General features: G+C 57.4%; 19 protein-coding genes, 2 long non-coding RNA genes and 2 other non-coding genes across 67 annotated transcripts in view; 15 read left to right on the plus strand and 8 right to left on the minus strand.

Moving 5' to 3' along the window:
• Sbno2 (strawberry notch homolog 2) overlaps positions 1-21,058 on the minus strand; it is a 46,159-nt gene extending 25,101 nt beyond the window's left edge. Inside the window, exons 1-3 of one of the 3 annotated variants that reach the window (XM_040739100.1) lie at positions 21,044-21,058; positions 2,034-2,210; positions 313-386 (exon numbers count right to left, since the gene is read on the minus strand). In XM_040739100.1, coding sequence (XP_040595034.1) covers positions 313-386; positions 2,034-2,114 — 155 coding nt within the window. In that variant the 5' untranslated portion in view covers positions 2,115-2,210; positions 21,044-21,058. Of the gene's footprint in view, positions 1-312; positions 387-2,033; positions 2,211-16,964; positions 17,083-18,306; positions 18,422-21,043 lie in introns of those variants that run through there. The other 2 variants (XM_005083326.4, XM_021234866.2) reach the window with 2 other exon arrangements.
• Positions 21,059-28,799: 7,741 nt separating this feature from the next.
• On the plus strand, positions 28,800-43,086 carry Stk11 (serine/threonine kinase 11). 7 transcript variants are annotated; one of them, NM_001281592.1, is given in 10 exon segments: positions 28,800-29,148; positions 37,064-37,147; positions 37,767-37,856; positions 38,333-38,465; positions 38,532-38,668; positions 38,909-39,036; positions 39,462-39,519; positions 40,382-40,584; positions 42,286-42,492; positions 42,875-43,086. In NM_001281592.1, coding segments are annotated over 9 exon segments (1,317 nt in total). In that variant the 5' UTR covers positions 28,800-28,858; the 3' UTR covers positions 42,480-42,492; positions 42,875-43,086.
• On the minus strand, positions 42,965-51,366 carry LOC101836319 (CACN subunit beta associated regulatory protein). Its single transcript, XM_005083325.4, is given in 11 exon segments — positions 42,965-44,625; positions 44,627-44,669; positions 45,400-45,580; positions 46,773-46,980; positions 47,264-47,392; positions 47,541-47,712; positions 48,513-48,657; positions 49,040-49,104; positions 49,206-49,345; positions 49,446-49,545; positions 51,112-51,366. Coding segments are annotated over 10 exon segments (2,097 nt in total). The 5' UTR covers positions 49,539-49,545; positions 51,112-51,366; the 3' UTR covers positions 42,965-43,704.
• A 2,872-nt stretch (positions 51,367-54,238) lies between these two features.
• On the plus strand, positions 54,239-56,971 carry Atp5f1d (ATP synthase F1 subunit delta). Its single transcript, XM_005083322.4, has 4 exons — positions 54,239-54,481; positions 55,251-55,404; positions 56,347-56,435; positions 56,550-56,971. The coding sequence occupies exons 1-4, from the start codon at positions 54,335-54,337 to the stop codon at positions 56,670-56,672; spliced, it is 513 nt and encodes a 170-aa protein (XP_005083379.2). The 5' UTR covers positions 54,239-54,334; the 3' UTR covers positions 56,673-56,971.
• A 2,152-nt stretch (positions 56,972-59,123) lies between these two features.
• Positions 59,124-68,922, plus strand: Midn (midnolin). 4 transcript variants are annotated; one of them, XM_013122963.3, is made up of 9 exons: positions 59,124-59,382; positions 60,677-61,308; positions 62,311-62,398; positions 62,575-62,637; positions 64,328-64,456; positions 64,552-64,869; positions 65,075-65,195; positions 65,628-65,900; positions 66,962-68,922. In XM_013122963.3, the coding sequence occupies exons 2-9, from the start codon at positions 61,073-61,075 to the stop codon at positions 67,240-67,242; spliced, it is 1,509 nt and encodes a 502-aa protein (XP_012978417.1). In that variant the 5' UTR covers positions 59,124-59,382; positions 60,677-61,072; the 3' UTR covers positions 67,243-68,922. The 4 variants fall into 4 exon arrangements, with proteins under 4 accessions (XP_012978417.1, XP_005083377.1, XP_021090541.1 ...); XM_005083320.4 differs by having other exon boundaries at positions 59,128-59,382; positions 65,078-65,195; XM_021234882.2 differs by lacking the exon at positions 64,328-64,456 and having other exon boundaries at positions 59,133-59,382.
• A 9,099-nt stretch (positions 68,923-78,021) lies between these two features.
• On the plus strand, positions 78,022-82,631 carry LOC101834929 (cold inducible RNA binding protein). 6 transcript variants are annotated; one of them, XR_005874388.1, is made up of 9 exons: positions 78,022-78,161; positions 79,849-79,957; positions 80,035-80,141; positions 80,221-80,359; positions 80,432-80,513; positions 80,737-80,807; positions 81,887-82,243; positions 82,333-82,427; positions 82,504-82,631. XR_005874388.1 is itself a non-coding variant. In XM_005083319.4 (7 exons), the coding sequence occupies exons 2-7, from the start codon at positions 79,855-79,857 to the stop codon at positions 81,034-81,036; spliced, it is 519 nt and encodes a 172-aa protein (XP_005083376.1). In that variant the 5' UTR covers positions 78,023-78,161; positions 79,849-79,854; the 3' UTR covers positions 81,037-81,650. The 6 variants fall into 6 exon arrangements, 3 of the variants coding, with proteins under 3 accessions (XP_040595048.1, XP_021090555.1, XP_005083376.1); XR_005874389.1 differs by having other exon boundaries at positions 81,887-81,990; XR_001197271.3 differs by lacking the exon at positions 81,887-82,243.
• A 123-nt stretch (positions 82,632-82,754) lies between these two features.
• Fam174c (family with sequence similarity 174 member C) lies at positions 82,755-84,454 on the plus strand. Its single transcript, XM_040739115.1, has 3 exons — positions 82,755-82,995; positions 83,641-83,757; positions 84,198-84,454. Coding segments are annotated over exons 1-3 (327 nt in total). The 5' UTR covers positions 82,755-82,786; the 3' UTR covers positions 84,199-84,454.
• A 4,017-nt stretch (positions 84,455-88,471) lies between these two features.
• Positions 88,472-98,799, plus strand: Efna2 (ephrin A2). The gene is made up of 4 exons (XM_005083318.4): positions 88,472-88,991; positions 95,888-96,201; positions 97,356-97,421; positions 97,602-98,799. The coding sequence occupies exons 1-4, from the start codon at positions 88,864-88,866 to the stop codon at positions 97,721-97,723; spliced, it is 630 nt and encodes a 209-aa protein (XP_005083375.1). The 5' UTR covers positions 88,472-88,863; the 3' UTR covers positions 97,724-98,799.
• A 19,037-nt stretch (positions 98,800-117,836) lies between these two features.
• On the minus strand, positions 117,837-125,508 carry LOC110343420. Its single transcript, XR_002385690.2, has 3 exons — positions 125,080-125,508; positions 124,133-124,349; positions 117,837-118,237 (listed from the first exon to the last, which is right to left on the minus strand). It is a non-coding gene; the product is annotated as an uncharacterized LOC110343420 (long non-coding RNA).
• A 36-nt stretch (positions 125,509-125,544) lies between these two features.
• Pwwp3a (PWWP domain containing 3A, DNA repair factor) lies at positions 125,545-142,523 on the plus strand. 5 transcript variants are annotated; one of them, XM_040737682.1, is made up of 15 exons: positions 125,673-125,736; positions 126,914-127,009; positions 127,220-127,342; positions 127,880-127,965; positions 128,941-129,011; positions 131,442-132,233; positions 133,436-133,543; positions 135,438-135,508; positions 136,380-136,456; positions 136,734-136,794; positions 137,819-137,894; positions 138,293-138,343; positions 138,673-139,112; positions 140,076-140,164; positions 142,177-142,523. In XM_040737682.1, the coding sequence occupies exons 3-15, from the start codon at positions 127,286-127,288 to the stop codon at positions 142,232-142,234; spliced, it is 2,037 nt and encodes a 678-aa protein (XP_040593616.1). In that variant the 5' UTR covers positions 125,673-125,736; positions 126,914-127,009; positions 127,220-127,285; the 3' UTR covers positions 142,235-142,523. The 5 variants fall into 5 exon arrangements, with proteins under 5 accessions (XP_021090534.1, XP_021090536.1, XP_040593616.1 ...); XM_021234875.2 differs by lacking the exons at positions 125,673-125,736; positions 126,914-127,009 and adding an exon at positions 125,545-125,643; XM_021234877.2 differs by lacking the exon at positions 126,914-127,009 and having other exon boundaries at positions 125,654-125,736.
• Positions 142,524-146,935: 4,412 nt separating this feature from the next.
• On the minus strand, positions 146,936-147,008 carry Trnaf-gaa. The gene has a single exon. It is a non-coding gene; the product is annotated as a tRNA-Phe (tRNA).
• An 84-nt stretch (positions 147,009-147,092) lies between these two features.
• On the plus strand, positions 147,093-154,438 carry Ndufs7 (NADH:ubiquinone oxidoreductase core subunit S7). The gene is made up of 9 exons (XM_013122979.3): positions 147,093-147,176; positions 147,276-147,454; positions 150,136-150,172; positions 150,598-150,666; positions 150,906-151,029; positions 152,433-152,612; positions 152,681-152,727; positions 153,469-153,557; positions 154,164-154,438. The coding sequence occupies exons 2-9, from the start codon at positions 147,439-147,441 to the stop codon at positions 154,259-154,261; spliced, it is 660 nt and encodes a 219-aa protein (XP_012978433.1). The 5' UTR covers positions 147,093-147,176; positions 147,276-147,438; the 3' UTR covers positions 154,262-154,438.
• On the plus strand, positions 147,131-147,204 carry Trnan-guu. Its single transcript has one exon. It is a non-coding gene; the product is annotated as a tRNA-Asn (tRNA).
• A 945-nt stretch (positions 154,439-155,383) lies between the features above and the next one.
• Positions 155,384-157,966, minus strand: Gamt (guanidinoacetate N-methyltransferase). Its single transcript, XM_005083315.4, has 6 exons — positions 157,721-157,966; positions 156,762-156,907; positions 156,600-156,663; positions 156,194-156,261; positions 155,987-156,097; positions 155,384-155,673 (listed from the first exon to the last, which is right to left on the minus strand). Exons 1-6 carry the CDS (start codon positions 157,899-157,901, stop codon positions 155,533-155,535), a joined length of 711 nt encoding a protein of 236 aa, XP_005083372.1. The 5' UTR covers positions 157,902-157,966; the 3' UTR covers positions 155,384-155,532.
• Positions 157,967-158,238: 272 nt separating this feature from the next.
• On the plus strand, positions 158,239-161,214 carry LOC121136690. Its single transcript, XR_005873744.1, has 2 exons — positions 158,239-158,552; positions 160,793-161,214. It is a non-coding gene; the product is annotated as an uncharacterized LOC121136690 (long non-coding RNA).
• A 3,717-nt stretch (positions 161,215-164,931) lies between these two features.
• Positions 164,932-186,799, plus strand: Dazap1 (DAZ associated protein 1). The gene is given in 13 exon segments (XM_005083312.4): positions 164,932-165,118; positions 172,992-173,032; positions 173,336-173,502; positions 173,690-173,755; positions 176,837-176,947; positions 177,544-177,592; positions 180,114-180,196; positions 182,123-182,276; positions 183,189-183,218; positions 183,369-183,382; positions 183,384-183,510; positions 183,963-184,139; positions 185,925-186,799. Coding segments are annotated over 13 exon segments (1,221 nt in total). The 5' UTR covers positions 164,932-165,089; the 3' UTR covers positions 186,098-186,799.
• Positions 186,800-190,052: 3,253 nt separating this feature from the next.
• Positions 190,053-191,117, plus strand: Rps15 (ribosomal protein S15). The gene is made up of 4 exons (NM_001281611.1): positions 190,053-190,075; positions 190,380-190,465; positions 190,654-190,888; positions 190,978-191,117. The coding sequence occupies exons 1-4, from the start codon at positions 190,073-190,075 to the stop codon at positions 191,089-191,091; spliced, it is 438 nt and encodes a 145-aa protein (NP_001268540.1). The 5' UTR covers positions 190,053-190,072; the 3' UTR covers positions 191,092-191,117.
• Positions 191,118-193,136: 2,019 nt separating this feature from the next.
• On the plus strand, positions 193,137-213,665 carry Apc2 (APC regulator of WNT signaling pathway 2). 7 transcript variants are annotated; one of them, XM_013122951.3, is made up of 15 exons: positions 193,137-193,442; positions 198,872-199,030; positions 199,134-199,224; positions 199,311-199,491; positions 201,000-201,108; positions 201,201-201,317; positions 201,479-201,556; positions 201,700-201,798; positions 202,284-202,671; positions 203,213-203,308; positions 203,667-203,806; positions 204,106-204,183; positions 204,326-204,442; positions 204,964-205,178; positions 206,551-213,665. In XM_013122951.3, the coding sequence occupies exons 1-15, from the start codon at positions 193,209-193,211 to the stop codon at positions 211,559-211,561; spliced, it is 7,113 nt and encodes a 2,370-aa protein (XP_012978405.2). In that variant the 5' UTR covers positions 193,137-193,208; the 3' UTR covers positions 211,562-213,665. The 7 variants fall into 7 exon arrangements, with proteins under 7 accessions (XP_012978405.2, XP_021090518.1, XP_021090520.1 ...); XM_021234859.2 differs by having other exon boundaries at positions 201,204-201,317; XM_021234861.2 differs by lacking the exon at positions 193,137-193,442 and adding an exon at positions 196,099-196,316.
• On the minus strand, positions 213,662-215,664 carry CUNH19orf25 (chromosome unknown C19orf25 homolog). The gene is made up of 2 exons (XM_005083307.3): positions 215,315-215,664; positions 213,662-214,856 (listed from the first exon to the last, which is right to left on the minus strand). Exons 1-2 carry the CDS (start codon positions 215,442-215,444, stop codon positions 214,657-214,659), a joined length of 330 nt encoding a protein of 109 aa, XP_005083364.1. The 5' UTR covers positions 215,445-215,664; the 3' UTR covers positions 213,662-214,656.
• Positions 215,665-216,662: 998 nt separating this feature from the next.
• Positions 216,663-225,351, minus strand: Pcsk4 (proprotein convertase subtilisin/kexin type 4). 5 transcript variants are annotated; one of them, XM_040739264.1, is made up of 16 exons: positions 224,892-225,335; positions 224,715-224,753; positions 224,520-224,624; positions 221,595-221,687; positions 221,382-221,510; positions 221,014-221,090; positions 220,829-220,917; positions 220,459-220,730; positions 220,159-220,371; positions 219,014-219,114; positions 218,834-218,937; positions 218,644-218,761; positions 218,166-218,348; positions 217,900-218,024; positions 217,062-217,135; positions 216,663-216,886 (listed from the first exon to the last, which is right to left on the minus strand). In XM_040739264.1, exons 1-16 carry the CDS (start codon positions 225,321-225,323, stop codon positions 216,785-216,787), a joined length of 2,256 nt encoding a protein of 751 aa, XP_040595198.1. In that variant the 5' UTR covers positions 225,324-225,335; the 3' UTR covers positions 216,663-216,784. The 5 variants fall into 5 exon arrangements, 4 of the variants coding, with proteins under 4 accessions (XP_040595198.1, XP_040595199.1, XP_040595197.1 ...); XM_040739265.1 differs by having other exon boundaries at positions 216,675-216,886; positions 217,013-217,135; positions 218,834-218,886; positions 224,892-225,342; XM_040739263.1 differs by having other exon boundaries at positions 216,675-216,886; positions 217,013-217,135; positions 224,892-225,338.
• A 444-nt stretch (positions 225,352-225,795) lies between these two features.
• On the plus strand, positions 225,796-230,918 carry Reep6 (receptor accessory protein 6). 2 transcript variants are annotated; one of them, XM_005083306.4, is made up of 6 exons: positions 225,796-226,004; positions 229,218-229,311; positions 229,401-229,539; positions 229,772-229,940; positions 230,435-230,515; positions 230,741-230,918. In XM_005083306.4, exons 1-6 carry the CDS (start codon positions 225,890-225,892, stop codon positions 230,776-230,778), a joined length of 636 nt encoding a protein of 211 aa, XP_005083363.1. In that variant the 5' UTR covers positions 225,796-225,889; the 3' UTR covers positions 230,779-230,918. The 2 variants fall into 2 exon arrangements, with proteins under 2 accessions (XP_005083363.1, XP_012978435.1); XM_013122981.3 differs by lacking the exon at positions 230,435-230,515.
• Positions 230,919-236,249: 5,331 nt separating this feature from the next.
• Adamtsl5 (ADAMTS like 5) lies at positions 236,250-243,223 on the minus strand. 10 transcript variants are annotated; one of them, XM_040738264.1, is made up of 15 exons: positions 242,633-243,223; positions 242,271-242,358; positions 241,975-242,042; positions 241,762-241,821; positions 240,334-240,527; positions 240,144-240,235; positions 239,883-239,943; positions 239,685-239,793; positions 238,669-238,796; positions 238,164-238,275; positions 237,734-237,820; positions 237,485-237,648; positions 237,159-237,357; positions 236,994-237,065; positions 236,250-236,853 (listed from the first exon to the last, which is right to left on the minus strand). In XM_040738264.1, exons 5-15 carry the CDS (start codon positions 240,463-240,465, stop codon positions 236,552-236,554), a joined length of 1,458 nt encoding a protein of 485 aa, XP_040594198.1. In that variant the 5' UTR covers positions 240,466-240,527; positions 241,762-241,821; positions 241,975-242,042; positions 242,271-242,358; positions 242,633-243,223; the 3' UTR covers positions 236,250-236,551. The 10 variants fall into 10 exon arrangements, with proteins under 10 accessions (XP_040594198.1, XP_040594197.1, XP_040594202.1 ...); XM_040738263.1 differs by having other exon boundaries at positions 240,334-240,755; XM_040738268.1 differs by having other exon boundaries at positions 240,334-240,755; positions 241,970-242,042.
• Positions 243,224-249,517: 6,294 nt separating this feature from the next.
• Plk5 (polo like kinase 5 (inactive)) lies at positions 249,518-257,171 on the plus strand. Of its 5 annotated transcripts, XM_040738346.1 has the most exons (16): positions 249,518-249,604; positions 249,927-250,511; positions 251,490-251,597; positions 251,682-251,798; positions 252,293-252,422; positions 252,501-252,588; positions 252,664-252,759; positions 252,942-253,140; positions 253,227-253,353; positions 253,477-253,553; positions 253,995-254,067; positions 254,255-254,332; positions 254,617-254,773; positions 255,573-255,792; positions 255,869-255,979; positions 256,797-257,171. In XM_040738346.1, the coding sequence occupies exons 2-16, from the start codon at positions 250,050-250,052 to the stop codon at positions 256,986-256,988; spliced, it is 2,235 nt and encodes a 744-aa protein (XP_040594280.1). In that variant the 5' UTR covers positions 249,518-249,604; positions 249,927-250,049; the 3' UTR covers positions 256,989-257,171. The 5 variants fall into 5 exon arrangements, with proteins under 5 accessions (XP_040594280.1, XP_040594279.1, XP_040594282.1 ...); XM_040738345.1 differs by lacking the exon at positions 249,518-249,604 and having other exon boundaries at positions 249,729-250,511; XM_040738347.1 differs by lacking the exon at positions 249,518-249,604 and having other exon boundaries at positions 249,731-250,511; positions 255,663-255,792.
• Positions 257,172-269,471: the final 12,300 nt, after the last annotated feature.

The raw sequence follows: 269,471 nt of genomic DNA on the forward strand, positions 1-269,471 counted from the left end.
GCATATGCACATGTACACACGCACGCACGCACGCACGCACACACATACACGTATGCACGCACGCACACCCTGGCACGGAGGCTCTGACCACATCTGCTTTGCTCAGGGCATGCTCCCCAGGCAAAGTCCTTCCAAGCCTTCAAAACCCAGGACTCTTTGGGTGCCCTGCGGTCCCCACCCCAGCAGCCTCGGCCATGTCAAACCCAGAGGACCTGTCCGCAAACACGCTCTCCAAACATGGCCTCCGGGCTGCTCTCCTCACGGGTGGCCTCTGGCCACGCAGAGCTGGGGTGAGGCCCACTGAGCACTTACTGGCTTTCACTGGAGAAGGTGGGGTACGAGGCAGGTGAGAAGCTGCTCCACCAGGGACAGTGCATGAGTCGATTCTGAAACACAGCAGCATCAGGTACAGCATGAGCACAGCAGGCCCCAGTGTGCCTCAGTTTCCCCATGTGCACAAGGGAAGCATGAAGGGTTGCAAAGAGGGCAGCAGGGAGCAAATGACACGCCGAGTGTGAGTGCATGGCCCCCAGAAGGCTGAGTATGTTCCCTTCCCATATCCCAGGAGGCTAAGCTCAAAGGGATAGGGCTAGGGCTTCATGGCAGAGCCCTGCTCAGAATCCTCAGTGAGGGGCTTGGGAGAGGTTGAGCCTGGGGTGTGGTGCCAGGCTCTGAGGTTCACTCAAGACCTCAATAGGACCCGCATTCCACCCCAGCTTTGATGCTGCCCTGAGTGAGCAGCCCTGGGACGTCACCAGAAAGGACCACATCTGGGCGGTCCCAGCACCATTCACTGAGAGCCCACCATCGCTGTTCTGTCCCTGGAATCCTGTGTGGGAATCACACCAGGGGGATGGAGGGAGGGAGGAGAATGCAGCGCTATTTATAGCAGAGGAAATTGGACTTTCTCCAAAGGCCCCACAATAGGGAAATAATTAAGTAAATTATGGGCTGTGGATGAAGGAACAGTGGGCGGGGAACATGGAGGGCCAAGCAGAAAGGACAGGAGCTGGACATGGCCTGGTTGACGCTGGCCACAGGTCCTGGATGCCAGCCAAGGGTTCTGAGCTGTGAGTGACATTCTGGGTATCAGCAGCTGTGGCTTCCCCCACCCCATGAGCCGGGAGCTCCATCAATGACTCTTCCTCTTCATGTGTCCCCACAGAGCACGTGGTGACACAGGGGACACGGTGTGGACGCTGGGTAAGCACCGTCCTACCTGGCCCTTCCAGAGTCTCAGCTGTCCCCATCTGTGTTCCTGGGACGATGCTATGACATAGCTCTGGCTTACCCTCACCCCATCTGACCACCCACCCTTCCTGTGTCCTGGAACAGTGTGGGTGTCCTGCATCCTCAGAGCCTGTCACAGAATGAGGAGGACACAGAGGGTGCAGTCTCCCTTAAGAAGAGCCACTGCCAGCCGGGCGTTGGTGGCGCACGCCTTTAATCCCAGCACTCGGGAGGCAGAGGCAGGCGGATCTCTGTGAGTTCGAGGCCGGGCTGGACCGACAGCCTCCAAAACAATACAGAGAAACCCTGTCTCGTAAAACCAAAAAAAAAAAAAAAAAAAAAAAAAGAAGAGCCACTGCCAGGAGCTGAGGCAGGAGGACTGCTATGAGTTTCAGGTCAGTCTGGGCAACAGAGTGAGACCCTGTCTCACAGAACCCAAAAGTAGGATTGGAGCTGGGGCTGTCTGCACCGTGTAAGTTCTGAGTTCCATCCCCAGCACCACAGACACCAGGTGTGGTGCGCACACCCGTCACCCGGCCCCTCAAGAGATGGAGCCAGGAGTTCCTGATCACCCTCCCAGACCAGCAAACTTGAGGTCAGGCTGGATTACACGAAACACTGCCTCAAAACAAAACAAAACAAACAGAAGACCCCCCCTTCCCCCGCTGCCAACTACAGGGTGTCATAGGGAGCTGGGGAGCAGGACTCTGTACGCCGAATGCTCCAAAGGCTGCCATCGCCAAGTTTGCCATCAGGGCAACCACATCCCCTGGGGTGGTTGTGAGACCAAGGACAAGGCTCACCTGCAGCTGGACGCCACCTCCGGGAGGCGGGAGCTCATGCGAAGGGAAGTCCCCATCCATGGTGAGCTCCACTGCCAGCATCAGGTGGGTTGGCAGTGGGGCTCCGCGACCCTCAGGTGGCGGCTATCTGGGCTCCTCACTCTGTGGTGCTGACAGCAGCGGGTGTGATGTCATGTCCTGTGGAGGGAGAGGAGGCCATCCTGAACTGACTGTGTCGCCCATCTGGGAAGGTGTCAGGGCAGAAGGTCCCACTGAGTCCAACCACTCCACCAGGAGTGAAACAGCCCTGGGGCCCAATAGGGAGGGAGGGTCAGTCAGGCTCCCTACCGACACTGCAGACACCCAGAGCCTGCCAGGAGCCCCAAGTCTCTCACAAGTTCCCACTGGGTCAGACCAAGGAAGACCCTGTTCAGGGTATTCCTAGCTTGGTGGTGATGAGCCCTGAACCCCCACACAGCCAAATGCAGGACGGTTATGCCCTGCCCCAGGTCTGTGGCACAGACCAGAGCACGTGGAGGTCCCCAGGCTCTCTACCAGCCTAGACTTGAACCCCAGGCCAGCCAGGAGGGTGGTGGAATTCAGGCAGGCAGCCACAAGGTTAATCACCAAGAGGCAGGAAGGGGAGAAGGCCACCGCCCAGCCAAGCCCTGGAGCAGAGCTGGGCCTTCCAGTAATTGCCCACAGCTCAGGCCGCAAGCAGCAGGCAGTGGCTTGTGTAATCCAGCCAGGGGAAGGTCCTGCCTGGGGACAGTGGCAGGAGGCAGGGAAAGGGGCCCAGGGGGCAGAGGCAAGACTGCCAGCAAGTCCAGAGTCCTGCTCTCCACTAGTCCCAGGTCAGCTCTGCAAGCCCAGACCTGTGACAGCCTGGTCACAACGGGACAGCACTCAGAGTAGCTCATGGTGGATGGACACTGGGGGACTGGCCATCCTCATATTTTGGGGTGAACTGGGGCTATGGTTCAGTGATGAACGTTTGCCCAGTCCTGGGTGCTGCAAGCCTGTCACCCTGGGACTAGAGAAGCTGAGGCAGCAAGATAACAATTTGAAGACTGGACTGGGCTCCAGAAAGTAAATACAAACTATGGGGCTGGAGAGACGGCTCAGAGGTTAAAAGCACTGACTGCTCTTCCAGAGGTGCTGAGTTCAATTCCCAGCAGCCACATGGTGTCTCACAAACACCTGTGACGAGATCTGGTCCTATCTTCTGGCCTGCAAGGACAACAGCAGGCAGAACACTGTACACACAATAAATAAATACATCTAAAAAAAAACCTAAAAGCAAAAAAAACCCCACAGACTATGTGGTGTTGCTTGGCAGTTTGACAGGGGCAGACGAAGCTTTGGGTTTGACCCTCGGGACCCTGTAAATAAGCTGTGGTGGTGCTCAAGTGTCTTCCTGTACTAGGGAGATGGAGCAGGGGAATCAGGAGGTCACTCTGGGCTACATAGGAAGTTAGGACTAGCCTGGGCTACATGAGCCCCAACTCAGAAACAAACAAGGTACTGGAAAAATGCTCTACCTAATAAAAATGCACAATGGTGCAGGTTTTGGATCACCAGCACCACAGAGCAAGCCTGGTATAGCCACACACACTTACAACCCAACAGTAACCATTGCAGACACGACCAAACGGTCAGTGAGAGACTGTCTCATGGGAGGGAGTCAGGGAGACTAGGACTCAGCAGCTGGAACGCTAGCTCTGCACATACAAGGACCTGACTCCATCGATAGCAAACGCAAGGTGCTGCCAAGCACACCTGTGTGTCCGTCCGTGTGTGTGCGCGCGTGCGTGTGTGTGTGTGTGTGTGTGTGTGTGTGTGTGTGTGTCCCCGCACTAGCAGAGCCAATGCAGGGTAGTCAGGGCTCTAAGGTCATCCTCGACAACACGGTGGCTTGGAGGATCAGCCAGTGTTGCATGAAACCATTTTTTAAAGATTTAGTTTTATGTGTATGGGTGTTTTGCCTGCACCGGTGTCTGTGTGACATGTGTGTGCCTGGTGCTGGAAAAAGCCAGAACCGGCATTGGATCCCCTAGAACTGAAGTTACAGACAGTTGTGAGCTGTCATGGAGGAGCTGGGGATTGAACTTGGCTCTGCAAAAGCAGACAATGCTCCTAACCTCTGGGCCACCTCTCTAGCCTGAGAGACTGTGTTTTGTTGTTGCTGTTTTGGTTTGGTTTTCTGAGACAGGGTTTCTCTGTGCAGCCCTGGCTGTCCTGGAACTCACTCGGTAGACCAGGCTGGCCTCCTGTCTCTTCCTCCCCAGTGCTGGAGTGTGTGTGCACTTTAAAGATGTGCACATCCAGCTAAGGTTTCTAAGCAAAGGGATCAGGCAGAGACTGAGAGTCCCTTTGGCCTCTGTGTACGTATCCACACAAGCCTGTGCACAACAGCCACACTCAAATGCGCACGTGCAGGTGTCAGGGCCAGGCAGGCCAGTCCTGGCTCCACCTTGACCTGTGGACCTTGGGTCTTCGAAGCCCTAGCTAGAGGCTGGCCTGGAGGCTACACTCAGGCTGCTGTCTTCAAACAGAAGCTGACTGGTCATCCCAGACAGTCCTCAGGGCCTGCAGAGCAGGCTGGGCCTCACTGTGCTTGTGTCCTTCCCCCTTGTCATCTCGGGACACGGTGCCCCCTCCTGTTTTGAGTGGCAGTCCCAGAAGGTGTGGTCATGCTTGGTCAGTCAGGGACAGGGGTCAGATTCTGTTGGGGAAGTCCTGTGTATATGTCAATAAAGCACTGTTGGCCAATAGGGAAGCAAGATAGGTGGGACTAGGAGTCGAGGAGGACTCTGGGTAGGAGAAACACAGGAAGTCACAATGTAGCCCGCCAGAGAAATAAGATTTCCAGAACTTTGCTCCGGTAAGAGAAATACTTAGATTAGCAATTATGGGATAAATACTTAAGTCAGAGCTAGCCAGTAAGAAACAAGCAAGGCTTCATAATTAATACAGTGTCTTGTGTGTTATTTGGGGGCTACAACGCGGCAGAGCCCAGGCGACTGGTGGGGAAAAACCCAAAGCTGCTGGCAAGGAAAAGGCTTCTCTCTACAAGATTCAGTAGCCACTGAGTGTGAGGAGCCACCACAGGTGACTTAGGATCTGTGCTTTGGTGATCCTCAATGGCTCCTCTGACCAGACAGAGGGACAAACCTGGACCTGGGGTGGTGACGGGACAACACGGGCACCTGCCAAGACAGCCACTGGCACCCTGAACTGAAGAGGAAGGAGCACAGGCAAGCCAACATGGCAGAGCCCTAGAGCCATCTAGCTAACAGGGCCGGGCAGTGGTGGTGGTGCACTTTAATCCCAGCACTGGGAGGCAGAGGCAGGCGGAGCTCTGTGAGTTGGAGGCCAGCCTGGTCTACAGAGCGAGTTCCAGGACAGCCTCCAAAACAATACAGAGAAACTCTGTGTCAAAAAACAAAACAAAAAAGTTGAAAAAACAAAACAAACAAACAAACAAAAATATAGCTAAATAGAGCTGTCGCAAGACCCAGCAATCCTGCTCTTAGCCATGTACCCAAAGCACAGAGCCACACAAATCCCACATGAAGCTCAAAATGGCACTATCCATGCAGCCCAGGGTCCCTTGATAAATGATGACACATTGTGTGTATCACCCACACACCAGAGTATGACACAGACACGCACAGGCGTGGGGCTCAGGCACACGCCACAGGAGGGAGGGACACTGGACGCATTGTGCTCAGAGAGACAACCAGACAAAAGACCCCAGTGAGGGACCCTGGGATAAAAATCCAGACGGCAGGTGATGACCCGAGAGGTCGGCAGGAGCAAAGGCCTGACTCCTGCAAGCTGTCCTCTGACCTCCACACAATCCATGGCACTCCTGCGCATGCACACGCATACACACACGTACACACACAGCCTCCTCCATCCTTCCTAGCGTCCCCTGTGGATGTCCCGCCTCCCAAGGTGTGCTGTTTCCTGCCCTTGAATTCACTCTGGGTTAACCAGCCAGTCCCACAAACCCCCAGAATACACCGGGGGCTGGCTGGCTGGCTTAGTGGGTAAAGACTTTCTCTTCGGACAGGGGCTCACAATGTAGACCAGGCAGGCCTTGAACTCACAGAGTCCACCTCTGTCTGCGTTCAAGTGCTGGGATTAAGGCTGTGCCACCACCCCCAGCGGAATGAGCTGGACTCCTGAGGTAGAAGGAAAGAGCAGTGTCGCAGATTGTCCTGAGCTGCGCTCATCATATACACACACTAAACACACGAACAGAAACACATTCCTGAATTGAGACAGGCACCACACAGCGCCTGGGAGCCTGAGGCACAGAGGCAGCCTCTGCCTGGGCCCTGCCAGGTGAAGTGGCTTGCTGTGTTTATTTTTAGGTGCGACTCTGATGCCAGGCACTGGTCCCCACACAGAATATGGACTCCATACCACAATCTCCATCACGCTGTTGGAAAGCATGGTTTCCTTCTGCAACCAAGTTTCACAGGGAGTTGTACCCGGGAGACTACGAGCTGGCAAGACAGGAGCAAGAGGAAAGCTGACCTGGAGACACCCGCAGCTCAAACCTGCCTCACTTCACCATCTCTGAGATGGACTCTGGCCACTGTGCACGTGGGGAGGACATGGGGTCCGCTCTCACGCAGCCTCTCCAGCACCTTCAGGACCCTGGCCTGGATGAGGCTTCTCACCAGGTCACAAGACTCCTTCAAGGAGCCCCAACCAGAGCCCAAGGCCGTACTCAGAGGCCTGACAAAGCATAGTAATGCATGCTGTCAGGCCCAGTGCCCAGGATACTGAGGCAGGAGGATTTCCCCAAGTTCTAAGATGGAAACCCTGTATCACCAAAAGTAAATGAGTAAAAAAAACCAAGAAAATGATAAGCTTGAAGCTCTGGGTTTGACCACAGTAGTGTACATACCTGTCATCCCAGCAGGCAGGAGAGGTGCACACCCTTTTAATCACAAGACCTGGGAAGCAGAGGCACCCGGATCTCTCTGAGTGAGTGCAGGTCAGCCTGGGCTACATGAGAACCAGCACACAAAACAGAAAACAAAGGAAAACCCTAAGGAGCAAAGGACCTCCCTGCTGGAAGCGACTCTGGCCTATGACATACTGTGCCGCTGCTGCGGACCCCCAGGAACCTCGGAGCCTATGGGTGGTGAATTAATGTCTCTGCAGTCAACCCACTGAAGGGATGTCTGGTACCTAGGAATCTGCTGCCCTCAAGGGGCCACTACAATGTCCTGGAGTTAGACAGGCAGGAGCAGGGCCAGGGCATATTGGACAGACCTCCTCCACAGGAGTTCAGGGGGGCTGACCTCTCTGCTCCGAGACTCTCATGCCCCCAAGTCCAGTGAATTCATAGCTCTGCCTGGGTTCTAGCTCGGGCAGCAGGGGGCTGGTGGGTTTCATGAGGCTCAGCTCCTATGAGCCAGAGAACACCTGGCTAGGTCCTGACTTGTCCAACTAGAGCAGTCTAGTAAGAGAACTAGTCTACTGGGTCACCCTCAGGTCCTGGAGACGTAGCCTTTTGGTCACAGAGCCCAGGGCCTGTACAAACACTGGCCTTGTGGGAACCTCTGGGACCGTTACATGGGGAGTAGACTGTGCACAGCTGGGGCTGACTAGGAGGTGTCAACTGCAGACATAATTAGAGATGTGTCACCCACAGTCGAGGCCCTGCTGAGGTGGCCTGGACTCCTGGAGGTGAATAATGAAACACTGGTGGGGAGGGGGAGGGACAGGAGGGCTCCAGGCGGGCTCCACCCCTAACCCTGTTCCCAGCCCCACACTGGGGAATTCTAGGTGGGCTCCACCATGACCTTGCCCTCAGCCCCTCACTGGGAGATCCTAACAAAGGACTCTACTGTCTAGCCACAGCCCTAACCTGGTTGTTATCTTTTTTGAGGGACTCTGAGATACCTCGGTGGGTAAAAGCACTTTACCCACCAAATCTGACACCAAACCTGACAACCTGAGTTCATTCAATACCTGAGACCTATATAGTGGACGGTAACAAGTGAATCTTACAGTTGTTCTCTGACCTCTACATGTGTGTGCCCTAAGGCTAGCCACCTCTCTCTCCCTCTCACAGACACACACAGAGACATGCAGACACACATAGAGAGACATACACACACAGAGACATACAGACACACACAAAGACATACAGACACACACACAGATATACACACAGACATACAGACACACAGATATACACACATACAGACATACACACACACACAGACATACAGAAACACACACAGAGACAGACACACACACAGATATATACACACACACAGACATACACACACAGACAAACAGACACACACATACAGAGACATACAGACACATACACACAGGCATACAGACAAACACACACAGACATACAGACATACACACACACAGACATGCAGACAAACACACACAGACATACACACACACATACAGACACAGACACACACACACACAGACATACACACAGAGACATACAGACACATACACACAGATATACACACACAGACATACAGACACACACAGATATACACACAGACATACAGACACTCACATAGACATACACACAGAGACATACAGACACATACACACAGATATACACACACAGACATACAGACACACACAGATATACACACAGACATACAGACACTCATACAGACATACACACACACAGACATACAGATACACACACAGACATACACACACAGAGACATAAGACACATACACACAGACACACACATACATACACATAGACACACACAGATACACACACAGACACACACAGGCGCGCACATGCGTGCACGCGCCTCCCAAGCAGCTGGGAACACAGACTGTGCCACCCTCCCGCTCTCTCTCCCTCTTCTTAAAATACTGTAATGAGGCTGGAGACAGCTCAGGGTTAGAGCAGCTGCTCTCACAGAGGGCACGGGTTCGGTTCCCAGAGCCCACGGCAGCTTGCACTAGCTCTACGCTCCTCTGACATCTGTGGGCAGCAGGCACTCACGCGGTGCACATACACATGCAGGCAAACACTCACACGAGTTAAAAATACGTAAATCCAAAAATTATAATAAAAGCAGGAGGTACAGTTAGAAATAATGATAAGAGCCAGGCATAGTGGCCCACATCTTTAATCCCAGCACTCGGGAGGCAGAGGCAGGCGGATCTCTGTGAGTTCAAGGTCAGCCTGGTCTACAGAGCGAGTCCCGGGACAGCCAGGGCTGTTATACAGGAAAACCATGTCTTGAAAATCCAAAATAAATAAATAAATAAAAATCTTTTAAAATAGCAGTAATGATGATAATTTTAAAAGCTTTAAAACTGGGGGCTGGAGAGACGGCTCAGCAGCTAAGAGCATTAGCTACTCTTCCAGAGGTCATGAGTTCAGTTCCCAGCAACCACATGGTGGCTCACAACCCTCTGTAATGGGACCTAATGCAGAGGGACATGCAGACAAAGCACTCATACACATAAATAAGTCTTTTTTTTTAAAAAAGGCTTTAAAACTTGAGTGGCACGTACAAAGTCCAGGGCTTATTTTCCTAACCCACAAAACTAAGACCAGATTCCTATCAGTGCACGTGGGAACTTGGGTTCCAGAGCCCAGGTTTAGTCACACAAACCCTGGCCATTGACTCAAGCAGAGGGCTGAGAGCAAGCTCATGTAAGCCCACATGCAGGGGGGGGGTACAGCTCACACTGAAGCCCCAGGGGCACCAGAGACCACACAGGTGACATACCCAGCCACCATCACTCATGACAGAAGGGAATCTGAGTCTCCCAAACCAGGCTCATCTGGTAACCAGGGCTTCAGGCTAGGGGAATGCTGTGCTGAGCCCTGGCCTGTAAGTTGTTTCGATCCTAGAGAGGGAAGAGACAGCGGGAGGCAGCCAGTAACCTGTCCTTGGCTTCAGGGACAGACACACAAGTTCCTTGTGTGCACGGGTGAGGTGTGGACGACTGTGTCCCTTCATACCACTCCTCAAGTGTCCACAGAAGCAGCACATGGCATGGTCCTCAGCCTCCCCCACAGCAAACGCTCACGATAGCGACCATGAGCCGGGCAGTCTCGGCACCGTCTCCCCGTAGCCCAAAGTCTTTACTTTGGCCAAGGACACCAGTCTGGCAGTCTGGCCCAGCCAATATACCTGACCCCTTCCCCAATGGTTAGGTGGGCCTGGGGTCCCAAGAACCCTAACATTACATCTCCTTCTTGGCCTGGCTGTGGGAGAGGCCATGTCCTTAAGGACAGGGATGGTACCCAGAGAAACCCCTTCCTCCGTGCCTCTGCCATGGTACTCAGTCAAAAACCAGGAGACAAGGCCAACACCCATTCCCAGGAGCCCAGCGTGCCTGCTTCCTCCCCTGGGCTGCCCATACTCTCAGGGACAGTTAACCAGGGTGTCCCCAAGACCTTGGAATTTCTCGTAAACCACAGATATGGCCTTGGACCGCAGTGGCTCTGGAGAGCTGGGGTGAGCCTAGCAGGGCCTTCCTTTTCTGAGTCCTGGCCTCCCACTCTGAATCGCTGGAAGCCCTGAGGGTGGGGATGGAGGCCTGGGGTAGGGAGCTGAGTCTTGAGTCCACACAGGGAGGATGTTCCAATCATGGGCTGGTGCCTGTGACTGCAGGTGTCTGGCAAGGGTCCCACATACTCAGTCTCCCCTCCCATCTTACAGCCAAGAAACCTGAGGCTTCTGTGGGAACTTGGGACTGGGGTCTGAAAAGAGAGCCCTAAACCTATTCCCCAGCCTCAGGAGCAGATCCCAGCAAAGAAGTGACGTGGGCCAGCACCAGGGCTCACCAAGTGAAGGTGCTTGCCGCCAATCCTGGTGACCTGGGTTTGATCCCCAGGACCCACAGGGCTGGACAGGAGCGCCCACTCCCACAGGCTGTCTTCTGGCCTCTACTCACACGCTGTGGTACACACGACCACCACCCCACCGAACCCCACCACAACAAATTAGCGTAAAAATAAATGAGTAATTTGGGCAGTCTCACCAGAGCAGATCTTAGCACATGAGACACCAGGAACTCAGGCTGATCTCTCCCTGCCATGGGTTGGGGTGGGTACAGGGCCAGGTCTGAAGAGGTCAGAGCCCTCTACCCTGGCTGTGCAAGTGGTCACCACCTGGGAGGGGGTGCTCAGCCCTGAGGGCACAGGCAGGCACTGAGAGCCCTGTCTGGAGATCACATAATATCTGACACAGGAGAGGCAGGAGTAGCTGACTTATGCAGTTGAGGTGAAGTTTCCGAGTTCAGAGTCCTGGCCTTGGGACGGCGCGGGTGGGACTGGGCATCAGGACTCAGGACACAGGGCTAGGGCTCTGGGGTTCTCATTCCTGAGGATTTCAAACCACCCAGGTTGGGTAGCCCTGCACCTGGGGAGTCACAGGGTGTAGAGCTGTGACAGATGCTAAAAATGGGGGTGTCTGAGCTGTGCACCGGGAGCAGCCTGGCCCAGCCTGTGGCCTCAGACTTCCAGAGAGTTCCGCTGGAACACAACAATGGGGATGCCAACAACAGGCAGAGGCCACGGCCAGCTTAACCCCAGGTCCTTCCGGACACGGGCACAGGGTGTCACAAGCAGGCTGGTGGGAGGAGCCACGTGTGTGACGACGGGACAGGGTGCCTGCAGAGTCTGCACACGGACTGTACCTCAGGTTCCCAGTTCTGACCCCTCAGCCAGCACCCTCAGCTCAAGATGCCCCTCCATCAATCTCATGTGATCCCCCTCAGAGAAAAGTATGGGGGACTTGGCCTGAGGGTCCCTTGCAAAGCCCTCACTCTCGCCTGCACTCAGGTCCTGGGAACAGTGGTCACGGGATGGGGTCTCAGCACAACACCTTTATCTCCGATGGAATGGCCAACCCTCGCCTTCCAGGACCTTCCAAGGGACAGCAGTGGACGGGAGGGAATGTAAGAAGACAAGAGTGGCAGATCAGGAAGGAGCCTGGAGCAGACGTCTGAACTGCCCACCCTCTCTTGCGACACTTCCTGATCTAGCCAGACCTTGCCCACAGGACTGGATGCTGGGGTGGGATGACAGCTGTGTTTTCAGGAGCAAGGAGACCCTGTAGCCTTGGCAGAGCTGGCCACAAGAATGCCAATGCTGGAAGCAGCCACAGTGTCCCAGGCCTGGCATCCCCTCAACTGACCATGCCCTTGCCTCTCAGGAGAGAGCATGGGGGAATTCAAGGCCCTAGTCCGACCCCAGTGCTGGGGGAACCACAAAGCATGACCAGACAGCATAGGGGTGGCGTAGCCAATCCCTATGAGGCTGGAGGAAAGCCAGGAGGGGACAGTGAGTAAGAATGAATGCCTAGCTGCCTGTCCCCGCAACCTGACCCTGGGAGTGGACCAGGAGCAGGGACTCTCACGCTCAGAGAAGGGTGAGGCGCACACTGAGCTATGGTGCTGTGCTTTCTGTCGTTTGGGACACGGTCTCACCTACTTCAAGTAAGCCTTGAACTCCTGCTGCCTCAGCCCCCAAGTCCTAGGATGGCAGGTATACATCACCAAGCCTGGCTCTCAGTCAGTGTCCTGCAGATGCATGCTGTCACTGCCATGAGGAAACCCTCGCCCGAGGGGTCAGCTCCAGATACCAAGCCCCACAGATGCCACCACAGCTGGGACACAGCCAGGCAGCAACCACGTGAAGACTCGCAGTCCCCACTGTGTCTTAGCTGGCTTTCCAGAGCCCGTGGACACACACACCTTTCCCGCTACAGAGGGAGGAGGGTGCCACACTAGGCACGGTACCCTGGAGCTCCACCAAGTCAGGGGTCACAGCCTCAGGACCTTCCCAGTGCCCAGCTTTGGGGTACAGTCTTCCATACCGCCTAACTTTACAGCTGCCCGTCCAGAGGCACGGCTGAGCCTCAGCCTGGGTCTCCAGGGCCTTAGCCCTGCTCTGACCACTCTGGGTAGTTTCACTGCCTTGGGGAGAGCCGGGGGGGGGGGGGGGGGTGGCAGACCCTGGAGATGTTACCTCAACTGCTGACCTGCTGCTTTCAATCCTCTGCCCATTGGTTCACGTGGACAGCCTCCTGAGGTGGCTACACATCTTCCACAAGGGTGTCTCCATCTGACAAGGCGTGTTAGGGTCTCATGCGTGGTCTGAGCAGGTGTGAAGTCAGCCCCCCCACCCCCAGCCCGCTTTCCCACCCTTTGAAGTGACACGGCCTTGCATGTGTACGATCAGCATACAGGGGTGTCTCTACCACCCATCCACACTTGCCGCCACTCCCACCTCAAGCTCAGTGGGAGACTCAAGTGGTGGCGGGGCTGACCATCACTGGGTCAGGATGTCCCAGTGGCCACCACTGTCCTAGGGTTCCTTTGGTCCAGCCTCGGTGCCAACAACAACAACAACAACTCCATCCCAGCATGAAGATTACTCAATGCCCAGAAGAAAATGGAGGCTCACTCCAGCTCGGGGATGGCTGTAGGGACAGGAGCAGAGCGTGCCTACAAAAGTGAGGTGCCATGCTCCACACGAGTGACTAGTGACTGACGCCGCAGCAACCCGAGGCACACACTTCCTCTCTACTGAGGTGAGAACGGACAAGAATGGAGTTCCAGCAATGTAAGGCAAGGAGCCTCCAGACGGGTCCAGACCTTGACCGGTTCCCAGGGTAGGCTCCAGGTCGGTGGGGAGGGGAAGCCTCACATCTACAACGCTGTCAGTGGGTACGATTTGAATCCAGAGGACTCCTGCTCCCCCCATTTCCACAGCCAGAGAGGCCTCTGCCTGCTAGGACCCCAGGGACACCATGGCCACTCAGACACACCCAGGATTTTGTCCCTGAACTCACTCTGTTGCAGAACTCCACAGTATACACGACCACACCAGGTTTATATGGTACTGGAAATAAACCCCAGGACTTTGTGTGTGTATATCTGGCAAGCACTCTAACCACTGAGCAACAGCCTCTCACCTAGGACTCTTCCTGACCATGGAAGAGAACATGCCCATAGGGCTGGCTGTTCTGATGGTCCTTTAGCCCAGACCTGCGACCCCAACTCCACCCAAGGCCAGCCACATGCCCCAAATTAAGACTCTGGAATGGCCAGCAGGGCTCCACAGGCACAGCGACAGACTGGGGTATCTGGAGCCCCACAGCTTCTCAGAGGCTCAACAGTCAGCCCCGCCCTCCGGTGGAGGAAGCAGGTAGGTGGGGCATGCTGGGGAGGCCCAAGCATGGCAGGAGGGGGCAGGAAGAAGGAATGTGGTCCTGGGTATCCAGACAGGCTGGTTTTTCAGGAGAAGACTTGGAGCGGAGTTTGGGGTGGCAGCCCCTGACTATCCAGAGTGGGCAACACAGGATGTCACACCCAGCCCCTAATGCTGAGGACCGCCAGGTTCCCACAAAGCCAGAGAAGAGAAGTCAACTCTAGGACACCCCTACAGCCATCCCGAGTCCTCAACCTCTCTCTACCTAGGTCTCGAAGACTGGGCTTCAAAGTCTAAGTGGCCATCTTACAGGGCTCCAGGACACCTGTGCCCAGGTGACACTAACAGGTTTCCTCATGTCTAGCCAGGCTCAGACATGAACCCCAATGGGCAGAACAATGAATTGGACTCAGATGTACTCCAATTAATTCATAACACTTGGGGTATGCACAGAACCAGAACCCTCACTGGTCCAGTCCAGAATGTTCCGACAGTTCTTAATCATTTGTAACAGCACCAGACACATTGGATTCCCCACAGCATCCACTCCCCAGAGCCTGAACTGCACCCTGCCCCTCTCGGCCTGCAGCAGACTGGGGTGGGGGACGCTGCCCAGGGAGGCAAGGCTTGCCTTGGGTTGCCTGGTGTTCAGAAGGGCACCCTGGGCCGTGGACTGAATGGGGAGCAGTTGGGTTGGGTAGCTGCTGCTCGGGCACCAGGACTACTTTCCCTCTGACCTGTTGGCAGGCCTGGTACAGTCACCCCACCCCTGTCACAATTAGTCACCACCATAAAGACCTAGATCTGCTGTCCTGGGACCCTCAACTGTCCAGTGTCTGCGGCCTTTGACCCCCGCCCCATGGGTGGGGTCTTCCGGGAAAGGCAAATGACCAGCGTTCCTCTAGGATTTGCGCTGCTGTCACTTTTGAGACGAGGCAGGACCTTGGCCCATCCCAGGCCCTGCCCCTTTCGGTTTCACTCTGTGCTGGGTCCCCACTGAGGACCGCATCGGGTGTCTTGATGAGAGACCTCTGAGTCTGCAGCAGCAGCCTACAGGTACATCCTGGAGACCCAACAGGGTCTGGAGACAGGAGACGGGGAGAAGGGTGGACATCCCCTGGAGGACAAGCGTGTCACAGGCAGGTCTGAAGCCACCCACTGTGTTCCACACACTGTCCATCTCCTCTGTGGCCAAGCCAATCTTCGCCAACACACCGGCTATCTCTGCTGTCCCCAGGCCTCAGCACTTGACCCAAGTCTAATGGGCTGCTTGTCACAGGTCCCTTTGACAAGGCAGGTGTGAATGTGGTCACACTGCTGACACCAGAGCTACTCTGAGCAGCATTGGCACACAGCTCCTCACAGGAGCCCAGGTACCCAGCATGGCATCTGCATCTGGTTCCTGGAAGCTGCCTTCTAAAGACAGAGCTGAACTGCGGCCGTGCAGGCCACTGAGCGTGCTCTGCCCCAAGGGGCCCAGGACAAGGTTCCCAGTCACTCTCCGGTGTCCCTGATGTGAGCTATCGAGGAGCCAAACCTACGGCCCATTCCCAAGCCTGCAGTCACACCCATGGACCCCTGAGGTACACAACCAGCCTGGCTTTAGGAAACAACGCTCATGTATCAAGTTCATCTGCAGAGTTTGTCACGCACTGGTGCCCAGTATATCCTAGCTCCAGAACATTCTATGACCTCCTCCAAAGGAAGACTTGTCACCACCGTAAGTAGTCACTTCATCCCCATCCTTGCCCCAAGCCCTACAAATCCTCCTCCTGTCCGGATTCTCCTGCTCTGGGGACTTCCCGCCACAGGGAATGTGTGGCCTTCTCTGTCTGTGGCTCTGAACACGATATCCTTGAGGCCCCTCCAACCGTGTCCTAAGCACATGGTGACCACAGCACAAAGATGACAGTCTCAGCTGGAGTCCTGGCTCTACTATCCCCTGAGCCAGACCAAAAGAGGTACCCACCTCTCCCAGGGAGGAAGCAGGGTAACCAGAGAGGTGGTGGCCACTGTCCACAGCAGCACTGGAGGAAGTCAGCTCCTCACCACAAGCCCTTGCAGGAGGCAGACTTGGCATTCCTGGGGGTCACCCCCAGCTGGGGGTGTGCAGAGGACAAGCCAGGATGACCTGCACGACCTTGTGTTCAGGCTGTGTTCCACACCTACTCCCCCACCCCCAGCAGTGTTACCACAGGACCCTTAGTTGCGGAAGAGGCGAGGAGACAGCGCTGTCTGTGTACAGTGGCCAGCACACACGTGAAGTCACATGTGTGAGCCAGAGGGGCGCAGCCTACAGGCATGTCAGCATCGTGAGATGAGGACCATCCTCAGAGGCCATGCTTGCCCCCCTTAAGCCTCCCCACGCTCACAATTTCAGACGATGTCACGCACATCCCTAGCAGGGAAGCAACCAGTGTCACCCCCACGGGGGAGGCGGCAGGGACAGTCGCCTCTTTATTCTGTCTCTGGGTCAGGGTTTCCTGCCAGCCCTGCTCGAGGAGCCGGCACGTCCAGCCAGGGCTGCATGGCGGAGTGTGAGCAGCAGCGTTGCAGGGGCCAGCAGCAGGCTCAGTCCTGTCTTCCCGCGCCCACCTGCAGACGGCCCAGGCTGCCTGTCCCTGCAAATGTCCCCAGCCCCACACAGCAGAGCTCTATGACGAGCTGGTCCCAATCACTCCTGCAACGCTTCCTCGAGCAGAAGTTCGCTGCGACCCCGACTCCTCTCGGGCCCCTCACCCCGCTGGAAAACTCACCACTAGCCAAACTGCCAGCAACCGTGCCACCCTCAAGGCCAAGCACCGCACTCCTCGCCACTCGCAGGCTTCGGCGGCTGGCACCAGACAGCCAGGGCAGGAAGGCCGCTCCCGAGCAGGCGGGACTACGGCATTCCGGGAAGCAGAGCCGGGGGATGTCCCGGACACTTGACACACTCATGCCTTTTTTTTAACTTTACAGAGTTAATCATGACACACAGGGAGACACCCTGAGGTCCCTGCCGCGCCACCAGGCCAGCCCAGTGCAGTTTCAGCACTTGGGGTGGTGACACCCACTCTCCTTCCTAGCTCCCTGGAGTCTTGGTTTCAACATTCCTCCCGCCAGTCCCCCACCCCAACCAAGAGGGACATGGCTGAATCAGTGGTGATCGCCATCCACACAGTGACAAGACCCCTGCTGGAGAGTCAGGGTCACAGGAACCCCCAGGCTGGGGCCGGCAAGTGGGGCAAAGGCACCCCAGTGGCTCCAGGGTCAAAGACCCTCAGAAAAGGACACGGGGTAGGGGCTGACAGAAAACACCAGAAAGGGAAGGTTAGATGCCACGAGGCAGGCTGGGGTCAAGGGGTCACAGGACAAGTGGCCGGCTGGGGTTCACTCCCAGGACTGGGATCAAGGGCAGGAGTCTCAGGGGAGGCAGTGGTCAAGGTCCTAGGGGAACAACCAGAGGCTCAGAGGGCAGGACCTGGTTCACCAGGAGAACGGGGTCCGCGGTGTGGGGTTAAAGTTCACCACGAGAGGTGAAATTAAGGTTCAGTGAAGAGAGGGTGGCGGGAGACTGCCGGGGCCCGAGGCGCAGGAAGGGGAAGGGGGACCTCCCAAGCCCAGGGTCAAGGCCGAGTAGCAGGCTCTGGTCAAGATTCCCAGGGAAGGAACTCGGGTTCGCCAAAGGTCGGGGGTCACAGGAACTCGGGGCCAGCGTCAACGATGCACCCTGGGGGTCGCAGCAGGAGTCGGGGCTCGCAGGGAGCGGGGTCAAAGCGGGACCGAGGCGTCTACGCGGGAGGCAGAGGACGAGCAAGGGGCTTGACCGAGGCTGGGGTCGCGGGGTCGCGGGGGTCGCGGGGCCAGACAGAGTCTGAGGCCGCCGCGGACGCCGGGTCAAGGTTCACGCGAGAGGGGAGGGGGCGGCGGGGTCGCGACTGGGGGCAGGGTCGGGGGTCGCGGGAAGGGTCAGAGGTCGCGGTGCGGCGCTCTCCTCCGCCCCCGTCCCCGCCCTGCAGCCCTCGAACGCCCGCGAGAACCGCGGACCCCGGGCCTGTCCACGTGAGCCGCGCGGGGGTCGCGGAGGGGTCACAACGGAATCTCTGGCCGGCGCCTCACCTCAGACCGGGTGGCGGAGCCCGCGGCGCCATCTCGGTTTCCCGGAGCCTCTCGGCCGCCGCCGCTCACTTCCGGGTTCTGGGCGCCATCTTGGCGGCGGCTCGCACTTCCGCTCCTGCGAGGGGGGCGGGGCGTGTTGGGACTGGGGCGGGGCTTGGGAAGCGCAGGGACCCGAACCTTCAGGGTACCCCAGCCTCAACACACGGACTTGATCCCTCGGAACAGTGCGGTCTTCAGTTTCCCCTCACGTCTTTGCACAGGCCCAGGAGCCCCGGACTGACACACTCTCAGCTCAGACCCCTCCAGCCCCTTACATCATTGCAATCTCTGGCTCCCTTAGAACCATCTGGAGGAAGCCGGTTACTTTTTCTTTCCTTTCCTTTTTTTCTTTCTTTTTTTTTTTCCAGACGAAGCCTCACTCTTGCTTTGGTCGGCCTAGAACTCACAAACATCCGCCAGCCTCCACCGCACAAGCGCTGGTGTTACGAGGCTAGACCGCTGTGCCTGGTCCCATCCCTTCCTCACGCCCACCGCAGCTCCCATTTATCTGTCTCCCTTCTCAGTACAGACCTGTTTTCTCTCCATGCCGCCCAGGCTGTCCTGGAACTCGAAATGCAGACCAGGCTGGCCTTGACCTCACAGAACTCTGCTTGCTCTGCCTCCTGAGTGCTGGGATTGAAGGCGCGCGCCACCAATGCCCAGAATGAGGACCTGGTTCTTTATTATGCCCCCAGGAAGCCCCTGGGAGAGAAAGCTGGGACTATACATCCTCGCACAGACCACGCATAGAGGGAGGAGGGCACAGGCAGGGTCTCAGCATCACAGTAAGGGTACTACGGGACCAAATGGAGCAAGGCTGTGGAAATTTGGGTCTGGAGTTGGGCAGAAAGGAAGGAAAGCTTTTCAAATGCCTGTTAGTGAGTGGGCTGGGAGATGATTGCAAGCACGAGGACCCACGGTTGACCCCAGCGTACCTGTGACACACCCAGGAGTAGTGGCAAGCGTATAGAGGCAGAAGGATTCCTAGAACTCTCTGACTAGCCAGCCTAGCTGGCACGGTCCAGGCCAATGAGGGACCATACCCCCGGAAGCAATGCAAGCAGTCCCTGAGGAGCAGCTTTCCAGGCTAACCTCTGACCTCCACACAAAGGCTCACCTGCATTGTACCCATGTCCACACACACACACACACACACACAGATGGAAGAGTCTCAGCCACGTTTAACTTGTCACCCACAGGGAGACTCCAGTCTCTCGCAGACGGGGACTGGTGTCACCTGCCTTTCCCAGGGGGGAAATGGAGACAGAGGACTTTCCTGAAGCTAGCCCCAGGTCACCTAAGGAAAGGCATGGAAGTGACCTCTGCCATGTCCACCATGGGAAGCCAAGAGGTCACTATGGGTAATCTTGCTTCAAATGGGGGCAGTTTGCCCAGGCTAGGGTGTATTCAACCCTGTCAGCCTGAAGGAATTTGCCAAGCTGGGGATGGCTAGGGAATTAGTCAGATTTGGGGATTTCCAAGGAATCATGGGAGTTGTCCCCGGAGAGCAACAGGGGGCCTAGCTCTAAGTTCACTGCCCAGTTTTAGATGCAGCACCATGAACTTGCTGAGTGACCCCAGGAAAGTCACCTGACCCCTCTGAGTCTCTCTTCTAATCTAACAAGGTAAAGAGCAGATGATAACCCTAGCTAACTGTTAGGTTGACAAAGCATCAATTCTTTTTATTTTCTTTTCGGTTTTTCAAGGCAGGTTTTCTCTGTATTGTTTTGGAGGCTGTCCTGGAACTCTCTCTGTAGTCCAGGCTGGTCTCGAACTTACAGAGATCCGCCTGCCTCTGCCTCCCGAGTGCTGGGATTAAAGGCGTGTGCCACCACCGCCCAGCTACGTTGATTCTTTTCTTTTGAGAAGGGTCTCATGCGTTCCAGCTAGCCCCAAACTCAAAAAGTCACCAGAGAAGCCGGGCGTTGGTGGCGCACGCCTTTAATCCCAGCACTCGGGAGGCAGAGGCAGGCGGATCTCTGTAAGTTCGAGACCAGCCTGGACTACCAAGCAAGTTCCAGGACAGCCTCCAAAGCCACAGAGAAACCCAGTCTCGAAAAAAACCAAAAAAAAAAAAAAAGCCACAAGAGATGACCTTGAACTCCTGATCCTCCTGCCTCACCTTCCACAAGTGTGTCGGGGGTGGGGGTTAGAATTCTAGGGATAAAGTCCAAGACCCTGAACAGCGGTGCCCAGCCCCTTTCCTTGTTTCAAAGGACAAAAAGCCCTGCGGGTCATTGCTAAGGACATCCTGGAGCAAGCCCCAGCCCCGGCTCCCACAGGCCCTGCCCTAGGCAGGTACCGAGCAGCAGGTGAGCCCCCTGGCAGAGCAGGCAGGGACCTAGGGATTCACTTCCTGTTTCCTCACACTCTGGAAAGTCCCAATGTTCCCGAAGCCTCTCCTCCCTCATAGCCCCCTGGCCACTTCTGTTTTCTATGGCCACTTCCCTAGTGGGGCCCCAGTCTGGCACCACCGCTTCCCCTCCGCCTCTGCTACCCTTCCATAACCCTTTCTCAAGCCCACCACCTTTCCTCTGTGCAGAAGGGGACACCGAGGCAGGAGCCACTGCGGTGCTGTTTGCCTCATTTCCCAGTCTCTCCCCTGCCCAACTGTGTCTGTCTTCCCCCCACACCAACCCCTCCCCAATATCCAGCCTCACCCACTCCAGACTTCAGCCCTCCCCAGCACCTGACCCACCTGCCCCTGCTCCTTGGCGTCCTGGGGTGTCTAGAGGCCAGTGCTCCAGTATCTGGGGCTCCTAGCTCCTAGGGCCCAGGGCACCCAGCCAGATCGTGCTGGGCCCCTGTTGGGGATCTGGTCTGTGCCAAGGCTTCGGAAGAGCAAACCTGCCTGACGGGTTTGAGATGGACCCAGCCCAGGCCTTCCTGCTCTGTAGGGAGAGGCTGGGGGCACCCACTGAGGATGTTGATCCTCACACCTCCCCCTCGACCGAGGAAGGAGACCAGGCGTGCGGACTGTGGGAGCTGTGGGGGAGCATGGACATGAAAGTTGTAGAGCAGACGGGATAGCCAGGGCAGAAACAGACGTCCGCGGCAGCCATGCGTGGTGGCGCAGGACTGTGACACCTATGACTCCAGAGACAGGCGGGTGACACAATGGTCAAGAGCAGTGGCCGCTCTTGCAGAGAGCCCAGGCGTAGTTCCAGCCCCTCATGACAGCTCACAACCATCTGTAACTCCTGCCCCAGGGGATCAGACGCCCCCTTCTGGTTTCCTGGGCCACTGCATCCATGCGGTGCACAGACAGACACGCAGACAAAAAAATAAAAAAGCAGGCTCTGGGATGTAGCTGACAAGTGGACCTGATGCTTGGAGTCCCTCAGTGAGGGGCTGAGAGCCTGGGCGCACACAGACACAAACACACACAATACATACATACGTACATACATAAATAGGAACACACACTATATATATGTATATATATATATATATACACACACACAGACACATATACACACATGCATATACACACACACAGACACTATATATGTATGTATATATATATTTACATACACACACATACATACACAGGAACACATAGAGACACATACACTATATATATGTATACACATAAACATATATATGCACACATGCACACAACACTATATATATATACATGCATACATACATACATAGGAACACACATACATGAGAAAAGCAGCCCAAGTTCAGACTCCATCCACCCAGCACCCACAGGGAGTCAGGTGTAACATACAGCGGTCCCCTCACCCAATGTCAAGCTCCCAGCCCAAGCCGTGGCTAGACTGAGGGCCTCACACTCAGGTTCAGAGCTTTGATTCCATTCCTGAGCTGGGAGGACCACAGAGGGTGGGGGAGCAGTCAAGGACACCCAGGAGGAAGGCCAGCCCGGGCTCAGGACTCGGGGGTCCAAACAGAGTGGGACAAACTCTATTCTGTTTCTCTTTATCCCAGGTATGTTCAGTGGATGCTCTAAGCCAGGCCCCACCCTCAGGGCTGGGACCCTCAGTAGAGAGCCAGACAGAAACTGTGCCGTACCCGGACACTGGCTGTCGGGTCCCTGGAGGTGGCGAAGCCTCAGCTCACTATCTGGTCCTAGCCAGCACACCAAACCAGCCGACATCAGTGATTTCACCTGCTCTGGGGATTCCTGGACCTTCACCCGGGAGTCGCCACCCGGCCCAAGGGAGATTCCAGGTCGGGTGACTCACTCGCCCAGCCTGGTGGGACCAGAGGGCCATTTGGAGAAGGGTGTGGAGTTCGGCCATCACCAAGCAGCTCGGGCATACCCCAATAGGGCTGGGGTACAGAGTCTGTACTGCCAGCAGGTCTGAGGGGAGGGCTTGAAATGGTCAGGGGTGTACCCCCTGTGGATCATCTCATACCCTCATATACAGCAAGGGTGGAGGTCAGCAGGACAGCCGGGACTACACAGAGAAACCCTGTCTCGAAACAAACAGACAAACAAATAAAATAGCATATTCAGGATACACAATGTGATGTAGGAATGGCCTGGGCTGGTTGTAATAGCAGGTCTGTATCAGATAAGTACAGCTGTGTAACAAATTGCCCTGAATATGGTGTCCTCGTGGTATGAATGTGCTTGTTACTGTGCCCCTGGGTCAGGAGTCCAGGAGCGGTGCACACAGCTGGGTCCTCTGCTCAGAAACAGAAAAAAAACTGGTGACAAAGAACAATACAGGGTCTCTCTGTATTGTTTTGGAGGCTGTCCTGGAACTCGCTGGGTAGACCAGGCTGGCCTCAAACTCACAGAGATCCGCCTGCGTCTGCTGGGATTAAAGGTGTGCCACCACCGCCTGGCGGACGCTTTTAAGACAGAACAGCACATGCAAAGGTCCTGCTCTTGAGATGAGATTAACCCAGTACAAAGACTCACATCAGCTGACTGAGACCTCCCCCCATGCAAACACCAGGTAGCTGGGGCAGGGGACCGGCTGTGGACATGGGGAGTGGGACTTAACCTTCCCTCTTACTGTTCAGCCCAGGCTTCTCCCAGGGTGCTTCAGCTTCAGGTCGGGCACTTAGCATCCAAGTACAACCCTAAGTCTCCTATCCCAGACTCCCACTCTGCCACTCAAGTTAGGGGCCTCAGGGTGGCCATCTCAGGCCCAGGGAACAGACAGCTCTCCTTGCCCATTTCTCAAATGAGTCCATAGCCCAGGGTCCTTAGCTAGGAGACTATCAGTCAATTTGTATTAGTCAGCTATGCTGAGTAACAAAAGGAACCAAGGGTAGCAGCTTGCTTTTCAACGTGTGTGTATTCACTCTGCTGTTACTGAGTCATTCACTTCCAACCACTCATTCATTATTGAAGCTGTTGCCAAGGTCACTAAGACCTGGAGTTGAGAGTCAGGTGGTGGGGTGAAGCCTGGGGTACAGCTTGTACAAAGGGCCTGGGGTGGCAGGATTGAGCTACATGACACTGCACATGACAGGTTAGAAACAGGAAAGGAAGTTGGGTGGTGGTGCACACCTTTAGTCCCAGCACTCGGGAAGCAGAGGCAGGAGGATCTCTGAGAGTTCGAGGCCAGGCTGGTTTACAGAGTGAGTTCTGGGACAGGCTCTAAAGGAACAGAGAGAGAGAGAGAGAGAGAGAGGGAGGGAGGGAGGAAGGGAGGGAGGTAATGATCCCATACAGGCCAGCTAGTCTCAACCTGTCTACGCAGTAGAGGATGACCATGAACTTACTGGCACTGCCCCCACACCTATTTAAAGTTAACTTATCCACGGCGAGGTGTGGAAATGGAATCCAGGAATGCCAGGGAATCCATCTACCTGTAAGTCATATCCAGAACCTTTTTTTTTAAATTAATTATTTATTTATTTTTGGTTTTTCGAGACAGGGTTTCTCTATGGCTTTGGAGGCTGTCCTGGAACTCGCTCTGTAGACCAGGCTGGCCTCGAACTCACAGAGATCCGCCTGTCTCTGCCTCCCGAGTGCTGGGATTAAAGGCGTGGGCCACCAACGCCCGGCAAATTATTTATCTTTTGTTTGTTTCTTTGAAACAGGTTTTCTCTGTACACCAGGCTGGCCTGGAACTCAGAGATCCTCCTGCCTCTGCCTCCCGAGTGCTGGAATTAAAGGCGAGTGCCACCACTCCTGGCCCGGCTTTTATTGAAATGTTCATATGAGCTTACAATGTAATTTTAATCACATCCATCCTCATCCCTTCCGCTCCAGCTGACCACTCTCAACCTCATGTCCTTGATTTCTTTTTTTTTTTTTTTTCCGAGACAGCCTTGATCTCTTTAGTAACCCACCAAGTCCAGTTTGTGCTGGCCCTACACTCCTGCGCTGAGGCCATCCACTGGTGCTATCAGGACCATGACTCTTCTGTCCCCTCTGGAGCCACCGTTCCTGGCATCCCAGTTGGGGTGGGGCTCAGGACACTTCCTGCCCTTGCTGGCGAGTTCACTGGTGGATTTGCAGGTGCTGCTGGGAGTCCCGGTGGTTTGTGCTCCTACCCTGCTCAGGAGCCGCTTCTCTTCTGGTGGCCCCTGACCTCTGGTGCTTATAGACTTCCTCACCTTCTGCTATGGCCCCTGGGGGTAAGGGCGTAGGGGGGTTGTTTATTTTTGGAGCTCAAGGGCAATTTTGATTTGTTTGCTTTGTGAGGTTTTTTTGTTTGTTTGTTTTTCATGACAGTGTTTCTCTGTGTAGCCTTGGCTATTCTCAAACTGTGTAGCCCAGGCTGGCCTGGAACTCAGATCCGCCTGCCTCTGCCTCCTGAGTGCTGGGATTAAAAGCCTGTGCCACCTCTCCCGGCACATTTGGTATTTCTATGTTTTTTTTGTTTTGTTTTGTTTTGTTTTGTTTGGTTTGGTTTTTTCGAGACAGGGTTTCTATGTAGCTTTGGAGGCTGTCCTGGAACTCACTTTGTAGACCAGGCTGGCCTCGAACTCACAGAGATCCGCCTGCCTCTGCCTCCCGAGTGCTAGGATTAAAGGCGTGCGCCACCAACGCCCGGCTTATTTCTATGTTTTATGGAGACAGTCTCTCTCTCTCTCTCTCTCTCTCTCTCTTTCTCTCTCTCTTTTTTTTCAAGAGTCTCTTCATGTAAGCCCAGGCTGGCCTAGAACTATGTAGTGGAGGAGGACCTTGAAACCCTGATCCCCCTGCCGTCTGCTGCATGATGGGTGACAATGCAGTTTTGGTTATGGGGTGCTGGGGGGACGGGACTCCTGTCCGGCTGTGTGGGCACTCTACCCACTGAAGCCCAGCCCCAGACTTTAACCCTTTAACCTGCGGTTTACCCCCCCAGTGCCTCCCCAGCGTCCCCCAGTGCCGGCCCCATGTACTTCTGTGGTCTGGATCCTATGGGAACAATTCTCATTACTAAAGACGGGGCGAGTTCCTGAATTTCCAGATTAAAGGACTCAAAAGTACATCCTGCAGGCGCCAGACATAGTGAGTGCCTACGATCCCAGTTTGGAGGCCAGGAGTTAGAGGGAGAGAGGGAGAGGGGGGCTGAATCCTCCCCACACTGCCTCATCATTGTTTTGAGCGTCTCAGATCCTCTTCTCTGCCGGAAATACTTCCAAGTTTGGGCTCGAGAAATGGTTCAGTGGTTAGAGCACCTGCTGCTCTACCAGAAACCCAGGTTTGGTCCCCAGCACCCACATGACAGTTCACAACCATGTGTTATTCCAGCTCCAGGGGACCAGATGCCCCCTTCTAGCCTCTGTGGACGCATGTGTCACACACACACACACACACACACACACACACACACACACACACAGGTTTCTGACCCAGAGTTCTCACAGAGTGGCGAGCACTCAGAGCACTTAGAGTGACATCTTGGGGATACGTGTGGCTGTCACCAAGGGGAAGGTTATGGGTGTTGGAGACAGCATTGCTGCCCTAGCTCAAGGCAGTGTCAGAGCAAGGAAATGGAAGGTGAGAATCCAGTCTCCCTATGAGGGGCTTGGTGGTCCCCACGTTCCCTCCGTCTGTACGTTTGTCTCCTGTGTCTTCCCTGTATTTGTTGTTAAACACATTTTTTTATTTTCTATTTATTTTTGCACAAGTGTTTTGCTTGAATGTATGTGCATGTCTGGTGCCTCTGACGCCACAGCAAGGCACTAAGTCCAACAAAAGTGGAGTTACAGTTGTGAGCTGCCATGTGGGTGCTGGGAATTGAAGTTGGGCTGCTCTCCAGCCTGCACCTGCTTCAGTCTTATCATCTTCCTCCAGCCTGTGTTCCTCTCAACAGTCTTCTATGTTTGTTTGTTTTTTCCTCTGTGGCTTTGGAGCTGTCCTGGAACTCGCTCTGTAGACCAGGCTGGCCTCGAACTCCCAGAGACCAGCCTGCCCCTGCCTCCCGAGTGCTGGGATTAAAGGCGTGCACCTGGCTCTCCCAACTGTCTCGATAGCTCTATTTCTCTGAATTTTTTCTTAATTTCTGTGCGTGCAGAAGTCAGTTCCTCTCTCCCCCATGTGCATCCTGGGGGTTGGACTCGGTCAAGTTTGGCGACAAGCCCCTTTCTAGACCTGCTGAGCTAGCTAGCGTGTCCGCCCCGTTTCTGGCAGTCCACCCCGCCCCCTAGTGGCCTCAGAGGGACCCGACACCGGGCGCTGAGGAGGTTGTAACCTGTGTGAACGAGGTCTGCCGTGTGTGTGTGTGTGTGTGTGTGTGTGTGTGTGTGTGTGCATGCGTGCGTGCGTGTGTGTGGTCATCTGGGTGAGCACCCACCCCTCAATTACACCCAACCCTATTTTTAGATACGCAGGCAAAACAGGTAAACACACTGAAAATACTAGAAGCGACCAGACCAATAACTAACCCCAACAGAGCCCTGAGGGAAAGTGGAGGCCAGCAGCGACGCCGATCTGTACAAGCCACATTTTGGACAGCTGCTGTTCATTTTTATTTTTATTCTGTGTATGTGCGTGCGTGCGAGCGGGCGCCTGCCGCGGGTCGCCTGCGGGGGTCAGGGGGCAGCCAGCGACAGGCGGGTCCCTCGGCCCACCCAGCGAGCTTCCGGGAATCGAACCCAGGTCGTCAGATTTGACGGTGAGCGCCTGAGCCCGCGGAGCCGCTCTCGCTGCGCGCACGGAAGGTCGCCGGCGGCGCTCCGGGAAGGCTGCGGGCCGCCGCTCGCCAAGCGGGGGCTCTTTGACCTTTGACCCGTTCTCAACGGCCCTTGGGAACGAGGCTGGACCGGCTAAATTTTGGGGAGCCGCGAGGGTCTCTCTCCACCCTGCCGCTCGCGGCCGCTCCCCGGAGGACGTTGACGCGCGTGAAGTCTAACTCGAGCCCCGAAACTCCGAGGTCACCACCACAAGCTGCGGTACCGCTCGCCAGTCCGCGTTGGCTGACGGACGTCTATAACAACCATTCAGAGACAAGATCCCGCCTACACACGCCAGCGCTGACCAATTGTGTCTCCGGAGCCCCACTGAGGGGCGGGGCTTGAAGCCACAGCCCACAGCCGTTCATGACGCTCCTTTACTGTCGCTGGCTAACTCCAATTCCCATTGACGGGCGTCTGAGTCAGCCAATGGGAACGTAGATCCCGCCTTCTGAGGTGGAACCCGAGCTGTCCAATGTCAGTCCGAGCGCCCACTCCGGTCCAAATAGGCCAATCCGCGTTGGGAATCGAGGCGGGCTCGAGGGGCGGAGCTTAAGGCTACAGCCAACTGCCGCGCACGTCAGCTCCGCCAGGGGGCGTGTCCGCCGTTGAGGCGTGCGACGACGGCGCGGCGCAGGGCGGTAAACAAGATGGCGGCGGCGTGTCGGTCTAGGAAAGGGGAGGCGGCTCACGGTGTCCGCGAGTGAAGCGCGAGCCGCGGAGGGTGGCGCCGGCTCGGACTTTTCCCTCGCGGGCAGCGTCTTTCTGTCTGGAGTTCGATTCCCCCCTCGCCGCTCCGGCCTCCTGCCTGTCGCGCGGCGGCTTGGCGGCGAGGGGGACCCGCCGCCCAGGGTGTTTTCCCCCGTCGGTCTCCGGAAGGTTCCCTACCCCGACTTCGGTGCCTGCGGCCTGCGCGTGTCCCGGTGCCCTGCGTCCGGGTGGAGTCGCGTCCCGGGAAGTCACGGAACTAAGGGGCCGCGCGGGGCGTCGGCGCGGGCCGGACATGGACGGCGCGGACTGGCCTCGGCGCTGCCGCCTTGGGCGCCGGAGCGCGGGGCCCGAGTGGCGACCATGACCTAGCGGCCCGCGCGCCGCGACGGCGGACCGTCGCCTCCGTCGGAAGCAGCGTCCCCGGGGACCCGAATTGGGGGGACGCGAGGGTTGATTGCTTTTTTCCTGCTTATTTTTTTTCTCCTTGAACATCCAGAAGACGGGGAAAAGTCAAAAGTAAAGAATTGGCGCCCACGAAGGGGACGTGGACCCGGTTGAGGGGACCGGGAGGGTTGGGGAGGTGGTTGTTTTTTTTTTTTTCTTTCCTTTTTCCTTCTTGAACATTTGGAAGAAGCGGGGCGGGGAGGGGGCAGATTCGAACTCGGAAAGAATTGGCGTCCCTGAAGGGGACAAAGACTGGGCCAGGATGGACGTGGCGGACCCCCAGCCGCTGGGCCTCTTTCCCGAGGGCGAGCTGATGTCGGTGGGCATGGACACCTTCATCCACCGCATCGACTCCACCGAGGTGATCTACCAGCCGCGCCGCAAGCGCGCCAAGCTCATCGGCAAGTACCTGATGGGGGACCTGCTCGGGGAGGGCTCGTACGGCAAGGTGAAGGAGGTGCTGGACTCCGAGACCTTGTGTCGCAGGGCGGTGAAGATCCTCAAGAAGAAAAAGCTGCGCAGGATCCCCAATGGCGAGGCCAACGTCAAGAAGTAGGTGCCAAGGGCCTGGGGCCGGCTCGGGCACTGCTTCCTCTTTCCTCTACTCCTGGCTCGTCTCTCTCCTCCCCTCTAACCCCCCTCCCTTCTCATCTCCTTCCTTCCTTCCTTCCCTCCTTCCTTCCTTCCCTCCTTCCTTCCTTCCTTCCTCTCCCCTCCCTCTGTCCATCTATTCCATCTGTACCTAGGCGTCACTGCGCAGGGACCGTGTGCTCCGGGCGCCCCCAGGACTTCCCTGGTGGAGGCCGTGTGACCACGTCCAGCCCTCTTTCCGCCGGATCTTGGCGCTGGCCCGGCCTGGCTTCCTTGGCGGGCGTTGCCAGGCGGGTGGCTAGTTTGTTTACGGAGTCAGAGGGAGCCGGTGGGGCCAAAAATAATGGTGACCACGGGCTGGGAGCGGGGAGGCTGGGGAGGAGGTAGCTAGCCAGTGCTGGCCAGGGTCCCTGCCGTGTCCTGCGTGGCTGTGTGGCTGGGCCGTGGGAATCTTAATGGCTTGCCGGGCTAGGCGGAACTTAGGAAACCTCACCTACTGGCTTCCAAGAAGGGGCCTTATCTGTGGGACCAGCCCAGGGGAGACTGCCTGGCTGGTGACCTTGCCTGTGGTCCTGTCCCAGGGAAAGCTGAGAGCTTGTTTTTGCCAGCTGCGAGCTGCTCTTGAGTGGTGCTCACAGGGAGGTGGGCAGCTCCAGACCAGGTGTGTGCACCCAGCTGGTGGAGCAGGGCAGGCTGGTGTCCTGGGCTAGCCTCAGACCTGCTTGGCTTCTTGTATATGGGTGGCCCTGGGTTAGTCTGACTCTGAGGGATCTGGGGTGTTCCTCCAGGTGGGAGCAGCTAGAAGTCAGACCTGAGCTGGGGAAACCTGTCTTGTGAAGTGGAGGTGCCATAGGCTGCTCGCCTCAAGTCTGGGTGGTGTCTCCCGAGGCAAGCAGCCCCTCTCAGGTCCTCAGCCCCCTTAGCGCTCCATGTGCTCATGGCAGGTCTGTGTGCTGTCTCTCCCTGTGACTGAGGGCTCCACGGCCCTGTCCATGACTGCAAAGCCCTCGCCTGCTACCTCAGGTCTCATGCCTTCTGTACCTAACATTGCCTGGTCAGGTGTGACTTGCAGGGCCAGGCAGGCTCAGGTGAGAGAAATTGGCTTGTAGGCCCTGAAGTGGCCCCACCTGCATGTGGAGAGGCATGGCTAGGGTGCTGTAAGGGGTTTGGACTGTTCCTCAAGAGGGGGAGTGGGTCTGGGCAAGTAGCACCTGTCTCCAAGTGTTAGAGGGACCGAGGCAGGAGGATTGCTTCAGGTTTTACACCAGCCATAAGGAAAACGGGTTCACAAGATAGCTCAGGGGGTGAAGGCCCTGGCCCCACACGATGAGAGCAAACCCAGCTTCCATGCGTGTGCTATGACACATGCATACGTACAAGATAAAACCAGGGGAGAAACCCAGGCCAGAGTTGCAGACTGTCTGACACTGCCCTGTACCAAAGTCCTCGGATGACATGACCCAAGGCCAGGTGTCTGTGATGGAGTCTGGTGTGGTCCCTGTTGCCTAAGTGGCTGGTACAGAGGGAGCCCTGAGACTGGGCACCTGTCTGTGTGACCCACACGCAGTCCCAGCCTGGAAGAGGCAGCTTGGCTGACAGCTGGCCCAGTCAAAAAGGCCCTTTTGTTTTCAGGACTTAATAAACTCCACTCAAGTTGTGTCTCTCATGGTGAAGTGTCTGGAACCTTCCAGGCCCAGTCTGTGTGCGAAGCTTTCCCCTTCCAATACGATAGAGTGGATGCCCGCGTGAGGCAGTGTGGTGCCTGCCTTTCTGAGAAGGCTGCAGGGACCTGCTGCTCCTCAGTGTGCTGTGGTGTCCTCCACTGACTTACCAGGGGGCCTGATGGGGTGTGGCCCCCTGACTGAGGGGCCTCACTGCCCTTTGTGAGTGGACATCGTTCTGAGACCTGTCAGCAGGGACAGGTGAAGGAAGCGCCTCTCGCCAAGACATGGCTCTCCAGTCTAGTGTCTGTACGCTGCAGGCTAGGGCAGGAGCCTGGCAGGAGCTCCCCACTGAAGCTGGCCGTTTGCTTTTCTTCTTGTGTGTATGGTTTGTTTTTATTTTATGTGCATTGGTGTTTTACCTGCGTGTATGTCTGGGCCAGGGTGCTGGGTCCTCGGCACTGGAGTCACAGTTGTGAGCTGTCCTGTGGGTTCTGGGGACTGCTCTGGAGAGCAGCTAGTATTCTTTTGGTTTGGTTTGTTTGTTTGAGACAGGGTTTCTCTGTGAAGCCCTGGCTGTCCTAGACCTCACTCTAGACCAGGCTGGCCTCTAACTCTAACACAGAGATCCCCGGCCTCTGCCTCCGGAGCACTGCGATTAAAGGCGTGCGCCACCAACGCCAGCTTGCAGTCAGCAGCACTCTTAACCGCTGAGCCATGTAGGTCGGGAGGAATGGGGTGTTTGTGTGTTTTTGTTGTGTGTGGGTTAGGTGGGTAGGAATGGGGATGTTTATGTATTTGGGTGCCTTTGGGCGCCAGAAGAGGACATTGTTCCTTGGAGCTGGACTTAGGAGCTGACTAACATGGTGTTGGGAGCTGAACTCTTCTGCAAGAACCAAAAACATTCTTCACCATTGAGCCATCTCTAGTCCCCCATTCTCAAATTTGCTATGTAGTTGAGGATGACCTTGTGTCTCTTTGAGTGGTGGGATGACTACCATGCAAGGCGTTTATTTTGTGTCTCTGAGGCAGGGTCTTGCCATAATGCTTGCTCTTGAGCTCTGGGCCTCAAGAGTTCTTCCTGCTTCTACCTGTGTGTGCTGGCACCAGGCACACATCCCTGTCAGGTTGCTGTTTGTCAGCTGCAGGTTGTGGATGGCCAGCTCTGGCTGTGGGACTCCTGTGCCTCTGCTCCCCCAGTCACTAAGGCAAGGGCTCCTGCTGGCTCTTGTTCCTGACCCTCTTCATTCCTAGTTGTGTGTTAGTTTGTCCTCCAGGCAAGCAGTTAGAGCTGAAGGAAGGCCTTGCTAGCATGCTTAGCTGAGCTGTGTGCCCTCTGCAAAGTGCCTGGCCACCGGCTCTCCTTGGGGACAGGGAGCACTTGCTTGGGCAGAGTGACCTGTGCTGGATGGCTGCTGGCCACTTGGGGATGGGGGTGGGCAGTGTGCTCAGCTGTTGGGTGTCGCTGCCTGTCTGGATCTGCACCTGTCTGTGTTGCTGGCGGCTCTCCAGGGACAACTGGAGGCTGCCCCGTGGCAACTGGCAGCCCTGCGATGTGCTGCACATAGTTGGGATGCTAGCGAGGTGGGCAGCAGAGCCCTGGACTTGACGCCTTTCAACCCTCGGCGCACAGAGCATCCAGAGCATACTTGACAAGCTGCTGCCACTGCCTGCCTGAGGGATGTGCCTGAGGCTGCCCGTGTGCCGTGGCCTCCGGTGGGTCACTTCGTTGTGAGTGTGTACACTTGTGAGTGTGTACGTGTGTGTGTGTGTGTGTGTGTGTGTGTGTGTGTACATGTGGAGCTGGAGGTCAGCCAGAGGCGTTGTCTGTCTCTTAGGTGCAGTCCTCATTTCAGACGGTGAGCTGCAGCCGGTGACTAGGCTGCTGTGTGCTCACAGTGTGCATCACCAGTTAGATCTCATGGGTATTTAGGGTTGTACTCAGGTCCTTGTACTTGCCTGTCAGATTTACTCCTCCCTGTTAGCCACTTTCCTTGTCAGGGCGGTCTGGGCAGTCAGCACACAGGACTACAGGGGGTGTTGCACTCCAGCATCTGCTTCGAGTGAGGGCAGGACCCGCACCAGCCTTCAGGACGTTCAGGCGCCGCCGCTTCAGTACTGGGGGTGGAGCCAGGGCCTGGCACATGCAGGCAGGTACCCTGTCACCGAGCTCTGCTACCTTGAGGGCTCAGTTGGTTTGGTGACTCCTCTCTAAGCTTAGGGGTCTGTCTAGGGTGCAGGGATGCCTGAGACTGAACACCAGCACATTTGTAGTCTCAGCTCTGGTTAGTGGCCAGGGAACTTACTATGCATCCTGTCTGGGCCTTGCCTGGGCTGACCAAGAGGAACTTGGGTGGAACCTAGCGGAAGGCACTTCCTCCCTGCCTATGCTCTCTGCGCTCAGCTGGCTTCTTGCCTTCTCCAGTGCCACTGCACAGGCAGTTTCTCTCATCAGTCATTTTCTGTTGTTTCTGAGCCAGGGCTCTCTATGCAGCCCTGGCTAACCTGCAGCTGCCTCTGCCTTACCCCAGACGACTGCAGCACCGTGTCACTTCCTTCTCCTTTTCACTGAAGGGCGGTGACACAGCCCCACAGCTTGAGGGCTTGCAGTAGGGGTGGGGCCCTTCCTGTGCTTGAACCTGCCCAGGCCCTCAGGCTGCCTCCTGCCCTCAAGTACATTCTTGTGATAGGAGTAGGTGTTGGGGGCTTAGTCAGGGCCTTAGATGTTCAACCAGTGAGCCTCATAGAAGCAGTAAGTTTTTCTTTTTTGGTTTTCCAAGACAGGGTTTCTCTGTGGCTTTGGATCCTGTCCTGGAACTCACTCTAGAGTGTAGATCAGGCTGGCCTCGAACTCACAGAGATCTGCCTGCCTCTGCCTCCTGAGTGCTGGGAATAAAGGCGTGCACCACCCACACCAGACTTCCTGAAAGTATTTTGTGTTGTTTACCTTCTGTCTTGAAGAACTTCATGCAGGATGGAATGTTCTAGTCTCAGAAGGAACTGCTGCAGCACTCCATCTCCGCTTCTGAGCGAACGAGGAGGCAGAGCACACACAGGCACACGTGTGTGCACACATTGCATGCATGCACACACATACACAGGCATCACATGCACGCTGTCTCTCTCACACACACACTCTCATACACACACACACATGCATCTCATGCATTCTCACATACACATGGGATTTTTATTTATTTGTTTGCTTTGTTTTTTTGAGACAGGCTTTCTCTGTGTAGCCCTGGCCGTTGTGTAACTTGCTCTAGCTCAGTCTGGCCTCAAATTTACAGAAATCTACCTACTTCTTCCTCCCAAGCCTGGCTTATTTATTTATTTTAGGACACAGTTCCGGCCGTCCTGGAATTCACTTTGTAGACCAGACTGGCCTCAAAGGGAAGAGCTCTGCCTGCCTCTGGCTTCTGGACGGTGGGGCTAACGCGCTGCTTGTTTTGCAGTGCTGTGGAGGAGCGCAGGGTCTTTCTCCAGGCAGGTGCCCTGGTCAGGAGGCTGAGGGGAAGTTGGGGGCACGTTAGATGTTAGCTTTTTTGTTTTGTGTTGTTTTTCGAGACAGGGTTTCTCTGTATTGTTTTGGAGGCTGTCCTGGAACTCCCACTGTAGACCAGGCTGGCCTCGAACTCACAGAGATAGATCCGCCTGCCTCTGCCTCCCGAGTGTTGGGATTAAAGGTGTGTGCTACCAATGCCCAGCTAGATGTTATCATGTTACAACCAGTTCCTCTTGAGGTATTAACCCTGTCCCAGAGATCTGCAAACATACACCCCACAAATGACACTGAGCCCAGGGAGTTGATGGACCCTTGAGGGTCAGGTTCTCAGTTCTGGGGGCCTTGAAGGTGGTTAGTTGTGTCCAGGGACATTGGTGAAGCTACTTGATCCCCGAGAAGGAATCTCCACATGGGGCTGTGCACAAGCCAGCGCTGCCCCTGTGGGTGCTCTGTTAGCTGGGAAGGGGATGACAGCCCACGCCTATGTTTAGCGGCCTGCATTGGTGCTGCTGCTCAGGGCTGGAGCTGCAGTCCCTGTGTGGTACAAAGGGTGTTGGAGAGCACTGTCCATGGCGAGAGCAGTGTCTAGGGTCTGGGTGGTGATAGCATGGGAGTGTGGAGGATGAGGAGAACTTGACAGAGCACCAGACTCCCCCCAGAGAACAGCATGGTCTATGGAGTATTCTTGGTTGGTTGGGTTTTTTTTGTGTGTGTGTGTGTGTTTGTTTTTTGTTTTTTGTTTTTTTTGTTTTTTTTTTTGAGGCAGGGTTTCTCTGTGGCTTTGGAGGCTGGCCTGGAACTCGCTCTGTAGACCCGGCTGGCCTCAGTCACAGAGATCATCCTGCCTCCCGAGTGCTGGGATTAAAGGCGTGCCCCGCCACCACCTGGCTTTGGGAGTAGATTCTAACTTCAGAGAGGGCAATGTGGCCCTGGCCCTCAGTGGGGCAGCTGGTGGAATGGTGCCAACCTTCACTGGTGTGTGTGCTCATTTGCGTATGTGCTAGCTACTGGCCTTGTCTCTGTTAGCTGGGCATAGCTGTCCGTCCGGGGAGCCCGTGGCCTCACACGTGGCCTCTGCCTGGCACTTCCTTCAGTGGCCATGCTGTGCACAGCACAGGAGACTGTTCAGGTGGGCTGCCTCTGTGGAGCACAGCTGTCGGTTGATTGAGCTCAGGTGTGCTGGACATGGCATCTGCCTCAGCTCCCACGTTCCTAGTGGGCTTCGAGTCCTGCCTTTGTAACAGTCCCTGCTGTGACATGTGGGGACACCAGGGTGAGAGCCTTGATTGTAAAGCCAGTGAGTGCCTGGGACTCAGTGTGCAAGTGGAGAGCTGGTAGGGTTTGAGGTTGGGCCCTGCTGGTGGCTTCCCAAGAACCCCAAGACTGGGTGCTGTGGTTCCCTAACCCAGTGGGTACCCATGGGTGGCTCAAAACACTCTCTTCTGGTTGTGCGTCCAGCCTGTGTGGTTTGTCTTTCATGTTTGGCCTCTGGGGACAGAAAATGAACTAAGACTGAGCCCCAAGGCCTGTTGTACCCACCGTGTTGAGGATGGGCGATTATGGTGTCCTGCTGGCCCCAGCATATTCCCATCAGGCTTGGAACACAGAACAGCTCCATAAATTCAGTGTGCCCAGTCTGGGTGGGCACTGTTGACTTTAGACCCTGGGTGACAGCATGGCTCTCAGACTGAAATGCCTCTTCCCCTGCAGCCTGCTCCCCAGGCTCACCCTCCACACCAACCCGTGAACAGGCCAGGAGGAGGACGGCTCAGAGCGTGAGATGGGCCCCAGCGGCTGTGCGCAGGGAAAGTTGTAGAAGAAGCGGGACCTGGGAGGTGAAGGCAGGCTAGGGAAGGATCTTCTCCCCAACTGAGCGTGTCGGTGAGGACGCAGAGCACACGGTGGCACGGAAGCCAGCCTCACGGGGAATGTGCACCGTCTGGTTCCACAGTGTTCCACCACCTCAAAGGCAGCCCTCAAGAGCCGTGCACCCAACCATACCCCGGGCCCAGCGAACCCTGTCTCTGGATTCACTTGTTCTAGATGTTTCCTATCATGAAGGACTACACTGTGTGGCCTTTTGTGCCTGGATCTCTGGCTGGGTGTGATTGCTAAGTGTCAGAGCCTTGTTGCTCTTCACACTGGTGGTGGCCATGTTGCCTGTGTCTGTGTCCACCCTGGCCTGTGCCTTTTGGTTGCTAGGAGCGTTCCGTGTGTGAGGCTGTACATGTACAGGGTGGGTGTTGGGCATGCACTTGGTGGTGGAGCTCCTGGTGTTGGGGTGCTGTGTTACCATCTATACATCAGCCCTGAGCTAAGGAAAGCCTCTAGGACTGGCTAGCAGCGCCATCAACCTGTTGGACAGTGGCTCTCATGTGGGACCAGTGTCTTCCTTGCCACACCTTGGTGGCTGTCCACGCTGCTGTCAGTCTCTGGACTGTCCTTCAGCCCAGCTGGGGACATGTGTCCAGGGTCGTGAGGGAGAAGTGCTTGGGAGAAAGCCCACTGCCCTGGCGTCTGCAGCTCCAGGCTTGCCTTGTGCTGAGCGTGTGCCACTTGACATGACGCTTTGCAATCCCAGTGTCCCTGGTTGGGAGCCAGGTGTCACAGGCAAGCAGGAGGTGTGACGCCGCCTTCCCGTGTTCACTGTGCTCTCAGATGGGCAGCCTCACGGCAGGCAGGGTCGGCTGAGCAGTGTCCTCTGTTACAGGGAGATCCAGCTGCTGCGGCGGCTGCGGCACCGGAATGTGATTCAGCTGGTGGACGTGCTGTACAATGAGGAGAAGCAGAAGATATATCCTGTGGGGTGGAGGGAGTGGGGGCCCTGTGTAGCAGGGAGTGGAACCCTCTGCAGCCAGAGCCTCTGCTGCAGCTCAGTTCTGCCTCTTGTCCTGGCAGACAGGGTAAGCAGGACATGGAGCTTCCAACTTGTGCCAGCCTGGTCTGGCCACTGGCTAGCCCTGGGCACAGTCTGGGGCACCTGGAGCCCACATGCATTGTCAGTGCCTCTGTTCTAGTAGTTTCCCTTGCTTCCCCTTCCCAGGGGCAGAGCTTGCAGAGCGTGCTCTGCATCTGGGCAGTCCTGGGAGCCCATGGAGCGCCCAGTGCCTTGTACTTGGCTGCAGCCCCCACTTCTAGCTCCCCTTCCACCCTGGTGGGGCGAGGAGACAGACCCACTTCCGGTCCCATTGTGTCCTACGCTGACTCCATGTGGGCCAGGGCAGTGCAGTGACCCTGTGTGCCCTGCAAGTCCAGAGATGAGCGTGGTAGCAGTCTACTGGCCCAGTGGGGCCCTGCACCCTCAGCAGTGTCTTCACTGCCTCAGTTTCCCTCGGGTTTCAGGGCGTTCCAGAGCACTTGCTTGGAGCAGGGTTCCCAGGGCCTGGCGTGAGCTGCTTTCCTTAGCGCCCTACGTATATGGTGATGGAGTACTGCGTGTGTGGCATGCAGGAGATGTTGGACAGTGTGCCAGAGAAGCGCTTCCCGGTGTGCCAGGCCCATGGGTGAGTGCCCTGCTGGGTGCAGGAGGAGCACATAGCACTTTCTGTGGCTCATGACAGCCACTGTCAGGAAAACCCACATGTTCCTGGGACCCCAATTCTCGGCCCAGCCAATGTGCTTGGGAGTCACTCACTCTCCTGTGGGCCCACTGCCCGGCAGGCAGAGTTTAACTCTGAAACCTGGCCAACTCTCCCAGTCTCAGCAGTCACAGTCCGGGTTGACACAGAACCACGGAGAGGGGAAGAGGTCAAGCCAGAGGGAGACTTGGCACCCTGGGCCTAGGCACAGTGACTGTAGTTGCCCTTGTGATTCACAGTGGGCTCTGGCCTTCTGACTCATGTCTGTCCACCTGAACTCCACACATCTGTCCCCTTGTGGGCCAGGCCTTGTGACTCTCCCAAATTGCAAAGCAGGTGTGTGTAGGCACCATGGTATGGGCTGAGACCCTGTGGGGCCTGAGCTGGTCCCGCCCATTCAGGTACTTCTGCCAGCTGATTGACGGCCTGGAGTACCTACACAGCCAGGGTATTGTGCACAAGGACATCAAGCCGGGCAACCTGCTGCTCACCACCAACGGCACGCTCAAGATCTCCGACCTGGGTGTTGCCGAGGTAGGCACCGTGTGCAGGGCTCTGGGCCACTTCTCCTGAGCACCCCTGACTCTCACTGCCCTGCAGGCCTTGCACCCTTTTGCTGTGGACGACACCTGCCGGACCAGCCAGGGCTCCCCAGCCTTCCAGCCCCCTGAGATCGCCAACGGACTCGACACCTTCTCAGGCTTCAAGGTGGACATCTGGTCAGCTGGGGTCACACTGTAAGTGTCCTGGACCCTGCAGCAGATGGGGAACTGTGGTTTGCTTTAGTGTCCTCTATCCACAGGGTGTGACCAGCAGGTTGGACATCCCCATTTGTGGGTGTAGTTCCCCTCCACATAGGTTCACAGGGCAGCGCCACATGGAGGGTGCTGGTACATGGCCGCATCCCTGCCAGTTGACATTTGTGCTTTCTGGGACTTGGGCTGTGGCCAGCACTGACACTGTCCTCCTCTGTGAAGCTACAACATCACCACAGGCCTGTACCCGTTCGAGGGAGACAATATCTACAAGCTGTTTGAGAACATCGGGAGAGGGGACTTCACCATCCCCTGTGACTGCGGCCCACCACTTTCTGACCTGCTCCGAGGTGGGCATCTTCCTGGTGGCTTGTGGGTCACCTTGCATGCCAGGACAACTATGGACAAAGCCCCTGATCTGTGGAGAGGTTCTGAGTCAGTGCGACTCTCCTGCAGTCCCTAGGTGGCCAGAGGTGGCAGTGGGCAGGACCAGTGGCCTGGCTTGACAATAGAGCAGCCCCTGTCAACTGGCAGGGGAGGTCTCTGGGTGCAGTTTCCTTGGTGCCTGTGCCGATAACGCAGGGTTGTGTGTCCTGGGCTCTGCACCAGGTGGCACTGGTGTCAGCTTTGATGTCCTCATCCAGGGTGGGGGTCTCAGTGCCCAGGCTGCCTGTTGCTGTCTCTCTGGGGCCTAGGAAGGCCATCTGGGTGGATATGGGGGGGCTGTGGCAAAGAGAAGGCGGGCACCTGCTACACTGACTGTTGTGTTACACAGGAATGTTGGAGTACGAGCCAGCCAAGAGGTTCTCCATTCGACAGATCAGGCAGCACAGGTGAGCGCTGCCCTTGCAGACGCACGGGAGTGAGGGTGTGTGCATGCCTTGGCTGCTGGCCTGGAGAGCTGCTGTGTGAGCTTGGGGCATAAGGGATGCTGGCCCTTCCTCCCTCCTAGTGCCAGTCCAGGCGTGGCTCAGAGCCTTCCAGCGCTGTCCTGCCCCAGACTTGCCTCCCTCTGCTGCCCTGTCAAGGGTTCAGGCAGCTGTGTGGCTGAGAAGCTGGGGCTTCGGGGGCCGGGGTTTGAGGCAGTTCCTCCGTGGTGGGAGGGTGTGGCAGGAGTAGTTGGGAAGAGCACAAAAGCCCTTGTCAGGCCTCAAGGAGGGGCCGCGCTGGACCCCAGCTGGCTCTTGACCTAGTGGAGCCTGCCCGTCTGGGCGGTCACTGGGAAGCGGGAGGCACCCAGCGAGGGTCGCAGCCTTTGGAGGCACTGGAGCTCCGTCCTGTCCCTTATTCACTCAGCTGCGGGAGTCCTGGGTCCACGGCGGCCTGTGATCTCTGCCTGTTGTCCTGAGCTCTGTGCTGGGCAGGCTTGTCAGGGTGTTCCCCAGGGAAGGCTTCCAGCCTGTTTCTATGAGATGGGTGGAACTCGGTAGGGGGCCCTGACTGCTCATGTTGGTCCTAGGACCAGTGTTGCCAGCGGTGGGCAGTGGCTTCTGGGGTGTTAGTCTGAATGCACGTGGCAGGGCCTGGACCCTGTTGCTGAGACCTCAAACCCATAGCCTAAGTGCTGAGGCCCTGCCCTCCACAAGGGCAGCTGTGGGATGTTTGGGCTGTGGTAGATCTTGTCCTGTATGAGTGGCCAGCTGTGTCCCTGGACACCCAACACCTGATGGCTCTCCTGCACCTGGGCATTCACAGCTGGTTCCGGAAGAAACACCCACTGTCTGAAGCACTAGTGCCCATCCCGCCGAGCCCAGACACTAAGGACCGCTGGCGCAGTATGACAGTGGTCCCCTACCTGGAGGACCTGCATGGCCGTGCGGATGCGGATGCGGATGCGGATGAGGACTTGTTTGACATTGATGATGGCATCATCTACACCCAGGACTTCACAGTGCCTGGTGAGCTGGCTCGGTTTGGGTCGCCCTGGAGCTGGTGCCTCTGTGCTCTCTGGGGCCGGTCCTGTCCCCAAGGCTCCACTCTGATGAGCCACCAAGCTGCCAAAGCCATCCTGCTGGCTGTGGCAGTCTCTGAGCTAGCTGGAGGGCAGTGGGCAGGGGCCCTGACACAGCAGCCACACGAGGGAGGGTCCAGTGGCCCTCAGTCCTGGCCAGGCCTGACGTATGTCGCCTTCTTCCCCAGGTGTCGAGGAGGAGGCGGCCGAGGCAGGGCTTAGCGAGGATGCATGGGGCCCATGCATGTGGAAGAACCAGGGCGCAGGCCTTCCTGGAGACGAGCCCGAGGAGGGCTCCAGGCCTTAGTGTAGCTCCCTGGCTGCTGCCCCACCCATGCCCTCCATAAAGCTTTGTCCACTGTGTCTGCAGGTGGATGCTTGCTGCGACTGCCCTCCCCTGTCTACCCTGGCAGGGCTCCTCCAGGGTACCCAACAGCACACCCGGGTCCAAGGCCTGAGTCAGGCCTTCAGTGCCAAGGTTACCACTGGCTAGGGCTCTCGGGCCTTGTCTGTGTGCCCCTCAGGCAGGCCCTACTGCTAGGCAGCTCCTGGCCCTTCAGAGGGGGCGGGGTGAGGCCCCTAGTGTCCCTGTAGCAATTGAGGGTTCTGGAAGCAGTGTCTGCTGGGTGCCAGCTAGGACCCTAATGTCCAGTACGGGCCCTGGGCAGTCCTCAAGGTTCAGTCCTCCTAATAGTGTCTTTTGCTCAGCAGTGAGGGCCCTGTCACCTGGAGCCCTTGGCTGGGATGTGCCACAGGCTGGACTCTCAGCTGGGGGCTAGCACCTGGCAGGGCCTCCATTTTGGGCCCCTTGGTGGGGGAGAGGTGCACTTAGGACACTGCACCGCACCTTGGGGACCCTCGGGGCTGCAGTGGTTTGAAGGAAGGCAAGGCCACAGGGAGGGGTCTGGGGACATTGCCTTGTGTCTGGGTGGCCGTGGGGCCCATGTATCACCTGGGCTAGTGCTGTATAGTGGCATCCTGTGCACCTGGCGTGCAGACTGTGCTCTGCAACAATAGGACAAAGGCATCTTCTACCCACCTACCCACCCTGTGCCTGGTGGGGAGCTGGGGGCACTTCCTACTTACTACAGGGTCCACCTAACCTCATGCCCCAGGGTCCAGCCAGCCCAGAGTGAAGGGCACCGTGGGTGCTACCAGTCTGGGCCAAATCAGAGGTTTGGGAGAGGGACTCTGCATCCAAGAGCACAGGCAGGGGACCTCTGTTGGGTTCCCATAGCCACATCTCAAGCATCTGGTCGCTATGTAGTTACATGCTAGAGACTGCCTACTTCCTGAGGAGCTTCGGGAGAGGCGCCCTGTCCCCACCGTGAAGGCAGGCCAGCAGAGCAAGCTAGGCTAGCAGCCCCAGGCTGAGTGCGTCATCTCCATGGGCCTCTTGTGGGTCTAGAGCCTGGCTCACTTGGAGAGACAGCTCTGTGAGCTGGTGCTTGGGCTGCCCATGCTAGACAGGCAGGTGAGCACGGGCATGCGGCAGGGGGGCCAGGGCAGACCACTGGAGCCCTGAGGGGCGAAGCTGGAGGCTAGAAGGCCTAGCCTGACCAGCCTCTGGCGCAGTGGGGGCTGGCTGGGCCCTGGGGTTTGGGATGCCTGTCCCGTGGCTCAATCCATGCCTGACCTCTTCCCGCAGGACAGGTCCTGGAAGAGGAAGTGGGTCAAAATGGACAGAGCCGCAGCCTGCCCAAAGCTGTGTGTGTCAATGGCACAGAGCCCCAGCTCAGCAGCAAGGTGAAGCCGGAAGGCCGGTCCGGCACCGCCAACCCTGCTCGCAAGGCATGCTCCAGCAACAAGATCCGCCGGCTCTCAGCCTGCAAGCAGCAGTGACTGCAGCGTGCAGGTGGGCGCAGTGGGTGTCTGCTGTGCTCCTTCCCTGGGGACAAGGCTCCGCTGGCTGCCTGGGGTGAGGTCTGGTGACAGGCCGCAGCCCTTACCGATCATGGTTGTGTGAAGGGTCTGCCCCTCGGGGTGGCATGTACCTCCCTGCAGGGGCCAGATGCCGAGTGAGCCCTTCTGTCTCCAGTCTGCCACCCGGACCCCCGAGCAGGTGCCTCAGCAAGGCTGCGGTTCTTGGGCCCACCCATCTGACACTCGGACGTTGGAGCCGAGGGCGGAGTCCGCCCCAGAAGCACTTTATGTCGAGACCACTGGCCGGCCTCGCCCGCATGCCGCCCCGCGAGCCTTGCTGCCTTTGGGTTGGTTCATTTTTTTTAATAAAACAGGTGGATTTGAGCCGTGGCTATGAGAGTGTTTGGAAATGTGGAGCAGGCGGGGCGCATGGTGACCTGCAGAAAAGACCCAGAGCGAGCGAATATGCAGAGACATTTATGATCAACCAGACAACACAACTACCCACAGAGGGCAGGGAGTGGGCGGGCACTCACAGCGAGGCCGCCCTATATTTTGGCAATAAATAAAGCTTGGGAAACTTGAAGCTGCCGCCTGGGCCATTCTGTCCGCGTGTTCAAAGCCCAAGGCTTGGGGAGCAGTGGGGCGGGGCGGGGCCTGTGCACATGCTGAGAGCAGGGTGATTATTGCTCGGAGAGGGAGGGTACGGTGCTGTACGGCTGCTGCCAGAGCGCACACCACGAGGTAAACGGATTCAGGGTTTGGCACAGCTAGCTTCTCTCTGATCCTCAGTGCCCCAAGGTCCCTTCCCCGCCAGTAGGTTCACGCATGCGTGTGGCAGGCAATGGCACCACCAGCACGTGCTCACAAATGGAGGTCTGCTGGTCCCGGAGGGAGGCTGCGCATGCTCTTCAGAACAACCTGTTCCGCCCGCTTCTGTGGCCAGAGGCTGGGTACCATGGTCGGTCAACTGAGGACTGGAGAGTCCCAACTCTTTCATCCCCCCTGCAGCTGAGCCAGGGTCCTGGGGCCTCGGGAGGCCACTGCTACCCGCAGAGTGCCCGATGGGACACTGCCACGTGCAGTTGGGACTGGGCTGTGCGCGCATGCACGGCAACCGCAGGTGTCTCCCGCTGTCGCCGCCATCCCCGCGGCCCCCACGTGCCTCCGGAGGAGCTGCCGAGGGGCGAGTGGAGTTCAGAGCTTAGGCCGGGCTGTGGTCGGGGGACGTGGGGGCAGCAGCAGCGACAATCAGCACCGGGGATGCGGCGACGGGCTCAGCGAGACGGGGCGGGAAGAGTCTCTCGTCGAGGCTGGCCGCCAGCTTGTCCAGCAGCGCCCCGGCGGGCTCGACGCACAGCCCAGAGCCTGGGCAACTACCGCCTCCGCTGCCCGGCTCCTCCTCGATGACAGGAATGGACGGGTCCTCGCCCGTGGTGGGCAGTGCACGGCCTTCGGGGGGACAATCTACGCTGTCGCCGCGGCGCAAGGGCGCCCGGACGGGGCGGGCCGCCCCGGGGGGCGTGGCCGCGCGTGCGCCACCGGGATCGCTGTGCTGCCGGCCTCTCTGTTGCCACTGTTTCCGCGCATGAGCGTGAGGGTGCGCACGTGCGCGGTGGCGTGGCGCGTCGTCGAAATGCGGGTCATGGCGCAGGAACTCGTGGAAAAGCGCGTCCGTCTTCTCGTCTATGCTGTAGTCGCGGCGCGGCCTGCGTGGCCAGGCTCGCGGGCTGCGGGGAGGGCTGCGGGCTGGAGCGGGCAGTTCGGAGGCGTCGTCGCCCGCACCGCGGCCCTCGATGCTCGCATACCCACTGTCCATCTGCAGCAGGCGGCGGGCCTCGCCGTCCTTATGCCGCAGGGCAGGAGGAGACTCGGGTGGGGGCGGGAAGGCGGGTGCTACGCCGCCGCCCCCGGAGCCTGAGCCGGAGCTGTCGCCGCTGCGCACGGAGTCGCGGTCATTACCGCTGCTGCTGTGGTCCGATGCAGTGGCCGCGTGGAGCTCGAGCGAAGCACGAAGGCTCCACAGGTCGCGGTAGCTGCACTGTGCATGCTCGACGTCCTGCTCTTGCTGCGGGTCCTGCTGCTGCGCATGCTCGGGCCCCAAACTGATGCTGTGCTCCGGGGGGAGTCTCGGGGCTTGCTCCTCCCGCCGCCTCGGCTGCCTCTAGCCTGCAAGGCCAGGCCCACGTGGTCAGGGCCTGCGGGCCTTGCCCTGCCCTGCCGGCCACACGTTTGTGCTTTAGGGATTATGGACATGGAGGGGCCCCGTGGAGCCTGGGCCATTCCTAGATACATTCTCTTGACGTGCAAGGGACTGAAGGGAATGGACCTGAAGTAGGCTCCCGGTTGGCCTCTTGCTCTAGATGGTTACCTCACCTACTGGTCATGGGCCAGGTGTATTCACAGAAGCCAAGGGTCACCCCAAGTGTGTCCTAGTGGTTTGAGCATGTGGGAATTTTGCTTTGGGGCTGCAGGGGGCGGGGGGGGGGCTTCCGATAGAACAGTCACCAAGGCTTCTGTGAGGGGTGGTCAGGCCACACGTCAGGAGTGCAGGTAGGCAGAAGGGTCGCTGGGACCACTGAGGAGCCTTTCCGGCCTCGGAGTCTGCCACAAATTGGCAGGCCCAGGGTAGGCCCAAGCCCACTACCCTGCTCCGGTGGGGGTCCCATCCTGGAGACCTTGGAGCCATCATCTGCCCACCTGCCCTTACCCGGTCTCTCCCTGCTTCCCTCCTCCTCCTCCGGTCTGCGCTGGAGGGCTGGCCCCCATGAAGTGGCCAGGGTGACTCCAGTTCGTGTCCACAGGGCCAGGAGGGCGGTCCCCGGGCCACCTAGGGGGGGACGGGGCAGGGCAGGGGCCCACAGGCCCACCCTTAACACCCCTATCTACTGAAAAATACCTGCCGAGAGTGGGGGGCGGGCTGCTGGGGCTGGCCAGAAAGGGGCGGGGGGGTGGGAAGGCCACCGAGTCGCCTGCGCTGGCAATGTACTGAATGAAGTCGGCCTGGGGGGCGTCCCCCTCTTGCTCCGTGCTCTCGCTGGCTGCCCGCTGCCGCTGAAAGTGGTGCCGCTTAGGGGAACCTGTGGGGGAGGCGCCGGTCAGTTGAGAAAGTGAGCATAGGGCACGGGGAAGGGGCACGTCCCTGGCCGCACAGGTGTGACCGAGAGCGGGGACACGCGGTGGCTAACAGGCCCGGCTCCTGGGGAAGCGCGAGGCGCGGGGAGCTGGGGTGACTAGGGAAGGAGGGCGCCACCTGCAGGCTGCTCCCTAGCCTGGGAGGCTTGGGGGAACCACCCCGTCCCCGCCCCGCTCCTGGCCAGTGGCCAGGACCTTCCCCAAACACAACGGCCAGTGGGCAGGCCTCCAGGTGCGGTGGGAGCCACCCGCAAAACAGGTTCTGGGCCTCCACCGCCTGTCGAGTTAGCGCCGGGAATCGTGACTCCGTCTGCGAACCCAGGTCCTCCTCCCACAGCAGCCCCCAGAAAGGGAGGGTGTGAGCCCTCTGCCGTCCAGACCCTCCCACCCCTCTCCCACAGGGGAGCCAGTGAGCAACCCTGAACGCTGGGACAGCAGGCTGGCCGTTTTTTGTAAATAGCTTTACTGGCACAATCTGTGCTCATTTGCATATGAAAGTCACTTCTTACAGCAGAAGTTGAGGTGGGGCAGACAGTGCGGCCACAGAAGCCCAAATTGTACTGTCCAGGGCAGAAGTACCTGGGGCTTAGCAGGGTGTGGCCTGTGCCTGTAATCCCCACACTCAAGAGTTCAAGACCTACCTGGACACACAGTGAGGACTCAAACCAACAGGCCTCCATAGGACCTAGAACTAACCCAATGCTCCCCTTTCCTTTCCTTATTTTTTGTTTTTGAGACAAGCTCTCAGTAGCCACGTAGCCAAGGCTAGCCCCAAACCTACTACATAGCTGAGGCTGGCTTTGAACCCTTGACCTCCTGAGTGTTGGGACATGCACACTATGTTTATATGGCACTGGGAATGCAAGCCAGGGCCTCGCACACACGAGAGAGGAGCTCTACCCGTGACTGGTTCTGGGAAGCCAAAGCCTATACAGGTGAAAGGACCTGGTGGGGAGGTCGGGGGAAGCTGGGGGCCTCTGACATGGCGACGGGTGAAGCGTGCAGATGAGCACCAGCTATGGGCTGTCATTTGCCTAGGAGACACAGCACACTGCCGTGACAGCCTTCCTGGAGACGTGCAGGCCTGGGACTTGCGTTAAGATGGCCCTGGCAGTCACGCTCACTCTGGAGTCTCACCTCTTGTGTCCAGACTGGATGCTCTCTGACTGGGTTCCAGCTTCCATTTCTTGACTTTGAAGTAGGGGCTGGCCCCATCCAGGCTGGCGTGGCGGCGTAGCCGTGTGAAGAACTGTAGCACAGTGCCCGGCCCGGAAGAGCCTGTGCCCGTCTCCCCAGGTCCTGCCTCAGGCCCGGCAGCCTTGGCACCCCGGACACCTGCATCTAACTGGGGGGGCGTGGGGGAGCGCGGGTGATTGTCAGGTACACGCTGGGTCCCCGCTAAGTAAGCCTGTGGTCACCCTTCAACGGCCTCCTCTCCGGGGCCGGGTCTGCCCGCCCTCCTGGACCCTGTCTGTCTGTCTGTCCAGGGGAAGCACCCTGCCTAGCAGCTCTCCTCCCTGGGCCACCAGCCTGGCTCTTACAGGGAACCTCAGGGTACCATATCCTGACTCTGAAGAGAAGGCATCTCCATCTTGGGACACTGTGGGGAGAACACAGGGAGCCCTCACCGAGGTGCCCTCCCCAGAGTCGCTGGAGGCAGATGGGCTGATCTCCGAGAAGTCCACAGAGTTGTAGGGGTCGCCTGGCAGGGCGGAGCTAGGGCCCACTGATCGGCCGGCGAGGGCCTTCCCGGGGGGCTGCGGGACAGAGGGGGTGGGGGAGGACAAGTAGGTGGGGGGGAAGTCCCGCCCCCACCCCAGCCAGCCGGGACCCGATGCCTACTTGAACCCTTTGTACCCACCGCACTCAGCGAAGGACCAGGGCTGGCTGCAACATCCGCCTCACCTGGAAAATGGCCAAGCTGTCTTTGGGGGTGGTAGCTGGGTGGGGTGAGGCCACGGAGCTGGCCTCGCCTGGGTCACACTCATGGATAGTAGCGATCTTGAGGGGCGGCAGGTGGAGGTGGCTGAGGCGTGCATTCTTTAGGTGATGGAAGTCCCCCTCCGTCAGCGTGTACCTATGGCGGGGCCCGGCCGGCAGTCAGCTCTCAGCATTCCCTAGCACAGCACCTATTTTGCCATCTACGGCTGTTCGAGGGCGGCTGAACCTCTGTGTCTCTGTGCCTCCGTCTATCAAGTGCTGGAACAACCCCGTTTTTTGTTTGTTTGTAAGACTGGCTCTCTCTACGCGGGGCAGGCTGGTCTTGCACTCGGAGAGCCTGCCTGCCTGCCTCCGGCCGCAGCGATCCCAATTTTGGTTTTGTGAGGTCTCACTCTAGCCCGGGGCGGCTTGAGCTTTGCAGTCACCTTCCTGCCTCTGCCAGTGCGAGCCTTGGCGCCGCGTCGCCATGCCCGGCGCTTCCTTTCTACAGGCTGGCCCTGAAATGCGCCCTAGCGGGCCTGGTAAGAGCCTGGCAGTCAGGCCTCGGATTTGTACGGATCAGAACTGGAGAGATGGCTCCGCGCTAAGCGCACTTAGTGCTCGCGCAGAGGACCCGAGTCGGGTTTCCAGGGCCCATGTCGGGCATTCAGAACTACCTGGGATTCTGCTCCAGAGAGATCTGTCGCCCTCTTCTGGCCCGTGTACACCCACGTGTAATACACACACACACAGAAACACAAACAAGCATGTAAAAATAACTCTGGTAATTCTCCTGCCTCGGTGTGCTGGTATCCAACACTTGAGCCGCAGAGCTTGTACCTTAGCACGGATACTTACTGTCCACCATCCACCCTGCCAGCCCATACCAAGAGACCCGAGCCAGGGTGCCCCGCTTTCCGCACAAGCGGCCGTGACCTCCCCCCGGGCCTCCCTCACCGGCGGCCCTTGTCCTGAGCCTTGCGGCTCTGTTCAAACAGGGCGGCCTCATTGAAGGACACGCGGCGGCCGGTGGAACTGGTGGCTAGGAAGCGCTCCGTGTCCGTGTCCTGGCTCTCGGGGTCTTCCCCCCTGCAGTCGGGGTCTGCGAGGAGAGTCAAGAGAGGGTGGGCCCCGGGTGGGCCGCGCGTGTCTCGCTGCCAGCCAGGCCGCTGGGCAGGGGCGGGCCGGGAGGGGGGGCGCGGGCCGAGTGAGGGCAGGACGGGGCGGGCTGGGCGGGGCGGCGGGCACTCGCTCATCCGCTCACACACTCACTCGCTCTCAGCACGCGCCTGTGCGCACCTACGCCTGGGCGTTAAGGAAACAGAGATGAGTCGGACTCGAACTGCGCCCAGTCTGGTGGGGGAGACAGACAGACAGACCGTCAGGCGGCCCGAGGGGGCGGGCAAGGGGGCCGAGGGGCGGGGCGCGGCGGGAAGCACAGTCAAGTGCAGCGAGGGGCGCTGCGGGCCACGCGGGCCCCTCACCTTGTATGGGGTGGGTGCCGTTGTCCAGGTAGGTGGTGGTGGTCTTCTCGGCTTCCTCCATGGCCCTGGGGACGGAAGGGGACGGGTGAGCAGGGCCGGGGCCCCCACCGGTGAGGCTCTGCGGGCACGCCTGGGCGTGTCAGCACGGGGTTTCCACGGCGTGCACCTGTTGAAGCGCTGGTGCACCTCCCAGCACCGTTTGCAGAGCAGAAGGACGCCAGACAGAACCACCAGGGTGCCCCCGATGAACAGTGACATCACCACCACCAGCAGCACATAGTTGTCCAAGATGGGGTCGGGCTCCGCCTGGGGGGGCGGTGCATGGGGCGAGGCGTGTCAGGGCTCCGCTGCAGGGTGGGCTTCCCATGCCATCCCACCCCCCGACCTCCAGGAGTCGCGCACCCACCGTGGGGCGGCTGGTAGTATTGTCCCACGCAGTGGTCAGGGCAGCCGTGGCGGCGGCGGTGGCCTCAGTAACCATGGCGGCCGTGGGCTGCATCTTGAGGCTACAGGTGGGGCACAGAGCCAGCTCAGGTTCAGCTCCGCCAGCCCCTCCCCACGGGAGCCCCTGCAAGCCGGCCCCCATCATCCCCGTGCAGCAGCAGCCGCTGCCGTCACTGGGGTGACTCATGGGCAGGTGGGGCCGAGTCTTGCTATGTGTGCCACCCCCACGCCCCCCCCAGGGCGTCTGGAGCCAGGGCTTTTTTCCCAGGACCTCTCTTTCGCCATCTTTATCACACAGCAAGTGGCACGGCGCGTGCGCGGCAGTGTGAGAGAGAGAGTGTGTGTGCGTGTGTCTGGGTGCAAGCGGCTCTCCCACATCTCTGTCATGTCTCCCTGGCTGGCCGGGGTGGCCGGCCCAGCAAGGTAGCGCCGCTGCCGTGCCCAGGCAAGGGAGAGCACCCTCGGAGGAAGGGGACACGAAGCCCCCGCAGGTTTCTTCATGTCCCAGGGTCCCATGGGACACCTGAGGCGTGGGAGGGGCTGCACCAGTGACCCCCCCCCATACACACACACACCCAAGTCACGACTCCAGAGGGAAGGCCCCCGTGCCCCGCAATGGTGGGAGGGGAAAGGACAAAAGATGCTCGTCTGTTCCTGGCCTGAAAAATCTGGTTCCCATGGCGACGGCGCGCAGGGCCGCGTCGGGGGGGGCGGGTTGCCAGGCAGTGGGAGGCGAGCGGGGGCGCGGGGGAGGCCGCTCGCTCGCAGGGGCGCCCCAGCCACGGCCAAGATGGCTGCTCCGCCAGGCCTCAGCCTGCAGCCTTGGGGAAACTGAGGCTAGGCCACGTTTCGGGGTGGGGGTGGGGAGCAACGTTCAGGAAGGGGCTGCTGCTGCACCTGACGCACTCGGGGGGGGGGGAGGAGGAGTATTCCGGGGTGTCAGGGAGAGCTCTGGCCAGTCACCCCTAGTTTCCCACGCCACCACCAATCCCGCAGAGAAAAGCCCGCAGCCTCCAGCGACGCCAGGGCGTTCGGCCTGGACGGCGAGGGAGTTGAGGGGAGACTGAGGCCCGGAATAGCACGAATGTGGCCCCGGGAACCTGCGCGTCCTCAGCGCTCCTGGGCATCAATTTCGGCGGGCGGCAAGGGGCGCGCATGTAGGTCGGGGGACGAGCTCAGGCGGGAGGGGGTGGGGCACGGTGACGGGAGTGACGGGAAGATGGCTGAGACCCAAAGCGAGGAAGGCGGGGGGGGTCATGAGGGCCGGCGACCACGCCAGCCTAGACAAGGGACCCCCGCAGGACCCCCCATCAGGACAGGGTTCGAGAGAGAGCAGAAAACCCGATGCGGGTCCAGGAGGCCTAGGCGACATTGCCCTCGCCCAGTCACTAGGGTAAACTGAGGCCGAGGGTGGGAAGGGGAGGGATCCCTCTCCGGGCTGCGGACGGCGGGCGGGGTACAGGGCGCCTCGGGCCGTCCCCACGCCGCGCCCCCTCCCCGGGGCCACGCGCGATGGAGCACGGGGAGCAAGGGCGGGCCCGGGGGCCGGCCACCATGCCCGGGCCTCCCTCGCGCCTCGGCCCGCCCGTCCCCGCCCGGTCCCGTGCGCCAGGGCCCGCCGCGCCTACCTCAGCGCCGGGGCGTGCGGCCCATGGGCGGCGGGCGGGCGGGCGGCGGATGCACGGCGCTCCCGGATGGCTCTGGAGCTCGGCGGCCGCGGAGCCGGCGGGGAATTTATGAATGGGGAGCGCGGCGCGCGGAGGAGGCGCGCGCGAGAGGAGGGGCCGCGCACGTGACCGCGTTGGCGGCGCGCCCGCTCCGGCCCCTGGCTCGGTGCACCCGGTAGCCGCCCGGTCCCGCAGCCTGGCCGCCCCCGCCGCTCTCCCCGTCGCGTCTGGCTCGCCCGGAGCTGGCCACCGCCTCCCCTTCCCTTCCGGCGGGGGGCGGAGCCTGAGCTCCCCGCGCCCCCTCCCGCGGCCGCGCGGCCCCGCCCCCGGCCCCGCTGCACGACTCGGCTTACCTGGTGCCGCAGTGTCCCGGAACCAGTGCGGGGGCGCAGCCTGGGGACCTGGAGACTTGGGGACCCTAGGCTGTCTAGCTTCTCACCCGCCGCTCGGGTGCTCAGTCCCAGTCTGTAGATCCCCGTGGTCTACAAGCCATGAGGTGGAGGGACATTTTCTCCCGCACGCCGCCGCCTGTTTCCCCTAGGCTGCTCTTCTGCGGGTTCGTTTAAGGGTTCGGCCTACAGCCCAGATATCCAGTGCTGCCCCACACCTACTCAGAACTTGCACCCAAAACTGGTTTGATGGTGCACCAATGCATTTGAGAGATGAAGTGAAGCAGGACTGCAGAGCCTAACCTCAGACACACAGAATTCTAGGCCCGCTTGAGACGCAGGAGCACCAAGGGTGGCGCGATGCTTTGGCCGGCAAGGGTGCCTGCAGCCAAGCCCAAGTCCCTGTGTTCCAGACCGAGGGCCCGCGTGGGAAGAATGCCAGCTCCCACCAGTTGTCCTTCGATTTGCTGTCCCCTCGCCCAGTAACTAACTGTAATAAAAACGTTATCTTGTGTCCACAGACGTCTGTTACGGAATGACCCATCCTTTCCCTTGCAATCAATTATCTTTTCTTCCTGTTGGCGCTCGGGTTCCAACCCAGGATGCGTCCTATTCTAAGAGTCGATGCTCCCTACCTGCTCGTTCCCACAGTCAAGCCCCACAGTCAAGCAAGAGTCTTGTAGTCGGGCCTCCCGAACACCAGCCTTCTGTTTTCAGTGAAGGGGACTGACACCGAGATTCACTCAGTACCCCAGGCTGGCCTGCAAGGTGCTGTGCTGTGTACATAGATCAGGCTGGCTTCAAGCTTAGGTGTGTCACCACTTCCTAATTTTTGTAATACTAACTTTGTGTGTGTGTGTGCGCGCGCGCGCGCGCGCGTGAAAAGGACATCAGATATTCTTTTTTTTTTGTTTTTTGTTTTTTTTGTTTTTTTGTTTTTTTTGGTTTTTACGAGACAGGGTTTCTCTGTATTGTTTCAGAGGCTATCGGTCCAGCCTGGCCTCGAACGCACAGAGATCCACCTGCCTCTGCCTCCTGAGTGCTGGGATTAAAGGCGTGCGCCACCACCGCCCGGCGACATCAGATATTCTGACACTGCAGTGTGGGCAGTTGATAGCTGTCACGTGTGCACTAGGACTGGAACTCAAGCCCTCTGGAAGAGCAGTCCTCGCTATTAATGGTCAAGCCTCTCTCCAGCTCCCTGGCTTTAGTTTTTGTTGTTTTTCGAGACAGGGTTTCTATGTATTGTTTTGGAGGCTGTCCTGGAACTCGTTCTGTAGACCAGGCTGGTCTCGAACTCACAGAGATCTGCCTGCCTCTGCCTCCCGAGTGCTGGAATTAAAGGCTGCGCCAGCACCGCCAGGCCTGGCTTTAGTTTTTAAGAGATTCATCTGGTGAAGCACAGTGACCTAGTCCGTGGACGGAGAGGACGCGCTTGTCCTAGGTTTGGGCCCTTGCTTCGTGGAGCATTGGGCCCGGGATGGGATGCAACATGCGTGCAGAAAGCATCGGAGGGGTTTCCCGCTGCCCCTGCCCAGGGAAAGTGCCCAGGTTATAGGAACCGGGAACCCGACGTCTCTCATGACGCTTGATAAGGCCATGGCTGTAAGTTGCGCAGATCTGAGGTCCAGAGTCTAGGGTTTGGAGAGTCACACCTAACATCCGCCAGACCCTGGTCCCAGAGGACGAAGGCCCTCTAGCTGCCTGCTGCTTCCCTAAGATCCAACATTGCATCCTTCAAGCCAGGCCAATAGTTTTCCTACTGTGCGCCCACCGACTCTAACCCTGCATTTCCTGTGATCCCGCAAGGGAGGGGGAATGTGGACCCAGAGCTCAGCGGGGGCTGAAACCTGCGTGAGTGCGGGGGCGGGTGGTGACGTCATGTCCGAGAGCGAGGCTGCGCCAAAGCAGACGTCAGTGGCGCACCCACCCCCCCGCCGCCCGCGCACGCGCTCCGGCGTCAGCGGCGCGCGGGGGCGAAGGCCCGCAGGGAGGGGGACTGCGGAGAAGAGCGAGTACATCTCCCGGCGTCGCGCGCCCCCTGCCGGCTGCGGTGTGCATGCCACCCGGTGGGCTCACCTGCCTCCCCCACTAGGTACGACCTCTCCAGCAGCCGGCATCGTAAATTTATTTATTTATTCATTTATTTACTTATCTATCCATTTTCTCATGTATTTGCTTATAGACATGCTCCCATTATGTAGACCCGGATGATCTTGGTCTCATGGAGCCCCGCTCCCCTGACCTTCCGGAGAGTTGTGATTAACTACACCTGGCTTATAGTTGATTCTTAGAAATGCGGTGCACACTTTGGAAATAGGTTTACCACGTCGCGGAATTCGGTGATCCTCTGTCAGCCTCCCGAGGGCTGGGATTGGAGGAGTGCGTCACCACACCTGACTGGAAGTCTAAATTTTAACTCTCTCCAAACACATTACAGCTTTGCTTCTTTTTGCCTTCGCATGCACGCGAAGCGCCTCCACACTCACTGATCGGCACCTGCCATCGAGCGGGCAACCCTTCAGCGGGCGGGTAGGTGTCCGGTCGCAGATCAGCCTAACCCAGGGCGTCATTTGCAATTTGAAGGCGGAGAAAACTACAATTCCCAGAATGCCCCACACCGCCTAGGCTCCTCCTACTCCAGGGCAGCCCGGAATGCCTCGAGCGCAGCCTACCGGGAGCCGTAGTGAGCGCGTGCGTCTTGGCGGAAACTGCGCCTCCCAGAAGGCTGCGCGCGTCGTCCTCCTCGCCCTCCCTCAAGGCCGCCTCGCCGTCCCGGTGTGTCCGCCGTCGCTATGCTGCCCGCCATGCTGCCCGCCGCTCTGCTGCGCCGTCCGGGCCTGCGCCGCCTGGTGCTCCAGGCGCGCGCCTACGCCGAGGCCGCCGCCGCCCCCGCCGCCGCGCCCGGACAGATGTCCTTCACCTTCGCCTCCCCGACGCAGGTGCGAACTCGCAGCCCCCGACCCCCGGGCTGCAGGCCAGTGGCTGACCCTCGTGGGGTGTCACCTCTGTGGGGGCTCGGGTTCCTCCCCCACGGGGATCCTGTGACCCCTGCCCCTAGACGGGGTCACGTGGACCCCAAGCCTGAGCTCTGTGTTCACTGGAAGTTTATGCCCCGCCTCTAGGGGCGTGCCGCCGGGCCCTGGGGAGGGTCTCCGGTACCTGAGCGGATTTTGCTCCTGCCCCAGCCCCGGCCTTGGCGGAGGTAACCCCAGCCCCGTCCTCGGGGGGTCGCTGGGGCTCATGAACGCCAGGCGCCATGCAGGGCTAGGTAGTGTCGTCTAGACCCTCGGATCCACGTGGACCACGCGTGCACCCCGGCCCCTGGTGCTGCCTGGACCCGGGACGGAGCCCGACCCAAGCCCCTTGTCCCGAAGGGTTCACTTGAACCCCAAACCCTCCCCGTGCAGACCCGACCGGGGCTTTGCCGACACGACATGCACTTGGCCCGTTCGTGACTCTGGGCTGCCTAGGTGGGCTCGTCCTCTCCATCCTCCCAAAGCAGCTTCCTAGTGGAAGGGGCGGCAGCCTTAGTTCCCGAGCCCCGTCTCCAAGCGGCCAGCCGCACGGGCCAGGCTAACGCCCAGCATTGTCCCTGCTTCGGTACCTTCCCGACACCGGCGACCCCCCCCAGGCGGGCGAGCCCAGCGGCCGCGACCCCGGTGCCGTCTCCACGCCCGGGTAATGTCTGCCCCGCGCTGTCCGTTTCAGGTGTTCTTTGAGGGTGCCAACGTGCGGCAGGTGGACGTGCCTACGCTGACGGGAGCCTTTGGCATCCTGGCGTCCCACGTCCCCACGCTGCAGGTCCTGCGGCCTGGCCTGGTGGTGGTCCACGCCGAAGACGGGACCACAACCAAGTACTTTGGTGAGTGTGGCGGAGGACAGGGCTCGGGTCCCCACGGGGCGTGGCAAGGGGAGTTTGCACAGGTCACCCGGACCAGATGCAGTCGCCCGAGCAGCCGGCTTCACACAAAGGCAACGTGTGCAAGCGACTGCGAGGAGCTGGCCTGCAGGGGGACACAGCCAGTGTGGGGAACCGGGGTGCGCTCCGTCAGATGAGCAGGGGTGCTGTGAACGCCGCCCAGGGCCCTGAGAAGCACTCTGGGCGGGGGACCTACCTGCAGCCTTCCCTGGGATTCCAGCAAAGTGCTGGACCCCGGTCACGCCCCCTCGCTGGGGAGTCTAGGCGGGGCTCCACCCGGCCACGCCCCCAGACCCTCACTGGGGCATTCTAGGCGGGGCCCCACCCGGCCACGCCCCTGCTCACTGGGGCATTCTGGGCGGGGCTCCACCCGGCCACGCCCCCAGACCCTCACTGGGGCATTCTGGGCGGGGCTCCGCCCGGCCACGCCCCCAGACCCTCACTGGGGCATTCTGGGCGGGGCTCCACCCCGGCCACGCCCCCAGCCCTCTTTTACTATCTCATGGTCTGCGGCCCAGCGCAGGGTGAGGATGGGAAGAGGTGCGCGCGCACCTGAAGGACATTGGTGGTGGTGATCTCTGTCAGCGCTGCCTTAATTCCCTAGTGCTAGGCTCGCAGGCCCGCACCATGGGCCGTAGCCTCCCGATTGCTGGGGTAACTGCAGGCGCGCCACCCACTGCGCCTCAGCCCAGCTTCTCCTTTACACCGGGTTTGAGACTAGACCTCGCTGTGTGGTCTCCCCGGGGCTGGGATGACCTGCGGGGTGACACACGCGCTGGCCCGCGCACCCGTCTTGTGGGGTCGCCTTGGACCTGAGGCCATAGCACACTCGGGGGCGGGGTGGAGATGGGGGGCGGCTCTGCTCAGGCCTCGTCTCCCCCACAGTGAGCAGTGGCTCCGTCACCGTGAACGCAGACTCCTCGGTGCAGTTACTGGCCGAAGAAGCTGTGACGCTGGACATGCTGGACCTGGGGGTGAGCAGATAGGGAAACTGAGGCCCGGGGCCGGGGCTGGCAGGGAGGCAGCTTGCAAGAGTGTGGCTGTGTCCTCGGCCTGCCCGGCCCTCACCGTGGCGCACTCCTCCGCAGGCAGCCCGGGCCAACCTGGAGAAGGCGCAGTCAGAGCTGTCTGGCGCGGCGGATGAGGCCGCACGGGCCGAGATCCAGATCCGTATCGAGGCCAATGAGGCCCTGGTGAAGGCCCTGGAGTAGGCGGTGCGTGCCTGTCACACGGGGACACTGAGTCCAGGCAGATGGAAACTGTTCCCTGGAGTCGGCTCGGTTGGTCGCTGTTCGAGTTGCCACCAGGGGGCAGTGGTACTCCAGCCGCTGGCTTACAAAGCTTCCTGGTGCCCGTCTGCCCAGGAGGTCTCTCTGCAGCCTTCCCACAGCCTGGGATCCCCACGCCGCCCCTGGGTGGCTGGCACTGCTCTCCCCGCCACACCCCCTCTCCAGAGCCACCTGGACGGTCAGCTTGCCCTGGCCTGCCTCCATTAAACGCCAGGAACCAACTGAGTGTTGTGGTTTCTAAGTCTGCCTGTCACCCCTGCCTGGGGCTCCTGTATCCCAGCCCCCAGAGGCACCCTGGCAACAGTGGGTGGGGTACATGTGGGCTAGGCTGCTGGGGTGCTGGCTGTGGGGTGGGTGGCATGGGCAAGGGTTGAGGGCAGGGCAGGCAGGGGTGGGTGTGGCTACAGCTGCTAGCCCAAGTCAGCACCCTGACCACCGGCCAGGCCAGGCCCACCCTCTGAGGCCCCCGCCCCACCCCACAGGCTCTGGGAAGAGGCGGGCACCACCTGCTCCCACAGAGGCCCCGCCCTAGGCACACCCCGCTTGTGGGTGGCCCTAGCCTAGCTGGCTACCTTCCCGGGCCCTGGTGCAGTCGGCAGGCGCCTCCTTAGGCATTAGGCCCCTAGCTGGCCCCAGGTGGGGTGGGGCGGCCCAGGAGGAGCAGCCCCGGTACCACCACGCCCTCTACACCCCCACCCCAGGGTGGCCAAGCTCTGTCTGACTTGCCGCCTCTGTGGGGGCCTGGGGGAGGCACCAGTTGGGGGTTCAAGGAGGGCAAGCAGGGCCGCCCGGACAGTGGTCTATCTGCAGGCAGCGAGGTGCAGCCTGTCACACTGCGTCAGGGCCCTGCGTGGGCAACTCCCGTGGCTCCTGAGCCTGACCGGGAATGAGTGTGCCTGCGCCACACACACACACACACACACACACACACACACACACACACACACACACAGGTAAGTCACAGGAGGGTCACGCTAGGTCCCCACCTGGCCCACGTCAGGCTTAGAGGTGTGGACCACAGAGGTCATGACGCAGGGCCTACCCAGGCCCCACCCTCTGTCCTCAGGCTGAGAGCCCAGGTCCTGACTGACCAAGTGCCACCAGGGGTCCTGTCAATTAAACCAAAGGCGCAGGCTGGGCAAATGTCACCAGGAACCCCAGAGCATCCTGACCTGGGCTAGCACACCTTGTAGTGTGAGGCTCAGCCTCCCGCTCTCTTAACTGTGAGCTTCGGAGTCTGGGGACAGGGACAGCCTGTGCTGGCTGAGCTGTGTCCTGGGACAGCTGGTGGGTGGGGTGGGACCTTCCTGGAGGGCAGGTCCTGGATGGAGCACTGAGTGTTGGGGCTTCACACCTCGGGGCAGAGGGTCACATAGGATTAAGATCTAGGAAGCAGGAAGTCTGGGTTCCCTTCAGTCCTTACACCAGCTCCCAGGCTTAAGTGTCCCGTCAGAGCCAGCCACCTCACCTGCCGCGTTCTCCTGATCCAACCTTACCTGGCTTCCGTACCCTCCTTCACAAACCAACTCCTATCCAGCCCTCAAATGCCCTGGGCTTCCAAGTGCTCTCTGGCCTGGGAGTGACCCTGGAGTGTTGGAGCCCGCCTTCCCTCCCTGCTTGGGGGCCCAGCATGCCTATCCATAGTGCTCATGCTCTATCCAGGGCAGGAAGGAGACCTAGGAAGGAGCGAGCCTGGGAGGGGCTCCCAGGCTAAGGGTGACGGAAGTGCTCAGGCCAGATACAGGCAGGGTGAGATAAGTGGACAAGAGGCTCTGAGTCCGTGCCACAGGGTGGGTCACCAACCACTCCAAAGGGGGGACATCATGTGCTGAGGATCATTCGCGAGGGGACGAGAAGGGGTCACACCTGGGGGTGCAGACTGCCCCTGTAGGAGGCTCTCCTTAGGTCCATGCTGCCCAGGTCCATGACCTGAGCTGATTCCTGGGACCCAGATGCCGGAGGGACAACCCTGACCTCCACATGCACCATGCATAGGGTGCCGGCGCCTTAGGGACTGCGCCACTCATGGAGGTCACACGGGTGACTGTCCAAGCAGGCCAGGGGTGGTTGAATCGTCACCGAAATGGCCTCTGAGGTCACCCTTAAAGGATGCGGAGGCCAGGCCATCAGGCAGCTGTCCCGAGCACCCCAGTGCCTGGCAGGTGACACTGCCCTGTTTTCCTGAACCCAGGCTGCTGACTCAGGAACCCCTTCCCGTCCCGCCCCCCTTCCCCACACGGGCGCCCCCAGGCGGAAGCACCAGAGCAGCAGGAAAGGGGGCGGGGCAGGGAAGCTGGCCAGACCCCCCGATGCTAAAGTGCTGTGAACCGGAGGACCTGGGGAGGCAGGAGTTAGCACCGCCAGGGGCACCGGGAAGCCACGGCCGGGTCGGTGCTGGGAAGCCCTAGGGCTGGGTGCCCGGCCCCAGGCCAGCAGGCAAGGGGGGCATATGCGTCACCATCATCCGCCCCCCTCCGCCCCTTGCCCGCCCAAACTCCACCCCAAGGGAAGGCGGCGCGGATAAAGGCTCAGGGGCCGTCTGCCTGTCCCCAGACCGGCAGGGCCACCTCACTGCAGCCCGCACGCACGCAGGTCATCCTGAGCAGAGGTGACCCAGGACCTGCGGCTCCGGGTGAGTAGAGGCGGGGCCGCACGAGGCGCGGAGGGGTCTCCACCCGCCGTGGCTCCCCAGGGTCCTCTTTGTTCTCTCGGCACCGAGGGTACCTTGGGACAGGGAGCCCCTCAGCTTGTGGGGTGGGAGGGGCCGCGCGCAATGGACACCACCCTGGCGGACCGCAGCCCACGCCCCCCACTCCCACTTTCGGTGACCTTGAACTAGTTGTGAATCTCGACTCAGTTTCCCTGTATACGCGGTCTTAGTCTTCTCCGCATGTTAAATCTAAAGACTCTCAACGGCGCCTCCCCACCGGCTGACCCCCAAGTCCCTGCTCCCCATTTCCCAGCCGAGACACACGGCCCCCCTCCCCGGGGACTCGGGCAGCGCTCCCGGGCGGGGACTGCAGAGGGCGCGCCGGGGCTGCTGACTCACCGCTGCCCGGAGCGGGGCGCGCGCGGGCGCAGCCGGGGACGCCGCGTCACGTCACGGCTTGGGCGGGCGCACCTCGGGAAACGGGCCGACCCGGGATGGGGGGGCGCAGAAAAAACAGAGGACGGTGGGTTAGGTTGGGACGCGAAGTGGCACTGGCTCGGCAGGGAGGGATCTGCCGAAGCCACGTCACCGAGCTGCAGGGCCCCGCCCAGGCTGTGGGTCCCGCCCAGGTTCTCCAATATCGTTTCAGCCACCCGCCCGCCCGCCCACGGGGCGGAGGACCGGCCTGTCCTTGAGAGCCCTGCCCGCGACCCTTGGCCACGAGGCTCAGGGCTCAAGCTGCCACTTCCGCAGGCAGGAGCTTCCCGGACAGACCCAGCGGGGAGGCCCCGCGATTTCCTGTTCCTCCCTTAGTCGGGAACAATGGCCGGTCTTCGCCTTCCCCCAGACCGCTCCCCTTGGAGAGGGAGGGGCTGCGCTCGCGCGGAGGGTGGCGGTGGGGGAGAAGGTGCTAAGTCTCCCCACCGGGGTCTGCTGCCCGCTCGCCCTTTGTTGGGATCTCTGAGCCTTATGAATGGCTCTGGGCGCGGGTGGGGGGGCGCGGAGGCGGGTCAGGAGCCGCATCAGCCCAACCCCCTCCGTGTCTCCATTGGACGTTGAAGGGACGGGGCGGCACCGGGGAGGGTCTCGCTGCCACGTGGGGTAGCCCCGCGGCGATTCCCATTGGCCCGGGAGCGCGACGGACTGGGCGGTCTGTGCGTGCTGATTGGCCGCCGCCGGGCCGGCGGAGTAAGTAGTGAATGGGAGGGGGCGGTGGTCCCGCCCCCTGGAACGTTGATACATGATAACTTTTTTTTCTTCGTACTTTCACCCCCAGATCTTGCGAGCGGCGGCTGCGGCTGTTGCTAAGGCAGGGGACGCGAGGGGTAGCACGACCCGAGAGGAATCCAGGCACCGTGCGGACCGGGATAGCTCGCCCCTCTTCCGTGGGACCCTCCCTGCGCCGTGCCCAGGTCGCCGTCCTCCGCCCTTGAAGGAATCGGATCCCAGACCCCACCCTGGGGCGCAACCCAAGGATCCCACGCGACCCCGGAGCACCACTCGGATTTTTGCCTGCCGGCTTGGTTGCTAACGTAGAAGACCTTCCCTAAGGGGCGCACGCACTGCCGTCCCTGAGCGCCCGCAGAGCGGAGGAGGACCTCGTTCCGGCGGGAGAGTCCCAGCGAGGATTGGAGGCGACCCGCGGACCCCAGGCCTCCTGCGCTCGCCGGGGATGGAGCCGCAGCCCGGCGGTGCCCGGAGCTGCCGGCGCGGGGCCCCCGGCGGCGCCTGCGAGCTGAGCACTGCTTCAGAGTCGGCCGCACCCATGACCCTGGCCATCCACAGCACCACGGGGACTCGCTACGACCTGTCGGTGCCCCACGACGAGACCGTGGAAGGGCTGCGCAAAAGGCTGTCCCAGCGCCTCAAAGTACCCAAGGAGCGCCTGGCTCTGCTTCACAAAGACACGTAGGTAGCGCGCCGCCCCCGCCTGCGCGCCCCTGGCACCAGGCCGCCCCCTCGGGCCCCGGCCCCGGGCGGAAACAAAGAGCGCGCCGCGCGGGGAAGCAGGGGGCAGCCAGACGGGGGCCGGGGGCGCGCCGCGCGCTCTCGGGCGCCCTCTGCTCGGCCTCACTCGCCTGAGCCCCCTCCCCCGCCAGGGTCTGCACAAAGGCAGGAGCGCGCTGCCGGGCCCCGGGATACACGGGAACTACGGGGGTGGCGCGGCGGACGTGGGCCACCGGGATGTCGTGGGGAGGGCTCCAGTGTCTGCGCGTTTGGGAGGGGGGCGCACAGCCGCCCCCTCTCGTGCCCGCGGTCTCGCCGCTTCCGCATCTGCTCGGCGGCCCCCTCTGTCTGGCTGTATCCCCGTCACTTACGTTTCCCTGCCCCCCTTTGTTCTCGCTTCCCCACACCTCCCCCAACCCGATATTTAAATCACCTCTAGGCCAGGGAGTCTCCCCTCCCCACACCCCCTCGCGGGCCTCTGGGGACACACAGTGTCCATCCCCAGCGGAGGGGCCCTGTGGGGGAGGGGCGGGAGGGTCTCCTTTGTTTGAGCAGCGGCCTGCGTCGGGGAGGGAGGAGGGGGAGCCCGGGTCGGCGGATGCCCCGAAGGCCTCCATCTGAAAGGGCCCGAGCCCCGCGGCGCCCACAAAGACGAGCCTGGGCAAGCATCGGGAGTTGTAGGCAGGAGCTGGCCTGGAGGGGGGCGCGGGGGAGGGGGGCGGTGGGAAAGTCTCTGGTTCCCTGCGGATGGGGGAGTGAGTGCGTTAACCTCGGCTAAGTCCCTCTGTTGGGGGCTCACGGGGCCGAGAGACCGCCCCACGGTCCCTGGAATCCGAGGAGCCGTAGGGGTGGGAAGCGCTCCCGTCTGTCCCCCTCCCTGCGGACGCACAGCCCTCCTCCTCGGCCTCCGCTTCCGCGTCTCTGTGTCGTCTCCCGGCTCACCCTCTTCCTTCCTACCCCCAGCCGCCTCAGTTCGGGGAAGCTGCAGGAATTCGGCGTGGGGGATGGGAGCAAGTTGACGCTCGTGCCCACGGTGGAAGCCGGTCTCATGGTAAATGACTGAGGGGCGCGTGCCCTGGAGTCTCCCGTCCCCTGGCCACCCCACTCCACAAATGACCGTCCTGCCCCTTGCAGCGAGCGCTCGCCCCCAGCCCAGCGCACAGGGCCCCCTCCCCGTTCCCTGCTGTACTCCTCCACTGAAGACATTCTTCGTCCCTCTCTTTGCAGTCCCAGGCCTCCAGGCCGGAGCAGTCCGTTATGCAAGCTCTGGAAAGTTTGACCGAGACACAGGTAAGCACCTACCACCCTCCCCCAACCCAGGGGGCTGCAGTGGCCACGCCTAGGCATCGCGGCTCCCGGGACACCCTTAGAGAACCTCCGGTTGTTTGTGCTTCCCTGGTGGCCCGTGGGGGAGGGGACGAACGCCCCGCCTCGGTGCCAGCTTGGCCTGGTCACCCCACTTCCTCTTCCTCCGTGCCCCCCCTGACCACCTGACCTTGAGAAGTTTTCTCTCCCACGGTGGCTGCCATGGGTGGGGGAGGGCCGATCTTTTGACTGGCCCTGATTGTGGGTGACCTTGGCCTGTACTCTGTCCTCCAACCCAGCACACTCCCGCTATAGAAGACCTCTCCGAAAAGCCTCATTTGGGGAGGGAGGTGACAAGTTAGCCCTGCCGCTGCAGAGGGTGGGGAGTCATCCATAGCCCGGTCCTCCTGGCTCTGGCCTTTGTTAAGTACCCCGATAGGGGGAGGGGAGACAGGGGCACCCAGCCCTGGGCCAGGGAGGCCCAGACAGGATGTTAGAATATTTAGTGAGCAGCCAGGAGGGAGGCTGGGCCTGGCTGTGAGGAGGCTTCCCGGTTTTGTTGAGGCCCCCTCCCCCTCCGTTCAACAGGGCCCTCCTCTCTGAGTCCCTAGGCCCTCTGTAGTTTGTCCTCAGGAGCAGGGGAGCAGGCTGGATGCCTGCCCTGGTGAGCCAGAGTGGGCAGGACCCCTGAGCCTCCCCATACAGGAACCCTGCTCATCTGAGACCCTCTCTTAGATTGCAAAGCTAGCGCCTGCTTCCTGTATAGGCAGAAGAAGGCCTCCGGGCTGGGTGGTCCCGCCTCTGGGAGGGGTCCCTGGGCCAGAGGTGGGGCCTGTCTGGGCTGACTTTGAGCAGACTTGTGTGTGCTGGCCTGGGGGGGGGGCTGCCAGGAGGGAGTTAGAAATGGGTGCTGGGTGGTTTCGTGAGGTCATTTGTCCTCACCATGGGAGAAAGGTGATCCCAGCTGCCCAGGAAACCACTTCAGGCCCTTACCTGTAAAGGGTTTAGAAGGCAGGGAGGAGGGATTCGGGGTGGGCCTGTTCCTGCCTACCCACACATCCCCTCCCCATGGGGCCCCAAGCAGAGAAGGTTACTCCAGCCCTCAGCCAGCAGAGCCAGGGGAGGGAGTTCTGCGAGGCGGTCTGGTGTGACTCATAGGCCTATGTCACTTCTCAGAAACCTCCCCCCTACACACACCCTGGCCTCTGGGGAGAACAAGGCTAATGGCCAGAGCCCCAGGGGTGGGAGAGAAGGTACCCAGTGCATCTGAGGGTCGGGTAGGCCCACAGATCGGCCCCACAGTGTGTTTGGGGGAGGGGAGGGCTGGCAGGTCAGAGAGTTCATGCTTGCTGGGGTGTATAGAGGCCCATGGGCATAGGCCTCCAGCCCCACCCCTCCACCCCAGTCCAGGACGTATAAATATTTATCTTTGGAAAGCAAAGGTTAACCCTGAGGAGTTCCTTCAGGATCCAGCCTGCCTCTTGGGTGACATAGCTGTGAAGGGGAACTTGACAGGATTCTCTTGTGCTACATGGGGTCTGATGGGAAAGGGAGACTTTATTTGAGGGAAGGCAGTGACCATCTGCCCGGCCCCCCGCCCCTCTGGTCTCAGTTTCCCCTTTAAAGGACCCAGAGCCAGAGGCCCCAATCTGACCCACCTCTGTCCCCCCCACAGCCCCCAGCGACACCCGGGCCAGGCCGGGCTGCCGGAGGAGGCTTCCGGAAATACAGATTGATTTTATTTAAGCGTCCGTGGCACCGACAGGGACCCCAGAGCCCAGAGAGGGGCGGCGAGAGGCCCCAGGTCACACACTGTGGGGAGGGCTGGGCTGGGCTGGGCTGGGCGCATCAGGGGTGAGAAGCCGTCAACTGAGGAGTGTCTCCCTACTTCTTCCCTAGGTCAGTGACTTTCTGTCGGGCCGCTCACCTCTGACCCTGGCCCTTCGAGTCGGGGACCACATGATGTTTGTGCAGTTGCAACTGGCCGCGCAGCACGCTCCGCTCCAGCACCGCCACGTGCTCACAGCCGCCGCGGCCACCGCCGCCAGCACCCGGGGAGATTCCAGTGTGGCCGCCCCGGTGTCCTCGCCCTGTAGGCCAGTGTCCAGTGCCGCCCGCGTCCCCCCAGTGCCCAGCAGCCCGTCGCCTGTGTCCCCCTCACCCGTCACCGCTGGCTCCTTCCGATCCCACGCAGCAGCCTCCACAGCCTGTCCCGAGGTAAGGATCAAAGTGCCTATTACCAGCCTGGACGCAGGGGGGAATTTTGAGGGTTCCAGCTGTGGCCTTTAGAACAAATGCCCTTCCCTGAACCCCAGTGCATTGCATCTGGAATGCTGGACCCGTGGGTGGGCGCTGACGCTGCCCTTGAGGTGGGGGAGGCCTGGCTGACCCTTCACGGCCATACCCATTGCTAATCTCCCAGCAGCAGATGGACTGTTCCCCACCAGCCAGCAGCAATGCCACCCCTCGCTCCCGCAAACCCGGTGCCGTCATCGAGAGCTTCGTGAATCATGCTCCTGGGGTCTTCTCAGGCACCTTCTCTGGTAGGTGCCACCCCACAGGAGTGACCCTGAGGGTTGCGTTCTGGCTGTGCTCATTAAGTACCTCCCCCAGGAACCCCGGGGCATGTTGCTGTGTGACCCTGGACAGACACATAGGGCATGCCATCTGCAGTTACCTGTGCGTACTGTGACATTATGGATAGAAGCCAGGTCACTGCTGCTGAGCCACGCCCTCTGTCCCTCAGTGGGGCACTCTGTGCAGAGACTCTACCGAGTCACGCCCCAAGCCTGTTGTACTTTTTATTTTGTGATGGGGTGTTCCTGAGGTCCCCCGGCTGGCTTTAAGACCTCAGCCTCCTGAGTAGCCACCAGACCTGACCCTGCGGGATAAATGCCTGGTCTACCTGCCGCCCTATCCTCCCTCACTCCCACGCCCCAGTAAGGTGGAAAACCTTGGGACCTTTCTGTTTGCAGGCACGCTGCACCCCAACTGCCAGGACAGCAGTGGGCGGCCGCGGCGGGACATCGGCACCATTCTCCAGATACTCAATGACCTCCTCAGTGCCACACGGCACTACCAGGGCATGCCACCCTCGCTGACCCAGCTCCGCTGCCACGCCCAGTGCTCACCTGCCTCACCGGCCCCCGACCTCACCCCCAAAACTACCTCCTGTGAAAAGTTGGCAGCCACAGCCCCCACCTCCCTGCTCCAGGGCCAGAGCCAGATCCGAATGTGCAAACCCCCTGGTGAGTGGCCCTGTCACCTCCCAGCCCCCTGCTTCTCAAGGCCGCCTCTGTGCTGACCTGACTGGGGACCCCCTGGAGCTGGCAGCTGCCGCCTGCCCCCCCCGCCCTGTTTGGGAGAAAAGGAGGCAACTGTTCGGGCTGCATAGAGTGTCCTTGTGAGCTCCAGGGGCTTCCGCATCACTTCCTCTCCCCCCCCCATCTCCAGATGGCCTCTGGCCCTCTCATGAATGACTCAGTCCCAGCCCTCCAGACACAGGCAGATGTGCCCACCCCACTCAAGCAGTGGACTGATGGTGACCACTGCCCTACCCAATCACCTGCTTCCACAGCCATGTTTACACAAGTGGGAAACTGAGCCACACGCTTTGTACCATTTGTGGTTGGTTGGTTGGTTGGTGTATTTTGGTTTTTCAAGACTGGGTTTCTCTGTAGCTTTGGAGCCTGTCCTGGCTCAGGACCAGGCTGGCCTCGAACTCACAGAGATCTGCCTCTGCATCAGCCACTTGGGCTTTTGAAATAGACTGTTGGTTTTTGTTTGGTTTAGGTTTTTTTTATTTGCATTTCATTAGCAAGGCTGTCAGTTCATGTCCTGTGTCCCTCCCCCCTCCAGAGATTCCACCTGTGAATGAGACCCCGCCCCTCACTGGGGCACTGTAGCCAAGAGTTCTCCTTTCTTTTCAGCCCAAGCTGCTTCCCGATGATCCGTGACATTGGCCAAACTTCTTTTGTGTTTTTGTTATTGTTGTTTGGGGGTGGGATGGGTTTTCTTTTTCTGAGATAGGGTCTCACCACATAGCCCTGGCTGTTCTGGAACTTACTGTGTAGACCAGGTTCAAGCTCTGCCTCTGCCTCTGGAATGCTGGGGTCAAAGGCAAAAGCCACCAACCAAGCCCAGCTAATTTCCTCATTTTTCATTAGCCAAACCCCTGCCCACCCGCCCTCCCCAGCATGTCCCGGGAGCCGGGGAGGAGTGAGGTTGGGCCAGGGGCTTCTGTGGGCCTTTCGAGGCCCCAGCTGACTGGCTGGGAGCTGGAGACTCATGGGTGCCCTGTCTCCTGCAGGAGACCGTCTGCGGCAGACGGAGAACCGCGCCACGCGCTGCAAAGTGGAGCGCCTCCAGCTGCTACTGCAGCAGAAGCGCCTGCGGAGGAAGGCCCGGCGGGACGCGCGGGGTCCCTACCACTGGACCCCCAGCCGTAAAGCTGGCCGCAGTGACAGCAGCAGCAGCGGCGGGGGCGGGGGCGGCCCTGGCGAGGCTGGCGGCTTGGGCCTCGACTTTGAGGACTCTGTCTGGAAGCCTGAAGTTAACCCGGATATTCAGTCCGAGTTTGTGATGGCTTAAAGGATCCAGCCCCCTTGGGTGTGACATCCCCACCCCAGACACGGGGCGGGTGGGGCGCCGCAGCCTGGACGCTGAGTAGCCCAGCTCTGGGGGGGCAGGAGGTCGCCTCCACTGCCACTCACCAGCCTTTCTGATCCTTTTCTAGCTCTTCCCCATTGTCTGCCCCGCATCCCTGGTCACATGCCTATCTCTTTCCTTCCGCACCGTGGTCGGCTCCCGGCTCCGGGGGCCTCTGTGCCAGGGCCCTTCCTACCCCCCTTCTCCAGCTCCAAATATGTAGCAGTCTGTTCCCAGATGGCCCAGACGGAGGAAGCCACCCACCCCCAGCCCTTCCGTTCTGCCTCGCTCCCCCACCCCCTCCATAACCCGATTCAGGTTTTTGACTCAAAATGTAGATTCTCCAAGAAGCACTTTACAGATGAGGGTTGGGGACCCTGGGATGAGTGTGTCCACCCCCACCCCTGTCTGCAGACTTGGCCTCCATTCCAGGCCAGCTGGATCCCCCACCCCGCCCACCCTGAGAAACTAACAGAATGGTCTCACAGGGGAATCCCTTGTCCACAGTTCCCATTCAGCTCCCCCTTACCCCTCAGCCTGCGGCCCACACCGCTGCCTGGCTGGCCCTGCCCTTGCCATGAAAGGCTAGCTGGATGGAGAACGCTGAGGCAGGTGGCTGTTGGTCAGCTGGGGATGCCCCTCTTCCTCACAGGAAAGGACAGGCCTCAGGCCACCTCCATAGATCAACTCCACTGCCCCTGCCTCCCACATACCCACCTATCTCCCTACCCTTCGCAGCGGAGCTTGGGGGACTATTTATAGATTTCGTTTTTCTGACTGAGCCACGAGTGGTTGCTGTTCTCTAGGGGGGGGAAGCTGGGGTAGGTGGTGGCGGGCAGAGAGACACCTCTGTACCTCTTCTCCCATGCCCAGCTTAAGGGGCCAGCTTCTCCGCGGCAAGGATGGGGCCTGGGGTGCTGGGACTGCACCACCCCACCTGGGGGGGTAAGCTGCTGGTCCGCACTGGCCTCGCTGGTCCACGGTGACAGCCCTCCCCTCGAACTGGGGCCTTTTCACCAAGGGTGAATCCTGTGGGTTTTTTTTCCTCCACTTTTTTAGATTCTGTGCTAGTGGGATCTGTTCCCACCCCAACATCTGTCCTTGGCTCCTTTGTTCCAGTCTGTGAACCCCAGGTCCCCCTCCCCCGTGTTTGACCTTAATGGTTTGGGGTGCGAACGAGTGTTGACTGTAGCTGTAAAGTTTTTTGGGGGTGTGGGGAGGGGGGAAGGGATTGATCCTGGAGGGTAGAGGCCGAGATTTTGGTTTGGTTTATTTTTTTCAATCTTTTTTTCCAAAAAGAAAAGGGAGGGGGGGTTAAGTGGGTGCATTTTTTAAGCTGTCTTGGATACCTATTTAAATGTGTGTTTTTTGGGTTTTTTATGATTTTTTTTAACTTCCTGTGATGTGTGCCCTGGGCTAAGGGTGGGGGCCTCAGGCAGGAGTCCACCCATAGTCCCTCCTTCCACTGACACTTTCCCCAGATAGCATTAGCCACCCTCGGGGAGAGAAATTGGCTGTGGGGGATCCGCCTCGCCCAAGTATCATTTTATTGAAATGAAATTTGAAGGGAGGGGAACCTTACACAAGCACCTAATTTCAAATAAACGAAAGACGTGAACTTGAGCCCGCTTCTTCATTTAGGGTTCCCGGGTTCCAGCTCCAGGAATGAGGTGCCCGGCTTCCCCTAAATGGTTTCTCTCTCGGCTTGGGGCTGGCAGGAAGCTGCCTAGGGTGGAGGGAGGGAGCGCCTAGCCACTTCCTGCTACCCAAGGCCGGAAGTCCCTTTGGGCGTGGGGCTGGGGCACGCACTGGGCGACGCCTTCACCCTCTCAGTTCCCGGCTGTCAAGTGGGCTGAAGACGGGAACTTTGGAGTCAGTGTCCGGACAGGCATCCCTGGAGTGGGAGGGTTGCTCTAACCCGGGACTGGGAAGTACTCCCTGGGGTCGCACCCTCGCTGTAAAGGGGTCTAGCCTACGCTGCCGCAGAGATCTCTGACGTCGCGCGGCTCTCCTCAGCGCCCCGCCCCCCTCCGGGTCGGATTCGCGGTCCACCTCCGAGGGTCACGCACCAGCCCTCCGGGTCTGGGCACTACCCAGGGGTGGACCGCCTGCAAAGCCCACCTGGCGCTCCCTAAGGTCCCCGCTTCGTGCCTGCTGGGGCTGGGCTGAGGCGGCTAACCCTCGGTCTCAATTCCTTCAGAGAGCTCTTTAAGTAAAGCTCCCACTTTACAGCCCATAAAACTGAGGACCCCAACCCAACACTGGGCATAGAGGTCTAGACCTGTGGTTGGAATCTACACTCCCTAGTCCTGGCCCCGAGAGTCTCATCGGGTGAGGAAGCAGGTGCCTTCCCCAAGGGTGGCCTGTGACACGCCAGGAAGGTGGGTGTCCCGTCAGGCCGGAGAGCTCATGGTCAGCGGGCTCAGACACGGGGTAGGTGAGGCGGGAGAGGCCGCTGGGTCACCCGGCGCCGCTTGGGGAGCAGCAGGCGGTCCCTGCATCGCCCGCCGCGTCCGCAAGCCGGGCCGTCCCGTGGACCTCAGGGCCCGAGTCGGTGCCGCCGCGCTGGGGAGTGCTCTGCGAAGGTCACCGCGCTCCGCCCGGGGCACGATCGCCGGCGCCCAGCCCGAGGGGAAGGCCCTGCGCGCGGCAGGGCAGAGAGGTAAACCGAGGCCCCGGCAGCACGGGCCGCCGCAGTCGAGAGGGGCGGGGTCGGCCCTTCGCGTCCTTCCGCCCCCCCCCTCCCGCCCCACAACGCCCCATTGAGGAAAAAGTTGAATGGGAGGGGGCGGCCCCCCGGAAACCCGACGAGATGGAAACGCGGTTGCCAGGGCAACGCGCCGCGAGCGGCTCCCGACGTCACCGCAGGCAGGGCTCCCTGTCCGCCTCCGCCGGCGCCCCGGCCCAGGCCCCGCCCGCCCGTGGGGAGGTCTGATTGGTGAACGTGCCTGTCGGTCTTCCGCACGAACCAATAGCTCGAGGTTGTCCCCTGGGGGCGGGACTTCAGCCCTGCAAAGCCGAGTTCGTGAGCGCGGAGGAGGCGCAGCGGCCCCGCCCCGCTACCGCGGGTCTGCGAGCTTGGGGGCGGAGACGCACCCGAGGCTTGACGGCTGAGGCTGGGCCTGGACGGAAGAGGGGGCGTCCCTGGGGGCGTCGCACGTGGACCCCCCAACACGGGCATGCCACGTGCACCCCGCTGCGCACACCAGCATCGCCTGCGGCGGCCTTTTCGGGTTCACTGACCTCCGCCTGGTTTCCTTGCAGTTCCCAGCCTCTGGGAGGTCTTGAAGAAGGGAGGCGACCTGTAGGAGGGGGCTTTGCGGGACGAATAGGAGTTTGCCAAGTGTTGTTGGGAGAGAAAAAGGTTGTGCTGCGGGGCAGCAATCAGGTCCGGGGGGGATAGGAAAAGGCAAAGCTGGGTAGTGAGGGAGATCCCCGAGTCTAGGCTCGAGCTGGTGGGGGCGGGACGCCTGACCGTGACCCTGGTTAGAATCTCCCTCTGGGAGGTGGAGGCAGAAAAAGTCGAACTGGTTTGACCGAAATCCCATTCATCCGGAAGGAGCTGCGAGGGCTGAAGGCAGGGGTGGAGGATGGGGAGAATGGAGCTTTAGAATGCACGCAGGCAGGCCCTTTGGATGAGGGTCACCATTAGTTGTCCTTGTCTGAGGCCTCGGTAAGGGAGTGGGCGGCTGCACACCTGTCATCACAGCGCTCCGGAGGCCGAAGGCAGGCAGGGCTGCACAGGCCGGCCTAGGCCGACAAGACTAGGGTAGAGGCTGGCGACAAGGAACGGCGCGGTTTGCCAAGGGGGTAACCTCGCGAATGGGCAGAGTTCGGTGACCAAGCATCCGGGGGCGGGTAGGAAGAGGTCACTAGGGGTCATGGCTTCCTGCCAAAGGCTGGAGTCCCCCGGGGGGAGGGGTGGCCACTTTGCAGTCGGGAATCCGGGGACCTGGCAGCAAGCTTTGAGATGTCAGAGGTCTGTGCGTGGGCAACTGGGAGGAGCAGAGTCCGTGGAGGAGGCCGGAGATGGTGCCCGCGGGGCACAGCCGCCCCCGTGGGGCCCTACATGGCCCCACCCTCCTGCCAGGCCTTGGGAAGGAGACTACGCTGGCGGCAGCTGGGCGTGGAGATCTTTCCTGGAGTCTGATTCCAGCCCCACCCACGGCCACCTAGACCTCCCCGGTGTTACGCGGGGCCGGTGAGCCGCTTAGCCTGCCAGGTGGGGGGAGGACGCCCCGGTGCAAGGCTAGCTGGTTCCCCGGCTCAGTCCCTCCCGGCTCTCCTCTATTTCTGTCCCCCATCCAGGCCCCTCTATTTTCGTCCCTTCTCTGGCTGCCCCACCCGTTCCCTCCCCTCCCCCACTTCCGCCCCCCTCTTTCACCCTTCCCCCTCCTCACATTCCAGCCTCCGCCCCCGCCCACAGCCTTCGGGCCAGCTGCTGCTTCGGGTGTCCAGGGGACAGGACGGGAGATGGGTTCTGCCCCGGGTCAGAGGTCCTCCTTCCTCGGAACGCACGCCGACCCAGCCTGAGAGGGTGCCCCTAACCCTGCTGGAATGTGGGCGGGACCGGACCCCATCGCAGAAGGAGGTCACCCCTCACCCCAGCAGGCAGCCGCAGACAGCTGTCTTGCCCCACAAGACTTGAGCGGAACACCACCAATCGGAGGGAGGCCTCCACGAAGCTGCACCGGCCGGGAGCCTTTACTGAGGACCGAGCCTCCCCGTGCACAACCCCCACCCAGGAACCCGACCATGACCCCACACTTTGGTTATTGCACATCCCGAAGTCTGCATGTCCCAGGGGTATAAGACAGTCTTAGCTGCTTCCCAAGTGAGTGAGAGGTCGGAGACTTTGAGTTCAAGGCCAGCCTGGGCAACTTAGTGAGAACCCCCCCCCACACACACACACACACACACTTGAAAAGTAAGAAGCAGGTGGGGTTCTGTGGCGCTGGCATAGCTTGTCTGTAGTTCTGTGTACCCCAAAGGAAACAAAGAAAAAGAATTGGTGTTTTTTTTTTTTTTGGTTTTTTCGAGACAGGGTTCCTCTGTGGCTTTGGAGGCTGTCCTACTCGCTTGGTAGTCCAGGCTGGTCTCGAACTTACAGAGATCCACCTGCCTCTGCCTCCCGAGTGCTGGGATTAAAGGCGTGCGCCACCAACGCCCGGCTTGTTTTTGTTTTAAGTTGGCGTATTTCATGAGTCTGAGTGTGTGCTCATGCCTTCTGGCCGCAAGCGGACTTAAGAAGACTTCTGTCTGATACCCTGGGACTGCAGTTACATACAAGTGATTGAGAGTAACCATGTAGATGTTCGGATTCAAACCCAGGTCCTTTACAAGAGCAGCCAGTGTGCTAACTTCTGAGTTGTCTCTCCAGCCCCTAGTTGGGATATCTGCCCAGCAACTAGTACTTGAGGTACCCAGGAAAAAAGGCAACACCCTCCCTCAAACTCACCACAGTCACCAAAGAGAAGCAGGGGACCTCCCTGTCACTGCCGTGTGACCAGTCTCTGTCATTTCCCGGTGCAAAACAGGAATATTTGTTGGGGGACTATCCACAGATGTGCCCTTAGAAGGTGACTAGCTTTTGTAAGGCTGTCATCCCAGAACTTGGCACTTGAGAGGTACAGGCCGGGGGACCAGGATTTCTAGGTCACCCTCCACCACATAGAGACTTCAGGGACGATCTAGGGTTCTTGAGATCCTGTCTCGAATCGACGATACAAAAGTCTTGCAGAAATGTTAGAAATACACACAGACTCAGGCCGTTAAGTGACAGCCAGAGAAAACAGCATGGAGGAGACACAAGAGTGCCCTTGATCCAGGCCCTTTCAGACCCTGGAGGCTCCCCAGATGCGACTCTCTTCTCAGAGGAAGCAACGGGGCCAGAGAGGCGTTGGGTGCTGCCTACCCAGACAGCTGGGCCCATTGGCTACAGCTGACCCTCTGTGGCTGGGTGGACAGGTGCTCCAAGGGTTCAGGGACCGGCTGCTTGCACTGGGACCCTTCGGGCATCCTCAGGTTGACAGATGCTTCATGACCTGTGAGGTCCGCAAGCAGAGGAAGCACTGCAGGCCACCAGCTCCAGGCGGAAGCTGCTCCGCTGCCTGTGTTTCCAGGGAGGCTGTTTGTGTGTTACCCTGCGTGGGAGGCTGTGTGTGCCACAGTGGGTATGTGCTTGGACATACTGTGAGTGGGTGGGGCAGAAGAGGGGTGATTCTCTCTGGCCCTGGGGTGATAGGAGTGGTAGAGGCCCCTGTTAAGCAGCTTCTGAGGACCCCTAGGAGTAGATGCCCTGCAAACCCTCCCATCCCTGCTGCAGTCTTAGAAACCCAAATAGGTCATTTGCCAGGCAGATGAGCCGCCTAGCTTCTGGGTTCTTCTGGGCCTCACTGAGGGCCATCGGTGTTTTTTGGGCATCCGATACAGACCTTGTGGATGAGTGCATGTCACTGCATGTTCCTGCTCCAAACCGCCTTTTAGCTCAAGGGCACTGTTTCCTGGTCCCAATAGTTTATCGAAGACAGGGAAGAAGGTATGGGAATCCCACAGGGTCTCTCCAGGGTGTAGGCAATTTGCCAGATGCCAAAGGCATGTCGAGTTTGTGACTGTGAGCTTGATGGGTCTGCAATAGAGGATGTGGGTGTGCACGTGCGTAGCATGGCTTGTCATAAGATGTGTGTGCTAGCTGGGATGTCCCTTTGCTGTTCAATGCCCAGGTCTGGGCAGGAGCCTCAGGGGCCTGGCCTCCCAAGCTTTCGCATTCCCATTCCTGGGGTGTGACTCAGGGTTGCAGGGAGGGATGAGTCACAGGAACTTGGGCCTAGCCAGCCAGCCCTGGCCGCAGACCCCTTCCAGACTCGGAGTCCAGTTCCTCTGGGTGGCAGGAGTCCAGACCTCAGACACCTGGGGCTTCCTGAGGGATCCGAACCCACCCAGGAAAAGGAAAAGGCAAGCTTAACTCTTAGAGCTGGCTCTGGGGTTTAGCTTCACTAACTGGGAGGCCGGGTGTCTGTGACACAGCTCTCATGCCCACCCCTGAACATGAGTCATGCTATAGGTGGCTACATTAGCACCCACCCCAGTCACGCACACCTAGCCCTGCCCTGCACATCCGTATCCCTGTGGTGATCACGCTCTGGCACCCTGTCCACCCACCCTGTCCTTAGGGAATCAAGTCAGCCGTGCAAATATGGCCACGTCCTCTTCACACACATGGGACAAGCCCGCTTCCCTTGTCCATGGGAGTCTGATGTTTCTCCAATCCTCACGGGTCTCCTGCCCACGTGCACACATGTGCGGCACACCTGGCAACACACACACACACACACACACACAGGCTGCATCCTCCACCCTGGCTCGGATCCCCGAGGGCGGGCACCGGGTTTTGCCATCACAGTCACACTAGTGCACCCCCGCCGGGCAGAGGCCAGGTGCAGTGTCCCTGGTCCCCGCCCGGCTGAGAAGGGGGCGGTAATTACGTGGCCCCAGGGTGCCCCCCACACACACGCGCCTTTCATCCCGGGCCACGCCCCGCCCGTCCCCAACCCAGACGCTCATTACAGCCTCCCGCCCGGTCATTAGCCCGGGTCGGGGGAGGACCCGGCGCAGGGGGGCGCGGTGTCCCTCATTGTCTCCATAGCGACGCCCAGCGGTGGAGTTGGGTTCCAGGGACCACGGATAGAGTGGGCTCGCCTTCAAGGGATGCAGGTGCCACCTTGCATCCCTTCGGATTTATATAAGACAGTTGTGATCTAAGACGGCCCCTCGTGGGTGCATACACGATGGAGCCGATGGGTGACTGCTTGGCCAAGTGCGCTGCCCTGACTCGCGGGAGAGAACCTCGAGCGTGGAGCCCAGCTGTTCTGGTCCCTGCAAGGTGGGCACGGCGCTGCTAGGCCGGCACTATCCTGGTCTCTGTCCACGATGGCTGTCCAGAATGGCGACGTCTAGTGGCCTTAGGGCGGCCAAGAGCCTGACGGCCGCACAGAAAGAAGCGGGACATCGGTCTTGAACGCTCCAGCCGAGTCTGCAGCGCCCTCTCGTGTCCGTCCCAGGCAGAGAGCACCATTTTGAAGCAGGGGTTCACAGCCTGGGTGGAGAGAGAGAGAGAGAGAGAGAGAGTGTGTGTGTGTGTGTGTGTGTGTGTGTGTGTGTGTGTGTGTGTGTAGAAAGAGAGAAACAGACAGACAGACAGACTGCCACCCAGTTATGTGGACACAGGTAAGTGCACCGGGACATACATTCCTTAAACACAAGTACACCAAAGATTCGAGAGATGCTCATTAGAGCCATGTTCATGGGTCACGTATTTGCATGTTCTTCTGGGGATCCGAAAAGGCCCGGCCCAAAGGATCTGGTTGGCAGTAAGCTTAAGTGGGTGCTGGTTGAATGAACGAATCAATGAATGAATACAGCGATTCCCAAAACCAGGAGCTAGAAGGTCTCAGAATGGGAATGAGACCAGGGGCCCAGCATGACCCTGGCACAGGGGATTACAGGAATCCAGTTTCCCCTGGGGGACACATGGGGGGGGCTGCCTGGTTCTGGTTCGCCTGGCCTGTGGTGCAGCACGCCCCCATGCAGGGTCCCCTCCCCTCTGGATGGTGCACATGGAGGGGAGGGAAAACATGAAGCCTGCTGGTTTCTCTGCTCTCTTTAATACCATCCTTGCGTGAGTGGCTGACGTGGCAGGCTGCTCTGACGGTGATAGGAGGGTTGAGTGCGGGGACAGAGGTGCGTGCGGAGGGGGTGGCCATGAGTCACCTGCTACCGTCTAGGAGGAGGGCAGCATTGGGTCCCTGAGGAGAATTCCTGGAGACAGATGGGACACCTCGACCAGCCTCGTCCAAGGGTCAGTGAGCTTGGGGCGCAGAGCAGGGCTGGCGTGCTTTAGTCCTCTCCGTCAGCTTCCTTCTCTCCAGGGGCCAGTGCTCATCTAGGGAGAGGTCTGCACTGGCCCCTGCCTCAGTCAGTGCGGTGGGCAGAAGACGCTGGCGCGGCGATGGGTCGGCTGCCTTAGTTAGGGTAAGGATCCTTGCAGGTTGCTCAGGTCTCATGACCCTCCAAACCAGAGTGAAGTGATTGATGACCTGCTGTGGCAGCTGTTAATGGTGTTATCCCAGGTACTCAGGAGGCTGGGGCTACAGAGTTCAAGGACAGGCAGGGAAAGAAAGGGGCTTAGTGGTAAAGAGCACTGGCTGCTCTTGCAGGGGACCTGGGTTCAGTTCTTAGCACCCACGTGGAGGTTCACAGCTGTCTGTAACTCTGGTTCCAGAGAATCCGACACAGTCTCTGTGTGTACAGGGCAAGCAAAACACCCATACATATAAAAATGCAGCTCTGTGTCTCATATGTGTGGTTTGTTTGTTTGCTTGTTTTTGAAACAGGGTTTTTTTTTTTTCTGTGCAGCGCTGGTTGTCCTAGAATTCACTCTGTAGACCAGGCTGGCCTCGAACTCACAGAGATCCGCCTGCCTCTGCCTCCCGCGTGCTGAGGTTAAAGGTGTGTGCCACCAACACCTGGCTCATAAGAAGGTTAAGGACACAGGCCTGTGTAGTTCCTGCCTAGAACCCTCCATTAAGGGGCTGGATGTGGTCAGAGGTGAAGGCCCCCAGAGCCCCTAGGGGGCATGGTCAGGGATGGAGCCCCTTCAGGTGGCATGCTTGAGGCTCTGCGAGTGTGCAGGAGGGCGGTGCGTGTGATGATGTGCTCTTGGTTGGGGTGGGCAGAGGCCGGCTCAAACGGCAGTTACCTGTGAGCAGGTTGAGGTTTGCAGGCAACCTGGGTTGGGTGGAGGAGGAGAGAGTACTGGCAGTGTGGTTAACACTGGATGGAAGGGAATGTCCGGGAGCCTTGGGTCCAGTCATTAGGCGTCATTTGTTTTGGGAGGCACTTTTGTGTTAGGGGATTAGTGGGCAAGAGCAGAGGAGAGGGGCCAGCGAGATGCCTCAGTGGATAAAGGGGCTTGCTGCTAACCCTGAATTTGATCCTCGGGATGGAAGGAGAGACAACAGAATATTGTCCTCTGGCTTTCACACACGCACTTCAGCTAAATAAATGTAATTTAAAAGAGCCGGGCGAGGCCGGGCGTTGGTGGCGCACGCCTTTAATCCCAGCACTCGGGAGGCAGAGGCAGGCGGATCTCTGTGAGTTCGAGGCCAGCCTGGTCTACGAGTGAGTTCCAGGACAGCCTCCAAAACAATACAGAGAAACCCTGTCTCGAAAAACCAAAAAAAAAAAAAAAGAGCCGGGCGTTGGTGGCGCACTTGGGAGGCAGAGGCAGGCGGATCTCTGTTCCAGGACAGCCTCCAAAACAATACAGAGAAACCAGATCTCAGAAACCGAAAATAAATAATAAATAAAATATTAAAAAGAAAAAAAAGAAGTGTGAAGGCGATATATCAAGGTTAGAGTCATATTTGGGAGTCCCATTGAGGTAGCAAGTGTTCTTAAAAGCAGTGCCTTGAAGCTCTTTGTTCGTCGCCGCCGGCCAACCGGGTGGGGAGCTAGGAAGTGGGTCAACCCCGCCCCGAAACGCGCTGTCCCCGCCCCCTCCCCCGCCCCAAGCGGGCGGGAGAATGCGGCCGGAGCACATCCCAGCCAATCAAAACGCTCAGCGCCTCCGGGCGGGCAGGGGCGAGGCCGGGATAGTCCCGCCCCTCCACCCAAGCGCCGCTGCCGAATCTGGCGCGTCCGATTGGACAGATCGGCGTAGTGGGCGGAACTAGGGGCGTGGCCGAAGGGGTGGGGTATATCAGGCGGGCCTCGGCGTCGGCCCCTCGCACTCGCGCGTTAGGAGGCTTGGGTGTGTGTGGCGCTGTCTTCCCGCCCGCGTCAGGGACCTGCCCGACTCAGCGGTGAGGGCCCTGGCGGCACCGGCTCTGAGGGCCCGGGGCGGCGGGCGGCCTGTGACTCTCGGGCGAGGCGGAGCCGCCGTGGCACGCCCCTGGGATTTGGGGGCGGGCCCGGGTTGGAGTCCGCCCCGCCGGCGGCGAGGCGGGCATCGGGACACCGGGGCCTCACGCCTCTCGGAGGGAGTCCTCCACCGCGCGTCACCCCCGGGCCGATGCCGACTTAATGGTGGGCCTTGCCATAAAATGGCGGCTGCGAGGCTTTGAAAAGCTTCACCGGCGAAATGGCGGGAGTGCCGAGTGCCCGGATGGAATGGCGCAGGGTGCGCGCTTGGCGCATGCGCTGCTCCGGGGGCGGGGCGCCTAGCTTCAGAGCCCTGTTGTCGGCAGATGTGGAGCTGGGTCGCCCGAGACCCTCTACTCCAGCTGGCGTACCTCGGTTTCCTCTTCCTCGTGTGGCTGCACGTGGGACAAAAAGCACATGTGGTTTTGAGTTCTCCCTTTCGCCCCAAGTTTGTCCCAATGTAGAGTGGCCCAGGAATACTGTGGGGCACTTGTTATCCAAACATTGGGTCTTGGTCGTCCACAGCCAATAATGGCAGTTCAATGCCACGCCCCTTTCTATAGCCACGCCTCTCGGGCCCACCTTTCTCGAGTCCACCAAGCAAAAGCACTTCTCTAGTCCTTGGTTAAGGAGTGGCCACAGGTTGCATCCCATAACTGTCACACCTCCCTGACAGCACCCTAAAAGCGTATTTCAGTGATGAGGCTTCTATGACCAACAAGTCTCACTGGCGAGGGTAGGAAGTTGCTGTCATCTGTGTCCCCAACCACACACACACACACACACACACACACACCCTCTTGCGAAATGAAGAAATTTCCAGCATGCCGTTCTGTTGGGTGGTCCAGACTTTGGGGTCCTCTGGCCAGGGCTAATGGAGGGCCACTGCAGGCTGGAGTTGAGTTGTTTTAAGCTACAGAACCACCATTTAAGGTCAGCCCAGGTATATGACAAAGTGTTAGATGCGGGTTTGGGATGGTAAAAGCACAAGACTTCCATGTGTCGTGTTCCCACCCTGAAAGTACCTGTTTTCCAGAAAGGGTTTCTCTGTGCCTTTGGAGCCTGTCCTGGAAATCTGTATAACAAAACAGGCTGGTCTCAAACTCACAGACATCCCCCTGCCTCTGCCACCCAAGTGCTGGGACTAAAGGTGTGCCCACCATGCCCGGTGTGTTTATTTTTGACAGTGGGTAGCTCAGGCCGGTATCAGACTTGCTGTGTAGTTGGAAATGGCTTTAAATTTCTAATCCTTGTGCGCCAATATCCTAAAGACTGGGGTGACAGGAGTGTTTGGAAACAGTCTCCCAAGTCGCTCCACAGTCTCACTGATTGACCCACCTTGGCTTGAGTGGCTGGATGACAGGTGTGAAACCCCACGTATGGCTCTGGTTGCCCAGGAAGGTCAGGGATTACTTTTATATACAAAAGGAAGGAAGGAAAGGGGCAGGAAGCCCTTAAAGCTTTTAGTGACTGTCACCCTAGCACTAAAGCTCATGCAGGGTGTTCCAAGGCCAGCCTGGGCTATAAAGTGAGGTCATGCCTCACAAACTAAAAAAGGTTGAGTGTGCTATCTGGCTTCAGTCCCCGGAGGGGCTTAAGGCAAAGCAAGTATCTGTGGTGTGTGCACAGGCTGCCATGGCATCAGATGAAGGCAAGCTTTTCGTGGGAGGGCTGAGCTTCGACACCAATGAGCAGGCGCTGGAGCAGGTCTTCTCCAAGTACGGGCAGATCTCTGAAGGTGAGGCTTGGGTGGGGAGCACTGCTCTTGGTTCTGCTCTGGGGCAGACTGGTAGAGCTGATGACTCTCCCTTGCAGTGGTGGTGGTGAAGGACAGGGAGACCCAGCGATCCCGAGGCTTTGGGTTTGTCACCTTTGAGAACATCGATGACGCTAAAGATGCCATGATGGCTATGAATGGGAAGGTGAGGGCCAGGTCAGCCAGTTTGGGTTGCACGGGTCTGGTGTAGAATGGGCTCGGCTAACCCTGCCTGTGTCCGGCAGTCTGTGGACGGACGGCAGATCCGAGTTGACCAGGCCGGCAAGTCCTCTGACAACCGGGCCCGAGGATATCGGGGTGGCTCCGCTGGAGGCCGAGGCTTCTTCCGTGGGGGCCGCAGTCGGGGCCGTGGGTTCTCCAGAGGTGAGTGTTGGGGGGACTCGTGCGGGCTGTGGCACTGCTACAGAGGCTCGTTGACTGTCCTGTCATCTACAGGTGGAGGAGACCGAGGCTATGGAGGTGGCCGCTTTGAGTCCCGGAGTGGGGGTTACGGAGGCTCCAGAGACTACTATGCCAGGTGAGCCGATGGGAGCCCCAGGGAGGTGGCTCAGCCTTGGTGGCAACAGCAGGGCCAAGGCTAAGAGCAAAAGATTGCCCCCGCTGAAGGGCGCAGGTGTTTTCTGTTTTGTTCTCTGCCGAGCACCAGCTGGTGCCAGGGCCTCCCATACAGGGCAGGCAACTCCCCCAAGGAGCCCACCCCCGCCAGCTGTGCCTGAGTGTTGCCGCATGCCCTTCCACAGCCGGAGTCAGGGTGGCAGCTATGGTTACCGGAGCTCGGGCGGGTCCTACAGAGACAGCTACGACAGTTACGGTAAGTCTGGCTCCATGGAGGCCACTCAGGTGGCCTGCAGTTGGGCTTGGTGAACCCTGGTGCCCTTGAGAGCAAGTTAGGTCACTCAGCCTGGGGTGCAGCTCCCAGAACGGCCGCACAGGACAGTGGCAGGTGCATGGGACCCTGTGCCACCTCCGGTGCGGGCGGAGCCCTAGCTAAGTGACTTTACACTGTGCCGCTTCTGTCCTCAGCTACACACAACGAGTAAAAGCTCTGCGTCCAGATCGTCCTTCCATGCTGTAATTAAGATGGGGGAGCTTCGCTGAACGTTGTGTAGTGAGCACCTTGTCCCCTTTTGTAGTCCTCTCGTTGTGACATCAGCAGCCCGCCTCTGACCAGATGGCCTCGTGACCACACTTTTCTTTTTAAGCGTTATAAAAAACGTTTTGGAAAGCACTTGAGATTTTACTTTTTTTACCATGAGCCATGGGGTTTCTGTTTTTTTCTAAATTGTCGGGGTTGTGTGGGTTTTTGGTTACTTGTTTTTGGTTTTTCGGGTTTTTCGGTTGTGTTGTTGTTTTCCTTTTTGTGTGGTCGCCATGAAGCCTGGCGCCCCCTACTTCCTGAGATGAAAAGGACTCAATTTGAGCAAGCCATGGCTCCCCAGCTCCGCTGCAGAGCGCAGCAGGTCCCGCCCATCGGGCACAGGTCATGGCCCGAGGGACGTGTGGCTGTCCAGGAGGCTGTGGAAGTGTTTATTTATATTGTCCTTTTTTACCGAAGACATGCATACTCCATCGATGTTGTATTCAGTGGCTGAGGAATTCTTGTACGAAGTTTCTTTGGCTTCACGAAGCCGATTAAAAGACCGTGTGAAACGAACCTCACTCTGACCATTTCCCTTTCATTGCCGACACTGAGCTGCGGCTCCGCGGCCAGCAGAGCAGCTAGGAAGGCAGGGCAGTGCGGGAGGCGCGAGCAGCCACGTGGGAGCAGGAGCGGGCAGTGTTGAGGGTAGCGGGCGGCAGAGGCCTCGGCCAGCCTAGGGCCGTGTGCAGGCAGGGCCAGCGAGGCTGCCTAGCGGCTGCGCCCCGCCAGTTCCAGGCATTCTCTGCTAGCCTCCGAAGCCGCAGCCCTCGGGGGACAGACGCGAGCCACAGACCCTCCAAGACTCGCCTGCTGCTCCCCCCGCTAGCTCTGTGCAGCTGGCCTGTGCCTCGAGGTAACACCTTCGCTCGCTCGTGTCGCATCCCTCCGGTTTATAGCTCACTTGGACGGAAACGTAGGCCTGGGGTTGACCTTTGCTTCCTGAAGTCGAGTCAAACTGCCGGTCCCACGGCCGCCAGGGCCACCGGGCGCCCGCCTTTGTGGTCATGTTTTTCCTTGCTTGACAGGCGTCAGACCTGCAGCGTCTGCCCAGAGTCCGTGAGGCTGCTGCGGGACAGAGCCCGGCTCTGCTCGAGGCGGCCGCGAGGGTGGGAGCGGGGAGGCGGGGGGGCGGGCGGGGGCGGGCGGGCGCTGCAGAACCCCGGGGACGCCGAGGTCACGCGCCTGTGTTTGGCAGGGTGAAGGAGCGCCAGGCTGAAGCGCGGAGGATCTGCGGCTGACTGTCGTCCTCGAGGGCTCCCGGGAGCCAGAGCGACCGCGCGCAGTGGCCTGGTGAGTGCGCGGGGCTGGGGACCCCGGAGCCGGGCTGCTGGCCTTTGCTGACCCAACTCTCCGTCCTTCCTTCCAGGCACTTCCGAGCTGACAGCCACTTCCGGGCGGCGCAGCGGGCCTGCAGGACCACAGTGGAGCTGGGGCTGGCGTGGTGGCCGGGGCAGAGCGTTGGGGGCTGTCTGAATAAAGGGCTGTGATCCAGAACCCCGACTGTGTTGCTTGGGCCGGGGCGCGGCGGGAGCGGGGACGACTCAGGCCGGGAGGCGTCCTGACGCCCAGCCGTCTCCGCCAAGAGCAGCGGGCGGGCGCGGGGCATTGTGGGCGGGGCGGGGCTCGCTCACTTCCGCCTCGACTCCGGCATGGCTCCGCGCACGCTGCTGCTGCTGCTGCCGCCGCTCCTCTCGTGCGCCATCCGCGGCTCCACCGAGAACTCCAGCTGGCCAGCTGTGCCTCGCAACTATACACGAGGGGGGCCCCCAGGCACCGGCCCCATGCTGCTTCGCTTGTTCTACGTAATCACCGGGCTCAGCGGCCTGATCTCGCTCTACTTCCTCATCCGGGCTTTTAGGTGCGTTAGTGCGTCCAATCAGCATCTAGTAAGTCACAGGGCAGGGGGCACGTGACTCGGCGGGCGACCCAACTCTTGTTCCTGACTCCTGTGGTTTCTAGAGCGGCCTAAGTGGGCAGCGGCCTCAGTTGGCCATCCTCCACCCTCGGTCTCCAGGGCTGCGGTGACAGGCGCACAGACAACCGCGCCGGACTGCGGGGACGTCAGACGTACTTCCCTGGCTGAGGCTCAGTGGGCAAAGATTGCGCCTAACGTGCACAAAGCCCGGGTGTCGATCCCAGCACTGCGTGGGGATAGCACGCCTGTCATCTCAACACTTGGGAAGTGAGGACAGGAGCTAAGGGTCACCTGAGCTAGAGAATTAAAAGATCAGCCTGAACCACAGACACTGACTCAAAGAAAAAACCAAAGCCTTCGGTCTTGTTTCTCTCCTAGCTGCTCCGTCGGATAGCAGTGTGTGCTCTAAATAGGAAGCTGTGGTTGGCGTGGGCCTCCGCAGAGCTTTCACCGTGCCCAGAGCTGCCCACGTAGCTCCCACAGCGAAAGGACTCGTATCGTGCCTTGGACCTTGGGGCGGGTGGCACGGGTCCCATGGGCTGCAGGTCAGCAGTGATGGTAGCCGCTGAGTGTGTGTACCCCTTGCAGACTCAAGAAGCCACAGCGGAGGCGGTATGGGCTTCTGACCAGCACAGAGGAGCACGAGGAGATGGCCTCTCTGGACAGCGAGGAAGAGACTGTCTTTGAAACCAGGAATCTGAGATGGTAGGGAGGCCTTTCTTGACGCAAGTTAGCAAAAGACCATGTCTCTAGGGCTCAGGGTCCACCCTAGAAGGTAGAACCTTTGCTTAGGATCCCCAAGTGAGGGGCTGGGAGTGTGCCAGGGAGGCGAGGGTCATTGGGAACAGGCGCAGAAGGAGGGCACACAGGAGGTGGCATGGAGGACAGAGAGAGGAAGGTGGCAGCGGGCTTCTCATCAGGGCTGACTGTCGTGGTGGTGGTGGTGGTGGTGGTGGTGGTGGTGGCGGTGGCGGTGGCGGCGGTGGCGGCTGTAGGGCCAGGATCCGCCTGGGCACCCCTGAAGGAGGTGGACACCAGCTTTGGCGTCTTCTGTGGTCCTTTCTCCCTATCCTGGTGGACCCGGAAGGGGCCCCTGCAGCCATCACCACTCAATCCCAGATCTTGTCCTGTCCCTCCCCACGCAGATACTGAGGTGGGGGTGACAGGCTGCGAGGACAAGAGAGGACGCGTGCTCTGTGAGCTCTGATGTCAGCCAACCTGGAGGGACACTGGGCCAGGACAGACTTGGGGCTCCCTGGAGCTGGACCCACCTGTGCTGCTCTGTCGTCCCGCCTCCCGAAGGGACAGGGCAGCCCTGCGAGGCAGGATGGACCTTGGGATCTCGATGTGCATCTTCCTGCTGCTTTGGGGACAATAAACGAAGCAATGGCTTTGTAGCTGACCTGCCCCTGCCCCTTGACTCCACACCCAGGCGTCCTGGTGAATGGGTGGAGGTTGTCATCCCGGACTGCCTAGGACAAGGCCCTTCCTGTCGGGGTCACTGTCTCTAGAGAGACCTACTCACTTCTCAAGACTGTTCCAGCGCTGCAGCTATGGCACTCTGCTCAGGGTAATGGCACCTGGGGCAGAGTTTCCCAGGAGCTTCTGGGGTGCAGTCAACATTAGCCATTCACCCTCACCTGTGATCTTAGCTTTGGCGAAGAGGGGCAGGCATGCCTGAGTCCCAGTCTACTCTGCCTCGTCACAACAGCTGCCACCAGGTGGCAGTCACACACCACCTCGCCTCCCAGGACCACACCAGTTACTCTGGGAATACCTCTTCAGAACCCCAGCCTCCCTGTCCTCATGGGTGGCCTGGATTCGTTGTTCAGCTCCTGTCCCGTGGACACCCAGTGTTAGCCCACTTCCAGACCCCACTGACCCTCCAGCTGGCCTGAGTCAGGTGTCGGAGACTGATTGCCTGGGCCTACTAGGAGTATTGGTGTCAGGCTGGGTGGCCACCCGTTTTCATGCCGTGGTCTAGATGGGGAGCCTAGCCAGAGCCCGCCCCTGTCTGTCTCTGCCTGTCCCTCCAATAGCTGGGTTCCTGCTCAGCTGGGCCTGCTGCCCAAAGGAAGCCTCTGCAGTCTGCACCCCCAGCCTGTACCCAGGGGAAGCCAGCGCTCGTGAGGCACGGCTCTGGGGGCCCTGTGCCCTCTTGGTCACTCTTACATTTTATGTCGTGTCTGCTGGGATGGACCTGCTTTCCGGTCCCCCAAACTCTGTGATCTGCGCCCCTGGTCCCACAGCTCAGTCATTGCTGGAGCTTCAGAAGGCAGGGTGATTAGTCTAATGAGGTCAGGAGAGACCCAAGCCCCTGCCCCAGCCTCCGCTCGAGCTCAGGGAGGGTGGCCCCGCCACACCACCCGCCTGTCAGCAGCCACCACACCCCGCATTAGCACGGATAATTGGCAGCTCCGTCAAGGTTAATGCACTATTAGCTGGCGTTCTGCACAGCTGAAAGCCAGGGGAGAGGCCTGTCAGGCAAGATGGAAGTCCTTGGGGCCTGGCCAGCCTGCTTGTGCATGAGGTGTGAGTGTGTGTGCCTGGGTGGCTCCCAGCCCCAGATACACACACAACGGGGGCAGGGGCTTGAACTCAAGATGCTGTTGCCGCCTGTACCCATCCCGAATCGGAGCCCTGGCCTGGCAGAAGAACATGGCAGGTAAAGCTGTCTGCTGCCTTGGTCAAAGGAGAGAAGTGAGTCCTGTAAGGCGGCCTGACTGCCCCGACACAATGTGCACAAAATAAAAAGCCAGGGCTCTCCTGCTGTCCCCAGTCCTGGCCTCGGGCAAACGGGGCCTCTCAGCGGGCCCCACCCTAGCCATTCCACTGAGTACACGGTGGATGTCACTGACCAATTGCATCCCCCTGGGAAGTCACGGTTCATAGCTGCGGCCCCAGTTGCATAAAGCCGGCCAGGCGCTCTGAGATCTTAGTAGGGCTCAGCCTAGCATTGGTCTCTCCCCTAGGGGGCCCCGGCAGGCGCTGGAGTTGCAGGGGAACGGGGCACATCTGTCTGATGGGACTTGGACCCTCTTGTAGGGAGCTGGGTTTGGGGCCAGGCCAGGGCCTTGGGCAAGAGGGGAGAGGAAGATGATGGGCAGGAGGAGCTACAGGAGAATGAGGCAGGGAAGACATGATATGTGGGAGCTGGGCGTTGGTGGCACACACACACCTTTAATCCCAGCACTGGGGGGGCAGAAGCAGGAGGATCTCTGTGAGTTCTAGACCAGCCTGGTCTACAAGATTCTTATTTCAAAATGGGTGCCTATTGCTGCACCTGGGCAGGCCACTCACCCTGTCCTTACTCTGCGGGTGGCCAGCTGGCAGGGGTCACTCATGGAGTCCATATCCCATGTACCCGCCCCCACCCCGTCCTGCCTCAGCTCAGGTGGGCAATTTGGTACAATTTATTCTGTAATGAGAAATTCTTCCCTGCATATTTTTAGCCTCCTGCCTGGCCATGTGGCATTTGATGGCTGTGGGGCCTCCAGACAATGAGATCAGGAGCCTGAGGCCTTGCTTTGTGCACCAGAGTGGCCATGGGTGACCAGCCGAGGCTGCTCAGTGCACACTAGGTTAGGCCAGGGCCATTAAAATGTGGATCAGATAGGGTGGAGCATAGCCTGAGCACACAGCCCCAGGAGAAGGATGAAGGGCCAAGTAGCTAGGCCAGATCTCCACCCCTGACTCTGGTGACCCCTGACCTGCCCTGACATTTATCAGGCCCCTGCCTCCCATAGTCTCCAAAGCAGGGTCTGGTTTCCAGTGACCACTGACCCTGTGGACTGGGGAGGCTGCTCCGGGAGGAGACAGGGCTTCAAGGGTCGCTGTCATTGTCATGGCCAGGCAGGGTTCCCTGGAACGGCCTCCCGATCTCTCCTCATCAGGAGCCAGGAGCGACCGGCGGGCTCGGGAGGCAGAGTGGGGGACAGCTGCCTTTGTTCCTGTCCCCGCTCCGGATCTGACCTTGAGACAACAGACAAGAACAGAGCTTTCTGCTCAAATCCACTGGCGGCAGGCGGCTCTCAACTCGGTGGCCCCAGCATGCAAATGAGGCCTGGGGATGTGGCCTCCTTGCTAGGTGTCCTTGTGACGGGCTGCTGAACCTAACACCCAGTCTAGTCGATGAGACCCCATCTTGGCTCCTTCCTCTTTCCAAGGTGGGCAGGTGCTCAAGTCCCAGTAGGGCAGCCTCCAGACGCTCACCTTTATGGGCAGAAAACAGTTTGACATGTGACCCTGTGCTCTCCTGTGGGTGCCACCAGAGCCTGCCCTGGGGATCCCAGAATCCCTGAGCAAAACATGTCCTGAAGAGGGACTGCAGAAACAGGGATTCCAATGGTAGATTAGTGGGGAACTTCCAGGTCTGGTGTGTGTGTGTGTGTGTGTGTGTGTGTGTGTGTGTGTGTGTTGGGAGGATGGGGCTTGGAAACTTGTCACAAAAGGCACATACATGAGTTCTATTCCATCCTGGCCTTTTTTTTTTTTTTTTTTTTTTTTTTTTGGTTTTTCGAGACAGGGTTTCTCTGTGGCATTAGATGCTGTCCTGGAACTCACTTTGTAGACCAGGCTGGCCTCGAACTCACAGAGATCCACCTGCCTCTGCCTCCCGAGTGCTGGGATTAAAGGCGTGCGCCACCACCGCCCGGCATCCTGGCCTTTCTTGCCCAAGTAACATTGCCTATCTTTAGAGTCCTCCAGTCCGTGTACAGAGGAACCTGTTAGAATCCATGTGCTCTGGGCGGATCTCTGTGAGTTCGAGGCCAGCCTGGTCTACAAGAGCTAGTTCCAGGCCACAGAGAAACCCTGTCTCAAAAAAAAAAAAAAAAAAAAAAAAGAATCCATGTGCTCTGGGGTCCTGCACGCCTTGCTCTAGACCCAGCAAATGAAAACCAAACAAACTGCTCGGTGTGGTGGCTATGCCCTCCCCCAAGAACACCTTGTGATGGGGGCAGCGAAACACAGTTCCCAGAGTTCTGGAAGGGACTCCCAGAGGATGGAAAGCTAGGCCGGGTGACTTGAACTTCAGCTTTTTTTTCTGATACAGGGTTTCCTCAGGCTGACCTCGAACTCTCCTCTATGTAGCGGAGGATGACCTTGAATGTCGGGTCCTCCTGCCTCAGCGTCCTGAGTGCTGGGAGAACAGACCTGCACCACCACATCTGGCCTACGACTTTTTTCTTTCTTTTTTCTTTTTTTTTTTTTTTTTTTTTTTTGAGGCAGGTCTCACTCTACAGCCTAGGCTGGCCTAGAACTCGCAGCAACCCTCCTGCCTCAGCGTCCCGAGTGCTGAGATGCCAGGCGCGGCGCAGACCGGCCCTTAGCTCCAGTTGGCACAGGGCGGGGCCGCAGAGGGTCCGGCGCGCGCTCTGGGGGTTCCCTTCCCGATGCGGGTGGCGGGGGCGGGACCCTAGGGATCCGCGGCAGAGTCTGCGCGAGTCAGGCCGGGGCGGGGCTCGGCTGAGGCTTGGAGGGTCCGGGGCGCGGCGGGAGGGGGCGCCCGCGACCCTCCAAGGCGCTCCAGCGGGGACAAAGGCGAGGGGAGCCCCCGCGCCCGGGGAGCCCGGGAGAGCGCCTTGCGCAGTGCACAGTCCCGGGCATCTGTCCCGCGCCGCGACCGCCTCCCGCCGCCTGGTTTCTCGGCGCCCGCGGTCTCCGGCGGGGGCCGCGCAGAGGCGGGGCGGCGGGATCTCCAAGCGCGCGGTGCTCCGCCCGCTCGGCGGCGGAGGCGGAGGCGGAGACGGCGGGGCCAGGCGGCGGCCGGAGAGCGAGCGAGCGAGCGAGCGCGGCGGCAGCACCGGGGCCATGGCGCCCGCGCAGCGCCCGCTGCTGCCGCTGCTGCTGCTGCTGCTGCCGCTGCGGACGCGCAACGAAGATCCGGCCCGCGCCAACGCTGACCGCTACGCAGTCTACTGGAACCGCAGCAACCCCAGGTGAGCTCGGAGGGGGAACCCCCGGGGACCCCAAGAGGCCCCAGTCCTGGGGATTGCAGCGCACGGACCTCCCCCTGAACTTCAGGGGTGCCTAGTATTCCCTCCAGGGCTCCTGGACTTCAGGGGAAGCCCTCTGCACCCTCAGACGCTGGAGTTCCTTCGCTGGACTTGCACGGGGGAGACACCCTTGAACCCCTGGCCTCTTGGAGGAGGGAGCATCCTGGAGGGCTGAGAATTTGGTGGAGATCCCTGGGGACTTCCCTTACACCTGGGGAATCCACGGACGCAGATCTTTTGGGACAGGTTCCGAGAGTCCTATCTATGGGTCCCCGGATGAACTTGGGAAGTTGTAACGTCCCCTCTCTACCCCTCCGTTCGCTCCAAGGGGTGCTCCAATTCCCCAGACACTTTAGAGGAACAGGGGGGACCCCAGGCACCAAAGAGGGAGAGGTCAGTTTGAGGGGTGCAACCTGGGCATATTGTTTTCCACGTTTTTTAGCTGCTGGGGAAACTGGGGTGCAGGAGGGGGTGCAAGGAGGTGCTGCCTCAAGGTCATGGCCAGAGACTAGGAGCTGGGACTGGAGACCCTGGCGGCTGAGTGCCCAGGCTGCCACGCCCAGCAGAGGCACCCTGTGGGTCAGACCCTGCCAGACACCGAGTAGAAGCAGGGACACAGCAGAAACCTCGGTTACAGGCTGAGCGAGAAAAGTTTGGTGGCCACTGACCACATCCCGAGCAGTGTAGAGCCTTCTGCGTTATTACAGGGTCTCAGAGGTGGGTGTCGTCTAGAGGGTTTTCTGGAGACCGGCTTTGGGCTTTTTGAGACTTGGGTGCAGTGTAGTGCTGGTCGGTGAGGAACTAATCCGGCTGCATCAACCAGGATGCCCTCTTGATCCAAGCATGGAAAGTTCCATAAAGGCTGTGGGACGAGGACCACCAGTGTCTCTCCATGGGGGTGGGAGCTCCCTGACTGTCCCCTGCCATCAGGGCAGGACTGTGGGGTCTGGTCCCCTAGGGCTGAGGGCAGGAACCTCGGGGCCTTGCAGGACCCCGCGGGGCCCCCCCTCCACGCCTGCCCGCTATGCTGGTCACATGTGGGTTTGATTAAGACTCAGTGGCCGCGCAGGGAGCCGGGTGAACTGCGCTTCCTTGGCCTAAGTTTTCTGGTTTTAGCTTGCAGAGTGTCTCTGTCCCCAGCGTAGTCTGTCCTTTGTCTGGCAAAAAACAAGAGAATGGAGGAGACATGGGGACGAAGAGAAGGGGTCATGGCTGCCCCTGATGTCCCCACTTACCATGGGGACACAGGGCTGCAGGCTGGAACCCTGGCTCAGGAAGGAAAGAGGTATCCGCCATCGCCACCAGGGTCCAGTTCAGGCTGGCCACCTCCTGTTGCTGTGTGTTGGGACAGGCTGCCCGAGGGATAGCCAGCTAGAGGGGTCACAGAGCCAACCCGAGAGAGACAGAGAGAGAGAGAGAGTGTGTGTGTGTGTGTGTGTAGAGATTCTCGGGGATCCCTCTCTATTCCTCGGGTTCTTTTCTGTGGGTGACCCTGCTGGGCATCCCACAGCCGGGCCTGAGGACAGATAATCGCCGTGTTCCAAAGCCTTGTCATTGACACAGCAAGTGGGGGTCTCCACTGCTGTAGGGTCTTAACATTCAACGGGGGTTGATGGGTGGTTTGCACAGGAACAATTTCAGGCTGGCATCCGAGGGGACTTGGTTTGGGGGTACAGTCTGGGGAGCTGGCAAGATGGACATCCCAGCCTGGCGTGTGACACAGGATTGGGGGCTGAATAAGACAGAGGCACTGAGGGGGCGCTGGGACCCTGAGCACGAGTGTGGGTCACACACAAAAGACACTGAACAGAAGTGGGGGAGGGGCAGACCTGTCCCAGAGTACCCATGTCCACGTAGGACATGACACTTGTGTGTCTAGGAGGACACGGACACACACACCCACACACACACCAGCCACGCTCTCTGCTACCCGGCCAGTCATACCTGCCCAAAGGTGGTCATGTGATGGTTTCCTGATGGCAGTGGCTTTTCAGGGAAGCCTGGACACCCACAATGGGGCTTATGGATGGATCCCTGCACCCAATTGCCCAGGCACCCCCAAAAGCCCCCGTCCCACTTGCTGGACACCTGCCCTGACCTCTGGGGGTCTCTAGACCTGTTTCTAGCGGTCTCCTGCTTGCCGGGGCTTGCCGGGACACCCCACCCTGGGCATGAACCACTCAGCCGTTCCGTGGCCTAGCTGCGGCTCGTGGCTTTTGTCCAGCAGCTCCTGCACCTGTGTTCACAGAGTCTGCAGTGGCCTGTGGCTTTGCATGTGTCTGCGTGTTCTCAGCAACGGGGGAACCCGGGATATGTGTCTGCATGGAGCTAGCTGCCGCAGTGTGTGTGTATGTGATACAGCTGGGGTGATTTCACGTGTGCATGTGCATGTGCGTGTGTGTGTGATACAGCTGGGGTGATTTCACATGTGCGTGTGTGTGTGTGTGAGACAGCTGGGGTGATTTCACGTGTGCATGTGTGTGTGTGTGATACAGCTGGGGTGATTTCACGTGTGCATATGCGTGTGTGTGTGATACAGCTGGGGTGATTTCACATGTGCGTGTGTGTGTGTGTGTGATACAGCTGGGGTGATTTCACGTGTGCATGTGTGTGTGTGTGATACAGCTGGGGTGATTTCACGTGTGCGTGTGTGTGTGTGTGTGTGAGACAGCTGGGGTGATTTCACGTGTGCATGTGTGTGTGTGTGTGATACAGCTGGGGTGATTTCACGTGTGCATGTGTGTGTGTGTGTGATACAGCTGGGGTGATTTCACGTGTGCATGTGTGTGTGTGTGTGATACAGCTGGGGTGATTTCATGTGTGCATGTGTGTGTGTGTGTGTGATACAGCTGGGGTGATTTCACGTGTGCATGTGTGTGTGTGTGTGATACAGCTGGGGTGGTTTCATGTGTGCATGTGTGTGTGTGTGTGTGATACAGCTGGGGTGATTTCACGTGTGCATGTGTGTGTGTGATACAGCTGGGGTGATTTCACGTGTGCATGTGTATGGGTAATTGTGCAAGGGAGCGTGTATGCGCAGGCTAGAGTACGGGTGCACACACAGGTCTGTGTCGGGATGTGAGCCTCACCCATGTGTGTCCGGCTGTGTGGTGTGTGCCGAGGGCTACTGTGGGGACAGCTCTGTCCACCCGGGGTCGCCCACAGAAGCGGCCTTACCAGTTGCCGGTCGTCCCTGCAGACAGGCCATGAGGATCCAAAGCAAATGTCACACGAGATGCCCATTGCCTCCAGATATCACCTGCCTCTGAGACATTGCTGAGCCTGGCCAGGCTCTAGGAATGGGGCTATCTGGTGTCGCCTGCCAGGTGACCTCCATGTGGGCAGTAATGCTGTCTGTCACTCACTGGCCCAGGCCTGATGTCTGAGGCAGGTGCCTTCTCTGTAGCAGAGTGTGGCTGGATCCTGTCTCTGGCTCTGCCAGCCTCACTCTGCCTGAAGAGGACCTGGTCATGTGTTAGTCTTTGTGTTTTGCAAGAGATTGTGCTCCACCAGGCAGTGGTGGCGCACGCCTTTAACGCCAGCCGAGGCAGAGGCAGGTGGATCTCCGTGAGTTTGAGATCAGCCTGGTCTACAGAGCGAGTTCCAGGACAGTCAGGGCTACACAGAGAAACCCTGTCTCTAAAAACAAAAAGAGAGAGATTGTCCTCCAAGACTAGGGTGCTCGGAGTGCTAGGCAAGGGCCAGAGGGTTTGGATCTGAAGGCTTGGTGCTTGGCAGACCTTAGGGGAGTGGAGAACTATTGAGCACCTGTGTGGATCTGAAGAATGAAGAGGCGCTCGAGGTGCTCAGAGGGAAACTGAGGCCACTGCCAGAGAGAAGATGAGTGCCTTTGGTAGCGGATGACCCAGAAGGAGCCATCTGCTAACTGGGCATGAAGCTGAGGCAGAGGGATTGCTGTAAGTTCAGACTAGCCTGACCTACATGAAACCTTGCTTCCAAATAAACAAACAAACAAGTAAAAGGTCTGGGTCTGGGCTCAGCGGGAAGAGCCCTCCCAGTGGACAGAAAGCCCTGGGTTCCGTCCTGGAGCCATGGAAACCACGCGTGACGGTGAAGGCCCACCATCCCAACCCTGGAGAAGTGGTGGAAGGGAGTGCAGGGTCATCTTCAACTAGAGCGAGTTCGAGACCAGCCTGGGCTACATGAGGCCGTGTCTCTTCATGCAGGCATGCAGGTTTGACCCCTAGTCTCTCTTGCAGGCCTCTGGCACCCAGCACCTGTCCTTGCGGGTTTGCAGGAGACCTCATGGGTCCCTGTGTGTTGTCCTCGTGGGCAGGAGACATGCCAGCATCATCCCAATATGGTCTCTAAGACCTCTCCCTGTGTCGTTGTGTCTAAAGTGAACACTGGATAGTCATGGTTCCTGCTGGACTATGGGTCCCCATGTGCCTCTCACCTGGGTCCCCAGGAGAGGAGCTGGCAAGACCAAGGCCTCACTCAGTGTGAGAGGTCTCTGGGCGGTCATTAACCCCTTAGTGAATGGGTCTCCCGCCCTCTGCCTGCTTTTCTATGTCTCTAGACAGTGGGAAGATTCAGGTTTTGTTTTAGGGGTGGGCCCCCCTTTCCCAACACCCTTGCAGACACCAGCCAGTGCAAGGGTACGGTGCTGGCTCCTGGCTACTCATCTGCTTGGAACCAGGAATGCCAACACAGCAAGACTGGTGCAAATTTAGAGCCAAAGAGAGAGAAAAAGTGGAACACTTCACAGAATACGATACGGTAGGGGTGCCCCTGGAGTCCTCACCCCGCCCACCCTGGAGCTGCTCCCTGATGATCCCAAAGGCTTTTACAAAATTCACTTGTTCAAGCAACAAGCATCGATTGAGCACCACTGTATGCGGGGTCTGGGCTGGCCACAGTTGCAGAACAGGACACAGAAAACAGCTGTGGTTAATGGCAGGTGCCCCAGGGCCGAAGGACTGCTCTGGGCATGTGCAAAGTCCCTCAGGAGGAGACGGGACTATGGAGTGGGCGAGCCAGGGACGCGGGACCAAGGAGTTGCGTCCGGAGAGACCACGGGTCCTGTTGAGGTGCCAGGGAAAGATGGATGGTGTTGGACCTCTGAGTCTGGGGTCTGGTTTTTATTCAGAGCAGCTGGCGCAGATCTGGGGAGACCGTGAGTTGGCAGATTTTTTTCTATGGTCTCCTGAGGCCCACTGTCTGTAATTCTGTTAGTCCGTTTAGTCCGCGAGCAGTGAGTGTTGAGGGGCATCTGAGTGGGTAAGACAGTTTGCTGTTCACACAGGAAGACCCAAGTTCAAATCCCCAGAACCCATAGAAAGGCTGGGCCTGTCTCTGAGCCTCTGTAACCCAGTACTGTCTTAGGGCCCTGTCTCAGGAACAAGGGGGGAGGTAGCGTCCTTATCTGCATGTGCAGACAAACGGACGAGAAAATCTGGGGAGATGGCTCTCTAGATAAAGTGCCTCGGGAGCATCAGGACCCGAGTTTGATACCAACACCCACAGCAGGTGTGGTGGTGTGGGGGGAGGGGCTCCAAACGCTAAGGTGCAGACTGAGAGAGATGCCCTGCAGGTTCCCTTGGAACCTGTCACCCGCCATGGGGGATACACAGTGGATATACCTCTCCTGTTGCCGAGGATTACGCCTGAATGTGTGGGAAACTGGGGTTCCAAGAATCTGCCAAAGCCAGGCGGAGTGGCGCAGCCTTTAATCCCAGCACTCGGGAGGCAGAGGCAGGCAGGTCTCTGTGAGTTTGAGGCCAGGCTGGTTTACAAGAACTAATTCCAGTGCAGCCTCCAAAGCCACAGAGAAACCCAGTCTCGGAAAAAAAAAAAAAGAGTCTGTCGAGTCCACGGTTGAGCCATGCGGTGTGCGTGTTTTACGCTCCGGCCTCTCGGCTGCTGGGGCAGAAGCCTGGGAGCAGCAAGAGTAGCCTTCCCTGCTATGGTTCTTGATGGGGTCTCCTGTAGCCCAGGCTAGCCCTGGGCTGTCTGTGTGGCTGAAGATGACCTTGAGCCCCAGGACCGTCAGCCACCGCAGTGCTGTGCAGTGACCCCCCTCCAGGATGCACCTCCCTGTAGGGAGCTAGGCCTCAGTTTCCCCAGCTGTACTGGGAGGTGAAGGAGCCTCAGGCAGTCCCTCCCACTCCTAGCTACCAGGCTTTTATATGCTAATAAAGGTTCTCACAGGGCCCCCTCTGCCCCTCTCGGCTGGCAGCCTCTACATGACAGGGACCCCGGGGGACGCTCGGGGAGATCTGAGGGTTCCTGCTGCCATAGCCTGAGGCAGAGATGGGAGGGAACTGCTGTCCAACCCCACAGGCTAACCTCTGTCCTCTATGACACAGCTGGGTCAGGCCGGTCCCCCCAGAGGACAGTTGGGGCCGGCAGGGTGATTGCCTGGGCTGAGGCTGAAGGCAGGGCTGGGGTGGGGGAAATTCGATTGGCTGGGAGCCAGGGAACCCGAAAGAGAGAGAGATTGTGCAGCACTGTGGCTGTCCCTCATCCCCAGAGTCAGGAAGGTGGGGGCAAGAGGATTGGGAGTTCGAGGTTATCCTCGGCTACTTTGGGAGTTCAAAGCCAGCCTGGGTTACAAGAGATTCTGTCTCAAGAAGTTGTAAGAAGATGGCAAGGAACACCCTAGGGTCATCCAGTGTAGACGACTCACTTGATCTCTAGGTGCCTGCAAGATGGTTCAACCCTGCAGGAGGCCAGGAGGGGATCGGGTGCCCTTCCCTTCCAACCCTGCCTCCCTGCAGGGAAACCGAGGCTGAAGTTGGTGCCGGGCAGGGGTGGCGGGGATGGGGACCTTGCCAGTCTGTCTCGGCGCTGTCTGCTGACCAGCCCTCCCCCTGCAGGTTTCAGGTGGGCACCCTGGGAGACGGTGGCGGCTACACGGTGGAGGTAAGCATCAATGACTATCTGGACATCTACTGCCCGCACTACGGGGCCCCGCTGCCCCCGGCCGAGCGCATGGAGCGGTACATCCTGTACATGGTGAACGGCGAGGGTCATGCGTCCTGCGACCACCGGCACCGAGGCTTCAAGCGCTGGGAATGCAACCGGCCCGCAGCACCCGGGGGGCCCCTCAAGTTCTCAGAGAAGTTCCAACTCTTCACCCCCTTTTCCCTGGGCTTTGAGTTCCGTCCCGGCCACGAGTACTACTACATCTGTGAGTAGCCTAGGCTAGCACGTGGGGAAAATGAGGCAGACAGAGCCCTCCCGACTTTGTCCAACCCCACCGACCCACGACCCTGGGAGGAGGAGGAGGACGAGAGGGAGGGACCCCCATTTCTGAACTGTCTCCCAAGAGAGCCCAGTGGGGAGCAGGGGCTCCCCGCTGTGTCAAATTAAACGCACCAAACCCCATTTCTTCTTTCTGCTTTTAATTCAGAGAAGTGGGAGGGGGTGGGCAGGAGGTGTTTACAATGAAATCCTGGAATATGAGAAAAAAACGTTATTTTTCTTTTCCGATTGGGAATCCTAGAAAGATAACGAGCGTAATGGTTCCTTCCATCTCCGAGACAAGTGTTAATTTTTACTTAGTGCCTTTTAATCTTCCCGTCCCAGCTTGGGGATGGGTGCCGGTGGCTGAGCTGGTGTCCCCACACCAAGAGTAAGGGCTCCAGGTCTCCCCAGTCCAGGCTCCCATGCCAGCTGCCGGGAGCCACCCTCAATAGCCCAGGATAGCCTCAAACTCCACAGGGAGCTGAGGAGGACCTTGAACCCTGTCCCTCCACCTCTGCCAGGACGGCCGTGTGCACACTCAGGTATGAGGTATGAGTTGTGTATGTTTTTGTGTTAATGTCCATGCCCAGGCGCCCGGAGGCTGGCGCTGCGCCGTCCTCCCTGTTTTCAGTGTCTCTCACTGGGCCGGGAGTGTGGCAGTGAGCCAGGCCCCTCCCTGCGTGCGTGTGCCGTGGGTCCAAATCCGGCGCCCGTACTTGCTGTACCCACTGAGCCACCTGACCTCCTCGGCCCTTTGTTTCCACGCCTTTAATCCCAGCACTGGGAGGCAGAGCCAAGGGGAGCTCAGTGAGTTTCCAGCTAGCTTGGTCTAAAAGAGTTCCAGGACAGCCAGGGCTGCAAAAGGAGGCCCTGTCTCAAATCAATAAAGGAGTAAAATAAATGAAAGCTCACCTTGTCACTGGGTGAAACATAACTCAGCCTTTGGAGTCAGGCTTGGATGGAGGAAACAGAAGAGACTTCCAGAACACCTAGGGCATTGTGTCTTGGGTTTTGACACATGGTGAGGAGTTTTATGGGTTGGGTCAGCAGTGTGGAGAAGGGAGCATGGAGCCCCCAGGAGGTCGCCCTCTCTTCCAGCTGCCACGCCGCCCAACCTCGTGGACCGGCCCTGCCTGAGGCTGAAAGTCTACGTGCGTCCAACCAGTGAGTGTCTTTAAGGGCATGGGAAGCACCCAGGTCCCCTCACCCCGCCTTTGACCCTATAAGTGGTCCAAAGAACTGGGCGTCACAGAGTCCCGTCCCAGCCCCCCCAAGCCTGGGACCTTGGAGAGTGCCCAGCCCAATGCAACCTGGCTGACGGCTTTGTGGCCTGTGTCCCCACAGATGAGACCCTGTACGAGGCGCCGGAGCCCATCTTCACCAGTAACAGCTCCTGCAGTGGCCTGGGCGGCTGCCACCTCTTCCTTACCACGGTCCCCGTATTGTGGACTCTCCTGGGCTCCTAGTGTCAGGACAAGGACATCAGCCCCACCCGGACCTCCCGACTCGTCCCTCGGACCCACCTCGGCCACCTCTGAGACAAAAATTCTTGCTGCTTCTCTTTCATGGTGCTGTCCCAACAGAGGAGGCCGCCCACCCACCGCGGGTCCGATGCCCGAGGAGGAGACCCAGCTGAGCCACTTTCTCCGTGGCTGTCAGGGAGCTCAAGGCCTCCCAGCGTTGGTTTAGTTCTGGAAGACTTGAGTGCCGTCTTTTAATTTATTCCCTGATATTGGTGGTGACATTGGGACAAGCCAGCAGGGTGAGTGGGCCAAGGATCTCCAGCCACTCCTCCCTGTGCCGCTATCTGGGTCCAGATGGAGCCCGCCACAGACTTGTCTGACCCAGAGGGTGCATGGTGCCAGCCTCTCGCTGGGGCGCCGGGGGCTCGGCCCCCTCTGGCAGCCTCTGCGGAGCCCTCCTCAGCATCTCAGCCCTTCAGCCCTGCGATCCACCCCGCCACCCAGGCCCCTCCACCAGGCACAACCGGCTCCAGGGCCTGGGAGACGTTTTATTTCTGTAAATAGAAGCCAGCAAATGTGTACTGTGATTTATTTTAATGTATTCTTCAGGACAGAATGGACGTTCTTTTAAAAAAATTTTTTCCAGACCTTCAATTCGAAGGGACTTTTATTTTGGTTGGGGAGAAGTGGGGTGGACTTTTTAGGATAGAAACAACACTTCGCAATAAACTCATTTTTTGTCCTTGTCCATTGGAGCCCTCCCCCTCGATCACATGACCTAGTAATGTTTGTAAGGAAAAAAAAAAGGACGGACTGAAAAGGAAGGGAGCTACCTACCAAAAATACCGGAAGAGCGCAGGACCCAGTGAAACTGGCCACACACGTTTCTACGGGTTTCTACCCACCTTTCCTCTCTCTGTTTTATATCTATTCTATATAAATATATATTGTGGATGGCCGCCATGGCAAGGGGTGGCTGGGGGGCTTTTGTAGGGGGGGCCAGGAGGATGGGTGGCCCTGCCCCCTCATCAATCAGCTTTGAAGTCTGTATTTTTTATAATAAAATGGTCAATCTGTAAGGTGTGGGTCTCCCTCTGTTAGGGGCGTGTAAGAATTTGGGACAGTTGTGGGGGCTCTGTGGATCCCTTGCTTGGGGACACAGACCCTGCTGCTTCCTGTCTGATCTCAGGGTACTGGGGCATCTGCAGGTAGGAGCCCAGCTTCCTAGGGATCACCCTGATTCTCTGAGAAAAGCCTGGCCTGATGGTGCTCGCCTGTCACGGCCGCACAGAGAGGTGGAGGACCAAGCTTGGTGTACACAGGCAAACAAAAGACTGCCTCTCCAGGGTGGGGGGAGCCTGACACTGAGACGGCCTCTGACCTCTACACACAGGTGTGTGTGCACACGCACGCACACATCTCCATCACCAGGCTACATTTATGTGACTCAGTTTCCCCGTGTGACTCGGGTGTGTGGGAGCCATGGTGATGTTCATCTGTCTCTTTGTTGGGAAGGGAGGCCCGGGGTTCCCCAACTCAGCTCCACTTGGGATTGCCAACAGTTGTTGGTGACAGGTGACCTGACAGAGGACCTGGGATCCCGTTGGTGGCCCCTTGCCGTCGGCGACTGCATTCGGGCACAATTAGCTGAGAGGCAACACTCCGAGCCCATTAATTCAGTCGCGCTGGGCCCTGCAACGGGGGCTGCGTCCTAATGAGGCCAGTGCACCATACAAAGGGCCTTGTGTCCCAGCCAGCCCTGCCTAGCAGAAGGCGGGCCAACCGGCAGACACTGCTTTGGGGAGGCATGGCTGCACTGAGCATGAGCTCAGAAGCACCCCCATCCAGACACCCCCACCCGGACCAGGGTGCTGCGGCTGCGGCAGTCGGTGGGCGGTAGAGAAATGACTCCAGCAATGAGTCAGGGTTGGTGGCCAGCACTCAGGAGGTAGAGGCAGGAGGATCTCTGGGTCGAAGGCCAGCCTGGGCTACAGTGTAAGCCTCCGTAGAAGGGAGGAGAAAAGACTGAGGGCCCCAGCGATGACTTGGTGGGTAAGCCCGCGGCACACTGAGGACCCACGTTCAGGCCCCAGGATCCATGGGAAAAGCTGGAGGCTGGGACCTGGACACAGCCATCCAAGTGGCGCAGATGAAGCCTAGAGCCGGCTGCTCATGCCGCTGTCCAGCCTGGGACGGTGCTGGTGCACCTAAGGCCGGACACTCAGCACATCCACGCCAGGCTCCCTGAGCTGTGACGTCCCCATCCGGTGCACCCCACCCCAGGCGGAGCCCTGCAGTCCAGAGCTGTGGTGGCATCGGTATGCTAGTCCTGTGACTGCATCTTTTCCACCCAAAGCTTCCAGAGAGAAGCAATCTCTCTCCCGCGGCCATTTACTGCCGCCTCGGTAGCTGCCATGGGCAGGGGGTGGCGGCGTGGAGGACAGCACGGCTCGAGGTACCCAGGGGCCCTGATGATGGCTCTGGCCCCTCAGTTCTCAACAGAAAGCAGCGTCCATCTCCTCCCAATCCCCCAAGTGAAAGCTGTGCATGCCTTTTTTTCTTTTTTTTTAAGACAAGGTCTCACATAGCCCAGGCTGCCCGTGCTATGTAGCCCAGGATGACCTTGAACTCCAGACCCTCCTCCCAAGTGCTGGGATGGCAGGTGTGCCACGTCCTGCTTGATTTTTTTTTTTTATGTAACTAGTGCTCCTTTGTCTAGAATTTTCTTTCCTTTCTTTTCATCTTTAGACCTCTGCCCCGAGGGTGAAGATCCAGGGCTGTCTTAATCCCTGCCTGTGTCTGCCACCTAGAATGCGCTTGGTACACAGTGGGCACTCAATCAATGTCCGTTGACTGACTGAATAAATGTCGTATATATTTATGCAAATTAAGCTACAGGAGCAAAAAGAAAGAATAAAGGAGTGTCAAATACAAATTGCACTGGAGAGGCTGAGACAGGGGGATGGAGTTGGAGATCAGTCTTGACTACATAGCAAGAGGAACCCAAAACAATAGACCTTCGAGTGAAAAAAATTAAGAAGTTAAAACGAGTAAATAGAAAATGCTGTCTCGGGGGGCTGGAGAGATGGCTCAGAGGTTAAGAGCACTGACTGCTCTTCCAGAGGTCTTGAGTTCAATTCCCAGCAACCACATGGTGGCTGACAACCATCTACAATTCAATCTGGTATATATGTAATTAATAAATAAAATCTTTAAAAAAAAAAAAAAGAAAATGCTGTCTCTCATGTCAAGGTCAGAGCCTTCCTTGTATACATTGTCATGACTAGGCCCTGCTCCATCTTGGCACCTGGCTGGAGCTCCTACTGTCCTGATGCAGCTGGGACATCCCGCCCCTAAGCCAGGTTACAGGGGGACGCCCGGACACAGCCTGGAGATCACGGGAGATGACACAAGGCGGAAATCAACCAGGCACAATTACCCCGGTAGCTGTGAGGACACCCGCAGACCTGGGGGCCGCAGCCCGCTGGTCCTCAGTTTTCCTTCGGGGCGGGGTGGGGGGGGTGGGCGGGGTGGGGCGTGCTGGTCTCAGGTGGAGGTGAGCAGCAATAGAAGGTGGGAGCGGGCCTTATGGGGGCGGAGCCGGGGCAGGAGCCTAAGGGGCTGGACCTCTTGAGAGAAGGCGGGGTCTGAGGTTAGATGTAGGATGGGAGGGGCGTGGTCTGAGAGGCGTGGGTCTTGGGGCTCAGTCAGAGGCCTCCTGCAGGTGTGGGAGAGAAGCCACACCCCTAACCCTGGTGGACCGAGCTTCTGGGGCTCCCAGACCCAGCCATGCCACAGAGGCCTTGACAAGCGTTTCTACTTTTACTGACATCAGGCAGGGAGGTGGTGAGGTGGGGGAGGACTCTAGGCTGGGGACCACGGACTTGGTGGGATCCGCTCTCCTGGGACCCCTCTGGTTGGCTAGGATCAGAATCCCTGTCCCGAGATCCCCCACCTCCACCTCATACACTTAACTGGCTCGCAGACCGGCCTGGGAGATGGAGGGACCCCATCTGGGTCCCCCAGGGAGTGTCCACCCCAGACTCTCCTGACCCCATCCATGGAAAATGGAGGCCTAGAAGCCCAGGAGGGAAGGTTCGTTTGACCTCATGTGCAGTGTGGCCAGCGTGGGGGACGCTGGGCAGTGGAGACACCCCACAGCCCGTGCAGATGGAGAAACTGAGGCCTCTCTTGGGTCCCATGGGTCGATGGGATGGGACCAAGACGATGGTGGGTAAGGCATGAGGATGCCAAGACACTCAGGGTCCCGTCCCTGCAATGCTGGCGCCCACTGTCCTTTCTCCATCACTGCATTTGGGGAGCTAAATTTCTACCCCAGCCCCACTCCCACAGTGGGCCTAACTCCTGGGGATGAGAGAGTCTTTCAGCACGCCTTTAATCCCAGCACTGGGGAGGCAGGGGCAGGCGGATCTCTGTGAGTTCAAGACCAACCTGGTCTACAGAGTGACTTCCAGGACAGCCAGGGCTACACAGAGAAACCCTGTCTCAGAAAGCAAAAACAAATCAAAACTATGTCCGGTTTCTGATGCTTGTTGGGCCAGCCTACTTTATAACTATAAAGTAGGTATAAAGTTATACTAAGGAAGAATGGACCATCCCCAGGCCCCACCCTGTTAATGGTTTGTGGGTGGGATGGGCCCTGGAGATGCCAGCCAGGGGGGATCCTAGCTCTCACCTAGCCCCTGGGATCCTCCAGGCCAGTTTGGGGAGCTCAGTGGTGTGGGACAGCCTTCAAGGGTCATTTCTCCAGCAGAAATGGGGGCCTGGGGTCCCTGTGGGATAGTGGGGGAGTCTGGAGTGTTTGGAGAGTCCGCTGGTGGCCCTGGTAGGATTGGGGCTGCGTGTGTCCCTGCCAAAGTTAAGGTCCTATCTGATTCACCCCTACCCTGTATCAATGACAGCTGGGTCCCCATACACTGGGGTGATGTTAGTGTCATTTATCACACATGAACAGGCTGGTGGCTCAGCCAGGAAACTGAGGAACAGAGATGTCTGGCGACACCCAGGCAGAAGCCACACCTTTAGGAGCTAGATAAACCTGACTTCCAGCACCTTCCTTAACTACCCACTATGGACCACGGCCCTGCCCATCTACCCAATTTCATTTTGTTGGTCAGAATGACGGCTGAGGTAGCGGAGGGTTCCTTTGTGAGCTGTGTGGCAGGGTCTGCACCACGAGGTCCTAGTGTCTCAAATACAGTCAACCCCTTTCCAGGAACACTTACTGAGTGTCCCCAGGAGCCTTATGGGTAGACTGAGTCAGCCGGGGATGGCGCGAGGCACTGGCCGCCTTTTCCATTGTTCATTCCCCCTTGGCAGGAGACGGATGGGGCTGGTAACAAGTGGGGAGGAGGGGGCTCCACGGGAGCCAGTGGTGCTGGCTGCAGATCTTTAAATTAAAATACATATATACACCAGATAAATAACCCTGGCCCACATCCTGGCGACAGGCAGAATTAAGTTGCCTGGTTGGAGACCCGGCAGTGAACACTGGGGACAGCAGGAGAGGACGCGGAGACATCACCTGTTCTCAAGGCCCCCTGACTGTCCCCAGCTCTATCCTGCCAGCCTTCCCCCACGCATCCTCCCACCTCCCCACGGGGGACAGAGTAAGGATTCCTGGGTCCCACGTTCTCCCGGAGAAAGGAGGCATTAGGCAGATCACAGCCCTCAGGACCTGCCACAGTTTGTCCCCTGGCTCACGCAGGCCCAAGGAGGCCCCCAAGGGGCCCCTGCACAACTGCTGGGTCCTCCTGGCCCCAGAGCCCGCGGAGAGGGGTGGAGGGCGGCTGGGCGGCAGGAGGGGATTTTTCAATTACGAATCAGCTAATCGCTAGAGAGGGCCGCTCTGGGGCCCACCGAATCTTTTCTGAAAACCCTGTACAATGTTAATGACCTGGACAATCCCTGGATTAGGCCACTGGGAGAGGAAACCAAGGCTGCTGGGGGATTAGCAGACGGGAGGCAGGGAGGTGGGCTCTGGAGGGCTTGGGGCAGAGCCGTCCCCGGAGATCCGTTTTCTCACTGAAGATGCTAATCTTAAGGCTGGGGAAACTGAGGCCCAGACTGTGGGAGCAGAGGTCCCTCCAGGAGCACCTTCCCCAAGGCAGTCAGGGGTGTTGTTAGCTGTTCCCCGGTCGGTTTCCATCAAGGTCGACCCCACAGAGCTGCATGGAATCCCAAGGAGCTCTGCTGTCAGGGCGCCTGGGCCCCAGTTATGACCATGTGGCCCATCCCTGTGTTCCCGTGGGGCTATTGCTGGTCCTTCCTGGTACTAAGTGTGTGAAAGACCTCTTACTGCTCGTGCTCACCAGGGCCGGGTGCTGAGTTGGCTCACTGAAGAAGGATAGCTGTGAGCCCCCTCGGGTCCTGTGGGAACCATCACGGATGAGTACTGGCTGTGGAGGTCCTTTCCCCAAGGCCATGGGGAAGGGCAGAAGCTGGATAGCCTCGAGGTCACAGGGAGAGGGGGACACACTGCAGAGTGGGTGGCTGGAGGGAGCAGGGAGGGAGGAAAGAGGTCTCTTGTGGGATTTCTCTTTTCTTTTATATTTTGTTGTTGTTGTTTGGCTTGGTTGTTTTTTGAGAGAGGGTCTTATGTAACCCAGGCTGGCCTCAAACTCACTATGTAGCTGAAGATGACCTTGAACTCCTGATTCTCCTGCCTCAACCTTCCAAGTGCTGGCGTGACATGTGTGTCACCAAACCTGGCTTATGGGGTGCTGGGGATGGAACCCAGGGTTTCATGCATTGCCAGGCTAGCTACAGCCTTTCCATTTATTGTTACTACTACTACTATTATTATTTTGGATTTCCTGAGACAAGGTTTCTCTGTGTAGTCTTGACTGTCTGTCCTGGAACTCGCTCTGTAGAGGCTAGCCTCATACATTTATGTCTTTTTTGGGACAAGGTCTCCCTCTGTAAGTCCAGGCTGGCCAGGAACTCACAACAACCCTCCTTCTTAGAGCCGGCATAACTGGTGTGTGTTACCATGCCCTGCCCTGCTTCTCCTACTGAGACTGCTGAAGGGTTTTTGATCTCTAATGGCTCTGGTATTTCTCCCAGAATTCTCTGACCCCAAGGCTTCCCCGGGAGTGTGTGTGTGTGTGTGTGTGTGTGTGTGTGTGTGTGTGTGTGTGAGATCGTGTTGTCCTTTCCCTCCTCCCCCGCAATCCAACCATGGCTATGAAGTCACCAACCTACCGTCCTCCAGAGGGTCCCTACCTCACTGGATACATGGTGAATTGGAAGGGGTAGACCCTCTTTCACATTCAAGAGCTGCTTGGAGGACGGCTGGGGAAACTGAGGTCAGTTGATTAGGATTCTATCTCGGGGCCCCTTGTGGGGCCTGACTTCTGGCCCAAGCCCAGACACCTGCAGATGCAGAGAAAATGGACAGGGGGGGTGAGTGACTGTCAGGAGTCAGCGGGGCCCAGGGCACCCCCTCCAGGATGACCTCAGCGTCCAGGCCTAGGCGGGCTCTGTGACTCGGTTTCTCTACCATCACTACCGTGACTCTCCATGCTGTTCCCAGCCCGTGGGGGTGGTGGGAGTGGAGAGAGGCTTCAGGGTGTCGGGGGCTCTGGGCTCTCCTGCCTTCCCACCCCCAGCTGTCAATCAGGCCCACCGGGCCCCCTTCAAGTCGTCACGGCCCAGCGGTGGCCCAGGGAGGGATTATTCTGGGCTGTCCAGGGTGGATTCAAGTGGAACAGGCGCTGACGAGCGGAACGCGCCCCCGCGGGCCCGGGCTGCCCGCCTTTGTGCGCCGCCCGAGCCTGGGTGCACGGCGCGACCTTGTCCTCGGTCGCTTGGCCGAGGTCCCCGTCCGCACGGGCGCTGGGCGGCCGCGCGGCCCCGGCCGGGCCTGGGTCTCCCCGCCGCCCCCGGCGCCCTGGGTCCCTCTCCCCGCGTCGGCGGGCGGCGCGCGGGTCACGTGGGCGGGGAGGCTGTGGGAACGTCCCCGGGGCCGCGGCGCCCCGGACCGTCCTCGCGGCCGCGCCTCGGCTCGGCTTTTGTTCGGGGAAATCCGTGATGGCAGGGAGAACCGATCCGCTCACAGTCTGAATGGAGCGGCTGACCCCCCGACCCCGGCTCCCTATTCCCAGGGTCGGAGCTGGCCCCCGAGAGGGCTCCCAGGAGACGATCCGGGGCTCGACCCGCCGCCCAGGCTCCGAGGGGAGGCTTCCGGGTCAGCGCCTGCCGGCCCTCGGGGACCATGGCCGCCCCTCGGCCACGTGCCTGGTCGCCAGAGCTCGGGGCCGCCCGGGAAACTGAGGTACGGAGGGCGGCCCAGAGTCTCAGCCCCAGTGGCTCGCCGTCCCTGAGTCACCGTGGTGACTTGGAGGTCTGGGTTCCCCGTGTCACACACTCACTCACTGCCGGGAATAATTCAGAAGTCACCCTGAGCAGAGAGAGGAGACCCTCCCCTACGACAAGGTAGGCGCACGCCTCTCATTCCAGCTCTCAGTGGCCGAGGCAGGGGGATCCCTGTGAGTTCGAGCTAGCCTGGTATACAGAGCGAGTGCCAGGACAGCCTCCAAAGCCACAGAGAAACCCAGTCACAAAACCCAAAGCAAACCCTAAAAGAAAGAGCTTGTCACTCTGACCGCCTCCTTTGCTGTGGATTCTGCCATGGCTCCTTCCGTGGACAGCCGCGGACCATGGTTCAGTTCCAGCGCCACATGGTGGCTCAGAAACACCTGTGAGCCAGCTTCAACGGACCTGACACTCCTTCCGGCCTCCATGGACACACTGCACTCATTTTTAAAAAGCTAGGAGTGGAGCCGGGCATTGGTGGCGCACGCCTTTAATCCCAGCACTCGGGAGGCAGAGGCAGGAGGATCTCTGTGAGTTCGAGGCCAGCCTGGTCTAGAGAGCGAGTTCCAGGACAGCCAGGGCCACACAGAGGAACCCTATCTAAAAAATGAATAAATAATTTAAAATAAAAACCCACAAATAAGGTAGAGGGCTCCTGGGGAGCCACAGGGCCACACGCACAGAGGATCATTTGCTTAAACTCTGGAGTGAGTGAATGGCTGGGAGGGTGCCCTCCCCTCTTCCAGCAGCAGATACCCGGCTCCCTGCCGGCTGGGTCCTGGGAGGCCTCCGTTAGCCACACACACGCGAGCGCACACACACGCACGCACACGCACACACACACACACACACACACACACACACACACACGGCTCCTCCACCACAGGCAGGAGCGTTCGCATGCTCTGATGCCCCCGTGCTCCCCGGCGGTCTCATGTCTGTTCCACCCTGACGAGCTGTTCCCCACGATCAATTTCAATTTGGCCTGGTCTCTGCTTTGAAGTCAGACCCTTCCCTGTAGGGCAATAAGGGGGGAGGTGGGTTCACGCTTCCCTGGACAGTAGGGCAGGGAGCGCTGCTGTTGCTGAGACGCCATGGGCCTCAGTTTCCCTGGGCAGGCAGTCCCAGAGTCCGCATTGCTGTCACTCAATCTTACAGCTTTAAATTTTCTTCATTTATTCATTTTGTGACAAGATTTCTCTTAGTAGCTCTGGCTGTCCTGGAACTCGCTCTGTAGACCAGGCTGGCCTCGAACTCAGAGATCCGCCTGCCTCTGCCTCCCGAGTGCTGGGATTAAAGGCTGCGCCTCCAGTGCCCAGCATCCTCCTGTACTTGCTATATGCCTCTAGTATGCTTGATTTTGTGCAGGGGGAAACGGTGGGAACCTCACTGTGAAACCGAAGGGAAAGTTGTTCAAGGAGGTAGGAACAGCCAGTGCGTGCAAAGGCCCTGAGGCAGCACCTGAGAGGCAGGGAGGAGCTCAGTGCTCTCAGAGAGGGGTCAGCAGAGCTAGAGGTGAGAGCCAGCAACATGTGGCAGGGGAGAATGGGGCGTGGTAAAGCTCGCTGGTAAGGGTATTACTCCATTTCAGTCAGCAGCCAACATTAATGACAGCAGTCAACCTTGCTGGGCCCACACAGCTATCTGCTGATGTATACCCACTTTACAAAGGGGGAAACTGAGGCCACAGTGGACGAATATCCCTGGAGAAGCTCAGTGCCTCAGTTTCCCAGACAAGAGTCTGGAAGGAAAGTGGGACAGAGGCCGTGTCCTCTCTCTCTCCTGGCCCGTGTGTGGCCGGCAGCGCCAGCGGCCACTAGGTGGGGCGAAGAGGCCAATGGAGACCCAGCGGTGGCGGTGAGCTACCCAGCTACTGAAGGAGCCTCCAGAACAGCAGCCCTGAGAGAGGCCCCTCCACGACACCCACCTGACAGCCTTTGCCAGCCCAACCGCTGCTGAGCCTGGCATGGCCAGCATCCATGCTGTATGGGGAAACTGAGGCAGAGCTGAGCGAGGACAAGGGAGGCCTGGGTGCTGTGCTCAGTGGAGGGTGTGGGATAGAGGGGCTGGATCTGCACAGAGACAGCCCCAGGGGAGACCAAAGCCATGGGTACTTCCTCATCCAATCATTCGTACATTTATTTGGTGCTAACATCTTGCCAGATCTACAGAGGCTCCAGAGTCCCATGCAGCCTGGACTGCACATGACAGAGCAACCAGCTACCCCAGGACATGGCAACACCCCAGCTTTCTCAGGTTCCCCCAAAGATGGTCACCGCCCCAGGTCAGCAGGAAGCAGTCTTAAGAACTCAACGTCCAGCCGGGCGTTGGTGGCGCACGCCATTAATCCCAGCACTTGGGAGGCAGAGACAGGCGGATCTCTGTGAGTTCCAGACCAGCCTGGTCTACAAGAGCTAGTTCCAGGACAGCCTCCAAAGCCACAGAGAAACCCTGTCTCGAAAAACCAAAAAAAAAAAAAAAAAAAAAAAAAGAGGTGGGGGTGTTAGATGTGGCAGGTTAGGGAATAAGGACGTTGAGTTCTTTTTTTTTTTTTTTTTTTTTTGGGACAGGGTTTCTCTGTGGCTTTGGAGGCTGTCCTGGAACTAGCTCTTGTAGACCAGGCTGGCCTCGAACTCACAGAGATCCACCTGCCTCTGCCTCCCAAGTGCTGGGATTAAAGGCATGAGCCACCAACGCCCGGCCCCCACCTCTTTTTAATCATAAATAAAGGTGGGAATGAAAGGTTCAGGCATTGCGCTGGCCTGCCCTGTTCCCTGGCAGGATGCACTCAGGCAGCGCTCTGGCCAGCCCAGAGTTCCGTGAGAACCACGCAGGTGCGAAGGACCCCTTTAAAGGACTGAGCCCTGCCGGCTCACGCTCTCTTTCTTTTACTCTTGTCTTACTCTCATCATCATCATCATCATCATCATCATCATCATCATCATCATCTCTCTCTCTCAGCTCTGCACAGGTTGATTACTTCTCACATCCCCTTTCCTTTCCTGTCCACCAATAAAACTCCACGTGGGATCATTGAGTCATGGTTTGGGTCTTGTTACTGGGTAAACCTAGACAGTTTAACAACATTTGGCACCTTCTATAGGTCCCTCTCAGAAACCTGGCCAATGGAAACACACTTTTGAGACCCCTTATAGTTGCAGGGAGCTATCTCTTTATTTCTCAATAAATGTTGGAAAGAGAGAAAGAGAGGAAGGGGCATCAGAAAGGAACCGCAGGGTCTCTTGTATAATTATCACATCTGGGCCCCCCTCTATGTAATCAGCACCCGTTCTCTTCCCTGTGTTAGAACGTATGCGTCCCCTTTGTCAGTAGCACATAGGGGTTTCCTAGTAGTATTAGCACCTATGGGATCCCCTCTGTGTAGCTAGCACACAGATGTCTCCACCTGTAATCCCTGCTTTCTGACCCCAGAGCTCCACTGCACTGTAGAATCAAGCCAAAGTTGTTCCTGCCCCCGAGGCTTTGCATAGGGGGTCTCCCCCATGCGTCACCCTTTGAGTGCTGGGGCCGAGGGCTGCAATGTCAGGTTCTACCCTGTTGGTGGCCAGTCACGTCCCAGAGTGGGGTGGATGGAATACATGGCATATGTGTTCATTCTGCATGTGTGTTCATTCTGCATGTGTGTTCATTCTGCATGTGTGACTGTGCACACATGGAGGCCAGAAGACAGCCTTGCGAGTCACCAGAGGAGTCTCCACATGGGACGTTTCCAGGGTCACCACCCATCCTTGGTCAGCGGAGAAATGGAGTTCCAGCGGGCTGCTCCCCCCCCCCACCGTAATAGGATTGCCACTTTTGAAGTTACAGGAAATGAGAGAGAAGGCTCCCACTTCGAGAACGTGGGGTGTAGTAGGGATGGATACAGAGGGCTTAGGGGGCCTTGTGAGCTGGGCTGGGCTCCTTCCAGCCTCAGGCAGCTGTGATGAAAGGGCCGTGAAATCTGTGGTGTCAGGACAGCCCCTGCAAGACAGGGTCTGACTTTAGGAAAAGAAAAGGGGTAATTGCAGAGCGCTTACACGAGTGTGCATCTGGGTGTGTTCCCCAGCCCTGGCCCAGCAGGGAGTCTTCTCAGAGGAAGACTGCCGCTCAGGCCCTCCAGACCCCCAAGCACAGCAGCAGCTAGGAGTTTGGGGATTGCCAAGAGTCATGAGCTTCCATACTGCCCCGCAGGGCCAGAATCTCTAGACAAGGCCCTGTTGGCCAGGGGACACAGATCAGATCACAGGAAGGAATATGTGTTTGTTCATTTTAGAGTCTAATGTCTCCTTTTCAAAGACTTATCTTGATTTTATATATTTTAAACTTTTCTGTTTGGTTGGGTTTTTTTGTTGTTGGGTTTTTTGTTTTGTTTTGTTTTTGTTGTTGTTGTTTTATTTTATTTATTTATTTATTTATTTTGGTTTTTTGAGACAAGGTTTCTCTGTTTTGCTTTGGAGGCTGTCCTGGAACTCACTCTGCAAACCAGGCTGGCCTTGAAATCACAGAGATCCACCTGCCCCTGCCTCCCGAGTGCTGGGATTAAAGGCATGCACCACTACTGCCCAGCTAACCTCCACTTCCCCCTGAGCCCTGCATTTTCTGGTTCCCCTGGTCTGGCTGCAAGTGAGCTCCAGCACCAGCCTGACTCCATCTCCCCAGTGGGGAGCTTACAGCCCCATGTCACTCAAACTCACCCTCATGCTTGCAGGGCAAACACCAGACCCGCCAGCCAGCTCCCCAGCCTTCATCTCCCCAGCAAAGCTGATGAACTGTGAATTTCTGGGTCATGTTTCAGTGACCAGGGAGGAAGCCTGGACTCCACTCCTTAGTCACTGGCCCGATCCCAGTGCCCATGTGTGACACCCCACCCTGCAGTGGGACACAGGCATAGAAACGTCCCTCTGCTTCCGGGACCCTGCTCTGTTCCCATTGATGTCTTACTTGGGTACCTGGATCCGGTCCAGGGCAGCTCGCTGACACAAGTCCCCACACTTCGGTGGCCAGAATTCACTGTTCCATTGCAATGTCCACGGCAGCAACAAACTCCCTACCTTGTCTTCATTTTCTTTCCATTCTATGATACATGCTGTACTTTGGGCGAGCTCAGAACTTACAGCCATCCTCCTGCCTCAGCCTCCAGAGTGCTAGAATTACATGTGTCTGCCACCATACCTGGTTATTTATCATCTCTCTCTCTTTTTTTTTTTGGTTTTTCGAGACAGGGTTTCTCTGTGGCTTTGGAGGCTGTCCTGGAACTAACTCTTGTAGACCAAGCTGGCCTTGAACTCACAGAGATCCGCCTGTCTCTGCCTCCCAAGTGCTGGGATTAAAGGTGTGCGCCACCAACGCCCGGCTCATCTCTCTTTTCTTCATTTAAAAATATGTTTGCGCCAGGCACTGGTGGTGCACACCTTTAGTCCCAGAACTTGAGAGGCAGAGGCAGGCGGATCTCTGTGAGTTTGAGACCAGCCTGGTGTACCAAGCGAGTTTCAGGACAGGTTCCAAAGCAATACAGAGAAACTCTATCTCGAAAAACAAAAACAAAATTGGGTGGGGATGGTATTGTACATACTAATCTCAATAACACTTCTTAGACGGTATGCCTTTTTCTCTGGACATTTATTCTTTAGGGTTAGATTTTTGTTGTTGTTGTTTTTAAGACAGGGTTTCTCTGTGTAGCTTGGCTGTCCTGAAACTCACTCTGTAGACCAGGCTGGTCTCAAACTCAAGTGCTGAGATTAAAGGCGTGTGCCACCAATGCCTGGTTTAGGGTTAGATTTTTAAGGAAGAAAGAAAAAGTAGGGTCAAGCCAGGAGTTGAGTTGGCAGCGCACGCCTTTAATCCCAGCACTCAGGAGGCAGAGGTAGGCGGATCTCTGTGAGTTTGAGTTCAGCCTGATTTACAGATGGAGTTCTAGGATAGCAAGGGCTACACAATGAAACCTTGCCTCCAGAAACCCAAACGAAAACAACAAAACTTCATCAATGTCTCATGTAGTCCAGGCTGCTCTGGAACTCACTGCTGGCCTCCACCTTCCTGTGACGGGCGTGCACCAGTATGCCTGGACTAAGCTGGGCTGGGGATGGACTGCAGGCTTTCGTGCTTGCTAGACCAGCGCTTCTCAGCTCTGTGACTACAGAGGCCACCCTCTTCCTCTCCCTGGCCTTGTGAAACCTGTTGTGGAATGCTGCACTTACACGTGTCCTGGAGGTTCCTGGCGACCTCTCTGTTGGGGACAGTTCCTACAATGCGGGTCTAGGATACTGGTGACTCTTTGGGACCTTCGGGACAGCACCCTGGGAGTCTGGAGTGCCAAAGCTCACAGAGTTGTGCTGGGATAACCTGGATTCTTGTCTGATTTGTCAGACCTAGAAGTTTGTGGGTATTTAAACAATTTGAGATATTTGGTTTCCAGGGAGTTGTAGTTGCGGTGTTGTTTTCTTTCTGTCCACTCCAGCTGCACGGTGTGTGTATTTCGTTCCCTATTTCCTACCTGGAACCTTGTGTGTCTTTTTCGCTGACTTTTTGGTCCTGTTTAAGGGACAGAAACAAGGTAGTCTGAGGGGTTTTCTTCCAAGTGCCTTTTAGGGGTGGCAGAAACTTGTAAGTCCCAGACTGACCCTGTCCAGCTTTGGGAAACTTTCCTGCAAAGTCCCCATGTAGATGTATGTTGGGGTTGGATGGCCCCAGGAGCCAGGGAGGGGCTGTGGTGAGCCAAGGGGACAAGGGGAAGGAGCTCACAAAAGACTCCTTGAGTTTTTCTGCGGATTTGGAGTCTCCCCAGTCAGACTGACACCTGCTGCAGACACTCTTGGACGCTCAGACTGGGGGCACAATGTCGCCTGTCCACCCGTGTTTTCTGCCCTCCTCGCCCCTGTTGTCCTCGGTCTGCTTCTAGGCAACCATGGAAACGGGCTGAGCCTCCTCCAGGCAGGCTGTCTTTGTTGGGGTTTTGTGTTCTCAGTTGGGTAAGCTTTCCTTCTACCCACCCGCCCTCCACAAGGCGGGGTGACAGCTCTCACCAGGGAGCGGTCACACTTGACCCGTGTGCATCTGACAGCTGGGCTGGAGGAGGAGGGTGTGGTGGGGCCTCTCTTCTGCAGGCTGCCTGCCCTTTCCTCCACCAAGAGCCTTCTGAGCTGTGACCAGAAGCGATGCTGTTGTTTGAGACACTGTCACTCTGTAAATCAGGCTAGCCTCAATCTGTACACCGAACTAGTTTCCATTGTCCCCTGCCTCTCCTGTGTGCTGAGATTAAAAGCATGTGGCACCTCGGGGCAGTGGTGGCGCACACCTTTAGTCCCAGCACTCAGGAGGCAGAGGCAGGCGGATGTCTGAGTTCAAGGTCTACAGAACAAATTCCAGGTCACACTGGGCTACACAGGGAAACAAAAACAAAAACAAAATAAACAAGCACAAAACACAAAAGCATGCACCACCACACTCGACCAATGTGGAGTTTATTTCCACCAGATATATAAGGAATCAAGGCACGTGTCGCATACATATTAAAATTATTTATTTATATTTTGTGTGTGAGTGTTCTGTGCCCTTGGAGGACAATGGATGACGTCAGAACCACAGAGGCTGGAGTTACAGGTGGTTGTGAGCCCTGAGTGCTGGAAACCAAATTCTGACCTTCTGAGAGCAGCCAGGGTTCTTAACTACTATTTTGAATATAAAATAATCTTATATTTGCCAGGCAGTGATGGTGCGTGTCTTTAACACAAGCACCATCACTGGCGGATCTCTGTGAGTTCGACGTCAGCCTGGGCTACAGAGAGAGTTCCAAGACAGACAAGGCTACACAGAGAAATCCTGTCTTAAACATATATATATCTTACTGCTCACTTGGAACTCTTTCTGGAAGTTTCCAGGGTTTGTCCTGTGTTCCACGAGACCCTAGAGTTGTGTGTGGTTGCCAGGCCTACACGGTGTTTATACACATTTCCAGCCTCTGCGGTGTGCGCGGCAGGGGACTGCCTCTTTGCACCCAGCACATGCAGGCCTAGGCTTCCCTGCTAAAAACCGGTAATGGTTCCAGGGAGCCGGGCTCCATGAATAAAACAGGAGGCCTGCAGTCCGCTGTCCTCTCCCGCAGAGAATGCATAATCAGGCCGCAGGCCAGGAGATGGATGAGGCCGCTCAGAGGCGCTCCAGCAGCAATCAATGATCCATTGCTCATCGGCTAATTGCTGGGGTGCATCAGACTGCAATGACCCCCTCGTGATAGGCATTACATACCTGTTGGCCCCGGGAGGCCTCTCGAGACTCTCCGGGTCCCTTCTGTCCTGTCACCCAGCAGAGGCCTGGGCCAACCCTGGCTTGGGGCAGAGATCTGATGTCTGGGCTGTGACGTTGATGACCAGCCCACTGCCTGGCTGGGGGCCTGGGGGAGCCCTAGCCACCCATCTGGATCCCCTCCAGTCCCCAGGTGTGTGTACCGCTGTCATGGTGGGACCTGGCGGGAGGGCGCTGCTGGCCTTGGCAGGGGCTGCCGTCTCCCTGCCATGTGTCCTCGTAACAGACACTGACGGATGTGTGCCACCATGCACCTTACTCTTATTTGATTTGGTGTACACGCGGAGGTCAGAGGACAGCTTCTGCGGCATGGGTCCTGGACAGAACCCAGGTTGCTGGGCTTGGGGCCCTGTGCCTTCGGCCACTGAGCATCTCATTTTCTTCCAGCCTGTCTCCGGCCTGCTTCCTTTCACCCATTCTTCACATTTTATTTTCCTATTCTTTTGTCTTCACAGTGTCCTTGAGTTCCCTTTGTAACCAAGGGTGATCTTGAACTCGGGATTCTTCTGTCTCCACCTCCGAGTGCTAGGGATGCTGGCCTGTCCCGGTCATAGGACTTATAACTGTGGGGTTCCTCTGGTGGGGCTGGCCAGGCGGGAAGGAAGAGGCTTCCACCGCCCTGGGAGTTCTGCAAGCTTTTCTCACCACACCAGGGAACCTCTCCCCCTCCCCACAACAGAGTGGGGCTCAAACCTGTCATTTGCTGGGAAGTAGGAATGGAAACGTTTCCAAATGAAGCTGGGGTCAGCCTAGGGGACAGACAGGACTGCCTGCATTGGGGTGCAATATTTTATCATGGCTCAGAAGAGTGTGGGACTTACCTAACAGGTCCCAGACTGTCACCCAGGCCTGCTTACTTGCAGGGGCCAGAAGGATGGGGTGGGGTGAAGAGGGAAGGTTTTGCATGCCTTTGTTTGGACAGTGAAGCGGTTTTATTTTCTCAGATGTATGTATTTTTTAAATGTATGTATGTATGCAAGTCTGTCTGTCTGTGCACTATGGACACACCTGGGGTCTTTGGAGGCCAGAGAAGGCATCGGGACCCATGCAACTGGAGTTCAGACTGTTGTGAGCCACTCTGTGGGTGCTGCGAAATGAACCCTGGTCTTCAGGAAGAACAACAAATGTTCTTGTTTGTTTTGTTTCTCTCTGTGTCCTGGCTGTCCTGGAACTCACTCTGTAGACCAGGCTGGCCTCGAACTCACAGAGATCCACCTGCCTCTGCCTCCCGAGTGCTGGAAATACAGACATGCGCCACCGTGCCTGGAGACCTGATGGTTTCTCTATATTTGTTTAAACTAAAAATTAAAGTCCTCAAACCGGGCGTTGGTGGCGCACACCTTTAATCCTTACTCTCGGGAGGCAGAGGCAGGTGGACCTCTGTGAGTTCGAGGCCAGCCTGGTCTACAGAGTGAGTTCCAGGAAAGTCAGGATTACACGGAAAGCTGTTCCAAAAAAGAAAAACAAACAAACAAGCAAAAGCCACGTGAAAACAGCAGAGCAAAAGGGGGCAGGGCAGAAAGCTAGAGCGGTGTTTACTAAACCTTACAGCTGTGCTGTACTTAAAAAAGAGAAAAGCATCCTGCCCAGGATCTTAGATTTGGGGAAACAGGATATGGAGAAAGGTGCAGCCAACATGCTGAGCTCCTTAGGGGGAAGATCCCAAACCCCGTATGTTGGGGGGTCACACACCAGGGGAGCAGAGGTGGGAGGGGCCGCCCAGCATATGCCATCTTTGCTGGCACCATTTTAGGGAAATTTAGCTCCTTCTCTCAACCCAGAGTCCTGCTGAGACCTTGCCTGCCTCTCCAGCTCAGGGAGTGGGGCACAAGCCCCTCACGGGGGACTCTAGGCGGGGCTGCCCCCTGACCACGCCCCACATCCTCACGGGGGGGGGGACTGTAGGCGGGGCTGCACCCTGACCACGCCCCACATCCTCACGGGGGGGTGGAGACTGTAGGCAGGGCTGCACCCTGACCACGCCCCACCTCCTCACTGGGGATTCTTAGGTGGACTAGTTCAAGATCATCCTGGGCAACATAGTGGAAGGCTGTCTCAAAATCAAGAGTGGAAGAGGCTTGGTGCTGTTGCTTTTCAACACTGAACAAGGTTTTCACTTAAAAAAAAAAAAGCACCACAAAAAACAGAAAATAGAAAAACTGTGCTATCTAGTGTATTTTCTTGTAGAATGCAATTGGGATTTGGGGTGACTGAGAATTTCGTGTTTTCCAAACTGATGCTGTCGTGGAAAGTCACTTGGAGCTTTTGGGGAAGACAGAAGAGGCGAGGCCTGGCTGGAGGTGGAGGGTGCCTGGAGGGAACTTCCAACACACAGGGACCGCGGGAGCTGGTGCGGTAGGGGACCTTGAAGGAAACACAGGGACAGTAGATGGGGACGTCTCAGGGAAGAACAAGGCAGCAGGAAAAAATGAAAAACAAATCCTAGCCGGAGAGGGTTTTTGTGTTTTTTTGAAATGTAAATGACACTCCCAGAATTGCCTAATAGTTAAAATGAAAGACTTAAAAAAAATAAATCAAAGGGAAAGGGGTGGGAGCTGGAGGGGCCTAACCCTTGACTGTGCTGTTGTCTCTGAGGAGCTGCTGGGGCTGGGGGCCTGACAGGGCTGTACTCCATCAGACCGCACTTCCAGAACCAGAGGGAGACTTGGTGGCCAGGGTCATTTTCTGAGTGTCCCTCTCGTGCCCAACGCTGGGTCCCCGTCTGGTCCTCCTGCAGTCGCGCGCGTGCGCGCGCGCACACACACACACAGACACACACACACACACACACACACACACCGGGGGGGGGGGGGCTTGGCTCATGCGGGGTGTTTCAACAGGCCTTTGTTAGAATCACGGCCAAGCTGGGATCTGCCTCAGCTAGCACAGGTGCATTGCAAACACGCAGTAGGATTGGTGAGATGAGGGTATTGCCTTTATTGCTGTCTACATGTATAATTCCTTTTCTTGTTTTGGTTTTTCCGAGACAGGGTTTCTCTGTGGCTTTGGTGGTGTCCTGGAACTCGCTCTGTAGACCAGGCTGGCCTTGAACTCACAGAGATCCACCTGCCCCTGCCGCCTGAGTGCTGGGATTTGTTTTCCTGTGGGACAGAGTAGTGTGCTGGGTTAAAGGAGTGTGCTGTGACTGCCCACCGACATTCTTCCTCCAATCGCTGGTCCTCAAATGTGGCTGACCCTCTATCTACTGAGCCATCTTGCCAGTCCTGAATGCGACTGTATTTTGAAATATTTCTGTCTTGGTCAGGGTTCTTTTTTTTTGTTTGTTTTGTTTTTTGTTTTTTGAGACAGGGTTTCTCTGTGGCTTTGGAGACTGTCCTGGAACTAGCTCTTGTAGACCAGGCTGGCCTCGAACTCACAGAGATCCACCTGCCTCTGCCTCCCAAGTGCTGGGATTAAAGGCGTGTGCCACCTACACCCGGCTCCATAACAGAATTTATAGAATGAATTTGTCTACATATATAGAAAAGAGATTTATTAGAGTAACTTAGAGGCTGCGGTCCAGCTAATCCAACAATGGCTGGTTACGAATGGAAGGCCCAAGGATCCAGCATTTGCTCAGTCCAGGGGGCTGGATGTCTCAGTTGATCTTCAGGACATGCAGGACTCCAGAGACGACGCAGGCTCCAAAGCCAGCGGAGGAATGTGTAAGCAAGGTCAGGCCAATCAGGCTCTTTCTTCTCCACATCCCTGTACAGGCTTCCAGCAGAAAGCATGGTCCAGAGAGCCGGGCGGTGCTGGGCACGCCTTTAATCCCAGCACTCTTGGAGGCAGAGGCAGGCGGATCTCTGTGAGTTTGACGCCAGCCTGGGCTACAGAGTGAGTTCCAGGACATCCAGAGCTACACAGAGAAACCTTGTCCTGAAAAACAACAACAACAGAAGATCTGGATTAAAGGTATGTCTTCCTACCTCCAAAATCTGAATTAGAAGGGGATCTTACCACTTCAAATTACCCAAAAACAAACAAACAAAAAAATCCCTCACAGGTGTGCGCCTCAATTTTGGATTTTAGATAATTCCAGATGTAGTCAAATGGACAACCAAAAACAGTCCCCATGACTTTGTAGAGATAATTATTTAGAGTGTAGCACCCTCACTTCATAGATTAGTGACATCACACAGTTGGTCACCCGCCAAGTGATGCCTGGAGCCCGCAGATCCAAGGATCAGCAAACCCTTCCTCAGGTCCTGGGGCCTGCACCCCAGAGTGCACCGTCTGATCAATTTCTTGGTATTTGGGACAATGAGAGAGTCAGTTTCTCTCTGTGACTTGTCACTATGTCATTTCCAGGACAGTGTCAATGACCTCTGCTTGAGCTGAAACTTGGGTGGGGCACCAAAGTTGAGGTGCCCTTAAACATGTCCTTGGGGTAGGACAGTGGTGGCAGTGGTGGCACACGCCTTTAGTCCCAGCACTCGGTATGCAGAGACAGGCGGATCTCTGTAAGTTCCAGGACAGGCCCCAAAGCCATAGAGAGAAACCCTGTATCGGGGAAAAAAAAGGTCTTGGAGATATAATAAATCATTGACTGGCATCACTATGTTCTAAGTCACATGAGGAATGACATGCATGTTGAACCCCACAGTTGGTTCGCACACTGGATTGCTCAGTGGTCTTCAAATGCCGGGTGAACAGAGGCTAAACATCTTATGTGACCCTTCAGGACATGATGGAGGGAAGGGCAGGAGGATGGCTGAGACAGGCTGGGAGCATAAGACAGCCACTCCCGACCTTCCCTACAGCTCTTAAGATGTGGCTAGTGTTAGAGATCTTTTAGGCCACCAAGCCTTTTCATATTCCCCCTCTCATGGAGAAGCACTGAGCAGTGGGGACCCCAGCAGGTGAGACAGCTGCTTATGTACCCCTCATGTCTTTTATTTTATTTATTTATTTATCTTTTGGTTTTTCGAGACAGGGTTTCTCTGTATTGTTTTGGAGGCTGTCCTGGAACTCGCTCTGTAGCCCAGGCTGGCCTCGAACTCACAGTGATCCGCCTGCCTCTGCTTCCCCAGTGCTGGGATTAAAGGCGTGCACCACCATGCTCAATTATTTGTTTTATTTCTTCCAGTAGGACAATTACTGCAGGTCCAGTGTAGTCAATACAATATGAAGGTGTGCGTTTGAGGCCAACCTGGCCTATATAGTGAGACCCTGTCTCAAAATTAGCAACCACCCCATAACTGCACACACACACACACACACACACACACACACACACACACTATCACCAAGAGCTATGCATGGCAGCCCATGGCTGTGGTCCCAGCACTGCTGAGGCAAGAGAGTCAGCAATTCAGGGTTAATCTGGGTTACATGAGACATTTTCTGGAAAAATGAATGGAACATACACATACACCCATCGCAAACAAAAAGAAGGGCATGCCTGGGCTCATGAACCTGCACTACGCCCTGGGGCATCCTGGCCCCATGTAACCCAGGCATGGTGGGATGGTTGTCACCCCAGCATTAAACAGTGGAAGGCAACAGGAGCCACAGGGCACCCGCCCTCCCCCAAGCTCCTGAAGTAGACTTTTGTGTTTTAGTCACCTGTCCCCTGCTCCTGCAGGGCCTCATGAACTCAGGACTTTTGAATAGCCACCATGTGGGAGACAGGCATGTGTCAAATATCTGTGGGGGTCACGCTGGGCTGGCTCTGGCAGGCCACCGGATCCTGGGATCCTGTCTGTGTTTGCCTCCTTTCTGAACAGCTCAGACAAAGTCTCACAGTCCCCACGCTGCAGCCCCAGGGCCTGAGGCTGCCACACTGAAGGTCGTGTGACACCCCATCTGTCCCTGGCTCTTGATCTCTGGTTCCCGCCTCTCAGAGCTGTGTTCTTGTGTGAGGATGCTGGCTGTGTCTTTGCGGGTCCTTTTCATCTTATGTCCTCCGGGCCTCCCTCACCACCCCCAGGACTAATTAAGGCATTTTCCTAAACAAGCCCGGTTGCATCTCAGAAAATGAATTCTGAAGCCAGCTGGTGAAATTAATTCCCTTCTCTATCTTCTATCATAGCAGAATGAGTGACACTCAGGGGCACCTGCAGCAGGCCAGTGGCCTGGGAGCCAGGAGACTTCAGACCAGTGTAAGCACTGGTAAGAAGTGATTACACTGAATCCATGTAAGAAGGAGCCCGTCTGTGCGGCCTAGGCTGGCCAAGGTTGATAACAAGCACCCCAAGGCTTACCAGCCAAAGACAACTAAGGGTTTTTTATTGTATGATTGTACTATTATTAAGTTCTATTTTGAGACAGAACTTAAATTAGCCCAGGTTGGCCTCAAGCTTAACTAAGTAGCTAACAATGACCTTGAACTCAACAGGCATGCTAGGGGAATGTCTGACCTTGAACCCTGGCTGCAGCGATTGAGCTGGCCCTTTTCCAGACCAAGGTGACTCCAGGAGAATTTCTAGCTCTGTGGGACTAAATTTGGAGAAAGCGTTTGGCAGACTAAAGCCAAGATGCGGGAGGAACCAATGTGTGCTGTGCCCCTGCGGCTCTAGTCTCTGAGACCCCATAGGTGGCCAAGCGGGTGTTTCTCCTATTTTGGCTTTGTGTATGTCTGGATATTCGTGTATGTGTGCGAGAGCATGTGACTAGTGCCTGTGTTGACTGTGTATGTGTGTATGTGTGCCTGTGAATGTGTGTGTGTACCATGTGCCTGCAGCTGCCCATGGAGGTCAAAAGGGGGCATCAGATACCCTGGAGCTGTTGGCTGCCTGATGTGCATGCTGAGAACCAAACTCAGGTCTTCTGCAAGAGCAGTATCCACTATTAACCATAGCTCTATCACTCCAGGCCCTCAGCTCTGTCTGTGTGTGTGTGTGCATGTGCGTGTGCGTGTGCGTGTGTGTGTGTACATACACCCATGTACATGGAGGTCAGAAGTCAATCTTGTGTCATTCCCAATATTCTCCCTACCCCATGTTTGAAGATATTGTCTCCCACTCATTGTGGAGCACCCCATCAGCCTAGGTGGGCCAGTTAACTAGCTCCAGGCATTGCCTTTCTTGGTCTCTCCAGAGATGGGTCTAGAAGCTGCATCACATCTGGCCTTTGCCATGAGTTCCGGGGATCGAATTCAGGTGTGGCACAAATTCTTTTTTTTTTTTTTTGGTTTTACAAGACAGGGTTTCTCTGTATTATTTTGGAGGCTGTCGGTCCAGCCTGGCCTCAAACTCACAGAGATCCATCTGCCTCTGCGTCTTGAGTGCTGGGATTAAAGGCGTGCGCCTCCAACGCCCGGGTTGTGCAGCACGAATTCTAATTGTTCTCTTATTTTTCTTTGAGACAGGGTTTCTCTGTGTAGTCCTGGCTGTCCTGGAACTCGCTCTGTAGACCAGGCTGGCCTTGAACTCACAGAGATCCACCTGTCTCTGCCTCCCGAGTTCTGGGACTAACGGCTGCACCACAACCACCCTGCCTAATTGTTCTTATTAATAAAAACTCAGAGTCAGATATTGGAGTGAATGCTGAACATCAGGAGAAGCAAAGTAGCCAGGCACTAGAGAGTTCTCATCTCTACCAATGCTCAGACTAAAGGGGCGACCCTGTCCTCACAGTGCATCCTCACACTGCATCCTCAGACTGCACTGCATCCTCAGACTGCATCCTCACTCTGCATCCTCACTCTGCATCCTCACTCTGCACTGCATCCTCACTCTGCACTGCATCCTCACACTGCATCCTCACACTGCACTGTATCCTCACTCTGCATCCTCACTCTGCATCCTCACTCTGCATCCTCACACTGCATCCTCACTCTGCATCCTCACTCTGCATCCTCACTCTGCACTGCATCCTCACTCTGCATCCTCAGACTGCATCCTCAGACTGCATCCTCACACTGCATCCTTACTCTGCATCCTCACACTGCACCTTCACTCTGCATCCTCACACTGCACTGCATCCTCACTCTGCATCCTCACACTGCACTGCATCCTCACTCTGCATCCTCACTCTGCATCCTCAGACTGCATCCTCACACTGCACTGCATCCTCACACTGCATTCTCACACTGCATCCTCACACTGCACTGCATCCTCACTCTGCATCCTCACACTGCGTCCTCACACTGCATCCTCACACTGAGTCCTCACACTGCGTCCTCACACTGCATCCTCACACTGCACTGCATCCTCACACTGCATCCTCACTCTGCATCCTCAGACTGCACTGCTTCTCACACTGCATCCTCACACTGCATCCTCACACTGCTTAGACTGCACTGCTTCTCAGACTGCACCCTCTCCTGTCTCCTCCTGCCTTACATTTCTCTCTCTTCTAGCCACATCATTCCTGTCTCTACCTCCTTAGTGCTGGGATCATCTTTGTGTGATGTCTGTTTCTCTTTTAGACTGAATCAATTTCATGTAGCCTGGGGTGGCCTTGAACTCACAGAGATCCTTCTGCCTCTGTCTCCTGAGTGCTGGGATTAAAGGTGTGGCCACCACTGCCTGGCCTCGTGTGGCTGGCTTTGCACTCTGATCTTCAGGCAAGCTTTATCTGTTAGCTCATAAACAAAACATCACCACACTCATTTGCACAGCTGGCATTCTGCCCACTGAGCCATCTCCCCAGGGTGAGAATGTACAGTGAGTCATGAACTCAGTCTAAGCTGGAGTCCTGAACGGCTCATCCGGTGAGCTTCCAACTGCAGACATTCTGTCTCTGCACTGAGGTGGCATCGATGTTCCCTACATCCAAGACTCTGTAATTCAGCCATAAAGGGATCTCACTGGGAACCCAGACTGCTCCGCGACCGTGTTAATGGAGTTACAATGTCCACCTGCTCTGCCCTGTGTCCCCTGCCCAAGTTCTACAGATGCCCAATTACAATGTGCTCAAGGTGCCAGCCCCGGTGTGGGAGATTCAGTTCACAAGGGGCAAGAGGGCCACTGGATGTCAAGGAGCCTTCAGAGGACCCCAACAAGAAGAGGCACAGGAAACTTAGAACTGGGGTCAAGGTCTAGGTTACCCTGGGCCCAGTCCTGACAGATCTGTTTATTGAAGACAAGAGTAACCGGTGAATGGCTTAACAGGTGACTGTCTTAACTAGGGACCAAGTTAACTGGTTAATGGAGGAATGCGCTAATAATGAGGGGGTCAGCTGGCAAGTTGGCTAAACCATGAACAACAGGTGGCTAGATGGATGGGTTAATAGTTGGTTAGCTAGCAAGTTAGTTGGTGACTGGGCTAACTAATTCCTTGCATTACCATTTCTGGTTCTCACTGTTTCTGTCTTGCTGCCAAATTGTGAACCCATACAACCAGCCTTGTTGAGAGGCCTGCCCATCCCAGACCTCCACCACTCAGTCACCCACTCACGCCTACTCACACCCACTCACGCCTACTCACACCCACTCACACCACTCACACCCACTCACACCACTCAGTCACCCACTCACACCACTCAGTCACCCACTCACACCACTCAGTCACCCACTCACACCTACTCACACCCACTCACGCCCACTCACACCCACTCACGCCACTCAGTCACCCACTCACACCCACTCACGCCCACTCACGCCACTCAGTCACCCACTCACACCCACTCACGCCCACTCACACCACTCAGTCACCCACTCACGCCCACTCACACCCACTCACACCACTCACGCCCACTCAGTCACCCACTCACACCTACTCACGCCTACTCACACCCACTCACACCACTCAGTCACCCACTCACGCACTTCCCCTCCACCACTCACGCACTTCCCCTCCACCACTCACGCACTCACGCCCACTCACCTGCTCACACTACTCCCAATCTCCAAGCTTATACAGACCAGTAACCCTTGGTGACAACATGGGGACCAGTGGCACACCTCTCCCACTTGGCTCTGCTGCTGTGAGACCCCAGAATTGCCATCCGAGCTTCAGGGCCTGTGATGCTGACCTCGTGGAACTTGGGGGTGCAGAGCCGCTGTCTGGATGGAACTCAGAGTACAGGCCCATCATCTCTCATCTGTGATGAGAATAGGAAAAAAATGCGTTTTAGACAAATAAGAACAGCTTAGTTCAATACAGAGAAACCCTGCCTCGAAAAACCAAAAAAAAGAACAAGAACAGCTTAGTCAGGAACCCCACTACACCCAAGGCTGGAGAGTCACCCAGGACTCCACTCCTTCAAGATAAGCAAGGACGGCAGCTCTGCTCCGCGCATCTTCAGGACTGCCGGAGACGCTGGAGAGACACCACCTTGACCCACCCTGCGGCTGGAGAGTCTCATGCGGGATCCTGATCCTGCAACTGGAGACTACCTTGAGAGATTGGACCCGACACAGGGGAGCAGCCTTGGGGAGACAGACCAGCGTGGTGAGTGTGGCCTGGTGGTGGTGCATGTCTTTAATCCCAGCACTCTGTGAGACCAGGGCCAGCCTGGTCTACATAAAGAGTTCTACACAGAGAAACCCTGTTTCGAAGAACCAAAACAAAACAAAACAAAAACAAAAAAAACAAACCCCAAACCCAAACAAAGCATATACTTATATCTATTACAAATATACATAATTTATTATATATGTCACAAATACATAACATATTTATCATGCCAACTACGCTTGCAGTATCAGTGTCTCGTGTCATATAGCCTCATTGTGGGCAGCCAAACTGGAAACTTTTCAGCTCTAGAGAAGCCCGTGAAGGTCCTGGAAGCAGCCCCTCCCCCAGTCACCAGCTTGGCGGGATCTCCTCACATCCTGTTCCGTCTCAGGGACAGAGCCTTCCTCATTGATGGCTTTTCCGTAAGGGTGGGATTCCTGCTTCCCGGGGTGGGAGTCGGGTCACCCCAGACGCTGGAAGGCACTAGAAGGTTCTGTCAGGGGGCGGTGTGCAAACGAGCTGGCCAGGCCCCCGCCTTTCCAACACCAACCCCCTCCTCCGTCTACACACGGCGGCTCACAGGCGGGAGCCCAGCAGGCGGGCGAGGGGCCCGGCTGCTCTACCACTCAGACACCACGGCAGGCGCTGGGGAAAGTTGGGGGCGTGGCCCAGCGAGGCCTCCGTCGTCCGTGGGAGGGTCCAAGACGTAAACTCGAGCCTCTCATTGGGCAGCATAGGAGGGGTGGGGCTTGGCGCGGCCCGCGGGGAGCCCGCTCTAGGTGCGCACCACAAGTTGATGGGCAGGAAGGAAGGCGGCTGGGGGCGGGGCCTAGGCGCAGGTACGGACCTCCCGCTGGGCGGGGACACGGGCGGGGCCTAGCGCCGCTGTGCTGTGGCCCCGCCCCTGGCCCGCGGGGATCGGCGCGGCGGTGGAGGCGGTGAGCGCGCGGGCTTGCGGCGGCGGTTGGCGGGCGGGCTTCCGCCGTTGGGACCGCCGCGGCCTGGTCGCTCAGGCTCGGACGCCGCGTCGGGTGGGCTGGGGGTGGGTGAGCCCGCTGCGGCCTTGGGAGGGCCGGGCGGGAAGCAGGCGGAGAGCCTGGGGAAGGGCGGCGGCTGGGCCGGACCCGCTGGGCCGCGTCCGGTTCTGCGCAGGGCCCATGTACGGCCGAGCGCCGTGGGTGCTGAGAACCTCCAGTTTCCTGCTGCGAATCCTGTTTTTCTTACCTGAATCCCTCTCTCTATAGCCTGAGCCCGGTCCCCCCTGAGAGCCTCGTATTTCCGGCCTGATCCCTATCTTCTGCAGCCTGAACCCCGTGTTTCCGGCCTCATACTCATCTTTTGCAGTCTGAATCCCAAATATTCTGCCTAATTCCCCCTCGTTGCAGCCTGGACCCGTGTCCTTGCTGAGAGCCCGAATTTCCTGCTGGAAGCCCCGTATTAACCCAATTCTGCTACCTCTGCATTGTGAACCCAACGTTTCTTACTCGACCGCGAATTTCTTGCTTGGTAGCCCATTTCTGCAGCCTGAACCTATGTTCTCAGTAGAGAACTCTGAATTTCCTGCGTGGACCCCACTGTGCATCCTGAACCCCCATTTCTTCCTCTTGACCCCCTCTCTGCAGTCGGAACCCAAAATAATCCTGTTTGAATCCTATCCCTGTTGCGAACCTAAAGATTGGTGTCAGAGGCCCAGTCTTTGCCTCCTTTGCTCCCCGCCCCTGATCTCTCATCGTTGCTACAAACCCCGTATTTCCTGTTGAACTCCCTACAGCCTAAGTCTCAGCCCCTTGTATGAGCCCCATCTTTTCTTCTTGTGCTGCTCCCACTCTGTGAACCTGGGTCCTGCTGCAAGCCCCATCTCTCCTGCCTGGCTCTTCTCCCTGAAGCTCCTCTCTTGCCATGAACCCCATATTTGCTCCCCAAACCCTCTGCTAACTGCCCCATCTCTTGTCTGATTTCCATACCTGTTAGAATCCTTATTTGCTTCCTGAAATCCCTGCTGCCTGTGCCCTCTGGAAACCCTCTCCTGCTCCTGTGAGCCTCTCTGCGTATACCCTTGTTTTCGCTGGTGGGTCTCCTCCTTGTCCCTGGTGTCCTTCCTGCTGCTTTGACTCCCCTCCCCCATCTTTCCATTTCTGTCCACAGCCCTGGCTGTCTGTGCCAGGGGAGTCATGTCGTGAACGCCTGCATCTGTCCCTGTCCTTCCAGGGAACGGGCAGCTGTGTGCCCTGAGTGTGCTGCAGCCACCCTTGAGGCCTAAGGCTTGGAGGGTTGTGAGCTTTGACTGGAACGCCTGCTGCTGCTGTGGGTGCCCTGGGTGCTGCCTTGAAGTAGGAGGGCGGGGAGGGGGTCTATTGAGTTTTACTTAGGGAGACAAGGCAGCCACTTACTTCCCCAAGTCCCAGGGCCCTGCACTTGACTGCCTCGTGACCTGTCTCCCAGAGGCTGTGTGTGCTGCCTGCGATGTCACCGAATGGGACAGACGCCTTTCTGAAGCGCCACATTTTGTTGCAGGGCACCTCTGGCGTCAGTCCTGCAGCACCTTGAGCATAGTACTCCCTTTTGCCACAGCCCCGAGTCATGACGGATGCCCAGTATGTCCTCTGCCGATGGGAGAAGCGATTGTGGCCTGCGAAGGTGACAGCCTTTATTCTCTTATTTGCGGAATTAGAAATGACTTTTGGTGACAATAAAGTCTTTATCAGGCTCCGCTCTCTCAGAGTGACTCTAGGAGAAAGAGTTGAGTCTGAATGCTTGGCGCCCAGATCTGCTGGCAGGAGTCCCGAGGTTCCCTTCACTCTATGGGGTTTTGGTCTGGCGCTTATGAGCCTCTATATTTGGAATTGTCTTTATTTTTCACCCTAAGGAATAGAAAAAGCATAAAAATAACCCGAGTCAGTTAAAAAATGGTGTGGAAGGCTGTGACAATAGGAAGTATCTAGCTAGCTAGGAGCCCCCAGATGGGGAGTAACTGTGGTGTTTCGGGGTGCTTTGTAGCAATTTAGTGGGAATTGCTAAGCCGTGCCCTAACCTGGGATGGCCATGGGCTCATGTGCCTCAGTTTCTCTTAGGTGTCTGTTAAATCCTGTGGCTGTCACCTTGGGAAGGACTTGCCACATGACGTTTCCATCACAGCGCCATAACAAGATTTTTTTTTTCTTTTTTTACACGTAGGTTTTGGCCATCACTGAGACTTCAGTGAAAAACAGGAGAAAAAAAGAATTATTTCTAGATGTTCAAATACTCTCGCTAAAGGAAAAGTTAAGTGTGTTTTTTCTTTCTTTTTTTTAATACTATCTTTCCCCTTCTGTCTGCGGTTTCTAAAGCGATTGTCACAAAAGGAAGAGAAGCATGCTTCTTCGGAGCTTACTCGTCTTTCCACACTAATAGCCTCGTGGGGAGGACAACGGGTTTTATTTGACACCAATTTCAGGCTGAAGGTCTTATGTGAGGCTCAGGGATCTGCAGGGAGAGGGGTCTCAATGGCAAATACATAGAAATTATCTCCAGGGAGCCAGCCATGCTGGGGTCTCCTCTCACCAAGGACCAGCGTGTCTTGTTACTGCCCCGGCTGCTCCAGGCTCACTGCACCACTGAGGGAAAAATATTTTTCCACACCGGAAAGGCGGATGGGTAGCAGGACTCTGTTGTCCTGCACCTGGTGACCCCTCATGGGTCATCTGCAAGGACGACGTGGGTGTGGCCTGCATACAGTCCCCTGTCACAGCCCTTGCTTCTGAAGAGTCCACTGGCCGCCTGTCTCCTGGGTCCCCCAGCCGCTCCTTCCCGCCACCATCTTCAGAGCCTGCCACCTCTCAGAGTCCCCAGCTCCCTCTCTCCCTGCGGCAGGGAAGGTAATTGAATACTTGAGTTTAAAAGGAAAGCGCATCCTTTTAAACTAAAATGCGCCTGCTGGGCTGTAAACAGCTCTCAGTGACATTAGCGGCTACTCAGAAACCCTAACAAAGGAGTTATTTGTGCAGTTGAAAGTCGGATTTGCCTCATGAAAGTCCCAATTTGAATTTATTTTTACTCTTAACTCCAGCCGACCTTTTCTTTCTTAAAAGAGAGGAAAAAGCCATATCCACCCTGGTTGGCTGCCTGTCACCTCAGGCAGTGTGTCCCTCTCTGTCCCTTTTTCACTGTGACTTTCTGTGTGAGTGGAAGGTTGAGAGGAGCATCTGGACAGTAAGGTTTGCAGGCTGGTGGCACTAACTGGCTCTTTGTCACCGCAGGATTCAGGTGAAGAGCTCGGCCGTGGAGGCGCTGCAGAAGTCGCACATTGAGAACATCGCTGCCTTCCTGGGTAAGGGCTCCAGCCAGGCCCCCGAGTGCTGGGCCTCAGCCACAGGTCATCCTCTCCACACCTCATTGTGGGGAACCTCACAAAAGAAAAAATGGATTTGCTTGCTGTTTTTCCTTCCCCCTTTTGAGACAGGGTCTCATGTAGCTCAGGTTGATCTTGAAATCACTGTATAGCAGAGACTGACCTTGAGCTCCTGATCCTCGGCTCGGATCCCCAGTGTTGTGATGGTGTGTGCTTGTGTGCTGGGGGACAGGACACAGGCCTTGTGCATAGCACAGGCATTTGCTCCCTCCTGGGGACCTGCCTTGTAAGCCCCACCAGAGCCAGCTCCCTGTTGGCTTATGCTTGTGGCTTATTGTTTGGGCAGTGCTGGCGGTAGGAGCACCGAGCTCTAGTCCCTGCTTCTGTGTGTTTCTGTGTTTCTTAGCTTTTGAGAGAGTCTCACACTGCAGCCCAGGCAGCCTGGAAGAGGTGGCAGTCTTCCTGCCTCAGCCTTTCTAGGACTCGGATCCCAGGTTTTGAACCCGAGGTCCAGTTCCAGCTGGATTCCTCCGCACACCAACTGCTTCTCAGACCCCAGCCAGAGCCAGATCTGCCAGATGGCAAGAGCCACCGTAGAGCCTTGTGATGGGCAAGGAGGACAGGAGAGGACGTCTGCTCCCACAGGAGCAGAGAGCCCCAGAGGCCACGGCATGGGGCTGGGAATGGCCTTGAAGCTTGGGGTCAGAAGAACTGGGAAAGTAGAGTTTGTGGGGTAGCAGGTTCAGACCAGCCAGCCTGCAGACTGAGCCTCTTCAGTAGTAAATGTGGGCTGGGGCTGGAGCCCCATGATAGGAGCCCCACCCGCATGGAGCCTTGCACTTAGGTTTTGGAGCCACTGCGTGCATACACGACGTGCAGATAGACATAGGGACAGGGACTCACGTGCAAACGTAACATGCAGACACATATATGCATACACGACATGCAGATAGACATAGAGACAGAGACTCACGTGCAAACGTAACATGCAGACACATATATGCATACACGACATGCAAATAGACATAGGGACAGAGACTCACGTGCAAACATAACATGCAGACACATATGCATACACGACGTGCAGATAGACATAGAGACAGGGACTCACGTGCAAACGTAACATGCAGACACATATATGCATACACGACATGCAGATAGACATAGAGACAGAGACTCACGTGCAAACGTAACATGCAGACACATATATGCATACACGACATGCAGATAGACATAGGGACAGAGACTCACGTGCAAACGTAACATGCAGACACATATGCATACACGACATGCAGATAGACATAGAGACAGAGACTCACGTGCAAACGTAACATGCAGACACATATATGCATACACGACATGCAGATAGACATAGAGACAGAGACTCACGTGCAAACGTAACATGCAGACAAAGACAGAGACATGCATACATAACATACAGACAGACATACATGCATACATAACATAGACATGGATACACAGCATAAGACAGGCACACATGCTTATATAACATGCAAGCAGACACATGCATGTATAACATACAGACAGACAGACATATACACATAAATTGCCAGTTAAAAGCCCAGGGAGCAAGGACAGAGTGGACAGCTTCCAGGCTGCCACCTCCGTGTTAGCTGCATGTACCGCTGGTGTGATGAGTCTGGCTGTGTGTCCGTCGGGTAGAACTCTGCTTCCTTTGTCTGTACAGGGCCTCAGTTCAGCACCCTCCACCCCTTCCTCCTCTGACTGAGCTAGACGTCTATGCAGCCCACTCCAGACTTGGCACTGGCACACACAGTGAGGGTCCTAGCTGCTGGCAGTCCCACCCAGCAGAGCCGGTGTCAGGCTAAGGAGATTGAGCCCGTGGATTGAGAGAGTGAGTCACCAGCAGACAGGCCAGGGCAGCTGAAGCAAGGGCCTTATCTCCTGGAGCCCCCAGTTGTCCAGGGTGCTGGCATCCTCAGTGCTCACTCGGATAGTGAGGGCTGCTTGCTTGTAAGGACCTTTTAGTATTTATTAAGCAGGCGCCAAATGTGGGTCTGGTAGACGGAGGCGAGTATGAAGCTGTCCCCGACACTCCATTCAAATAAGCAGTGCAAGACATTCAGGTATGTTTATACACAGCATTGTTTTGGAACTTGGAGGGATTGTGCGGTCAGCCAGTTAGGCTGAGGTCATTCTGGATGTGTGCTGCTCTTCATGGTCCTGAGTGAATGTAGAGCCATGTCTTGGCTCTGTCCTCCTTTTGTCGGGGACACAGCAGAGCAGTGCCAGGCCTGCCTGTTGCTTGGTAGAGACGGGTGCTAGGCACTCGGTGTGGTAATTGAGTCTGCTGCTGGACAGCTACCATGCTAAGCCCTGGGCACTTGAGTGGAGGAGTCCTCATTGTGTCTATCTTTGTCTCCACAGCTTCTCAGAATGAGGTCCCGGCTGCTCCCCTGGAGGAGCTGGCCTACCGGCGCTCCCTGCGAGTAGCCCTGGATCTCTTGAATGAGAGGACCAGTTTGGGTCCTGAAAGCCATCCGATAGAAGACGAGACCACACTGTCCCAGAAAGAGAAGCCACACACAGATATGGCCTCTTGGGTCCCCAGTGCTCCCCCTCCATCCTCCCTCGGTGAAGATGGCGAGGATGCGGCTGCTCAGCGCACACCCAGGAGGAGGTGGGAGTGTGTCCCACAAAGCCTGTCAGCGTGGTCCTCATCCGGAGAGGACCGTGAGACCCCAAGAGCAGCCTTGCCCTCTCCCACTGAGGATGGGTCTCAGGACAGTTCTGGGTCACGACTGGACCGTGGACAGGAGGACAAAACCAATAAGAGGCGGAGGAATTTGGGAGAGAAACCTACCCAGCACCACAAAGCAGAGTCTCGTCTTTCCAAGGGAGAGAGTGTTGTAGACAGCGAGGGACAGGGAAGCAGCTATACGACCCCGGCTTCACCAAGGCTGCTCTCCCAAACCCGTGACGAGGACCCCTGTGCTGGGGTGAAAGGCTGTGACCGGGTTGTACCGTCAGGCAGCAGCAGGCTACTTCCGGCCTCTCAGAGAGGCAAAGGACACCCCACAAAGAGGCCACGCTTGGATGGAGGCCAGAACCCACCGGCCAGTCAGCTGGGGCCTGGAACTGTGGGGGCAGTGCCCTCCCCTAGGAGCTGGTCTGGGGAGGCTATGGTACCACACAGTGACACTGACAAACCAGAGGAAGGTAACCATGGGCAGGGACGCCTGCTGTGGGGTTCTGAGTTTCGTGAGTGTGGTGTTTTAACAGGCCCTTCTCCAAAATACTTGTCTTTGTGTTTGAGTAGAGTGGGGGCTCAGGCAGAGCTAGGGGAGCAGTTAATGCTAAAAGCAATCCCAGCAAGTGAGGGGGCTGCTCAGGGCATTAGGAGGCCTAGTGTCAGGAGCTGTCGGAGGTCATTCTGAAACCTGTGTGTGGCTGCAGCCGGGGCTGGTCCCGTCTAAACTTGTCGACCCAGTGAGCTCTGGCAGGAGCATTCAGGAATCAGGTGTGTAGTCTAGGGGACGTGGGACACAGTGGGAGCCTTCACAAGGCCATCCTGTGGCTGGCCACGAGCTACAGGGGTGACTGATCCCCTCCACCGTGTCTTGGGGACTGTCTCTGGACTTGTTTGCAGTCACCTTTTGTTGTGGGGGCCCGTTCTCTGTATCTACATGGTGGACAGGGTGCCACCTGGAGTCCACACTTTGTCACTGAGCGCTGCTCTCCACTCTCCCTGTTTGTTTTAAAATGAAGCGCATCCTAGAAGGCTGCAGCTCAGAGTCAGAGCACTTGCTTGGCAAGCGAGACGCCCTTTGTTCATCCCTAGCATCAGAGCTTAAACGAAAAGGAGAGGCCATCGAGGTGGCTTAGTCGGTGAAGACACTTGTCACCAAGCTTGTGACTGAGGTTTTTTTTTGTTTTGTATTTTATGTATGAGTGCTCTGCATATAAACCTGTAGGCCAGAAGAGGATGTGGACCCTCTTACAGATGGTTGTGAGGACCTCTCGAAGACCAGCCAGTGCTCTCTGCCCTGCTCCTAGTGATCTGAGTTTGATCACAGGAACCCACAGGGTGGAGGGAGAGAACTAACTCCACAAAGTAGTTCTTACCTCCGTGTGTGCTCAAGTGCACACACGTGCATGCACACACACACACACATGCACACACAAACCACACGCAAGCATGCTCACACACACACATGCACACACAAACCACACGCAAGCATACACATACACACACAACATGCATGCACAAACACACAAGGACATGTAGACATTTTAAAGAAAGGCGAACACAGGTCTGACCACGGGGAGCTACCTTGTTGAGTCCTGTGCAGGCACTGTCCTTTGTCTCTAGCCCTTTGCAGAGTGAGGGGCGGCCATCAAGTGGTATCCCCCTGTCTCAGCAGATCCTGTATCCTCAGAAGAGTCCACAGGGTTCAAGTCTGTCCAGTCCCTGCCAGAGGAGGAGGAGGAGGAAGAGGAGGAACCACCCCGGATCCTTCTGTATCACGGTAAGCGGGCGTTCCGCTTGAGAGCAGGGGGTGAGGGCCCCACTCTGCACAGCCCTTCATAAAGCCGTCTCATTGTTAGGTGCTGCCGGTGCTTTTTTTTTTTAGACAGGGGTCGCACTGTGTGTCTCCAACTGGCCTGCAACTTTCTGTGTAGACCAGACTGGCCTCTGATTCAGTGAGATCCCCCGCCTCTGCCGTGAGAGTGCTCGGTTGAAAGGCATGCACCTCCTTTTAGTTTTTATGTTCTGACTCGAGACCTGTCGCCTTGTCCCTTCTCTAATGGTGCTTTGAGAGGAGGCAGAGGATTGAGGAGAGGTAGCAGCCCTCCATGGAAAGCCAGCATTGGTCCTGCCCCCTTCTGGGCACTCTGGATAGAGACATAAGCTCTTGCCCTCAGTTGGGCAGGGCTGCCTTTGCCAATGGTACAGGGACCCATGTCTATCCAGGGACGTTCAGCTCCTCACTAAAAATACTCCATGGATGGGGCGTACAACCAAGGAGCCCAGTGAGGCCCGGATGATGCGGGGCAGGCTGAAGCTGTCAGCAGCCTCCTGGGCAGGTGACGCCTGCAGAGCACAGTATGGTTAGTGAAGGCAGCCAGACTCCATCCCCAACTCACCTTCTGTTCCTTCTTAGTGTGCGTGAGTCCCAGGGCTGAGTACCCACTGAGTATCTAGAATAATAGGAGGAGCTGGGTGTTGGTGTGAGCTCATCATTTGGGTCAGTTCTGAAGATCAGAGCATACTGACTGCAGATGGCCCTCAGCTCCCGGACATTAGGGTCTTTGGCATCTACTGTCCTTCCATGGCAGGCTTGAGCTGATGGCTTCCTAACCCACCAGACCAAGCTCATGACAATTGCCAGACCCAGCCAGGGTCTCTAAGGAGCTTGGTGCCTCTTCTGGCCATGTCACCTCCTCCTCAAGGACCTGCCCCCCCCAAGGAGCTTTCCTGGCCTCTGGCAGGAGGCACGGCGGCATCCCTTCCCCTTCCTGCTGGCTCTCCTGGTGCTAAAGCTTAACAGTCTGTACAGTCCCTCACACCGGGATTCGTGGCGGATAGAAAATGTTAAGTTTATGCAGAAAGCTGGTGAAGCCTTAAAAAACAAAGCCGGGCGGTGGTGCACGCCTTTGATCCCAGCACTCAGGAGGCAGAGGCAGGCGGAGCTCTGTGAGTTCAAGGCCAGCCTGGTCTACAGAGTGAGTTCTACATAGATAGGCAGACAGACAGACTGACTGACTAACAGCAAAGCCAGGGCTGTGGCCCCATGCTAGAGCACTGACACTAACGCCCTGGCGTCGGCTCTGTCCTGGGTATCCCATAAACCAGGCATGGTGGTACCCCGTCACCCCAGCACTCGTGAGGCTGAGACAGGGTCTCTGAGTTCCACGCCAGCCTGGTCTACAGAGACCTCTGTCTTAAATCATAGCAAGGGTGGCTTCTCCTCCTCCGAGAATACTGTATTTTGTGACCTTGGTTTCTCAGATTCCTTGAACTTGGTGTTCCTGGGAGGACAGTTTATTGTGTGAACCATGTGATTCTATAATGTCCAGTTCGGTGTGGAGCTGCGCCTGGCATGGATGCAGTTATCTAAATGTCTGCTTTTGGAAGGACGGTAGACTTAGAGATGGGTTTTGGGATGGGACTCATCCATTCTGCTGCTCACTCCATCTCTGGCCATAGGCCACACACAGTCATGGCCTCGTGACCCATCATGGGCGTTGAGACTCCCATTCTGTAAGTCCTGTGTCTGCCCACTCGTGTGGGTTTCTTGGTGATGAGGTTAGAGTTGGGTTTAAATGATGCTGTGATGAATGCGGGTTTTCTTTTTTTCTGTCTATACCGTACTTGAGGTGGATTTGACTCAGTCCTTCTCTTCTTCCTTTTAATCCTAGAACCACGATCATTTGAAGTAGGAATGCTGGTCTGGCTTAAATACCAAAAATACCCGTTCTGGCCAGCCGTGGTAAGTGTGACTGCCGCCTGCTGTGGGTACCAGGTCCCTCATCTCAGCTCCTACTCCCCCTGCTCAGACATGCAGTTTGGTGGCTCTGTTAATGCTGGAAGACTCAGGCTCTGATGACTCAGATATGATGGGCCTGGTTATTTGATGAATGCCATTTAACCTGCCAAGCCACCTCCAGGAAGCTTGTGTGAGCATGTGCCCTGCCGAGCCTCAGGAATGGATGCTTCAAGTCTCCTCCATCCAGAGCCCTGAATTTAGATCCTATGATACCATGGGCATGGTGGCACGAACCTGTTAATCCCTGCACACAGGAGGCTAAGACAGGAGGATCTGAAGCACGGTTCTCAGCTACATGAGAATGTTGGGGGCTAGCCTGGGCTATATGAGCTGTCTCAAAAGCAAAATAGTAATAATTTAAAAAAAGGGTGAGCCAGGCAGTGGTGGCGCAGCCTTTAACCTCAGTACTCAGGAGGCAGAGGCAGGCGGATCTCTGTGAGTTCGAGACCAGCCTGGTCTACAAGAGCTAGTTCCAAAGCCACAGAGAAACCCTGTCTCGAAAAACCAAAAAAAAAAAACAAGAGCCAAATGAATTGCTCTATTCTACCTCATAGTATACCACAGAGCCTGGGATTACAGGTGTGTTCCACCACAGTTGCCCTTTTAGAAAAAGGCTTGAAATTAATGCATAATAAAATAAAGCATGTTCGTGCGCCAAAAAAAAAAAAAAAAAAAAAAATAGAGCCCCAGAACACTGGGCCTGAAGCAGGTCACATCCCAGCACTAGGCTTGGCAGCCCAGTCCCAGAGAGGCCTGGGGAGGTAGAGGGCCGCCTCTGCCCCGTCATGCCGTGCCGTCCCGATTTGCCCCACAGGTCAAGAGCGTCCGGAGGAGAGACAAGAAAGCCAGCGTGCTCTTCATTGAGGGCACCATGAACCCCAAGGGCCGAGGGTTAGTACTCTCGGGGTTGGGGCCTGGGCAGGGGGCTGCTGACGTGCAGTCCAGTGTCCTCAACCAGGTAGCTGGAGTCAGTGCCCAGGAGCCTCACAGTGGCCTCAGAGGCCCCCAGTCACCTTCCAGATGGTGACCCTGGGCACTTGTGTGTACCCGAGGGTGGCTGGTTGGGGTAGTGACCTGGGCCCCCAGTGCCATAGAGGTGCAGCCCAGAGTGGGGGTACCTCCCCTGGGATGAAGCTACCATGCTGACCTTGGCCTCTGTTCTGTCAAGAATCACCGTGTCTCTTCGAAGGCTCAAGCACTTTGACTGTAAGGAGAAGCATACGCTGCTGGTAGGTGGTGGCCGGGGTGTCTGTGTGTGCACGTGTACAGTCATGTTGGTATTGTCACCTTTGTTCTGTGTGTGTGCCGAGGTCGAGGACAGCCTGTGGTGTGGTCGTTGCCCCTTGTTCCCCACTGTGCCGTGTCCCCAGGCTCACTGGCCCTCCCGTGACCACACCCTGACTCACGCTAGGTAGGCACTCCCGTATCCGACTACTCTCCCGAGTGATCCTTATCTGCCTGGCTAGCAACACTTGTTTTGTTCTATTTACTCAAAGACCAAAGCTCCAGGCTGGGGGTAGTGCTGTGTGCTGAGCAGTTGGGTGTCACGGCCCCTGAGCGCGGCCGTCATGGTTGGTCCTTTTCAGTGGCACCCTTGGAAAACAGGAGGCAGTTTGGGCACTGAGGCGGTGATGAGCTCTGCTTGCTGCCGGCGTACCTGGCATGTGTCTCATCATAACATTCAGTATGAAGGCTTGAGTGGTTCCTGGAACACACCGGAAGGGGAAGGCATACTGGTTCATGGCTGTTCCCCCAGTCTTGGGAAACAGAGACAGGAGGATCCTAGGGCTCACTGACCAGCCAGCCAGTCTAGCCAAGTTGGGCAAGCTCCTGGTTCAGGGAGACTGTCTCAACAGAGGTAAATCAGCCTAGGACAGTACCCAGTGCCTACCGAGGCCTCCACATGTGTGAGCACACACACAAATCTGGGTGTGGGATACGGCATCCCCAAGGTGGCCCGTACCCACAGGTCAAGTGCGAGGTGCTAGCCGGAAGCTGAGACAGTAGGGTTAGGAGTTCAAAGGCCAGCGCTGGTTATAGACAAGGCATAGACTATATGAAACTGTCTAAAAAAGAACAAAATGGTCAGTTGTCAGTCTGGTGGCTTGTGGCTGCTTCACCTGAAGGGACTTGTCTGCCATACCCCTCAGAGGGCCAGGCCACACGGCACCTGCCTCAGCCTGGAGCCTAGGAGAATAAGGCTTGGTGCCTTCAGGGCTGCCGCAGCCCCTTGTCCTGCTGTTGGTTTCGTAGGAGAGAGCCAAGGAGGACTTCTCCCAGGCCATCGGCTGGTGTGTCTCGCTTATTACCGACTATCGAGTGCGGTTGGGTATGTGGGCTGCACCCCAGGGAGTGTGTGGGATTGGGCGGGTGGACCACACCATTGGCAACTCTTGAGGCAGGATGGAGGGGCTGAGGTAGATGTGGTCCCTGTCCTACATCCTGTCTGGCCTGGCTGACGTGTGACGATGCTGTTTCTGTGGAGGCGGGGGCAGGTGCAGCCCTCCTGACAGAAGGCCCAGCGCCTCTGCACAGTACTGCCTCCTCTGAGGTGACTGGTGTCACCTGAGCCCCTGGCCGCTCCTTCCTGGGCAGTGGACAGACCCGCACCCCACAGACCTGCCTCAGGGTCAAGCACAAACCAGAAAGCTTCTGTCCAGGAGTCCTGAGCCACGGGACCTGGCAGGGCACAGGTCTGAGCACGGCCCTTTCTCGTGCTCTCCACAGGCTGCGGCTCCTTTGCTGGATCTTTCTTGGAATATTACGCTGCTGATATCAGTACGTATAAGTGTTCTTCAACACGGGTCTGCCTTTGGTCCTTGAGAGACGTCATGCTGGGTCTCCTGCTGTCCTTGGAGCAGCATGCATGAGATGCCACTTCCATCCTGGGCAGAGCTCTGACCTCAGCTGCCCCCCTCTGCCCTGCATCCCAGTCAGGTGGGCAGCTGTGTGTCAGGTCTGAGGAGTACTGCCTTCACATTGGGGCATTTAGCTGGCGTACCTGATGGTCCCCAGAACACAACGAGGATTCTCTTCATGGGCACAAGAGCTCTGAAGAGAGTGGAGAGGTGAAGGGACACGGCTCCCGGTGTGTCGTTCCCTTGCAGGCTACCCTGTGCGCAAGTCCATCCAACAGGATGTCCTGGGGACCAGGTTTCCTCAGCTGGGCAAAGGGGACCCTGAGGAGGAGCCTGTGGGGGACAGTCAGCCAGGACAGTGGCGGCCGTGTAGGAAGGTGCTGCCAGACCGCTCCAGGGCCGCGCGAGACAAAGCCAACCAGAAGCTCGTGGAGTACATTGTGAAGGCCAAGGGTGCCGAGAGCCACCTGAGGGCCATCCTGCACAGCCGCAAGCCCTCACGCTGGCTGAAGACGTTCCTGAGCTCCGGCCAGTACGTGACGTGTGTGGAGACGTACCTGGAGGATGAGGCGCAGCTGGACGAGGTGGTGGGTTACCTGCAGGGCGTCTGCCGCGACATGGATGGCGAGGTGCCTGCACGAGGCAGCGGGGACCGCATTCGCTTCATCCTGGACGTGCTGCTGCCCGAGGTGGGTGCCCAGGAGGAGCCCAGTGCAGGTCAGATAAAGAGCCTGCCAGCCTGTGTGCTGGCTTTGTAACGTAGGCTGGCCTCAGACTGGGGTCCTCCTACCTCAGCCCCCTAAGTACTTGGGTGACGGGTCTGATCTCCACACCTGGCCACTGGAGTCACCCAGAACTACTTCAGTGTGTAACTTAGAACTGGGTGCTTTTGGCTGTCTCGGCTTAGCAGTGCCTGGGGTTGGGTGTAACGGTCCCAAGCAGGGAGCTCCTGATGGCCTCGCAGATGCTGCTGAGCCTGTGTGCCATAGGCTAGGGGCCTGCAGAGGACAGCTCCACTCCCTATCCGTACTGAAGGGACGAAGTCTCACAAGAAAGGCCGTCACCAAGGTGCGCTTGTGCAGGTCTGTCACCCAGCACATAGCTGCTGAGGCAGGAGGATTCTGACTCTGCAGTGAGACCATTTCTTTTTCTTTCTTTCTTTTTTTTCCCCCTGGGTTTTTGTTTTTGCTTTTTGAGACAGGGTTTCCCTGATGTCCTGGAACTCACTCTGTAGAACAGGCTGTCCTCAAACTTACGGAGATTCACCTGCCTCTGTCTCCTGAGTACATGTGCCACCATGCCCACCAGAGACAATTTCAAACAACAAATATGTATTTGCCAAAGCCACAGTGTGCCTACCTTCAAAAGTTAATGGTAGTTTGAGTTCCTGATTGTCAGAACTGTTATCAGTCAGACAAGGTCTCCTGATTGTCAGAACTGCTACACAGTCAGACAAGGTCTCCGACAGCCCAGGCTGCCCTTGAATTTGCCGTGTAGCTGAGGGTAGCCTTGCTGATTTTCCTGCCTCAGTGTCCCTAGGGGCTGGGGTGACAGGTGTGCATCCCACCTGATTTATGTGCTGCTGGGAATGGAACCCAGTCCTCGTGCGTGCCAGGCTAGCTCTGCCCGCTGAGCCCCTCCACTCTCCCCAGGCCATCATCTGTGCCATCTCTGCCGTGGAGTCAGTGGACTACAAGACAGCGGAGCAGAAGTACATCCGTGGTCCGACCCTTAGCTATCGGTAGGCCTCCTTGCTGCTGTGTGTGCCACGTGTACAAGGTGGTGCGGATGCTGCGTGCGTGCGTGTGCGTGAGTGTGCGTGTGTGCGTGTGCGAGTGTGTGTGTGCACGTGAGTGTGCGTGTGCGTGCGTGTGTGTGCGTGCATGTGCGTGCGCGTGCGCGTGAGTGTGTGTGAGCGTGCGTGTGCGTGTGTGCGGGGCTGCGTGTGTCTGTGCGGATGCTACGTGTGTGTGTGCGTGCGGATGCTGTGTGTAGGGCGGCAGGCTGCTCCTCTGAGCCAGGCTGGATGCAAGCCAGGACCCTGGGGCTGGGCAACAGCCTCCCCTGCGGTCGCGTGTGCTGCCGAGACCCCTGTAATCTCTTGTGTCAGGCGGTGTGGGCTCTGGTGTGGCTGGTGATGGGTACAGAGCGAGATTGAGAGGCAGTGCCACCGTCAGCGGCTGCAGATGAAGACACCTTTCCTGTCGGCCTGCTGCACTCCTGAGATGTGTGGCCTCAGAGCCTCTAATCCACCTCTGGGCACACTGCCAGACCTCAATGAGAGCTAAGCGGGGCAGGGCAGTGACAGGCAGGCGCTGCCGCCACTGCAATAGGGTCTCCACTCTGAGCCGTAGCCAGGCCCTGGCATGTTGGAGCACATTGCTCTGCGATAAGTCAGCATCCCCAGGTGGGCAGTGGGTCACTGGTACAGAGCTTCTCGGTGCCAGAGCAGCCAGGTTAGATGGACCCAGGGAGTGCAGCTCCCGTCATTTTTAAGGTGCAGACTCTGGGTTGACGTTGCAGCAAAGGCCTGGGCACCAGTTCTCAGGGGACTTGTTCTATCCCAGTGCTGTCGGGTGGGGAGGAGCCTGAGGCTCAGGCCAGTCTGGGCTACCCAGGCTAGAGGATGTCTCACTCAGTCGGTAAAGTGCTAGTGTTGCCCGGCGCCCTCGTAAAAAGCTGAGCGTGCTTGTGTGTGCAGAGCTCCAGCCCTGAAAAGGTGGAGACAGGAGGGCACTCTGGACTGAGGGCCGGCAGCCTAACCAGCAAGGACCCTACCAGGGTGGAGGTGGACGTCAACCACCTCTGCTCTCCATATTGTGAGCCTCTGTGTGTGTGTGTGTGTGTGTGTGTGTGTGTGTGAGCCTCTGTGTGTGTGTGTAAGCCTCTGTGTGTGTGTATGAGCCTGTGTGTGTGTGTGAGCCTGTGTGTGTGTGAGCCTGTGTGTGTATGTGAGCCTGTGTGTGTGTGTAAGCCTCTGTGTGTGTGTGTGTGTATGTGAGCCTGTGTGTGTGTGAGCCTGTGTGTGTGTGTGAGCCTCTGTGTGTGTGTGTGTATGTGAGCCTGTGTGTGTGTGTGAGCCTCTGTGTGTGTGTGTGTGTGTGTGTGTGTGTGTGTGTGTGTGAGCCTGTGTGTGTGTGTCTGCCCACCCTCCCTCTCTGCTGATGTAGCTCTTGAGATGAACCCAGGTCTTTGTTCCTACAAGGCAAATGCTTACTGCCCAGTCATGCCCAAAGTAAGCCTGTATTTTTAATGTGTCTGTCTTTGCCTGCCTGAGTGTGTGCCTGATAGAGGTCAGAGAGGGCATTGGATCCCTTGGGATTGGAGCTATGTGTGTGAGCGAGTGCTGGGAACTGAACGTAGGTCCTTGGCAAAATCAGCAAATTGTCCCAACCAGTGAGCCATTTCTCCAGCTCCCGAAATAGCCTTTAGAGTAAGTGTGGACAGGCAGAGGGAAGCGGGAGGGGTGCGTAAGTTCAAACCAGCCTGGGCCATGTGAGACACATTTTTTAAAGTCAGTCTTGGGCCATTCTCATCATCTACCTCTGTGAGACACGGTTTGTCTGTGTAGACCAGCTGATTTTGAACTCAGAGATCCGCCTGCCTCTACCTCCTGAGTGCTGGCCCATCTTTCTTTTTCATGGCTGTTTTCTTTAATGCGTAAACGTGCCAGCTGAGCCTGCATTGTCCCGCTTGTTCAGATCGTAGACGCCCACTTGGCCCTGTCTCACGGCCGTCTCTTGTCTCCTGAAGGGAAAAGGAAATCTTTGACAACGAACTCCTGGAGGAGAGGAGCCGTCGCCGTCGCTGATGCTACCACCCAGCCAGTGAGGCTTTCACAGCCTGCCGGAGGGCTCTTCGAGAATGCACTGGAAGCAAGAGGCCCAGAAGTGTGCTGACTTTGAACTGTGGGCCCCGTGTCATCAGTATTGTGTCTGTGAGATCAAATGTCATTGACACACCAGAAGCCTGCTGGCAGCTACAGACAGCCACTTTCTGGAAGTTTCTGTGCGTGTATGCGCATGTATGTTTGATTTTTGTTTGTTTTTTAATTATTATTATTATTATTTCATTTATAAATGAGTTTGGATGCACATGTACACAGTGTGGCCGGCATGTGTGCTTGGGTCCCATGTTACTTAGTTTCCAAAAGACTGATTAGAACACACAACTCCCAGAGCATTGACATGTTTCCCTGGCATTGTTTTATTTCCTCTCTATGTTTCTGGAATCTTTTCTGCCGCTCCTGTGTGGTGAGCAGCAGGTGGGGACCCCGGCGGCAGCAACAGTCTTTGCAGGTGGAATGTATTGGGGAGGTGGGGACACGTTTGCTCGGTGGCGTCTGTGTGTCCCTGCAAGGACAGGCAGGTCTGTTGCACTCAGCCCCCATATTCCTTCCCCACACAGCCTTGGTAATGTATTGAGACAGTTGTCACCAGTTTCCAGCATGGCCACCACCCCACCTGGAAACCGCTTCAGGGCTGGGGATGGGTGGGGATAACAGGAGGAAAGGCAGCCTCCTGCATCAGCTGTCACACCAGACACTGGGACCTGGGTGGCTGTGTGGGAGCTGTGTCCATCAAGGACAACGGCAGAGCCACTGCCAGCTACGACAGGCCTGAGCTGGACTGCTAGCCTGTCACACAACCCTGCAGGGACAGGGATGTCCAGCCTGTCTTTTGGTTCCTGGGTGTGGGACTCATGGATGTGCCCCACACTGTGGCCACCTCAGGATGAGATGGGGACATGGGTTCATTGGGAATGAGTGTGCTTCCAGGATGGTTCAGAGGCTCACACACTTCCATCTTTTGAAGTCTGAGGAGGAGGAGGCTGGGGCAGTCTGTCCTGCTGCCGCTGGGGACCCCCAAGGAAAGGATACTAGATTGAGCCATCAGTGTTGCTTCTGGGGCCTCTGGACCTAGTGGCCAAAAGAGTCCTGCTGACGGGGACAGCTTCCTGCTGGCTTTGGGAAGTGGGCCTACTCGGCCCATGTGTAGCACTGGTGGGGGTGGGGCCTTTCAGGTTTGTAAGTTACCCCTCGGTATCTCTGGGATTTTCATTGGCATGCCCTGACCATGCAGCCCTGCTGTTCTCTCGGAAGGGGCTTGTTCTCTGTCAGCGCTGCCCCATAGGGTGGGCCCAGGGCAAACAACACCCTGGCTGTGTCCTGGGCTCTGGACACGGCAGGCCCGGGGGGGGGAGACTGGGAACGGCCTGCGGTATCCCCTCCCTTCTGTACCTCTCCTGTGTCCTGTGAGTGGCGATGGCCTGTATTTCAGCTTGCCCTAAGCCACATTTCCCTCTACCCTTGGGCGCTTACACCTCATGGTAAGCTTTGGAAAGACTGAGAAACCAGATATGACTCCTCACCCCCGCCCTGTCGGTGCCCCCACGTCCTCCAGACACCTGTGCCTTGGCCCAGGGCCTTGTACCTTGTGATACCAGATGGGTCGTTTTCAGGGCATGCTGGCCCTAGAGTGATGGGCAGCATCACCGGCCAGCCCTTATGCCAGGAATGCCCCAGCTGAAATAAACACTCCTCTGCTTCTGTCCACACTGACCAGGTGGCCTGAGTCCTCTCCCGCGGTTGGTACCCTCCAACTCCATCCCTAGGCTCCCTGGTGCCATCTACTGGTGTTTTCCCGCCTCCTCATACCTCAGGAACCACAACCCTGTGTGTCACCCAGACCCTGCTGGGGCAGTAATGGCCTGAGTGGGCACCCTGGTGAGGGGATTGTGCATCAGTGACGTTGTGCCATGCTGAGGCAATGGGAAGTGTCCCTAAATCCATCCTGCCTGCCTGTCCTGCTTGGTGTGCCCTCCCCCTTCTCCCTCTGTTCTGCCTCCTCCTCCCAACCTGGACCACCACCCCCTTGCTGGCCCATAGCTGCTCATGGAGCCCCAGCATGTCCCCTCACCCCTCCCAATGTTTTGGTGATAGCATTGCAGCTCTGGGCTCCCGAGCACTACCCTGACCCCTGATCCCTGGCCATCTGCCAGGCAACACTGACCACACTTTCTACCGACCAGTGCTATAGGACATTACCCAGAGCCTGGTGACAGGAGCAGCATGCTCAAGAGGGCTCGGCTGATGAGAGGCCGGGCATGGAACATGTGTCAAGACTGAAGACTTGCAGTGATGAGGACGAACCAGCATCCTACCCATACCCTGCCACCAAGTCATACCCCGCCCTGACCTAAAATATATTGCATTTATTGTGGGGGGGGGGCAGAGATGAGTGGGATGTGTGTGTGAACTTGTGCTTGAGTGTTTGAGTTTGAGTGTGTGTGTGAGGAGAGGGAGAGAGGGAGAGAGAGAGAGAGGACACCTCATGTGAGTCAGTTACTTTCCTCTATGTGGGTTGGGACTTAGGCTTGGTGGCAAGTGTGTCTATCTACTGAGCTATCTGGCTGCCCCTCTGTTTAGTAGGAACCTCACTGCCATTCCACGTTTGCTCAGACATGAGGTGGTCTTGAATTCCCAGGGGTCCTGTCCTAGTCACTCCCTTTCTCATGAGATAGCCCTGGCTGCCCTGGAATTTGCTACGTGGACCGAGCTAGCCTCAAACCCGCAGAGCTGTGTACTTCCTTCAGTCTTTCAAATGTCAGGGTCCCAGTCGGGTGCCACCACACCCAACCTGGCTCTTCTTGGAAGCCAGTCACTGATGCCATGCCGGAGACCCCATGACCTCACCTAACCCCAGCAGTGCAGAGGCCCTCTCAGATCATAGTTACACAGGACTGTGGGTGCTGTGGAACCATCATTGCAAGGACACCAGAGAGAAAGTGGGGGAACCCCATCAGAGACAGCCTCCAGCTAACTGGGTCATGCCTTATCAGGACACCAGCTGCTGTTATCACATAGAAGGTGGGGTTTGCATGTGACTCAGGCAGAGCACCCAACTAGCATTTGTGATGCCTCGAGTTCCGGGCTGGAGGATCTCACACATGAATGAAATATTTAAAATATAATATGGCTCAGATGGCTGTGGCCTACTTAGGACTCCTCTTTGTAAGTTTTCTGCAAATCTAAAATTCTAGATGGGCATGGTGGGGTAGAGACAATGGTAGGGTTGAGGCTGGAGGATTCCCATGAAAGCCAGCCTGGGCTAAAAAGAGAAAATCAGACTTAAAAGCAAATGAACAACAACAACAACAGAAAAAAAAACCTAAAAGATTCCTTCAGTTCATAGTTCTTTCTCCTGGCCATACCTAGCCTTGAACACACACACACACACACACACACACACACACACACACACACACACACACACCTCTGCCTGCCATCTCCAGAGTTCGCACCTGGTGTGGAGTCTTGGTTTCGCCATTTGAGAACTGGATAGAATCGTGTGCTAAGACTTACTTATGTTTGGTTATGTGCGGTGTGTGTGTGTGTGTGTGTGTGTGTGTGTGTGTGTGTGTGTGTGTGAATGCAAGGCACGAGCCTGCCCGTGGTAGCCAGGCGGCGGGCAACTTTCAGGAATCAGCTCTCTCCTGCCACCTCCTGGAATCCAGAGATCTAGCTCAAGCAGTCGGGCTTGGCAGCAAAGAGCTTTTATCCACTAAACCATCGTGCCAGCCCTAGTTATTATTTTTTGAGACAAGGTCTCATGTAGCCTTGAAGTTGCTATGTAGCCAACAATAGTCTCCCCAGTGCTGAATCTCAGACATTCACACCCTACCCAGTGTATGGGGTGCTGGGCATGGAAGCCAGGACCTTCTGAACGACAGCGGAGGTATCCGTCCACTCAACTCCACCTTCCTAGATTTGATTCATTTTATTTTATTATTTTTAAATTATGTATTTATTAAATATTTCAATTATGTACGTATTATTTATTTTTGGATTTTTGAGACAGGGTTTCTCTGTGTATCCCTGGAACTTTCTCTGTAGAGAGAGTATGACTTCAAAATCACAGAGATCGTCTGTCTCTGCCTCCTGAGTGCTGAGATTAAAGGTGTGTGCCGCCACCACCCGATCTTATTACTATTATACTATGATTATGATTATTATATTTTTATGTGTGTGGATGTTTTGTCTGCTTGCATGTCTGAAGAGGTCAGAAAACTCATCAGAGAACTGGAGTTCCAGATGGTTACTAGCCACTGTGTGGATGCTGGGAATAGACTCCCTGATCCTTTCAAAAGAGGAACCAATGTTCTTAAAGGCTTGCTGAGCCATTTAAAAAATGTTATTATATATATTATTGTTATTATTATTATCATCATCATTATCACCATTGGCTTTTTGAGAGTAAGACCTTGACCTCGAACCCATCTTCCTGCTTCTCTGGAGTGCTGGAATGAATGACAGGTGTGTAACGCCTCACCATGATATTTCAGTAATGGCTTTAGCCCACCAATTTAAAGAATATTAGATCGATCACCAACTTCTAAAAATAACTTAAAAATTATACGGTCGGATTGGAAAAATTCAGCGTTGTTGGTCAAAACGAAGCAAACAGTCAAAAAGAACAGTCAAAAAGATGCATTTAAAGAGGCAAAAAGGCTTTGCCGAAACCCGGGATCGAACCAGGGACCTTTAGATCTTCAGTCTAACGCTCTCCCAACTGAGCTATTTCGGCTGCCTAGAAGCGCGGCGCTCCCGCCCCGACTCCGCCCCGTACAGAGCTAGAGTGCGCAAGCGCACTTCACAGCCCGCGCGCGCAGCCTCCTAGGCATGTACTGAAGCTGCACAGCTACTGCCGTCTCTGTGGCGCAATCGGTTAGCGCGTTCGGCTGTTAACCGAAAGGTTGGTGGTTCGAGCCCACCCAGGGACGCTCGTATATTCACTTTTTCGTAAGTCTATCGAGCCGAGGATCTTTTGTTGCTTTGTCCTTTTCATCCCTAGAGGCTGGGAGCGCGCACTGCGCTGGCGCGACCGCTCGCAGAGCGCTTCGGAACGACTCTGCTTCCGTGCTCCGGTTTCCGATGGTGTCTACTTGGGCGAAGGACCAGAGCCGGAACGCTTTGGAGGGCGGATCGACAGAGGTTGTCTGAAGGCCGAGGCCAAGATGGCGGTGCTGGCGGGTGAGCGGACGTGAGCTCGGGGTGGCGGGGCAGCTCTGGGATGCCAGCCGGGGCTGCGGGCACCTCAGGGGCCGCAGTGCGAGACGCTGGAGGCCCAGAAACGTATAGGTCAGGTCCCAGCCCTCGGTAACCTCGGGGTCTGGGGTCGGTCGGGCCCGAGTGCGTTTGGATCCAGTTCGCAAAGTTCTGTCAGCGATGATCCGCCGCGTGTCGTCGCGGACCCTGAGGCCCGCGTGTCTCCCGGCGTCGGGAGACTGATGGCAGGAGCCCGGCCGCGAGCGGCACAGGTTGGGGCCCAGGACAGCCTGGGCCTCTAGCCCTGCAAAGGGCTCGGTTTCCACGTCGAAGCCTTGGCCTGGTCCTCGTTATATTCTAGGGTTAAACGCTAAAACAATCTGGCATATGAGCGACCGTTGACAGGAGCCTCATCAGAGGTCGCATCTCCTCCATGGTGGCACTGTTCACACTAGGAACGGGAGATTAGCCTCAATCTCACTATGTGTACTGAGGGTGAATTTGAAGTCCCCGCCTCTCGAGGGGATGACAGGTGTGCACCATACTGCACTAGGGAGGGACGGACTCTGCCATCGGAACCCCACCGCCTTTGTTTGTATAGGAGAGGCTGACCTTGAACTCCTGATCCTCCAGCCTCCACTACCCCCAAGTGCTAGGGTGACAGACTTGGGGCGGAGACATATAGAGACCAGAGCTGGCATTAAAGGTGGCACACCTCGGTCTGGCTCCAACCCCCCCCCATTATGTATACTGTGTTCTGCCTCCATGTATGGCTGCAGGGTGGTTGCTGGGAATTGAACTCAGGACCATTCTGGCAGTCTGGTTTTGTTTTTCTTTAAGATGGGGTCTTCCTGTGTGGCCTAGGGTTATATCAAACTCTTGATGCCCCTGCCTCAGTCTCCCACGTTGGAAGGCCCAGCTGTGGTGTGGACACTATAAGGGATGCAGAGCATGGGTTCGTGGTATTGACTGCTCCTCCCTGGATCCGCTCGACAGTGAACGCTTGATAAACCCTATTACCAACTGCTGGGTTTTGCTTCCCACGGTCAGACTTGAAGGAGAAGCAAATTGTTTTGTTTTGTTTCTCGAGACAGGGTCTCTCTGTATTGTTTTGGAGGCTGTCCCAGAACTCACTCTGTAGCCCAGACTGGTCTCGAACTCACAGAGATCCGCCTGCCTCTGCCTCCCGAGTGCTGGGATTAAAGGCGTGCGCCACCAACGCCCGGAGAGAAGCAAATTTTCATTAACACTTTAGGGGCAGCAAAGAGGATGTTTTTGGTAGAACATTGTGATGCCAGCCCTGGGAAGGCTGAGGCAGGGAGCTTATGAACCCAGTCTGGGCTAGACCCTGAGACCCTGCTTCAAAAGGACGCTTGGGATCCCTGTGAGTTCCAGGTCAGCCAAGAGTACATAGTGATACCCTTTGGAAGGAAGGAAGGAATAAAGAGAGAAAGCAGGAGCCGGGGGGTGGTGGCGCAGCCTTTAATCCCAGCACTCGGGAGGCAGAGGCAGGCGGATCTCTGTGAGTTCGAGGCTGGGCTGGACCGACAGCCTCCAAAACAATGCAGAGAAACCCTGTCTTGTAAAAAAAAAAAAAAAAAGGCAGGAAGAGGTGGAGGCCTGGGGGTGTGGCCCAGGATTGACGCACTTGCTGAGCATGTTAAAGGCTGCATGTTTGGTTCCCAGCATGACAGCACAAAAGTGTGATCCACACTGGGCTTGGTGGTGCCTGCATGCAGTCCTTGCTGCTCAGAAGGCTCTCTTGAGGTCAGAGTTCAGAGCTAGCCTGGGCAACATAGAGAGACCCTGTAGCAGTAAAATCAAAGCCCAACCACTTAGTAAGTTATTTACTTTGCTGTGAATTTATTCAAAGTTTATATTTTCCTTCCTTCCTTCCTTCCTTCCTTCCTTCCTTCTTTCTTTCTTTCTTTCTTTCTTTCTTTCTTTTTTCCTTTGATTTTTCGAGACAGAGTGTCTCTGTGTAACAGTTGACTGTCCTGGAATTCTCTCTGTAGACCAAACTGTCCTCAAACTCAGAGATCCACCTGCCTTTGTCTCCAGAGTACTGGGATTAAAGGGAGGTTATTCTTGTATTAATCTCTATATATCCCACCCCTGGTTGCTTTTTTGTTTTTTTGTCTGTCTTTAATGCTATTTGCATTTTTTCCAATGTGTATGCCAGGCTGTTCTAAGACTTGTAATCCCCCTGCTTCCCGAGTGCTGGGATTGAAGGTGTGAGTCACTAACGCTCCACTAGAATACCATTTGTATATCGTCACACCTGGTTCATATCTGCCCTCACGAAACATCCAGTCCTGCTACCTCAGGGCACATCTTAGTGATGTCATTGTGAGAGCCTCATGCAAACAGTCCCTTTCCGAGTTGCCGGGACTAGGGTGCTGACACGAGTCATCCATCCTGCCCACAAAGCTGCCCACGCCTCTCTCCCTGCTTCTCGATGCTCCTTCTACAAAGTGCCCTGGGTTATTCAGGAGCAGCTGACTGGGGTCCTGGTGTGGGTGCAGTGAGGCGTGAGGCGGAGTGGGGTGACTTGCAAGGAAAGGAGGCCTGGGTGTGGAGTTTGAACCAAGGGTGGGAGGGAGGCTGTGCTGGAGCCCTCCAGAGGACCAGGACCCAGCACTGAGCCACTGTGCTTCTCTCCCTAGCTCCTGGCCTGCTCTGTGTGCGGACCCTGGGCCTCCGGTGAGTGTGTGTCCTGTCTGTCACAAATCTAACTGACTGTCAGGGAGCAGCTGGAACTGTGGGGCTTGCAGCCAGTAGAGGCCCGCAGCAGCATCCAGGGAAGCGACTGCTCGGCAAAGCTTGCCCGGCAGATCCAGTGAGGCTGTCCCGCTGTCCTCCTCACGTGCTGTGTGGGGACTGTCTGGAGAACGGTGACAAAGGCCTGTCTCAGCCTCCACCCGGACCTCTGCAGGCTGGCTGCCTTGACAGGGCCGTGAAGGAGCCCAGCATGTTGAGCAGCTGGTGTTCCCAGAAGCACAGAGGCTCTGCTTACGTCTGGAAAGAGCCTGCGGCTGAGCGGGGGCCGTGGGTGGACAGGGAGCCACTTGCAGGTGGGACGGTAGGACAGCTGATTGGTGGCCTCTCACTTCTGTCTGTGTTTGCAGCTCCAGCATAGGCGCACTGGGCCAAGTGTGCAGAGTCCATCAGAGTGTGGCCGCCCAGGGCCCGAGCAGGTAACCCAGGCTTTGCGGACAGGTTCCAGTGCTGATCCTAGGGCCTGTACTCGGGTGCTGCCCCACCCCACCCTGCCCTGTGGCCTCCCAAATGTGGCCACTGTTCCTTTCTCTGTTGACCAGGAACCCTGTGTGTCCCTCCTTACTGGGAAACTGCTCTGGTGGTCTGGTGGGTCCCCAGAGAGGACACTGGGGTCACCTGGCTTACTCTCCTCCAAACCCATGTACTCTGTTCTTAGCACACAGTCTGCCGTGCCCAAGGCTGGAGCTGGAGCTGTGGTACCCAAGCCCTCCCATCTTCCCAGAAACCGGGCCGAGTATGTGGTTGCCAAGCTGGATGACCTCATCAACTGGGCACGCCGGGTAAGTCTCCCTCCGGTCAGACCTGCTCCTTCCTAAGGGCCCAGCTCTCCCTCCAGCCACCACTCAGAATGACCAGGCCCTTTAATAGCTCTCGTGAGTGGGTGAGTGTGTGTGTGTGTGTGTGTGTGTATGTGCATGAGTGTGTATGTGAGTGTGTCTTTGTTTTGTTTGTTTTAAGACAGGGGTTTCTCTGTGTAGCCCTGGCTGTCCTGGAACTCGCTTTATAGAGCAGGTTGGCCTTGAACTCACAGATATCTGCCTGCCTCTGCCTCCCGAGTGAGGGGACTAAAGGGGTGTGCCACCAACTTCCAGCTGAGGCCAGCTGATCTCATTACACATGGCGTGAGCCACCATGTGGTTGCTGGGAATTGAACTCAGGACCTGTGGAAGAGCAGTCAGTGCTCTTAACCTCTGAGCCATCTCTCTGGCCCAAGACAGGGTCTTTACATAGCCCTGGTTGTCCTAGAACTTACTGTGTAGATCAGGCTGGAGTCAAACAGAGATCTACCTGTCTCTGCCTCCTGAGTGCTGGGATAGAAGCAGCCACTATGCCTTGCTTAAAATAAAAAAATTAAAAAATAAGTGCTTTTGAAGGCCAGAGGGTGGTGGTACACACCTTTAATCTCAGCTTTCAGGAGGCAGAGGAGGCGATCTCTTTGAGTTTGAGGCCAGCATGGTTGACAAAGCTACACAGAGGAAACCCTGTCTCAAAAAACAAAACAAAACAATGCCTTTTAAGCTCACCTCTGGGGCCAAGTCTGGAGAGCCATAGGCCTTCAGCAAAGCTTATATACAGCCTCCCTCTCTATATCTGTCCCCAGTGGTCCCTTCGCCATGTGTCCCCCTTGTGTGTGCATTCTGGTGTATGGATGTGACAGCCTGTCTGACAGTTGCCCAGTGAGTGACGTGTCTCTGTGCTGCCTCGCTCTCCTGTGCTGTGCTTAGGGCTCTGGTTGCCCTGCCAGATCTTGAAGTGGCCAGGACGAGGTGCCCACCATAGGGGACCAAGGGTAGCCCAGGAGGAGGCAGCAGTCTGTTGAAGTCAGCTCAGATGCTAACCACACCCTCACGCCCGCCAGGCCCGCTGCTCTCAGGTGCAAGCGCAGGGCGAGCTAGATCCGTGATGCGTGTGAGCGCTGGCGCACAGAGGATGCCAAGGACAGCCAGTCCCCCGCAGTTGGTTCCTGAGGGACGGTTGGGCCAGTCTAGGGATGCCAAGAGGGGACGTCCCTGGTAGCCAGAGCAACAGCTAGCCCTGTGGCAGCCTCATGTGACTGCCAGGTACTCAGTGTCACTGTGCCCACAAGGTTGCGCTGGGAACCTTCAGATGGCCCTGCTCCGCAGCACACTCACTTGTGGGGGGACAGTGCCTGGACACACAGCTGACTGTCGTGCCCTCACAGAGCTCCCTGTGGCCCATGACCTTTGGCCTGGCGTGCTGTGCTGTGGAGATGATGCACATGGCGGCTCCGCGCTACGACATGGACCGCTTTGGTGTGGTGTTCCGCGCCAGCCCACGTCAGGCTGACGTGATGATTGTAGCTGGCACACTTACCAACAAGATGGCCCCTGCGCTCCGCAAGGTACACATGGTCCCCTCGGTTCCTTCTGTTGCCCAGCCCCCGCATCACCTGACCTGAGTGTCTTGTAGGTGTATGACCAGATGCCTGAACCTCGTTATGTGGTTTCCATGGGGAGGTGAGTGTGTACTAGGCTGCCTGGGGGATTATGGTGACCCCAGTGCCCCCCCCCGCTGTGACAAACCTCCCAGGTTGTCCCCTCTTCAGCGACTGTGACTCACGCAGTGTGTAATACACACAGGCAGGAGCCCAGGCCCTGGCCCCCAGGAAGCGCTCCATCCCAGCCCCTGCGCAGTTTTCTTTGCTGCAGTGGAGGCTGTGGAGGATCCCCCTTGGAATCCCAGTTGTCTGCCGCAGTAGAAAAGTAACAGGGTGTGGTGGCCAGCAATCTGGAGGCAGAGGCAGCCAGTGCTCTGTGAGTTCAAGCCAGCTTGAACTACATAGTGAGATCCTGCTGCAGAAGATAAAAAGTAAAAGGGGACCAAGGTTGGGTTAGAGGTTCACCCAACATGTAGGAACGTGGGTTTCATCCCCAGTGCCCAGTAACCCTGGTACGGTGGCACACGCCTGCTATCCGCAAGGCCATCTGCTGTGTAGTGAATTCCGGACTTCTGTGAGGCCATCTGAGATGCCATAGCCCCACCCCAGGTCCATTGGCAGAAGTGCTTTTCCATGTGTGTATCAGTAGCTACTGCATCCCAGATGTCCCACGGAAGGTTCTGGGAGCCCGTTTTATTCCACCCACTTCTTATCTGCCATGTAGGGTCTGGCCCTTGCATTTTCTCCTGTCCCAGGGCCAGGGTGAGGGGTGAGGGGGAGAGTGGGTGGGTGTGCATCTGATCTGCCTCCCCCTCCCCAGCTGTGCCAACGGCGGTGGCTACTATCACTACTCCTACTCAGTAGTTCGAGGCTGTGACCGCATTGTGCCAGTGGACATCTATGTGCCAGGTGAGGCCGCCACCCTGCCCCACAACACCAGCCTGGGTAGGCGACCTCTAGGTCCCGTGTCCTAGAGGGCAGAGAAACAGATGTGACATATGTTGTCCTTTGTTCTGACCTCCTTGGGAGTGCTGGGCATGTTGGCTTCCCTCTGCTGCCCTGGAGAGGCCTTGACTTGGCTGAGCTGCAGGTCCAGTCTGTCTTACTCTGTGGTCCCTCGCCACTGCCTCCAGCTGGACCCTCAGCAGACTGCTGGACAGCAGGGGCCATCCACACTGGGCAGGGGTGGAGCATGGGGGTTTCTCTGGCTGCATGCCTAAGGCCTCTGGCATTCTGAGGCCTGGAATCTCAAGCTGCCTCCCTGCCTTTGGTGCAAGCTTCCTGCCCATCTCCCTGACCCAAGTGGTCCAGTTTCTGTGAGGGGCTATTCCTGAGGACCTCGCTGTCACCAGAGTCACAGTGTGGGTTCCTTTCTTTGTGGGACCACAAGCAGCTCAGGAATGGAGTGGGTGTCTGGAGGCCCAGCACAGCACTTGTGCCTTCAGAGCCAACCCCAGTGTACCCTGAGAGTGCACCATGTGGGCTGCTGGGGTCTCAGCTGTCTGTGTCCCTCAGGCTGCCCGCCCACGGCCGAGGCGCTTCTCTATGGCATCTTGCAGCTGCAACGGAAGATCAAGCGTGAGCAGAAGCTGAAGATCTGGTACCGCAGGTAGAGCCTCCAGGCCGAGCACCACAGCCCCAGAGTCCCAGTGTGAATAACCCTTCCCTGACCCAGTGCGCTGTGTGGACTCCAGCAGAGTCCCAGTGTGAATAAACCTTCCCTGACCCAGTGCGCTGTGTGGACTGTGGCCCAGCAGAGTCCTAGTGTGAATAAACCTTCCCTGACCCAGTGCGCTGTGTGGACTGTGGCCCAGCAGGCAGTCGGTACATGGGGCATGTCCTGCATGCTCTGTGAAGAATCCTGGCCCTGAGGTCCTGGCTGAGGGGAACGGGAGGCTGGTGGCTTCACAGTCTCAATGGCTTGTGTGCTCAAACTGTGACCTCTGCCGGCTGTGCAGCTCCGGTCGGTCGGTCACCACCCATTTCTGGTCGAGTGAGGACAGTGTGTTTCCTCTTAAATAGAAGACACGTCCCTGGCCAGCTGCCCTGTAGGAGCCGTCTGCCCCTGGGAGGAGGAGACCCAGCTTGTCACCCTCTGTAGCTCTCAGCGTGGCCACTATGGCAGGAGCGGGTCTGGGATCTGTCATCTCCAGCTGATGGACTGGACAGGCTGACCATGGTGACCCAAGGCCTGGGAGGGGAAGGTGCCAGCCTAGCCTAAGGGGAATTGTTTCTCTGTGTAGTCTTGGCTGTCTTAGAGTGTTGCTCTGTAGATCAGGCTGGTCTAGAACCCATAGAGATCCACCTGCCTCTGCCTCCCAAGAGCTGGGATTAAAGGTGTGCTCTACATCATGAGGGAACAGCCTGCTCGCTGCCCTAAATGCTGAACCTGGCTTTAGTGCTGGGGAAGTGGTGTGGGAAGGGGTCCCCCAGCAGAGTGGTTTCTAGCAGCTGGGTATAGGGCACAGGCTGAGGTAGACACTCCCAGGGCCAGGCAAGGGTGGGCTACAGTGTGGGCCAGCCAGTGCATCTGATACCAGAGATCTCCAGAGTCAGCGGCACTGAGGGATGCGTGGCTGGGTGTGTGCCGGGCTGGGTCCCCTGTTGCAAACAGGTGATGGTTGACTGGTCTTGTCTGGGCAGGGCAGGGGCACCAGGGACCAGGGATGGACTAGCTGCATCGCTGAAGCAGGCAGCTTCTGAACCAATGTTTCCCTCCAGCTCACTGCCACCAGTGTTGTTGTTGGTATTTATTTTCCCCCTGAGCTCGGGAAGACAGCGGGGCCAGGCAGTGTCACTGCAGTACCCCTGAGAGGCTGGAGCCTACACTCCAGCCATGAAGGCACTGAAGAGGAGAGGTTCGTTCCAGCCCTGGGCCAGTCGCTCAGTGCTTGGTGACCAGGGGAGTGATCATCTGAGGGAAGGCGTAGTAACGGCAGTCTGCAGGCGGTACCAGCGCCATCACCTCGGTGCGAATGTTCTCTCTCCGGAAGCCTGCCTCTTGCAGTGCAGGCACCTGTGTCTCCTGGAGGGAGGGGCACAAGTCACCTCAGACCACGCGGGAGAGGACCCAGGTCTTGGTGTGAGGTAACCTTGGAGGCTAGAGCATGTTTGTACAGACCCACTGCCAGCCTCCAGCGAGAGAAGACTCATGGTCCTGCGGCCCCGGCACACCGGGCAGGAGGGCATCAGCCTCTAAGATAAGCATGGCTGTACCGAGGTTCTGGGGAGCCATGGGAGGCTTAAACCAGTAAGGGTGTTGCTGATTCCAAAATGGAAAATCACAGTCCCAGCTGAGGCCAGTGAGCAGAGTGGGGGTCGCTGACAGGTAGTCGTACCTCAAACATGGTGGCGATGTCTGTGAACTTGGACTTGAGGAGCTCCCCCCAGGATGTGAGGTTGCAGTAGGTGAGGATTCCCCCAGGCTTCAGCAAGCGGAAAGCGTGCTTCTGCGGAGAGGCCAGGGGGCAGGAGTGGGCGGAGGGAACATGGGTGCCAGTCTTCACATGCCCGCCCACCCGCCCACCCTGGCCCTGCGGTCCCACCTTAATGAAGTTGAACTGGTGAGTGTGCCAGGTCTCCTCAGACAGTGGGTATGTGTCATACAGGATCCCTGCAGAGGACACATGCCCGCCAGGGAGGGCAGAGACTGTCTTGCCCCACCTCCTCTGACCCAGCCCTCAGCTGCCCTCAGCGGCCTGTCTGTGTTCATGTGTCTATTCCCAAGGGCTCTCCCTGGTGCACACTGGAGGTGTAGGGGACGGGGGGGGGGGGACACACATGCATGTGGCAGAACAACGTGTAGGAGTCCATTCTCTCCTTACACCATGTGCAACCGGGGCTCGAGCTCAGAGCTCACTCTTGATAGCAAGCCCACCAAGCTGGAGGGCGACACAGGCTGCCACCGGCCCGGAGCCCAGGTAGTCCCTTTGCTGGGCTGAGCCCCCTCACCATCAAAATGGCCATCAGGCAGAGTAGGCGCCACCTCCTCCCACAGGCCTTTCAAGGGAACAACCTTGGAAGGGAAAGGGACGAGAGATAAGGTTGGGGGTCACGGTGGCCCCCGGATCTCCTGGGTCTGGGTGTGACTCCCAGGTTGCGCCCCAGCAGTACCTTGTGTGGCTGTCTCAGGGCCCAATCTTGTAGGCGCTGGAAGACCCCATCATTGCATTCAATAATCCAGTGCTCTTCTATGGGGGCCTGCTGCACCCTGGAGGCCGCAATGGCCATGCCGAAGCCCACTTCCAAGACACGACCCCCTAGGATACAAAACACATGACAGCTGCCTTGGCTGGGGGAGGGGATGTGGGGGTGGGACCGGGCTGCCAGTCACAGGCCTCAAGGACAAAGGGGCCAGCAGGGCCATTTGGGTGGACAGAACAAAGTAACAGAATAGCGTGGGCTCTGGACAGCTGCCAGGTTGGCCTGGGAGGCTATGGACAGGCCAACGATCTTGGGCCTGGCCCCAGGGATCCCTGGACTCTGAGCTCCTGTCCACGCTATTTGTGCTATGGCCCTTCTCTGTGGGGTTAGCAAGGACCAAGGCCGGCTTGGAGGCCCGACACTGGCAGCCCCCCCCAGTTCATTTATCGCCGGACACTAGGTCCCCATCTGCCCGAGGTGAACTGGAGGCCCACCGTCCATCTGCCCTGTTTGAGGCTGGGGAGCCCCAAACACCCATCGTCCTCTCTCACCCGGCAGTTCCCAGACACAGCACCAAGACAGCTGCTTCTCTGCTCGGTTTTCCCAAGCTATTCTTAGCCACAGCCCGGGGAGACTCCGGGCCAGCCCCAGCCCCAAGACCACTCTGTCCCCCACTTCTCCCAGTACTGTGGTCGGAAGACCCATCCTCCAGTCCAGCCCTGGGAGAAGGAAGCCTTTTCCCTCCGGAGAGGAAGCCCCAGTTCAGAGCAGGCCTCTTACGCGTGTCCACGTTTTGGCAACATCCTCCCTTCCCCGCCAACGTGGCCCCAGGGCAGCCCCATGCCCCAGGCAAGGAAACTGAGGCACGCAGCACGCATAGGAACTCCTGCACGTCTGAGCTGCAACCTCAGTTTCCTCGGGCAGGGTACCTCTGGAGGCGGCGGCCGCGGCCAGCGCATGCATATAGGGAGTCTCCCAACGCTCCATCACCGGCTTGCCCAGGATCTGCAGGTGCGTGTCAGACGCATCATAGGCCGCGGGAGCCGCGCGCCACGCGGGGCCGCAGTCCTCGCCGGGAGCGAAGAGCGGGCTGGCGGCGGAAGAGCTCATGGTGAGTCTCTGCACACCAGGCGGGGAGGACAAGGGCAGCGGAGCGCCGGAGTTGCAGGCGGAGGGGTGGGGCGCCGCCTGTGCATTCAGGGGCGGGGGCGGGGCGGAGCGGGGCGGGGCCTGAGGGCCTTGAGGGAGTCTCGCCCAATGATGGACCGAGTGGGCGGAGCATGCTCGCGGGGCGAGGTCTCCTGGCTGGGGCGAAGCCTGTGTTTGGGGAAGGAGTCCGGCCTGGGGCTGGGGTGGGCGGAGCCACCAGAAGGAGGTGGGGCCTTGTTCTGGGAGGATGTCCCTTCTCGTGCTGGGCTGGGCCTGGGTGGACCGAGCCTGACGGCGAGGGCGAGCGAGCAGGCTCTGCTAAGGGTGGAGGCTGCGGCCTGGACCCTAAAGTAAAGTTGTTAGGGCGGAGCTGTGGGCTGGGGAGGAGTTCAGTCCTTTGCTTTGGATGGGGCCTGTGGGGTGGGATGCAGGCAGGAGCCACACAGGATGGAGCCTGTGCTAGGGCAGTCCGGCCTTCAGCTAGGGGCGGGACCAGAGCGATGGGGTGGGGTCACCCTTCTGCTAAGTATGAGGGACAGAGCTAAGGAGCTGGACCAGCGGGCTGAGGCGTGGTGTCCAGCCTTTTGCTACGGATGGGGACAGTGCCATGGGGTAGGTGTTTATGGGATAGGATGAAGTCCAGCCTTCTGCTAGTGGTCTAGCCTATTCCCACGGGTGAGGTGGGGCCTAGCCTGCTTGAGGCAAGGTAGGAGTGCGTTCGGGCCTCTTTCGGCTAGGGGTGGGGTTGGAAGCAAGGAAACGGTTGTGGGTGGGGGGCGCTGGGTTAGTTGTCAGGAGGTTGAGTGGAGTTCAGCCTTCTACTAAGACCAGAGCATAGAGATGGGGCGGGGCCTACGGGCCTGGGCGGGGCCTAATTGTCTAGCCATAAAGTTGGAGCCATGCAGGTCGGGGCCTGCTTGCTGGGTGCAGGCCAGTGCCATAGAGGGCAGGATATGCTGGCAGGTGCACCGCCAGAGCTTCTGCAGGAGCAGGGCAGGACCCGTGGGCGCCTGGCATTTGAGCGGGGCCTGACTTTCTGCATTTGCGGGACTGGCTCACAAGAGTGCTCTGTTTACTGGCCAGAGACCTGTCTGGAGAAACAGCTGAGCTTGCTTATCCCAACATGTCCTCCTAGCTGCTCCTGCAAGTTTATTTTTTATTTGTAATTATTTGTTTATTTAGAGATAGGAGCTCATGATATTGCCCCAGGTGGTCTGGCACTCTCTCTAAAGACCAGATTGGCCTCGAAATCACAAAGATCTGCCTGACTCTACCTGGAAGTGATGGGATTAGAGGCGTGTGCCGCCGGGCGCTGGTGGCGCATGCCTTTAGTCCCAGCACACCGGAGGCAGAGGCCAGCCTGGTCTACAGAGTGAGTTCCAGGACAGCCTCCAAAGCAATACAGAGAAACCCAGTCTCGAAAAACCAGGAAAAAGAAAAAAAGAGGTGTGTGCCACCACCATGCCTGGCTTGATCCCTTAAGTCTAGATGCACATTGGCTTGGTGTGGTGCAAGAAGCCAGCCCTCTCCTATTTGCTCTAACCCACATTTGCCCCTTCCTTACCAGCCCGTTACCCCAAAGTCACTTGAGTTCGTTGGGTGTGGCTCAACCTGGTGATTTTTCTGAGCAATGCTAGAAGAATGTCTGGAATAGTAAAACTATTAACCTTCAGAATATGCTGCAACGGCAACTGTCCATACACACATTTTACAGATAGAGAAAACTGCTAAAAAACAAAAACAAAAACAAAAAACAAAAAAACAGGAAAGTGGAGATCACAACTCCAGACAGGGAGATCGCAAACCCTGACAGTTTCCACTTGGTGCAGTGCCCAGAGAGGCCTGAAGAGGGCATCGGACCCCCCCTGGAGCTCAGTTTCTGACAGTTGTGAGCCCCCCATGGGTGCTCTGGCCCTCTGTAAGAGCAGCGGGTGCTGAGCCATCTCACTAGCCCCTGCCTTTTTTTTTTTTTAAACCGATTCTCAAGTGGCTCAGGGTGGCCTTGAACTCCCACATAGCTAAGGGTGGCCTTGAACTCCAGACCCTGCTTCTCTACCCCAGTGTGTCTGCAGTGCTTGCTCAAAGTGGGTCCTGGGCTTTGTGCCTGCCAGGAAAGTGGTCTCCCCACTGAATTCCCACCCCAGCCTCCATGTTCCACCAATCTCGAGTGGTCCTTCTATGATCTCGTGCGGTCTTATTAAAAATAAACTAGGTAGCGGGCTGGAGAGACGGCTCAGAGGTTAAGAGCACTGACTGCTCTTTCAGGGGTCCTGAGTTCAATTCCCAGCAACCACGTGATGGCTCACAGCCATCTACAATTCAATCTGGTGCCCTCTTCTGGCACGTAGGTAGAACACTGTATATGTAATAAATAAATCTTAAAAAAAAATAAACTAGGTAGCTTTGTAATGCTAGCACTCCAGCGTCATAGGCAGGGGGATATCTGTGAGTTCCAGGCTAAGCAGAGCTACACAGGGAGATTCTGCTCCAAGCAAAAGCCTTGGGCTGGAGCCAGGTGGGGTTGGTGTGCCCCCTTTAATGTGAGGCAGAGGCAGGCAGATCTCTGAGTTTGAGGCCAGCCTGGTCTACAGAGTGAGTTCTAGTACAGCCAGGGCTACACTGAGAAACCCTGTCTCAGAAACCAAAAAAACAAACAAAAACCAACAACAAAACTTTGGCCTGAGTAGAAAGCAGTTTTTGCCTGGTTCTGTTTTTTTATGGTTTGAACTGCTGCACCCAGCACTGGAAATGAATTGTTCTGTTTTTTGTTTTTTTTTTTTTAATGGTTTGAACTGCTGCACCCAGCACTGGAAATGAATTGTTTGCTTGTTTTGTTTTGTTTATTGACACAGGACCTCACTATGCAGACAAGGTCCCAGGTCATCCTCAGATCAGGGTGGCCTCAAACTCAGAGAGCTCCTCCTGCCTCCCTGTCCCGAGTGCTGGGGAAACCCATGGTTCTGGGGATCGGCCCCAGAGCTTTGTGCCTACCAGACAGCATCCTACGCACTGAGCACACCCGGCGTCTACTTCTAAAGGGCTTTGGCCTGGGCCGTCTGCCCACATCCTGTGTCCTCACATCCTGTGCTGCTGATTCGCCCGGTCCTCCCAGGGTGGCGGTGTTAACAGATGCCCTCCTTTGGACCTGAGTGGTGGCTCAGCACATAAGGGTGCTTGCCCTCAGGCTTGACACCCGAGTCGCATCTCTTCCATGTTGTCCTCTGATCTCTACGTGTGGTTCATGGCGTGCTTTGAAGAAAGAAATGCATGTTCATTTGTGAGGTGTGCGTGTGTTTTGTTTTTGAGATTGGGTCTACTGGCTGGCCTGGAACTCCTGATCTTGCATTAGCCTCCTGAGTATTAGGATGTCAAGTATTTACCCTATACCCAGATACCATTGTATTTGTTTGTTGGTTGGTTTATTTCAAACAGAGTTTGTCTGCATAGCCCTGGCTGTCCTAGAACTCAGAGATCCACCTGCCTCTGCCTCCAAAGTGCTGGGATTATTAAAGGTATGGTTACCACATCCTGCTAGCCTCAAATGTTTTAATGTTGGCCTGTGAACATTTGAGGGCAACTTCATGAACAGGGATGGCCGGTGTGGGGGCTGGATAACAGGATAATGTGTCCAGTGGCACTGTGAAGAGTCTATAAGGATGTATGGTAAGACATCTCGGCACTCAGAGACAGGGGCAAGCAGATCCTTGTGAGTTCCCAAGTAGCCAGAGCTACATGACTTAAAAAAAAAAAAAAAAACCGGGCCGGGCGTTGGTGGCACACGCCTTTAATCCCAGCACTCGGGAGGCAAAGGCAGGCGGATCTCTGTGAGTTCGAGGCCGGGCTGGTCTACAAAGTGAGTTCCAGGACAGCCTCCAAAGCTACAGAGAAAGCCTGTCTCGAAAAACCAAAAAAAAAAAAAAAGACCGGGTGTTGGTGGCGCACGCCTTTAATCCCAGCACTCGGGAGGCAGAGACAGGCAGATCTCTGAGTTTGGGCCAACCTGGTCTACAGAGTAAGTTCTAGGACAACCAGAGCTTTTACACAAGGAAACCCTATCTTGTGGAGGGAGGAGGCAATCTATGGATTATAAGAACAGTAACAGCCAACTACACCCCCCAAACTCATAGCCTCAGCCCAACTTTGCATGGCAGTTCTAGGATCTGCTCTCCTGCATTTTCAGGGCCCACAGTCAGCCTTGCCTGTAAAATTGTTGTTATTTTGTCATCCGAGAGAAGCCTCACACTGGAGTGTACAGTCCCTGAGAGAACTGCCACCTGGGGCCACTCTTACCTCATGCCTGGTGTGTCACCATCGTCTGGGGCCACAAGTAGCACTATGGGCCACGTGAGGCGTTCATTGTTTGCTTGGTTTTCGTCGATGTTGTTTGGGAATGTCCCATGTAGTTCAGGCTGCCCTCCAGCTCGCTATGTGGCTGAGGACGACCTTGAATTCCCAGTCTTCCTCTCCAACCTCCTGAGTGTCAGAAAGCCAGGCTCGCACTGCCATGTCTGGTTTATGTGGTGCTGGGGATGGGACCATGACCTTGCAAAACCTCGGCATCAAAGCGCCGGGCACTGAACCGAACCGTCTGCCCAAGAACCAGGGCCAGACCACTGGCTGCAAATGCAAGAGGTGATTTATTGAGTACACAGGCCCCTGCGGATGCTACTGCAACTCGGGTGCAGAGCATACCGGGCTTTCAGGGAGTACAATATTTATAGAGTTTCAATGGTTACATAAGTAACAGGCATTTCATTGGCTCATCTTGGGGGCAGGGGTAGTTCCCACGGACTAAGTTTCCTGGTATTACTTTATGAAAGACCCAGGCACGCTTCAGCAATTATTATCCGGGTCCCATGACTACTATGGTGATCATAGACACAACTGGGGGCAAGGGTAGTTGCCAAGGACTAGGTGTCCTGGTATTGTCATATTATCCGGGTCCCATGATTGCTATAGTGATCAGACACAATTGGGGGCCAGGGTAGTTGCCAAGGACTAGGTTTTCTAGTATTGTCATATGAAAGTTCCCAGCACGCTTCAGCAATTATTATCCAGGTCCCATGACTGCTATAGTGATCACAGACATCCTGTTTTGAGGGTGAGACACCTGGTCTGGGTTTCTTTCATTAGGCAACGGCCTGGCCTTGCTTTTCTTTTCCTAGGGGGGCCCTGGGTAGGGGTCTTTCAACCTTGGCCAGTCTGTACAGGTGCTCTACAAACTGAGCCATTGCCTCATTTTGCTTACTTATTTATTGTGTTATTGTTATTATTGTATTTTTGAGACAGGGTCTCACTTTGTATCCCTGGCTTCTTTTTCTTCTCATCATTATTTTATACCTATTTGAGGTGGGGTGTTATTATTATTATTATTGTTATTATTATTTTTGGTTTTTACAAGACAGGGTTTCTCTGTATTGTTTTGGAGGCTGTCGGTCCAGCCCTGCCTGGAACTCACAGAGATCCGACTGCCTCTGGCTCCCGAGTGCTGGGATTAAAGGTGTGCGCCACCACCGCCCGGCTATTGCATACCTTTATGATATAGGGTCTTGTAAGCATTGTGGCAGCTTGAATGGAAAGGTATTCTGGCACTCGGGAGCCAAGGAATACCACAGGTCACAATACACATAGCAGCTTACAGCCCTGTTCCAGGGAAAGGCTTCCCCAGTGTAATAGCTGTGCCCTGGCAGGCAGTGGCAGGGGGAGGGGCTCACCCCCCAAATAGTTACAGTTCGACTCTGGTCCCTTGGAGTGTAACAATTCCACTTTGCTAAGGGAAGGTTTCTCAGGCGAAAGTGTTACAGCCCTGTTCTGCTCTGTTCTGGTTCCAGTGAGAATTTGTTACTTCTCTCTGCCGATGGAAGGTCTCACCCAAACCTCACTGTAGAGATTTATTGGGAGGGAAGAATCCAGGAGAGTGACTGCCTTGGCCAGGACGGCCACAAGCTGCACAGACACAGGGTTTATATAGGGCTTCTTAGGGGGTGGAGTTTTTCCAGGGAGATTTCCAGGGTGGGGATTGGTCAGATTTCAATCCCAGAGCTCAGAATGGCTAGATATCCAGCTGAGGGAATGGTTGGTTTTCTGCACAGGGTTAGGGTCAGATTTGGCTCTGGTTTTAGGGCCAGGGTGCATTTCTTTCACTGACTCAGATTCCAGGGACAAAGTGTGTTCCTTTGGCACTGGTTTCAGGGTCAGGGTACATTTCTTTGGTTCTGGTTGCTGGGCCAAAGTGTGTTTTTCTGTGGCTCTGCTCAGGGTGTGTTTCTTTGGCTGGACACTTTTCCCTATTGCTTTGTAGCCCTAGCTGGACTGGAACCTGCTTTGAGAGAGAGGAGAGACAGATTATCCTAATGAGAAGACGGCCAGCAGACAATAGACAGCAGTAAAGAGTTTGTCTGTCCGTGTTAGTAGCATTAGGGGACAGTGATTTTTATTTTATCTTTTATAGCCAGTGAACTTGGTTAACTTCTACTTTGATCCCAATTGGGCCTTAACTTAATGACCTTGGACAGGTGCGTCAGCCTCTGTGACCCTCTGTATCATCTTCTGGGGAAAGGGAACACCGGAAAGTGACACATTTCTTGACGTGAACTGTGCAGCCTGTGTTCTGTACCGGGCCTGAGGGGCAGCCATGGACTTTATTCTTCACAGACCCCCACAGAATATCGAGATTCGCAAGTGGAAAAAAAAGAGAACCCTATTCCGCGCCTGCGCGCGCCATGCACGCCCCAGCGCGCCGGGCGACGCACGCACGCGCACGCACGCACGTGGCTGGCTTCTTCCCCGGGCCTTCTGAAGGCCCCAGAACGCGGAGGACTACATTTCCCAGAATGCTTAGACTCGGCAGGGCGGAAGCACGTTAGGCGCCCAGCCCTGATGCGCCGGCGCAAAGCCTTGCGTTTCCCCTATCAAGCGGGCACGCACGAGCAGCGCGCCCCTGGCTCCGCCCCCGGAGGCCCCGTGCGGGAGCGCGCCCGGGCGTGCGCAGGGCGGCGGCGCGGCGGCGCGGGGACGCGCGGCGACCGTTGGCGCGGAGGGAGGAGGCTCAGCGCCGCCGCCGTTGCGCAGATCCGGGCCGCGGCCGCGGGGAGGGACGAGCGGTGACCTTCCGGAGGTGCGGGGCGCAGCGGGCCGGGACAGGGCGCCATGAACAGCGCGGGCGCCGACGAGATCGGGTGAGGTCACGGGGCCGGGCCACGCTGGGGGCGAGGGAGGCCGGGGAGCCGGGCCCGCCGGGCCGGGACTTAGAGGAGAGCCGGGGTGTTGGGGGGGAGCCTCAAAGGCAGCCCAGGGGTAACTAAGGGGACCCCAGATGACAGCTCTCGATCAGAGGAACCCTAAATGATAGTTCACGGCTTAGGGGGACCCCATAGCATAACTCACCGGACTGAGAGACCCCAGAAGGATAATCAGGGTATTGAGGACCCCAAAGTGGCGTCCTGGAGTCAGGAAAGCACTATAGGATTATTAGGGTTGCCAAGAGACTCCCTCAGGAGATCTTAGGTGCCAGTGAGGCTCCAGGATAGACTAGGGTCCTTGGGAACCCAAAATATTAAATTGGTGAAGCTGAGGAACCTCCAAAGAATAGATTATAGATCAACGAGACCCCATAGGATAACTCTGGGGAGTGGGTATTCCTAAAAGAGAGCTCACAGATCATGGAGACCCCATAAGACAGATTAGGGGTGCTGAGAGTCTCCAGAGGGTAGATAAGAGGTCAGAGACTACCCCTCCGTAAATTAGGTTATGAGTGCTGAGGGTCCCAAAGTACAGATGACAAGTCAGGGTACCCCATGGGATACACAGGGATACACTAGGGTGCTACACAGGAGGAGGAGGACCACAGAATAGGTCAGGATGCTGCACTTCTGACGTGGAGCTCGGGGGCCAAGCAGTCTCCAGTGATACTTCTGGAGGTTGTGGGAGCCTCCACATGAGAATTCAGGGATCAGGGAGGCCATCAAAGGATACTTCATGGCATTGAGGGTAGTGCAGGTGTTGGAGGGACCTAAGTGGGGTGTGGGTGTCAGATAAAATTCAATAAAGAGTAGCTGAGTGGTTAGGGAGACCTCAACAGATAACTTGGTGCTGAGGGACTCTACACAGAAGCTCAAGAGGGTCAAGTGGATGGGTGGCAGGAGGTCCTGCAGGATAGTTTAGGGGACTGAGGGACCATCGCTAAGTGTAGATTAGGGTGTAGGAGACCCCATAAGTTGAGCCATGGAGTCAGAGATACCAAAGAATAGATCAAGGTCCTGAGGGAGCACCATAAAGGAGCCTTGGTGCTATGGGAGATCACATAGGTTAGCTAAGGGGCTGGGGTTCTCGAGCCAAAAATAGCCAAGGAACTAGGGAGACCTGAGAGGCTCCAAAAGATAGCTGGTCAAATAAAGGGTACCAAAATGGACACCCTAAGTCAGCGAGGCCAGAAGGATAGGTAAGCAGTCAAAGATAGTTTTGTTTTTGTTTTTCCAGACAGGGTTTCTCTGTGCCTTTGGAGGCTGTACTGGAACTCACTCTTGTAGACCAGGCTGGCCTTGAACTCACAGAGATCGGCCTGTCTCTGCTGGGATCAAAGGCATGCACCATCACAGCCTGGCTAGGAGTGAAAGATGATTTTTTTTTAATTTTATTTTTTTGAGACAGAGTTTCTTTGTATTGTTTTGGAGGCTGTCCTGGAACGCATGGTATCCAGGATATCAGGAACCAGGCTGGCCTCGAACTCACAGAGATCCACCTGCCTCTGCCTCCCGAGTGCTGGGATTAAAGGCTGTGCCACCAACTCCCAGCTTAAAAAGTTTTTATTTGTTGTTAGTTCATAGGCTAATTGAGAGGCTGGGGAGACTCCCAGTGAGTGCTCAGGGCTCATGGAGCTACCAAAAGAGAACTTAATGAGCTTGGGATTCCAAAGTGGAGTTCAAGGGGCCATAAGGGGACACCAAGTGATAACTTGGGGGACTAGGGGACTCCAAAGAATAGGTTAAAGTGTAGGGAGACCCCAAAGGGGAGCCAGGGGAGGTGAATCTTCCAAAGGGGGACTTAAGACCAGAGAGACTCCTCGGTTTAGCTCATGGAGGATTGTGGGGCCCCAAAGGGATTCTCCAGTGGGTTAGGGATCCCATACGAAGGAGACTCTAAACAATAGTTCAGGGGCCTGGGGAACCTGAAAGAACCCAGAAGCCAGGAAGACTTCCCCACCCCTGAACAGCTCAGCAAGCCAGGGCACCCAGAAGAAGAATTCAGGGTGCTGTAGAGTATGAAGGGGGGAGCTTGAGTCCTGAGGGCTTAAAAAGTAGTCTGGTGGTTTGGGGACTTTCACATAGGAGCCTGGGATCAGCAGAGCCACAGACAGTAGCTCAGAACACAGGGGGCTCTGGGGCTAGAGACCTAGAAACAAGACTGAAGGATTGGGGAACCACCAGAGGGGAGGTTGTAGAGCTGTGGAACACGATATGGGAGTGGGGAGATCACAAAGGAGTTTGAGGATCAGGGAACCCCCGGTAGGGACTTCAGTGCACTCTGATATCAGCTGGAGCTTGAGGGGTCTAGACAACCCTGAAATTCTAAAGGGAACTGGTCTGGGAGCCTGGGGTTCCTCGGGACCCTGATTGGGACATCTTGGGTCTCCCCAGTAGGCCTTCGATGCTGCTCCCTAACTGCTTTGTGAATTTTCCGGCCCAGGGGTCTCTGAGAGGCACCCTGAGGCTCCCCCTGCAGGTGCAGGGACTTGGCTGGTTGGTACACATGGCCAGGCATGATGTGGGTTCTTTTTAGTACTGATAGCTTATGTCACCTGGGCAGGGAGACGGTGAGAATCTCACATTGTACTTTGGGGTGCTCTGGCTGTCCTCAGGCAGGTTTCCTGCTGTGGTGGGGCCTGGATGTAGTGGGAAGGGGTGTGCTTCCTGTGGGTTCATTCTGGGACCAGAGCAACTTGCTGAAGGAAGGGGCTGCCACACTTTGGACCCAGACACAAACTTGAGGATTCAGTTGATACCTGTGCAGCTGGTGGGTCTGTGTCATCCTCGCTCATAGCTTGGGGTCTGAAGAGCCACTGTGGATCTGGGAGGCAGGTCTGAGGTTGCTGGCCACATCATGTGTTGCAGCCATTCCCTGGGACGACATAGATCTCCAGGACAGAGCAGGCCACTGCAGACTCGCTGGGCAGGATGGCAGTGGGAGAGGTGTAGACTGGACTAGCCTGGGACTGTGCTCTGGGAGTCCCCAGAAAGTTACCCAGAGGGCGAGTTTTGTTGTTTGTTTTGGTTTTGAGACAGGGTCTCACTGTGTAACTCTGGCTGTCCTGGAGTGCACTGTGGCCAGAGATGGACCTGCCTCTGTCTCCTGTGTGCCTGGTATTAAAGGTGTGCCCTGACACACCCAACCTTTGTGTACAAAAGCTTTGTTTATTTATTTGCTTATTTATTTGGTTTTTCGAGACAGGGTTTCTCTGTATTGCTTTGGAGGTTGTCCTGGAACTCACTCTGTAGACCAGGCTGGTTTGCCTCCGGAGTGCTGGGATTAAAGGTGTGCACCACCACCACCCCCTCCACCCGACTGTGTATAAAAGTTTTAAATTGTTTTTGTTTTTAGTGCTGGAGACAGACCCTAGGGCCTGGTTCTATGAAGAGCCAGATACTAAAGTTGCAAATCACAGAGTCTCCAGGTGTAGCAGTTGGTTTCTGAGAAAGCATAGCAGCTGTGCGTCAGCAGTGGGCCATCCAGGGTCCCTGTTGGAGCTCCTTGCTTCTAGAACTGTTTTGGGTACATGTTGGGTCCTTCTGCCATTCCCTCTATAGATGCTGACCTTGTTACATCTGGTGGGGCCTCCACCCTCATGCACGTATTGGCTGGGGGCCTCCAGGTCGTGCCAGGAGCTCCCCCTTCTAGAGCCCATGAGGACTGACTGTCCTCTCCCCAGGAGGTGGATGGAAAGTAGATAGTGGCTTCCTCTGAAGGTAGCTTCTGAACCGTTGCTTGGAAAGATAGCGAGGGGCCATCCTTAGGGTCATCTTAAAGTTGGGCTTGTCTTGAGTTTTTTGTTTTTTTGTTTTGTTTTTGGTTTTACGAGACAGGGTTTCTCTGTATTGTTTTGGAGGCTGTCGGTCCAGCCTGGCCTCAAACTCACGGAGATCCGCCTGCCTCTGCCTCCCGAGTGCACCACCACCGCCCGGCTGAGTGTTTTGTTTTGTTTTGTTTCTGGTACAGAGCTGTGGCATGTCTGAAACTTTGTTATGTAGACCAGGCTGGCCATAGACTCAGAGAAATCTACCTGCCTGTCTCCTGAGTTCTGGGATTAAAGGCGTGCACCACCATGTCTGAATCTGAATCTATTTATTTTTGTTTTCTTTTTTTGAGACAGGGTTTCTCTGACCTGGAACTCACCAGGCTGGCCTCCAACTCACAGAGATCTCTTGTCTCTGCGTCCTGAGTGAGTGTTGTGATTGAAAGTGTGTGCCACCATCCCCCAGCCTGTCTTTCTTTTAAATTTGTGTGTGTGCATGTGTGTGCTTTCCAGGTTGTCAGACTTGGCGGCAGGTGCCTTGCTGAAGCATCCATTGGCCTGGAGAGCTGCAGTCTCTGAAGGGAGTGTTGAAGTGGGTGCCGCATCCTGAGCCTGGTTTTCTGTGTTGTGTTAGCCCACGCAGGAGGTTCACGTGTGGCCTGCTTGCAAGAGCTGTCACAAGTGGCCCAGTGCACAGTCTGTCCTGAGTGTTAGACAGGGGCTTCTGCAGTCAGTCCTCTTGGGTGGCTCAGGGCACTCTATCCTTCAACTTCCACAGTGACCTGTGGGACAGGGTGGTGGGGAAGAGGTGACAGCTAGTGTGTACTGACACTCTGCATGGGGAAAGGCAGGCACACCTGGCCTCCTGGAGGAGGGGCCTGGCTGTCTGGGGCTGTGCAGGCTGGCTTCTCTGTGTGGATGCTGTGCATCTCAGACTGGGTTGAGTGCCTTCTTGCTGCACCACTGGCAGAGGTGGATGCGGTGACAGGCCTGTTTGAGGAAGGGCCGAGCTCATGGCTCATGTCATACCCCATCTAGAGGTCCCTGACCTGGGGAACCTGCTGCCTGGCCCTGAACCCAGGAGGACCCTCAGCCAGGATAAATGTGCTGTGAACCAGCTGCAGCTGTTCCTTCGGGCCGTTCACTGGAGGGCGTGGGGGAAGACGCAGGGACCTGCTGGGGGCTCTGTCCATCTTGGAGTACTCAGTGGAGATAAATGTCCCCTTAGCCCTGAGGTGCTTCTTGGGGTGGTTTTCTGTGGGGAGGGTGTCCTGGGCCTGCATGGTGTTGCTCACTGAGCAATGGTCCAAGGTTCCCTGGGTTCAGAATAGGTTGAGTGGCATGAGAGCAGCAGTCAGGGCTCTGCTGTCAATTCATCTGCAAGCCATGGCCAAGGGGCCCTGTGCCAGGACCTTTGCCCTGGCCATAGTCCAGGGGCTGCAGAGTTGTATTGTGTGTGCCTGCTGTGAGCCTGACTGGGGGGGAGTTGGTTTGGTTTGGTTTGGTTTGGTTTGGTTTGGTTTGTTGTTTCTCTGTATAGCCCTGGCTGTCCTGGAACTCACTCTGTAGACTTCATACTCAGAGATCCGCCTGCCTGTGCTTCTTGAGTGCTGGGATTAAAGGTGTGGGCCAACACTGCCTGGGTGCCTGGCTGTGGGTTTGAACTGGCTCCCCAAAAGCTTTTCAGGAGTCCCTTTCGGAGACAGAGTCTCAGGGTCACAAGCTTGAGTGCTTTGGGGAAAGGATGGGATGAGCAGGAGGCCATGTCACAGTGTGGGTGTTGGTTACACTACTGTTTCTTTCCGGGGGCTTCCATTGTAGGGATTTGGGGTGTGGTTTGTGCCGTGTGACAAGTACATACCACACACAATCTATGAGGTGAGGCCCCTTCCGTCACAGCCTCGCGTCACTTCTGTCTGGGGGTCAGACTTCTGCATCACTTGTCCTTGTAGTGAGTTGGGGGAGCCAGCCTGGGGATGGGCAGCAGGGGCTCTCTGACCATGCACTGACATGCCTGGCTTGCAGGATACAGGGTGCAGGGTGCCATAAGTGACAAGTCCACAAGCCCCTCAGGAGGCGCCTTAATCAGTGCTGGCTGCCTTCACCTTTTTTTTTTTTTTTTTTTTTTTGGTTTTACGAGACAGGGTTTCTCTGTATTGTTTTGGAGGCTGTTGGACCAGCCCGGCTTCGAACTCACTGAGATCCGCCTGCCTCTGCTGGGATTAAAGGCTGCGCCACCACCGCCCAGCCTGGCCCTTCGTCTTAATCTGCAGGTTGGCTTCACCTCCCCTCCACACCCGGCCTGAGTCCTAATGGTCGTCTCCCTGGGGCTCTAGGGGCTGGCCAGCAGGCCCTCCCTAGCCTCTGGCTTTCCTTCCTTTCCCTTCCTTACTTGTTTGAATACGTGCCCCCAACCTAGGCTTAGAGATTGGGTCTAGCCAGAAAGGAAGTGAAATCCACATCCTGGAACCTTCTAGAACCTTTGTGAACATGGGCCTCTCTTACCTCTTGTGAGCCAGGCATAAAACCTTTGTGCACAGGCCAGGAGTCCTACTTCCCTAAAACAACAGCCGTACCAGCACACGGCCCTCTGGACACCTGAGCCTCTGGCTCTGAGGATGTAGACGTGCTCTGCTGCCTGAGGCTGGGATGAGATGGGCACCTCGTCCCCCACTGCATTTCAGTTATGTCTGGGACGTGGCTGTTCCCCGCCCCCTCTCCCTTTCTCTCCTCTGCCTTTAATCCCAGCACTCAGATTTGCAGAGTGACTTCCAGGACAGCTAAGGCTACACAGAGAAACCCTGTCTTTAAAAAGAAAATCAGCCTCCTTATCTGGCCTCCATCTGATCCTCTGTCACAGCCTCCGGCGCTGGGCTTACATACGTGTGCCACCACTCTGGCACTTTCCCAGTCCCTGTGTCTGAAACTGCACTGGGGGTGGGGGACCCACCTAACTGGTTCCTCTTCCTTGCCCAGTGGCCTGCCTCGCTGGGGAGCCCTGCTGGCTGTGGTTGGTGTTGTCAGAGAGCTGAACTTGCTCTGTTTTGGTTTCAGTGGGCAGACTTTGCCCTTCCCAGGCTGTGGCGCGTGGCTTTATGTCATGAGGCCGGGCCCTGAGCCACTGGCATGATTGCCCAGCTGGATCTGTTGCACAGATGTGGTTCCAGAAGGCAGTGGACAGGCAGGGCCCGCTTCTACACTGCTTACTGAGGGACTGTGTGGTCACCCGCACTGCACCATGGGCAGCAGGGGCTCTGCCTGACCATGCACTGCCAGAAGCCTGCAGGGTGCAGAGGACCCATAAGTCCCTCTGCTTCGGGACTTGCTGTGAGGGGTGCTTAGGCCCCTTGAGGGTTCTCATGTGTCTGCTTCTAGCCTGGCATGGTGTAGTTGGCTGCCCACAGGTGCCAGAGGACACGGCAGGGGAGGCAGGGTGTCTGGCTCTGGTGTTTCCTGCAATGTGAGCAGATTTCTTAGGTCTAGTGCATGATGGTGGTGCTGGTTCTGTGGACCATTCTTGCTCAGGGACTTGGACCAAGTGTCCTGCCTAGAGTCAGCAAGCAGAGCTACAGCAGGCGGACTCTCCTGTCCCCTGGGCCATACCATGTGTCCAAGAGCAAGTGACTCCTGAGTCCCTGAGTGCTTGCTGCTGAGACCCAAGGGCCATCTGCTGTAAGTGCTTCTCTTCAGTGTGGGTGCAGCTGACCTTAGGAACTGTTGTACGGTGGGTCTCAGGCATGTCGGGCCACTGCTGAGGCTTTGTCTCCCACTGCTGTCGAGCGACTTCGTGGGCCAGGTCCCAACATGAGTCTTTCTCTTGTGGACTAATCATCTTTTGGGCTTGCACTGCAGCCTCTCTCCTGACGGTGACGTGTCTGTGGCACTGAGGGTGTTTCTTGTGTCTGCAATGGTATGGGTCCAGAAGTCCTTTGCTGAGCTCTGTACCCGCAGGTTGACTGAGCATGCCCCTCTGCCTGTGGGCCTGGTGTGGGTGGGGTACCCAAAGGTGTCAGCTGACCCGAGCCTCCTCTCTCTGCTTCCAGGAAGCTCTTCGTGGGTGGCCTGGACTGGAGCACCACTCAAGGTAGGAGCTGTGGCATCTCAGACATGGGTGGGCTAGGCCCTGGTGCCTGTGCCCCAGCAGAGCTTGCTCTAACATCAGCATGGCTGCATGCTGGTGCCCTTCTCCAGCCCGCCCTCCTGTGCCCGACAGTCAGTCAGTCCACACCCTTCCAGCACAAGGCAGGGTGGCTGGGCCTCTCCTGGTCTGTCTCCTCCAGCAGTGAGCTTGGGTGAGGCGTGTTTGCCTGTACCCACTGTGTGTTCATATGTGCTGGAGCCATGCCTAAGCCAGGGACGTGTTGCTTTTGTTCCCGCCTCTGAGCAGAGACTCTGCGCAGCTACTTTTCCCAGTATGGCGAGGTTGTGGATTGTGTCATCATGAAAGATAAAACCACCAACCAATCTCGAGGCTTTGGGTTTGTCAAGTTTAAAGACCCCAATTGTGTGGGGACAGTGCTGGCCAGCAGACCACACACCCTGGATGGCCGGAATGTAAGTATTTTCATGGGTCTTCCCACTTTCCTGAGCGAAGTTGGCTAGAGTTCAGGTTGTAGGATTGGGTGTGTTAGGGGTGGAGCCTGGAGGTGACAAGCCCTGTGGTGTGGTGGGTGTTTGCAGCCGTGTCCGATGCAGAGGAATTGGCTTCTTGCTCATCTCTCTGGCTTGATGTTTCCTACAGATTGACCCGAAGCCATGCACACCTCGGGGGATGCAGCCAGAGAGAACTCGGCCCAAGGAAGGCTGGGTAAGGCTGGGCTGCACTGGTGCTTTGGTCCTGCTGGAGGGTGGTGGGTGGTCACCATTGCCCCCACTCTGCCCATTCCAGAGGTTATCACTAGTCCTGTGCTCACTTGGCTCCACTGTTGAGCATTCCTGCCTGGCAGCAGACTGCCCTCACTTCCACGTGGGCTGCTGGGCAGACGGGGCATGGCTTTTGGAGGAATCTGCTCACACCAAGAGTGACATCTGGGGCGTCATCTGTTTGAGATGGTCTCAACCTGTCAAATTCTGGGACTTGGGGTGTGAGCTGCCATTCTCAAATTACTTTCCAAATTTATTTATTTTCGAAACAAGGTTTCTCCGTGTAGCTATGTAGACCAGGCTGGCTTTGAACTCATGTGCCTCTGTGAGTGCTGGGATTAAAGGCGTGCGCTACCATCGCCTGGCTTTATGACTTTTTATTTTATGTGTATTAGTATCTTGCCTGCATGCCTGTCTGTGTGAAGGTGTCAGGCAGCAATTGTGAGCTGCCATGTGGGTCCTGGGAATTGAACCTGGGTCCTCTGAATGAGGATCTAGGGCTCTTAACCACTGAGACATCTCTCTAGTTCCTTATTTGTAAGTTTGTGTGCATGGGTATTTTCTTTGCTTGTATGTCTGTACTCTGCTTGAGTGCCTGGTGCTCAAGAAAGCCAGAGGAGGGCGTCAGACTTCCTGGAACTGGAGTCACCTTGTGAGTGCTTGCGATCAAACCAGGTCCTCTGGAAGAGCAACAATACTCTTAAACCGCTGAGCCGCCATCTCTCCAGCCCTCTCTTTTTTGTTTTTTGAGTGGCTTTGGAGGCTGTCCTGGAACTCACTTTGTAGACCAGGTTGGCCTCGAACTCACAGAGATCCACCTGCCTCTGCCTCCGCCTCCCGAGTGCTGGGATTAAAGGCGTGCGCCCTCTCTTATTGAGACATTCTGACAGGCAGGCTTTTGGGCCCAGGCCCAGCAAGTTTATGACTGTTGACAGCCCTTTCCCCTTTCTTTTAAGAAAGCCATTTTCCAAAACAGTTGTAAGCCCAGCATAGAGCTGTGCAGACTGCCTTACAGCTGGGCTGCAGCTCTTCTCAGTCCTCATCAGGGTGCTCCTGCTGTGGACACCATGTGACTAGCTGGCTCTGTCTGTGGGTTTTGCCCTGTGGGTCGCATTACGCCACAATGTGGGCCAGTCTGGTGTAGCACACTGTGCACAGAGCTCCTTGTCTGGGTTAGCCCACTTCATTAGCACAGTAGTGTGCTCCCCAGAGCTCCTTGTCTGGGTTAGCCCACTTCATTAGCACAGTAGTGTGCTCCCCTGAAGTTCAGTCTATCATGTAGCCTAGGCTGGCCTGGAACCCAGATTCCTCCTGCTTTGGATTCCAGGTGCTGGGCTGACAGGTGTCCCACAGTTAGCTTAGTTTAGTCTCTCAACCCAAAGTGGTTAGAGTCATGGGGACTGGGTCCTCACACCTGGGGCGGGGGTGGGGTGGGGTGGCTTATGTCTTCCGTGGCTGCTCCAAACTTTTTTAAGTTCATGTATCCCCAGATTGTCACTGCCAGCTGGTATCCCTGAGACTGCCTTTGCGATTTTAGCTTTGCCCAAAACCCTATGTGTACTGGGAATGTAGGTTATTGGTGTCCACTTCCTAGCATGTGGAAGGCCCAGGACTGTCCCAAGCACTGAATTAAAAATGAAAGCCGATGGCAGCGGCAGGCGATCTCTGTGACTTCCAGGACAGCCTGGTCTACAGCGTGAGTGCCAGGACAGCCAGGGCTACACAGAGAAACCCTGTCTCTAAAAAAACAAAAGAAAGAAAGCCAAGCCTGTTTCCACATTGCAGATTGTTTGTTTCTCTGTCTGTCTCTGTCTTCTTTTGGGGGGGGGGCGTGTTTCGAGACAGGGTCTCTCTGTAGCTTTGAAGCCTGTCCTGGAACTCACTCTGTAGACCAGATTGGCAGATTGACCTCTCACACAGATCCACTTGTCTGTGCCTCCCAAGCTCTGGGGTGAAAGGTGTGTGCTACCACCACCTGGCTAAAGAAATCTCCCTCCCTCCCTTCCTCCCTCCTACCTTCCCTCCCTCCCTCCCTCCCTTCCCCCTTCCTCCTTCCCTCTTTTTTCAAGATAGGGTTTCTCTGTGTAGCCCTAGCTGTCCTATAACTCTCTCTGTAGCCCAGGCTGGCCTCCAACTCCTGCCTCTGTGCATCCCCCCTTGTGGTCTTGATGTACATGCCACAGTGTGTGTGTGGATGCTGTGGTCCGGGTGTGTGTACCACAGAGTGTGTGTGTGTGTGTGAGTGTGAGAGAGAGAGAGAGAGAGAGAGAATGTCAGAGGACAGATAGGGGTTGTTTGTGGGCCCCTGTGCCCCGGGCAGTGTGCTCTGGCTTTAGCTGAATTAGAAGACTTGTGAGCTGGGGTAGCTGCTGTAGGTGGGATGGGAGGTACCCACCTTTTTTTTTTTTTTTTTTTTTTTTTGGTTTTACAAGACAGGGTTTCTCTGTATTGTTTTGGAGGCTGTCGGTTCAGCCCGGCCTCGAACTCACAGAGATCTGCCTGCCTCTGCCTCCCGAGTGCTGGGATTAAAGGCGTGCGCCACCAACGCCCGGCAAGGTACTCACCTTTTATCCTAGTACATGGGAGGCAGAGGTGGTCTATCTCTTTTTTTTTTTAAATATTATATTTATTTATTATGTATACAATCTTCAGCATGCCAGTAGAGGGCACCAGATCTCATTCAAGGTGGTTTTGAGCCACCATGTGGTTGATGGGAATTGAACTCAGGACCTCTGGAAGAACGGTCAGTGCTCTTAACCGCTGAGCCATCTCTCCAGCCCCCGGTGGTCTATCTCTTGACTTTGAGGATTAGCCTGCTGTACAAGGGGCCGAGTGAATGGTATTCATCTGGTGGTAGCATTGGAGAGCACAAGGCCGCAGGCCGGCCTTGATGAGTTGAATTGAAGGTCAGCCTGGGCTACGTACGTTCTCAAAAAGAACTGCAAAGCTGTGGAAAGGGTTGTGCCGTGGCTAGCCTGTTGGGGAGTAGGCCACCAGAAGTCACTGACCACCTCCTCCTTGACAGCAGAAAGGACCCAGGAGCGACAGCAGCAAATCCAACAAGATCTTTGTGGGGGGCATTCCCCACAACTGCGGCGAGACGGAGCTCAGGGAGTACTTCAAGAAGTTTGGAGTGGTGAGCTCTGCGCGCCTCCATGACCATTCCTGAGCACACCCCTAACAAGCCCTCACACCTGCTTCCCATCAGGGTGGCCTGGGTTTTGGGGAGGGCAGGCCAGTGGACAGTGAGGAGCTGGCTTGCCTGGGAGGGCATACGGCCTTGTGGCCAGGCAGCTGCCCCTAGTGAGACCAGGTCCCCTGAACATGTGCTGCTGGACACCTGGCTTATGCCCACATAGGGTTCTGCTGTGGGTCACTGAGGTGTCTAGACTATCCCATGGGTCTCCCAGAGACTGGAGCTCCTTGTGTGTCTTTTCCTCTGGAACAGGCTAGAGCCCTCTGCTTGCTGCTGTGTAGGGCAGGGTTGGCTATTGCACTGGAGTGTGGTCAGGCAGGACAGCAAGCATCCTGGTGACCCGGAGGGTGCTCATTATTCTGGGGTGGTGTGTGTCCATCAGGCAGGGCGGAGCACAGGTCCAGGGTAGACTGCCGGCATGTCCCACACCTCGTCCACCCTGGGGTATGCAGCTAGGATCACAGTTGCCTCTGGGGACCTGGGACTGGGGCTGAGTGGCTTTGTGGTGCCTTACCTCATCCTCCCTTTGTCCATAGGTCACCGAGGTGGTCATGATCTATGATGCAGAGAAGCAGCGGCCTCGAGGTAAGGACTGAACCCGTTCATCCTGACCCATGTCCTCCCCTCAGATGGCAAACTATCTCGCCCTAGACAGGCCAGGGTCGGATGCTGCACAGCCAGTGAGTGCCATTGGGCACATGCCAAGACACAGACCCCCCCCATGCCTCCCGCTCACGTCACGCATTGTCCCTCTCCCTGTGGGACGGTTTAGCCGCCTCTCATGAACATCAGCACATCTGTTTCTAAAGGGTTCAGAGCACAGACTTGTGAGCGTCACTCCTTCTGCCCAGGCCTGTGGGAAACCACTGCCTGACTGCGGTCTCACCTGGACTCTGCCCTCCCTGCCTGCACTCACTACACTGGTCGGGGAACAGGCGACACCCTCGCTCTCCAGCCTGGCTTTTCTTTTGGTGGCTGTTTGTCACTCACACGTTTGGTTCATTGTCCACTTGGGCCAGAGTTGCTCCACACTGCAGGGCCTTTCCTCACACTGTGTCTCTCGGCCCGCACAGCCTCAGCCACCCTCAGCACGAGGCCCTTCCCAGGCGCCCGTGGTGACCACCCCTCGGGAGCATAGTTTGCCATTTGAGCCTCCTCCACTCGTCCAAGACGCACTGCTCACTCGTGTGGTTTAGCTGTTAAGTCTTAGTCTTAATTTACGGTAGACATACATGCTTAATGACGTACGTAGTGCCATAGAATACGGTACCGTTAAGTAAGCTGTCTCCTCTCTCTGTGATTGTCTGTGATTAACGATGTCTCTCTAGATCTCTCTCCAGGTGCTAAGTTAAGTCACACAGGTACAGGCCCGCCCGCAGTCAGAGGACGGAGCGGCTTTGCTCCCGTGGGGTGTAAACGAAGTTTCAGTGTGTTTGTCCCGCTGCTGCCTCTGACACAGCGTTGTAGACAGCCTGCCCCGGCTCCTCCCCCACGACCCACGGCCTCTTGCACTGTGCCTGGACCCAGCCAGCCCGGTGGCTTCAGACACTCCCGCCGTTTGAGAGAATGCCAACTTTTCACATGTCTTCATCACCATGTTGTGTTCCAAATGCCGCCTCTGACTTTGCGAAGCCTCGGTGTGCGGGACTCTGAGGGCAGCTCCTAGGTGCTCCCGCCCACGGCTGGCACAGCTGCCGCCGCCCTCCTGCACCCTCACCTGGGCCAGCCAGACCCAGCTAGTGTTGTTGGCCTGTGCTGGAGGGGCAGCAGGAGCTGGGCCAAGAGCTTTGGGGCTGGCATGCGGGCCTGTGTCCCCTGGGGGCTTGGAAGTGTCCCAGTGGGTGGCAGATAGCGTTGGTTGGGTCAGCAGGGTCCCTACAGCACCTCTTGTCTTCTTGGCTTTGCTGGCTCCTCAAGGGTCTTGGTGGGTCTCAGTGTTCCTTCTCCTTCCTGCTCTGTCTGCTGACTTGAGATAGCAGGCCATCTTGTCCCTGCAGACCTCTTGGTCCCCAGGCATCCTGTCTGCAGTCTCCTTCCTCTCCTGTCCTCTTCACTGGTATCGTCTCTTCAGCCTCCTGCTCTAGACTTCACCTTCCCCGTTTCATCTGGCTTCTGGTGCCTGACACCATCTGCATAGGACAGCGAGAGCCCCTGCCTTCCTCTCCCATCTCACCCGTGGTCCCTCGGCCACCTTTGTCCCTGTCCCATCTCTTTCCCCTTGTCCTCATAGGCTCAGTTCCCGCCTCCTCAGCTGTGGTCCTGTCCCCGGCCCCTCCTCCCCACTCCGTCAGTGCACAGAGGACCCTCGTCACTTACCGCCCTGCCTCTGCTGGGGAGATCTCTCGAGCCCTTGGCACTTCTGTCTTGAGCCCCCCTCACCCTTGGTTCCCTGAGTCTCTGGGCCTGAGCGCCGCAGGAGATGCTAGTGCCAAAGGCCCTGTCCGTCCTGCCCTTAGCGGGGTGGCCGCGCTTGCCCCAGACCAACCAAACTTCGTTTATACTGCCACTTTCTTGTGTTTGGGAAATGCTAAATTTTTTTTCCTTTGAAATTTTTTTTCTTTTTTCTTTTTCTTTTTTCTTTTTTTTTAATGACACCATGCCTCTTGCTGTTGCTGCTGACAGCAGAATTTGAGCTGCTGGAACCCGTTGTGGCCTGTATCTTTGTGTATTACCTGTACTACCTATATCGTATGTACATAGAGGAGTAGGACTGTTAGATATAGGACTCCTCGGCTTAGCCAACAGTGTTGGGTAAGCCTGGCGAGGCGCCATAGGAACTGCACTCGGTACCGCTAGAACAGCGGGGGCTGCTGTGAGCACTAGCTGCGAAGCCAATTGCAAACCCCGGGGAGAAGCTGGGTTTCAGAAAAGCCAGAGCGCACCACACGCCCCCCACTGCCTCCCAAGCACCCCGATTTCCCATGGCTGCACTCAACCCGGAGAAGTGTGAATGTCCCCCATTGTCCCCAGCCCCACGTGGGCCATGCCCTCTCACACAGGCTTTGTTTGAAACCCAGCTCAACCCCGTGGCCGCCCTGATACTGTTCATCATCCTGTTTTGTGTCACACGCCCTGCTACCTTGATTCACTCTTCGTCGTTGGCTAGGTTTTGGATTTATTACTTTCGAGGACGAACAATCAGTGGACCAGGCTGTCAACATGCATTTTCACGACATCATGGGCAAAAAAGTGTGTAGTTGTAGTTTTATTTTACCTTAAGACTAAGCCAAGTCTTAGGCAATGAGGGGTTTCACTGGAAAGTGGGGACTCCCCAGCAGGACATCTGTGGGGCACTGCCCCTGGATGGGGTGTGGTGGGATGGGGATGGGAGAGAGGATGGGTGGAGCCCCGGGAGGGGGGCGGCCTTCAGTGAGACCCTAGTGTTGCCTCAGGCTTGGTTTCCTTGACCACTCCTTCAGATGTGGCCCAGCCCCTTGTGTAACAGTGACCTTAATGTGATGAGCAGGGGCCTCCACACACCGAGGTCCAGCTCCAAACTGAGCGCAACGAAACATCCTGAAGGATTGGTTTTCTATCGGGTCACTTACTGTGAAACTCCGGGACCAGCCACACGCCCTGATAGCACTTAACCACGTGCGGTCAAGTGACCTTTGGTGTTCCGTCTTCATACTGTGTTGCTGCCAGAGTGGGCAGGGCGGGCCCAGGGCCTCCTGAGATCCCAGGCCTCAGGTGTCTGCAGCTGCATGTGCAGGGCTCCCATTCAGTCCTCATGAAGGACACGCCAGCCCCCTTAGCATGCATGCCCTGGCTGTGCGTCAGACCCTAGCTCTGAGACTAGGTCCACATGCCACTCCTGTGCTGGACCCTCGTACAGAGGGACAGGGGCATCTCTTGCTCTGAGATGTGCAGCGGCCCAGGCTGTGGCCTACAGGCTTTGTTCATCCTGGACAGACCCCACAGAGATGGGCCAGCCTTGTTCTGACACCCCTGCAACCTCGCCTTAAGCCAGGGTGCAGACTGGGGAGCACAGCAGCGTTCCAGGACTGTGTGGAAGGTCCTGTGGCGGTTAGTTTAGAGGTAGCTCAGAAAGGACTCTGCAGTGTCACCCTGTTCCCAGGTCCCTCCCTTATACACCCCAGCCTTGCCCATTGCTGACCTTTACTGGTCCCTGCAGCCCTGGGGCCTCAGGTGTCTGAAGCTAGCCTGCATGGACAGGACAGGTCCCCAGGGGGAGCCAGGGCTCATTAACTCCGAGTTGGGACCCTGCATTCACACTCCCCAGCTTACAGCATCTGCCTCCCCAAGTTCCCACCGCCAGGACCACCCTGTGGTGCTGCAGGGGGTGGGGGTGGGGTGGACTGTGCTGGGTGCTACTTCCTGCCCTAGGACCCTACCAGAACCTGTGTTCTGGGCCTACTCCTGGTGACAGGCAGCCTGGGCAGGGCTGCTGAGTCATCAGTGTGCCCTCAGAAGAGTGAGGTCCCTTTCAATCCTGGCTAAGTAGGTCAGACACCAGCTTCTGTTAGGTCCCTGTCTGCCGTCCCCTGCTGAGCCAGGACTAGGCTGCTGCCAAACACAGTATGAAGGTTGCTTACTGATCCCAATGTCCATTTTATTGCATGTTTGTTGACTTTTTGTTAGCTGTACTGTAAGGCTCTTACATCCATCCCCTCTGACATTCCTCTGAGTTAACTGAGACTCTTTAAGCCTTAGCCTGGGGAAGGTAAGTCTTTATCTTCCACTAGACATTTTAAATAATTGAGTCAAAGCCAGCGTGTTTCTCAGGTATGCAGGGGGGTGGTGGGTGGACAGAGGCTGCCTCCTGTAAGTGGGATGCCTCTCAGTGTCCCATCTTGGCTGTCTCCTGAGGGGCTTTCTGCTGCTTGTGGGGGTCACAGGGCATCTTCCAGATGCATCTGCTGTACCTGAGAAACATTTTTTATACAGAGAAATTAAAGAGCAAACTTTTTTCTTTTTTTCCTATTTTCCTTTTTTTTTTTTTTTAAAGAAAGAAACCTACTGGCCTAAGTAAGCTTTATATTAAGTACTCACTTTAAGTCGTAAGGCGTTAAGTGTAGTCATAAGTCACCATGGGTGTCTGAAGGGCAGGGGCACTACCGTGGCTTCGCCCTAAAGTGCACTTGGTTTGTTTAGGTGGAGGTTAAACGGGCTGAGCCTCGGGACAGCAAGAACCAAGCACCAGGACAGCCGGGAGCCAGCCAGTGGGGCAGCCGCGTGGCGCCCAGTGCAGCCAACGGCTGGGCAGGCCAGCCCCCGCCCACATGGCAGCAGGGGTATGGCCCGCAAGGTAAGGCTGGGGCCCCACCGTCGCACAGGCCCCCTTCTGTCTCCTCCCCGTGCCACAGGGGTGGGCTAGCACCAGGAGCCCAGGCTGTAGGAAGACTCGGGCTGGTAGGCAGTGAGACTGCTCTAGAGTTGTCCTTTGAGGGCCATGTGATGTCACTCTGGCCCAAGTGTGTCCAGTTCCTAGTTGACAACAATAAAAACAGGAGCTCGGCAGTGGCTTCCTGGGGGACCCAAGTCTACAAAGGGCCCCTCCTGTTTCCTAGGGTTTCCCTGTTTGACCTAGGTAGAACATGGAGCTTTTTTCCCTCACTCCTGGAGGTGAACCCAGGTGACAGGCTAAGTTGATGCTCTCTGCTGACACGATAGCCAGCAGGCCGGTTTCCTTCTGGAACTTTTGAGCCCTCCAGCCTCAATCTCTAGAGGGCCAGGAAGACAGGCTCCTTGTCGCCCTGTGTTCTCTCTCCTGAGTGCTATGTGTTCAGCCTCCGGTGTGGCCACAGTGCCCGTTGGCAATGGTGCGGAGAGGGCTTCATTCCGCTGCCTCTAGCTGGTGTTGCATCTGCAAGCATTGGCTGTCTGGGTGCTGAACACCAGGGGACCCTGTCTGTGTATTTTCCTCATTGCTCTTCCAAGAGCAACTAACTCAGGAGATTCGCTGTGGCCCCAGCTTGAGGACGCAGGCCATCCTGGCAGAGCGTGCCCAGCAGTGGGCAGTTACCTGACCCGTGCTGCAGGCAGCAGACAGCCGTGAGCCTGTGCTTGGCCCCTTTTATTGGTCAGGGCCCCAGCCATGGATGGCCTCACTCCCCAGTTAGACCTTTTGGGAAATCGTGCACATGCTGGGGAGCTTGAGGGGAACACCAAGAGAAGTGGCGTTGGCAGACTAACTGGCCCCTTGTCTTCTGTCTTCTAGGAATGTGGGTGCCAGCAGGACAGGCCATTGGTGAGTCAGGTGTAGGGGGTCAGGTACAAGCCACAGGCCTGTCATGCTGTGGGCACTGGGTTCTGGGCTGGGAGGAGACCATGGATTTGACCTGGATCTGGGCTATGCCAGGGGGCCCATCCTGCCCACCTCACCCACTCTTTGTTGCAGGTGGCTATGGCCCACCCCCCTGCGGGCAGAGGAGCCCCTCCCCCACCCCCACCCTTCACATCCTATATTGTATCCACACCACCTGGAGGCTTCCCCCCGCCGCAGGGGTTCCCACAGGGCTATGGCGCCCCACCGCAATTCAGTGAGTGCTACCCCATCCGAACAGACCCAGCATGCCAGCTGTCCCCCCCCATGCTGCTGGACCAAGAGCGGCCGTGCTCTGGACTTGTCCCCCAGGGCTGGCTGAGTTCATGGGAGACTCTTGGATTGTGGGGCGGGGCTGCATGCAGGTGTGGACCAGGGCATCCCGGGACCCAGGCACTCCGTGTAGAAGAGCCGCGGGAGGGAGCTGACCCTGTGGGATCTGCAGCGAGCGCATGCTGCCCAAGGCGGAACAGTTGGCTTGGGGCCAGCAGGCAAGGACGCGCCCGTGGCTCTGGTGCTGGCTAGCTGGCTCTGCAAGTTCTGACCTGGCGCTCTTGCTGTGTGCACTGCAGCCCCGTGCTCTAGCCTGCTGGAGTCCCGGCCTGCTGAGGTGCCGTGCTCGGTTGTGCGGCTGTCCCCAACCCTAGCCTTTCTCCACTGTCCCTGCAGGTTTTGGCTACGGGCCTCCGCCTCCACCTCCTGACCAGTTTGCCCCTCCGGGGGTTCCTCCTCCACCTGCCACCCCAGGGGCTGCCCCACTGGCCTTCCCGCCACCTCCGTCTCAGGCTGCCCCTGACATGAGCAAACCCCCAACAGCCCAGCCAGACTTCCCCTATGGTCAGTATGGTAAGTGGTTGTGGCCAGCTGCTCCCTGCATGAGCAGGAGAGGTCACCAGGCTGGATGCTGGGTGCTGTGCTGCATTTCATGTTCCTGGGTTCTGAGAGAGACTCCCTCTTTGGTGCAGCAATAGGCTAGGAAAAGTAGTCTGTGGTGTGTGGACAGCTAGGATGGGCTCGTGTGATTGCTGTGTGTGCCGGGAGAACCTGTCTGCTGTTGCCCTGGTGGAGCCCGGTACCAAGGCCAGCCTTGGTCAGGTGGCATGAGTGGCCAGACTCTGCACTGTCACCTTCTTGTGGCCCTGGGACCTTGTCATGGTTGGTTGACTCTGGCTGCTGTGGAAGCAAGGCTGCTCTGACCCTGCTGGAGCCTGGCTCTGTCCTGCTGCAGGTGCCCCGCTCGCCAGGCTTCTGTGCTGTCCACTCTGGGAATCCACACCCCCAGAGACAGCCTCAGCCTGAGCGTGTGTGTGAGTGCTTGCCTGTGTCCCTTTTACCTTGTATAGTGCAGGTTGGCCTTGAACTCAGGGTTAGTTCTGCTTCAGCTTCCCAAAGGGCTTTGAGTTCCGTGTTTCACCACACCCAGGTTTATTATTTTGGTGGTGGTGTTTTTGTTTAGTTTTTGAGATGGGGTCTCAACTGTAGCCCTGACTGGCTTTGAACTTGGAGACATCTGCCTGCCTCCTGAGATCTGGAATTGAAAGTGTGCACCTCTGTGCCTGGCTCCTGTGTTTTTAGAAGCAAATTTGCTTGTTTTTTTTTTTTTTTTTTTTTTTTTTGTGGTATTTCAAGTCAGGTTTTCTCTGTAGCTTTGGAGGCTGTCCTGTAACTCACGCTGTAGACCAGACTGGTCTTGAACTCACAGAGATCCACCTGCCTCTGCTGAATGCTGGGATTAAAGGCATGCTCTACCACTGCCCACTGGAAATTTTCTTTTTAAAAATTCTTTGATGTGTGCTTGGGTGAAGTTTGGTGTGTTTGTCTGTTTGGGTGAGTTTATATGCACCACATGCGTACAAGAGCCCTCTGAGGCCAGAAGGAGGGAGGCGTCCTATCCTCTGAAAACTGCTGTGTGGGTGCCGGGAACTGAACCTACCTGGGTCCTCTGAAAGAGCAGCCCGAGTTCTTGTCAATGGATTGACTGTCCAGCCCCTTTTCAGACTGAGTACAATGTGCTGGGATCATGTCCTCACAGCCTGGTCACCTGAAGTGGATATTTGGACATTGCAAAATCCCAGTGTATGTGGCCATAGGCAGTCTACATGCCTGGGGCAGTGCTCTGAGCCAGGTCACGCCGGGGTACGTGTGAGTCCTGGTCTTCAGGGCACCCTGGTTAGGTGAGGCCTTCCACCTACTCCCCTCTGCTCTGGGCATCCAACCGCCACCATCCAGAGCCAGTGAGCCTGAGTCCACATGTGCTGTGCACAGGCTGCTGGGCACACTGGGTGGCCGGGCAGGAAGTGGTGTCATCCCCTTCATGAAGTTCTGTGACACAGATTGGCAGCGTCTTGTTGAGAGACGGGGCTTGGCTGAAAGGGCTTTTGGGAAGTTGGACTGTGATGTCCTGTCTGTGACATCAGCTCTGGTTGCACCTGCGCTGTGGGACTGAGCACCCCAGTTCCTCTTACGTGTGGGGTGGGTGGGTTCACTGGGACTGGATGAGAGGTCACCTGCAGACTCCAGGCCTGACACCCAGCCCCTGTCCTTTGGGACACAGCCAGGCGGGTCCTCTGGAAGAAGCGTGGGGTGGCGCCTGTCCCCTCACCCTGAGCTAAGCGGCCTCTCTCCCAGCAGGTTACGGGCAGGACTTGAGCGGCTTCGGCCAAGGCTTCTCAGACCCCAGCCAGCAGCCGCCCTCCTACGGGGGCCCTTCGGTGCCAGGCTCGGGGGTTCCCCCCGCTGGTGGCAGTGGCTTCGGACGCGGGCAGAACCACAACGTACAGGGCTTCCATCCCTACCGGCGTTAGCCAGGGGGATGGCGCCAGGGCAGGATTCGGGACTGGTGAACTCGTGACAATCACACACTCGGGACAAAATAAACGACCACTCGACCTGGGGGAGGGGGGCAGTGGAGGCCACGTCTGGACTGAGGTTTTAAATATATTTCTTTTCTCTGACCCATCAGCACAATAAAAACACGTCACTGGTTCAACAACAGGGTTTAAAAAACGCCTTCAGCTTTAATTCAGAATTTCAGGTTTCTTTTTCTTTTTTTTTTCTTTTCTCTTTTTTTTTCCTTTTTTGAAATTATTTTCCTGAGCCTTTTGTTTTACCGTATATTGTAAACTTTTATGTTAAAGAAAAAATATACATTTGCAAATTGTGAGATTTTTAAGAGAAATTTTCTACGATGTATACTGGCTTATTTTTTAATTTAAAGCAGGGTTCGGGTGCTGGAAGCGAGGCCCTGGCTCCCGCCGGCGCGGGCTGGGGCACAGGCGGAGACTACTGTGTGCATTTGGTTTTTTTGTTCATTCCTTGCTTTGAGCGGCTTGTGTGGCTATGGGTGCCACAAGGGCCCCTGGCCCGGGTGGCAATGCTGATGTCACAGGTGGCCTGGGCCCCACACAGGTGGCAGGCTAGGCCTTGCTGGAGGCCCCTCAGCAAGGCTCAGGTGCCCATTGACCAGTTTGACCCGGTTTGAATAAAGCAGCGTGTTTGGATCAGAACCTGAGTGGTGTCTGCTGTGTCTGACTCTGCCTTGTTTCCCTGTGTGCTGTGGAGGGCCCATGGGTTCCAGTGGATGCAGTTTGTCCCATTAAATGGAAGTGGGGTGGCGTTGGGTGGCCTGAGCCCTCTGAATGCAGGAGACAGGAGTGGCCACATGGAGTCCCATCTGTGGCCTTGAAGTGGCATCCAGCAAGGCATGTCAGGGTTGCTGTGCTCTGTTCCTCTGACCTGTGAACAGTGCTTATCCGCGGAAACTGCTTGCGGCCCCGAGTTACTCGTGTGAAGTTGTCCGTCTGCAGCACTGCGCAGTGCAGGACTCACAGAGGCCTGGGACTGCAGTTAGGAATGACTGAGAGCAACCATATTGGTGCTGGGAACTACACTCAGGTCTCCTGGAAAAACAGTGGTGCTCTTACCTGCCTGGTCATCTCTGCACCCTTAAATAAATACACATTTAAAAGGCATGAAGGCCAGCATCGGGAGGCAGAGGCAGGCAGATCTCTGTGAGTTCGAGGCCAGCCTGGTCTACAAAGTGAGTTCCAGGACAGCCTCCAAAGCCACAGAGAAACCCTGTCTCGAAAAACCAAAAAAAAAAAAAAAAAAAAAAAAAGCATGAAGGCTCACATCTTTAATCCCAGCACTTGGAAGGCAGGCAGATCTCTATGGAGAAGGTTCATCAGTTAAGGACACTTGTTTGCCCTGCAGAGGGACTCAGTTTCAATACCCAGCACCCACATAGTGGCTCACAACCATCTAGCACCAGGAGATCTGGTGCCCTCTTCTGGCCCCTATGGGTACCGCAGGCAGGTGGTACAAAGACACATGCAGATCATACTCACACATAAGAAAAAGATAGCATTGGGGTGCGGATACACACCTTTAACCCAGAGGCAGAGGCAGGAGGACTCAAGGACAGGCGGGCTACACACACAAACCCTGCCTCCAAAAAACAAAAGTCTGGTTCAGTTAGTAAGGGACCTTCCTTCAGGAGTTCAGGGGCATCCTTTGCTACATAAGGAGTTTGAAACCTGCCTGAACTACTACATTCGATCCTGTACAAAACAAAACATCTGTCAGTACCCGTCTCAGAAAGCAAGTGAGCCTCAGGTCAGGTCAGGACCAGCACCCAACGGTGTGAACTGCTCAGCACACAGCTGGAGGTGGGCCGTGCCTGCCCGAAGGAGGTTCCGGCTGACCGGACAAAAAGCTAACCAGCTGTGGTGGCACCAGCTCTAATGGCTCTAGGAGGCATAGACAAGAAAAGCTCCAAATTCAAGGTCAGCCTGGTCTACATTGTTTCCAGGGGCCGCACTATGTATAGAGACCCTGTCCAAAAGGGGGGGGGGAGCAGCTGGAGAAACAAGTGTCTTAACTTCAGCTCCAAGACGTGGAATGTCCCTGTCCCAGCATTCGTGCGCACTAACACCCCCGTACATAACTAGTTATTACGTCTCTGGAAAAGGCCCTGTGTCAAAATAGACAAGGACCGGGCCGTGGTGGCGCAGCCTTTAGTCCCAGCACTCGGGAGGCAGAGGCAGGCGGATCTCTGTGAGTTCAAGGCCAGCCTGGTCCACAGAGCGAGTTCCAGGACAGCCTCCAAAACAATACAGAGAAACCCTGTCTCGAAAAATCATGTGGGTGTTGAGAATTGAACCCCAATCTTCTGGAAAAGCAGCCATTCTTTTTTTAATGGTTTATTTTTATTTGATGTATATTCTGCCTCACATATGTCTGTATGACAGTGTCATTTCTGGAACTAGAGTTACAGACAATTGTGAGCTACCATGTGGGCGCTGGGAATTGAACCTGGGTACCTTGGAAGAACAGCCAGTGCTCTTAGCCCTGTCCTCTGTTTCCCAGGCTGCCTTCAAACCCCTGCACCACAGAGCCTCCTGCTTCTGCATCCCCAGTAGGTGGGGCGAAGCGTGTTAGTTATCTCCCAGGGCTTGTTCCCTTATTCTAACAATCCCAGCCATGCACTAAGCCAGGAATTGACTTTGTTTGGACTTAAGTCTATTTAAGCTTGGGAGTTCTCAGGAAAGCCAGGACCCTGCGCCCCCCCCGCCGCCCCCCCCGCCTACCACACCGTGTCTATTTGCAAGTAGCAGGCACTCAATAAATGGTTGCTGTCAGAGATTAGAGTGTGGCCCGAGGTGCACATATCGGGAGTGTCCTCATCATCCCAGGAGTATTCCTGAGATTGAAGCCTGACAGTGTGTAGTGAGGGAGGTGTCACCCAGAAGATAGGGTCTCTATGTAGTCCTGGTTGTCCTGGAGCTCAGAGATAGGTCTGTCTTCTGTATGTTGGCATTAAAGGCACATACATGCCATCATGCCTGACCAAGGAAGGCAAGAAACAACAAAAAGAGGTACACACACACACTTTGTAGCTGGGCGAGGCAGCACAAACCTCTTGTGCTGGCATTCTGGAGGTGGAGGCAGGAATATCAGAAATTAAAGGTCATCTTAGCACATACCAGGTTTGAGGACAGCCTGAGCTACATGAGACCTTGCCTAAAACCAGAAACAAGTAGGCAGGGTGATGGCTCACTGGGTAAGGGGGTTTGCTGCCAAGCCTGAAGTCAATCCCTGGTACCTGCATGGTGGAAGGAGAGAAACCATTCCTCTGACCTGTACACTTCTCTGAAAAGATCTATTTATTATGTACACAGTGTTCTGCCTGCACGTTATGTCTGCAGGCCAGAAGAGGGCGCCAGATCTCATCACGTGGTTGTGAGCCACCATGTAGTTGCTGAGAATTGAACTCAAGACATCTGAGCCATCCCGCCAGCTCGACCTGCACACTTTTGAGGCGGCAGGCTCTCAAACGCCACACCAGTGAAAGCAAAGCCGGCGGTGGTGGACACACCTTTACTCCTGCACTCGGGAGGCAGAGGCAGCAGGCGGATCTGAGTCCGAGGCCAGCCTGGTCTACAGGGCGAGTTCTAGGACAGCCAGGGCTGCACAGAGAAACCCTGCCTCAAAAGACAGAATTAAATAAATGAAAATACAAAGCCAAGCAGGAGGCAGGAGGATTGCTGCGAGTTCGAGGCCACCGGGAGAGTTAGAGAGTATGGGAGAGACAGAGACGAGAGCTCCACACCCAGACAACCGGCGCGGGCTGGCCGCGCTCTGCCCTCCGCACAGCAGGGGGCATCAGCGAGCGACTGGAAAGCGGAAGCGCATGTGCGTCCGGGGGCGTGGCCTTCCGGTGGAGCTCGCGATAACTGCGCAGAAGCAGCCGACACTTCCTTTTACGAGAAGCCGTCAAAATGGTGAGTACGCGGCTTCGGCGCTCTGCGCGCGATGCATCCGCCGCCATCGGCCCTGGCACGGGGTCGCAGGACTCGGGGGCCGACTGGGGACGGAGCCACGCGCTCGCGGCCTCAACGGCTGCGGATGGGGGCGCGGGGGGTGGGCCGGAGGGCCGCGCGCGGGCCGGGGGAGGCCGCGGGGCTGTGGGACCCGCCGCGGCCGGAGCGACCGGCAGCGCCTTCCGGCCGGGCCGGCCCGCAGCTCGCGAAGCCGTCGCCCTCGGGTTCCGGGGCGCCCCGCTGACCCCGGCTCGCGCTCTCGCAGGCCGAAGTGGAGCAGAAGAAGAAGCGGACCTTCCGCAAGTTCACCTACCGCGGCGTGGACCTGGACCAGCTGCTAGACATGTCCTAGTAAGCCGCCCGGCCCCGGGAGGGACACGCGCGGGGCCCCCAGCCATGCGCTCGGCCCCGGGCGCGGCGGGCTCGGCCGGGCTTGCAGGAGGGACGCCGGGCGAGCTCCGCCCCACTCGGGGCGGCCCAGCGTCTCCGTCCTGGGCTGTGGTCGCGGCTTAAGCGACCGTCACCCTCTGCCCCCGCAGTGAGCAGCTCATGCAGCTTTACAGCGCCAGGCAGAGGCGGCGGCTGAACCGCGGCCTGCGGCGGAAGCAGCACTCGCTGCTCAAGCGCCTGAGAAAGGCCAAGAAGGAGGCGCCGCCCATGGAGAAGCCCGAGGTGGTGAAGACGCACCTGAGGGACATGATCATCCTGCCCGAGATGGTGGGCAGCATGGTGGGCGTGTACAACGGCAAGACCTTCAACCAGGTGGAGATCAAGGTGCGTGCGTGGCGGTCTGGGGCGGCGGCGGGGCGGCTCTCCCCGTGGGTCACAGCGCCCACACCCAGCTCTGCCCCTCTCGCCCGCAGCCTGAGATGATCGGCCACTACCTGGGCGAGTTCTCCATCACCTACAAGCCGGTGAAGCACGGCCGGCCCGGCATCGGTGCTACCCACTCCTCCCGGTTCATCCCGCTCAAGTAACTGCCCAATAAAGACTCTAGAGTGCGGCCCCTGGGTTCTGCTTTCTTCTGGGGCCCTCGCTGTGCGGGGGGGGGAGCCTTCATGGAAAGGGACTGGCCGCGTGCGCGGTGTCCTGCTGCCGGCATCCAGGTCCGAGGACGGTGTGGTGACTAAAGCCAGAGTTGAACAGAAGGGCTGGGGCCCTCGGATGGAGTTGAGCAGCGCCTGAAATAAGTTTGTCCGTGGGGTCTGTCTGGAGAGAAGCTGTGGTCCCCTCGGCCAGGCAGGGAGACCTGCAGAGGTGCCTTTCGGGTGCCTCATTCCCATTGTGAAGCTGTTCCAACTCTGGTTCCTGACTGCAGCCTCCCAAATCCTGGGCTAGCAGGTGTCAGCCATCACACATCACCGAATCCTACACGCCTGGAGCTGTGGGAAGAGTGGCAGGGCGGACATCTGTTTATCGTACTGTGTTATCCAAGCAGACATGGAACTCAGGGAGATGCCTGGGCTTCCTGTGTGCTGGGGTTAAAGGTGTGCACTGGCTGGTTCAGCTCAGTCTTTTTTTCTGCTGTTTTTTCCCGAGGCTGAGTTTCTCTGTGTAGTCCTGTAGACCAGACTGGCCTCAAAGAGGCAGGAGATCCGCCTGCCTCTGCCTCCTGAGTGCTGGGATTAAAGGCATGCGCCACGGCCTACAAGGCCAGGCTTACCTCAGTTTTGGAGACTTATTGCCATCCTGCCTCAGGACAACCCCTCCAGCCTAGCTGTCCACTGGTCTTACGAGTATTTCTGTAGTGGAATGTTTGGCCGTGTGTGTCTGCTGGAGAGAGGGAGGGTGCACGGTCGCCCAGGACCCTCGGCAAGAACAGGGCATGCTTCCTGCAACTGGTGTTAATTGGCACCAGCTGCGCCACCAGGCTCTGGAAAAGATGAAATTAAGTCCGCTGGACCCGGCGCTTCTCTTGTAAGCACCTAGCTCGTCTGGAGAGGGGCAACCGAAGCCCGGTCTGCTGGATGCCCGCTGCCTTTCCCCTGGCTCGCACTGCTTCTCCCTTGCCTTGGGCTGCCCCACCTCCCTCCCCATGCGCATGCGGGGCAGGGGCGGGTCCAGTCGTTACAGTTCCTCTCTGTGTGCCCTTTTCCCATCTGTCTGACGTCCCCTGCTCTCCCACTCTGCTCTCCTCAGTCCCTGGGCGTTAACTGCTCCACACGCTGCCTTCTAAAACTCCCTGCTAAGCACGCTCCCGGCACCTGGAGCAGAAGTCCGCTCTGCCTCAGTCTCCAAATGTACCACTACGTCTGACCTTCAAGGTTTTTTTGTTTTGTTTGTTTTGTTTTTCGAGACAGGGTTTATCTGTATTGTCTTGGAGGCTGTCCTGAAACTGGCTTGGTAGACCAGGCTGGCCTTGAACTCAACAGATAAATCGCTTGCCTCTGCCTCCCTTGTGCTGGGATTAAAGGCGTTCGCCACCAACGCCCAGCTGACCTTCCAGGTTTTTTTGTTTTTGGAGACAGCTCACTGTGTAGCCCAGGCTGGCCTCAAACTCAGAGAGATCCACCCCCTTCCTCCTGAGTGCTGGGATTGAAAGCCTGCCTGCCACTGCCGTACATGCTCTTGACTTTTGTTTATTGCTAAGCAGCCGAAGTCCGAGGGTGTAGAGCAGTGTCATTGCACCAGGTCGGCCCGAGTATGAGTTCTGATTACATGATGGGCTCAGCATCTCTGACAGTGTCCCATCCAGCTGGCCCCTGCATGCCCTTGGCGAAGCTCTCAGGCTGGCTCCCAGCAAATGTTTGTTGAATCTTGGGCGCTGGGCGCATCCGGCGACTATTCACATGCGGGGCACACGGTGACCCCGCCACAGGGTGGCGCTTCTAGCTCGCACACACCTCGGCTCTAAATGCCCCCTCCTTTCTTATTTTTTTGGTTTTTCGAGACAGGGTTTCTCTGTGGCTTTGGAGGCTGTCCTGGAACTAGCTCTTGTAGACCAGGCTGGCCTCGAACTCACAGAGATCCGCCTGCCTCTGCCTCCCAAGTGCTGGGATTAAAGGCGTGCACCACCAACGCCCGGCGCCCCCTCCTTTCTAATGTGAGCTCCTTGGACCGCTTCCAATCCTTAGGGTCCCCAGACCCATCAGAGATGCGTTTGGTCGCTGTGCTCAAGGAGGATCCCCGTCTTCCATCCTCAAAGTCCCGGGTCACCCCTCCCCATTGGAGTGACAACCCCTACCACGACTGTGCGCAGGCGCAATACTCCTGGTCCCCTCCTCCATCCCTGCGGCCGAGGGCGGGGCCCGCGCTGTCCAGCAGCTGCGGCTCCATGGGGCTCTGGGGGCTCCTAAGCCTCCTGCACTCGGCCTTCTTCGGGGACCAGGTAGGGTACCGGGAGTCCTAGCTGGGGATCAGGGTGTGGGTGCAACCAGGTGGGGTCCTGACTGCGACCCGCGGCACCGGGGACGACACGAGGACACTCAGGCTGCAGCAAGTCTTCTTGGTGGGTCAGGGGTCTTTCATAGTTGTTCTGGAGACAGTTGCCAAGGAAACCGCCTGGGCAAGTGCTTGGGGCTGGGCTCCACTCCTGTGCTGCAGCGACCCCTCCCCCGTCCTGCGCAGGCGCAGGTCTCCCTTGCAGGAGCATCCTCTGTGGGAGACCCTCCTCTCTAGAGACTGGCTGTTGGGGGACAGAGGGCTGCAACTGGGGTACACCAAGCTTAGAGCTTAGGGCCACCTCAGGATGCTGGGCCTGACCACGCCCTGCATGCCCTGCTAGGCCTCAGCTTCCCTTTGGACATTACAGAGTCCACTGCCTCTGACATTCCTGAGGCTGGAGCATAACTAAGCTGCCCAAGGTCATGTGACTGGACCAAAGAAGAGCTTCTGTGCTGGGGGTCTCGGGAGGGGCTGCACGGTGGGCCTGCTCCCTCTGGGGAAACTGAGGTTCGTGGCTGTGCTCCCACACCAGCCATGTCCCAGTCATCGCTGTGCCTCCTCACCCAGCACACAACTGTACCCAAGTGATGACCATGTGGTCACGCCACTGCCTCGAGGCCCCTCCACACCCAGTGGGGCGCAATTCGGGGTGTGGACTGGTGGGATCCTGAGGGAGGGATGCTGGCAGCCATCAGACTCCGGAGGTCCAGTGACCTCTGCAGTGTCACGAATAGGGGTCCCAGGGTGCATTGCACCCGTTAGGAAGCTTGGAGTATCCCGGAGCCGGGAGGCCCAGGCACCATGTAGCAGGTGCAGGGTCCTGCGTCACTTGGTCAGGGCCCCTGGTTCTTGAGGAGAGAGGGGAGGAGGAAGCTGGGCCTCTCCAGAGGCCCGGCTGGGGCTCAGGTGTGAACTGAAGCAGTGTGTTTCCCAGCCCACGCCTCAGTTTCTCCATGTGGGAGTGGTCAGTCTTCCCTTCCCCTCACCAGCCCTTCCGTGAGAGGACCTGGAGGAAACAGTCAACTGGACTGACTCTATTAGGACTACCAGCCAAGCTGGACACCAAGGCCAGAGACAGATAGCCCCAAGGTCACCCAGGGAGGTGACAACATCTGAAGATGAGAGGCTGTGTTTTGTGTCCCACCTCAACTCTGAACTGAGTTGTGAGGACGCTCCCAGCTTTCCCAGCCTTCATGGCTTGCTCTGGCTGAAGCCCACCCCAGACATCCGCCATGCCAAGCCCCACTCATTTCTTGGTGCCCGGCACGTCCCGCCCTCCATCCCCTGGTCCCCCGTCCCTGTCCCCCCATCCTCTGTCCCCCCCATCCTCAGGCTGGCTGGTGCTCCATGCCACACCCCGCTTTACGCTGTTATTTTTGAGACAAGGTCTCACCTCAGCACAGGCCGGCCTCAAGTGCCATGCAGTCTTCCTGCCTCAGCTTCATGCGGGGTTGGCAGGCGTGAAGAGCAGCCTTCCCCACCTCCAGCCAGGACCCCTCTGCCACCTCCTCCCCAGCAGGAAGGACAGCTGTGTCCAACTCTGCATGCCACGGTCCAGCTGGAGGGCTCAGTCACTGCAGCTGCAGGTCCTGAAGGAGCCTTCTGCGGGAAGCCGTAGTGTCCCGGTGCCCTTGACGGCTATGGCCTTGAAATACTGGGGTGAGGGGCTCTCCTGCCTGGCCTGGCATCCCCTGTGATTCCTCTACACCTACAGAGGGCGAGAGTGCTATGGCTTTTCTGGGTTCCCCAGATGGGAACTACCACAGTAGGCCACAGCCACCTCTCCCAGCACTAACACTTTGACTGTCCCGTGAGTGGAGTTGGCAGAAAGTGTAGACCTGGGCGTGTGTGTGTGTGTGTGTGTGTGTGTGTGTGTGCGCGCGCGCGAGCGCGCTCATGATGCAGGTGCTGGCAGTCGCTGAAGGTGTGGGAACTGGAGTTCAGGCAGCTGTGAGCCATTGGACCTGAATGTTGGGACCCAAACTTGTGTTCACAGGAGAGCACTCTGCACTGTTAGCTACTGAGCCATCTCTCCAGCCCCAGGCTCTTCAGGCTAAACGCCCAAGGGCCATCCCTTTGGGCACCAGGGAGTCAGAGATGGAGAGAGACGGAGGGGGAGACAGAAACAGGAACAGAGACACGGGAGGGACTGTCACAGGGAATGATAGGCAGGCCCTGGTCCTGATCCTCTGCCAGGTGGTGGCATGGGGGTGGGGTTGCCAATCTTTCCCAGGAGTGCCTGCCCAGCTCCCCGTCTTCCAAGTCCCAGGCCACTGAGGACCGCAGGCTACTCTGGTTTTGCTTGTACCAAGCCCCTCCTGTCTTGACACCTCCAAACCTGGCGGGTGAGTTGAGTGGTCCCTCTCCCCCAAGATTTTGGTGTCATAATTATCATTTCGATGCTTTGCCTGGAATCTTGGTTTCAGGACGCCCCCTTTTTCTCTCGGTAAGGGGTTTGCCAATCCCAGTGCCACCACCCCATTAGCCCCTGAACCCCAGAGGAGGTCAGACGCCCCGCGGTCCGCACGGGTCCCCGCCCCAGGTTGCTATTGGCTGTTGCCATGGCACCAGCTCGTCTTCCCGCACCGCCATTGGCCCAAGCGCCTTCATCCCGCATCCTCCCCCGCGCTTGCGGTGGTCTCGCCCAGCGCCGGGAGCAGCAGCGCCGCCTGACCAAGCAGGGATTGGGCTTTGTCCCTCCGGAACACCCCCCTTTACCCGTGCCGCTGAGACCCCCCGGAGACCTAGACACACCACCAGGTCTGGGTTGCAGGCCTACCCGAAAGGAGGAAGGAGGCCCTGGGTCTCACAGATGCAAGTAAGAGTGCGTGCGTCTTCCCTTGGGCGGAGGGCAGGGGCGAGACCTGCCGCGCCCTGTCAGTTCAGGCTCAAACGCAGAATAGGAGCTGAGGGGAAACTGAGTCCAGATGAGGCAGGCATCTGAGTCACTACGGTTGGTCGTATCCCCTCTCTGTCTCTGTCTCTCTCTGTCTCTCTGTCTCTTTCTCTCTCAAACACACACACACACACACACACACACACACACACTCACACCCGGATCCTTGGGAGACAGAGATTTGGAGAGCAGGATGGTGTGCGTCTCTGGGGAGTTGCTGTGTGTTGCTGGTCTGTTTCTTTTCCTCTCTGTAAAGGGGTCCTGATGACAGGAATTCAGAGTTGAGCCCCACCCCCGCCAGCTGTCGTGACTCCCCCCTCTGAATCACTCTTAGTAGGCTCACATCCAGTTACTGCTGTTTTGACCTCTGTCATCTGCCAAGGTGGCCCTTGGTGGAGCCTTGGGGTTAGAGACTGTAGGATTATGTAGGGTATGGGGCCACAGGAGTCAGGAAAGCTGGCCTGGTGCATGTCCATTCCCAGGGGGCCCGTGCCTCAGTGGTCATCCCCAGGCACTAGGGAGCCATGGGAAGTGTCTGCACACTCACAAGGATGGACTCCAACTGTGAGCCTAGTAGTGTCCTCTGGAGGGTTGGGTCTTCAGTAGCAGGCAGGAGGGTGACGGGGCCTGGTGGGGGGTGTGGAGGTCTCCGGGGAAGGGTGGGGTGGATTCAGATGCCAGTTTGGAGGGCTGGTACCCTGTGGAGCTAGGATAACTAACTACATTGAGCTTGGCGGTGACCCACCGTCACGTGTGGATCGTGAACATCTGAATGGGTGGACGTGGGGCTGTGTTCCTGCCACGCCTCATCTACTCCTCCTGGCAGGGCACGCCATGGTGCCTTCAACCCAGCCCACGGCTAGATCAATATGAGCCTCGCTCGATCCTTGGGGAGGATTATCGTCAAGGTGAAGCCATTTCTGCCTTGGGAACCCCCATCAGCCCTTTGGGGCAGCCAGGAACACATTGTCCCCACTCTTCAGAGGGACAACTGAGGCACAGAGAGAGGACAGGTCTGTTTTGTTTTACTGTTTGATTATTTGAAACATTCTTATGTAGCCTAGACTAGCTATGATCTCAATATGTAGCCCAGGCTAGCCTTGAATTATTTTTTGTTTTGTTTATTTTTTTGAGACAGGATTTCTCTGTGTAGCCCTGGCTGTCCTGGAACTCACTGTGTAGACCAGACTGGTCTCCAACTCACAGAGATCCGCCTGCCTCTACCTCCTGAGTGCTGGGAAGGCAGGTGTGTGCCCCAGGGGGCAGCTAACTACCTGGACTGCTAAGCATCTCCCAAGTTAGGGTCTGAGTTCTGATTACACCTGCCTTCCTCCCCTCCTGCTCCCCCACCCCCAGCCTCAGTTTCTCTCTTCTAGGAACAGCTGAGATTTTGGTGTAGGAAGAAGCCATAAGGCATAGCTAGCCCAGAGCAGGTCCTCCATTCAGGGTGGGATGATGGGAGGCTGCGGTGACATCAGGCTGGGCAGGACACAGAGAAAGAAAGGAGCATTAGATGATGCAGGGGGGGCAGAGGAGCAGGTGTCACCCAAGCTAGGTGGAAATGTGGTTGATGATGACATGGGGCCTCAAGGCTGGCAAGGAGAGGGGGCTCCCGAGGAGGGGGAGGCAGCAGAAGGGACGAGATGCTATTGGTGGGCCTCAGACAAAGGCGGAGGGAGGGGGCTCTCGCAGATGGAAGGGAACAAAGACGGAGGGGGGCGTGGGGGTTCAGGATGGCTGTGGAGGGAGTGCCAGCCTGAGGGAAGAGGCCAGCCGCACAGAGGGAGGAGGCTGGACACGAGAGAGGACAGGCAGGAGCACAAAGAGCCGGGCTGTGACCAAGCTGGAGCCAGCCCGGCAGCCCAGCCAGAGGCCGCTGAGCCATGCACGGAACCACTGGGGACCCTGGCATGAATGGAGGGAGGTGGGGCTTCGGGACGTCCCGGTCCAGGACTCAAAGCCCTGTGACCATCGTGGTGAGTTTGGGTCTTCCCCACTGGTCCTCTTTTCTCCTGCTCATAGCCCCAGCCAGGGCTCCTTGGGCTTCACAGTGTTCTGGGTGAGCTAATGACCCATCCTCCCCAGGCAGTCTGCCAGCCCCGGCAATCTGTGCTTTGGTGGGGGATTGGTTCCGTCTGTCTGTCTGTCTGTCCGTCAGCTTCTCCTGTGTCAGTCTGTGAGCCTGGCGGCCTCCAGGTGGCCCATCCACCTGCTGACTTGGATTGCCAGGGTGACAGATGTGTGTCCCTCTGGCTGTCAGTGCAGGTGTCCGTGAGTCTGTCTGTCCACCTACCAGTTAGCCTTTTATCCATCAAACAGCCCTCTAAGGGCTCCCGTCTCTACGTCTGTCTCAAATGCGGGCTCCCAGCTCACTGGTTCACAGCAGACAGCCATTCCTGCTTGGCGTGCGCACCGAGGACGGGTGAGGGCTTTCTGAAGGGGCGCCAGCTCCCATTCTTTTGACCCCTTGGCTCCAGGCACTGCAGGAGTTGAAGATGACCAGCTCCATGGCCTCTTACGAGCAGCTGGTACGGCAGGTGGAAGCCTTGAAGGCTGAGAACACAAACTTAAGGCAGGAGCTCCGAGATAACTCCAGCCACCTCTCCAAACTGGAGACAGAGACTTCCGGCATGAAGGTGAGGGTCTGCATGGCGCTCCTCTCTAGAGAGGGCTGAGAAAGGTCCCGGGGGGGGCCTGGGCAGCCGTGATGGACAGCCCTATTTCCTGCCGTGCCCACAGGAGGTCCTGAAACACCTTCAGGGCAAACTGGAGCAGGAGGCGTGCGTGCTGGTGTCCTCCGGGCAGACAGAAGTGTTAGAACAACTGAAAGGTAAGTGACTTAAGGACAGCCCCACGACCAGCGCGGACATAGCAGGGGCAGGCTGCTGACCTTCACCCTGACGCCCCTCCCTCCAGCTCTGCAGACTGACATCAGTAGCCTCTACAACCTAAAGTTCCAGCCCCCAGCCCTGGGCCCGGAGCCTGCCGCCCGGACACCAGAGGGAAGCCCAGTGCACGGCTCTGGCCCAACCAAGGACAGTTTCGGGGAACTGAGCCGCGCCACCATCCGCTTGCTGGAAGAACTGGACCAGGAGCGGTGAGAGGGCGTGGGAAAGGACCCGCCCCCGGAACCCCTGCCCTCTGATTGGTCCATTGGCTGGTGGCCCCCATCCCACACAGACACACCCACCTCTAGGCCTTCCACTCCTGTCTCCATAGTATCCCTGTCTGGCTGACCCCAGCTGGAGATCTGGGGACCTTCCTGCAAGGGGAAAGGCTCCTAAGAGACGTTCCGCTCCCCCAAGTCGGAGACATACAGGCGTCTCTAGAGACAGAGCCAGATCCAAAGTCAGGCCCAATGCCAGAGACCCTCAAGGAGGTCTTTGTTATGGGAAGGACAGAAGCCCAAAAATTCTGGGCCCAGGGCCAGCAGAGCGGGCAGCACCGGAGACCCAGCTCAACCCATCTGGTTGCATGAGGTCAGGGAGACGGGCGGTAGAAGAATAGCTGGGCCTTAAATCAGCTCTGCAGTGTGACTTCCCAGCCTCAGTTTTCTGCTCCATAGAATGGGATAGTCTTGTTGATAGCTTTTTTTTTTCTTTTTGGTTCCTCAACCACATTTCTTGCTTTGGGTAGCACCAGGGCATGTATATGGTTGTCAGGGGACACCAGAGATTCATGGGGGCAGGCTCAGGTGATGGCCAGGCCTCACTCACCTAACTAACTCTTTAAAAAAAGAGAAAAAATTTGAGACAGGGTTTCTCTGTATTGTTTTGGAGGCTGTCCTGGAACTCACTCTGTACACCAGGCTGGCCTCAAACTCACAGAGATCCACCTGCCTCTGCCTCCCGAGTGCTGGGATTAAAAGTGTGTACCACCAGCGCCCGGCTTGTTATATTTTAAGACAAGGCTCAAACAGTTACACAGAGAAAACCTGTCTGGGGGCGGGGGACAAGGCTCCCAGGTAGCCCTCAGCTTTGCCATGTTGCCAAGACTGATCAAAATCCCTGATCCTCCCTAAGTGCTAGGATGGCATGTTCACAATCCCACAGCTTCACCAGTTTAAAACATTTAAGTTTCACTCCTGGGGAGGGGGGCAGTGGTGGTGTTGGCTGGGCCTTTAATCCCAGCACTTGGGAGGCAGAGGCAGGCGGATCTCTCTGAGTTCGAGGTCAGCCTGGTCTACAGAGTTCCAGGAAGACTAGGGCCGTCACACAGAGAAACCCTGTCTCGAAAACAAAAAACAAAAAAACTTTTTTTCCATTTCACTTCTATTTACTTGTATGTGCTCCAGCGTTTGTAGGTCAGAGGACAACATGCCGATGTCCCTTTCTCGCCTACCATGTGGGTTTGGGGGGATGGAACTCTGGGGTCTGCAGACATGGCCACAAGCGCCTTTACCTGCTGAGCCATCTCCCTGACCCCTTGTTTTGAACTCGACTATCCTCCTGCCTAAGCCTCCCAAGGGATTCCTTACCCCCCCTGCCAATTACCTCCCCTCCTCCCAGTTTCTTCCGGTGCCCATCTCGGAGCTGGGAGCAGGGGTGGGGGTCCCTGTGAATGCCACCTATAAGGCGACCCCACCCCGCGTCCCCGTCCCCCCAGATGCTTCCTGTTGAGCGAGATCGAGAAAGAGGAGAAGGAGAAGCTGTGGTATTACTCTCAGCTGCAGGGCCTGTCCAAGCGCTTGGATGAGCTGCCACACGTTGACACGGTGAGCCTAGGAGAGCTGGGATTCAGAGGGCGTGGGTGTGGCAGGGAGGCCGGGCCCGGAAGCGTCTCACCGCAGCCTGTGCCCCCTCCCAGCAGTTCTCAATGCAGATGGATCTGATCCGGCAGCAGCTGGAGTTCGAGGCCCAGCACATCCGCTCGCTGATGGAGGAGCGCTTCGGCACCTCCGACGAGATGGTGCAGCGCGCACAGGTGCCGGGTGCACACGCGGGTGTCAGGGAGTGGAGGGCGGACCGAATGGGAGGAGCCAAGAACGAGGAGGTGGAGTCAGAGCTGGGAGGAGTCAATGTGAGGGGCGGAGTCCGTCGGGGGCGGGGTTTGCCAAGCTTGCCTTCCCTTTCTCTGGTCTCCAGATCCGCGCTTCACGCCTAGAGCAGATTGACAAGGAGCTGTTGGAGGCCCAGGACCGGGTGCAGCAGACGGAACCTCAGGTACCACGACTAGGAGAGCTAGGGCCGAAGGGGTGATGACAGATGCCCGTCAACTCAGGGACATCCCCGTGCCCTGCGCCCAGGAAGGGGTCCGTGTCCTGTGGGTTGTGCAGACTGAAGCCCCGGCCTCACTCTCCCTGTAGGCTCTGCTGGCGGTGAAACCTGTGGCACTGGGGGAGGACCCGGAGCCGGAAGTCCCCACGCACCCTGAGGATGGCACCCCTCACCCTGGAAACAGCAAGGTGAGAGGGGAAATCCGAGAACGGGCCACCAGTGGAGAAGGGTGGGGGTCCCCAAGCGATCCCGGTTGGTGGAGGAGAGCCACCATGGACAGAGGCTTCTTGTGAGGCCTCTAGAGGTCTTGGTTCTGAGACAGAGTCCCGCGGTGGAGCCCTGGCTGGCCTGGAACTCGCTGTGTAGACGAGGCTGGCCTCGAACTCAAATGCTTGCCTGCCTCTGCCTCCTGCGTGCTGGGATTAAAGTGCCCTACGTAGTGTGGGAGCCTTGTGGGGAGGTCATGCTTTCATGGACACGAGGTCAGAGGAGGATTTGCAGGGTCTCTCCTTACATCACGTGGGGCACGGAAAGGGAACTTGGGTCGTTGGATTCGATGGCAAGTGCCTTTACCTGCCTAGACTTCTTACCTGCCCACGGGCCACTTGTTGGAGGGGAATTGTGGAGGGCAGCTCCCACTTCGTACCTGCGCTCACCCCGCGTGCCTCTGCAGGTGGAGGTGGTGTTTTGGCTTCTCTCCATGCTGGCAACACGGGACCAGGAGGACACAGCGCGCACACTGCTGGCCATGTCCAGCTCGCCGGAGAGCTGTGTAGCCATGCGCCGCTCGGGCTGTCTGCCACTGTTGCTCCAGATCCTTCATGGCACTGAGGCCGGGCCTGGGGGGCGTGCGGGGACCCCCGGGGCACCGGGTGCCAAAGATGCACGCATGCGCGCCAACGCAGCCATGCACAACATCGTTTTCTCCCAGCCGGATCAGGGCTTGGCACGCAAGGAGATGCGTGTGCTGCACGTGCTGGAGCAGATCCGGGCCTACTGTGAGACCTGCTGGGACTGGCTGCAGACTCGAGACAGCGGCACCGAAGGCGGGCCAGGAGGTGGTGAGTGTCCAGAGCTACACAGCACGCACACACCCGGGATCTGCGAACTCAGGGCCTTGCAACTCCTCAGCTGTGGGGAGCTGAGCCCAAGGGACCTTAAGACAGTGGAGCAAAATTCTCTATCCCTGCCTCGCCCCCAGCCCCTCACTGGAGGATTCTAGGCCGAGGCTCCACCCTGACCACGCCCCCAGTCCCTCACTGGAGGATTCCAGACTATATTGCTGGGATAAGCCACCAGTCCTTTTCTTCCAAGGCAAAGGTCACTAATTTATCCAGACTGGTCTTGAACTTGTGACCTTCCTGCCTTAACTTAGGGGCGCTGAAGTCACAGGCTTGTGCTACCAGCACAGCAGCAGGCTCCATTTACCTGTCTAAGCCATGCAGGTATGTAAGCAGCAACATTTGTACAGGACACCATCACTCAGCATGTGACATGGCATATTGAAACAGTAGAGACTGTGGGGAGAGGCAAGGGAGAACTTGGGCATCATCCAGAGATATCACTCCAGGAATGGGACTCTAAGCTCACCCCTGTCCACAGCCCCTGTCCCCATCGAACCTCAGATATGCCAAGCTACCTGTGCAGTGATGAAGCTATCCTTCGATGAAGAGTACCGCCGGGCTATGAATGAGCTAGGTGAGCCCCCATGCCCCCTCCCAGGCCTTACATAGCTGTTGACTGACCCCTCCAGACGCCATGGTACAGAGGATGGGTTGACCACTGTGCATTGGGGACGGCATTAGGACAGGGACGGAAGCCAGGCGGTGTTGGCCTTTAATCTCAGCACACGTGAGGCAGAGGCAGGTGGATCTCTGTGAGTTCGAGTCCAGCCTGGTCTACAGAACCATGTCCAGGACAGCCAGGGCTACACAGAGAAACCCTGTCTCAAAAACCAAACCAGAGAACTGGAAAGGTGGTCACATGGGGTGGAGAGGTGGCCCCACTGGGCAGCCTTGGCCTCTCCCTGTCACCTGCCTCCCTCCCTCTCCTACAGGGGGGCTGCAGGCTGTGGCAGAGCTACTGCAGGTGGATTATGAGATGCACAAGATGACGCGGGATCCGCTCAACCTCGCTCTGCGCCGCTATGCCGGCATGACCCTCACCAACCTCACCTTTGGAGATGTCGCCAACAAGGTTCCCGGGGAGGGAGGCTGATGGGTGGGGCTCGGGTACCATCTTGGAGCTTTCCCTACCTCAGCACAGCCTGGATGTGGCCCTAAGAGGTGGGAATAGTCATTTCCGGCGTACAGAGGGGCAGGGACAGCAGGGGCTGGCAAGTTTCTCGGGGTCACACCCACGCCAGCTAGGACGACAGTTGGCCGCCTCCCCCTGCCAGGCCATTGCTGTCCTCAGCTGGGGTGAAGGGAAAGAAAGGGCGGGGGTCCCCCGCCGTCACTGCCGTGGGGACAGCTGTTCCGTGTCAACCCCAACAGGCCACTCTGTGTGCCCGCCGAGGCTGCATGGAAGCCATCGTGGCCCAGCTGGCCTCTGAGAGTGAGGAGCTGCACCAGGTACCTGGGCCTGGGTGGGGTGGGAGTGGCTTAGCCCCTTAGTCCCACTCGATCCCGTTCATGCCCCTCCAGGGTCAGCGTTGGTGGGAGGAGGGAACCTGGGCTCTGGGGCCACTGTGAATGCCCCTCCTACCCCGGCCAGGTTGTGTCCAGTATCCTGCGCAATCTGTCGTGGAGGGCGGACATCAACAGCAAGAAGGTGCTGCGGGAAGTTGGCAGCATGACTGCCCTCATGGAATGTGTGCTGCGGGCCTCCAAGGTGAGCATGGCTGGCGGGGAAGGGGAAGTCAGCGTGGGGAGACAGGCAGGCAGCCTGAGTGCCCTGATTCTGAAGAAAACAAGGTAAGCTGCGTGAGTGAGCCCACGGCTCCCAACCTAAAGTTCTGAGGACTGCAGCCCTAAACCGCACTGCTGAGGATGGGAGTGGTGCTCACATGCCAGCATTGAGGACCCCGGCCCTCCCTGGGGGATTCTAGGCAGCGCTCCACCTTCACCATGACCCCAGTCTCTCCTAGGGGGATTCTAAGCAGGCTGCAGCCTGACCATGCCCTAGCGCCTCTCTGGGGCATTCTAGGCAGGGCTCTATCATAGAGCTACTTTTGTAACTTTTTTAAACATACTATAGATATTCCAGGTTGTCCTGAAACGTGCAGTCCTCCTGCCTCAACTTCCAGAGTGCAGAATGACAGCCGGCACCACCAGGCTGGACTGCCGATCTTGTGGGAGATCTGTGTGAGCCGCAACCCCTCATGTTGAGCATCCTCCCTCCCTCCCGTCCAGGAGTCCACTCTAAAGAGCGTCCTCAGTGCCTTGTGGAACCTGTCTGCGCACAGCACAGAGAACAAGGCAGCCATTTGCCAAGTGGATGGCGCGCTGGGTTTCCTGGTGAGCACGCTCACCTATCGTTGCCAAGGGAACTCCCTGGCAGTCATCGAGAGTGGTGGTGGGATCCTACGCAACGTGTCAAGCCTCATTGCCACCCGAGAGGACTACAGGTCAGCCTCCGCTGTGGTCTGCTTGGCTGTGCAGAGGGCGGGCTAGGGGAGGGCAGGGCTGCAGGCACCAAGAGGCTCCCATTCAAGACGCAACACAGTGTCGTAGGGCTCTATTGCTGTGGCAAACACGGTGAGAGGGGTTATTTAACCCTCATGTTCGTGAGGGAAGCCAGGGCAGAGGCAGGAACCGTGGAGGGGTGTTGCTTATGGGCTTGCTCAGACTGCTCTACTTACACACCGGGACCACCAGCCCAGAGGCGGCACCGCCCACAGTGGCTGGGCCTCGTCATTCATGTAGACAGCGCACCAGACTTCCCAACAGGCCAATTTGGTGGGGGCAGTGTCTCCCCCACCCAGGGTGTGTGTGTGTCTATGTGTGTGGTGTGGTGTGTATGTGGTGTGTGTATGTGTGTATATGTATAGTGTGTGTGTGTGTGGTGTGTGTATGTGGTGTGTGTATGTGTGTATATGTATAGTGTGTGTGCGGTGTGTGTGGTGTGGTGTGTGTGTGGTGTGCGTGTGTGTGGTGCGTATGTGTCTAGGTTTGTATCCAGTTGACAGAAGAACAGCTCAGGGTTCCATGGGAGCCCGCATGAGGCACTGGCACTTCGTCCACATACACCCACGCCTTTAGTCCTGGCACTCGGGAGGCGGAGGCAGCAGGCAGATCTCTGTGAGTTCGAGGCCAGCCTGGTCTACAGAGCAAGTTCCAGGACAGCCTCCAAGACAATACAGAGAAACCCTGTCTCGGAAAACAAAACAAACAAAAAAGCTAAATAAATAGCCCGGGCGTGGTGGTTCAGGGCACACACCCATGAACCTAACCTGGCTCAGGGGAGCTAAATTCCAGCGTCAGCTGTGGAACTTAAAGTTAACCTGGGCTTCCTCGGAGCCTACCTCAAGACAAAGGCAAACAAAACAAAGACCAAACAACGCCACACAGCATGCAGTGTGGGAGTGCTGATCCTACCACGTTCTCATCTCTCAAGTTCAAACCGAAAGGATGGACATACACCAAATCTAGGCTGCTCTTCTGAGGGTGGGCATGGCAAGCAGGGTAGGCTTGGCAGGCCAAGGGTTTGGCAGAGTTGGGATTGGCTTCATGGCAGGCAGAGGTGACCCTGACTTGGTGGGCGTTCAGCATGGCAGAAGTGGGGGTGTGGGTGGCGGGGGGGGCATGGCTGAGCCAAGGGGCTCACTACAAAGGGCTGGCGAGGCGTGTGGCAGAGCACGGTGAGTATGGCTGGGCTGGGGGCTGCACTGGAGATCTTGGGGTAGCGGGTGTGGCCTGACTGGCAGTGTGGTGCGGACGGTGGGCTCCACAGGACTGGGGTACCCAAGCCCACCTTGCTGTTGCTCTGGGCTCTCCCAGGCAGGTGCTCCGTGACCACAACTGCCTACAAACGCTGCTGCAGCACCTCACGTCCCACAGCCTGACCATTGTGAGCAACGCCTGTGGCACACTCTGGAACCTGTCGGCCCGCAGCCCCCGGGACCAGGAGCTGCTGTGGGACCTGGGGGCTGTGGGCATGCTGCGCAACCTCGTCCACTCCAAACACAAGATGATCGCCATGGGCAGTGCTGCCGCCCTGCGGAACCTGCTGGCTCACCGACCTGCCAAGTACCAGGCGGCGGCCACGGCCGTGTCCCCAGGAACCTGCGTGCCCAGCCTGTATGTCCGCAAACAGAGGGCTCTGGAAGCGGAGCTGGACACCCGGCGCCTGGCGCATGCGCTCGGCCACTTGGAGAAGCAGGGTCTGCCTGAGGCAGAGGCCACGTCAAAGAAGGCCCTGCCGCCCCTCCGCCACCTAGATGGACTGGTGCAGGACTATGCCTCTGATTCCGGCTGCTTTGATGACGATGACGCACCATCTCTGGCTGCCGCGGCCACCACAGCCGAGCCTGCCAGCCCCGCAGTGCTGTCGATGTTCCTTGGTGGCCCCTTTCTTCAGGGCCAGGCACTGGCCCGCACCCAACCTGCCCGCCAGGGGGGCCTAGAAGCCGAGAAAGAGGCTGGCGGGGAGGCAGCTGTAGCTGCCAAGGCTAAGGCCAAGCTGGCACTGGCCGTGGCTCGGATCGACCGACTGGTGGAGGACATCTCTGCCCTGCATACCTCATCGGATGACAGCTTCAGTCTCAGCTCGGGGGACCCCGGGCAGGAGGCACCAAGGGAGGGGCGTGCCCAGTCTTGCTCTCCATGCCGGGGCACTGAGGGTGGGCGCCGCGAGGCCAGCAACCGGGCGCACCCTCTACTGAGGCTCAAGGCGGCCCACACCAGCCTCTCCAACGACAGTCTGAACAGTGGTAGCACAAGCGATGGCTACTGTCCCCGGGAACACATGCGGCCCTGCCCACTGGCTGCATTGGCTGAGCACCGTGAGGACCCTTTGCGTGGGCAGACTCGGCCCAGCAGGCTGGACCTGGACCTGCCCCGCCGGGCTGACCTGCCTGCCCGGGACACGGCCACCGCCGATGCCCGTGTGCGCACCATCAAGCTATCCCCAACCTATCAGCATGTGCCATTGCTTGATGGTGCCACTGGGACAGGCATCAGACCCCTCGCCGGACCGGGAGCCTCCCCGGGGACTCGGAAGCAGGCGTGGATACCTGCAGATGGCTTGAGCAAAGTCCCAGAGAAACTGGTGTCGTCTCCACTGCCTGCGGCTAGCCAGGTGCTGCAGAAGCTGGTGGCCCAGGAGGGGCCACTGTCCCTCTCCCGATGCAGCTCACTGTCCTCTCTGTCTTCCACCGGCCATGCTGGGCCCAGCCAGGCCGGGAACCTTGATGACAGTGATTCCTCTCTGGAGGGACTGGAGGAGGCTGGCCCAGGTGAGGCGGAGCTGGATGGGGTGTGGCGAGCGTCTGGGTCCGCCTCTCTACCTGTGTCCATCCCAGCCTCCCACCGGGGCCGCAGTGCAGGTCTTGGGGTGGAGGATGCGACGCCGTCCAGCTCGTCTGAGAACTGCGTCCAGGAGACACCGTTGGTCCTGAGCCGCTGCAGTTCTGTCAGTTCTCTGGGCAGCTTCGAGAGCCGCTCCATCGCCAGCTCCGTCCCCAGCGACCCGTGCAGTGGGCTGGGCAGTGGCACCGTGAGTCCCAGCGAGCTGCCCGATAGCCCCGGGCAGACGATGCCGCCGAGCCGCAGCAAGACGCCACCAGCGCCTGCCGGCCAGCCTGAAGCCAGCCAGTTCAGTCTGCAGTGGGAGAGCTATGTGAAGCGCTTCCTAGACATCGCGGACTGCCGGGAGCGGTGCCAGCCGCCCTCGGAGCTCGATGCAGGCAGTGTCCGCTTCACGGTGGAGAAGCCAGACGAGAACTTCTCCTGTGCCTCCAGCCTGAGTGCGCTGGCCCTGCACGAGCTGTACGTCCAGCAGGACGTGGAGCTCTGCCTGAGGCCACCAGCCTGCCCAGAACATGCAGGGGGTGGTGGGGGACACCGCCGGAGGGACGAGGCCGCCGGCCGCCTAGATGGCCCAGCACCCGCTAGTTCTCGGGCTCGGTCAGCGACTGATAAAGACCTAGAGGCGCTTCGTGAATGTCTGGGGGCAGCAATGCCCGCCCGGCTCCGCAAGGTGGCCTCTGCCCTGGTGCCTGGCCGCCGGGCACTGCCGGTCCCCGTGTACATGTTAGTGCCAGCCCCGGCTCGGAATGACGACTCTGGCACTGACTCGGCAGAGGGCACACCTGTCAACTTCTCCAGTGCTGCGTCCCTCAGTGATGAGACCTTACAGGGACCCTCCAGGGACAAGCCAGGAGGGCCTGGAGAAAGGCAGAGACCCACAGGCCGAGCCGCCCCTTCCAGGCAGACCCGTGGGCACCGACCCAAGACGGCGGGCGCTGGCAAGAGTACAGAGCACGCCCGAGGGGCCAGTAGGAGCCGAGCAGGCTTAGAATTACCCCTCAGCAGGCCCCAGAGTGCCCGATCCAACAGAGATGGCTCGTGCCAGACCCGGACCCGCGGGGACGGTGCCCTGCAGTCGCTGTGCCTCACCACGCCCACAGAGGAAGCTGTGTACTGCTTCTACGACTCTGACGAGGAGCCACCAGCCACAGCACCACCCCCCCGGCAGATGTCTGCCATCCCACGGGCTCTGAAGCGTGAGAAACCCACAGGTAGAAAGGAGGCCCCATCCAGGGTGTCACAGCCTGTCACACCACCTGTGAGGGTGCAGCCCAGACTGATTGTGGATGAGACCCCACCCTGCTATTCCTCAGCGAGCTCCCTCAGCGAGCCTGAGACCTCTGAACAGCCATTCAGCCATCCCGCAGGCCGGGGGCAGGCAACCACCAAGGACCCAGGCCCAGGCAGTAACCGGGACAGATCTCCTAGCCCAAGGGCAGAGGAGGAGCTATTACAGCGATGTATCAGCTTAGCCCTGCCCAGGCGCCGGACCCAGGTACCTGGATCTCGGCGCCGCAAACCCAGAGCTGCCCGGTCTGATGTGCGGCCCACTGAGGTGCCTCGGAAGTGCCGCGAGGAGGCGCCTGGCTCTGACCCGGCGTCTGATTTAGACAGTGTTGAGTGGCAGGCCATCCAAGAGGGTGCAAACTCCATCGTTACATGGCTGCACCAGGCGGCAGCCAAGGCCAGCCTGGAGGCGTCTTCTGAGTCTGACTCCCTCTTGTCTCTGGTGTCTGGGCTCTCAGCAGGCTCCACGTTGCAGTCCTCCAAACACAGGAAAGCACGAAAATCTGGGGCTGAATCTGGGGGTACCTGGCGTCCAGAGAAACGGGGTGCAACTTCCACCAAGATCAGTGGGAGTGCGCGATTTCCTAGTGGCTCCGAGAAGGCAAAAGGTACCCAGAAAGTGGTGGCAGGGGAACCAGCCATGCTCCGGGGACGGACGGTGATCTACACAGCCAGCCCAGCCTCCCGGGCTCAGTCCAAAGGAGTTTCTGGCCCTTGTGCCACACCTAAGAAGATGGGGACATCTGGTACCACTCAGCCAGAAACTGCCACCAAAGCTCCCAGCCCTGGGCAACAGCGTTCACGGAGCCTCCACCGGCCAGGTAAGATCTCGGAGCTGGCAGCCTTGAGTCACCCACCCAGGAGCGCGACGCCCCCTGCCCGCCTCGCCAAGACTCCATCCTCAAGCTCGTCACAGACTTCACCAGCGTCCCAGCCCCTGCCTAGGAGGTCCCCTCTGGCCACTCCAACTGCAGGGCCTCTGCCTGGCCCTGGAGGGTCTCCAGTGCCCAAGTCACCGGCCCGGGCCCTCCTGGCTAAGCAACACAAGACTCAGAAGTCACCTGTGCGGATCCCGTTCATGCAAAGACCAGCCAAGCGAGGGCCACCACCACTGGCTAGGCCATCCCCAGAGCCTGGATCCAGGGGCAGAGCTGGGGCTGAGGGGGCTCCTGGGGTTCGTGGAGGCCGCCTGGGCCTAGTGCGTATGGCCTCAGCCCGTTCCAGCGGCAGCGAGTCCTCAGAGCGCTCGGGCTTCCGCAGGCAGCTGACCTTCATCAAGGAATCCCCGGGCCTCCTTCGTCGCCGCAGGTCGGAGCTGTCCTCTGCAGACTCCACGACCCCCACCTCGCAGGCCGCCTCTCCCCGCCGTGGACGGCCGGCACTCCCTGCTGTCTTCCTCTGCTCCTCTCGCTGCGATGAGTTGCGGGTGTCCCCACGGCAGCCTCTGACGCCACAGAGGTCCCCGCAGGCCAAGCCAGGTCTTGCTCCGCGTGCGCCCAGGCGCACCAGCTCTGAGAGCCCCTCACGCCTGCCTGTGCGGGCACCGCCGGGGCGGCCTGAGGCAGTCAAGCGCTATGCATCCCTGCCACACATCAGTGTTGCACGCAGGCCAGATGGTGCTGCCTCTGTAGCCGCTCCCCAGGTTAACGCCTCTCGCCGGGGAAGTGATGGAGAGGCCAGGCCACTGCCCAGGGTAGCTGCGCCAGGTACCACCTGGCGACGAATCAAGGATGAAGATGTCCCCCACATACTGCGTAGCACACTGCCCGCCACCGCCCTGCCTCTCAGGGGTCCATCGCCCGAGGGTAGCCCTGCTGGGACTCCGCCACGCAAGACCAGTGACGCAGTGGTACAGACAGAGGATGTGGCTACCTCTAAGACCAACTCCAGCACGTCGCCCAGCCTGGAGAGCAGGGAGCCCCCACGGGCCCAGCCCGGCGGCCCTGTCACTTCATTGGGCAGTGATGTGGACGGACCAGTCCTCAGCAAGCCAGCTGCCTCAGCGCCCTTCACCCACGAGGGCCCGAGTGTTGTCATGGGAGGGTTTCCCACCAGCAGGCACGGTTCCCCGAGCAGGGCTGCACGAGTTTCCCCCTTCAACTACGTGCCCAGTCCTATGGTGGTGGCCACAGCGGCCAGTGACTCTGCATTGCAGAAAGCCCCTGTCTCCTCTCCAGCCAGCCTCCTGGAGTAGTGGGTGTAGACCAACCTTCTGGAACGTTCTCTGCCCTGTGGCCCAGTCTGGCAGCCCTGCAGGCTTGCTCTCCAGATGCTCCGAGCCAGCACATCTATGCCCTCAGAGCTCCTGTCCAGCTCCCATCTCCACACCTTAGAGCCAGCTCTTGCTTCTGTGCCTGGGGCGCCAGGCAAACGGCTACAGACAGGCTGCAGGGCACATGGCATCATTTTCTGATGGGAAGGGGACGGAGAGCCAAGCTTTGAGGGGCACTAGCTGCAGGCACCATGCAAGACCCGCCCTGGGCTGCACACGGGGGTGTGGCACGGCCTCTAGGTAGGTGGCTGCCTTTGCCTCCAAGGTAGGGCAGGCTGTGGGGAGGGTGGGGAGGCTCCTGACAGCTGGCGCTGCCTCAACCTCAGCCCTGCACCACGAAGCCTGTAATTAGTGCTGGGGTAATTGGTTAATGAGGACTCTGCAGGCGTGTTTGCCTTCGCAGCCACAGCTGAGTGTAGTCAAGCTGCTCCCTGAGCGTTCATCACGGCCTGAGACCGCTGAGGGTGAACGGTCCTCCTGGCACAAATGCCAGGGAGCTGCTGGCCCATGGGACAGGAGGGATTCTAGTTCCGAGGACAAGCTGAACGGGCTCTGGGGTGAGGGAGGGAGAGTAGGCCAGGCAGCCGGCGTCCTTGGGGAGTGGATGAGCAGCAGCAGCGTAGGGAGGAGACGGACCATCCGTGGGAGCCGGGCCCTTGCCAGCGTCCTGCTTGCGTGTGATGCAGGGAATGTCCGCATCCTCGTCCCTGGCGCACCCACAGCCTGCAGGCAGCGTGGGGACTGGTGGCGGCGAGGTGCAAGGCCCTTTGAGGACCTGCGTCTTGGGTCTCAGCTCAGCACGCTTTCCTGTGGGACCCTGGGCTGCTCTCTGCAAAGGGACACGCAGCCATGGCCGCCTGCAGGAGCTGTTCCTGGAGAAGGACACCACCCTTGAGCTGGCCTCAAGCCCCTGCTGAGATGAGGGAAGGGGCTCTGAGGACAAGGTGGGAGGTACCACTGCCCCTTCCACCAGGCCGTTTACGGCAGGGGAGCCGGCAGATCCACGATTGCCTTTGTGAGTGGACAGTGACAACCAGGGGACACCACCAGGACTGACTCTACAGAGCTGTGCAACTTAACATGCACCCTGACATCTGTCCAGTGCTTTGAAATGCCACAGTCCCAGAGATGCCTGGTGCTTCCCTTGCCCAGGCCTCTGCCCCCTCACCAAAGCAGGAACACCAGGTACCAGCTGTTCAACTCCATGGCTGCTGGACAGGGCTCTGGCAGAGCTCCAAGGGCCCGCTGGCCTAAGGAGAATGACGGAGTCATGAGGACGCAATTCATACCTACCGTGCACCCCAGGATGCCCCCGCGGAGGGGACACAGCACTAGACAGATATCCTACTGGGGCTGGAGAGGGGACCTTCATCCTCTGCAGAGTGAACCTGTAAATGACGCACTGTGAGACCCTAGGTGGTACACATGCTGCTCTGTGCCTCGGTTTCCCCACGTGGGCCGTGGGAGGATTCGAAGCGGAGCAGGGAGAGGACCATCACTCTCTGGTCGCCCCCTTCTGTCCTGTCGCCGGACCCAGCGGCCATGTTTGCCTTTTCTACCCCACGCAGTGGGGACACAAGCCACAGAACACCCAGACCAGGGTAGGTAAGAGCTGGCCTGGGACAGAGGCTTCTGGAAGGGTGACCGAAGCCAGGAGGCCAGCCTTCCCCTGGAGTGTCCTTAGAGATGGAAGGGGAGGAGTCCGCTGTCGCCCGGGCTGCAGCGGCTGCGGGTACCTGAGCCGGAGACCAGTGGTTCCCTGGAGATGAGCCACTGCGTGCTCGAACCGGGCAACACGCCCACGAGTTGCCTCACCTCCTGTCCCGCCTGCCGCCGTCCTACAGCCAGTGCCATCCCCTTCTCACACCTGGTTGGCTTGTCCTCTGCTGCTGCCCCATCTCTGTCCTGCCCTACAGGGTTAACATTTCTGACATACTGACCCCAGCCCCATGTAGATACCCGCAGGACGCCCAGCCTGGCTTCTGGTTCTCATTCACATCTTTAATAAAGTGAGTCACTGAGTTGCTCTGGGGCGCCCAAGGCTTTAATCTTCAACATGGGCTCTGGAGGGGGGAGGTCATTCGAGAACATTCTACTGCAGCTACAGTCCAACCCCACAAGGCATTGGTGCATGGACCCGAGCTCCCCACAGCCTGGACAACTGCATCAGGTCTCCTCTGCATGCTACAGCCGAGGTCAATTCAGGGTCAGCCAAGCCATACATGGCCATCTGCTCGCAGACAACGGCCACTGGCCACTTGTGGAGCTGGGGACCGGGAAACGCAGAGTAAACAGGTCTCTGTGACTACTGCGAATGGGGAATGGCAGGACTAAGTTGACCACAAGCCAAGGCCATTCTGACACACTGCCAGCCAGCTTGGAGCATGAGAAGGCGTGTGGGGTGTCCAACGGTGTGAAGGGCTGGCGTGGACTTGGGTCCCAGTGAGTCGGAGTCAAGTCTCCATCTGATGTCCCAGAAATAAACACTATCCACTCAGGAGGGGTCTTCAGCAAGGCCAACGGAACCCCAGGTCCACCACCCCAGAGTCCTGTGGGTGCCCAGCTGAGCTTGCATGACAGGGTGACTGCAGAGACCCCTGCAGGGTCCCCCTGCCTTTGGGTTCTTCCTGTACCCCTGGACCCCCCAGCACCAAACCCCCTTGCTGAGGTCCTCCAGCCCCAGAGAGATGGGACCAAAGAGCAGGGAAGCCCACGGGACCCTGTAGGACCAGAGCACAGAGGTGGAGGGCTGTCACCCTGAGGCAGGCTGGCTCTGAGCCCCAACCTCCAGCCAAGTCTTAGATGCAATCCAGGCCAAGTGCCCCTGTGAATAAGGAGGTGGCCACATCCCTAAGCCCCACCACGAATTAGAGGCCACCAAGTATGGAAGAAGGAACCAAGACCCAAAGCCACTGGGACCCCTCAGTCCAATGCTGGGCAGCAGATGTTGACCCGGATCCTCCAGGAGACAGCCAGGGTGCCTGGCCCTAGACCGAGGGCCTCAGGTGTCCCTGGCTCTAGGAGGTGGCTGAGGTCACCTGGCTGACATCCTGCTCTAGCCTCTGGCCAGCCTGCCGGAGGTCCTCGAACTTCTGCCTTAGAGGTTCCTTTGCCTGCAGCAGCCTCTCGTTCATGGCCACGTAGGCCCGGCTCTGCTGGTAGATCTGCTCGTGCTGGGCTTCGGGGTCCTCGGCTCTTAGGGATGGATCTGGAAGGTCTGGAGAGGAGAAACAGTGTCACCACCCACAGGCCAGCAAGGACTGGGAGATCGGGGTTGGAGGTCGGCCCGGGCTACACCAGACCTGTCTAAACCCTAGAAGACAGTCACATCCCAGGGTCTGGGGGTCACCAAGAGGACAGGACCCCTCCAGCTACCCTGGCCTTGCTGTCCCATCCAGGACTGCCGAGGTTCCTGGATTCTAGGGCAGGACTCCTTCACGTATCGTTTTCCCAGATTTCCATTTAGGAGCCACGGGGCACTGGGCTTTTTTCTTTTTCCCTTTGAGACAAGGTCTTGAACTCAGCAATTCTCCTGCCCCAGACTCCTGGGTTGGTTGAGGTTCCCAAGCTCGCGGCCCCTCAGCTTTGCTTTTGAGGATCGCACTTGAGTCAGAGCGGGCCGGTGACGGAAAACGTTGGTCCCTAGGGGCGTGGCGGCAACAGCGGTCCTCCTACCTTCGGGGGCCAGGGCGGTGAAGACAGGATCGTGGGCGGGCGCCCCTCGCACGTCCTCCAGGATCTGCTCCACTGTGGGAGGTGCGGGGCGCGTGGGCAGCACCACGCGTTTCTTGCCCTTGGAGCCCATCGTACGGCGGAGCGCGCGCTACTGCAGGTCCGCTCCTCCTTGGCTTCCCCACCCCGCGAGCTTCCACGCACGCGTTACGTCCCCGCGCCGAGGCCCACCCCGGTCTCGCCTTCCCTTCTCTCAGGGTCTTAGTTTGGCTCACACTCGGCCTCAGTTTGTCCCCAGAAATCCCAACAGCCTATCTCAGCTCCAAGAACCTGTACGGCCGCCACAACTTCCGCTTCCGGTTTGAAAGCCGCTCGGTTATGCACTTCCGGTCCACTCAAGCTCCGCTCTTCGCGAAACCCCTCCTCTGTCATAAAGAGCCCTAGCTCTAGAGGTTCCTAGGAGTCAATCCAAATGGATCAAAGGGATCTCAGCCTCCCTGACCACGCGTGGGGAGCGTGAGTTCGAGTCCCCCTGCCCGGGTAGCAACTAGGAGTCAGTGTCTAATCATTGCCAGGTACACAGTGGGCGCTTAATAGATGCTGGATGGTGCCTAAACACAGGATAACACATTCCAGGAGCCGTGCTTCCTTGTCCTGAGTGGTGGGCAGAGGCAGGTGGATCTCAGTGAGTCCAAGGCCAGCCTGGTCTGCAGATCGAGTCCCCGGACAGTCAGGAGAAACCCTGTCTGGCAAAACCACCACCACCACAAAAAAAAAAAAAAAAAAAAAAAAAAAAGGAAAGGGTGATTACCACACACCTGTGATCACGGTGTCTGTGGGCTCCTGGAATCCCACACTGGTGGGCAGTGGGCCCCTACCAGGGATCTCTAGTCCACACCCTGCCCTGAAGGACACCACAAACGTGACATCTTCTATTTAACTTTTATTTACCAACTATGAGGTCAGACACGGGGCTTGTGGACAGCTCTGGGGCAGGGAAGGGACAGATGGTTGGTGGCTGTGGTCTGACCTCTGCCCACCACACCCTTGCCCTGCTCCAAAATAAGCAGAGACACATCTCCCACTGGGAGTAGCCGAGGCCCATGCAGTGGCCGCCGATAGCCTGCCAAGGCCTTCTGGGGCAGGCAGGGTCCTATCCCAGCCTGGGGTCCCTGGGGTACCGCCCTTCCAATCCGGCATCTCTGGCTCCCCAGCCTTCAGGGTCTCGGGCATTGGGGTGTCTAGCCTAAGGGGGTGGGCCCTCCTCAAGCCGAGAGGGGTCTCCTGAAGGTCCTGGCCAGCGGGGCCAGCACCACGGCCCGGGACTGGTAGCCGGGGTGGCCGCCCGAGATGGCAGGCCTTGGAGGAGCCCTGGAGCTTGCCCAGCACGAGGGACGGGGACAGGCAGTGTAGTCACTGGTCAAGCTGGCCCAGCAGGTGTGACAGGAGGGTGACAGCTGGCCTGTCCCTGGGTCACTGGCTGCTCTGTTTGGCTGTAGAGCCATCACTGCCGGCTGGGGACGAGGCAGAGCCTGGCCAGGATGTGACTTTCTGCATGGGGACAGCTGTGACTTTCTGTTGAGGGCCAGAATGGAAATGGAGGTAAGGCTGCAGCAGGAGGGAGCAGCCAGTGCCCGCCCACCCATCCCGGGCCGCTGCGCCTCCTCCCCCGACAAGTGACCATGCGCTGCGGCCACTCACCCTGGCACAGCCCCTCTGTGTCCCTCTGCACACACGCGCGGCTGGTCACCTGGGGGCCCTGGGGCCGCGCTGTCATGTCCTCGGCCGTCCCGTACAGCAACAGTGTGTAGTAGTACAGAGTTCCTGGGCAGGGGTCGCGGTGGGCACCGAGGGGACAGGCTGTCGGTGGCCTGCCAGGCCCTGTAGGCAGCCTTAGCGGCTCCCACCCAGGGCCCCAAATCAACTGAGCCTGGCTGCTACTCATCCACTGTGCCAGTGACTGGAGGCCCCACTTCCTCAGGACAACTACACCCAGCTTCCCGGTACCTCCCCTACTGTGTGCTACAACTGCACCCAGCTTCCCGGTACCTCCCCTACTGTGTGCTAGTGGCCATTCTCCCCAGCTTCCCGGTCTACACCCCTACTGTGTGCTAGTGGCCATTCCCCCCAGCTTCCCGGTATACGCCCCTACTGTGTGCTAGTGGCCAGGTTTCGTCATATCCCTCAGGCAGTCAATACCTTATTATTTATCACTGGCTAGACCACCCCAGTTTGTTGCACACCAACTGTGTACCAACGGCCAGACTCCCCTCCTTTCCTCAGGTGACTGCACCTACTGTGTGCCACTGTGCAGAACCCCCCATCAACTTCCTTCAGGTAACCTACTATGCACCAATGGCCAGTTCCCCACTTCCCCCATGTGTGCCAGCGGCCAGATCCTCTCTCTCTCACGTTACCTCATAACTGAACACCTACTGTGCACAGGTGGCTGAGACCCAACCTCAACAACCTCTACTGTGTGCTAAAGTAATTATTGCATGGTCTCTCCAAGAAAACCCCTGGGACCCGTGGCTGTGGGTCAACTAAAGCAGGGTCCCCAGCCCGGCAGCCACAGCCAGCTCTCTCACCTGTGTTAAAATAGTAGCCCTTGTTCTCCAGGCCCAGGGTCCACAGGCCCTGCGGGTCCTCATCCCAGTAGTGGGTGGACATGAAGATCCAGTTGTTGTAGCCTTGGCCGCTGATATCCAAGGGTCTGTGGCCGGCGGGTGGCACAGGAGACAGGATGGGTGGCGCCTAACACGTGTCTTCTGAGTCCCACCCGCGCAGGGGACCACCTGCAGGAGGCCGGGCAGGGCTCCACTCGCCCACGGGGCCCCTTGGGAGGATGTCACACCTGATGGCCACGAGCGTGGAGCGTGTCCCCATAGGGCTGGTGAGGGAGATCTCCAGGTCCCCGCGGCGGCTGTAGGAGAGTGACAACTGGACTTGCACGTGCTCGAGCGAGCGGATGAGGCGGTGCGAGCCATCGGAGCACGCAGACACGTTCTTCGACACCAGCATCCGAGGCAGGATGGGGCTGGTAAGGTGAGGATGATCCTATGGGCCTGCAGTGGGCCGGGTGGCGCCGGGAGGCGGGCCTGGGGGGGGTCCAAGGGCCTAAGGGCACTCTCCTTCCTCAGATGGGTAAACTGAGGCCTCGGGGCATCTTCCTACCTTGGACTAGAGTGGGGAGGTAGGGGAGGAGGGAGGCTGCAACAACGTGCTGGGCGGAGACCTGGACCTGCCTCCTGGGGTGTGGGCGGGGCCTTCCTCCAGTGGGCGTGACTGGGGCCCTCCCCGGTGGGGCGGGGTGGGGGCGGGGCCTCCCTCACGTGGGGGTGTGCACCACCCGAATGGCACATTTCTTCTGAGGCTGCGTGGGCAGCCACACGCGAGCCAGGTCCACCAGCAGCCCCGCGTCCAGCAGCCCGTAGCCGTAGTGGTGACTCACTGCGCGGGAGAGGTAGCTGTCACTCGCCCTGCGTGCACGGCAACCCGGTCCCCTGCCTGGCCCCGCCGCACCTTGGCGCCCCACGCCGTTGATCCTCCAGTCCTCCGCCTGCAGCTGCGCCGGCCTGGACGCGCGGACCACCAGGTGCTGTAGGTCCCTCCAGGTCAGGAGCGGGCTGGGGGGGCGAGGGCGGGTGAGCCGGGCGCCGCCCGTGGGGGCGGGGCGGTGGGCGGGGCCCCACGGTCACCTACTTGGCCTCCAGAGCCAGGGCGATCATGCCAGCGGCCAGCGGAGCGGAGGCCGAGGTGCCCGTGTGCTTGTCGGTGCACTGGTGGTGCAGGTCCGTGGTGACCTGGGGACAGACAGCAGAAGGCTCTTGAGCACAGTGCGTGGCCCAGATGGAGGACTTGTAGGGAAGGTACTAGGTACTAGGTTCCTAAGGGCTGAAGATCAAGCTAAGTGTGAAGACGCTGAGGACTAAGCTCCAAGGTACTGGAAGTCCCAGGCCTGCTGATGCAGGAGTTCAATCCCAGCACTCGTGGGGCAAGACAGGAGTGGTTGTGACTCCTAGGCTGCCTGGTCTACATGGTGAACACAAACGACTAAGTTTAGCAAGTACTTAGTCAACAATGACTAGTGGCCAAGATTTAAAACTGCTACGGACTAGGTTCCAAAACCACTGAGCACTGAGTTCAAAATGACAAAGGGCCCTACATCTAAAAAGTGCCAAGACCAGCTGGCCGTGGTGGCGCACGCCTTTAATCCCAGCACTCGGAAGGCACAGGCAGACGGATCTCTGAGTTTGGGGCCAGCCTGGTCTACAGAGAGAGTTCCAGGACAGCCAGAGCTACACAGAGAAACCCTATCGAGAAAAAACAAACAAAGTGCCAAGATTCCGAGCTCAGTCTCAGCAAGCGCCTGAGCCTTGATACTTAGTTCCTATCTGGGGGACAGAAGTGCTGAGGGACAAGGAGCCACAACTGCCCAGACCCCATGTGTCACATGTGGGGTAGGAGACCTGGGAGCTGGTGGCGCAGGGGGGCGAGGCACGACCTCGGGGCCAGCCCCAGCAGAGGCAAGGGGCTCCAGGTAGACGCAGGAGGACACAGGTAGCCGGGCATTGGCGCGGATCTTGTCCAGGGAGGCAGAGGGAGTGGCCAAGTGAGCCGACATGGTTGCCTCTAGGTTTGGACTGGGGTCGGAGAGGCTGTGAGCACGAGCAGGAAGGGCAGAGCCAGTGTGGGCCACGTCTTGTGGAGTGGGACTTGCTTGGGGATCTGGATCTGGAGGGATGGGGGGTCTCTGTCTGATTGAAGCCTGGGGGCGGGGCACGAGGAGGCGGGGCCTGGTGAGGTCCCTGCGGGGGCGGGGCCTGTGGTGAGGGCGTGGTGCTCACGATCTGTGGGTCGGTGGCCACTCCGCTGCTGAAGGTGGTGGTGAACGTGGAGGCGCAGGCCTCGCTGTACCAGGGAACTCGGCCCTGCCGCGTGGTGCTGCCCACTGATAGCGTGTGGATGCTGTTGGTGTAGCCGTCACAATTGCAGTTGTCGTAATGGAGGCCACCGTTTCCCGAGGCCCAGATGAACAGTGTGCCCAGCCCTTGGCGGCCCTGGGTGGGGAGTGACCCAGGAGAACAGAGTCAGCCCTCCAACTTCAGGGTCGGGTACCCTCCACCAAGGGTGCGCTCCCTGTGCACCTTGGTCACGCCACGCCTGAAGGCCTCCCGAGTGAGGATACCCGGTCCGTCCACCGTGCGACCGTCATCCTCGGGCCCCCAACTGGCGCTATAGATGTGGATGTGTTGCGGCTGCAGGCTGAGGGACTGCGCCTCCACGATGTCGGTGATGGTTCCATCCAGCATGCGTACGCCTGCGCGGGTGGTCGTGGGCCTTGCCAGCACCAACATTGGTTGCCCTGCTAGGCCACCTCCCGGCCACCTTTCAGTCACCCTCAGCCTGGGGCCTAGCACTGCCCAGGAATCAGTGGAGGGAATGGGGAAGGGGTTGGGGTGGTGTTTCTCCATTGGTCAAGCTATGCTCACACCCTACAACCTCCATCCCTGGTACCTCCAATTCTGGCGTTGAAGGCCACACCAGCACCACAGAAGCCGTTGTTAGCTGTGGCAGACACCTCCCCAGCGCAGCGGGTCCCATGCCTAATTCCAGGGCAAGGAGGAAAGCATCCATGGGTCCCAGCAGCCATGGCATTTCTGCAGGCCTGGGAACACCTGGTACAGCAGCGCCTGGCTCACCGGTTCTCATCGCTGGGTGTATAGCGAGGCTGGGGATCTGGGTCATAGTCATTGAAGTCATAGCTGGCCAGAGGGTCCTGGAGGGTAGGCGGGGAAAGAAAGATGGGAATGAGGTGAGCCCTCCTAGATCTGGGGACTTGCCCTGCTATCCCGCTCCTGGGAGGACTCACATAATTTTTTAAAAGATTTATTTGTTATGTATACAGTGTTCTGCCTGCATGTACACCTGCAGGCCAGAAGAGGGCACCGGATCTTATTCCGGATGGTTGTGAGCCACCACGTGGGTGTTGGAAATTGAACTCAAGACCTCTGGAAGAAGAGGGCATTGCTCTTAACCACGGAGCCATTTCTCTAGCCCAAAGACTCACGTAATTAGCCCAGAGGTCTGGATGATCTTTCTCAATGCCATCGTCCAAGATGGAGACCACCACTCCCCGGCCGGTCAGTCCCTGGTTCCAAACCTTCAGGATGTTGAGATCTGGCTGTATCTCGTTGTTCTATGACAAAGAGGGACCTAGGATCAGTGGGTCTCAGGCTGCTGTCCCCCCACCCCCCCCATTCAGTCCATCCCAAGTGCTCACCATGTACCACTGCTTAGAAAACCAAGGGTCTGTGGGCACCACCAGGGAGCGCTTCACCCGCCGCCTCAAAGTCTGCTGCTCAAACCACTGCACCTGCAGAGCACACGGGCTAGAGCAGCCACCACCTCCAAGGGCGCGGAGTGTAGGCAAGGGGGCTGTGGGCCTCCGTGGAGGTCCTTGCTAAGACAGGGATGTTGGCTTGGAGTACTCCATGAGCCTCAGGCTGTGTTCTTAGAGGTGGCTGAGGCCCAAGGATGTGGCTCTTCTGGTTCCAATCCTACTCCTTCCTCCTTCCTCGTTCTAGATCCTTCTCACCAGTCCTGCTGGCTCCTCCCACAGCATTAGTTTTTCTTTTGAGACAGGGTTGCGCTGTGTAGCCCTGGCTGGAACTCACTGTTTAGACAAGCTGATCAAAGGGGTATGCCACCTCTCACTCCTGGCCGGGCAGCACTTTGAAAACCCACTTCTTCCAATACTGGGCCTCAGAATTATGCCGTGAGAGCTCAGTGCATATTCCAGGGGTCAGGCCATTAGACACACACATCTCACGGAGGAATATTGTCACCAGAGACAAACATGTCATAGACTTTATTTAGCAACACGACAGGGATACTGCCTTCTGAGGGTGCTAGGTGTCCTCATTGCAGACTTCTTTTTTCTCTCGAGACAGGGCTTCTCTGTGGCTGTGGAGGCTGTCCTGGAGCTCGCACTTGTAGACCAGGCTGGTCTTGAACTCTCAGAGATCCGCCTGCCTCTGCCTCCCCAGTGCTGGGACTAAAGGCGTGCACCGTCACTGCCTAGCCCATGTAAAACTTTTTTAAAAAGATCTATTATGTATGCAACATCCTGCCTCTATGTATGCCTGCAGGCCAGAAAAGGGCACCAGATCTCATTACAGATGGTTGTAAGCTACCACGTGGTTGCTGGGAATTGAACTCAGGACCTCTAGAAGAGGGGTCAGTGCTCTTAACCTTTGAGCCATCTCTCCAGGCCCCCATGTAAAACTTTTATCTGCTTCTATGACCCTGAAAAACTCTACCTTGCACCTGGCTAGAGATAAGGAGCACATGGATTGAAGAGCGTGACCTTCAGAGGGTGAGAAGTTACCAGAGAAATCTCTTCCGCCTCCTGCGTTCCTGAGAAGCAGTTCACCTTTGGAACCCTAGGTGGGGCTGGAGCAGATCTCCTAGCCCTTACAACTTCTGACACTCGTCCTGGTCAGGACACCCCTGGCTCCAAGCCCACAGCTCTCACCACGCCCTCGGGACTGCTCCCCTGTACTTTTACATGCGTACACCCTCCCTCTCGCCTGTCTCTCTGTGTCTCTGCATGTGCACACCACGGCATATGTGGAGGTCATAGCGGGGCTAGAGAAATGGCTGCTCTTGCAGGGGACCAGGGTTCGATTCCCAGCATGGCAGCTCACAACCACCTGGGACAAGTTCCAAGGAAATCCTGTGTCCTCTTCTGATCCCAAGGGCAAGCGAGCAGAAGAAACAGTAACCCTCCTTAGTCAAAAGAAATACAAATAAACCTTTTGAAAAGCAACCATGGCGGCCAGTTTTCTCCTTCCACTATGTGGGTCCTGGGGAGAGCTCAGCAGGGCTGGGCAGCAGCCATCTCCCTGTCTTCTGAGATAGGGTCTCACGTAGCTGAAGATGACCTTGAAATCCCGATCCTCCTGCCTCCGCTTCCCTCGTGCAGGGATGACAGGTGTGAGGTTTCCTGCCTGCTTTAAGCACACTGGCACTTGCTGAACAAGTGCCCCCATGGGGCCTGAGCCCGTCACCTCCCTCTTGGTCCAACATCGCCGACCTACATCGCACTGCTGGCCTCCGCAGTCAGCCTGCTCCTCACTCAGCTACACTAGCGAGCAGGAAGGAGCTCGGGCACTGTCTTTGCACGTCAGCCTCACCGGGCTCAAGCCCCTTCTCCTTATACCTCCGCCTTGGCCTCATGAGCCACGCTCTCCCGGGTGGCCTGGCGTGGCCGGTCTGTCCGTCCACCCGTCCACCTCATCTCTTGTCGTCCCCCCCCCACTTTCCTTCTCTTCACCCATCTCTTTGACTTCCTTCTTGTCCTCCACGAGGTTTGGCCTCTGAAGACACATAGTCCCTTTGTCGGTTTGAGAGAGTCTGGTCCCACAGACTCTTATATTCGAATGCTCAGTCCCCATTGTGTTAGGAAAGTGTGGCCTTGCTGGAGGTGTGTCACTGGGAGGAGAGTGGGAGGTTTTGAGGTGAGTTTCTCAGCTCTCTCTGCCTCCTCCTTGTGGGTGAGGGTGGAAGTTCTCAGCCGCTGCCCCAGTGTGCCTGTCTGCCTGCCTGCCTGCCTGCCGCCCTGCTCCTCCACGTGGTGGCTGTGGAATCACCCTCTGACGCTGTAAGCTCCAATAAGCTCTTCCTTCTAGAAGTTGCCTTGGTCATGGCATTTTTTGTCTCAGCAGTAGGACAGTGACTAAGACAGTTCCTGATACGGAAGGTGACCTCTTCAGTGTATCTGGTAACTCCCACAACTCCATGCCATTCTTTGACCACGGCCTAAGGGCTGTTCCCTATGGTCTAATGTGGATGTATCCAGAGAAGCCAAAGCGCCCTGGGTTCTGCTCCTGGTTCAGCGGCACACTCACTGACTCAGGTTCGCACATCCAGCACAGTTTTCTAGTCTGTTAAAATGGACCAGCTCCCTTCCTTACATCCTACGGCTCGGAGTGGGGAAGGACCAGTACCTGAGGACCTCTTTCCTTGAGAAGCACGGCAGGGGCTGTCAGTAAGAGCCGCCCCCCCAAGTGCCACGTTGTGGTAGGTGCCATGCTCATTCATGATTTCTCCAAGCAGGCCCCACTTGGCACACCTACAGGTACTCATAAGAATGACAGAAGGTGGCTGGTTGGCCTTCGGAGATGGCAGCCCTGGGCTCACTCACCTTGGGCTCTTTCTTCAGGCGCAGACGGTGGCCCCAGTGCGGGGTTAGGGACTGCTGGGCCACACCCCGATGCCGTAGATGGAAATAGTGGTCGTCAGGAAAGATCTGGGGATGTGATGGACAGGGGCATCGCTGGGACCTGGCTCCTCTGATACAGTCCCAAGGATGGAGTCCAGTTTCTGCGGCATTATATACCTCAACCAGGTGCCCAATTAAGGGTCGCAGAATCCCAAACTGAATATGGAGGGGGCACGTAGACAGGTTCGTTCTTCGTATCCGGGGAGGTCTTGGGGACCCCCCCTCCCATCTGTCCAGGTCTGTGGTCGTCCAGGCCCCACCCATGTCCCATCCATCCAGGTTCCTCCCACCCACCTGTCCCAGGTTGATGAAGCCAAATTTACGTGCCAGGCGCTCAGCCTCCTGGTAACCTTTGGTCACCCGCACGGCCCAGCTGCTGACATAGATGGGGGCCCGGGCTGAGGCCCACCCCACAGCCAGGAGGGCCAAAGCCAGACCCAGCCACAGCGCAGTCGGGGAGGGCCGCATAGCGGGGGGCGGGGCGGGGGGCGGGGCCTCAGGAAGCCACCCCATCCCGGACTCCATAGCAACCCCGAAGCTTTCAACTCCCAAGGGGCCTTGCGGTTCCCTCTTCCCCCATCCATGAGGGGTGGGACTATCCCACATGAAGAGACGTCCACACGGACCTAAGCCTTCGGGAGCCTCAGTTTCCCCACTTGTACAAGGGCAACACCTCCTTCTGGCTTTTAGGGGCGGGTTCAAGACCGCAGGGATGCCCTCAGCCATTTATTTGGTCCCGCCCACTTTCTTCCACGCCCCTCCTTCGAGAATCAGCCCTGCCTCTCCACATCTTCCAACCAGCATCGTTTTCTTCCAATGTAGTCCCGCCTCCTTTATGATCAACTCCGCCTTCTCCAGTATGTCCAATCAGCGATGGCCTTATCCCGGCCACGCCCACCCGTTTCTCAGTTAGCCCCACCCACCCTTATCACTCTCCGTCAATAATCTACGGCTTGTCCAATCAGTATCGAGCTCCTCCCTCTTGACCAATCAACGCTCCGGAAGCCTGGCGCCCCGCCCCCTCCGGCCTCCTGAAGGCCGGGCCGGACTTAGCTCTGGCCAGAGGGCCATGCGGCGGGGGAGACGGGGCAGGCCCCACCTCCTTTGTCCGCCTTGCCCTCCCATTGGCCAGAGCCCGGGATCGGGGGCGGAGCCAGGGCTGGGGTCCGAAAGCAGCGGGCAGGGGGCGGGGCCTGGCCGGGCGCCCGAGGCCAAGGCTTCGCGCCGTCGGCGGGGCCGGTGCGCGAGGCTGCGGGTGTGCTTGAGCGGCTTGACCCGGGCCCGCCGCTACCATGGACGGTCTGCGCCAGCGCTTCGAGCGTTTTCTAGAGCAGAAGAACGTAGCCACCGAGGCGCTCGGGGCGCTCGAAGCCAGGACCGGAGTAGAGAAGCGGTATCTCGCCGCGGGTGAGCCTGGAGTGGGGTGCTTGTCGCGGGTCCCCGATGGGCACCTTGAGGTCCTCTGTTCCGACCCTGGAGAGGTGCACGGCCCACGTACCGGATGGGCACCTTGAAGCCTTGGGTGCCTCACCTTGGGAGAGGTTCACATCTTAGGTCTGATGGGTTATGGGAGGCTCTGAAAACTCAGGAAGGACTAGGTGCGGTATCCCTGGTCCCTGTTGAGGCATCGTGAGGTCCTGGGGACTCTGACCTCATGAGGGTACAGGCACCCAGGCATGACTTTAGGGTCTCACTCTTCCTGGGAAGGGGAGCACAGCTGGGTCTCCAACGGGAGACCAAAATGTCTCGAGTCCCCATCCACGGAAGGGGAACTGGTTCCCTCATGGATCCTGACAATATCTGGGGATCTGACCTGCCTGTGGCGTCTTATTCTAGATTCTAGGGAGGAGGGACTTTAATTCGCCTGCCTCTCTTCCAAAGTCTTTGGAAAAGGCCACCCTAGTGTCCCAAATCTGCCTCCTCGCTGGGCCCTGGCTGCTGGCCAGGCCCCAAGCCCCTGTAAGTCTGGTTTTTCCAGTATTCAAGTTGGCCCCTATGTGGGTGGAGAAACAAGGCACATCCACCAGTCAATCCCCTTCGTGTTCCCAACTCCTTCTCGAATGTTCTCATGAAGAAACGACCCCATGCATTTCTGGAACATGAAGACTGACCCAGCACCCAACACTGGGGCTTGGGGGGTGGGGAGCCTGGGGGAGGGAACCACCCAAGCATCCCAATTGTAGGTCCACTGGTTCCAGGTTCTGTCTGCAAGTGTGGTAAGGATCCCTGTGTGACTTCCCAAAATGATTTTCGAGCGTCCCCTTTTTGTGTCTTCAGAAGCCCACAGCCTAATCCTGAGGTCCCTTCCCGAATCACAGGACAATGGGGTTTCTGTGTGACAGACTAGTGTCACAGGTCATGAAGCCCCTTCTCCAGACAGATCCTAGGAGTTCTTTACATTCTTGTCAGCTGGAGGGTGGGGCTCCCAGACCCCAGTGTGTGTATGTGTGTGTGCGTGTGCGTGTGCGTGTGCGTGCGTGTGTGTGTGTGTGTGTGTGTGTGTGTGTGTGTGTGTGTGTAGGGGTGATGCTGGTATCAGAGCCCAGATCCCAGGGTGTCCCCCTCTTTGGGATGACTCAGCACCAAGACAGTCCATTTTCCAGCTGTGCAGCCCCAGGTCCAGGCTGCAACCTCTGTTGTGACTTTCCACATCACTAGGGAAATTGCATCATAGTACCCTGGGAGGGGAGGGGTCAGGAGGGGAACAGCTTGGATGTCACTAGGAAGGAAACTGAGGCACAGGAGTCAGGGATGTGTTGGAGAACTGCTCATCATCTCCATATCCGGCCCCTCTGTCCCTGTGCCTCCTGTCCTGCCCTGTGGGGATTGGTGTCCGAAGTTATCTTCCTCCTGCTGAGGCTGCAGTTAGAGAGATTGAGGGGACTAATACCCTGGGACAGCCCTTCCCCCAGCAAAGCCAGAGACAGGGTGACATCCCCCACCTGCTTTAGGACCCTTAACAGAGACTGATTCTTAGGTTTCAGCCGCTCCAAAGGTCACGCTGTGCCCCCAGGCCCTAAATGAGGCAGGCAACTTAGACTCAAGGCAGCGACTGGAAGGTCACCTGGCCAGTTGGGGGCCCCCTCCTTCCTCTTCAGCCTCAGGAGGATAAGACTCAGAACAGGTGGAAGGGAGGGGCAGGGACTCTGACCTTAGACACAGAAGCTGTGTCCCAGCAGATAGCAGTCTGGGGGAGGAGGCCGGGGATGTCTCAGTCCGGCTTCCCCGGGGCAAAGGTCCCCACTAGAAGATAAGCCACTCCCACCTCCCCAGCTCTGCTTGGCCTCTGACCTTCACTGAAGCAGATAAAGCCCCAGGTCCCCCAAGCACTTCCCCACAAGTCCCAAGCTCTCTCTGGTGACCCTTTCTAGCATCAAGTTTACCATGGCAGCCAGGCCCCAGGCTTTTCATTTCTGAGAATGTCTCAGTGGGTGAAAGGCCATTCCCTAGAGTGTGGTAAGGGGGAGTGACTGAGACACAGCCGGGCCCAGGAGTGCCAGCCGCACCTGCAGGGGCCCAGTCCATCCTCCTGCAGAGATCTGATCAGGGGAAATGTAGAACAAGGAATAACTCACCTTGTTGTGGGGGTTTCCAGCATGAGAGGGGGAGGGAGGAGGTGATTCCTCCTTCCATCAAGTTGTTGGAGCAATCAGATGAGGCGCCCTGATTGATTACTTGGCAAGTGCCTTTGCCTGTTGAGCGTCTGGCCTGGCACACTCCACTTTCTCTAGGGATAGCCTCTCACTGAACTCCTAGCTCATCCCCTCAGTTACCCTGACTGTCCAGCGAGGCCAAGGATCCACTGGTGTCTGTCACCCTGTGTCAAGGGCTGCAGTAGCAGGCACCCTACCCAAGCCCGTTGTTGTTTGGTTTGGTTGGTGTGCACTGGACGTTCACACTCGAGTCATCATGCTGGAAAGAGAGCGTTTTATCAACTGTGTCACCCTCCAGGCCTTTGTAGGTAGTGGCGCTTGAGACATGGCCTCACGTAGCCCAGGCTGACATTGAACTCACTACATAGCCAAGAATGGTCTCGTGTATTCTGTCATCCCAGAACTCCAGAGGCCAGGATAGAAGGAGCTGGAGTCCAAGGCCAGCCTGGGCTACAAAGCAAGATGCAGTCTGAAAACAGCAAAAACATTAGCACCACGGCAGAGCACGCATTTAATCCTAGCACTCAGGAGCTGGAAGCAGGCTGCGCTCCATGAGCTCTGCTCCGTGAGTTTGAGGCCAGCCAGGACTGCGTCCTGAGACCCTATCTCAAAGAAGAACAAAACAACTCTTTTTGGGGTGGTTTCAAGACAGGGTTTCTCGTGTAGCTTTGGAGGCTGTCCTGGAACTCGCTCTGTAGACCAGGCTGGTCTCGAACTCACAGGGATCCACCTCCCTCCGCCTCTCTGCCTCCACCACTGCCCAGCACCAAAAAAGAACTCTTGACCAAAAACTGAGCCCCATCCCGTAGCTGAGTGAGGTCCTTGCCTGCTACAAAGCGGGCTCCCACCCCATGGGGGACACACGACAGACATGAGACCGAGGGTTCGATGCTACAGCAGGGGAACGCATTGCCCTGAGTGTCCCCAGGAAGGAGGTGCGGGTTGCAGACTGCTTTTGTCTTCACAGGAGCCCTCGCTCTTCTAAGCCTGTATCTTCTATTCGGCTACGGGGCCTCTCTACTGTGCAATGTCATCGGATTTGTATACCCCGCATATGCTTCGTGAGTGAACAGGCTGTCCACAGGGGTGGGGAGGCTTCTGGGGGTCCCAGGGACCACCAAAGAAGACACGTGTGTTCCCATCTGGACAGAGTCAAAGCCATCGAGAGCCCAAACAAGGAAGACGACACTGTGTGGCTAACCTACTGGGTGGTGTACGCTCTGTTCGGCCTGGTCGAATTCTTCAGCGATCTACTCCTGTTCTGGTTCCCTTTCTACTACGCGGGCAAGGTGGGCAGGCCATCAGCCCCATTGGGGAAGGGCAAAGAAGTGGTGGGACAGGCCTGTGTGACAGCGGTGTGTCCCCGTGGGGGGCGGGGCCCTGTGTGACTGGTGTGTCCCCGTGGGGGGCGGGGCCCTGTGTGACAGTGGTGTGTCCCCGTGGGGGGCGGGGCCCTGTGTGACAGCGGTGTGTCCCCGTGGGGGGCGGGGCCCTGTGTGACAGCGGTGTGTCCCCATACAGTGCGCCTTCCTGTTATTCTGCATGAGTCCGGGACCTTGGAACGGGGCTCTAATACTATACCATCGCGTCATACGACCACTATTTCTAAAACACCACATGGCTCTGGACAACGCCGTGAGCCAGCTAAGCGGACAAGCACTGGACACGGCAGCTGGAATAACACGGGACGGTGTGTACTTGGGGTAGATGATGCCCGGGTGATCTGCACTCTGGGGTGGGTGTTTGTTTATTTGTTTGTCGAGACTGGATCTTTTATGCATACCAGGCTGGCCTGGAACTCTTAGAGATCTGCCTATCTACGCCTCCCAAGAGTTAGGATTAAATGTGTGTGCCATCACACATGGCTTGTTCAGTTATTTTGAGACAAAAAGGATTTCATGTAGCCCAGGCTAGCCTCCAACTCACTAAGTAGCTGAGGGTCACCTTTTGATCCTGATGTTTTTTGCCTTCTTGAGTGCTGGGATGACAGGTGTGACAGTGTCACACCGCCCCAGCTGGCTCCTGGGTCTCAACTGACCCTGTCTCCGTTGTCTGTCCCCCTGACTGGATTTGCCTGTCTGTCTGTCCGGCTGTCCTGAGACTACTGAGTCTGGCTACACTCCCCTGCATGGCTCTGCTATTCTCTTACTGTCCGCCTCTCTCTCCCTGGCTGTCGGGAACCAGTTCTGCAGGTCCTAGCACGGGGCCGGGCTCTCATCAACCCAGCATCAACAACGGAGCCCCCAGCCGCACTGGAAACGGATCGTACGTAATGCCCAGGAGGGACTGTGCAGGGGCCGTGTGCGTTCTGTGTTTGTTGTGTGGTTCTGCCTCTGGGCGGATGTACGGTGCTGCACACTGCAGGTTTCCATGGACACGTGTGTGCGTGTGCCCACGAGGGGTGGGGTGTGCTGCGTCTGTGCTCAGATGTCTGCTCGCCTCTGCGACTGAGCCTCACCCACCCTCACAACCTCCCTTTCCTCTCCACAGCCAAGTCAAGTCAGACTCCGCTCCTGAGGCACAAGTGAAGTCCCCAGGCAGTCTGTGCGCCGAGTCCCCGGCCAATGACAAGGGACACACAACTGACGCCCAGGCCTCTGAGTCCTCCTCGGACTCCCAGACAGAGACCCAACACCAACGCCGAACCTCGAGCCCAAGCAAGACAGCAGGAAGCCCGCCACAAGCCATTAACGGGCAGTCCTCGTCCCCAGTCAGCCCAGGTTCCGGGTCTGCGTCCCGGGGCCAGCTGCCCACTGGCTCTGCTAACGGCTCCCAGATTCCCAGCAAGGCCCGGGGCCATCGTGGCCGGGGCAGTATGACTTCCAGACCTGCACAGCGGACCCGACTTCCCAGTACGTCCTCGGGACCCTCTCAACCAGCCACACGACCTGGGGGGTCCTCACAGCCAGCAGGCCGGTACTTAGGACCTGCTCGGCCAGCGGGCCGCTACCTAGGAAACAACCATCACACCCCTCAGGCACCAGCGTCAGGCCAGCCGGCAGGCCGATCAACAGCAGCCGTGTCAGCCCCAACCTCCACACAGCGTGTCAGCGACTCCAACCAAGGCTCACCCAGGGCCCAGTCACCCAGCCCACCTGACCCTAATCAGACTGGCGCCAAGGCTCCCAGTGAGCCAGGTGACGTGGGTCCCAAGAACAGCAAGCCGGGTCAGAAGACACAGGCCGTAGAGCTGGCTGGCAGCAGCTTGGTGCCTGATCTGATGCCTGCCTGTCACTCTGATTCCTCTCTGGAGTATGTGTCCGAGTCCACCACAGAGATCACCTGTAAGTGGCCGGGTTATAACCACCAGCTGCGCTGCCCAAGACACTGCTGGCTCTTACAGCACTTGGCATACTAGGGCCGTGTCTGCACACCTGCCACGGGAGCCACACGAAACACTAGACCGCCAGAGCACCACATCAGTCACGTCAGACACCAGTCCATGAGAGCCGCAGAGAACAACTGCCCACCCACGGAACAACGCCCAACGCCCACCATGGCACCACATGAAACACCTGCCCGCTGGGACCCCACACGTAAAACCTGCCCATGTGGTACATCTACCACAGGAGCCCCACAAGCACCATCTGGGAGTCCCGTGTGTAACATCTATCCTCTGAGGCATAATAAAATCACCCGCTCAGGCCCACGAATGTGTCAGCTCAGCTGCTGGGAGGGCTGTCAGGAATTAACGTCAACCATGTGGTCAGAACCAAGGAAACTGAGTCAGAGGAGGCAAAGTCACCTACCTGAGTCCTGCCAAAGGGGCCAAGGCGTGCGGAAATTCAGGCAGAAAACCCACATCCTCCCTCCCTGAGATAGCATTTTGGTGTGTAGCCCAGGCTGGCCAGAAGCATATTCTCCTGCCTCAGCCACCCAACTTCTGAGGTCAGGCTACATGCCACTCTGCATGGGAAAAGATAGTGTTAGTGTGCACTCCAGATAGACCAGGCAGCTATGGGCCAGGTCTGGCTGGGACTGGAGTTTATTGAGATCGCCCCAACCAGGGTGGCCGGTCCTCTCCATGTCATTGTTCATAAGACCAGAAAGGTTTCCTGGGGTTTTCTTTTTTTTTTTTTAAAGATTTATTTATTTATTACATATACAGTGTTCTGCCTACATACCAGAAGAGGACACCAGATTGAATTGTAAATGGAAATTGTATATGGTTGTGATCCACCATGTGGTTGCTGGGAATTGAACTCAGGACCCCTGGAGGAGCAGTCAGTGCTCTTAGCCTCTGAGCCGTCTCTCCAGCCCCATTTCCCGGGGTTCTCTAAGATTCTTAATTTTAAATCTGTCTGTGTTGGTCTGTGCGTGGCTGCCTGCGATGGCCAGAGGAACCGGTTGCGGGTGTGAGTCAGCAGCATGCATGCTGGGAACTGAACTTGGGTCCTCTGTGACAGCATCATGCCTGGTTCTTTGGACAGTTTCTTGAGGCTTCCCTCCTCTGTTTTCCTCTTCCTCCCTCCCTCCCTCCCTCCCTGTCTCAGTCTGGACAACACAGCCATGTACAGATCAGTGACACCACACACACAGATCAGTGACACCACACACACAGATCAGTGACACCACACACAGATGAGTCACACCACAGAGATCAGTCACACCACACACAGATGAGTCACACCACACACAGATGAGTCACACCACACAGATCAGTCATACCACACACAGATCAGTGACACCACACACAGATGAGTCACACCACACACACAGATGAGTCACACCACACACAGATGAGTCACACCACACAGATCAGTCACACCACACACAGATGAGTCACACCACACACAGATGAGTCACACCACACACAGATCAGTCATACCACACACAGATGAGTCACACCACACACAGATGAGTCACACCACACACAGATGAGTCACACCACACACAGATGAGTCACACCACACACAGATGAGTCACACCACACACAGATGAGTCACACCACACAGATCAGTGACACCACACACAGATGAGTCACACCACACACAGATGAGTCACACCACCACCACCCCTGTCATAGACTTGTGGCCAAGTTCATTCTCTCCCCAGAAGTAAGAGGTGGAAAATTCAAATCCCATGGGTTTGGGTGGAGAGGAAGCCAGTATCAAGCAGGTGACCCCACGGGAGAGGACAGCTCTTGACACACCTGACACCTGGGCTGTACACATGGGATCAGTACACCCACCAAGACAGTCGGTGACTGGATTTTACTTTTTATGGCTCAGGGACAGAATCCAGGGATTCCTGAATACTGTACCAATGCTCCACTCCTGGCCACGCCCCAGCCTCTCTGAGAAATCCAGGTCGGGGGCTCCACCCTGACCAAGCCCCCGCACCCACACTATCCACCCCTAGCCCTTCAATTGGAATATCCAGTAGAAACAGCAGTAGCATCAGCTATAAGCTTGAATGTATTTGCTCCCAGGGTTGTCATTAGGGGTGACTTTGTCCCTCACAGCCTTGTGTAACCCAGTCTCTCCCTCCCAAGGATCTGCTGGGCACGTGTGGCCTCTAGGCATCCAACACAATTTCCAGAAAACAGAACAGCTTAGAGCAGTCAACAGTCAAACCCCTGCCTTGGTGCATTCAAATAGAGAAGGGGAAGTAAGGACCTTGGGATTTGGGGCTCCATGCATTCATTAGTTCAAGTACATCCTCTCTATGGAGGGAGTTTGAAAAGGGCTAGCCTGGGCTACATAAGACCTTTTCAGTAGTATTTGGACTGGGTATGGTATCACAGGTCTTTAATTTTTGTTTTTCGAGACAGGGTTTCTCTGTGGCTTTGAAGGCTGTCCTGGAACTCACTTTGTAGACCAGGCTGGCCTCGAACTCACAGAGATCCACCTGCCTCTGCCTCCCAAGTGCTGGGATTAAAGGCATGTGCCACCAAGTCCAAACTAATCTTGTTTACATATTAAGAGCTAAAAAGCTGGGCGGTGGTGGCACACACCTTTTATTCCCAGCACTGGGGAGGCAGAGGCAGGTGGATCTCTGTGAGTTTCAGGCCAGCATGGTCTACAGAGGGAGTTCCAGCAGAGGCTCCAAAGCCACAGAGAAACCCTGTCTCCAAAAACAAAAACAAACGGAAAACCCCACCTCTAGAGAATTACTACAAATAAATTTGAGCAAATCATTGCAGAAGTGAGGCCATGAAGACTTTGCCAGGGACAACGGGAGCTGCTGTCCAAAGGTCCTGGGGCAGAGGGCAGCCTGGGCAAAGTCCTGGGTCAGGATGGAACCTAGCATGTTAGGGGAGCCATGAGCAAAAGCCCTTGTCCCTGGGGCAGAGGGGTGATAGCTCCCGAGAAGAGAAGGGCAGCCTGAGGGCAGAGCAGCCTGCAGTTACTGGGAGATCATGGGGAGGACTTTGGCTTTTGCTCTGGAAAGATCCAGGGCAGTCATTGTCCTCCCCAAGTCCCAGGTAACGGTCCCCATGGGCACTACAGACAGGCCGCAGCAGCTGGTTTGAAAATGTGATCTGACCAGTTTGGTCTGGGATGAGGCGTGGGGAGGGTGGGGAGAGGCAGGTGGGAATTCAGCTTGCCTGGAGTTGGGGACGGGTGGGGCACTGCAAAGGGGAACTGGCAAAAGCCCCTCCCCTTTAAGGTGGGTCCCACACACCCAGGTCAGCCAATGGAGAGGCAGTGAAAGGGAGGGGCCTCCTATCCAGGCTAGAGGCTCACATTTGTTCCTCACCTTGGCCTGTTAAACCACAGAAGAGCCATGTATGGGTTAGGATAGCATTGGGGGCACCAGGATAGCCTGGGCTACGTGAAACCTTACTGATTCTCCATCTTGTTTTATGAGTCAAGGGGTCTCACTGAACCAGGAAGTTATGGATTTGGCTTGTCTGGCCTTCAGTCCCAGGATCCTTTGTCCAGCTTTTTACACAGCTCCTGGGGATTTGAACTCGGGTCCCCATGCTTGGGAACCAATCACTTTACCCAATCAGCCATAGCCTTGGGCCAACTCTGTCTACTTTTTATTTTGAGATAGGGTCTCCTTAAGTTTCCCAGGCAGCCTCCCCTCCCTGCTAGGATCACAGCCTGGACCAGAGAGGCCTTTTCCTATGTTTTTTTTTTTTTTTTTTTTTGGTTTTTACGAGACAGGGTTTCTCTGTATTGTTTTCGAGGCTGTCGGTCCAGCCTGGCCTCGAACTCACAGAGATCCGCCTGCCTCTGCCTCCTGAGTGCTGGGATTAAAGGCCTGCGCCACCACCGCCCGGCTTCCTACGGTTTTAATTTCCATTTACTAATGACTCTGTGTTGTAAAACATCCCCCCTCTATTGGTTACCACAAAGAGTCGAATTTGAAATGAACAGCATTTGTGGGTGTGGCGACCTGTCTGTCATTGGAATAGGCAGGCTGGGCAACGCTGCTGCAGTGTCCCGGGGAACATCCTACGACCAGCCACCTATGCTACTTCTGGGTTATTCGCTCTGTGATGCGCGCTGGGCTCAGCACCGGGACCCGGCCAGAGACGACCCTGTCCTGGTCTCCAGTGTCACCTTAGGCAGCCATTATAGGTGGGTGTGAGGTCTCCCTGCTGAAGTTTGCCCCTGCCAACCACCTCCCAGCCTGGCAATGCATGGATCAGCCACCGGGGGGCGCTAGGACACCACAAATTCGAGATTCTTGGTGCTGTCAGCACCCGGCCCCACGCCATGAAAAACTACCACATAAAGAAAGCCCCATTAAGCAAAGTGACCCCTGCTTATCCCATAACAGCTTCCTGGGTCTCCCACACACAGTCAGCGCTCAGTAAGTATTCATGGGGAACTAAGAGCCCACAGGCAGAGCTGGGGGTTCTGAAGACTGAGCACTGCTCGGCCCCGGAGCGTGCAGCTGCCGTCAGAGGCCAGCGGGGCTCTTGTGGAGACGCAGGGACAAGGCTGACTGGCCTCTGGATCCCAGACCCAGATGCCACTGTGGACAGGCTCTAGCCACTCAGGTGTTCTTTAGGACAGACACCCATTCTCTTCAGAAGCTGAACTGAATTCATTAAAATTTAAATAGTTTAAAAAGGGATGGACCAAAGTCGTTTGGTGGAAAGGCAGCCAGGATCTTGAAGTTCCTTAAAGTTCTCAGATACAGCACACGTCTTTAGTCCCAGCACTCGAGAGACAGAGGCGGGCAGATCTCTGTGACGTCAAGGTCAGCCTGGTCTATGCAGCAAGTTCCAGGCCAGCCAAGGTTACATACACAGTGAGACCCTGTCTCAAAATATCCTGGCAGGAGATCTTCCTGAGTCACACAGCAGAACAAGAGCCGGGGGAGGCTCCAACCTCTGGGGGTTTAGACTGAACAGCGCCGAGCAGCCAGACGAACTCGGCTGTCCTCTGCAGGACTCCAGAGCCGAGCATAACCAGCGTGGGGCAGCAGTAGCCGGTCCTGTGTGCCATCACGGCTGACCAGTCTCCTGGCGGCCAACAGGTACTCTCGGTGGGGGGCCAGTGATGGGCAGGGACAGTGGCCTGGTGCCCACACATACTCTCGAGTGCGCAGCGGTGAGCGGTGTTTGTAGATGAGCAGGACCCGCACCTCATAGCGAGTCTCCTGGCCCTGGCGGTGGCGGCCCAGCACGCGGGCCTGGAACACTGCACAAAGGGAGCAGGGGGTCAGGAGGTCCTCAGGCCGTCGAGTCCGTTGATGTCAACGGAGACGGTCGGAGCAACTATCCAGGAGGCGATAGGGACCATTGGGCTTAGTGGAAGGGACCAAAGGCCAGGGGTCTCACCAAAGTCGCTGCCGCAGTAGTGCAGAAGCCGGTGTGCGCGACCCCGGCTGTCAGGGCATGGCCCACAGGAGTCTACGGGGTGGGGTGTGGTGAGTGACACCGGCCTTGCCACCTGCCTGACTCCCCCCCCCATCCCCACCCCCGGCCCAGACGTTCCTTCCTCACCTGGTACCAGGGATGCAACCCGGGCAGCGATGCCCTCGGGGACCACAGGGGTCTCTGCGGGCTGAGACTCCACCTCCCGAGGCTGAGGTTGTCGCAGGGGCCAGCCCAGGGCCTGCGCCTGCGCCTGGAAGGGGCCATAGCGCTCCCGGGGCAGCCAGAACTCGAAGTGCACGCCTGGGTTGGGCTCCCGCAGCAGCACCTGGAGCCGGAGGGCACTCGAGCTGCTGACCCAGCCTCCCCCCTCCGGCCCCTGCCTCCCCTCTAACTGACCCCGGCGTCCCGCCTGCGTTCCCGGCTCCCGCCTCAAGCTGTCCACTCCCGCCCACCTGCAACAACAGCTCCTGGGAGGTGGGCCCGGTCGCCTGCAGAGTCTCTTCGGGGCCCGCGCCCCGGGTGTAGACCACGCGGGTACCCGCCGCCTCGTAGGTACCAGGCGGACTGAGCACCCCGTCGCCGTTGAGCACGTAGCGGCCGTCGCGGGCCACCAGCGCTGCAAGGAACCAGTCAGCCTGCGCTCACGGGAACCGCCTGCCCCCCACACCCAGCCTCAGTTTCCCCCAGATGCCCCGCGGTACCCAGGTGGTTACGGCTGTGCTGGGCCACGCGAATGTGCCTGGCGCCCTCGGGGATCAGAGTCACGTTCCAGTAGCCGGCGAAGGCACCTGGGGCAGGCGGAAGGTTGGGGTGTAGCGCGGCAGGATTTTCTGGGACGCGCCGGTGTGCGCATGGGTGCGCAGTAGCGGGATGCGCTGGGACGCACTGGGTGCTCTGGGGTACGCTGGGCAGGGGTGCACGGGGGGGGGGATGTTCCGGGGCTCGCAGTGGCGAGAGAGTGCACAGGGAAGGATAGGAGAGGCGGGGAGGGGTGGGCTGCTCCGCCAGGGGCAGCGGGCCTCGGCGTGTCCAATCAGCCAGAGTCTCGGCTCCCGGGAGCCCGCCTTGTTAAAGGGACACCCTCTCCACGCCACTCCTCAAGCGCATGCAGAGGCGGGGCGGGGCAGTCACCGGCGTCGCGGAACACGCGCTGCACGAATAGGCACGAGTCGTTGGCGCCACCGCACAGGCCGCAGCGGTCCTCGAGGGCGCCGGAGCCCAGCAGCCCGTCGCAGCCGGCACTCTGCGGGAGACACTGGGTCAGGACGGGCGGGGCCCCGGGCAAAGAGGCGGGGCTGGAGACAGAGCCCCGGGGAGACCTAGCGAGGGCTAAGCAAGGAGGGCAGGGTCCGGTGGGCGGGGCCAGGATGGTGGGCGGGGACTGAACAGTAGGGCGGGGCCTGAAGGGAGGCAGGAAAGGCTGTGGGAGGAGCCATGAGCGTGTGAATACAGGGTGGGTGGAACCTAGAGCCAAATGGGCGGGGCCTCGAAGGCGTCGGAAAGAGGGGCTTCGGGCCCGGACCTGGATGATGGGCAGGCTGTTTAGGGGCGGGGACTTGTGTAATTGGCTGGAGGCAGCCTGGGGCGGGGTCTGCAGGGAAATGAGCGTGGTGGGGCGGGGCCAATGGGGCCTCACCAGACAGCGGCCGGCTACGCAGAGGCCCTGGGCCCCCGGGGCGCAGGGGGTGCCGTCCAGCGCGCGGCCGAAGCTGTGGTAGAAGGCGTGGCCCTCAGCCAGGCAGTTGAGGTCACACAGGTTGGGTGCTGAGGGCGGGAGGGCCGTGTGAGCCCGGGGCCTCCATCCCGCGCCAGTCCCTAAGCCAGCTCGTCGTAGCTCCCCCAGGCTAAACCCCTCACCTGCAGCGTCCCTCCTCCCGCCTCCACCGCCCTCTCCAGGCCGTGCACTTTTCGTTCTTTTGGGACAGGGTCCTGTACTACGACTCGCTCTGTAGCCCAGGCTGGCCCGGAACTCACAGAGATCCGCCCGCCTCTGCCTCCCAGTGCTGGGGTTAAAGGCGTGCGGCCATACATTTTCCTACACCCCAAGCCTCCATTGCTCCGTTCCTCCTAGCCCTGCCCCTCCCGGGCCACACCTCCATCCCCTTCCCATCCAGGCATTAGAAAACTGCCCCGGAGCTTGGCTGTACAACAGGCCTGCAGGGTACCTCAGTTTCCCTCCCTGTCAGATGAGACCCGCAGGCTGGCTGGCAGCAGTCCCTGCGGGGGGGGGGGCGGGCCGACCTAGTCCACGCTGTGGGGGTGGGATTGCAAGGAAGTCCCAGGAGTTGCTGCGGGGTTCTCCGTTTTAGGCTGCTCTTGTCTGTCTCCACCACGCCAGAGGCCGGAGCTGCCTGTCTCCCTTCAATCTGGAGGCGTGCTGCCCGGGGCACCCAGTTATATAAGCTGCTATTTTCAGCTCCGTGCGACAACATTTCCCGTTAGTGGGATCAGCTTGAAAACTGTTGGCCTCTGGATAAAACTCTAAGTCAATCCTCAGCCTGCAGTTTGACCCTGGGCAAGAGGGACCACTTTCTTCCTTCACCAGCTCCTACAGATGCTTCAAAACCCCATTCCAACGACTGCCCCTCGGGCTATTTCTTAACTCCTTTCAAAGTTCTTCTCTTTTTAACCCCAGGAGGTCAGTTTACTCACCCCCATGGAAGGGCACCCATTGATAGGTCTTCTGGGTGCCCAGGACAGGGTGGCCATTGTAGAGAGCACACTGTAAGTCTCGGAAGGGTATTGTCCCTGGGGGGCAGTCCTGGGAGAGGACACAGATGGGTCGATAAAGGCCAAGCGGCTGTCTTTGGGGTGGGCCTGAAAGGGCAAGAGGAGGGCCCTAGGCCTTACCGGCTGCTGGCACACGCGGTATTCGCGGCTGCCCCCCCAGCAAGGCTCCTCCCCGGGAAGTCTGCAAGAAACAGGGAGCTTGGAGCGGAGCAGGGCTCCCCTGCCTCAGGGACCCCTTCCCATCACCCGCCGGGCCACCCTCCGCCCCCACCGGCCCCACCCGCATTCCAGCTGGCTCCCGGGATTAAAGGGCACCCTGCGTGTGTGGGCAAGCAGAGGGCGCGGCCCGGCCCGCGGCGGAGGGAGGGGCTCCCGGCTTACTGGACGCAACGGCGGCTGCGCACCGAGACGCCCCGGCCGCAGGAGCTGGAACATCGGCTCCAAGACCCCCAGGGCGTCCATTCCCCCGGACCCTACTTGAGGGCAGAGAGGAGAGTCAGCCCGGGGGAGAGTGGGGTCCCCCGCCGCACCCACGCTACTACGTGCTTCCTGGGATCCTTCACCCCCTTACCTGAGCAGTGCCCCCCAAAGGACAGCTCAGGAGGGTCCACTGCAAGAGCAGAAGGTCCCGGAAGAGGCGGGGTCTGAGGGAGCACAGGAGTCCCAAGGGGCAGTGACCAGCAGGACCAGGGTGGATTGCCATCTCAGCCCTGGCTGGCTGGGTGATCTCCGATGGCGACTAAACCTCTCTGTGCCCTCTTGTCTCTAAAAAGAAATAAAGTAACGGCAACCCCGCCCCTTCCGGGAAGCCTTGTGCGGGAGTTATTGGCTCAGGTCAGGCACTCAGTGGGGGTTAGTATCTGTTGTTACTTATTTAAAAGTTAATTTTATAGCCAGGCGGTGGTGGTCCATATCTTTCATCCCAGCACTCGGGAGGCAGAGGCCAGCCTGGGCTACAGAGTGAGTTCCAGGTCAGGGCTACACAGGAAAACCCTGTCTCAAAAAACAGAACAGAGAATTTATTTCTACTTAGAGTGCAGCGCCTGAGGTTGCAGAATCGTCAACCCCACCTCGAGCTGAGCCGGGCTACTGTTGTGAGCAGTCTAACGCGGTGCTGGGAACCGAACATGGGTTCTCTTAAAGGGTGAGATGAGATACTGAACCCTGATCATCTCTCCAGCATCTTGTTCGTTTATTTGAGATGTGTAGCCCAGGCTGATCTGGAACTTTCTATGTAGACCAGGCTGGCCTCCAACTCACTGAAATCCACCTCCTTCAGCCTCCCAGGTGCTGGGATAAAGGCGTGCACCACCATGCCTGGGTTACTTATTTATTTTTAATTTTTTGTTGTTGTTGTTTTTTTGAGACACAGTCTTGTAGCTCAAACTGGCCTTAAATTGCCTGGGTAGCCGGGCATTGGTGGCGCACGCCTTTAATCCCAGCACTTGGGAGGCAGAGGCAGGTGGATATCTATGAGTTCGAGGCCAGCCTGGTCTACAGAGCCGATTCCAGGACAGCCTCCAAAACAATACAGAGAAACCCCGTCTCGAAAAACCAAAAAAAAAAAAAATTGCCTGGGCAGCTGAGGATGGATGACCTTGGACTCATTTCCTTCCTCCCCTTCTAGCTCTGGGACTATAGACACTAAGTGCTTGCCCTAGGACCTGGCTTCTCCTCCCCCTCCCCCTCTTCCTCCTTTGAGACAGTCTTGCTCTGGTAACTCAGGTTAGGCCCAGATTCTGGAAAATCCTCCTGCCTCAGCACTTCCTGGGTCATGACTAACAGGCCTTGGCTGCCACACACTCAGCTTAATCTACTATCATTGGTCATGTTCCTTTCTAATGCACACAGTAGGTATCTAATGCCGACAACGGGATTCTAATGCACACAGTAGGTATCTAATGCCGACAACAGGAGGAACCCTTTAAGGACAAGTGTTTAGGTGCCTGCAAGTTTATCCACCCCTTCCATACGCCTTCCTGGGTGGCCAGGAACCAACCATTCCGTTCCTCGGGCCTCCGTGTCCTAGTGTGCGCAGTGTCCAGGAGTCTCCCAGGCCCTGTAGAGGGAACGGCCAGCACAGGTTCATTCAGAAACTCGAGATACAATGGGTGTCACCCTCCCAGCTGTGCCCCAGCCTCTGGGGGTCCCTCTGCTCCCAGACACCCCAAAGCCTGAGGGATCTCCATGTGGTGAGGCGGGCTAACCTGACCTGGCCCCTTCCAGCATGTGCGTCCTGGTTTCATCTGCCAGGGGTGTGGGCTGCGGTGCCCAGCGGGTCTGCAGAGATAGGGGCAGGGTAGGGTTGGGTAGAGGCCTCAGTTTCCCCATCTACATGGACAGGATGAAGTCATTCTCAGCCCACGCCCTCCTCGTGATCCGGGCCTGGCAGGACAAGCCAAGAGGGAAGGGAACCAAGGCCCCGTGAGTCCCTTCTGGGGCCGGGGCCAGACGCTCTGAAGGGCACACAGGATCTCAAAAGTCCCGCAGCCCGCAGGGCCCAGGTACCTGATAAAGGGGAAGGCCGGGTCTCCCCGGTTGTCAGCCACTCTGATGTTGTCATCCCACCCTTTAGAGCACTCGGGGACCGAGGTGGCTGTAGAAGTTGGAACCTCTAGGGAGTTGCTTCTCGCCGCCCACCGGGAGCCCTCCCTCTGAGGCCCCAGAGGCTGGGCTGGCCCGGGAAAGAAGAGAGAGGCGAGGGAACTTGGCAGTCCCACACCCCCTTCGTGGGGGGCCTCCTACCCACGCCTGTCAATGCCCTCTCCGGAGCAGTGCGCCCCTCTCCTGCACTGACGTAGGAAACACCGGGCAAGGCAGCCCTCAGGGCCTCAGTTCCACCCCGGAGGAAGTGCGACCTCCAAACTCACCACCATCCTAGAGAACGCTGCCTTCGCTCCAGGGAGGGAAAGGAGCCAATCACATTGTGGTCACGCCAGCCGGGCCAGTGGCAGGATGAGAAGAGGGACTTACCGCTGCTCAGAGCCCAAGGCAAGGCGTCCTGCTTCCCTGGGACGCCCCAGGGACTGGCGGAAGCGGCGGGGCCCCGAGGTGCGGGACTGGGAACTCAGTCGGTCCCTCCCACCCGGGCCTCCCAGGCGCGCCCAAGCTGGGGTCACCGAGGGCGCAGGCCCGGGGCGCCCTCGTGCGGCGGGAAGAGGGTGCACGCGTTGGGCATGGAGCTGAGGCAGGGGACTGACCGACTGCGCGGGCAGCGTCGTGGCCCAACGTTGGTGCTGGTATCCAGGGTGCCATTGACGTTGGGAAATCCAGCTGGGATGCCGCTGGGGGTGCTATTCCGCGCACCGCACTCAGGGCCAGGGAATGCGTATGGAACTGGGGCTTGGAGTGGGCTAGTGCGGACCAGGGCGCCTCCCACCCTGAGTACCTCGTCCTGGTCCGCGTCACCCCGCAACCAGACTCTCCACCACCAACCCCCGTCCCCATCACCCGCTCATCCCAGGCTCCTCGACCTGTCCCAGCTGTCCATCCCAGGGACCCCCAATTCGGTACCCATCGCCCCCAATTAGATTTCCCCACCCTAGTCCCCATCTCCCCTAATCAGTCCTCCCCACCCTGGTCCCCATCTCCCTTCTATAACCAGACTCCCCACCTGGGTCCCCAGCATCCCCTCACGAGGCCCCGCATGCCCGCTGGGGGCGGAGGGACCCTCCCTGCCACACATTCCCCAGCGCTGCCGTCACCGATGCTCCACCCAGGCCCGCCCTCCAGGCCCGCCGCCAGTGCAGCTTCCCTCGCCGGGTTCTGGCCTCAAGTCCTCCGCCTCAGTTTCCCCAACCCCGATACCCAGCCAGCTTCTTTTGGATCCTCCGAGGCTCCTACCATCTCCTTCTGGATGGCATCCCCTGGCAGCCGGGTTGAAATCAGTGACACTGCGGTAGTGGACCTTGCTGTTCCTGGGCGCTGAACTTGCCACCTCTAGAGAAGCCCACCTGGCTGTCCCCAGTCTGGCGCGCTTTCCCTGCAGGACGCAGTGTCTCCAACACTCAGTCCCTGAAAAGCAGACTGCCTGCAGTTCGCTGCAGGCAGGGCACAGATGCACATGCCTGCTTCAGGGCCCAGCAAGGGGCAGCCATTGGAAACATCGCAGAGTATAACCACTCCGTGTCATTTTGCAGGCCCTGTGTGCACACAGCTGTGGGCAAAGCAGCCAGTCCCAGCGGGGGGGGGCGGGGGCCACCCTGCGCCCTCACTCCAACCTGTGATGAACGTCGTCCCACTGGAGGACAGCTTTAAAGCCTAGCACGGAGTGTCAGAAGGGACCCCGCTGAACAGGGGCCAGGGAGAGAGGGTGGTTCTAGCCGGGGTCAGCACAAAGATAAAGGACAGTCCTGAAGTCCTGGTGTGGGAGGGAGGGGCCTCAACGACGCAAAGATGAGGACGGTGTGGGGGAAGGGAGCTCATACAGCAGATTCTGATTTGCAGGGGAAATGTGGCATAGGAACTATACTCTAGGGGGTGCATACAGCAGGCGCTGAAGAGGAGGTATACATCAGGCACCATGTCCTTCATGATACGTGTGTACAGGAAGCACTATGTTTTAAAGAATGTGCATACAGCAGGCACTGTGCCCGTCATGGCGCACATATACTATAGGCATTCTCTCTTGTGGGGGTGGTATACAGCAGGCTCTCTGCTCTCCAGCCCCTGCCTACAGTAGGCACTGTGCTCGGAAGAGTGTCACTGGCAGGGAAGGAGAAGCAGGTTCTGAGAAGCTGGAGTTCCTGGATCCAGCATGACCTGAAGCCGGATGCCTCAACTGTTTTTCTGCTTTGGCAACATTGGGTTCGGGTGGCTTGTGTGTGGCATGTGTGTGGAGCCCAGGGGTGGGCTGCAGGCATCTTCCTCAATTGCTGTCCCCCTGTGTCTCTCTCTCTCTCCCTCTCTCTCTCCCTCCCTCCCTCTCTCCCTCCCTCCCCCCCCCCTCTATCTCCCTGGAACTCACTGATTCACCTAGGCTGGCTGGTCAGGAAGCACCCTTCCATCTCCAACTCCCCATCTCTAGGGTTATAGCTGTGGATCCCATGCGTTGTTTTGAAACAGGGTTTTGAATAGCCTAGACTGGGCTTGAGCTCTTTCTGTAGTGCAGGATGACCTTGACCCCAAACTCCAAATCCTCATGACTCCATTCCTGAGTTTTGGGATGTCAGGTATGTGCTACTGCCATGCCCCCCCCCCAGTCTCTACACACTCAGCTCTTTCCCTGCCATTAGCAAAAAGACCCACACAGACAAAAACAGATCACTCCTGCAGAAACCTGGCCAGTTCCGATGTCCACACAGCACCCTGCTCAGCGAGTTGATCAATGTCCCCACTTGGAGGTCAATGCCATGTCCGGCAGGAGGAAGGATGTGCCGCAGGAGTCTCACCTGCCTGTCGGTGGCACCAAGGACACAGATCCCCTGAGGACACTGAGTCTCTCAGCAGGGACATGGACAACTCGGGGAGGCAGGGGATCAGGGACAGCTCAGGGACCAGGGACCGATGAGACCTGGAAGCTGCAGGTACAACCACTTGGGGACAAGGGGCAGGTGAAACTTCAGGGCCTGCCCCTCAATTCCCAGCACTCGGGAGGCAGAGGCAGGTGGATCTCTGTGAGTTGAGGCCAGCCTGGGCTACAGAGCGAGGTCCAGGACAGCCAGGACTACACGGGGAAACCCTGTCTCAAGAACAGAGAGAACAGCGATTGACGAGATAGCGCAGAGTTTGCTTCTGCCAAGTTCAGGCCCAATACCCGTGTTTGGCAGCTCTGGGGGAATCGGGGTAGGGGACTGCAAGCACACGCACGCACCCGTACCCAGATATACACAGAGTTAAAAATAAAATAAAAATTCAACAACTAGAAATGTAAAAACAGAGAAAAGGTCAGAGCAGACCCATTCAGCAATAGGGAATCATTCCCATTCAGCAATAGGGAATCATTCTCTTTTTTTCCTTCAAATTTTACTTTATTTTTCTTTTAATTTTTTTGGGGGGGTTTTCGAGACAGGGTTTCTCTGTGGCTTTGGAGGCTGTCCTGGAACTCGCTTGGTAGTCCAGGCTGGTCTCGAACTCACAGAGATCCGCCTGCCTCTGCCTCCCGAGTGCTGGAATTAAAGGCGTGCACCACCAACGCCCAGCTTTTCTTTTAATTTTTCCATCTTGTTTTTTATGTGCATCAGTGTTTTGCCTGCATGTGTGTCTCTGTGAGGCTGTTGGATCCTGCAGCTGGGTCAGACAGAGCTGCCACATGGGAATTGAACCCAGGTCCTCTGGAAGGGCAGTCAGTGCTCCTAGCCGAAAAGCTGTCTCTCCAGCTGGGGGACTTGTGGCCTGGATTCTCCAGCTGCAGCAGTGCTCAGAGAGCCTCACGCCTGTTTGTGGCTGTGTGATACTCCAGTGTGTGGGTGGGGCACAGTGTCCACATCCCTGTTGGATACTGAGTTGTCCTGGAAAGATTCGTGGTGATGGTGTTCTGTGGAGGTGTGTGCCTAGGCCCTGGGGTAGGATAGGCTGGGTATGGGCGTGAGAAGTTACAGAAAGCCTGGAGTAACCAAACTCTGGCTACCACAGCAAGGAGACCTTCATGAGCTCTCTGGTGGCTCTGGAGTGGACAGTTGACACCCTGGCTCGCTGGCCAGTGGGCATGGGCTCAGAGTTGGGCTGTGAAAGCCTCCCAGTTCTGAGTCCCCAGTTGGGTTCTAGCCTCAGTAGCCCTGAGGACAAGCAACTTCCACCTGGTTCAGCTATGGGCTCTGCCCTTGCTTCAGGCTCTGAATTTGAGAGGCTCAGAGAGGTGGATGGGGTCAGCCCATTCCCACTGCCCCTTCCTGGGCAGTCAGCACATTGGGTGTCCCTCTCACACAGGCTGGGTCACTTTGCCCAGAACCGGGGTGTTAGGAACGCTCAGGACAATCACTGCTCTCCTGCTTGGGACTCCAAGTCTCTGGGGACATTTTGTGAGTGGCTGAGGGCTCACGGGTGCAGCCACGTGGAGCCCAGATAGGGACGAGATGCTGTTTCTTGGTCATGTGGTTGGGAGGCCGGGGCCACCTGGAGGATCCACGCACAAACCCAAGAGTCTCCAGGGAGTCTCAGTAGCGGGCAGCGGCCGCCCCCCTTCACCTGCAGCAGGCATTTTGAGCAACGCTTTCTAAAACCTCTCCAGAGCAATCTGCTGAGTCCGAAGGGTTATCTCAGTTCAGCAAAAGCACAGAGACAGAAGTAAGCAGAGCCGGGCCTGGGTGCAGTGCGTTCAGTCTGAGGTGCTTGCCTAAGACCGTGGGCCGCGGGGCTCAGTGGCGACGTCTGGCATAAGCTGGCCAGTTTTTCCCAGGTGTCACAGTGTATGCCTGTCATCTAGAACCCAGGAGGCTGAAGCAGGAGTTCAAGGCTAGCCTGAGCTACATGGGCGTCTCTGTCTTCTTACTGCATGGCTCGTTCACATGCAACTGTCCCTACCATCCATCTCCAGAACTTTCCATTTCCCTGTGCTGAAGCTCTGTTGCCAAGCAACACGAACTCTCCAGCACCCACAAGCACACTTACTGTCTCTGGATCGGCCTGTTGTCTCTTGCCATTTCCTGTCCTGGAGCTCCACACTGTGTGACCTTTTTTATCTGGGCCTCTCACTGAGAACCATGTCCCTATGGACCCTCCAGGCTGTGGGTTCCAGAACCTCACCCCTCTTCGGAGCTGTATGATATTCCAGTGCGGGAATATCTGTCATGCATCCCTGGGCACTGGCTGTCTCTTCCTTCTGACTGCTGTACGTTTTTTTTGGTTTTTTTTGCTGGTGAGTTTTTGTTTTTTTTTCAGACAGGGTTTCTCTGAGTATCCAAGGGTGTCCTGGAATTCACTCTGTAGCCCAGGCTGGCCTTGAACTCACAGAAATTTGCCTGCCTCTGCCTCCCGAGTGCTGGGATTAAAGGTGTACACCACCACCTGGCTCCTTTGAGTTTTTGAGACAGGGTCTCAGCTAGCACAGGTTGCCTCTTGAACTCACTCTGTTACCAAAGCTAGCCCGAACTCAATCCTGAGGCCCTGAACAGCTGGCATCACAGCCTTCTAGCCTTGTAAGCTGCACTAAGCACACGCTGTGCCAGTCACATCTTCGAAGCCCACTGCACAGTGTCCTGGGGTATATTTTACTTAGACGTTTTCACCACCCCCAAAGGAGACCCCAAACCCATCCTATGCCCCCTCCATCTCCTAATGTTGCCAGGGGTCTCTCAGGAGAGCCAAGAGTGGCTTGGACCAGGCCAGAGTGGGCAGGGGCTCCGGGGAGTAGGGTGTCCCTCCCTCCTCAGCGGGGCGCAGGCTGACGGGAGGCCACCCAGCTCCCAGGTGCAAGCTCAACCACAGACACCCCAGGAGCAGTCAGGAGAGAGAGGGAGAGGGACAGACAGAGACAGAGAGAGAGACAGAGGGAGGGAGAGAGAGAGGGAGAGAGAGGAAGAGGGAGGGACTGAGGGAGGGAGAGGGAGAGATAGAGAGACAGAGAGAGAAAGAGAGAGGGAGAGAGACAGAGACAGAGACAGAGAGGGGGAGAGAGAGGGAGAGAGAGAGAGAGAAGGAGAGAGAGAGAGACAGAGATATCAGCTGATGCACACACTGTAGGGCTCTGGGCCAGGAACTCCGTTTCTTCTGCTCCAGGACGTTTCTGTATTCTGGGGACTCAGCCACCCACCCAAATGCCTGTGTCTGCTCCCTGGGGCTGGAAATCAGGGGACCAAAATATGGCTGCCAGATATTCAGGGCCCACCCCCCTTAAAGCCCTGCGGGGAGACCCTGAGCTTGCACGAGTCTCCTTGCCTGCCACCTGGGGTTTGAGTGGCCCTAACTTAGGGAGCGGATCCCAGAAAAAAACCTTGGCATCTCGGCTTGCAGCCCACAGAGCCTTTGCCATTGTTACCGCTGGGTGTGAGTGAGGACACGGGTGTGGCCCAGCACGCGTGTGGGCGTGGCACAGGACACCTTGTGGGAGTCAGTTCTTGCTTTTCACTGTGCATCCTTGGGATCAAGCTCCTGTTGGCAGGCTCCCCAGACAAGTGTTTGCACCTGCAGAGGCCTCGAAGACCCCCCAAACATTTCCTCCATGGAGCTTCTCCTTTATTTTATTTTATTTTTTTTGGTTTTTCGAGGCAGGTTTTCTCTGTGGCTTTGGAGGCTGTCCTGGAACTCGCTGTGTAGACCAGGCTGCCCTCGAACTCACAGAGATCCGCCTGCCTCTGCCTCCTGGGTGCTGGGACTAAAGGCTGCGCCACTACCGCCCGGCCTCCTTGTAGCTTCTTAAACACACGCACAGGGACTGGGCTGGGGCTCTCTGGGAGCACACAGGAAGTACTCAGCCAACTCAAAGATGCTTAGCAAACACAGTAGGCGGTCAGCCCACAGTGATCCAACACAGAGAGGGGTGTGTGACAGAGCAGGCTCCACCCCTGTCCACCGCCACCCGCATCAGCTTCCAGTTATCAGGGGTCCTGGGCTCGCTGGCTGCAGCTGTCTGGTCCCTGAGCAACCGGGGACCCTAACCCCAGTAGCCAAGGAGACACCAGCAAGGAACTTGCAACAGCCTTATTCCACAAGATACCGGGGGCTCGCCCCTGAACTCACCCAGGGGGACACTAACCCGTGAGCACTCAAGGGGTGCTTCTTGTCCCCCCTCAGTGGCATGGGCCAGGCTAGATTCCAAATTCTGGCTCTGGAAAATTCCATAGCCTGAATCCAACCGCCCGGAGTCAGGCTAATCCCTCCCCGTTTATTGTGTTATGTAACATTCGGGGATTAATACTAGAGGCAGATGGCGGGGCTCACACCCTGCCCTGTGCCTGCCTGGCTTGGTGAGTGAGGGGACTCCCACCTGGCACACGGAGGCGGGGCCAGGGGCCCAGATCCCTGCGGCGCAGAAATGACCTCACGCAGCAGCACGTGGGTGGGGTGGGGGTGGGAGGCGAAGGGTGGGCTCGGGTGAGAGGTAGCCTGAGGTCCTCTAAAGTCCCCCGGCATCTCTTCTTCCCGTCCCAGCGGCCGCCTACGTCTTAAGGGCTAGTTCTCATTTGGCCACCAGAGCCAGCCCAGCGTCTCACTCATGCTCGCCATCTGCCCCTCATCCTGGTTGCCCTGTCGCCCGTAGCCTTCCAGCCCTGCTTCTCTGGTCCCTAGGTCGTCAAACCTCCCTCGGCTGCCCTCCCTCTAAACCCTGCTGCGGCTTCCCAGTGCCCAAGTTGATGAAGCCCCACAGGTCGCTCCGGTAGGGAGGACCCAGCCGGATGCACTTGGTCTCCGATGAACCCCAGACTCCGGGGCCGGCCTCTCTGCGAAGGAACTGGCGAGTCCACTGGGCTCCGGTTTCCCCGGTGGGCGAACCCGACCCTGTCAACAGGTCCCAGGAGGCGCAGGGGCCGGAGGGCGGTAGGACTGAGCCTGACTCCGGGTTGGGGCCAGAGCTCCCGCCACTCCACCCGGGCTCTGGCAGGGTCCCACGGGCGTCCGGGCCCCGCCCCGCCCCGCCCCCACTCTCCAATAAGACCCGCATCTACTGTCGGCGGGGCCCAGAGCGGCGACGCCACGGGTGGCACCGGGCGGCACCGGGCTACGCAGTCCCCGCTGCCGCTGCGCGCCCGGGCCCACCCCGCGCAGATGGAGTCCCGGTCACAGCGGCGGCGGCGGAGTCGCCAGCTGGTGGCCGCCTTTCTGCACGACCCGGGCTCGGGGCGCGTGTACCGGCGCGGGAAGCTGATCGGCAAGGTGGGGGATCCCGCGCGCGCTCACACACACGCGAGTCAGCACGCGGGAAGGGGAGCCGGGGGTCTTGGGCAGGGCGGCAATGCGCGCACGAAGCCTGGCGCTCCCGCCCGGTGTCCTGGGCTTGGGCTCCGGGCTGCGGGGTGGATGGAGAGGCGGGAACCGCGCTTGGTGCGCTGTCTGCCGGTTGCGCGGGGCGTGCGCGGGGCGTGTGTCGCCCGCATTAGCCCGGCACCGAGCGTCCTCTGGGTGCAGTGACGGCGCTGCCCGCGCCCTCATCCAGCTCCTACCTGGCTGCGTCTGGGGACTGCCCCCTTGGACTCCGTGAGTCTGGGGGTCTGTCGAGCCATGTGTCCAGAGGTTGTGTATCAGGGTGTGCCTGGGTGCTGTGTTCTGTGTCTGAGGGCCTTCGAGTGTGAAATGTTGGGTCATGTTTCTGGATGGTGCGCGTAAGCTGTGTGTGCAGATATTTTGTATGGGTGTGTGTCTGTGTGTGGAAGTGCTGTGTGTCTCTGTGTGTGTATGTGTGTGCCAAGTGTGGGTGCTGTGTGTGTGTTTGTGTGTGGGTTCTGTGTGTGTCTGTGTGTGTGTTTGTGTGTGGGTTCTGTATCTGTGTGTGTGTGTCTGTGTCTGTGTGTGGAAGTACTGTGGGGGGTGTTTGGCTGGGGTGTGTGTAGGCGTTTTGTATATGGGTGCTGTGTGCGGATGTTGTGTGTGTGTGTGCCAAGCGGGGGTGCTGTTTGTAGGTGTGTGCGGAAGTGCTTGGAGGGGGTGTGTCTGGGTGCTGTGTGTGTGGTTGCTGTGTGCGGGTGCTGTGTTTCTGGGTATCACGAGCTCCTGCTTTGGCAAGGGCCATGGGTCCCATCTCTATAGTGGGTGACTGGTGTCAGGTGTGACAGCTGCGGTGTCTTGGCTGAGGGGGTCGCAGACCTGCCCCTGGGCGTGGCCCTCTGTGCACACCCTGCCTCCTGCCCTCCGCAGGGCGCCTTCAGCCGCTGCTACAAGCTCACGGACATGTCCACCAGCGCGGTGTTCGCCCTCAAGGTGGTGCCGAGGGGCGGGGCGGGGCGGCTGCGCCTGCGCGGGAAGGTGAGCCACCCCGCCCGCCTGCCCCTGGGCTACCCTGGGACCCGCTGCCTGCACAGCAGCTGAGGGGCTCTCGTGGGGACACAGGTGGAGCGTGAAATCGCCCTGCACAGCCGCCTGCGCCACCGCAACATCGTGGCCTTCCACGGGCACTTCGCGGACCGCGACCACGTGTACATGGTGCTGGAGTACTGCAGCCGCCAGGTGGCGGGGCCGCGGGGCGGGGCGGGGCCACTCGGGGGCGGGCCTGGTGTAGGGCGGGGCCACTCGGAGGGCGGGTCTCGGCGCGGGGCCACTCGGCGGGCGGGTCTCGGCGCGGGGCGGGGCCACTCGGAGGGCGGGCCGCGGGGCGGGGCCACTCGGAGGGCGGGTCTCGGCGCGGGGCGGGGCCACTCGGAGGGCGGGCCGCGGGGCGGGCCTGGTGTAGGGCGGGGCCACTCGGCGGGCGAGCTTAGGCGCGGGTTCTGTCGCTTGAGGGGTGACTGCCGTGAGCCTTGGGTCAGAGCCAGGCAGCCCCTTCTCTGTCCCGCCTGTCTGTGTGCTCGCACCCTCCGGTGTCCCTGCTCCCACACACGACCTCCTGCACCCACTTGGGCACACACGTCCTCAGCCTTGCTCTCCCTGGCAGCGTGGGGTCCCCGTGCGCAACGTGAACCCAGAGCGCACAGCCATCTAACGCGTGCCAGGTCCCCCTGCAGTCCCTGGCCCACGTGCTGAAAGCGCGCCGCACCCTCACGGAGCCTGAGGTGCGCTACTACCTTCGGGGTGTGGTCAGCGGCCTGCGCTACCTGCACCAACATCGCATCGTGCACAGGGACCTGAAGCCCAGTAAGCATGGGGAAGGGTCGCGGGGGGGGGGGTCGGGGGCTGCACGGGTCCTCATGCCACGCCCCTCCTCACCTGCAGGCAACTTCTTCCTTAGCCAGGACATGGAGGTGAAGATCGGAGACCTGGGACTGGCGGCCCGGGTGGGGCCTGCCGGTCACTGCCACAGGTGAGGAGTTGGTGCGGTCCCGAGTGGGGCCGGGGAGTCCTGGCCGTTCCGAACCTCCCACGATCCCCCTCCCAGGGTGCTCTGCGGGACTCCGAGTTTCCAGGCTCCTGAGGTGGTGTCCCGGCATGGACACTCGTGCAAGTCTGATATCTGGGCTCTGGGCTGCATCATGTAAGGCGACCTGGGGTTAGGGAAGGTGGCAGGAGGGGGGGGGCGTGGAGAGAACCAGAATGCACGGATTGGCTAGGTGTATAAAGAAGGTGTGGGTCCCTGAAAAACACCCAGGGCGTGAACGCTTTCTGAAGTCCCAGGCAATTCCTGGCCCATTCTTGCCCTGCCCAACCTGGGCCCAGGTACACGGTGCTGACCGGCACGCCACCCTTTACTGCGACACCCTTGTCAGAGATGTACCAAAATATCCGTGATGGCCACTACCCGGAGCCCACTCACCTGTCACCCAGTGCCCGAAACCTCATTTCGCGGCTCCTGGCACCCGACCCTGCCGAGCGGCCCAGCCTCGACCACTTACTCGAAGACGATTTCTTTACTCAGGTGAGGGGGCGTCCCCCGGGGTGGGTCTCTGGGGACCCAGGGACCGTGCAGATCCAGGACTGACCCCGAGCTCACCGACTCCCAAGGGCTTCACTCCGGAGCGGCTGCCTCCGCATTCCTGCCACAGCCCGCCCGTTTTTGCCTTCCCGCCACCCCTGAGCCGACTGTTCCGAAAAGTGGGCCAGCTCCTGCTGACCCAGTGCCGGGCAAGTTGTGAGTAGCCGGCTCCTGGCTTCCCCGCCTCAGAGCTGCTGTGTCCTTCCGTGGCCATGACCAAGGCGAGCAGGGACGGGGAGCAATCGTCATCGCCCCCCGCCAAACCTGTGCTTCCCTCAGGTCCCTTTACCTCCAAGGAGGCTTCGGGCCCTGGAGAAGAAGGGACAGAGCCTGACCACGTGGAGCCCAGCAGCGAGGTGAGTAGTTGAGGGAGGGCTATGGAGAACTTTTGAGCCTCTCTGAAACCCAGACTGTAGTTCCCATCCATGCGCTCTAGATACCTCAGACCATGAACCCTGCCACCCCTGGAGCCATGCACCAGCCCCTCACTGGGGGGTTCTAGGCAGGGCTCCACCCCTGGCAACGCCCACAGCCCCTCACTGGGGGATTCTAGGCCAGTATGTCACAGCTCCTGTCCCACCTGTCCCTTACCCTAGCATCCTGAGACCAGGGGACCCTGTTCACACCATTTTTATTGTGCTACATTTACTGAGTGCTCTGTGTGACTGCGACTCACAGGTTTTCTCTGAGGAGGAAGCCTGTTCTTTGCATGAAGTGGGGTGGTGGGCTCTGGGGACCCCGTCTGGGGTAGGGGCTGCATTTTACCTCTGGTCTCTCCAAACACCCGTCTGTCTCAGGAAGGGGCTCCTCTCTGCGCTAAGAGCCGAGTCCACATCCTCACACTCGGGACCCGGCGGACCGAGCTGGCGGGTGAGCCGCAGAGCCTCACCCTAGGCTACAGAATCTGGGTGTCCTGATGAGGGTCACAGCCAGTAGAATGTACCAAATGCCTGGGACAATCAGGGTTTGTTATGACACTTTCAGGGATGAGGTTGGGGACCAGGCTGATGGGAGGGGACCCCCTCTTTGGTGTAAGTGCATGACTCTGTCTTAACAGACTCAAAGGGGAGCCTGGCACTCCAGGTGGAGCTGGCAACCAGGAAACTGCGCCTATGCTTGGACACAGGGACTGTGGGTAGGACAGCCACGGAAAAAGTGGGGCAGCCTAGGGGTCCCAGCCCAGGCCCAGCATCCTCACCCCAGCCCGGCCCCCACACAGTCACAGCCACTCCTCAGTACACCCCAGGAAAACCCACCCTGCCCCAGCCCACCCCTCCCTCCCCAGCCCAGCCCACCCTTCCCTCCCCAGCCCAGCCCAGCCCAGCCCACCCCTCCCCAGCCCAGCCCACCCCTCCCTCCCCAGCCCAGCCCAGCCCTCCCCAGCCCCTGACCCAGGCTCCTTTTTCTCCCTTTGCTCAGCTGCACAGGACCCCCAAGGGGAGCAGCGGCCTGTCCTCTGGGCTCCCAAGTGGGTGGATTATTCCCTCAAGTATGGTGTTGGCTACCAACTGTCGGATGGAGGCAGTGGCGTGCTGTTTCGGGACGGATCCCACATGGCCCTGCGCCCCCCAGGAGGGTAATCTGTGGGCCTCCTCCCTATCCCCAGGGATCCAGGCTCTACTCTGGCCTCTCTTGATAATGGCTGTCTGCCCGTAGAGAGCACAGTGACGCGATGATGGGGTTGGTTCTGTGCTCTTTTCCGCATGACGGAAATCAACGGAGGTGGGAGAGGGGACTTTTGACAACGTGGACACTGTTGTGTGACACTGGGGAAGCCATGTTCATGGAGGTCAGGCTGTGGCATGCACAGGGCCCAGGGTCCCCTCACCACCACCAGAGTGTGAACGAGTAGTGGAGCACATCTGTCATCCCCGCACCTGCATGTGGAGGCAGGAGGATCAGGAGTTCAAAGTCATCCTCAGCTACATAGCAAGTTCAAGGCCAGCCTGGGCTACTTGAGACAGGGAAACACAATGTCTCCACACACAAAGGAGCTGACATCAGACCGGGTCAGGCCGAGTCCTGGTCCTGGGTCACTGACCTGCGTCACCGTACCCACCCTCACCTGGGTGCTGGGATCCGAACTCAGCTTCTCTTGCGGGGTCCTCTGGGCCTATGACTCTCATTTCTGCTTTTCCTCTTCTCGTTGGGGATGGAACCCAGAACCTCCAGGGTTCTCTGCCACCGAGGCCGCCTCTGAGCCCCTGGCATTTTGCCACAGTGTTCTTGGCGTGAGAGAGGTGACTACATGGGGGGGGGGCAGGAGGGCAGCGGCCATTCCTAGGAAGACAGGAGAGGAGCCCGGATCTGACGTAGTAGGCGGTGAGGAGTCCATCTAGGTTCCCAGCGCCTTGACTGGCCAGGGCTATCCGTAGGCACAGTGGTGGTCGGGGGAGAAGGAGGAAGACCCCACCCCAGGCATGCGGTGTCCGGGACAGAGACTCATTCAGGTCCCTGGTCCCCAGCCATGTGTCCTATCAACCTGACCAAGGGACTCTGTGGACCTTCACCCTGAGGGACGTCCCCAGCCCACTGCGGGCCAAGCTGGCTGTCCTGCGTCTCTTTGCCTGCTATATGCAGAGGCGTGTGCGAGAGGTGAGGGCCAGGGCGTGCGGAGGGACAGGAGAGGTAGGTGCACCCCAAGGGACCCTGACGCAGCGTGTCCCCACAGGAGGGGACTGTGTCCATGCCTGTGACACCTGCCTCTCCTGACCTCTCTCTGTTGGGCGTCGTTGCTGACTCCCGGGCTCTACTCTTGCTGTTTAGCAATGGGACATTGCAGGTGAGCCACCAGAACGGCAGGGCTGTCACTGTGTGACCTCTGAAAATGTCGGAGGTCCAGGGGTCACATCCTGTGTCCTCCGCCCAAACTGACGATGCTCGGTCCCAACCAGACAGCAGGCCCCACTGCCCTAGGGAACCCTGGGTCGCTGGGCACAGTGGAGCCCGAGGGCAGGGACCCAGAGAGGAGCTTTCCTGGAGCTAGGATCTGGGATGGACCTGAGGTGGCCTGAAGTTACTGCTGAGGCTCCACCCGAAGCTGGAGCTGTGCTGGGCATACGGAAAAATAAATAATAGGGAAGACAGGAAATCTCTATGGTAAGGAGGCCCTGGAGTTCAAGGTCATCCTTGGCTACATAGCAACTTAGAAACCACCCTGAGCCACAGGAGACCACGTCAGAGGAAAACAAAGAACGAAACTGGCTAAAGGTTGGCTATATGGCTCAGTGCTCAAGTGAGCGCTCGCCTCCAAGCCTGATGACCTGAGTTCGATCCCCAGGTCCTCCTTATGTGGAAGGATGACTGTAGTAATCTGACCTCTGTGTGGGCCATGGCAAACCCTCGCACAAATACACACAAATTGTAAATTAGAATGTAGAGAGAAAACAGAGGAAAGGTGTGTGTGTTACCCTGCTGATGTGGTTGGGGCGGGGAGATCCCCAGCTGAGCCCATTTCTCTGTTGATGTCATGGAGCCGTCGGCCTCGAGTCTTAGCTCTTGCGGTGTAGTCCTCGGGCAGCTGTGCCCATCCCCAGGGTCAGCACTGAGGCCGTGAGGTCAGCCTTAATCACCTTGATCTGAGTGTCACTCTCTCCCAGGTCAGCTTCAGGACGTCCCAAACCCAGCTGGTGCTGAGTGGGGAAGGCGAGGGCTTTCTGCTCACCCTCTGGGAGCCAGGAGGACCCAGCACCGGCGTCTCCTACTCACTAGATGCTCTCCAGAGTCACGGTTGCACCCCCACCGTCCAGCAGCACCTGCGCCAAGGGCTGCGCCTGCTGCAGAGTGTCTAATGAGCCTGCGTGGACCTCTGCATGTGTTTCCACCGCCACTGCCCCACAGCGGCACCCGTGGAGGCTGGACACACTGGGGCCACCGATGGGGTGGAGTCTTTCTTTGGTTTTTGGTATGACTACTCAATCTAGAATTTTGTTGGTCCCTGTTGGAATTTCATTAAAGAAAACATGTCCCTGTAAGCTGGTGGCTGCCTCTCTTTGTTTTAGATTTACTTATATTTCATGTGCATGAGTGTTCTGCTTGCATGAGTGTCTGGGCACCACATAACTTGTCTATTTTCTGTGGAGGCCAGAAGAGGGTATCAGGACCCCACCCCATCCCTGGAACTGGAATTACACAGGGTTGTGAGCCACCATATGGGATTCTCTGCAAGAGCAGGGAATGTTCTCAGTCACTGAGCCATCTCTCCAGCTCTTTTTTGTTAATGAACCAGGGTGACCTGTAGCCCAGACTGGCCTGGAACTTGTTGCAAAATATTTGTTTAACTATGCAAAGATGCGTTGCTGTTTTACCTTGCCTGCCTAAGGCACTCAACTGGTCTAATAAAAAGTATAGGCCAATAGCGAAGAAGGGAGTATAGGCGTGATGATGGGGAAGTCCTTTTGTGTATATGTTGTCTTATTGGTTGATAAAGCACTTCTGGCCAATAGGGAAGCAAGATAGGTGGGACTAGGAGTCAAGGAGGATTCTGGGAAATGTAGTCAAGAGTAGGGAGTCACCATGTGATCCCGGGAAGAAAAGGCACATGAGGCTGTGTCCTCAGTAAGATAAGAACTTATAAAAATATATCTGGGTTAATAATTAAGTCAGAGATAGCCGTTAAGAAACCATGGCAAGGGCCAGGCGGTGGTGTCGCATGCCTTTAATCGCAGCACTTGGGAGGCAGAGGCAGACGGATCTCTGTGAGTTCGAGACTAAGCCTGGTCTACTGAGCGAGTTCCAGGACAGGCTCCAAAACAATACAGAGAAACCCTGTCTCGGAAAAAAACAAAACAAAACAAAAAAAAAAGAAACCATAGAAAATGGCCAACAGCTTCCTAATTAACATAGTGTCTCATGTGTTATTGGGGGCAGAGACAGCAGCAGGACCCAGGCAGCTGACTGGGAAAGAATGCTCATTACAAATGGACCTTGAGAGCTTGTTTGGAGGTTCTAGCAGGGGAGCACAGCTACTCGTATACCCTTTTCGACCAAGTGCACAGCTTCGGGAGGGATGCACATGGAGCGGTGAGGGAGGAAGGGGACACCTGCCTAGCCAGCCAGATCAGCCGAATCAACCCTGGCGATCAATGGGGTGACAGATGTTGCAGCCAGATCGCATAAATCTTAAAAAAAAAAAAGAATGCTCATTACAGCAGGACTTCTAGGCAAGGACAGCAGATAGGAGGAGGAATCAGGGCTGGAGAAAGAAAGAAAATACACCAGGGAGACACAAGGGGCAGACAGACAGACCGACACAGAGGAAGCAAGCAAGTGTAGCAGAGATTTTAACTGTCTCAGTAATAAAGACTTGGAGTCAGATATTAGGGGGGAAAGCTGAAAGATTGGAGAAGCAAAACAGTCAGCCAGTGTTACCTCTGCCTCAGACTGAAAGGGGCGACCCTGTCTCCATGGATGTTCAGACTGGTCGCCTCTCTCTCCTCTCCTCTCTCTGCACAGCCACACCCCCTCCTGTCTTCACCTCCCTAGTGCTGTGATTAAAGGCATGTCACTGCTTTGTGTGAGCTCTGTTTCTCTTTCAGACAGAGTCAATCTCCTGTAGCCCAGGCTGGCCTTGAACTCACAGAGATCCTCCTGCCTCTGTCTCCTGAGTGCTGGGATTAAAGGTGTGGCCACCACTGTCCAGTCTCTAAGGCTAGCTTTGCATACTGATCTTCAGACAAGCTTTTTTTGTTAGATCATAAACAAAATATCACCACAGGCAAAGTGTAGACCAAGAGAAACAGGTTACAGCCTAAACTGAGGACGAGCTTTCTTGATGAATTCATGTCCTTATCGGGAAACTGATTGGCAGCCCAAAGAAGATTCCGACCACAGGGACTCTTTTCGCATCTTGGGAGACGACCTTGAACTCCTGTTCCCCCTGTCTCCTGAGGGCTGAGAGGTGTTTTCAGATATAATTTTACTCTGCAGCCCGGCTGGCCTGGAACTTCAGCCTCCCCCAAGTACCATCTAGATCTTCACCTTGTAACAATTAGTGCTATTACAATTATTACAGATTATCACAGACGTGCACTTAAGTGAGATTATTACAGATCATCACAGACGTGCACTTAAGTGAGAGATTATTACAGATCATCACAGATGTGCACTTAAGTGAGAGATTATTACAGATCATCACAGACGTGCACTTAAGTGAGAGATTATTACAGATCATCACAGATGTGCACTTAAGTGAGATTATTACAGATCATCACAGACGTGCACTTAAGTGAGAGATTATTACAGATCATCACAGATGTGCACTTAAGTGAGAGATTATTACAGATCATCACAGATGTGCACTTAAGTGAGATTATTACAGATCATCACAGATGTGCACTTAAGTGAGATTATTACAGATCATCACAGATGTGCACTTAAGTGAGATTATTACAGATCATCACAGATGTGCACTTAAGTGAGATTATTACAGATCATCACAGATATGCACTTAAGTGAGAGTTATTACAGATCATCACAGATGTGCACTTAAGTGACAGTTATTTCAGATCATCACAGATGTGCACTTAAGTGCGAGATTATTACAGATCATCACAGATGTGCACTTAAGTGAGAGATTATTACAGATCATCACAGATGTGCACTTAAGTGCGAGATTATTTCAGATCATCACAGATGTGCACTTAAGTGACAGTTATTTCAGATCATCACAGATGTGCACTTAAGTGAGAGATTATTACAGATCTTCACAGACGTGCACTTAAGTGCGAGATTATTACAGATCATCACAGATGTGCACTTAAGTGAGATTATTACAGATCATCACAGATGTGCACTTAAGTGAGATTATTACAGATCATCACAGATGTGCACTTAAGTGAGAGATTATTACAGATCATCACAGATGTGCACTTAAGTGACAGTTATTTCAGATCATCACAGATGTGCACTTAAGTGAGAGATTATTACAGATCATCACAGATGTGCACTTAAGTGAGAGATTATTACAGATCTTCACAGATGTGCACTTAAGTGAGATTATTACAGATCATCACAGATGTGCACTTAAGTGAGATTATTACAGATCATCACAGACGTGCACTTAAGTGAGAGATTATTACAGATCATCACAGATGTGCACTTAAGTGAGATTATTACAGATCATCACAGATGTGCACTTAAGTGAGATTATTACAGATCATCACAGATGTGCACGTAAGTGAGATTATTACAGATCATCACAGACGTGCACTTAAGTGAGATTATTACAGATCATCACAGACGTGCACTTAAGTGAGAGATTATTACAGATCATCACAGACGTGCACTTAAGTGAGAGATTATTACAGATCATCACAGACGTGCACTTAAGTGAGATTATTACAGATCATCACAGACGTGCACTTAAGTGCGAGATTATTACAGATCATCACAGACGTGCACTTAAGTGCGAGATTATTACAGATCATCACAGATGTGCACTTAAGTGAGATTATTACAGATCATCACAGATGTGCACTTAAGTGCGAGATTATTACAGATCATCACAGACGTGCACTTAAGTGCGAGATTATTACAGATCATCACAGATGTGCACTTAAGTGAGATTATTACAGATCATCACAGATGTGCACTTAAGTGAGAGATTATTACAGATCATCACAGATGTGCACTTAAGTGCGAGATTATTACAGATCATCACAGACGTGCACTTAAATGAGAGTCCTCAGCAAAAGGACTGTGGAACATGGCATGGGGGACCTGGGCTGGGTTAGGGACATGGGTGACTATCACCAAAGGAGATGCTCAGAGTTGATGGGAAGGGGCCCTTTGTTCAGCATCTTCACGGCCCAGGGTGTTTCACGGAGAACCTGGTACAGTGTCCTCAATGCCTCAAGGAGCGGCATCAGACTCATCTCTAATGTGCTTTCTCATGGGACAAACACAGTGACCAAAACCAGCTTGGGGAGGGCAGTGTCTGTCTGGCTTATACTTCACGCCACAGTCCATCCTGAGGGACATCAGAGCAGGAACCTGGAGGCAGGCGCTGAGGCAGAGGCGTGTTCCTCCTGGCTGAGACTCAACTTAAACTTATTTATTTTTCGAAAGGACGGCTCACTGTGTAGCCCTGTCTGTCCTAGAATTTACCATGTAGACCAGTTAGATCCTCCGGCCTCTGCCTCCCAAGTGCTGGGGTGAAAGGGGCGCGCCACCGCACCAGAAGCTAATTTTCTTGTGCGCGGGACCACCAGCCCAGGGGTGACACCATACAATGTGGGCGGACGCTCCCAACAATTGCCCACAGGCCAATCTAAGGGAAGTATTTTCTCAGTTGAGTTCCCTCAGTTCTGACTGTGCCCAGTTGGTAAAAGACAGCAACAACGAAAACTACAACCTAATAGGACAGATTCAATGCCTGAGGCACGCAGCCTCTACCATGAAAACCTGGGGCTGGGAGACCACGCGGGAGAGCCGGTGGCCACACAACCACTGTCCCCGAGGCTGCCTGGCTAGTCACAGACACTCATGACTGTCTGGCACAGCTGCCACTGCCTGGGGGGACCCGCGTGGCGATGTGACAGGGAAGGGGCCACTGAGAGTGGGGGCTGGGGCTGGGTGTCGGTTAGACACAGCAAAAGGCTGCGGGCGGGCTGGTGGGCGGGGCTGGGGGCAGGCTGATGGGCGGGGCTGGGGCTGAGGGCGGGCTGATGGGCGGGGCTGGGGGGCTGAGGGCAGGCTGATGGGCGGGGCTGGGGCTGAGGGCGGGCTGATGGGCGGGGCTGGGGCTGAGGGCGGGCTGATGGGCGGGGCTGGGGGCTGAGGGCGGGCTGATGGGCGGGGCTGGGGGCTGAGGGCAGGCTGATGGGCGGGGCTGGGGCTGATGGCGGGCTGATGGGCGGGGCTGAGGGCGGGCTGATGGGCGGGGCTGGGGCTGAGGGCGGGCTGGCGGGCGGGGCTGGGGCTGGCTGGTGGGTGGGGCTGAGGGAGAGGTGAAGGGATTACGGCGGGATTGAAGGCGGGGCTGAGGGCGGGCTGATGGGCGGGGCTGGGAGCGGTCTGATGGGGGAATAAGGGTAGGGTTAAAGGTGGGATGTGGGCGGGGCTAACGTTGGGTCTGGGCGGGGTTAAGGGTGGGGCTATGCGGTGAGTGTGGGTTAAAGGCAGGGCTGGGGGGACAGGGAGGGCTGATGAGCAGAGCGGAGGGGCTGGGGTGTGATGGGCAGGGTTGAGGGAGGGGTAGATGGGAGGGATAGAGGATGGGGTGGTTAGGGCAGGGTTAGGGTGGGCTGAGGGCGTCAGTGGGCGGGGCTGTCTCTGGGCGGAGCCTGCTCCTCAGGACCAGGTGGCTTTACTGGGAGAGCCAGGGAGATCCGCTGTGGGGGAGGGGGAGGGAGGGGAGAAGACGGTGTGTGCCCTGGATCTGAAGGCCACAGAGACCACCGCCTTCCTTTGCAGGGACTGCAGGGGTGAAGGGGTCTCGCGGCACGCAGCAGGGTGGGCGTTCTGAAGGCGCTGGGGACGAGGGGGCGGAGGAGATCCGAGAGAGCAGAAGGGAAACATGAGCCACGCTCAGGGGCGTGTTTGCTGTTGAGCTAAAATCTGCCCTTTAGCTGACATTTCTCCACCACAGCTCTGTGTAGACGCGATCCCTCCCCATCCACACCAACCTGTCTCGGCCCGGACACCACACCCCTCCCCCATCACTTCCTGTCGTGGACCCCACGCCGCGTGCGAGGTTCTCAAGGCCCCTCCAGGCTGCGGTGTCAGAGCCCCCTCTTGTTGGCGGCTGTGTCGTCGTCCAGTGTGCGGAATCCACTCCTGTGCGTCTGCCGTTGGAAATGGCTGGGACAGGTGTCCGACACCAGAGCAGCTGGGGCTGCGCTCAGACAAAGGCAAGGATTCTCTTTGGACACAGAGACTTTTGAAGGAAAACATTCAATTGCCGTGGTAGCTTACAGTCTCAGGGTTAGCCCACTATCGCCATGGTGGAGAGCAGGCAGCAGCGGCATCTTGATCAGAAGGCAACAGGAAACGGACTGTTTCACAGGCGGGGCTTGAGCATATATGAGACTTCAAAGACCACCTCCCCAGTGACACACTTCCTCCAACAAGACCACTCCTCCTGATAGTGCCCCTCCCTTTGGAGGCCATCTTCTTTCAAGTCACCACACTGCGCATCTTCTTTCAAGCAAGCATCCTGCTTGCAAAGCTGTACTCGCGGGCTGGAGCGGGGATAGCTCAACAGAGGACCCAGGTTCAATTCCCAGCACTACAGGGAGGCTCACATCCGGCTGTAACTCCAGTTTCAGGGATCTGATTTCATCCCCCGGCCTCCACTGTACTGAAACACACGTGGCACACAGACTTACACTCGGGCAAAACACTTGTGCCCATAAAATAAGAACACACAGTTAGGTCAGGCAGTGGTGGCGCAGCCTTTAATCCCAGCACTGGGGAGGCAGAGGCAGGCGGATCTCTGTGAGTTCCAGGACAGCCTGGTCTACAGAGCGAGTTCCAGGACAGCCAGGGCTACATAGTGACACCCACAACAACAACACCAAACCCAAAACATGATCACTTGCCCTGAGGAGGGTCTGAGTCCCTTCACTCACAGAACATAATATCTCGGGCCCTGGAGGCAGAAGAATCAATCAGGAGTCAGTGAGTCTGCGGCCAGCCTGGGCTACATGAGAGGAGAGATCGAGGGAGAGAGAGGAAAGTCAGGCCTAGAAGGTACTGAAATCAGAGAATTAAAACCAGTCCTTCCCCATTTGTAACCCCACCCCCTCTTACCCCCAACCCCATTTAGAGCTCATTGGCCAGGCCTGGATCACATGATCTCACCCACTTAGTAGTAAAGTGACACTGGAATTGATGTCATACTGTCAATTAAAATCTCTCTATCTGCCTCTCAACAGGATTTCTGTGTAGTCCTGGCTGTCCTGGAACTCACTCTGTAGCCCAGGCTGGCCTTGAACTCACAGAGATCCTCCTGCCTCTGCCTCCCGGGTGCTGGGAATAAAGGTGTGCGCTACCACTACCTGAAAAAAGCCTATTTCTTTTTATTCTTATATCTGTGTGTGTGTGTGTGTGTGTGTGTGTGTGCTATGAGTGTGCAGTACCTTCAGAGACCAGGAGGGGGCTCTGCTGCACTGGAGCTGGATTTACAGGAGCTGTGAGCCACCACATGGGTGCTGGCAAGGGAGCCCAGGTCCCCAGGCTCCCTTGCCAAAAGCTGCTTCTCACCCCCCAGCTTTGGCCCCCACCCCTCCTCTGCCCCAGCCCCAACTGCAGCCCCCACCACTCCTCTGCCCCAGCCACGGCTGCAGCCCCCACCCCTTTGGAGAACTGGTCTCAGCCGGTAGCAGGGTCCGGCTCTAAACACTGCTCCCATGGTCTCGGATGAGAGGCAAGCCATCTCATCTGACCTTGTGGCTGTGGGTCAAGCTTAGGGTGACTTTGTGACTTCTGTGTCTACCCAGCATGCTCCTCTCTGGGGTAAGAACAGGACAGAGCGCGGGGAGGTACCCGAGTGACTAGCTTGCTAAATGACCTACCTAGCGTGCTTATTTCCATCTGCCTGTGGGCGTCTGAGCGGGGCGATCTGTAAGAATCGCCCACGCCTCGAGCCCACAATGGGTGGTTTATTAAAAATAAACTAACTACAGAATGCATTAATTCCTAACCTCCCAGGACGATTTATCTCCAGGCAGGAAGAACTCCAACAAATGGAACCTTGTCCTCTCTGCTGCCCACTGGGACTCTGGAACTTTCTTCGGAGGGGTCAGCAGGGAGATCAAGAAACAGAATTATTGACCCAGGTGTGGTGACCCTTGACTGTCTTCCCAGCCTTGGGGAGCTGGAGGTGGGGAGATCAGAGGTTCAAGGTCATCTCCATGAGTTCCAGGCTAGCCCGTGCTACAGGAGACCCTGTCTCAAAACACAAACAAAACAAAACCAACAATTAAAAAAAACTTCTGTGGGTACGGGAAGCCTGGGGCCCTGAGTTTGACTGGAGGCCATGTGGTAGAAAGAGCTCCCACAAGTTGTCCCCCGACGGCCACAGTCACACGGAGGCGCACGCGCACACACAGATTGCATGCACGCACACAGCAACGATAAATAATGATCAATCAAATGGATGTGGGCGTGAGGAAGCAAAGGCAAAGAGGAATTGCAAAACGGGGCCTGATAACAAATGTCTGGATCGCCAGCCCTCAGGAAGCCGATGCAGGAGAATTAGTTACTATGGGTTTTCGATCAGCCTAGGAGAGACAATGTGAGTCTGTCTCATAAACAAAACAAAAACACCACCTTCTTGAATCCCCAGCACTTGGGAGGCAGAGGTTGATCTCTGTGAGTCTGAGGCCAGCCTGGTCTACAGAGCAAGTTCCAGGACAGCCAGGGCTACACAGGGAAACCCTGTCTCGAAAACAACAAAACAAAAATGAAAAGCAAATAAAACCCTCACTAACTCTTGCCTAACGCTGCCTGGATGTGCGTGCGTGTCTGAGGAAAACCCTACATGTCCAGTCTTCGTTCCCAACACTCACCTCTCCCGTCCCCCAGTCTGGGAGCGACAAGTGACCCTGACCACCTCACTGGTGCTTTTGTTAGTGTGACACCTCCAATAAGGAGCAAGAAAGAAGCCTGCGGCCGCAGGTAGAGGCTGCCATGGCAACCCTGAGTGACAGTGGCTGTGTGAAATCCCTCAATGCTGGATTCCTCATTATGCTAACTGTAGGGAAAATAGGGGTGAATTTGGGATTCTTGGCACAGACAGGTCAGCCTGGGTAACCTAGACACCTTCTCTAAAGAAACCAAACAGAACTTAGGGGACAGGGATGGAGGCCTTGCCTAGAGTCCCCCAGTGAGGGGCTGGGGGTGTGGTCATGGGTGGAGCCCCGCCTAGAATCCCCCAGTGAGAACCTGGGGGCGTGGTCACAGCGGAGGCCCACCTAGAATTCTGCAGCCAGGGCTTGGGGTGAGCTCATGCTGTGTTTCCCCAGGTGAGCGCTGATGTGCTGGCTTATCTTTCTGTCTGCTAAGGGTCTGTCTCTCCTCCCCTTCCTATCACCGAGTCTCAGTGGGGACATAAGGCTATCTTGGGCTGCTTAGAATAAACTAGAATTGAATTTTCTTTTTTTTTTTTTTTTTTTCCAGACAGGGTTTCTCTGTGGCTTTGGAGGCTGTCCTGGAACTAGCTCTTATAGACCAGGCTGGTCTTGAACTCACAAAGATCCGCCTGTCTCTGCCCCCCCCCCCGAGTGCTGGGATTAAAGGCGTGCGCCACCAACGCCCGGCTCCAGAACTGAATTTTCTGTCTAGCAGGGTGGAACCTGCTCTGGGCGTGGGAGGACACAGGGGACTAAGGGGCATTTTGACTCAAACTGGTTTGACCTGGTATCGTTTCAACTGAATTCCGAGGGAACCAAAACACCCACTCCCCAGCCGTCGTGCTTGCAAACTGAGTGCAGGATGATGGGCGCAAGCTTAAGCTCAGCCAAGGGACTCTAGGTCAAGCAGGTCTGCACCCTGAGACGTGGCCTCAGCCAGTCCCCAAGCACCGCATGCTCACACACACCTTTATCCCAGCACTCGGCGGGGGGGGGTGAGGCAGGCAGATCTCTGTGAGTTCCAGGCCAGCCTGGTCTACAGAGTGAGTTCCAGGACAGCCTCCAAAGCAATACAGAGAAACCCTGTCTCAGAAAACCAAAACCAAAACCAAAAAACAGAAATTTTAAAAAGTTTGTCTTGTTTTAGCCGGGCGTTGGTGGCGCACGCCTTTAATCCCAGCACTTGGGAGGCAGAGGCAGGTGGATCTTTGTGAGTTCGAGGCCAGCCTGGTCTACAAAGTGAGTTCCAGGACAGCCTCCAAAGCCACAGAGAAACCCTGTCTCAAAAAACCAAAAAAAAAAAAAAAAAAAAAAAAAAGAAAAAAAGAAAGAAAAGAAAAGAAACAGAGGACACAGGGGTCCAGCTAGAGGGGTTCTCCTCTCCTGAGAACACTGTGGGGACATTAGACCTGTCACAACTCAGGGGAGCTCCTGGCAGGGACTGAGGAGAGGCCAGGGACACTGCTCAGCACTTCATAGGGTCCAGGACACCCCAAGAGAACAACCCAGAATGGTATTCCTTAGCTCGGGGAAGAGACTCTCCAGTAACATTTGGAAAATTTAATGGCCAGCAGGAAGGCTCAGAGGGTGAAGAGGCTGCCAGGTGTGACTACGAGTTGAATCTCCCTGTCACATGCAGAAGGAGAGATTCGACCCACAAGTCACTCTCTGCCCCCGGTACCATGCACAGGCACATCCCCCATAGCACACAATAAAGAAAACACTCTTGAAGAGAGGCCGGGCGTTGGTGGCGCAGCCTTTAATCCCAGCACTCGGGAGGCAGAGGCAGGCAGATCTCTGTGAGTTCCAGGACAGCCTGGTCTACAGAGCAAGTTCCAGGACAGCCTCCAAAACAATACAGAGAAACCCTGTCTTAAAAAAAAAAAAACAACAACAACAAAAAAAAAAGACTTTTGAAGAGAATGGATTTTCCCTCACCACATTAGACCCCAAAGGCCACAAGATGTTTCCAGGTGACCTCAGCTGCTTCCGGCATGTCACCCCACTCAGTATGGGGTTTCCACAGCATCCACAGACCATGGGGCACAGATATATCACTGGGGGGGGTCGCTGTGCCCCCCCAGCCACAGGATATCCTGGCTTGTATCTGGGATCATGTGTGACTGTCACACTAGGGAATTGCCTGGCAGAGTGGAGGGTCAAGGTTCCTCTCACTCAGCACCCTGCAGGGCCCAGGAACGACCTAAAATAGTGTTTACGGTGCCCATGGAGACCTCGACCAACCCGGTCAGCTCAAATCAATGGCTCAAGAACGTCCCTTCTGCGTAAATGCCGGGCTGGGGACTGTGGGGACAGACCTGCACACACCTGCACACAGATGGACTGCCTGGGGGATTAGAGCACCGCCTGCTCTTCCAGAGGACCCAGGTTCAAATCCCATCACCCACATGGCTCACAACTATAACTCTAGATCCAGGAGGATCTGATGCCTTCTTCTGGCCTCTGCAGGTACTGCATCCAGGTGGTACACGCATACATGTGAGGAGAGCATGTACAAATCCTGTAAATTCAAACTAAATTCATAAAATGCAAATGGCCAAGGCAAGTTGATTCTTTGCTATGGAGAGAGATTTAAAAACTGACAGTTTTGATCGGGCGTGGTGGCTCAGGCCTTTAGTCCGAGCACTTGGGAGGCAGAGGCAGGCAGATCTCTAAGTTCGAGGCCAATCTTGTCTACAGAGGGAATTCCAGGACAGCTAGTGGGATGCTGTGTGAAGAAAAAAAATTAAATAAAATTTAAAATACCCATTCCGGCTACTATTGTCAGAGTCCGGGGCAAGAGTACCCTGGGGTCCTGGGACATATCACTGGAGGGCCTCTTGGCAAGCAGAGACAATATCACTGAGGACGACTTGGTGGGACCAGACCCAGCGTGAAGACAGCGCCACCTCGCGGCATGCATGCAGTGGTCGTGAACGGGGTACTATGTAAAGCTCTGGCCACACGGGGGCGACAGAATACAGGCGGCTTAGTCCAAGGCCAGGGTTTCCCTTGTGCGGCCCTGGCTGTCCTAGAATTCACTGTGTAGACCAGGCTGGCTCTAGCGGGTGAATTATTTTTTAACATAGAATTTTTTTTTTTGGTTTTTCGAGACAGGGTTTCTCTGTGGCTTTGGAGGCTGTCCTGGAACTCGCTCTGTAGACCAGGCTGTCCTGGAACTCACAGAGATCCCCCTGTCTCTGCCTCCCGAGTGCTGGGATTAAAGGCGTGTGCCACCAACGCCCGGCAACATAGAATTCTTAAATGAATAAATAAATACAATTTAAAATCTAAGTGATTATTTGCTGTGTGTATGTGTACACACGTGGGAGTCCGTGGGGAGATCAGAGAACTAACGGTGGCGTTGGTGGCATCACTCTGTCCTTCATCACATGGGTCACTGTGTGTCCTGGAGGTTGCAGGTTCCCGGCCATCCCGCAGACCCAGTACAAACATTTGTATAATCCAAGGCTCCCTCTCTCTTTCTCTCCACCATTCATCGTGAAATTATTACATTTAGCAAGTAAAAGGCTTCCCCCCATTACGTTTGAATTCCTAGTGGACAGAGGAGCCTTAGTGGGCTTAAGGATATTGTATGTGACATTTGGGAACTACACCAAGAAGTGTGTGTGTGTGTGTATGAAGAAAAGAAAATAGTTAGGGATGATGGCACAGACCTTTAATCCCAGTACTGGAGGG

The sequence above is a fragment of the Mesocricetus auratus genome, unplaced genomic scaffold (genome assembly GCF_017639785.1).
Source record: "Mesocricetus auratus isolate SY011 unplaced genomic scaffold, BCM_Maur_2.0 Super-Scaffold_100676, whole genome shotgun sequence".
NCBI lineage: Eukaryota > Metazoa > Chordata > Mammalia > Rodentia > Cricetidae > Mesocricetus > Mesocricetus auratus.

Coding starts and splice junctions, on each gene's coding strand:
- Atp5f1d (XM_005083322.4), top strand. CDS start 54,335: ATGCTGCCCGCCATGCTGCCCGCCGCTCTGCTGCGCCGTCCGGGCCTG. Junction 54,482..55,250: donor CCTTCGCCTCCCCGACGCAG/GTGCGAACTCGC, acceptor TGTCCGTTTCAG/GTGTTCTTTGAGGGTGCCAA. Junction 55,405..56,346: donor GACCACAACCAAGTACTTTG/GTGAGTGTGGCG, acceptor TCTCCCCCACAG/TGAGCAGTGGCTCCGTCACC.
- Midn (XM_013122963.3), top strand. CDS start 61,073: ATGGAGCCGCAGCCCGGCGGTGCCCGGAGCTGCCGGCGCGGGGCCCCC. Junction 62,638..64,327: donor AAAGTTTGACCGAGACACAG/GTAAGCACCTAC, acceptor TCCCCCCCACAG/CCCCCAGCGACACCCGGGCC. Junction 65,196..65,627: donor CTTCTCAGGCACCTTCTCTG/GTAGGTGCCACC, acceptor TTCTGTTTGCAG/GCACGCTGCACCCCAACTGC.
- Reep6 (XM_005083306.4), top strand. CDS start 225,890: ATGGACGGTCTGCGCCAGCGCTTCGAGCGTTTTCTAGAGCAGAAGAAC. Junction 226,005..229,217: donor GAAGCGGTATCTCGCCGCGG/GTGAGCCTGGAG, acceptor TTGTCTTCACAG/GAGCCCTCGCTCTTCTAAGC. Junction 230,516..230,740: donor AGCCGCACTGGAAACGGATC/GTACGTAATGCC, acceptor TCCTCTCCACAG/CCAAGTCAAGTCAGACTCCG.
- Apc2 (XM_013122951.3), top strand. CDS start 193,209: ATGCGTTTGGTCGCTGTGCTCAAGGAGGATCCCCGTCTTCCATCCTCA. Junction 199,225..199,310: donor AGTGTTAGAACAACTGAAAG/GTAAGTGACTTA, acceptor CCCTCCCTCCAG/CTCTGCAGACTGACATCAGT. Junction 202,672..203,212: donor CGAAGGCGGGCCAGGAGGTG/GTGAGTGTCCAG, acceptor CCCTGTCCACAG/CCCCTGTCCCCATCGAACCT.
- Pcsk4 (XM_040739263.1), bottom strand. CDS start 225,323: ATGGCTGAGGGCATCCCTGCGGTCTTGAACCCGCCCCTAAAAGCCAGA. Junction 220,372..220,458: donor TCAGGCGTGGCGTGACCAAG/GTGCACAGGGAG, acceptor CTCCCCACCCAG/GGCCGCCAAGGGCTGGGCAC. Junction 218,025..218,165: donor TCCACGCTCGTGGCCATCAG/GTGTGACATCCT, acceptor CGCCGGCCACAG/ACCCTTGGATATCAGCGGCC.
- Ndufs7 (XM_013122979.3), top strand. Junction 150,667..150,905: donor GCCGCCCAGGGCCCGAGCAG/GTAACCCAGGCT, acceptor CTCTGTTCTTAG/CACACAGTCTGCCGTGCCCA. Junction 153,558..154,163: donor AGTGGACATCTATGTGCCAG/GTGAGGCCGCCA, acceptor TGTGTCCCTCAG/GCTGCCCGCCCACGGCCGAG.
- Stk11 (XM_013122883.3), top strand. CDS start 28,859: ATGGACGTGGCGGACCCCCAGCCGCTGGGCCTCTTTCCCGAGGGCGAG. Junction 29,149..37,063: donor GGCGAGGCCAACGTCAAGAA/GTAGGTGCCAAG, acceptor CCTCTGTTACAG/GGAGATCCAGCTGCTGCGGC. Junction 39,037..39,461: donor ACTTTCTGACCTGCTCCGAG/GTGGGCATCTTC, acceptor TGTGTTACACAG/GAATGTTGGAGTACGAGCCA.
- Efna2 (XM_005083318.4), top strand. CDS start 88,864: ATGGCGCCCGCGCAGCGCCCGCTGCTGCCGCTGCTGCTGCTGCTGCTG. Junction 88,992..95,887: donor TGGAACCGCAGCAACCCCAG/GTGAGCTCGGAG, acceptor CTCCCCCTGCAG/GTTTCAGGTGGGCACCCTGG. Junction 97,422..97,601: donor AGTCTACGTGCGTCCAACCA/GTGAGTGTCTTT, acceptor GTGTCCCCACAG/ATGAGACCCTGTACGAGGCG.
- Pwwp3a (XM_021234875.2), top strand. CDS start 127,286: ATGACGGATGCCCAGTATGTCCTCTGCCGATGGGAGAAGCGATTGTGG. Junction 137,895..138,292: donor CGACTATCGAGTGCGGTTGG/GTATGTGGGCTG, acceptor TGCTCTCCACAG/GCTGCGGCTCCTTTGCTGGA. Junction 138,344..138,672: donor ATATTACGCTGCTGATATCA/GTACGTATAAGT, acceptor GTTCCCTTGCAG/GCTACCCTGTGCGCAAGTCC.
- LOC101834929 (XM_040739114.1), top strand. CDS start 79,855: ATGGCATCAGATGAAGGCAAGCTTTTCGTGGGAGGGCTGAGCTTCGAC. Junction 80,360..80,431: donor GGGCCGTGGGTTCTCCAGAG/GTGAGTGTTGGG, acceptor TGTCATCTACAG/GTGGAGGAGACCGAGGCTAT. Junction 80,514..80,736: donor TCCAGAGACTACTATGCCAG/GTGAGCCGATGG, acceptor GCCCTTCCACAG/CCGGAGTCAGGGTGGCAGCT.
- Plk5 (XM_040738346.1), top strand. CDS start 250,050: ATGAACCCCAGACTCCGGGGCCGGCCTCTCTGCGAAGGAACTGGCGAG. Junction 252,423..252,500: donor GCACAGGGACCTGAAGCCCA/GTAAGCATGGGG, acceptor CCTCACCTGCAG/GCAACTTCTTCCTTAGCCAG. Junction 253,141..253,226: donor AAGACGATTTCTTTACTCAG/GTGAGGGGGCGT, acceptor CCGACTCCCAAG/GGCTTCACTCCGGAGCGGCT.
- Adamtsl5 (XM_040738267.1), bottom strand. CDS start 240,465: ATGGCAATCCACCCTGGTCCTGCTGGTCACTGCCCCTTGGGACTCCTG. Junction 237,821..238,163: donor GCGCGTGTTCCGCGACGCCG/GTGACTGCCCCG, acceptor CGCCTGCCCCAG/GTGCCTTCGCCGGCTACTGG. Junction 236,854..236,993: donor CTACTGCGGCAGCGACTTTG/GTGAGACCCCTG, acceptor CCCTTTGTGCAG/TGTTCCAGGCCCGCGTGCTG.
- Gamt (XM_005083315.4), bottom strand. CDS start 157,901: ATGAGCTCTTCCGCCGCCAGCCCGCTCTTCGCTCCCGGCGAGGACTGC. Junction 156,664..156,761: donor CCCTGAGACAGCCACACAAG/GTACTGCTGGGG, acceptor TTCCCTTCCAAG/GTTGTTCCCTTGAAAGGCCT. Junction 155,674..155,986: donor ACATCGCCACCATGTTTGAG/GTACGACTACCT, acceptor CCCTCCCTCCAG/GAGACACAGGTGCCTGCACT.
- Rps15 (NM_001281611.1), top strand. Junction 190,466..190,653: donor CAGCTGCTAGACATGTCCTA/GTAAGCCGCCCG, acceptor CTGCCCCCGCAG/TGAGCAGCTCATGCAGCTTT. Junction 190,889..190,977: donor TCAACCAGGTGGAGATCAAG/GTGCGTGCGTGG, acceptor TCTCGCCCGCAG/CCTGAGATGATCGGCCACTA.
- CUNH19orf25 (XM_005083307.3), bottom strand. CDS start 215,444: ATGGGCTCCAAGGGCAAGAAACGCGTGGTGCTGCCCACGCGCCCCGCA. Junction 214,857..215,314: donor CACCGCCCTGGCCCCCGAAG/GTAGGAGGACCG, acceptor TCTCCTCTCCAG/ACCTTCCAGATCCATCCCTA.
- Fam174c (XM_040739115.1), top strand. CDS start 82,787: ATGGCTCCGCGCACGCTGCTGCTGCTGCTGCCGCCGCTCCTCTCGTGC. Junction 82,996..83,640: donor TTCCTCATCCGGGCTTTTAG/GTGCGTTAGTGC, acceptor TACCCCTTGCAG/ACTCAAGAAGCCACAGCGGA.